At 40.2% G+C, this 288358-nt stretch overlaps 1 pseudogene; it reads right to left on the reverse strand.

The window, feature by feature from the left end:
- Positions 1–28804: 28804 nt before the first annotated feature.
- Positions 28805–115616, reverse strand: LOC131195066 (uncharacterized protein K02A2.6-like; annotated as a pseudogene).
- Positions 115617–288358: the final 172742 nt, after the last annotated feature.

The raw sequence follows: 288358 nt of genomic DNA on the forward strand, positions 1-288358 counted from the left end.
TTTCAGAAGTGTATACAGATTGACTTCAGAAGAAGACAAATAGCCTAGGGAACGGGGGCAACTATGTTGTGAAAAAGTCTCTGGATACAATCTGATATAGACAGAAATCAGATCGAAACAAGCATTCCCTAGTAATGGAAATCTGGGATAGGTGTGGAAATGTTCTGTGTTTCTAAATAGGCCATAGCTAATAGATCGCCGCAGAAGATACCAGAAGGAAATTGGCTTGTCAGGTCCCCCTTGCTTGACTTTATGTACTAAATCTATCAAAGAATAAAAGAGAACAAGCATCTCAATTGATGGGAAAGCCAGGAAGGTCAGATATTCTTTGAGAATGATCAACATTCTTGCTACCTGCTTCACATCTAAATGACACTCAGATCTCAAAAGCCAGATGCCTGTTGGGAGACCAGTAGTCTTTTAGAATGTCATAAATCAGGGGTGAGGATAGGGCTCCATTCTTCCTGTAATGAACAGCATAAATTGAGTGTTGAATGTCACTATATTCTTAATCTGGTCATTCTTTCTAGTATGAAGACTCATGCTGGGCAGCCAAGTAAGACTCCATAGGTGGCCCAGAGTTTCATTTTTCTATTCTCTGACCTTTCCGGAGAATCTTAGATGCTTAGACAGCCAAACTTGCTGTTCATCACTTGAATAATAGGGTAGAAAAGTAAAGTGAGGAAGAAAGGTCAATTGCGAGAAATTCTTTAGGCTGCTGACACACCTAGGGCCCTATGTCAGTTCAAAAGCAGCTCCAGACATCTAAAATTAAGGATATATGAATATTATATATTAGTTCCCTTCTGTGTGGAGTTGCTGGTAATTTTATTACTAAAGAACAAGGCTGCTCACTGCTCAGGCAGAGAAGCTCCTTGTTCTTAGTATTTCAAGAGTGGCTGGCTGGTTTGAAGACAATCATGGTTGACTTCAGAAAGATTTTGAAAGAGTGGGGAGTGGAAGTGCTGCTGGTATGAAATTGTCCTACATCATCCCAGACAAGGAGGATTGGAAGAAGGATTTCAGAGGTGCTTTTGTCACTGTAATTATTATTTTTGTGCTCAGAGTAAAATACTTTTGAACTATTTTTATGTAGTGTAACCCAAACCTAAAAAGATAATATTTTGAACAAATACTTTGTCTTTCAAGATAATTTCTAATCCATTACTTTCACTCCAGTTTCCATAAAGTGTGCCTGTAGCATGAAATCTATCTAGCACGAAGACTGATGCTTATTGGATAGTAGACCCCTTCCTCCTCCCTCTCCTCCTTTCTCCTCCTGTCGCCTCCCCTCTCCTCTCCTCTCCTTTCCTTTGGACTAAATACTGCCTTGCTTCCGTGGGATCTTTCAAAACTCGATCTTCTTAGGAATCCTTTTTAGAATTCTTTGTCTCTGCCACGCTTTCATCTTAATTTTCAAATTCTTCCCCATTTTCTCACATCCACCTTTTCCCAAATAATCTCTGTTTCCCATTGCTGATCATTATTCCCTGCTTCTAATTTCTCCCCCCCCCACTTCCTTCTTGTTTTTTTGACCCTGCCCCTTTTCTAGTCAAATGCAGATTCTTTGGTTCTGTGACTTGTCAAGATCCCTTCAGTTACTATTTGTCAGAAATACTTTTTCTTGTTGATGATCTCAGGCAGACATGAAGTGAACAAAGCCTGAGGTTTTAAACATCATTCAGACTGAGGGTTTATCACTTATTCCAAGCCCTGATTTTGTAGACATACAGTGTTAGGGAAGACCTAACTGACGACCTCCATCCCGTTAAAGACCTTGGAGTTTTCATGTCAAATGATCTAAGTGCCAAAGCCCACTGCAACTACATTGCAAAAAAAGCTCTAAGAGTTGTATTTATTTATTTATTTATTTATTTTTCAAATTTATATACCGCCCTATCTCCCTAAGGACTCAGGGCGGTTCACAGGCAGTTAAAATACATATAAATACAGATTAAAAAACAACAATTAAAAAACTTATTCTATTGCCCAAATTTAAAATAGTATAAATAATAAAAACCCCTTAAAACCCATAACTTTAAAATCTAATCCAGTCCCGCGCAGATAAATAAGTGTGTTTTAAGCTCATGACGAAGGTTCGGAGGTCGGGAAGTTGACGAAGTCCTGGAGGGAGTTCGTTCCAGAGGGTGGGAGCCCCCACAGAGAAGGCCCTTCCCCTGGGTGTCGCCAGACGGCACTGCCTAGCTGACGGCACCCTGAGGAGTCCCTCTCTGTGAGAGCGCACGGGTCGGTGAGAGGTATTTGGTAGCAGTAGGCGGTCCCGTAAATAGCCCGGCCCTATGCTATGATTGTAAACCTAATCTTGCGTAGCTTCTTTTCCAAAAACACCACACTACTAACCAGAGCATATAAAACATTTGCTAGACCAATTCTAGAATACAGCTCACCTGTTTGGAACCCTCACCATATCTCTGACATCAATACAATTGAACGTGTCCAGAAATATTTTACAAGAAGAGTTCTCCATTCCTCTGAAAACAACAAAATACCTTACCCCACCAGACTTGAAATCCTAGGCTTAGAAAGCTTGGAACTCCGTCGCCTCCAACAAGACCTAAGTTTAACTCACAGAATCATCTATTGTAATGTCCTTCCTGTTAAAGACTACTTCAGCTTTAATTGCAATAATACTAGAGCAACTAATAGATTTAAACTAAATGTCAACCGCTTTAATCTAGATTGCAGAAAATATGACTTCTGTAACAGAATCATCAGTGCTTGGAATACTTTACCTGACTCTGTGGTCTCTTCCCATAATCCTAAAAGCTTTAACCAAAAACTTTCTACTATTGACCTCACCCCATTCCTAAGAGGACCATAAGGGGCGTGCATAAGCGCACAAATGTGCCTACCGTTCCTGTCCTATTGTTTTTCTTTTCTTCTTCATATATATATATATATGCTTATCCCTCCTAATATTTACTCATATATGTGTTTATATGCTATATAATCTTTTTGTATGATACCTACATATATTGTTGTGACAAAATAAATAAATAAATAAATAAATAAAGACTATTTAGGCCATTGACTTCAATGCCCCGTAATTTAGTCTTATGCTGGCCATCACAATCCCCACCTCTTCTGTACACGCATTATATGTTTCACACATACAAAAAGGGGATGGACCTTGTGTTACAATACTGTGACATTGACAAAACAGCAAACTTCTTCAGAAGGTTTGTGAAGGTTTCAGAAGGTTTCCTACTTTGTGCAGGAATCTAAATTAAAGCATCCAGTCTCTGCTTTAATACATTCAAATTGTCCTAGGAGCCTATCTTAATATTTTAGTACATACCTGGAAAAGGCCCTGATTCTTTGTCAGAGATAGAGAATATATTTGTTTCACTTCATCTTATTTTTTTTATGCAGAGTTAGGTATGCAAAGGTTTCTGCTCATCTTTTAGATTGCCATGCCTCAAGGACAGCAGAAATCTAGCATTTTCTAGCAACACGTGACTGTATAATCTTCTTCCCTTTTCACATGTCTTCTGTTGAGCCTCCAGGAATGAAAACAGACATTTAAAAAACACACACCAATGTTTGCTTCCTGTTTTATCAACCTTTTGTCATCTTGAATGTGGCGGCTTCCTTCAGGCAAATAAGCTTAGCAGGGGAGATTTTGTGTGGATCAAAAAGGAAGTCCCTTCTTGACAACACTTGTTTTCTACTTGCTGTCCTCTTGAATTTTTCTGACCCCCTTCCTGTGAACCCCCTGCTATTTAGCGTGTGTTACTTGAGATTAAACTTCCATTCCCCGCCCCCAGTGCTAGCTACTTGATTGTGCTCTCATTCCTAACTTTTAATTTTATTAAAGTTTATTCATTCAAATATGGCATGTGACTGCGTGCTAGGTAGCCCAAGACTTTGCCTGCTGCTTTAGTACATTATCCATCTGAATCAAAGGGAAAAAAATGAACGGAATTGAATATTTTATTTGGCCTAGCATGATTAAACATACAAGGAATTTGTCTCCAGTGCAGGAGCTCTAAGTGTACATTCTGTTAAAAGTAACAGAATTTTACTTTTACCTTTCTAGATAAAATAATTCAGGGATTGTTCATCATACAAATCTAATGTTACATTTAAAAATTATAACAGGTATAAATGAGAAGTTTATTGCAGCTCATCTCAAAAGGCAAATGGACATCTTTTCCAAAATATAACAGATTATTAGAGATTCCAAATTTAGAGTAGATGAAGACCAAAAATAACATTATAGATTCAGCAAGTATTTTATATATTTATATCTTTAAGCTAAGTAAAGCAGAGGGGGAAGACCATTTAACACTAATTTATCACATTGCACTTCTAGTGCCCAATACATCCTTTCTCCAGTGGAAAAACAAATATTAATTATAAAATGCAACGATAGACTAATGAATGAGTAACAAGGAGTTGTGCCTCTATTATGAACCATCAACTTCCATTAGCTGCCAGTGAGCATCTTGCTGAAATTAAAATTGCTGGTTATCATCTATAAAACCCTTCTCAGCACAGAGCCTGCTTATTTGAGAGACTGCCTATTTTCAGAGGTGATATTCAGCAGGTTCTGACCAGTTCTGGAGAACTGGTAGCGGAAATTTTGAGTAGTTTGGAGAACCAGTAAATACCACCTCTGACTGGCCCCTGGAGGAAATGGGGATTTTGCAGTAATCTTTCCCTGGAGTGCGGAGGGAATGGGGATTTTACAGTATCCTTCCCCTGGAGTAGGGAGGGAATGGGAATTTTGCAGCAACCTTCCCCTGGAGTTGGGTGGGAATGGAGATTTTACAGTATCCTTTCCCTGCCATGCCCATCAAGCAAGTCATGCCCACCAAGCCACACCCACAGAACTGGTAGTAAAATTTTTTGAATCCCACCACTACCTATTTCACATGGTTTCTGCCCATCTGACAAGTGTACTTTGTGGCCCTTCATACAAACAATTCCTTCTATGGCAGGGGTTTCCAACCTTGTCAACTTTAAGACTTGTGGACTTGAAGTCCACAAGTCTTAAAGTTGACAAGGTTGGAGACCCCTGTTCTATTGGGACACAATAAGCTTGCCTTCTCTGACATTGTGTCTGCCCTTTGGAACAAGTTCTCTTTAAATCTAAAACAACATGTAGCTGTCACTCCCCCATTTAAAATTAATAATAGTTTTGTTAAAAGTTATAATTTTAATACTAAAAACTAAAACCAAAAGGAAGAAAAATAAAAAAGAATAAAAAGTGCAAAGGAAGAGGAAAATGTAGAAAAGTGAAAGAAGAAAGAAAGAATATAGTAGAGAAAAAAGAAAGAATTGAAGGCAGACTCAGCCTTGTTAATCCAAGGTTTCTAACAGCTGAAAAATAGTTAATAAGTAAGTTCCAAATGTGATTAAAAAAGGAAGTATGCAAACTTAGTATACTTTTAAAAGCACCAACTGTGTTTTGAACAAGATGGATATTCCCTTGTTTCTCAGTGCTTAATATCTGATGTTTTGTGGTCTCCTCATGAGAAACAATTGCTCATAGTACATGTAGACAATCCCCTGTCCTCTCTTTGTTCAGGAAAGTTTAAATAGCCACTCTACTCACTAGCTATCATGGACCAGGACTCATGATGATGACTCTAAAAGCATCCTCTAGAAGACACAAAGCCAGGAATCATCTGATGCTGATGAAACACAACCACCAACTGAACAGCTGCAGCAGTCAGATGATGATGATGTAAGGCCACCCAACCCTTGTACTCTGTTAGTAGAGTGAAGTGCAGTGCAAAGATGTTCTATGAGGCTCCTTGCTAAGCAAAGAAACAAATTCTTTGATTAAAGAGAGCTTTTTTTTAGCCTGATTTAAGAGGCAGCCATAATCCATAATCTCTTGTTGGAATCACATATCTGACCTTTGGCTCCTGTATGATGTTATGTGTGGATTTTGCTTATGAAAGTCTGACCTCTGGCTACTGACAATCCTGATCTGGGCCTCAGAACCTTGGACTGGATTTTGACTACTCTGTGCCTTTCTTTTTAAAGCAGAATTACCCAGGCAAGTTTTTCCTCAGAAAGTCTGTCTACTGTTATCTCCTTAAACATTGAGTGAAGTGCTAATTTCCATAGCAAATGTGTGACTGTATTTGAAACCAGAAATGGGTCACAGGCTGTTCATTCTTTGCTGTAGTGTCAGTGTTAAGTTCGGGAAGTAACGAGGCTGGAGACCAGGGTAGTGACAACAGCTCTTTAATATAGGGTGAACCCAGCGACAGGCTGGGGGAAAAACCTCTCCTTTTATACAGTTCTGCTGGAGGCTTCGTCCAATCAGCAACGTGCTGATTTCCCGCTCAAATATTTAAAGGCACAACTGTTAATACATAACACTCCTCCCCTCCCAGAAAACACTTGGTCTTATTTACATATTTATTTACATGTTATTTTTCGACGTAGTCACGCAAATAACCTGGGCGTCTCCTAGTTCTTTCTGACCTGCGCGGTTCAGTTCTGGGTGGTGTTTTGAGCTGGTCGGAGGGGCTGTTTTCTCCTCCCAGCTCTTTCTCTAGGCCATCGGGCTCTGGATTATTGGCCGACTCTTTTTCTTGGCTATCCGGCCTTGGATTAATTTTGGAATTTTCCTTGCTGTTTCCCTCGGGGACCTGATGGCGTCGCTGGAACTCTGGGACCTCAGCTAAGTCTTGCGCCTCCCCCGGGTCATTGTCAGCTGTGGATTCAAAGTGGTATTGGTCATTACCTGTCTCTGTTGGTTTGGTTTGGTCAGTTATTCGTTTCCTTAACTGATCTATGTGGCGCCGCCACACTCGGTTGTCTGGTAGCTCTACCACGTACGATTTTGGCCCTGTTATTTTTGTTACTTGTCCGGCGACCCAACTCGGGCCGTCCCCATAGTTTCGGGCCCACACCCGGTCGCCTATGCTCATTTCCCTTGTTTTTTCTAGCTCCCCCTTGTAACCCTCGGGTGTGTAATGGGGGTTCAAACGGTCAAGTGGGCACCGGAGTTTTCGTCCCATTAGCAATTCGGCTGGACTTTTTCCAGTGGCTGTGCTTGGGGTTCTGTGCTGGACGGCTAGGAAAAAGTCTATTTTTGTTTGCCAGTCACCTGGCTTGAGCCTGGACAATGCCTCCTTAGCGCTCCGGACGGAACGCCTGCAAGGCCATTCGACGCAGGGTGGAAAGGTGCAGAGAGGGCATGTCGGATGCCTTCCTCTGCCAGGTACTCTTCAAACTGGGCTGCCGTGAATTGGGGCTCATTGTCGGACACCAGAGTGTCCGCAACCCGTGAGTTGCGAATAGGTGGCGAGGGTTGCGATTACTGCTCGCTGTGGTGGACTTCATAAGTATGATCTCTAACCATTTGGAAAATGCGCCCACCACCACTAGGAACGTTTGGCCGTGAAAGGGCCAGCAAAGTCAATGTGGATTCTTGACCAAGGCCCTTGGGGCTTTTCCCATTCTCTGACTGGGGCTGTTGGGGTAGCGGTCTGGACTCTTGGCAAGCTTGGCATTTCCCTACCCTCTCAGCAATCTCTGCCCATGAGTGGCCACCATACATAGCTTCTAGCTAACCCTTCATCCTTACGATGCCTGGGTGACCTCGTGGAGGAGGTCCAATACCTTGCCCCTTAACTTAACAGGAATTATTACACGATCACCCCATAACAGGCACCCCTTGAGCCGAGAGCTCATCACGCTTTAACAAATTCTTTGAACCGTCCGGCGCGGGCCACCCTCTGTACCCAACCGAGTACAGTCCTTAACACAATGTCCCGCATGATGCCCGAGCCACTTTGATGTGACTGGGCCAGAGTCCAACGAGTCAATAAGGAGGATGGGTGTCCCGGAGTGGGGTCTTCGGTCGCCCCTGGCAGTGGGCATCGGCTCAACGCGCCTGCATGCCCCACTTCTTTTCGGTCGATGCTGCAGCTTGTATGAGTAAGCGGCTAAAAATATAGTCCATCGAGTCAATCGTGGCGAAAGTGCCACAGGCGTTGGCCGGTCGCCAGCCAGTAATCCCAGTAACGGTCTGTGGTCAGTCACGATTTCAAAATTCCGCCCAAAGACATACTCATGGAATTTTTTGACCCCTGCTACAATGGCTAATGCTTCTTTGTCTAATTGGCTGTAGTTCCTCTCTGGGGCGGACATCGTTCTAGAGTAGAACGCTATAGGGCTTCTGTGCCGTTTGAAGTCTATGGCTGAGTACAGCCCCACCCCATAAGGGACGATCGCAAACCAGCACTAGGGGTAGTGAGTCGTGATATTGGATGAGCAGGCTATCACTTGAGAGCAGGTTCTTTACTGCTTCAAAAGCCCTATTTTCTGACTTTCCCCAAGACCAAACAGTATTTTTTCCTAAGAGCCTATGCAGCGGTTCCGCAACGGTTGCTTTGTTCTTTAAAAAGACCGCGTAAAAATTAACCAATCCCAGGAATGCCTGCAGCTCTGCTTTGTTTTTGGGCGCTGGAGCCTTCCTAATTGCCTTAACTTTGCTCTCAGTAGGGTGAATTCCTTTCTTGTCTATCCGGTAGCCCAAGAAATCGACCGATTCGACCCCTATCTGACATTTATTTGTCTTGACTTTTAATCCGGCTGTCCGGAAAATGCTCAAGACCTTTCTTAACCGCTCCCCCAATTCCTCCATGTTTTCCCCTGAAATTAGGACATCATCGAAGTAGGGAACTACCCCTGGGAGCCCTTGCAGTAGTCGTTCCATCAGGTTTTGGAACAGCCCTGGTGCCACACTAACCCCAAATTGCAATCGGGTGCACTTGAATGCCCCCCTGTGCGTCACAATCGTTTGGGCTTCGGCTGTGCGGGCGTCTACTGGCAGTTGTTGGTAGGCTTGGGCCAAGTCTAACTTTGCAAAGACTTGCCCTTGCCCCAAAGAGTGCAATAAGTGTTGCACCACGGAACCGGCACGCTTTTCTGTAAGGCTTTGTTAAGCGCCGCCTTGTAGTCAGCGCAAATTCTAATTGACCCGTCCGATTTGATGGGGTGACGATTGGCATCTCCCACTTTGCGTGATCGACTGGCACCAAAATCCCTGATTTATGAGCTTGTCCAGCTCCTTATCGATTTTTGGTTTTAGGGCAAAAGGGACTCTCCTCGCCTTAAGCCTAATGGGGGCTACCTGGGGGTCTAAGTTGAAGGAAATAGGGGTCCCCTTGTACTTGCCCAGGCAGTCCTTGAAGACATCTTCGAACTCGTTAAAGAGAATGTCTTTCAAATTGCAGTCACTTCTGTAGATGCCAGTCACTCCCATGCCCAGGGCACGAAACCAGTCTAGTCCCAACAGACTGGGCAGAGTTCCTTCGACGATCGTGATGGGCAGGGTCTTTTTGTGAGGGCCGTACTCGACTCGGACGGAGGTGGTCCCTCGAACAGGGATGCGATTCCCCTGGTAGTCGTGCACTCGTAGCCGCTGTGCTTGCAGATGGCGCTTCGCGACGGACGGCAGCGACTTCGCCAGAGTGTCCCAGGACATGATGGTGATCGCTGATCCCGTGTCTACTTCAAGCCTGCACCGTACTCCCTCGATCTTGGGCTTTGTGAAAATCTTCTTTCCACTTTGGTTGAGGCGCGCCTATAATGACAGTCGCTTGGTTAGACTGCGCCTTTCTTGTTTGAACCAATCGCGGGCCGCCTTTCCGGTTCCGCTTTGATTGGCCGATTTGAATTTTCGGCGGAAGGTTGGGCCGCCTGCAAACCTGAGCTAAGTGTCCTTTCTTCCCACACCGCCGGCATGTTGCGCCTTTAAACCTGCAGCGTTGGCGCTGATGCTGCCCTCCGCAGCTTCCGCACTCGCCACGGTCCTCAGTGTCGCGTTTCTCGGTCCGGCAGACCCTTCCTCATCCTCGCCTCACCTTCGGATTCGGACTGAATCTCCTCCTGGTGTACTGGCGCTGGCTTTCGCCTTGGATTGAAGAGGCTTTGCAGGGTCTCTGCTGCTTTAGTAGACATTTCGTGTGCTCTGGCCTCGCCCAGAGCGGTGGCTAGTGTCAGGTTGCTCCTGGCTAGCAGTCGCCGCCGAGGCGGATGTCCTTGACCTCGGATGAGTTGCTCGAGTAGCACTTCGTCTAAGTCTCGGTATCCGCAGTCCTTGGACGCTCTTCTTAAAGCGGCCATGTAGTCACCGATGGACTCGCCTCCATCTGTCTACGTTCTCGAATTCAAACCGCTGCACGATTTGGACGGGCGTGCGCGGCGTGGTTTTTAGTAAGGTTTGCAGAGTTGGCCATGATACCGATTGTATCGGGCGTTGGCTCTGCCAGGGCTTCCGCAATCTCGACACCTCCGGCCCGCAATGGCTTAGGAAGTAAGCCCGTTTGCGGTTATCAGGATCCTGTAGTTCGTTGGCTTCTAGAAAGCTTTCGAAATGGGTCATATACGTTCCCCATTTCTCCTTGACCGGGTTGTACGGTGCGGGTGGCGTGTTTGCCATTTCCGCGTTCTGCCCTGAGTTTGCTGGGTTCGGAACTAGCGTGCTTCAGCTCGGTTCTGGTTCCCCTAGCCTCGAGATCCCATCCTCGTCGCCAATGTTAAGTTCGGGAAGTAACGAGGCTGGAGACCAGGGTAGTGACAACAGCTCTTTAATATAGGGTGAACCCAGCAACAGGCTGGGGGAAAAACCTCTCCTTTTATACAGTTCTGCTGGAGGCTTCGTCCAATCAGCAACGTGCTGATTTCCCGCTCAAATATTTAAAGGCACAACTGTTAATACATAACAGTCAGCTCTGCATTTCATTGAGTTGTTTTCAATCTACCATTTCTACCTCCATAAGTCCCATGTAACTTACATTTTAATGATGATCCTGAAATTTCTAAAATCATGGCTGAGGGCAAAACATTGGAAAAGAGAAATCTTGCCAACAGTACAATATTGAAAAACCAAAATTGTACATTATATGGCAAGAGAAAAATTAATTGTATGCATTCATAACAGAAATCTTTTAAATCCATAGATGAATAGTTGCTTTATATGCTTAATGCACAGCAAGGAAATTTAGAAGATGGCTTTTGAAGTTAGGGATTACATAGTTCTGTATATAATTATATGTATGTATGTATTATAAGAGCCATAATGATACAGTGGTTAGAATGCAGTATTGCAGGCTGACTCTGCCCACAGCCAGGAGTTCAATCCAGACTGGCTCAAGGTTGACTAAGCCTTCCATCCTTCCAAAGTTGGTAAAATGAAGATGCAGATTTTCGGGGGCAAAATGCCAACGCTGTAAACTGCTCAGAGAATGCTGTAAAGCACTGTGGAGTGGCATATAAGTCTAAGTGCTATTGCTTTTGATAATCATTTTCTCTGCTATTTATCTATGTTTCATTTTTGTTTTTTTTAACTTAATAAAAACAAAAAATATTAAAACAAAAACAAAATCAGACTTGACTCTTCTCTAGGGTTTGGGGGAGGGTATTTTGTGGTGCTGTTGGTTATGCAAGGTTGTTTGTTCACATGCATGGATTTTTTCAGTGGTTTTTTTATTATTATTTTCTACTCTTATTGCAAGAACCTCAGAGTCATTTTAGGGTTCAGTCCCCCCCCCGCAAATAAAATAAAATTCATTGAGAAGTCTTCAGCCTTGAATTCACAAGAGTTGAACATGTGAAGTGCCTTGGGGCTCAGAGAGACACCTATCAGTTCAGGGTTTGGTATTATCAACATATCACTGATAGCTAGTTTTATATCTCAAGCCGATGGAATGAACAGATTCACCTTTTCCCAGAGTAGTGTAATAGCCACTAGAATCAACAGATTACACCCAGATTAAAGGTTTACATAGCAATTGGGCAACAATATAAGCAAACTAGCACAGTTTGATTTATGTCAAAGTGGTCAGGTGCCAATTTTGAGTTGCTGCTCAGATAATTTTAATTTGGTTTTTTTCCTTCACAATTATCTCCTTTTAATGAGAAGATTCAAAATTCCCCAAAGCCATTTTTTAATTCAGCTGTGAAAAACAAAACAATTAAAACATCAAAGCAGTTGTAAATAATAATACACATCAGGCAAATAAGTGTTATATGAAAAGACAACATGTTGGCTCAGGAACCAACCATTTTGTTGACTTCCATAATTTTGACAATATTTTTTTTAATGAAAACAGGGAAAATTAGTTCTGTCTATTAAATTATCTAGGAAAAGTTGCTAACCTGTGTTTAGAAAGTGCCATTTATTGCATCGAAGAGCAGGATTCAAACTAACAAATAACAACATTTTACAAGACTACAAAACTCGGGATAAATGTTGACTAACATTTGAAAAAGCATTTTGGCAGTGGAGCTGTGTGGCTATGGAGGTGGTGGACTGTCTTTCATGGATGGTTTCAGTTTGGTGTCTGCCTGAACTCATTGGTAAAGGATCTTCTGTAGCAAGGTAATAGTTGAATCCTTCCCAGTTTTAGGATTTTATGGCAAACAGAATAATCCCTATGCAAGAGAATGTGTAGGATTTATATTGTTGAAATGACCAATGTTATCATCATGTAAGTGCAAGAAAGATAAATAAACCAATAAAGAATTTTCTGTTTTAAATATCAGTGCCTTTTCAAATCATATACTGTAAGTAAGCATATTTATTTATGGGAATGAATTACATAAGCATTGGAAAAATACTAATATATTCATTGTTGGGGCTGCATCAGTGGTGAAATCCAAATTTTCTTACTACCGGTTCTGTGGGCGTGGCTTGGTGGGCGTGGTGTGGCTTGGCGGGCGTGGCAGGGGAAGGATACTGCAAAATCTCCATTCCCACCCCATTCCAGGGGAAGGATACTGCAAAATCTCCATTCCCACCCCACTCTGGGGCCAGCCAGAGATGGTATTTGCCGGTTCTCCTAACTACTCAAAATTTCTGCTACTGGTTCTCCAGAACCTGTCAGAACCTGCTGGATTCCACCCCTGGGCTGCATTGTTTCTTGGATGTTCCTGTTTCCACCTACTGATTTTCGGTCCATATGCTAGGTATTTATTTAACCAGAAGAAAAGGATACACTTAGGGCGACAGGGTTAAAGAATATTTGGCCAATCTGATAAAACTGGTGGAATGTTTAGTGTTGATCAATAAAAGTTGCAGGGCTCATTTCTTCTATTTCAGTTATATACTGGGAATGTAGCTTCCAGGATGTTATTGGTGTCTAGTGCATATTTATTTTGTGCCTATGCTGTGAGAGACAGTATTATAACTTACTGAGTAATGGAAGTTAATTAAAGAAGTCTCTTGTGGATTATTTTTAACTTTGAAATATCTTAAGCTACTATAGTAGACTTTCAAATAGCTTGTAGATGCTGTCTTTAAGCTGCCTAAATAATTTCTTTAAAAAGGCTATTTATGTGTGTAATGTGCATAGTAAAATATAGATACAACAGGAAAAACAACATGTGGGATACTTAGTAGGAAAAAGTACAAGATAGAATAACAGAGTTGGAAGGGACCTTGGAGGCCTTCTAGTTCAGCGATCACCAAATGGTGGTCCGTGAGAAAATTTTGGTGGTCTGCAGAAAAATTATTTGCATTTTTTATATTGCACTAAATACTATTTATCTTTTTTAAAAATCATATTAGTGGGATTTAAAATTATGAATTTAGTGGTCCCTGAGGTTCGAAAGGTTGGTGACCCCTGTTCTAGTCCAACCCTCTGGTTAGGTAGGAAACCCTATACCACTTCAGACAAATGGCTATCCAACATCTTCTTAAAAACTTCCAGTTTTGGAGCATTTACAACTTCTGGAGGCAAGTTGTTCCACTGATTAATTGTTCTAACTGTCAGGAAATTTCTCCTTAGTTCTAAGATGCTTCTCTCCTTGATTAATTCTACCCATTGCTTCTTGTTCTACCCTCAAATTGTCCCAAATGGCCAAAACCCACAGACATATTCATACACAGGCATGTGTATACTGTACATACACAAAGAGGCACACACATACACAAAAGCCATATGACAACAACATTGAGGAACTTTTCTTTTAAATTGATTGCTAAGAAATAATATAGAAAACTATGTATACAGGTATACTGATACAAGTCAGATTTCTACAGATCCATTCTTCCAGGAATACATATTATTTAAGAAACAGATAATATTTTTTTTATTTATCGCTTCTATATTTTGTCCATTCTAGGCTGTTTTCCCCAACAACTAGCTTTAGGAATGAAACATTCGTCCTCGTCTTCCAAATGCCAATTTGCTTGCCTTCCCTGGCTAGCTCCACTGTGATCCCACCAGAGAACAGGTTGAGCTATCCAGCATTCTGCCAGCTTAAGGCCACTACTGCTTTTGCATTGATCCACCATATTGCTAAATCACTGGGTCATCCAGAAAACAGTGATCCAAATCAGTATAGCCCAGGGATAGGATCATTCTGGAGGGTATTTCATTTGGGAGAAACAAACAAACAAGCAAACAAACTGGTGTTGTTGCTGTTGGACAGAGTTTGCACAGGCAGCCAGCTGAGAATTATGCTTACTGTTAGTTTTGTCCTGCTCCAAGTTGTTTATTGGAGCACAGAACTAAAAAGATTATGGCATTCAAAGGAAAAAATTCCGAAATAGCAGATGTTTCATAAACTTTGATAAATAGAGACGACAAATGCAAGTGCCTTGACTTGGAAAAAGGTATCTGGACCACACAGCTGCTGTGAAAGCTAATCGAGGTCAGCTACGGAGTGGCAGCAAAATGCACATGCTATGCAGATGCTTAAATGGAAGGGTTCCCCCCCCTTCAAATGAGAAAGAAGCAATCTAAAAGAAATTAATCTTATGCATTTTTATAAGGAACATAACAAACAGAGAAATGAATTAAAGTGGGGAAAATAAACGAAGAGAAAAAGAAAACTAATGAAACAGAAAGAAGTATCTTGTATCTATTAAATGAAATGTGATCACATCTTTGTCTTCCCATCTTTTCAATCTCTGACAGTTCTGCATTCTCCAGAGAGCTACTAAATGATGGGGGCATCCCAAAGAGCAAAGATTTATTGTTACTTCCTTCTCAGAATGCAGCTGCAAAAGTGTCCTTTGAATAAATCAAAGCAGGCTTTAATTCAAACATATGGTTTTATTCATTTCATTTCATCACTATCCACTAAATAGTACAGCGGAGATATGAGACTGCATCCCTCTTTAATTACCCACTTTTGATACTGTATTCTATTTTACAATCAGCCCTCTCTTGCTTAGTCCATTTCTGGCATTTCAGTTTGAAAGCTACCTACTCTAATGGCAGTTGGTACTTTTGAAACTTTATTGTATAAAAAGAAAAAATGATGGAAAGATAATATCTCAAATGATCTAAGTGCCAGATATCACTGTAACACCATTGCTAAAAATGCATTAAGAGTTGTTAACCTAATCTTTTTTTTTTTTAATTTGAATTTATTTCCCGCCCTTCTCCGAAGACTCAGGGCGGCTTACATTGTGTTAAGCAATAGTCTCATCCATTTGTATATTATATACAAAGTCAACTTTTATTGCCCCCAACAATCTGGGTCCTCATTTTACCTACCTTATAAAGGATGGAAGGCTGAGTCAACCTTGGGCCTGGTGGGACTTGAACTTGCAGTAATTGCAAGCAGCTGTGTTAATAACAGACTGCATTAGTCTGTTGAGCCACCAGAGGCCCTAATCTTGCGTAGCTTCTTCTCCGGTAATATTGAACTGCAAACTAGGGCATAAAAAACTTTTGCTAGACCAATTCTTGAATACAGCTCATCTGTCTGAAACCCTCACTGCATATCAGACATTAATACAATTGAATGAGTCCAGAGATATTTCATAAGAAGAGTCCTCCACTCCTCTGCTTGCAACAAAATACCTTATGTCACCAGACTCAAAATTTTGGGCTTAGAGAACTTAGAACTTCGCCGTCTTCAATCTGACCTAAGCATAGTATATAAAATCATCTGCTACAATGTCCTACCAGACAATGAATACTTCAGCTTCAACCAAAACAATACAAGAACACACAATAAATACAAACTCATGGTAAGCTGATCCAAACTAGACTGCAGAAAATACGACTTCAGTAACAGAGTTGTCAATGCCTGGAATGCACTACCTGACTCTGTGGTTTCTTCCCCAAATCCCGAAAACTTTAATCTTAGACTGTCTACTGTAGACCTCACCCCATTCCTAAGAGGTCTGTAAGAGGCATACATAAGTGCACCAGGGTGCCTACCATCCCTGTCCTAATGTTTTCTTTTATTTGTATTTGTATCTTTATATGTATTTATAATTTTGTTTACACTTGTATCTGTCATAAAATATATGCTTGATGAAATAAATAAAATAAAAAAATAATTTTGTTCGAACTCTTTCTCCCCCCTCACCCCATTTATTCTACCTCATCCCTACTGAGACCTAACTCACTGTTTTTTTAAGGTAAGGGTTTTATTTACTGCTCTGATATCTCTGTTATCTATTTGCAGTGTTATTTGACAGCGACAATTATCATTAGTTCACTTACTGATTTTGTGTTAGTTTGTATGAAGAGTGTGTCTCTGAATATAATAACCACTGATACATTCAGTGGTAGGCTGCTGCTGGTTTGGACTGGATTGGGCGAACCGGTAGTTACAACCAGTGGCTGGGTCCACCCACCTGCCCTGGCATTATCACGTCCCATATAATCGCTGGTTTTTCGATGCTGCGTGCATGCGCGGAAGACACGCACACTCACATTTCGGTTCTGGGCAAGCTGATTGTTAACGTATGTGACGCCCACCTCTGCATACATGCCAATCTGTGGGCAAGGAATTTGTTCAAGTCTGAACACTACATAATGAAATTGCTACAAGCCACGCTAATATGGATATAGGTCTAATGTGTATTATGTATTTTATTTCTAAATCAAAAAAATTCTGAATTATAATAAGAAAATATTACCTATATCTGGTTTCTTATATTAAACTATTTTCTATTACCATAAATTGGATTTCTCTCTCATCCACTTCATCCTTCCCAAATAAGTTCTCCAGAATTATAATAGGGGAGGGAAATGGTTAAGTTCACACTTCTGTCTTCCTGGACTGCAATTAACAATAGTTAATTGTTCCCACCAGTTGGCAGTAATTCACATTTTAAAAAATGTATGCCCTGTATGAAAAACTTAATTTAAGGCTCTGTCCAGTTGTGGGCTCACTACACCACAAATCATGTATACTGAATGCAAAATAACTCCACCCACTGATTCTGGCTCTGGTCTTCTCAGAGCTGTAAAGCAGTGGTGGGTTGCCCCCAGTTCGGACCGGTTCACAAGAATCGGTAGTAAAACCAGCAGGAGGCTCCACCCACTGACCCAGATGCCATCAAGGAGCTTCTGTGCATGCGCAGAAGTGTGCCCACGTGGCTCCATTGCAAACTGGTAGTAAAGGTAAGTAAAACCCACCCCTGCTGTGAAGGTCTGCCAGATATCCGGGGCACTCAGAAGACATTTAGCAACATTGGGAGACTTGGAAAATAAATTGATTAACAAGCTTTGAATGTGACTGAAAATAGTTTCATATGTCTTATTTAGTTTCTTCTTAGGAAGTATTTGTAGCTTCAATCCAATACTAAAAATTGTTAAGATGACAAAGCATCCCTAAACTTTATTTCCTACAATATAGTGGGGCAATGATATACCTTTCACTGTTATAAAGGAAATAGTACAAAACTCTTCTTGGAAGTGGCTAAACGAACATATTGCAATATATCCAAAGAAGTTTAAGTTTCCTACTTCAGTCTGTCAGCATCTGTGCTTTAAAACATGAAGATCCCAAGATTAATGTCTAGAATGGCAGTCATCAAAGTAATGAATCATTTTAAGACAACAGTTTAGCTGCCTTTGTCACTTCAAAATGACTAGCTACTCAGCTGAACAGACTGAACATGGCTGTAGTGACTTGGTCTGTTTACCAATGATACATTGGATGGATTTAGCAGCACCTGAACATAAGGTATAAAGACATTGCAGAATCCTTCTAGCAGCATTTCATTGATTTCTGAAAATGAGACAATGGGTCAACAGCATATAGTGTTCTCATATTATTTCATTTTTTCTCAGAGCCAGATGTGAGATGGGGCATATTGCCCTTGAGAAAAAAAGGGAGGGTTGCAATCTGACCAGACATTGGAAAATTTAGCAATGAATAAGGGTCTATTCCCTTGAACTATTGACCAATCTTCTGAAGATGGAAGACAGCAAATTTAATATCTGCAATAATGCAATTAGGAGTTTTAGCTCTCTAGTTCAGAGTCCAGAAACATCTGTGAAAAAAGAATCTCTCCAGACTTTGAGAATCATTACATAATAAATTTCTTTTTAACTTTGCTTTAAAACTTTGGAGTTTTTCATTTTTTTCTTCACTACCTCTCAAAAGACTTGGCTAGCTTCTTACGTTTTTAAAAATTTTTTGAAGCTGGGTTAAGAAATAAGTGAGAGCAGCAAAGAAACTCCTTAAGTTGCAGGAATTGCCCTAAGAATTGCCTGTTTATGGAAAGTATTAATTGCCATCTCCGTAAAAATTGTTTGATATCAGAAATTTGAATAGTTTAAAAAATTCTCAAGATTGTTAGTAGTCATAACTCAGTGAGGCAGCACAATCCAGACTTATATTATTCTTTCCATATTTATTTCTATATAAATTTCTCTGAGACTTTTGAAGGCATGCTTGGAAATTCTTAAAATGCTACTTGTTACTGAATATTATTTTTTTTGCTGGAACTGACTAAAATATAGATGTTTTCTCTTGCATTTTTTCCATCATTCTAAGCTTCCCTTGAAGTTGATATTGGAATAAATAGTAATGAAATAAAAAAACACAGAAAATAAAAATGCAGAATAATAAAATGTTCCTGCAAAAAACAACAACAACCCAAAAACAAACAGCAAGCAAACAAACCCACAAAGCTACAACTAGTTAAACAGGGAAAATCTATAGAAAACCACAAAGCAAGAAATAAAGAGTTGCATTTTGTGCCCATTTGTTTCTGGTAGGTTCCTTTCTCCCATTTAACAACCTAATTCATGTGGATTTGTAGCACACTTAAATATTTTAGGCTAGCCAAAATAGTGGCAAAACATCTCTTTTACGCTGTGGATTATTAGGTTTAGATTATAGTAGACACTCATAAATCTGGAGAAAAATATACTTGAATAGCAAAAACAAAAGCAAAGCGCTCAACTTCATTTTAATTTTTAATTAATTTATTCATGTATTTGATTGTATCCTGTCTTTATTATTTTTTACAAATAAGGTGGTGAACATATCCTTTCACCTTCTATGTTCCCCACAACAGCAAACCTGTGAGGTGGGTTGGGTGAGAGAAAGAAAGTGATTTGGCCCTAGTGCTCCAAAGTCACCCAGCCAGCTTTCATGGCTAAGGCAGGGCTATAACTCCCAATCTCCCACTTTTTAACCTGGAACCTTAACCACTAAATAAACTGGCTCTCTATGTCTATGACATACCACCTGAATCAGTTCCTAGTTTCAAGTACTGTATATAGTTACATTCTGAAAACTTTTTTTTATGCTTTTGTTATGTTTTGATGTGATATCGTAATAGTATATGAGAAAGAACATGAGAACTAGGGGAAGAGAGTTGCTGCCTAGGGGCCATGCCTAGAGGCCATTCCATGTCAAGTGGTCTGGGCCTCCCTGATCGATCATCACGGATTTTGATGAAATTTGGTGTGAACATACACACATGCCCCCAATGAACATAGGTAAAATGCTACATGTGCCGATGCAATACTTGTGGAGATATAGTCATTTGTGTGACCCCATACCTCAGCCTTCTACAGTATGAATCTGAGGTTCCAGCAACTTTGAGACATAATATCTCTGGCAATATTCTGTTGAGAGAAACGTATATATATTTAAATCCATGAATGTTTCACCATGTGATTTTGTTTCACCAAATCACTATGCAAAGGAGTTGGCGGCATGAGTAAACATTTAACTGCTCAAGCCACCTTCAGCGACCATCAACCGACCAAATACTTTTGCCAGCATATCTGTTCAACTTTTGCGATAGAAACATTCACGGACATAAATATATATAAGTTCTGAAGGAAGAAATTGAAAAAAGCAGGATGCTGTAAGAAGAAAGATGGAAAGTTAGCAGCACAATAGCTGGCACAAGAGATTATCACCCATTTGTACCAGTTGATTCAAATTTGATTTCTGTCAGCAAAGATTCAAATGACATGATTAACTTTGTGGCCAAAATGTCCAATACCATTGATCCGAATTTAAAATTGGCCAACATATTTCCTGGTTGTTATATTGCCTGCATTTATGACAACGTCGTGGAAATTTCGATTGAACAAAATGATGCGTTGGTAACATTTATGCATCCACGAGGCCTTGCTCATTCATTTTATTGGCCTGAAAGATAAGATGTTTGTTGGGTTTCAGAACCACATCTTATTTGCTTCCAGCACCTTCAGTTATATTGTCAGGTTGACGGTATCAATTCCCAGAAGTGACACTAAAGAACATGGCACATAAATTCAATAATAAATAAGCAATCGTTGGAATCTGGCAGTTCATACGAACATTACGGACTTCAGCTTGGGAACCATATAAGATACCCATTTTAGGCTTGGGAACCTAGGATAAGCTGCCCAGTTGCTGGCTTGGGAATGGGACAGATACCCAGACAAGGCTTTGGAACCTCGAGGAAGAAACCAAACTACAGGCTTGGGTTCCTGAATTAAGAAACCTACCCGTGGCTGGTATTGCATGGCTATCAGGCATGCCCCTATGACAATGGGATTGCTGGGTCAAGTGCCTGAACTGGTAGTGACAATGTCACCGTGGACCAACACAATATAATAGTAGTAATGATGTAAAACAAACAAGATGAAACAATAATAGAATGCATGTGACACTGCCATAGCGACGTCCTCAACTTTGTCCCTATTTTTAGGGCTTTATATGTCAGCAATGAAAAACCAACCCTACTTTTTAAAGGGGTTTGAAATATGCTCTTTCTAATGAGAATGATTTAACAGAGTTTCCAGAAGGTCTTTTTTTGTAAAAGTGGGCTGAAAATACCCTATTTTTGGTGTTTTTACAAAAACTGTCAACTTTATACTCAATTTGTGAACTATTGGAAAGCAGTAGGAGAATGAAATTTTATATTCGAAAACCTTGTGTTGCTAAGTTATTACACACAAAGTTTCATGTTTCTCATACCTTTCCTTCCAGAGATATACAAAGCCAAACTTTAACCTTTTTTTGAGCCACAGCAATTTTCAGCCAAATTTGCTCCAAATTATCTAGATGGGGATGGGTCATGAGAATGTTTTTATTATTTTGTTTAATAGAGCACAAAAAGTTGTACAAGATGGCCAAGTTTCGTTTCTCTCAGCAGAATATTGCTGGAGATATTATGTCTTAAAGTTGCTGGAATCTCAGAGTCATACTGTAGAAGGCTGCGGTATGGGGTCACACAAATGACTAGTAAAAGGTAAAGGTTCCCCTCGCACATACGTGCTAGTCATTGCCGACTCTATGGGGTGGTGCTCATCTCTGTTTCAAAGCCGAAGAGCCAGCGCTGTCCGAAGATGTCTCCGTGGTCATGTGGCCGGCATGACTCAATGCCAAAGGTGCACAGAACACTGTTTCCTTCCCACCAAAGGTGATCCCTATTTTTCCTACTTGCATTTTTACGTGCTTTTGAAACTGCTAGGTTAGCAGAAGCTAGGACAAGTAACAGGAGCTCACCCCGTTACACGGCAGCGCTAGGGATTCGAACCGCCGAGCTGCCGACCTTTCGATTGACAAGCTCAACGTCCTAGCCCTTGAGCCACCGTATCCCTACACAAATGACTATATCTCCGCAAGTATTGCATTGGTAAAGTGCATACATAGCACTTTATCAATGTTCATTGGGGATGTATGTGCATGTTCACACCAAATTTCATCAAAATCCGTGATGGTTGAGCAGGGAACTTTTCTGAAATCAGACCACTTGATGTGGAATGACCCCTAGGGATTGGTCATAAAAGAAGGCATCGCCTGCAGCTGCATAATGAGCAGAGAAAGAGGCTCAGAAGGGACCCTCCCTAACTTCTCAGGCTGTAAAGGAGATGGTGGGAGATTGGTTCTTTCAGACCTGCAAGTTTCTGCTAATGTAGCCTTGCAAGTAAAGTAGAATTACTTCATCTGATATGTTATGATTTATGAATTATCTCTTATGATTTATGATTTATCAGTTTATTGCTTGTATGTATACTGAGAGTTTATGCACTGGATACAAATTCCTTGTGTGTCTAATCACTCTTGGCCAAATAAAGTATCCGTTCTGTTTTCTTCAGTTCAGTTCTGTTCTGTTCTCTTCCATTCCGTTCCATTCCGTTCTATTCTTCTTTATTATTTCCTATCTGGTTTATCTGGGAAGTCTGACAGATATTGCAGTCCATTGACTTATACTAAAGTTCCAGATCTACTATTGGTGACAGTGCTTAGTAATGCTTGAGAATAGACTATTATTATTTTTATGGAGGAACATTAAAATGGATGTTTATATGGGGAAAGGGGGAGGATAAATAGTAACACCTGTGACCGTCACAGCAACATCTGTGACTAACATACTTAGGTCAGATGTTGGGATGTAAATATTATTTCTTTATGCTGCTGTGATTTGTCTACTGCTTGAAACCTAAGAATTTCTAGGCAGTATGTAGAACTTATAGCATAAAAATACAATATAAAAATCAATACTATGGTTACTTAAAACCATAAAGGTCATTGTCTAATTTTCCAAATAGATAGATAAGGGTGTCCTTTGCACAATGGCATCTGTGTGTACAATGTCTTCATGTCATTATGTACATGTAATGTTAGGGTTGCAGGGGGTTTTACTGTTCTCAAGATTTTGGAGTTTGGCAAGCTTAGGAAACAAGAACCACATGATTTTTGGAAGTATTTTTTAAATTTAGGATAAAATAGGATAGTAGGATAAAGTAACAGAATCATAAAAGCCTACCAAAATAATTCTCTCCTACAAAAATTAAATAAATAAACAAACAATTAAATTGTATTTATTTTTCTCCAGATATTGGAGAAAATCTATTGATTTGGTCATTACGCATTAGTTTATTTATTTATTTTTATTTATTTATTTGTCACAACAATATACACAAGCATCACACAAAATGATTATATAGTATATAAACATATATATGAGGAAATATAAGGAAGTATAAGTATATATATATAAGAAAAAACAATAGAACAGGAACGGTAGGCACATTTGTGCTCTTATGCACACCCCTTATAGTCCTCTTAGGAATGGGGTGAGGTCAATAGTAGATAGTTTTTGGTTAAAGCTTTTGGGATTATGAGAAGAGACCACAGAGTCAGGTAATGTGTTCCAAGCACTGATAACTCTGTTACAGAAGTCATATTTTCTGCAATCTAGATTGAAGCGGTTAACATTAAGTTTAAATCTATTGGTTGCTCTTGTATTATTGCAATTGAAGCTGAACTAGTCTTTAACAGGAAGGACATTACAATAAATGATTCTATGAGTTAAACTTAGGTCTTGTCGAAGGCGGTGGAGTTCTAAGTTTTCTAAACCTATGATTTCAAGTCTGGTGGGATAAGGTATTTTGTTGTTTTCAGAGGAGTGGAGAACTCTTCTTGTAAAATATTTCTGGACACGTTCAATTGTATTGATGTCAGATATGTGGTGTGGGTTCCAGACAGGCAAGCTGTATTTCTGATTTCTGAGTTGATGGTATATAATTAATTGCTCAGTTAATATGGAGTTACTCTGAGACTCTTATTCATGCTTTCCCCCTCCTTGGATTCAAAATTGTTTTTGGAATGCTTACATTATTCTTTTAACTGTGTTGCTGTCTCTTCTGTACTGTTAAATATTTGTACCTCTCTTTCACTGGAATTAAATAGTAACCTCCTCTCATGTCCAATTTCATGAAAATATGTGCTTTCTGAAAGCGATCCAGCAGACCCAAAATAAGGAGTGGTGGATAGTAATTTCTAATGGTTATAGAATTCAGAACTCTATAGTTCAGGATGCCTTTATGAAGAATTATCTGTCTTTTGAATAACAAAATGATGCAAGTGTGGGAAATGATGATGGGCAAATCATCATCATCTTTAGATTGTCATCCAGAAACTCCTTTAAAGCTGCTAATTCTTGAGCAGATATGGGATATTATCATTGCGCCAAGATCTAGGCTCCTTGGGAGCAAGTTCATGGCATATTCATCATCACAGGCTAGATGTGGGGCAAAGCTGTGGCTTCATTTTTTCCAAAAATGTTGAAAAACTTTTCTGACAAGGAAAGAGGAGCAAGCGACAGTGGGCAAAGAGGAGATGAAAAAGAATCCAATCTCTGCCACTAGTAGGGTTGAAATTTTTGTCAGAGGACGTAAATAGTTTCTTGCTCCCATCAAACACCAAGATTATGTGTTTGTAGCCAGTCTGTGTCCAGTCTGGGTGAAACGTGATTTGAGGGGCCCGCCATTGTCTCCACTTGCATCGATATGTTAACAATTGTACATGCAGGCCCAATTGCTGTCCAATAGTCTCATCTAAGAAGTTAGCAATCACCCCAGAATCCAATAGAATGAACAATTATCTGGAATAAAACAAAATTTAGCTTTTGGGTTGAGCTGGAACTTTAATCCATGCTTATTTCATTCTAATCTATCCTTTCTGGGTAAAGCTCTGACGAGGACAACGTAAGACATCTTAGAAAAAAATATTAAATCAGCAAAAGTGCTTTTGCTTCCAGTTCCTGGTTTACCTACGGAAGGCATTCCTTTAGTCATCAAACAATGATGAATGAAATTTTATTGGAGAGCCAGATCTTTGATTCTTCTGAACAGATATATAAACCTGACAACAGAGCAGCAGAAGAGGGTATCAGTTCAAAATGGTAAATATAAATGCCAACCCTGAATGATTTTCTGTAATTCCCAAGTTGGAATGAAAACTCTCCCTGCTCCCCAGTTACTGCATTTAGACTCTTCCTGCTCATCAGCCAGGGAATGTCGGCTCCCAGCGGGGAGGATCCCAGGCAAGCCATGCGTTTGGAGCTCATTGGCTGCTAGTTCACCAAAGCCCTGCCAACTGCACCTGCTTGGCCTGCAACTCCCAGCAGGGAGGAGCCGAGGCAAGCTGCACATTTAGAGCTTCCCCAGTGGGCACATAGCAGAGCTGAGAGCGCTGCTGCCAGCTGGGGAACACTGGGTCCCAGTGGGGAGGAGCCCAGGCCATGGGGTCATCTGTGCAGGTAGCCCACCCCCCCCGCCCCCAGACCACTTGGGGCCATGCAAGAAGCCCGTGCGGGCAGGGAGGGAGGGAAGCCCAGCTTACCTTGCTCTGTTCCCTTAGGAAGTGGCCGCCAGGATTCCCCTCTCTGCAACTTTTGGCACGCGCACCTGTTGCTGATCTTCATGCGTGCATGTGCACCAGAAACCAGACCAGCTGGCCGGTGCACATGCATACTCTGGAAACGGGAAGATCATCTTCCTGGAGCGTGCATGTGCAATGGGTGGCTGCTCTTCTGGTTTCCGGTGCGCCCGTGCACATAAAACCCAGCTGATTAGCGCACTTGAACCGGGAAGAGCAACGGGCGATGGCTTCTCATGCCTGGAGAAATGGCTCTGCATGCCACTTCCGGCACCCGTGCCATAGGTTCACCGTCATGGATTTAGAGCATGGCTTGATTGCAGCATTGTGATAATAGCAAAGGGTTTTGGTCTTATTTTATTTCTAACTTAGAGGCTACTACATAACGGCCCTTGCTAGGAATGAGTTTCTTTGGGCCCACTAATCAGAGAAAGAAATAAAATAGAAAGAATAGAGTTAGTTTGAAATGGAAACAATCAAAATGGAAACAAACCTTTAGAAGCTGAAGGTGGCTGGAGGACAGTAACTTTTATAGGCAGCCATGAATTATTCAGTTCCATCTGATACCTTTCATACAACTTTCATTATTTCCTTGTTTTTAGAATAATCTCTAAACAAATCATCTCAAAATGCCAGCGTAGTAAAAGCTGCCTTAGCCAAGAAGCCCCTATGTTGCTTGTCATTTCATTTCTTCTGGTTTCTGTTCCAGCATGCAACATCTGCCTGAAAGCAATGCTTAAGAAAAAGAACATTCAGTGAAACCGAAAATGTCCATAAAGCCCCTGATTTATACATCCCTGATTATTAGGATTCCAGAAATAAAGGTTATAATTTGAGGCTGTGTCTCTAGTATCCTTATCCAGCAGGGAGATAAATGTGGTTAGAAAAATATAGTCAGAGTACTAATTGCCCTTGAATGAGTTCATATCTCAAGGACCAGATGATTTGCATCTTAATGTACTGAAGGAAGCTCTAATGGTTCAGGGCTGTCAAACTGGTGGCCCATAGGCCGGATGCGTCATGTACAGGCCACGCCCACCCCGGCTCCATGAATGGGAAAATGTCATGAAACATCACGTGATGGCAATGTGATGCAGCAAGTTTGACACCCGTGGTCTAGTTGAAGATTATTTTTGAAAAAAAATACATTATCTTTGAAAAAGTCTTTAAAAATGAATGAAATCATTATTTATTTATTTATTTATTTATTTTATGTTTTATCAACAAGAATAAAATGCAAAAACAGAGACAGAAAATCATACTTATAACATTAACAAAAAATGTGTACCAAAAAACCATCTTATTGCTATTGCTATCAAATACACACACAGAGAGGGGTACGCATGCAGACACAGACACATATCCATATTATCTTTACCCGAAACCAAAATTCAATTTATTGGTCAGAAAAAGTCTCTCTTTTTCAGACTTACTCAGTACCTTTCAATTTGCACCACCCCTAGTGTTGGGAATGACTAGCATATATGTGCGAGGGGAACCTTTACCTTTACCTTATATTTTAAACTGTCAGAGGTTCCAGAATTCCCTGACAATTTTTTGTATTTTATTCTTCAAGATTTTTTCATATTTTTTAGAGTTATTTTTATTCTTTTGTTCCTTTACTGATTTACTGTTGGGACATTATATGGTTGGAAATTACCGGTATATACAGTTTTTTGCTACAGTTTCAGGGTGTATGAATCCAGAACTCAGCTGTATGTTCCTTGGTGCAGTATATGTCATGACAGAGGTCAATGGACTGCACTTATGACTTGTGCTTTCCACAGATAGACAGTAGACTGATATATCAATTTAAAAAGAAAGTAAGTTGGTTAATATCATGCCTTTTTCTCCAAATTCATGGGAGAGGAATAGTGTGTAGCTATTAACAGATTTACAGTTCAAGCAATGATCAATGATCAATGATGAAAGCAATCCCCAAAGCTTCAACCAAAGCTTCAACCAAAAACTATCTACCATTGACCTCACCCCATTCCTAAGAGGTCTGTAAGGGGCGTGCATAAGAGCACAACCATGCCTACCATTCCTGTCCTATTATTTCCTTTCGTTATATCCAATTAATATAGTTATTACATACTCATACTCATATTTATGCTTATATATTGTATAATTATTTCATGCTTATGGTTATATATACTGTGTGACAAAATAAATAAATAAAATAAATAAATAAATCTTCAACACCACCATTAAAGTATAAAGGTAAAGGTAAAGATTCCCATCGCATATACGTGCAAGTCGTTCCCGACTCTAGGGGGCGGTGCTCATCTCCGTTTCAAAGCCGAAGAGCCAGCACTGTCCGAAGATGTCTCCGTGGTCATGTGGCCAGCATGACTCAACACCAAAGGCACACAGAATGCTGTTATCTTCCCACCAAAGGTGGTCCCTATTTTTTCTACTTGCATTTTTTACGTGCTTTTGAACTGCTAGGTTGGCAGAAACTGGGACAAGTAACGGGATCTCACCCCGTTACACTGCAGCACTAGGGATTCGAACCACTGAACTGTCGATCTTTTGATCGACAAGCTCAGCGTCTTAGCCCTATCATTAAATTATAAGTTATATCATATGAAAGAACAATTGCATCCAAAAATATTTAATGGTTTTAGCAATGTTGTAAGCAATCATTAGAAAAACAAATTTGTTGTATCTTAATGATTAACATTTTTATTAAGATGTAGCCCTTGCTGGCTCTTTCTTCAAATGCATGAATATCATTGGCAGACAAATGGGGGAAAAGCATAGAATAGAGAGGAATTATTAATGGTATTAAAAAATTACAGTGAAATACAAGGAGGAAAACTGAGTCTGGAAGAATTTTGAGCAAACACAAATAATAATTGAGTGCCAACAGCTGTCACTAGCAGAATGGCATAGAAAACTATATGTATTGTCCCAAAGTCAAGGCATATATGTTAAAATAATATTTGAATTCTATATGATAGAAGCATAATTACTTACACTCAACAAGGTTTGGGACCCAAATGTCCCTTTCCAGTTCTCGGAGTCTACAAAAGCTCTTTTTCCATCTCAAACTCCAATAGCCAATTGCCAGATATTTGAAATTATCAAAGCATCATGGTTTTTCAAAGATATTTCCATATGAATTCCACCTTCCCAGGGAAAGAGTCCAAAGAGCTGCTTAGTGGAAAAATTGACATCCACAATTCCCTTATTTTACCAAAGAAGATTTTCAGTTTTTAAGAATGGCAATGAAGCTAACAAAATGACCAACAACCCCTTCCCAAGTGTCTTTAACAGCCCTTGAGGAAGGAAGCCCAATGTGGCAGTGCATGGTGACATACAGAAGAGTCTGCGAGCTAAAGAAAGATTTCAACTGGTAGCTGGATTGTTTATCTTCGGATCAGTAGGATGAGCAATAGATCAGCCGGTCAGTCCCTATATTTCTCCATCACTGGGATACACAGCTACCATCAAGCTTGAGAGCTAATTTCAGCAGTCTCAGCACTGAGATTACACTTGCTGCTTCCAATTGCTTTAAGAGCTTTGAACACAGGAGGACCAAATGTAATTTATTTGCTGGCATAGCTATTGATGAGGGCACAGGAGCTGGAGATACAATAAGGAGAAAGAGCTGAGAATGCATGGATATAGAAGTAATGTACAAGTGAAAGTCATAAGGGATCAAGAATGGAGAGTCAGAGCCAGCTGGGGAAGAAATATAATAATAAATGAGCCAACAATTTGCTGTACAAGGCAGCCTTATACTTTTAATTAAATAGTATGGCCACATATTACAGGCTTAATATATTGATTTTTACAAGCTTAAGTTTAAATAAGTAGGGTTATAAAATCCAATGCTGGTCAAGACAATTGATGGATAAGGATAAAACTTTTCTAATACAGATCCTCTGTTTCTGGTAAAATCCCCAATACTGAAATCTCCTAATTGCTTGCTGAGTCTATTTATTCAGGTATTTATTCAGAACTGTTGGATATTCTGGGATTTCCAAATAAAAAAAGGAGAAGTGGTACAGCAATCCAGATCTGTAATGTTATGTGGAAATGATCTTAGGATCTGTAATGGTATGGGAGGGAGAGATGCAGACCATATGGAATAAAATATAGCAGGAGGGAAGGAAATATAGCAGGAGGGAAGGAAATATTTCCGAAGAGACCCTTACTAGTTTTCTAGAAAATAAAAGGAGGAGACAAGTCTTGCAAGATTCTGTTAATATATTGAAGGTAGAGCTAGTAGTTCTTGTCTGAATTACTTCATAGGGCTAACAAAATCACAGGGCACTGTGCTTTCATTCATATCATTGATATACAACGATTAGGGGCTGTGGTGGCACAGTGGTTAAAATACAGTATTGCAGGCTAACAATTGCCAGCAGTTTGATTCTCACCAACTCAGGGTTGACCCAGCCTTCCATTCTTCTGCGGTCGGTAAAATGAGAACCCAGATTGTTGGGGCCAATAATAGGCTGACTCTGTAATCACTTAAAGAGGTCTGTAAAGCACTCTAAAGCAGTATATAAGTCTAAGTGCTATTGCTATTGCTAAGTACTATTACATATACAGTTTAGTTCAGAGGGCTGGTTTTGGAATCAAGATAACACTGAAGACATTTTATTTGTCCCATTTAAATTAACTATTTATCAAGAAGGTTATTTTGCACAACTTAACTTAATAAATGTAACCATTTTTTGTAACTTCCGTTTCAACATCAAGCTATACACAGAATCTGAATAGATCATAGTATAAATACACAAAAACACATAGTAGTGATCAATTCTGAATATAACAAGAGATTATGATCTTAAAGAAACCATACCCCAATATATATTGCCTTGTTATTATTATGACTACTGTTATTCAGGGGTTAATTGTTTTATAATAATGTTTCAGACAGAGAATTGCAATTAAGTTTATTTAATGTTACTGTGCTTCAGAAGAGCTCCTGATCCTGGGAGGATTGTAATGCCTTACAGCCTGTTTAATTTATTAGTGCTAAAATACCCAAATATCTGTAAACCCAACCAAGTATTGAAGATATTAATACTGGAAGTTGCATGTCCGTGTCTATTCATTATTTTATTATCATATGTTGCAGGTAAATAGTTACAAATGTTCATAGTTACAGATGTATAAGAGGACCTTCATTTCTGAAGAAATTGAAAGTTGAACTCATTAAGAATTCAATCACCATCAGCTTTGGGACAACGAACCCAGGGTTATCCTGAAATGAAATACGTCTTGCATTTCACATTCTAAATATTTTCTATATATGTCTGATGAGCCATGCCTAACTAGCAAAACTGCTAGATTGATGTTTTTTCCCCTTTAATTATGTATTAGTAATAATTGTGATTATTAAAGAAGATAGGTATAGCAGCACGGTAGCGCAGTGGTTAGAATGCAGTACTGCAGGCTACTTCTGCTGATCACCAGCAATTTGGCAGTTCAACTCTCACCAGACTCAAGGTTGACTCAGCCTTCCATCCTTCCGAGGTGGGTAAAATAAGGACTCAGATTGTTGTGGGCAATATGCTGACTCTATAAACCGCTTAAAGAGGGCTGTAAAGCACTGTAAAGCAATATATAGTGCTATTGCTATTGAAAATAGAATAGACACAGGGAATACAATAAAGAAGAAAGGACAACATTTTCAGGAATATAGAATTGTTAAGAGAAAGCTTTAACTATAAAAAAGTGCCAAATTATTTAGATTTTATTGTTCTTCTAGATTTTCTTCAGCTATCTTTAAAAAAAAGGTTCTAATATTCATGCTTCAGATTTAATGCTAGGAAGAGACTAGCCATCACATAAAGAATAAGAATAGAGCTACCATATTTGAATAGCATGCTCCAGTCCAGATGACCACAAATGACCAAAACAAAAAGTTCTCTGTATCTCTTTGCTGCCTAATGGTCATGTATATTTCTGCAACCTGAGCATGTTAGTCCTAATAATGAGAAACTAAAAGGAAAGTAATACAAAATCTTCCCATCAAGAGATGGGCTTCAGCAGGTTCTGACCAGTTCTAGAGAACGAGTAGTGGAAATTTTGAGTAATTCAGAGAACTGGTAAATACCACCTCTGACTGGCCTCATCTATTCTCTGCCTCCCGAGTCCCAGCTGATCAGAGGGAAATGAGGATTTTCCAGTAACCTTCCACTGGAGTGGGGAAGAAATGGAGATTTTACAGTATCCTTCCCCTGTCATGCCCACCAAGCCACGCCCACCAAGCCACACCCACAGAACCAGTAGTAAATTGTTTTGAAACTTACCACTGCTTCCCATGTTTGTCTCTGGTGTGTCTTATTTGTTTTTACTCAGCAGCTTCTTTGCTTAATGACTAAGTCAGCCTTCACTCATCTGATACCCTTTCAGTGTGTTAGATGGCAATTCTCATTATCCCCAGTCAGCAATTGGGGCTTAGTGCCTGGTACTTCCGGAGGAAGCCAAAAGGGGAAACTGATAAAAATGGTCTCTTCTGTCCCATTTCAAACTCCCACTTTACTGATTTTCTTTCAAATATTTGTCTATCTTGGTGTTATTCTCCGTATGCAAAAATATAAGCTCATTTAAGTAAATAAGAGAACATATCTGTGTGTTGTGTCTGTGCCCCCTGAGCCGGCCCTCCTGCCAGAAAGTGACTTGGAGCTGGGCCTGCTGCCAGAAAGTGATTTGGAAAGTGAGGGGGAAGGGCCATCAGGACTTACCTCGGGAGCACCGGCTTCCCTGGCTCAGCTCCAGGAGCCAGAAGCAGGCCAGGTGGAAGAAATAACGATGCCTCCGTCCCCTGACTCTTTTCACCCCCAAGCCACGCCTTCAGACCCAGCTGACGGCAATCAGGCTTGGTTGGACCCTAGGTTTCGTAGGCAGGAGAGGAGGGAACAACAGAAGAAAGGGTTGGGCAGGCCTAGGAAGTGCTGAGTCATGGAGCCACACCCCACAGGATATAAAAGGCAGCGAGAGCTGCTGTGTCTCTTTGTAACAGGCAAATCCATTGATTGACTAAGAGCTGAAGTTTGTTCCTGGGTGACTCACCAGCGTCGTGGAAGATAATGGAGGCTCTTGGCAGACGCTGGCTATTCTGCTGCCAGAGCTGATAGTGCCGGCTAATTAAGCCATCACTCAGAAGGAGGCGAAGGAGGACAGAACATTTGTTATAAAGACCCACGATGAAAAGCCAAAAGTATGAAGATAATCTCTTTTTAAAAACTTTAGCAAGTCTACTATTGCTTAATGTTCTTTATTGACTTATCATTTCGGTTCTTGATAGTTTTTTTTAACGTTGCAATGTTTTACTTTTTGGAATGTAGTTAGTGTGCATAAGGAGGAAGTCTAGATCTGTTCCATGTGGATTTTTTCCCTTTCCTCCGTTTACGCAGACACTAAGCAGTGAAGAAGATTTATCATGTCTATAAGGTTTGAAACCTAGATTTTTCACGGTTCCAGCCCTATCTCACATTTTTTAAAAAGAATTAGTACATTTAGAATACTTTTATAACACATTAAGAATGACAACAGTTATGTGCATTTGCACTCAAAAGATCGTTTTATTTGAGTTGCTCCAACTCCATTCTCAGCTGGGAATGTGCAGCGTTGAAGGAAGCAAAATAAACCTGAAACATGGTAATAGGCACTGGCCTGGCCTGGCCTTGGGGAGAGGATTAAGTTGCTTTTCCACCTCTCTTGCACCGAGATCCAAAACTATAGTATATCTCATCTATGGTAATTATCTTTGAAATCAGTATAGCTGCTAGCTTTATACATGTTTTTTCCCCCTCTAAGTATATATCAGAATAACTGATTGTGAGAATAAGTCCTCCATGTGATTTTTAAGCCTGAAATAGGCATCATGCTGCTCTATTTTAATTACATTCTACTAAAGTGTAGTGCACATTTGGGAATATTGCTCAAAATGAACAGTTATTATTAACAACAACAACAAACCTACTACTTTTCAGATGTGTTATGTGTTAGAGTTTGCAGCAATCCAACCAGCACACAAGTAAATAATTCAGCAGGATTTATGTATAAAAGAAACTTCTTTATATCTATATCTATATCTCTCTCTATATGAAAGCGAAATACCATTCATGCATCATCACAACATCTCCAGAACTGTAAAGCCTACAAACTTGAAATTTGCCACGTATGTTCCTCTTGGCTTCTAGGTTCTCACTAAGAAAGGATTTTTCAAAATGACCATCAGAGCAGTAGTATTTCCTATATTATTATTAACACCCTCTGATGCTAAGGAGTTCTACTCCTTCTCCCCACCTGAAAAGAAATCTGTTCCAAATGCAAAGGATTTGCACAAGCAGAGGAGAGGAGTTTCAGTTTTACTTTCACAGCAGCAAGCAGGGGATAGGATAGGGGTGGCTTCTGTGGGGCAAGGCTGAGGGAGCGAAGGGGAGAGGAGAGGCCGATCATAACTACTCATTAATTTTTAAGCTATGTCAATTTATCAAGCCTGATCAGATAGTTTTGTAGCAGAGCATGGGTATTCAGCTAGTACAGTAATATAAAGCATGATGTATGTATACAATACCCATGCAGCAGAAGCCAGAACCAGAACACAGAACAACAGAAGCAATAATGCAAGGACAAACCAACTCATATATACATATACATACATACTGTTAAACTAACCCACTCCCAGGCTCCGAGCTGTCTGACATGGCTCTCAGTCACCAAACAGTTCCCATTGGCTGACTTGCTGTTATTGCTATCCCAGCTCATAATTACACTGACATTATGTTCCTTATTTTAGCTGTCAGAGAATTACAATTTAACCTATATATAGAAAACATATGCTCTCTGGGCTGGTATGAGACTCAATATTTTCCTTTGGAAATATTATTTTTAGAATGAGTGCCAACCTCTATCTCAGTTTTATCAAAAGCATAAAACATCTAGTGGAACAAATATGACAACAAACAACAAAAATAATGTATTTTGATTCATAGGAATGACTGGATATTTATTTAGATAATGTAAAAAGAAAGGTTTTAAGGGAGTACCCAATTTGTTACCTGAAGTTAAAGGTTTGGCAAAGATTGAGGACACAACTCTTCCACACAAACTTGTTTTAGTACAGATTGTAGAAAAATCATAATTAGAGCAAAAACCCCAAAACTGCAAACCATCTCTGTCTCTCTTTATCCATCCATCCATCCATCCATCCATCCATCCATCCATCCATCCATCCACTAAAATTTCCTCCTCCCACCACACCTATGTATCCTAACGGACTGAGAGCCGGTTGGCACCTGTGTGATGGACTTGTCAGATCATAGTTTCTTTGCTTGTGATATGGCCAATTCTAGCCTTCATGCCTGGAAAAAGTATTTGGGATGTAGGCTTTAGATGACACTTCTAAAGTAGTTCCCATGCCCTGGCACACAATTTTCTATAAACTTGATATAGCACTATCTGTATTATTCAAATGTGTTTTTGGCCTGAATTCTTTATGGATATTCATCTTGGGATGTATTATATTACAACAATTGATAGTTTATTTATTTATTGCTTTGTGTTCATCCCTCAGATTACCAACTGGGAAAATGTTGTAAAATCAATCAATAAATTAAAACACATTCTTAATACAACAAAACTAGGGTTAAAAATCTGAAAGGAACAATTTCTATTATATGAATAAAAACATATCCATAGATTGGAATCAGGCATATCAATATTTCTTTCCATTAAGTTGCCACATAACCTATACTGGCTGAATTTTACAGACTGCATGAAGTTGTAGTATTTGTTTTGTTTTGTTTAGCATGATGTGTGAATGATTTGATTTGGTAAAACTTGATTTGTGGCTTAAGATCATTATGTCTTATTTTTACAAACCACAGTTCAAATAAAAGATTAGTTAGCATAACGTGTGTGTATGAATTCAGACATTATATCTTAACAGCCTCTACTCCATTTGCTTCACAGATGTTCTGTTGATAATGAACAAAAATGTCTTAATGGATTACCAAGAAACAATTGCTCCATGGGCAGTGGAAAGCCAGTGACCGATCTCTTTTGTTCCTCTAAGCCAACAGATCATGGCAAGTTTCATATTTATTTCTGGTGGTCCATTCCCCCCCTCCATTCGCGTTTCTTGTCCTTGGTGCTCTCTGAACTTGGTAGTTTCCTTGCATACATTTAATTACCTGGCTAGGTATTATTATCAGTGTTATTATCAACATTTCTTGTTCTCTATTGTTGTGTTTGTCTTTCTCAACATACCGATATGACACATTTATTTTTTTTCAAAGTTAATTTTTCTGCCAAATTGGAGTGCCATAATCCTGGATCTCAATGCAATTGAGTAGATTGTCTGCAAAATGCTCAACTATGTTAATCAATTTAGAACTGCTTATTCAGGCAGATAAAATGTGCAAATGGTATAATCACTAATGAATATAAACCATCCTCAACTTGGTGATGAAGTCCAGATGAGTGGGACTTTTTCCCCATCATCCCAGTTTATTTATTTATTTATTTATTTATTTTATTTATTTATTTATTTATTTATTTATTTATTTATTTATTTATTTATTATTTATTTATTTAGATTTTTATACCTCCCTTCTCCTGAAGGACAGGGTGGTTTACAGCCAGATTAAAAACAGTACAATATACAAATTAAAACAAAAGTTAAAATAACATATTCTATAAATGGCCGAAAATTTAAAACCGTCAAATTTGACCCATAAAATTCATAAAAATACCCCAATTAAAATTATTAAAATTCAAAAAGTTTAAAAAATTAAGCCAGTCCCACTTGGATAAACAAATGCGTTTTCAATTCATGGCGAAAGGTCCGAAGGTCAGGTAATTGATGCAAACCAGGGGGAAGTTCGTTCCAGAGGGTAGGTGCTCCAACAGAGAAGGCCCTTCCCCTGGGGGCCGCCAGCTGACATTGCTTGGCAGACGGCACCCTGAGAAGACCCTCTCTGTGTGAGCGTACGGGTCGGTGGGAGGCATAAGGTAACAGCAGGCGGTCCCGTAAGTACCCGGGCCCTAAGCCATGGAGCGCTTTAAAGATGGTAACCAACACCTTGAAGCGCACCCGTAAGACCACAGGTAGCCAGTGCAGACTGCGCAGGAGCGGTGTTACATGGGAGCAACGTGTGGCTCCCTCAATCACCCGTGCAGCTGCATTCTGAACTAACTGAAGCCTCTGAGTGCACTTCAGGGGTAGCCCCATGTAGAGAGCATTGCAATAATCCAGACGAGAAGTGACAAGAGCGTGAGTGACCGTGCATAAGGCATCCCGGTCAAGGAAGGGGCGCAACTGGCGAACCAGGCGGACCTGGTAAAAAGCTCTCCTGGAGACGGCCGCCAGGTGATCTTCAAACGACAGCCGTCCATCCAGGAGAACGCCCAAGTTGCGCACCCTTTCTGTTGGGGCCAATGACTCGCCCCCAACAGTCAGCTGCGGTTGCAGCTGACTGTACTGGGGTGCCGGCATCCACAGCCACTCTGTCTTGGAGGGATTGAGCTTGAGTTTGTTTCTCCCCATCCAGACCCATATGGCTTCCAGGCACCGGGATAGCACTTTGACAGCTTCGTTGGGGTGGCCCGGGGTGGAAAAGTACAGCTGCGTATCGTCAGTGTACAGCTGGTAACTCACCCCAAAGCCACTGATGACCTCGCCCAATGGCTTCATATAGATGTTGAACAGGAGAGGCGAGAGAATCGACCCCTGAGGCACCCCACAAGTAAGGCGCCTCGCGGTCGATCTCTGCCCTCCTGTCAACACCGTCTGCGAGCGGTCAGAGAGATAGGAGGAGAACCACCGATAAACCGTGCCTCCCGCTCCCAAACTCTCCAACCGGTGCAGCAGGATACCATGGTCGATGGTATCAAAAGCCACTGAGAGATCTAACAGGACCAGGGCAGAGGAACAACCCCTATCCCTGGCCCTCCAGAGGTCATCCACCAACGCGACCAAAGCTGTCTCCGTACTATATCCGGACCGGAAGCCGGACTGGAATGGGTCTAGATAGACAGCTTCATCCAGGTACCGGGGAAGCTGCCATGCCACCACACTTACACCACAGTTAGCTTAGCTAATAGAAGCCCAATGAAAAATTGGTCCAAACAACACAGCTATTTATATTTTAAGTAAATTCAGTGATGGACCCATTAGTCATATGTAATGCCAAAGATGTAGGATTTTATTTTGAATCTTTACATAAATGTGCTGAATCAGAATAGTTTTCTTGGTTGCAAACAGTGAAGAGTTGTTAATTTTTACAGCTATGAACAATTGATGTTGCATGCAAGCTGCACATAGGCTCAGATTAACTCAAGTTCAAATGGAAGGAGTATGCCACCTCTTTCATGTTTGAAGGAAAGTGGTAGGCCAAGGAGGGAGAGGGAGGCAGGGAAGGAAGGAGGGAGGGAGCGATGAAGAGGGAGAGAAAGAGAGAGAGAGAGAGTGGGAGGGAGGGAGGGAGAGCGCTATTTCCCCTGGAATGATAGGTATCATCTTTACTATGAGGGAACTCATCCACCAATCCATTCATTCATTATGGAAACAAGATTTACTTTACAAAGATGGGCTAACATGAAAGTAATACTGGCTCTTTAGATTTAATGATAACACTCTTAAAGTTTACAACATAGCCCTACTATGACTTCAACAGCATAATATGAATCAGTTCATGTCCCTATTCTTGTCCAGGGATATTTCTTCTTCTCCATACTGAAATCATGTAGAAAACCCTTCTTCCAATTTTTTCAGGTGCAGTGGGCACATGAAAATAACTATTGATTGTTGTTAGTTTGGCTTGCATTTCTATATGCACAAAGGAAAAAAAAAAGTCACAGCTTAGCTCTGTACCTCTTTGATACTCACTTCTAATCCATTTGATATTCGGCCATGCCCTTACAGAGCATATTTGCAACAACTGGCACAGAAAGATTATCATTGTACCTGCTGCAGTTGTACTTATCAGCATGAGTAGCAATTATTGGCACCTGAAGATTTGCAAAGAAAATCATTCAAGCCCCCTGAAATGTCAGAGACAATGAGAAATGGATGTTGGAAAACATATAATTCCTCTTTCCTCGGGATTCTTCTCTTTGAAGGCTGAGAAGTTTTGTTATGAATTATGTGTAATGAACTCACCTTCCTGTAGCATATAACCATGATATTTCTATTGATGAATTGCATGCAGAAAAAAATATTTTGCATGTTCTCATTCAATGTGGTGAAAAACTTCCAATTTAAAGAATTATGGAGAAATTATCATAGAGGGGTTGTGATAAATTTTGCATTTAAGTAATTTTTCAGGGCTCAGGATCAGGTTGGAAAAGCAATGTGAGATTTCACACATTGACCTAGTTGTGGTAATATTCTTTGGGAAAGGTTTGCATGATAGCAAAATAGCCAGTTTGGTCTAATGCAGGGGTGTCCAAACTTGGCAACGTTAAGCCTTGTGGACTTCAACTCCCAGAATTCAACTGGATTCTGAGAGCATGACTTTTAATCCCATTTTAGCCATGAAATTCAGTTGGATGACCTTTGGCCAATCACTTGATTTCTGCCCAGCCTTGCAAGATTGCTGTGGGGAAAATAGGAGGAAGAAGGAGTATAAGGTATGTTCACAGTCTTGAGTTATTTATAAAAGGAATAAAGGCAGGATATAAATAAAATAATAAAAAATACCCAAAGGTGTAAGGAAACAAAATGAATGGGTGATGGTTGAAGGAACTTGATTTAGCTGGCCTATGATGGAGAAGACTGAGAAGAAACATGATTATACTCTTGTATAAGACCTGAAAGGCTCCAATCTTGGTGTTTGGTGTTAGATCTAATAAGCTTAAATTAGAGGAAAAGAGTTTTCAGCTGAACATTAAGGAAACAACTGCAAATATAAATTAACAATGGAATTAATTATATAAAGAAGTGGTGGGATTTCATTGGAGATCTTCAGACATAGGCTGGACATTACCACTTGATGATAATTCAGTTCAAAAAATTGAGATGCTCAGTTTTTTGAACTGAATAGGCAGGTGGGTAACCTAGCCTATTAAAATCTCTCTACTTGAGAAATATTTACTAAATCAATAAATTGGGAAAAAAAGCCCATGAAATTACTTAGAACAATGTGAAAAGTCAGTGTATGAGCTGTGTAAGATCTTAGTTTGTGTCAGGCCTATGAAGGAATAAAAGCATTTATCGTTGCATAATTTGATACACACATATGAACACACAGATAATTTTATTTCTCAAATTTATTTATTTATTTATTTATTTATTTATTTATTTATTTATTTATTTATTTATTCATTCATTCATTCATTCATTCATTCATTCAAATTTAGAGACCTCCCATCTCACACATAGACCTGATTATTTATTTTCAATTATTATGAAAATAAAACTGCCACTAAATTCCTGCATGCGGATAATTTAATATTGAGATACAATTTATTTTCTCTGTACATTAGGAGTAGGCACTTGATACTTTATGTGAGAACTTTTAACAAACCGTGATCAATTAGTGAAGAATTATATGGGAATTATTAAGCTTAAATGGTCTCTAGAGTATGGTAGAGGACAGGAAGGCCTGGAGGAACGTTGTCCATGGGGTCACGATGGGTCGGACATAACTTCGCAACTAACAACAACAATATATGGGAATTATAATCCAAAGTATCTGGCATAAGGCAATTGAAGTAGATATGATATCATTATGATGCCATTGTAAACTGAAAACATTTCAAGTTTTATCCCAGTGTAACTGTAATTTCCTTTCTTTCTCATACTCTGTATGAAGGAAGTTGTTGGATCCACAGTACAAGTAATCCTCAATTTACAACGGCTCATTTAGTAACTGTTCAAAGTTATTAAATAGAATCTCCATGGTCATGTGATCAAAATTCAGATGCTTGGCAATTGACTCATGTTTATGATGCTTGCTGTATCCCAAGGTCACATGAACTTCTTTTGCGATTTTATGACAAGCAAAGTCAACTGGGAAGCCAGAATCAATTGACAACTCTATTGCTAACTTAACAACTGCAGTGATTCACTTAACAACTGTGGCAAGAAAGGTCATAAAATGAGGCAAAACTCACTTAACAAATGTCCCACTTAACAACAGAACCTTTAGGCTCAATTGTAGTCAGAAACTGAGGACTACCTGCAGTCTTCAGTGCAAGACTCAAGAAATAGCCAACTTAATCTGGATCCCTTTGTTTCAAGATAAAAGTCTCACTTCCCTTCCAAAATGAAGAAAACTAAATAATACTTAACTTTAGAAATGAATATTAAACCACCTAAGTAAACCATGGAAACCAAGACAATTTCCTGTTTTTTCTTCCACTTTAAGCACTGATCATTTACTGGTTTCGCAGTTTACCACAGTATAATCCCAAAATAAATAAGCCTTCCTAAATTCATGCAAATCTGAATGTAGATCCTCTAGAAGCTGGTAGAGTTTATACCAGTTGCACCTCATGAGAATAAATCATCACAGAATATTACAGATATTATTATGCTTAAGCCAGGACTTTTGGGACGTTTCAGGAGATCAGTTAATTACAGCAGGGTTAGCAGGGCTATAATATTATTAGCAGACAGTGAAATTCTGTGTATTCCCAATAGTATAAACTAACGTGTCTTTTTTTTTTTTTTTTGCAGGTAATGCATTTCTATAAATTGAATCCTTATGCTATACATTTGGCGATAATAGACATATTTAGCAGTTAAGTTATTGATGACTAATGAATTAATGTGGAAACATCACAAATTATAAATATTACATGGTACACACAATATTTTTAACTTTGCATAATTTAACTTTACACAATTACATATTAATTGTATATGATATGCAAAAGCCTAAATGATTATATTACAGCTTGAAAAAGACACTTGTTTGAATGCTAATTATCGGATTATTCCATAGGTTGGTACCATGTGAATTCTTCGGATTTCAGTATAAGGAGAGTGTGGAATAATAGAACTATGCAAAGCTTCTATTGGAAGTTTGGAATTGGAGATTATTCACTTCATTGATTAGGCTTTCCTGGTCTTTTATTGGCCTCTCATCATGTAGTGCAGGGGCATCAAACTCAAGGCCTTAAATCTGGACAGGAAATAGCAAAGGATTAGCCCAAGGTGCTTCTGGCAGCCAAAAAGGGGCACGGGGCGTTTATTCCCCATACCCCATTTTGGCTGGCAGAGTGCTGCAGCAGGCGGTCCAGATAAAAAATTCCAAGCCAAAAAAATACAGGCCAAAAATGGGGTGTGTGGGCCCGCATGCGGTCCCCCCACACCCTGTTTTGGATGGCAGGGTGCTGCAGGAGGCCTTCCATCCTGTATTTCCCCCACCACCCATCCCGGGGAGAACTACAATGCTGATCCAGCCTTGAAGAAATCCAGTTTGACACCCCTGATGCATGTGCAGAAGCACCTCATCTCAAAAGCAAAGCAGTTGTTCAAGAAGCCTTGTCCCTATCCTGATGCTTTATGAGATGTTATGTGCCATATCCAATGGTTTGCTGTGAGGATCAAAGCAGATGGCATGAACCTAAGAGCTGAGGTAGACTATGCCTCTTTTGCCAAACTGCCAAACAATCTAGGTGAGCAGCAGGTAACATACAAATATGTCAAACTTTTAAAGATCATTGTCTTTCTAGGTGCTTTTTTCTCAGACATAATAAGAAAGCCTTCCAGCTTAAAATGGCAGCTTTTCACCATGCAGAGCTTAGTTTCCCTTAAGGAAGGGAAAAAAAACCCATTCCTTTCATGCTATGAAATGTTAACTCTAATATCTGTACCCTCTGTCCTGGTTTCCATGGAGATTTAGCAAAAGTATATGATCTACCTGGCATTCAGAAAGAGGTCAGTGAAAGAAGAAGGGTATATTTATAGAAATGACACTGACTTGGTCAGCCAGCATGATGTTTGGCTTGGTTTGTCCTCATGAAGGTCGTGTTTTTATTCTCATTCCGTTTATCCTCACTTATTTCTCATATTAGATCTTCTGGTGATTGCTGACTGTTACTGCTTTGACTGAGCACAGAAAGTAAGGCCCCATACTGATTTGAAATCTAGTAGCAAGGCAATAATAGCTTATATATGACTGTCATTCCATCAGCCTGTCTTGCATCCTGTTGAGAAGCATGGGTATAGGTGGAAGTAGACCATTTAATGAATATTTAAATTAAGTTTTAAGAATGGACTGTCCCCTGGAGGCCTAATTTAGTCTCTAAGTGTTAAAATGTACATAGTATCATGTCCTGAGATTAGGGAGAGGAATGAAGAATTATGGCTGACTGGAGTGAATAAGGGAGTCTATCAAAGGAAGATGTAGTGCTTAATTTTCTTCAGCAAATATGTGGCTGAACTTTTAAGGGAGTGAAATCTCATTAGCTGTCTGAGGATATACAGCCTGAGTTGTTGCATCATACTTCTGTCATGGGGCATGAGTAGAATAGAGTACATTGCTCATCCAACCTTTGGGAACATAAAGTTGGCTAAATAACTAGGAAAGGAATCATATTTCTGTAATTCTCATAATTACATAATCATAATTTTCACTGTAACATTACCAAAAAAGCATTAAAAGTTGTTAACCTAATCTTGCATAGCTTCTTCTCCAATAATATTGAACTGCAAACCAGGGCATACAAAACTTTTGCTGGACCAATTCTTGAATACAGCTCATCTGTCTGGAACCTGCACTGCATATCGGACATTAATACAATTGAACGAATCCAGAGATATTTCATGAGAAGAGTCTTCCACTCCTCTGCTCACAACAGAATACCTATGCCACCAAGACTTCAAATTTTGGGATTAGACAATTTAGAACTTCGCCATCTTCAGTCAAACCTAAGCATAGCACATAAAATTATCTGCTACAGTGTTCTACCTGTCAATGACTACTTCAGCTTCAACCACAACAATACACGAGCACACAATAAATTCAAAATTGTGGCAAACCATGCTAAACTTGATTGTAGAAAATACGACTTCAATAATAGAGTCATTAATGCCTGGAATGCACTACCTGACTCTGTGGTTTCTTCCCCTAACCCCCAAAACTTTAACCTTAGATTGTTCACTGTTGACCCCATTCCTAAAATGTGTTCTTCTAAAGGGCGTGCATAAGCGCACCAGTGTGCCTACATCTCTGTCCTAATGTTCCCTTTTATGTGTATCCATTTCATGTATTCATAATTATGTTTATACTTATATCTATTACCTATTACATGCTTGACAAAATAAAATAAAATAAATAAATAAATAAAAGAATAATGTTAATTCAAAGAGAAATTCTTTCCTTTACTTCACTCTTCCAAAGATTATTTGAATTGGAGCCACAGGGAAGATGTGAGAATTGAGAATCAGCCCAGTTTGGGAATTCTGCTTTGAGTTAAATAACAAATAAAGTCACTTCCAGCAGAAACAATATTGTGTGGTTCCTATCATTGGCAGCAATGGTAAATCCCACTGAAAGCAAGGCAAAACTTCTAACTCTTGTGTTATGAATAAATGGAGACTGAGCAGCTGTTGTTCTCTATATAGATCATACTTTTTAAGGTACCTGCTAGTTGTCTAAGAATTATAGCATTATTAAACTTGAGATCTTATTATGTAGAAATTAATGAGTGCAATGAAAAGGATCAATTAAAGCAGGTCAAAGCCCCTAACTTCAGCAGGAACAGCCATTTAATTATAAAGGACCATGGTCTGTATATATGTTGAATTTCAGGATGATTTCCTTTTAAAAATGAGACGGCTGCAAATCCTTGGTTTATTTACAAGTAACCACCTCATAACTGCTGATTAGAATGTCAATTGACAGTTCATCGTTACTTTTTAGCCTGGGGACCATAATATGTTATGATATATCATCATTTCTGGGGTATGTGACTTTTGACTCAGTGGTACATGACAAACTTCTTCTAAAACTAAAATCCTATGGCATCTCCGGACCCCTCCATAATTGGATAACAGTGTTCCTGTCAAACAGACAACAAGTGGTCAAAATAGGCAGTGCCCTATCAAATCCCACTCCTGTCAATAGTGGTGTTCCTCAAGGCAGTGTTCTAGGACCAAAACTCTTCATATTATACATTAATGACCTCTGTGACCATATTATAAGTAATTGTGTTCTCTTCGCCGATGATGTTAAACTATTTAACACTACCAACAATGCGGCTATCCTTCAAAAAGACCTTGACTTTGTGTCGGAATGATCAAAAATTTGGCAACTCCAAATCTCAACCAGAAAATGCTCTGTCTTACACATTGGAAAAAAAAATCAGAACACTAAATACAAGCTTGATGGACATTACCTTGTAGATGACCCTCACCCCGTCAAAGACCTTGGAGTTTTCCTATCAAACGATCTAAGTGCCAAAGCCCATTGCAACTACATCGCCAAAAAGGCTTTAAGAGTTGTAAACTTAATCTTGCGTAGCTTCTTCTCCAGAAAGATTACACTACTAACCAGAGCATACAAAACATTTGCTAGACCAATTCTCGAATACAGCTTGCCTGTCTGGAACCCACACCTCATTTCAGACATTAATACAAATTGAGCGTGTCCAGAAATATTTTACAAGAAGAGTTCTCCACTCCTCTGATCACAACAAAATACCTTATGCCACCCGACTTGAAAAACTGGGTTTAGAAAATTAAAACTCCGCCGCCTTCGGCATGACCTGAGTATAACTCATAAAATCATCTGCTACAATGTCCTTCCTGTCGAAGACTACTTGTCTGTGATCTCATCACTATTATCAGGTAGCTGGACTTGTTAAGCAAAATAGACCCCAGAATCAGATTGATTATGATGAGCCATGGTGGCACAGTGGTTAGAGTGCAGTACTGCAGGCTACTTCTTCTGCCTGCTGGCTACTTGCAATTTGGCAGTTTGAATCTCACCAGGCTCAACCTTCCATCCTTCCAAGGTCAGTAAAATAAGAACCCAGATTGTTGGGGGCAATATACTGACTCTGTAAACCTCTTAGAGAGGGCTGTAAAGCACTGAAAAGTGGTATATAATTCTAAGTGCTATTGCTATTACATGGTGACCAGACCTGGAAAAGTTCAGAAAGCCAGTGAAGATGGTGATAGGCATCTGCCATGTCTTGTCTGAATGTCATGCTGTCTCAGTATAAATAGAGTGAATGTTAGGGAAATGGAAAAATCTTGTATTTAAAGCACATGCGGTTGAAGGTTTTGGTTCATGGTGCTCTGTTTATAACTATTGTCTTTTTGCTTAAATTATTGGGTTCTGTCTGCACAATGAAGAAAATAATTCTTCCTTAACTGTCACAGTACATGTAAGGGTTGATTAGTTAATGTCTGTAAGCTATCTGCAAGATGAAAAGTGTTTATTCTTAACATTAAACATAGCAGCAGCTCTGCTTTATTTCAAAGCCTCCAGCTTCCCATCCCTCATGTCAAATAAGGCATTTTTGTGAATTTAAAATAAATCTCCTGCCGACTGCAGATAAACTTTCTGTCTTTCAGATGTTCACTTTGAAAATGGGTGTATGTATATTCAATTTAATGTTGCAATTTTTATGGCCAGTTGTGTTTAGAAGAATGATCACAGGACAGAATTTGAGTAACTTTGGAATATTTGAAGGTAAGGGTAGTGAGGGTGATGATCAGGCCTGCAAGTGGCAGCTACAATTTGTCTCAGCAAGGCAATTTGCACCATAGAGATGTTTCTATTTATATTCTTGACATATTTCATAACTGTCCCATAGCCTGCTCTGACCCTTCTACTAGCTAGCAGAGGCTTCTGTGCAAATCTTGCACAGATGCAAAGTATAAATGCATCTTTATACTTCTCCTCCCCTTAATAAAGTAGCATGAAAGCATTTGTGATATGCATTACTAGATGGCTCTCAGGGAAAATAAATTCTATTTCATATATCACTAGGTATTTTGGCAGGGATGAAGTTGTGGTTTAAACAGACCCTGTATTTTTGGAACATAAACTACAATGTGGTCAAAAGCCATCCCCTGCATCCCCACTTTAGGTTATCAATATCTGAAAGATAAGTTATTTCTATGCGTTTCAGGTTGGAACAGACATCAAAAGAAGGTATATCATTGTTTCTTGCCATGTTGTACAAGATGCTGTACACAGGTTAATGGAAAAATGCATGAATTTGGAGAGATATATAAAGGTCCCTTGGGTATTGAGTCATAAATCCTTATTGCTGGGAAGGCACAGCAGACACAAATAGGCACAGCTGCTTTACATACAAATGAGTACTTCCTTATTCATTTATTTATTTATCAACAAGTACAAGGAAACAAGTAACAGTATAGACATAGACAAGGACACATGAAAAAAATTGCCACAAATAAAAGGATATAAATAGGCAAAACATAGGCATAAACACATAGAATGATTACATATGAATGAGAACACTAGGACAGGGACGGTAGGCATACTGGTGTGCTTATGCACGCCCCCTTAGGGACTTCTTAAGAAACATGAAAGGTTCACGGTATATAATTTAAGGTAAAAGGTATGGGGATTAGCGATACTAACAACAGGATCAGGTAGAGTGTTCCAGACATTTACTACTCTATTGCAGAAGTCATATTTCCTACAATCAAGATTAGAGTGAATTACATTGAGTTTGAATCTATTGAATCTATTGATATTGTGTTTATTACAGTTCAAATTAACTGCAGCCTGTTATTAACACACAGCTGCCTGCAATTACAATTACTGCAGGCTCGAGTCCCACCAGGCCCAAGGTTGACTCAGCCTTCCATCCTTTATAAGGTAGGTAAAATGAGGACCCAGATTGTTGGGGGGGCAATAAGTTGACTTTGTATATAAATATACAAATAGGATGAGACTATTGCCTTACACAATGTAAGCCGCCCTGAGTCTTCGGAGAAGGGCGGGATATAAATTCAAATTAAAAAAAAATTACAGTTCAAATTAAAGTACTCATTTACAGGTAGAATGTTTTGGTAAATAATCTTATGAACTAAGCATAGGTTGGAACATAAACAGCATAATTCGAGGCTATCCAGACCTAAAATTTCAAGCCTGGTGGTTTGGGAATTTTATTTTGAGCAGAAGATTTGAGTACTCTTCTAGTAAAATATATCTGGATCCTCTCTAATGTATTGATGTCTGAAATACAGTGAGGGTTCCAGGCAGGTGAGCAGTATTCAAGTATAGGTCTGCCCTAGTTTGAAGTATAGTGCTACCAGAGAGAAAACTTTGTAAAATAAGATTGACAACTCTTAATGCCTTTTTTGCAATAATGTTACAGTGAGCTCTGGGATTTAGAACTTTTGAAGTGAGTACTCCTAGGTCCTTGACAGAGTGTGGGTCAACTTTTAGATCGTTTCCAGCCAGTTCTATTGCCAATATGCAGGACTGAGCATTTGTTAGCAGGATTTGGAGTTTGACCATTCAGATACATAGTTTAGGTCATTTTGAAGGGTAGTAGAGTTGACTGTGGTATTGAATAGTTTAACATCATCAGCAGAGAGGACAGAGCTGATTATAATTTGATCACAAAGGTCATTGATATAAAGCAGAAAGAGTTGACAATTTAGTTGACAATATTATTATTTTGGACCCAAGAAGAATCTTAAGTAACTTCTGTTATACTGTTCTCTATTATAGCCAATTCTTAATGCATCAGATATGTTACTGATGCATAGGCATAGGCTAGGTGTAAATATTTTTTTTTAAAATAGTAATCTTCTGATGCATGCATGTGTTCTTGATGCTGCTAATTACAGTAGTGTGCTGTAGTTTGAATATGCTCATAATATCTAAAGTAGTCATAGATTTCGGTTAAATAGAAAAAACAATTCATCATGCCAGGAATATTCCGAATAGGTTATCCTCTGCTATGGCTTTCCTTAACTGTGTTTGGGTAGCTTTAAACCATGATGCTGAGCAACAATCCATTTACGCAATAAGAACTCGTTGCTTCACTGCTCTTATTTATCACTAGATAGACTGAACTTTGAGTTCATAAATGTTTCTGTTCACTTCATTTTTTTGTTTTGTTTTATACTAGTATGGCTGCAGGTGTCTCTTTTGCCACATCTCCTCAGTAAGCCAATGACTTTTCTAGGATTTCTGAGGAGAGTGAGGTTACTTAGAATTGTTGTGCTGCCATTCCTATATTCTGGACATCAGAACTACTGGCCAGGGCTTTGAAAAAAAAATTCAAGTGATGATTGGAAATCATTTTTTTTATGGGCAGTTGAGTTTAGAAGAAAAAATTATCATAGGATAGAATTTTTCTAAATTTGGACTATTTGAAGGTAAGGGTAGTGATGATGATGATCAGGCCTATTATTACATAACTGGATGTATGCAAAGAATGGGTCACTCCTATCTGCATAGAGGTCTGTGCTGCTGAATGACTACATGGAAATCAGAGAGCAATCTGTCCATAATGAGGGATTGATGAAAATGTTCATTATCTTCAGCTGGTCCAAGAGAAGAACCAAATCTAATGTGAGGCCTCAAATGGTTCTATAAGGATCATTAACTGGACTGTCTTGCATTTCTTCTAAGCAGAAAAACTGATTATAAATTGAAAGCAACATCTGCATAGTTGTTAGAATAGCTCTAAATTTTCAAATAGTAATAGAGAGAACAGCATCAGAAAATCATGAAGAATTCAGATTCCCAGCAGAAAACAATGATGTACTTCTCCTGCAACTCTCTTCAAAGAATATATAAGGGAAAAAACATTCCAAGAAAAAAAAACATGCTGAGTGCTGGCAGGAAACAATTTTAGAAAGGAAGTGACTTCACATGAATCCATCAGAATCCTCATACAAACAAGGGACTAAATAACATAGTTGCAGATGTGCTCCAGGTATTAATTAGTTTGGCAGTAAATTGCTTTTCAGTTCCATTGAAATCAGTAAGAGTTAAATCTGCCTCATATTGGCTGGACTTTGCATCATATTTATTTTTGAATGTTTAGAGCCCAGTGTTTAATGAATAGCATTGTTATTGAAATTCACTTCCCAAAGAACAGCGGAATCATGAAATTGGTTTAAAAATGTAATTAATCAGTGCCTTTTTATTCTAAAGTAGTACATATGGACATTTTTTCCTAAAGGGAAGTTTGAGATCAGATTTTATGATCTTTTATCCATTCTTGTGTACAATATTACAGAACGTATTTATCCATAGAAATGTCTACCCACTCGTCACTGTCACTCTTCTATTCAGAGAGCAGCTGAGACAAGATGACATAGTGAAGTATTGAGCTTTTAGTGATTAGCTGAGATGCTCTTGAACACAAGACAGCTGTACTTACAAAGCAATTAATATGTTGTTCATATCTAATGGTTGTCATTCACTTTCCAGTTGCTTTTTAAAATTTTAAAAACAGTAATAAAGTTTTGCAGTTTAAAGACAGAAGCAAAGTAAAATAAATACTATTTCTTCAATGTTCACGGAAGCCGTAACCATCTTTTAAACTGAAAGAATGTTAGATGGAGCTACCACACAACATCAAACTCAATCGCAAAAAATTGTACACGATTCACAATAGGTTATTCGTAATTACAGTCGGTAATAGTTTATTTACTTTTGACTTGATATGTTAATGTACTTTGTATACAAATCACGGTTTGTGACTTGGTGAAATGCATGAACCAGATGACTGTGGCTTGTTCAACAGAGCATGATTAAAATAAATTATGCTTTAATGTAAAGTTTGAACTTTGTCACAAAATCTTTTAACTGGTTTCATGTTTGAAAAGGTTAGCCCAGAAAAAAAAACATTAGTTAAACATAAATGCAAATCTATGAAGGAAACTAAAATTTTACGAAAACATTGCAGCATTCTGATTACAGAATGCTGTATCAAGGCAAACTGATTACAAAAAAGAAAAGCAGGAAATGGGTTAAGCAACTTTGTTATATCTTACAGCAATACAGAGTACAGCGGTGCTGGGAGAAATAAAAATGATTTAAGCTTTGTTTAATGATTGGTGTCTTCTTTAATACCAACATAGCATCCAATGCCTGCATTTTACCCACCATCATAATGCCCCGGCTCATTTTTCAGCTTCAGGAGCTTTCAGATTCCATTCCAGGAAGAAAGCTTTTATTTTAAACTTGCAACAACAACAACAACAAAAAAAAACCAACCCACAAATTTCTCCTATAGGCAATAGGGAAGAAAACTAATCACATCAACTATATAAATCTTTCACCTTTGATAAAGTGGGTAAGGAAGTACTGGATAAATGTAGTGTCCATTTATCCATAAAAGGAATATACAGTATCAGTGGGCATGTTTTTATCAAAGAATACAGAAGCCAAAAGAAGGAGTAAAGTCATTTATTAGAGGTATGCGTGAACTAGCAAAATACCATGAATTTTCTGAAAAGAAAAGAGACTGGCTTGCATTTGGGATTTCAGATGAGGGATTAGCCCAGAGAATGCAGTTAATAGATGCCTTAGCTCCCCACAATAGCAAGATGACAAAGCAGTCAGAACTCATATAAACACAAAATAAAGAAGCAGATGGAAGAAAATTGGAAGAAAGAACCTGTACGGGGTTAGAAGGAACAGGAAACAGCCATTTTGAAAAGTGGAAAACAAAACAGGACAATGATCAAATATAGATCTGTGTTGATATGAAAAAAGCTAAACTTATTTATATATTTGGATAACTGCTACTCCAGTTGCAACTGCCTCTGAGCTGCAGGTTGAAAACCATATTCCTTCCTAGCACTGGATGGTCTTATTTCCAAAGTTATTGGAGCAGAGGGGTTTTCTGAATTGGATGATTTAAATGGGTTTTGTCAGATACCTTTAACAGATCAGAATGACAAACTGGCACACCCCATGGGAGAGTCTGTTTTCAGCCGTTGGCTTTTGCTATAACTGGTGCTCCAAGATTTTTCAGTAGGTGACATAGCTTCTCAGTAATTGTTTTCTTGGATGATGCATTCATACATAGAATATTAATGGAAAATATGACAAAATAGTTAAAATCATTTTAAATCTACTCCATGGATTAGGTCTCAGACTGAATAATGACATTCTGAAATAGATTTCTTTGGGCAACACATTAAACCAGGTTCTGAAAAAAAAAATACAACCACCCTTAACAAATGTAATTGAGATGAGTGATTTCCTAGGAATGATAAATTATCTCAGCTGACAGACATTTCAACACATGCACCTCTGCTGAACTTGTAGTCCACCACATCCTGTGATGGAGGGCAGACTTAAGAAGCAGCTTTATGGCCAATAGTGCACATAACCTCCAACTTATCACCAGTGTAAATATATGGCTCCCAACATGCCAATTATAGTGAATACTGAAGCAAGTATCCAGTGGGTTGAAGGGGTGCTATTGCAATGTCATAGATCTACTTGAATGCCATTAGAAAAAAGATGCACATAAGCAGTGAAGGAGTATCTTGCTAATGCTTAGACATGTGATGCTGATGATGTTTTACAATCATTTATGCTGCCTACTATCTTTTGGTATTCACAGACTATAAACCTTTGGTGAGCATGATTAGAGGTAAGGAGTTAGGTTGAACAATACTTATGTTGCCATCATATAGCAATAGCAATAGCACTTAGACTTATATAGCGCTTTACAGTGCTTTACAGCCCTCCCTAAGCAGTTTTACAGAGTCAGCATATTGTGCCCAATAATCCGGGTCCTCATTTTACTGAGAGACTGAAGGATGGAAGGCTGAGCCAACCTTGAGCCTGGTGAGATTTGAACTGCCAAACTGCTGGCAGCCAGCAGTCAGCAGAAGTAGCCTGCAGTAGCCTGCAGTACTGCATTCTAACCACTGTGCCAACATGGCTCTTATTCTATATCCTATTCTGTATGATAAAATTTAATCCAGTATAGTCAAGGGAAAGACTTTGCCATTGTAGATACTTAATCAAGGATCCCCAGAAGCAGTTGTATCCCTGCAGGGAAGGTTCAGGTATATTTTGCTGATTTGGGAGAGTTAAAAATGTCAGAGCCACAGTTGCAAGCTAGGACAAGGTTCTGTTCCATCCCTTTTGCAATAGATGCAGATGGGCACAGTATAGCAAAGTATTAATTATCATATCCTTACTGGATGGACCTTGGAAGAGGCTAGCGACTGATCAGCTTGAATTTAAAGGCTGTCACAGCTTGGTTATTATTGCCTATTTTGCTAGATTCATACTAATATTCTACATGCCCAATTTCACTTGCCATAGCATAGATATGCAAGCAGAAGAGCACATTTTTCAGACTTCTAGAAGAAGCAATGGTGAAGCCCATGGCCGTGGTGGAAAAAGGAGCCAGTGACTGGATTGGATCCTTAGAATTCCTCTTGGGAGCAAGATGGGAGCCAGGATTCCGATTAGTGCGCTATATGTCAGACCTGGAAGATACAGAGGCTCCTCACAATGAAACTGTAAGACAATGGTCTTTGGTGAATTTTAATACTCCAAGAGCTAGGAGAATGAAATCTAGCCTAAGCTGTCCTTCAGTGCCTTCAAATGAATACTGGGTTCAAATACTTCTTCTCTTAACCAACCACCTTAGGAAATTGCTTGTTAATGACTTTTTGGATGTTAAGAACTTTCAGAATGGCAAGGTTCATTACATTGGGTGAATTTCCTTATATCCTTGATGAATGGGTAGCCTCAATGCATTTCCAGAAGTTGCATTTTGAACCTCTCTGTCACTTTGGCATAATTTCAGACTCTGGCATTAAAACACATAGTTCTGCTTTCCAGCTAATCTCTTGCATATAAATTACACTACTAAATATTTTGAAGCTACATACAATATATTTCCAGAGACAGTTCATTCAAATTTGGAAGGATAAAAATGATTACATAGAAATACTAATGACAACTCTAGCTGTCTCCTTCAAATGGTCTATTGGATTTATTCATTTTTTTTGAATACCTTATTTTTAATGTACATAGAATCCCATTAACTTTATTGCATAAATTGCATGTCTGATTCACTCATTTAATGTAAGACAACAATTGTACAGACATGGATTTGATTGTAACCATTCACCTTGTTTTCTGAATAGACACTATTTCTGTCTCTCCTTCCTCCTCCTTGATATCATTTTGATTAGGAGTGCTGTCTTTACCAATAAAGGTGAACCATTTCTACTTTTTTATTTTAGCTGCTGACTGACTAAATAACTTCTGGCAGGTTCCCCTTGAGCCTGGCAACCCTGAAACTGAATGACACCACTTTGACATAATTGCTCTCTGCATTCTCCCCCAGGACAGATAATCACAGCATAAACATTCACAAGGATTTTGCTACCTTTTTCTCTCCAGGGTTCTCAATAAATCCTGGAATTGTTCTTTAGAGAGACAGAATGGGAGCTGATACTATTTTCTAAAAATCTGTTAAAACTGAAGCTCCCTTACAAAGATCCCATTCCTAATAAGATATTAGGCGGTTGAAAAGACCCTCATGTATGGCATTTCCCCATGCTGACACACCTGTATTGTGAATGTCTTTGCATGTATATCAGACCTGGGAATTTTACCACCCCTGGCCACATCTTTTTTTTTTTTTTTGCATTTATATCCCGCCCTTCTCCGAAGACTCAGGGCGGCTTACACTGTGTTAAGCAATAGTCTTCATCCATTTGTATATTATATACAAAGTCAACTTATTGCCCCCAACAATCTGGGTCCTCATTTTACCTACCTTATAAAGGATGGAAGGCTAAGTCAACCTTGGGCCTGGTGGGACTTGAACCTGCAGTAATTGCAAGCAGCTGCTGTTAATAACAGACTGTCTTAGCAGTCTGAGCCACCAGAGGCCCTGATCTGATTTTTTTGGCTGTCCATCCCACCGAGGTAAATCAGAAATTAGAAATAAAATGTAAATAAGTGTACACCATGCACAAAATACAACTGCATTGGTTTTATTTTGAAAGCAACTACTATTTGTTTTTCAATGTATATGTGTGCATGTGTGTGTATGCTTACACACCTTCACAGCCTTTTGATTCAACCCTCCACAAAAGCCCCAGTTTCTCATGTGATGCCTTGGGACAATTAATTGTCCAGCCCTAATGAATATAGAACTATTTTTTCACAGCTAATACTCACATTATCATATAATTAATAATTTTCACCCAGAGTGGAGAGGCTTCAGAAATAGCAGAGATAGAGTGAAATCTAAAAGGGAATGAATAGCTTTTTTTAAAAATAAAACTGTATAATGTTCTAGCCTTCAATTCTTTGTAGACTGAATTTTTAAAATGTTTCTTTATATTCATGACCATGACCAAACAATCTGAAGATTGGCAGTTGAATAAGCAGGAAGCCTGTTGAGAAAAAAAACCATACTTACACAGAACAATTCCCTCTTTCCCTGACCCTTGACATCTCTGTTTCAATGCCAAATACAGTCATACCTAAATTTTGGGAGATGGAATGTCCATTACTTCAAAAACTGTCTGTTGAACATGAAAGTATGCCATACTGACAATTTATTCTTTGCATAAGAGCACAATGACATAAATTGCCCACATGTCAAATTAACATTAAAAAGCACCTGGACTGGTTCAGGTGTCAAAGATTTGCCCCTTATTATGGGGGGGGGGGACACCTGGATGGAAATGTGGTCAGTTGCACCTGAAATCTGCTAAATGGGAATCCATTAAATTGCAATTTCACTTTATGAAGACTTAACTGAGCTGTCTGTTATATATTGGCTGGCCCTCTTATTCGTCATTGATCATCAATATTAATCATGAATGAATGATATCTTATTTATCAAAAGAGCTATAGGAAAGCTTAGAGGTAGTGCAGCATGGTTACCAGTATCCATCAGGACAAACAGGCAAACTATGTCTGAAGGTTACAATTACAGTAATTCTACTTCAGATATGATATTGGAAGAGTAACATCTTAGGTCACAAAAATTCAACAGGTGACAGGCCCAAAATATTATTTTTTTAACCTAAGATGTTACTCTTCCAATATCATATTTGAAGTAGAATTACTGTAATTGTAATCTTCAGGCATAGAAAAGAAAACAGCACCAAAATAAAATCTTTCCCTTGTTTCATTCCCAAAATGTCTCCCCCCTCTTTGGCATTGACAACAGCCTAGTGACTCTTCAGACCTGGACTAAATGTACCACTTACCCATTCAAAAGACTCTAAGAGTAGATGACTATGTAGGAATAGGTAAGGGACATACTCAGGCATAGAAGGTAGCACAGTACTGGCAGTGGCAGAGATGGAATGAAGCAAAAATTGCAACTGGTAAACAGCCGCTTAGCTCTAGAGCTGCTACCATTTCTTGTTGGATATAAATTCATCACTGATACAATTATTAATTGAATCATTAATTTAAGAAAGGTAAAGTAAGGTAAAGATAAAATAAGTGTTCAAATTTCTGGAAAATCTAATCCATCTTTTCCAACAAATATATACAACAGTTATATACTAAAGAAAGGAAATCTAGCTGTACCCAGAATAGAAGGTCAGATACCCAGAAAATTAAATTCATGTAGACTAGCAAAATTATTCACAATAATTTTACATTATATTCCAAGAATATAATGTAGGTGATGGAATTTTGTGATTTATTTCTTATTACTTAGATAAATTCTAACACAGCTTCTATTGGGTCACTGTTAATATATTGGACCAAACCAAATCAGAAATGCTAGGGAATTCTTGGAAGCATTTAGAAAAATCAGTCACATTAAGATAAACCTCATCCAAAAGAGATGCAAACAAAAGGAAGGAAACAAGCAGCCTTAGCATCCAATAGCCAGATTACCAGGGAATGGCCCTGTATAAACACCCAAGGAAGAAACAACAGCTTAATCAAGGAACCATCTAGGAAGAAATCATACCTCAAACAAGATTGCTTTATCGCGAAGGTTGTAGAGAGTGTGGTGGCATGGCAGTTTCCTCAGTACCTGGAGGAAGCTGTCTATCTAGACCCGTTCCAGTCCGGCTTCCGGCACGGGCATAGCACGGAGACAGCTTTGGTCGCGTTGGTGGATGACCTCTGGAGGGCCAGGGACAGGGGTTGCTCCTCTGCCTTGGTCCTGTTAGATCTCTCATCAGCTTTTGATACCATCGACCATGGTATCTTGCTGCGCCGGTTGGAGGGGTTGGGAGTGGGAGGCACTGTTTATCGGTGGTTCTCCTCCTACCTCTCTGACCGGTCGCAGACAGTGTTGACAGGAGGGCAGAGATCGACCGCGAGGCACCTCACTTGTGGGGTGTCGCAGGGGTCGATTCTCTCGCCTCTCCTGTTCAACATCTATATGAAGCCGTTGGGCGAGGTCATCAGTGGCTTTGGGGTGAGCTATCATCTGTACGCTGATGATACTCAGCTGTACTTCTCCACCCCAGGCCACCCCAGCGAAGCTGTCGAAGTGCTGTCCCGTTGCCTGGAGGCCGTACGGGTCTGGATGGGGAGAAACAGACTCAGACTCAATCCATCCAAGACAGAGTGGCTGTGGATGCCGGCATCTCGGTACAGTCAGCTGCAACCGCAGCTGACTGTTGGGGGTGAGTCATTGGCCCCGACGGAAAGGGTGCGCAACTTGGGCGTTCTCCTGGATGGACGGCTGTCGTTTGAAGACCATGTGGCGGCCGTCTCCAGGAGAGCTTTTTACCAGGTCCGCCTGGTTCGCCAGTTGCGCCCCTTTCTGGACCGGGATGCCTTATGCACGGTCACTCATGCTCTCGTCACTTCTTGCCTGGATTATTGCAATGCTCTCTACATGGGGCTACCCCTGAGGTGCACCCGGAGACTTCAGCTAGTCCAGAATGCAGCTGCGCGGGTGATTGAGGGAGCACCACGTTGCTCCCGGGTAACACCACTCCTGCGCAGTCTGCACTGGCTACCTGTGGTCTTTTGGGTGCGCTTCAAGGTTCTGGTTACCACCTTTAAAGTGCTCCATGGCTTAGGGCCCGGGTACTTACGGGACTGCCTGCTGTTACCTTATGCCTCCTATCGACCCGTACGCTCTCACAGAGAGGGTCTTCTCAGGGTGCCGTCCGCCAAGCAATGCCGGCTGGCGGCCCCCAGGGGAAGGGCCTTCTCTGTTGGAGCACCTACTCTCTGGAACGACCTTCCCCCCGGTTTGCGCCAAATATCTGACCTTCGGACCTTTCGTCGGGAATTAAAAACTCATTTATTCATTCAAGCGGGACTGGACTGATTTTTTAGATTTTTTAAATTTCTAAATTTTAAATTTTAAATTTTTAAATCTTCTGTAATTTTATATGGGGTATTTTAGGTTGGTCAATTTGACGGTTTTAATTCGGCCACTATTGAATAGGTATTTTAAATTGATTTTTAACTTTGTATACTTATTGCTTTTTATCTTGGCTGTACACCGCCCTGAGTCCTTCGGGAGAAGGGCGGTATAAAAGTTTAATAAATAAATAAATAAATAAATAAATAAATAAATAAAATACTGTTTATATGCAAACAGGAACTCCATTCCCTTATGAACTGATGGTGGTGCCTACTCATGTAATGAAATCTGTAAGCAAACAACCAAGCTCAGTTAACCCGAAGAACTCAACAATCTAAAAACAGATGTAAAGATTGATTCAAATTGCAGTAGCCTATTACATGGTTCACTAACAGTATGTAGATGTTAAAAGACTATAGTGGAGAATTTATAGTTAATAGAGAATATTTGTAGCTCAGGTTTTAGATTTGGCAATGGTTTGCTCTCCAAGCTTGTTTCAATTTAGTTTCTGAACATTTCGTTCAAAATGTTTTGTTTTCATTTGAACGACCAACCAACAAGAGAACCAATCTGCTCCTCAGAATTTAATTATAGCTCCAAACGAACAACCAATCACACAACCAACTGACCACCTGGTCACACAAGACATTTATAAGCTAAGGAGAATAGGACAAGAAAATCCTGCTGATGATGTTATCTAGTCTGGTACTGTAATGTTCAGAAACTAAATTGAAACAAACTTGGAGAGCAAACCACTGTCAAAATTTATAGTTAAGCCACACAGATTCAGGAATGCTAGACACTGTTCACCCAGCCTGACAATAAATATTATGAGCCTTCTCCATATGGAATAGCAATCAACTTGAAAAACCTGCTAATCAAAATTGCAGCATCTTTTGTAAGTTTATAACAACTTACAAAAGGCCTCTGACCCGCCGACGAACTCAACCAGCTCCTTGGTATAACGAGGAGCTGAGAGAAATGAAGCACTGGAAAAGAGGCCTAGAGAGCACTTGGAGGTCCAGCAGCTCCGAATCTGACCGAACACTAGCGAGGTCATATATTCAGATCTACCTAGTGGCGATCAGGGCGGTGAAACATAATTATTTCTCCGCACTCATCCCCATCGGCAGATAATCGCCCAGCCACCCTGTTTAGGGTGACCTGCTCCCTGCTTACGCAGGAGGCTCGGGAGGACCCCTTACAGGCACGTGCTGAGGATTTTGTACAGTATCTGTCTGATATAATCGCTCAGATTCGGGACGGACTGGACACTGATTGGATAGATCCGGGTGGGATGGCGGGGACGAGTCTTGAAAGTGTTATCTGGGCTGAGTTTGATCGTGTGACTCCCGATGACATGGACAGGTTGTTGGGTAGGTTGAATCCCACCACATGTTTATTGGACCCATGTCCCTCCTGGATGGTACTGGCCACACGGGAGGTTACACGAGGCTGGCTTCTTGGAGTTACCAACGTTTCTTTGTTGGGGGGCATTTTCCCCGCTGCCTTGAAAGAGGCGGTGGTGAGGCCCCTCCTCAAGAAGCCCTCCCTGGACCCAGCTGTATTAGCGAACTATCGTCCAGTCTCCAACCTTCGCTTTTTGGTGAAGGTTGTTGAGAGTGTGGTGGCATATCAGCTTCCTCAATACCTGGAGGAAACTGTCTATCTGGACCCATTCCAGTCCGGTTTCAGACCCGGATACAGCACCGAGACGGCTTTGGTCACATTGGTGGATGACCTCTGGAGGGCCCAGGACAGGGGATGTTCCTCTGTCCTGGTTCTGTTAGATCTCTCGGCGGCTTTTGATACCATCGACCATGGTATCCTGCTGCGGTGATTGAAGGGATTGGGGGTGGGAGGCATCGTTTATCGGTTGTTCTCCTCCTATCTCTCTGACCGTTCGCAGTCGGTGTTGGCAGGAGGGCAGAGATCGGTCCCAAGGCGCCTCACTTGTGGGGTGCCTCAGAGGTCTGTTCTCTCACCTCTCCTGTTCAACATCTATATGAAGCCGCTGGGTGAGGTTATCCGTGGTTTCAGGGTGGATTATCATCTGTACGCTGATGATACTCAGCTGTACATTTCCACCCCGAACCACCCCAACGAAGTCGTTGAGGTGATGGGCCGGTGTCTTGAGGCCGTGCGGGTCTAGATGGGGAGGAACAGGCTCCAACTCAACCCTTCCAAGACAGAATGGCTTTGGGTTCTGGCGTCCCGGTACAGTCAGCTTACACCATCGCTGACTGTTGGGGGGAAGTACTGACTCCAGGGGAGGAGTGCGCAACTTAGGCGTTCTCCTGGACGATCGGCTGTCCTTAGAGGAACATTTGACAGCCGTCGCCAGGGGAGCATTTTATCAGGTCCACCTGATTCGCCAGTTGCGCCCCTTCCTTGACCGGGATGCCTTACGCACGGTCACTCATGCCCTCGTCACTTCCCGCCTGGACTATTGCAATGCTCTCTACATGGGGCTCCCCTTGAAGAACACCAGGAGGCTCCAGCTAATCCAGAATGTGGTTGCACAGGTGATAGATGGAGCACCGCGCTGCTCCCACATAACACCTATCCTGCGCGGCCTACACTGGCTGCTGGTGGCCTTCCAGGTGCAATTCAAGGTTTTGGTTACCACCTTTAAAGCGCTCCAAGGCTTAGGACCGGGATATCTACGAGACCGCCTTCTGCCGCCGATTGCCTCCCAACGACCTGTGCGCTTCCACAGAGCGGGCCTCCTCAGGGTGCCGTCGACCAAACAATGCAGGTTGGCGACCCCCAGGGGGAGGGCCTTCTCTGTGGCAGCACCGGCCCTGTGGAACGAGCTTCCTCCAGGTTTACGACAATTCCCCGACCTCCGGGCCTTCAGACGTGAACTGAAGACTTTATTATTTCAGCGAGCTGGACTAGCCTAAGAAATATTTTAGTGAAATTTTAAATGGGTTTTAAATCGGTTTTTACCGTTTTAGTGATTTGGCCATTAAATATTTGGTTTTAATTGTTTTTATATTGCTATTTATTATATTGTTGTATTTTAGTATGGCTGTGAACCACCCTGAGTCCTGCGGGAGATGGTGCGGTATAGAAGTTTAATAAATAAATAAATAATAAATATAATTGTTCTTCATGAATAGAATAGAATAAAACTTTATTGTCATTTTAAATGTACACTAATCAGCATACATTAAAATGAAAATTTGTTGCAGTCAGCTTTCAAAGGGTAACCATTATACCCACGTGTATACCCACACACACACATACATATGACACATCACAGTCTAGTTCGAATGTATACATATACATGACAAAAAGGAAGAATCCTGCGAATTTACAAGACGGCTGGCTTAAGGAACAAAGCTGTAGTTTTTCATGTAGTCATCTCCCACACAAATTTTATGTGAAAGCTTAGCTTTTGAAAGAATATGAAATGTCTTGTAGAAAAAATAAATTCAGTTTCTATTTTTTAACTAATAGTTCTCTGGGTTCAGCTGCAAAGTGAGAGAAGTAAAACAATTAAAAATTAAATACAATTAGCAACAAAATCTATATTCCATCATGATTAGTAATCAGTCTGCAAAGCATCTTTAACATTGCCATACAGAATAATACACTAATCATAATGAAAATTATTAATATTACATGAACTGATAAGGTTGTGTGGGTAGATTAACTTCCTAAAACATATAGTTCTTACACAAAGGCATCTTTTTAAAAAGCCAACTTTAAAAAGCTATGAAAAAAAATGGCAATTCGTTATCTTTCCCTGTAGCCAAGGTCAAGTCAAGCCTTGAGAAAAGAACAAAAACAGAGAACTGAAATGTTTTTAATGTTTCTCCAAAAGAACTTGAAGATGAACTTAATGTGACAGGACATTTTTTTCTTTCCACATAATTATGATGTGATATCTGAGTGCTATTTGATAATTTCAAAAGAAAGACAGCTGGAGATCTGATAAAATGTTGATATTTCTTCTCCCAGGCAACATTTCTTGTTATTTTATACTTTGTTTTAGTTTATTGAACTAATTTAGTGTAATCTGGGAAAACTATGCAAGATTTGTGGTCTACCCATTTAATCACTTGAATGGATTATGCCTGCTGGAAAAATGTTGCTCCTTATGGCAAATATGTGGAACTTCCTAATACATGACCAAGACTTGTCACTTATATGAAAAGGAGAAACTGGAATGTAGAAATTTAAATAACAAAAATTAAAATATTTTTTATTTATTTTAAATAATTAAATTGAATTTTTAAATTGTCCCACAGTGAGTTGTTCTGCAGTGAGTTGGCCATGGCAAGTTGTCCTACAGTGACAACTACAGCTGTGGTGAGTTGTCCCATTCCGTAAACATATAGTTACTTGTTTTCTGTCAAAGCCCACATGTATTGGAGCTTTCATAAAGCGGACAATAATCTCTTTTCTGTTTCTTCTGGAATTCTAATCACATGTAAACTGACCTGGCAAGAATTACATTCTATAGGAAATATTTTATCCAGAAGGTTATATCAGTTTTCTGTAAACAAATTAATGTTACATCCATAGGCCTTCCATAATCTAAAATATTATGTTAATGCTTACAGTATAACTAGTATAATGAATAATTTTATCATCCTCCTATATCTCCAAACGTAAGGACACTTTTCTCAGTGGCTCTTGAACATTTTTTCTCAGAAAGGAGGAATGATGGTACAAGTTTTTTGAGTATCATCTAGAAAAACAAACAGGCCCTAAGAATGAATCAAAGCAGAAAATAACTATCTGTTTCTGGTTCCAGGTAAAGGTAAAGCAACTATTGTGACAATTTCATGGTTATTAAAATCTGAATATTGCAGAGGATGCCAAAGAATAATGATAAACATTTGACAAAAATGACATCTTGACCAGAAGTATAAAAAACATCTTCTGAGGACTTCTCTTGGTAGTGCTGTAAGGAAAATATGCTGCAAGATTACTTTATGTTGTATTCCTATTAAATGATTGTGGATTAAAAGAATGTCATCCATGTCCACCAAGTTGTTTCTTTCATGGTGCAGAACACAGGAGGTTCGGTTTCAATCTGGGAGAAAGATGCTGAAGTAAAATAGAGCAGGCTGCAGGAAAGAAGGTCTTTGTTTATTTGAAAGCTAGAAACTACAGTGAAAGCAGCATGTTTCTGGGGTGACTGACAAAATCTGGTTGAGAGTAGGTGACTTTTATATATTCTTTGGGGCTTTGTGATTGAGATGCTTGTTCCTGTGCAAGAATATGTCCTTTAATATTTTAATGGCTGTTGCCAGATTCCTATGGGTCATGTAGGGGTCATGGCTGGCTCTACAGGGAAAAAGGAAATACAAAACATAGTGTTTTATTTGTCTGAGCTAATTTTGTCAGCTTTAGCTTCTTGCCTGCTGTGTTGTTTATTTGGAGTTTCTGGCTGCTTATGAATAGAGAATAGATTTTATATAGATATAAAATATCCTTGAGGCTGGTTTCCGAGAGCAGGAAGACTGGGACTGCTTTCTGCCTCTTCTCCTTCAGGGGAAATATTCTATTCTGCCTCTTTTTCAGTGGTGGGCTGCTGCTGGTTCAGACTGGTTCAGGGGAATTAGTAGTTCCAATGATCAGCGGACCCACCCACCTGCTGCTGCCTTATCCTGTCCTATATTTCCTTCTTTCTGGTTCAGCTGATTCACAGGGCACAGCTGATTTCCGCGCCTCCTTCTTACCGGGGCTGCCTTAGAAGGTAAGCAGATGAGCTTCAAATTGCTGTATGTTGAACACTGCATGCAAATGCACACTCACAGAACTGGTTGTTAAACTGGTTGTAGCCTACCACTGCTCTTTTTAATATTAAGAATAAAGAATATTTTATTCTGTGGAGAGGAACTTCCTACAATTGGGTTCCATGAGAACTTGATGGGGGTTCCATGAGACACTAAAGGAAAAAAGGAATTCACTCAAACATAAACAATCCTATGTCACTAGAACTTTGCCTGTTGATTGGAGGTTCTGAAAGTTGTTATTTTTCAAAAACTAACAGATTCCACAACCTTAAAACATTTGAAAACTCCTAATATAAATAATATAGATTGTTGACTTTAAGCCAGTGGTGAAATTCATATTTTTTTACTACTGGTTCTTTGGACGTGGCTTGGTGTGCATGGTGTGGCTTGGTGGGAGTGGCTTGGTGGGCGTGGCAGGGGAAGGATAATTCAAGATCTCCATTCCCACTGTTGTGACCCAGGTTCCCGTACTTGGACTCCTGGAGGAGGAGGAGTCAGAGAGTGAGGAGGAGGAGCTGGCAAGGCCTGCTTCCCCTGGGCCCTCTCCCTCCCTGGCACCGACCCAGGAGGAGGAGGAGGGGCTGGCAAGGCCTGATTCCCCCGGGCCTTCTTCTGATTTGGCAACGCCCCAAGAACAATCTTGGCTCGATGCGAGACTGCGCAGATGTGACCGGCGCGCGCAGCAGAGGAAGCTTTGGGACAGGCTCAGGGAATGATGAGTCACAGAGCGACACCCACAGGGGATAAAAGCAGGAGGGGGAGCTTCCTGGCTTTTTGTGTTGGACAAAGCAGTGAATTTGCGCGGGCAAACTGTTTCATGGATGGAAGAATCTGTTAGTGAGTGACTCTTGCTTTATCTATAATTTTCTGGTTATCTCCAGAGATTTTGGCAGGCGTGTGGGGAGATGTGGCCAGAACATCTCTGTGCCAGAAGGAATCCAGCCAAGTGTAAATAAACTTGAAGAAGGCCTTTGACTGACTTTTTGTTGGGAGGGGGAAACAGAACACCCACCCTATTCTGGGGCCAGCCAGAGGTGGTATTTGCTGGTTCTCTGAATTACTCAAAATTTCCGCTACCGGTTCTCCAGAACCTATCAGAACCTGCTGGATTTCACCCCTGCTTTAAGCTCTGCACCCTTTTATCTTTTCTTTGTTGTTCAAGACTTTATCTTTTTTCTCTTTCCCTGCTTTTGCCTTTATCCCATTTTTCCTAGTTTGCTGCTGCTAAATAAGTAAATATGTAAGTAAGTAAATAAATAAATATGAACAATATATTTTTCTAAGTGAACTGAATAGTGTGTTTTCTTGCCTTGATCTGGGAAGTGGGATTGACTGGGAATATTTTGGGTTTTAATTAAACTGGAAACTGCTCATAGTAATTTTCCAACCAAAAGGTTCCAGAGCTCCAATTTACCCAGTTTGGAGAGAGGGAGGGTTTTTTCTTCAGCTCCATTAAAGACAGGGCATAAGAAAGAGAATTTAATCAAAGAAACTATGATGGATCACTGCTAAAGAAATAAGAAAAGCTTCTTGCACTGATAACAAACATTGCAATTCCTGTAATGATTTTCTGGGGTAGCTTATTCAAAATGTAGGCATGAAAGAAAAGTAATTACACCTAAGAAAGATGAAATGCAGGACATTCAAACAGGTTCCTTGCCCACCTTATAATAAATGCAAGAACACTCCATTCTATCCATGAGAATTTCTACCAAATTCTCTTCCCCCTTGAAATAATGTTTAAAGCAAATTCATTTTATCATATCGTATTACAATGAGAAGAAAGACACAGTTTCTCTCTCTCAGCTGACATTCAATTTTATCAGTCTGAAACATTAAGCTTTTAAACATTTTAATGATATAACCCTACATTGTAGAGAGCAAATTTTAGCTTCAGTTAGGATATACTTACATCCATGAGAAGAGCTGATATTTTTATTAATAAACAAGGACCGTAGATACAGACAGGGCAGGATTTGCCTTCATTATTGATTTCCAGTATGTGCTGCAGTTTTTGGCTTTTGTTTTTTGATCAGAGTGCATTGAACTGCAAAATTTAGTGGATGATGTTGACATGGTCACTGCATCTTCTAACCTATTTTACAAGATTGCTAGGAAGACAAGATGTACATTAGAATTATTTATTAGTTACCTGTATTTCTAGGTTCTCTGTGTTTTAAACAGTGTTAAAGTTTAAGCCCACCATCCTCATTCTGGCCTTTAGCATCCAAATCATTTTTATTGCTCTTCTCTGCACTCTTTCTAGAATTTCAACATATTTTTTGTATCGCAGGAATCGCAGCATTCAAGTCTATCAAAATCCTTCTGGATAACCATATCTTTTATGTACACTGAGAGCATATACACCAAGACAAATTCTTTGTGTGTCCAATCACACTTGGCCAATAAAAAATTCTATTCTATTCTATTCTATTCTATTCTATTCTATTCTATTCTATTCTATTCTATTCTATTCTATTCTAACTTCTAAATTTAATACATACTGTATGTAGGGGGAATGTAATGAAATGAAGGTACAAAAGCTAAGAGGGGGAAAAATACAAGACTGCATCTTCCTAATAGCAACAACATAGAGAGATATTGGTTACGTAAGGCCAGCTTGGGAGAGTCCATGAATCTGAAGGATGCTAAGATCTTAGTGCTTTTCTGCCAGGTATCCAATCCACAGAGAAATTTAGACTAGTAACTGGGCTAGTGTCAATTAATTTTCTCCTATTACTTAAAGATTTGCAGAGTACAGCATGTACTAATGTGCTTTGAGACTGGAACATTTGGTTTAGTAATAGGACTGCTAAACCTAAATGCCTTGGGAAATGAATGACACTAGAATGACAAAATATCAAAACTCTCTCTCTCTCTCAAGCCCCTATTTATCTTTCAGCTATGCCAGAGGCAAAGTGTTTTTTCTCCCTCTTCTTTGTGACCTGAACAACAATGGAACTTATGTATTTCAGCAGCTAACCAAGTCAACGCAAATAACAATGAATATGGAACAGCAGATTTGCAGAAACTAAGAATTTTTCAGATTTCTCAGGTCCTTAATTTTCACACTGGGAATCTGCATTAAAAAGGATTTTTTTTTTAGTTTGGAAACAAACACTGTAAGGCAGTAGTTAAACCAATACTATTGGTTTCCCTTATTTCTTATTCAAAATATAGTTTAATTAAAATACAGTGCCAGACAAAAACATTAAAGAAAATACAAAACTTGCTAATTTGCTTTCAGAAGTGAATAATTGCAAATGTTCCATTCTTGACAAAGAATGAAGCCCAATAATAACTCAGTGTGGATGCAAACAAAATGTGCATCAGATCAAGGAAAGAGCTGAAAACCACACACAAATCTTTTCACTTTGCCTGTGTAAAGTCTCAGAGGAGTGTTTTGCTTCCATCAAGTCTTGACAAAATGACTCCTTGGTATAGTTCTATTAAGTGAAAAACAGTTGCCCACCTCTTAGTGCCTTATCAGAACTGTCACACTTCATTGAATCAACCACTTTGCTGGCCATTGATGATGTGTGCAGAAAGCATTTCCACTGAACAAAAGGCAGGGAAAGTGGAAAGGCTTACCTTGATGCTTTTGATTGGAAAGGTTGAAGCAGGGTGCCTAGCTTGTTTTTTTGTATCAAACCCAAACTTGAAGTGGATTTGCCCAGTAATCAAAATTCTGTTAGGTGCTAGGGGTATGATATTATAGTTAAATTTTTTTAGCTATCCACTAAATTGCTATCTAGTGGTTGTTCTGGAATATTCCAGCCCAGATAGGTTGTCCTATTCCCGTGCTGGCAAACCTATGGCATGTGTGCCACAGATGGCATGCAGCACCCTCTCTGTAAGTATGCAACCCGTCACCCCAATTCAGCTCCGCCGCACATGCGCGCACGCCTCCCACCAGTCAGCTGGTCATTGGGTCTCTGCAGCGCATGTACAAGGGGCTGGGCCACCACGGGGGGCCCATGCATACATGTGTGGAGTTTGGGCAAATGTGCGGTGGTTGCGTGCACATGTGCGCACACACTTTGGGCACTTGGTCCAGAAAAGGTTAGCCATCACTGTCTTATTCATTCAATGAAAGTAAAAAAACACACAGCCTTTATACTGAATCTGCAGGTTAAAAAAAAATCCCTGGGAGATGAAAATCCTTTCCTTTCTTCCTACCAATTGATTTATTATTTTTTCTGTTGGGAGATTTGTGTCCATTTATTCCTCTGCACTGAAAAGGAATTACCTGACTTCAGTCCAAACTGAACCTTGTTCCCCAAATACTGCTACTATTCATAGTAAGGAAAATTTATGAGAGCATGTAAAAGTCTTATGTTCACCAATAAAGTACATAGTTTGCACAAAGAAGGTTTTATGGTCAGTCCCAAGCATCTCTAAGCAGAACTGGGAATGATACCCACCTAAAATTTGGAGAGAGATGCTGAATAATATGATCCCAATGGTCAGATTCAGTATAAGGCATTTTTAAAAACATTCTAAAAGTTAGATATATATCTAAATGCACCATATGTATATAATAATTGCATATAATTGTATAATTAATATATACAATAATAGATTATATATTTCATTAAAATCTATTCATAATCTATATTTGTAAACCATTCATTAAATCATAAGTGACATCAAATATTCAGTCTATTGATTATTTGCATCAATAATTTTATTTTTCCATGTCAAAACCTGGTAATAAGAAAGGTATGGGGAATCAATTTTTGTAAATTTCTATATTTGTACATATGCAGTTGAAAAACATATATATACCTGAAAATACTAAATGTGTGTCGAAGTTATATTATCAGCATCCAAAAAAACCTTTTCATATAATTTATTCCACATTTAATATCATATAGATTAGGAATAAAAAAACTACATATTCAGTATATTCTGTCTGTCTGTCCATCTGTCCATCTATCCATCTCTATCCATCCATCACAACTTTTCTCTTTCTATATAGATCTTTGTAAAATGTTTATATAGCACTCGGATAACCTGATTCAGTATGTCCAATTTTCATAATTGCTTCGCTAAACTTTATAGAGTATGAACATTGCAGATTAAATAAGAGTGGGAGACAGATATCAGAAACTTGTTTATGAAATCATGGCTATGTTCAAAAATAGTTAATATTTAAATAAATAAATAAATATATTTCCTGCAAAATATACTATTTTGTGGAAACTAAGGCAAAGCAGAATAAAGTTTGAGACTAAATCAGTAAATTGCAGATTATCTGAATTCACTTACTGCTTCAAAAGCCCAGGAAGGAGCTTCAGTTCTTCCCATATGTCTCTCTAATTACAGATAATCTCTGTGAACTCTCCTCTTGCTGCAGTATAACATTATCTCCTTATTTGGAGTAATCCTTGCAAGGCTTCATTTGTGAAATGCTATGCTTAAAAAATAGTGTATGGTGGTAATTTAACTGCTTTGACAGTATATAAAACCAGCTTAAGAGTAATAGTAACTTACCCAATGTTAGTGATAATTAAAAATGGATGTTATGACAAAGTACAGCAATCATTAAATATATATAAGACTTTGAATGTATTTAAAACATTGCCATGCCATCAATTCTGAAGTCGCATAAAATGTGGTAAGTTTGTACTATTTTAAGTATATCTGATATATTATCCTATATATTTGAATTATTAATGTGCAATACAGCCAACAGAATAGTAAATTTATCTCAGTGGCAGCTCTAGGCAATTATTGCAAAATAAACTGTGTGGCTGCATGTGATGTGGATTAGTAAAACAAGCAGTGCAGGAGCTGTTGTGTCAGAGTAAGAAACAGAGAAAATCTAAATCCCAAGTCACACTAAAAGCATAGAACTGAACCAAGAATTTGTCAGCTAGCTTAAGGCTACAGTTTCTGCAACATTCAAATGATAAGCATCCGAATAAACCAGTCTGCCCAATTCTGAGTGCCTCATAGATGTAATCAATCAAACTCTTATACCCTTTTCAGATCTTTATGCTGACTGTGCAGAAATTTAAAAAGCAAACAGGTATTGGGATATGTTTGCCCATCTGTTCCAAGATACTGTATTTATTTGTAACCTTGTGCAAATGTCAGGATAGGATCTAGGGCTAGGTACAAAGACTTTGTGTTGTCTTTATACAAACTAAGAGCAAATGCAGTTGTAGCAGCTTTGAAGAAATATTATTCTGCCACTCTTAACTGCATTTATCTGAGATGTTTTAAAGGGAGTTTTGTGAAAATTGCAATACAATTGGCCAGAAATAAAAGAGGATGAGTGTAACTAGGCTTAATTACAGTATTAATGAGTGCATCATTAGTAGACCTGAAAAAACAGGTTGGAGAAAAGCTGAATTATCATGCTGAAGCAAATTCAATTTATGTGGTCACTAAGATTCAACAATAATGCAATGGCACCAACGTCAATAATCAGTCCTAATCATCCTCCGTTCTTGATGGTGTTATAAGTTCATCAAACTCATGGAGCCATAATTTCTGATCCCATTTCTCATTTTTTGTGAGAGGTTAAGAGACAAAATTAGTCCTCAAGCCTTTACAGTGGGAGAGGCAATTATTTCACTTATTAACCGAAATCTTTCCAATTCCAATTTCCAATTCATACCAAATATGAAGAAAGGAATAAACAAATTTAGGCTCATCTGTTTTGGAGAAGCCAATAAGTGATCATGAGTGAAATTTGCATACCTCAGTAACAGAATTGGTAGTGGGTCAGAAGTAGCTTGTTAACTTCAGCTGTTGAAAGCCAAAACTCTTATATATAATAGCAAGTTATAAGAGCACTCACAACTATGATTTCATAAGAGATGGATTATCTTTTTGTGCGCAAATATGACCTTGCATGGTGGATAATATGCTGAGGATCACATTGCATTTATTTCTGTGCATTCATGCACACACATGAGTAGATGAATGAAGATATGCACACTATATGAACACATATATAGCTCTTATGTATACAACGTCTGAATTTATGCTCAGTTCCTTACATACCCAATTGCAGTATCCAGGAAGGGGGAAATTTAAAGTTAATTAAAAATGGATCTTTTTATTTTTCAGTTGTGCTCTCTAGATACAGCTGCATCCCACAGTTTGGCTTCACTATACTTTAAGGTCAGATTTAGTCTCTGCTTGGATATTAGCCTGAATATCAATCTAATTTTAATCTTGTATGATGTTCAAATTTTTCTCCAGATGCTCATTTCTGACTATCTATGTATGGTCCTTGTAGTCTACTTGGTTTCTAATTTGGCTGCATTCCTCTTTCTTTACTCATTCCAATTCCTACTGGGCAGTAGATTAATCTCTCCAAAAATCTATTCAATATTCTATTCAGCTTTGCTACCAATTTTGTAGATAGGTATATTATATTTTAGGATGTCACATTTCTAGCCTTGGGTAGTCTTAAACTCCTAGCTTCGTATGGCCTTGAAAGCCATGTCCTAGCTTAAAGTTGGACACTGGGGAAGAAAAGATGGTTAGAATAGAATAGAATTTTTTTTTATTGGCCAAGTGTGATTGGACACACAAGGAATTTGTATTGGTGCATATGCTCTCAGTGTACATAAAAGAAAAGATACGTTCATCAAGGTACAACATTTACAACACAAATGATGGTCAATATATCAATATAAATCATAAGGATTTCCAGCAACAAAGTTACAGTCATACAGTCATAAGTGGAAAGAGATTGGTGATGGGAACGATGAGAAGATTAATAGTAGTGCAGATTTAGTAAATAGTTTGACAGTGTTGAGGGAATTATTTGTTTAGCAGAGTGATGGCCTTCGGGAAAAAACTGTTCTTGCGTCTTGTTGTTCTGAATTATAGAACAAAATTGTTTTTTTAAAAAAGATATTTGGATTGGTAACCACAAAGCTGAACTAAAACTGTCACTTATCATGTCACCATCCAATCTTTCTGAAGAGCCAGGCATCTCTTGCATAACATCTACATTGCATGCTAGATTTATGCAAAGGGTTGGATTCAGAGAAAAAGTGTACAAAGCAGAATGACAAGAACAATATTGCAATGACACAATAAAACTCTGTTTCTTTGTGCCGTGCACATCTTCCACATAGAAAAGAAGGTTTGCCTTCCAATGCTACAATTGTGCTAGTGCCAGTTTAATCTCTACTTGCCTTCCTGTAGATACCATTGGCCCTGAGGGCAAAAAAATGTTATGTAGATCCTCCGTCACCTAAAGATTTGTATGCTGGTGCCATAATCTATTGAGATACTCTGACAAATAAAAGCTTTTACAGCTAATAGAATGCCTGTTAGAGACCTTCACAGTATGTGGTCAAATATGCCAAGATGGAGCAATGGAGCAATCTATGTTCCACTTTTTTTTAATGTACATTGCATTTGTGATGTACAGACATGCATGCACAGACAGACACATTGGCAGAATTTTGATCATATTCTTGCGACAGCCATCTTGACATTTTTGACCATACACTGTGAACAGCCCTGATACTTGCGGTAAAGAAGAGTTGCTTCTGTTGTTTGTGTGCTTCTATTTAGTTAAGCCATCTGTTACCAGTGTTTTGAAGTAAAGCATACTGAATATATATTGAACTGCAACACATTGTATACATGTGTATCTGTATGAATTGTATTTATTTTTAAAACTGAGGCAAAAAAGCCCTCTCTTTACTAAGACATAATTCTATTATAGGTCAAAAATGTATCAAATGTGTATAAAGTTAGTACAACATTCACACAGTGAAACATCTTACAGATTTCTTTATTAGGATTTATGAAATTTTTGCTTAGCAGTTCTATCATAGAACCATGTAAATAAGAAGCATCTGATTGAACTACCTGTCTTTGATAGTTCCAAGAGACTTCAGCACTATATTCTTTCTGATGTATTTGTTGATATTACATGGCTGGGATATATTTATAAATAGATAACTTCAGATAGGCCATCTTCTCTCCCAAATAGCAAAATATATTTGTGTGAAACATTTTGATCTATATATATTTACCCATAATAGATCTCCATAGGTAAAACTATATCTCCAATATCTGGAATGTCTGTTCATCTTTTCTGTCATTTTGCAGACATTTTGTAAGAATCCAAAAAATAATTGAGACGTTTACACTCTTCATTTATTGTCTTTTCTGCCTCTTGAGTTCCACAGATGGTAATTCAGAATTTGTTTTTCTAGTTTTTTAAAAAAATAAACTTTGTTTTAGATGTCTGTGTTGTATTAATTTAGCATTGCTGAGTTTATTGTACTGGGTTTATTTAAGGCTGCCTTTTTATTCTATATAACCTGTTCAGGGTTCCTCTGGGAAGAAGAATGGCATGGAAACGAAACCAACCAACCAACCAACCATTAATTCTTGGGCTCATTTTCATTTCTTGCATGTTTTCATAATAAATGTTTGTAATGCTGAGAAGGATAATATACTTATCAAATCACAAGGTTGTTTTTTTTTACAAATAACGTGTCTTTGCTATTTTTTGCAAATGAGAAAGCAGAGGATGGTAGGCTCACAAATGAGGTTGTAAAAAATCTACGTGGTTAATTATAATACCTCAGACAGTGGCTTTCATAGTGTTTAGATAAATAAATGCCTCAAATTTGTTGCATTTATTATAAAGGACATAAGGGAGAGATGTGTGCTTTTAAAGCTGAAATTATCACAGAGTTTGGAATTTCTTAATCAGTTGATTTCCACTGAGGTTAGGTATCATTAACTCCACATCAGAGCAAGCTGCATGGTTTAAGAGGAAGAATGTTTTGAAGACATGCAATAAAATAACAATATGCACTTGTAAATTAATTCCGTTTCATTCAAGGTATTTATCTACAGCCCATCATCGACTTGCATATGCTTACTGTTAAGTTCGGGAAGTAACGAGGCTGGAGACCAGGGTAGTGACAACAGCTCTTTAATATATGGTGAACCCAGCAACAGGCTGGGGAAAAACCTCTCCTTTTATACAGTTCTACTGGTGGCTTCGTCCAATCAGCAACGTGCTGATTTCCCGCTCAAATATTTAAAGGTACATACATGAATACATAACACTCCTCCCCTCCCAGAAAACACTTTGCCTCTATTTACATTTTATTTACATGTTATTTTTCGACGTAGTCACGCAAATAACCTGGGCGTCTCCTAGTTCTTTCAGACCTGCGTGGTTCAGTTCTGGGTGGTGTTTTGAGCTGGTCGGAGGGGCTGTTTTCTCCTCCAAGCTCTTTCTCTAGGCCGACGGGCCCTGGATTACTGGCAGACTCTTTTTCTTGGCCATCCGGCCTTGGATTACTTTTGTAATTTTCCCTGTCGTTTCCCTCGGGAACCTGATGGCGTCGCTGGACCTCCGGGACCTCAGCTAAGTCTTGCGCCTCCCCCGGGTAATGGTCAGCTGTGGGTTCAAATAAGGAGTGGTCATGATCTGTTTCATTTGGCTCGGGTTGTTCAGTTATTCGTTTCCTTATCTGATCTATGTGGCGCCTCCATACTCGGTTGTCTTGTAACTCGACCAAGTATGACTTTGGGCCGGTTGTTTTTTTTGATTTGCCCTGCGAGCCAACTTGGGCCGTCCCCATAGTTGCGGGCCCACACTCGGTCGCCTATGCCCATTTCCCCTTGTTTTTCTAGTTCCCCTTGTAACCCTCTGGTGTGTAATGGGATTCAAGCGGTCAAGTGGGCACCGGAGTTTCCGTCCCATCAATAATTCGGCTGGGCTTCTGCCTGTAGCCGTGCTTGGGGTTCTGTGCTGAGCGGCCAGAAAGAAATCTATCTTTGTTTGCCAGTCACCTGGCTTGAGCCTGGACAATGCCTCCTTAAGCGCTCGGACGGAGCGCTCTGCAAGGCCATTCGGCGCGGGGTGGAAAGGCGCAGAGAGGGCATGTCGGATGCCCTCCTCTGCCAAGTATTCTTCAAACTGGGCTGCCGTGGTGCGGCCGTTGTCGGACACCAGAGTGTCAGGCAACCCGTGGGTTGCGAATAGGTGGCGCAGGGCTGCGATTACTGCCTCGGCCGTAGTGGATTTCATGAGTATGATCTCCAACCATTTAGAGAATGCGTCGACAACCACTAGGAAAGTTTGGCCATGGAAAGGGCCAGCAAAATCAATGTGGATTCTTGACCAGGGCCCTTGGGGTTTTTCCCATTCCGTGACTGGGGCCGTTGGGGGTAGAGGTCTGGACTTTTGGCAAGCCTGGCACTTCCCTACCCTCTCAGCAATCTCTGAGACCATGAGTGGCCACCACACATAGCTTCTTGCTAGCCCCTTCATCCTTACGATCCTGGGTGACCTCGTGGAGGAGGTCCAATACCTTTCCCTTAATTTATCCGGGATTACCACACGATCACCCCATAACAGGCACCCCTTGAGCCGAGAGCTCATCACGTTTTTAACAAATTCCTTAAACCGTTAAGCCCGGTATGCAGCGGCCACCCTCTCTGTACCCAACCGGTACAGTCCTTAACATAATGTCGGTATGATGCCCGAGCCACTTCCTTAGATGTGACTGGGCCAGAGTCAAGAGTCAATAAGCAGGATGGGCGTCCCGGGTGGGGTCTTGATCGCCCTGGTAGTGGGCATCTGCTTAACGCGCCTGCATGCCCCACTTCTTTTCCTAGTCGATGCTGCAGCTTGTAAGAATAAGCGGCTAAGAAAATAGTCCATCGCGTCAACCGTGGCGAAAGTGCCACAGGCGTTGGGCGGTCGCCCGCCCGTATTCCTAACCGCGGTCTGGGGGCAGTCACAATTTCAAAAACTCGCCCAAAACATATTCGTGGAATTTTTAACCCCTGACACAATGGCTAGTGCTTCTTTATCTAACTGGCTATAGTTCCTCTCTGGGAGGACATCGTTCTAGAGTAGAAAGCTATAGGGGCTTCTGTGCCGTTTGAAGTCTGTGGCTGAGTACAGCCCCACCCGTAAGGGAGGCATCGCAAACCAGCACTAGGGGCAATGAGTTATGATATTGGATGAGCAGGCTATCGCTCGAGAGCAGGTTCTTTACTGCTTCGAAAGCCCTATTTTCCGACTTTCCCCAAGACCAAACGGTATTTTTCCCTAAAAGCTTATGCAGTGGTTCAGCAACGGTCGCTTTGTTTTTTAAAAAGACCGCGTAAAAATTCACTAGCCCCAGGAATGCCTGTAGCTCTGTTTTGTTTTTGGGCGCTGGAGCCTTTCTGATTGCCATGACCTTGCTCTCAGTGGGGTGAATTCCTTTCTTATCTATGCGGTAGCCCAAGAATTCGACGGATCCGACCCCTATCTGGCATTTGTTTTCTTTTACTTTTAGTCTGGCTGCCTGGAAAATGCCCAGAACCTTTCTCAAACGCTCCCCCAATTCCTCTATGTTTTCCGCTGATATCAATACATCATCGAAGTAGGGAACTACCCCTGGGAGCCCTTGCAGAAGTCGTTCCATTAAGTTTTGGAACAGCCCCGGTGCCACACTCACCCCAAATTGTAATCGGGTGCACTTGAAGGCACCCCTGTGAGTTACAATCGTTTGGGCTTCGGCTGTGTTGGCGTCTACGGGCAGTTGTTGGTAGGCTTGGGCCAAGTCTAACTTTGCAAAGACTGCCCTTGCCCCAAGAGTGCAGCAAGTGTTGCACCACGGAACTGGGTAAGCGCTTTTCTGTAAGGCTTTGTTAAGCGTCGCCTTGTAGTCAGCGCAAATTCTAATTGACCCATCTGGTTTTATTGGGGTGACGATTGGCGTCTCCACTTTGCGTGATCGACTGGCACCAAAATTCCCTGATTTATGAGCTTATCTAGCTCCTTGTCAATTTTTGGTTTTAGGGCAAAGGACTCTCCTGCCTTTAGCCTAATGGGGCTACCTGGGGTCTAAGTTGAAGGAAATAGGGGTCCCCTTGTACTTGCCCAGGCAGTCCTTGAAGACATCTTGAACTCGTTAAGAGAATGTCTTTCAGGTTACAATCACTTCTGTAGATGCCAGTCACTCCCATGCCCAGTGCACGAAACCAGTCTAGTCCTAACAAACTAGGCAGAGTCCCCTCGACGATCGTGATGGGCAGGGTCTTCTTGTGAGGTCCGTACTCGACACGGACAGAGGTGGTCCCTCGAACAGGGATTCGATTCCCCTGGTAGTCGTGGACCCGTAGCTGTTGAGTTTGCAGATGGCGCTTCGCGACTGATGGCAGTGTCTTCGCCAAAGTGTCCCACGACATGATCGTGGTCGCTGACCCGTGTCCACTTCAGTCGGCACCTTACTCCTTCTATTTTGGTTTGGTGAAGATCTTCTTCTCCACTCGGGTCGAGGCGCGGCCTATGACTACAGTCGTTTGGTTCGAATTCGCGCCTTTCTTGTTTGAGCCAATCGCGGGTCGCCTTTCCGATCCCGCGCTCTGATTGGCCGATTTGAATTTTCGGCGGGAAGGTTGGGGCGCTCGACAGACTTGAGCTAGGTGCCCTTTCTTCCCGCACCGCCGACATGTTGCGTCTTTAAACTTGCAGCGTTGGCGCTGGTGTTGACCTCCGCAGCTTCCGCATTCGTCTCGGTCCTCTTTGTCGCGTTTCTCGGTTCGGCAGACCCCTTCCTCATCCTCACTGTCGGATTCGGTCTGAATCTCCTCCTGGTGCACTGGAGTTGGCTTTGTGCTCGCCTTTGGTGGGAGAGGCTTTTGCAGTGTCTCCGCCGCTTGGGTGGACATTTCATGTGCTCTGGCTTCGTCCAGAGCGTTGGCCAGCGTTAGGTTGCTCTTTGCTAGCAGCCGTCGCCGCAAACGGATGTCTTTGACCCCTCGGATGAGTTGCTCGAGCAGCACCTCGTCTAGGTCTCGGTATCCGCAATCCTTGGATGCTTTCCTTAGGGCGGCCATGTAATCACCGATGGATTCGCCCTCCATCTGTCTTCGCTCTCCGAATTCAAACCGCCACACGTATTTGGATGGCGTCGGTGCGAAGTGGTTTTTTAGTAAGGTTTGCAGAGTTGGCCATGATACCGATTGTATCGGTGTTGGCTCTGCCAGGGCTTCCGCGATATCGATGACCTCCGGACCACAGTGGCTTAAGAAATAAGCCCTTTTGCGGTTATCTGGAACTCCCTGCAGTTCGTTGGCTTCTAGAAAGCTTTCGAAACGGGTCATATACGTTCCCCATTTCTCTCTAGCCGGGTCAAACGGTGCGGGCGGAGTGTAACTGGCCATCTCCACTTTTCTGCCCTGTGTTTGCTGGGTTCGGGTCTATCGTGCTTCAGCTCGGTTCTGGTTCTCCTTAGCCTCGATATCCCACCTTCGTCGCCAGTGTTAAGTTCGGGAAGTAACGAGGCTGGAGACCAGGGTAGTGACAACAGCTCTTTAATATATGGTGAACCCAGCAACAGGCTGGGGAAAAACCTCTCCTTTTATACAGTTCTACTGGTGGCTTCGTCCAATCAGCAACGTGCTGATTTCCCGCTCAAATATTTAAAGGTACATACATGAATACATAACACTTACTACATAATAACATCATAATAAAATGAGCTATGGTAGCACAGTGGTTAGAATGCAGTATTGCAGGCTATTTCTGCTGACTGTCTGCTGCCAGCAGTTCGGCAGTTCGATTCTCACCAGCTCAAGGCTGACTCAGCCTTCCATCCTTTCAAGGTCGGTAAAATGAGGAACCATATTGTTGGGGAAAATATGCTGACTCTCTAAAATCATTTAGAAAGGGCTGTAAAGCACTGTGAAGTGGCATATAAATATTTGCTATTGCTATCTATGCTTGAACTCTCCTGTCCCCAGTCTTTCATAGGATACCCTGAGAGGTTCCAAGTTGTCTGCTTCAGGTAATCAAATGCTCTGAATAATAAGTTTTCAAATTATTGGCCTCATTTAAACATTTCATTTGATTCTGAAGGAGAGTTACAAATGTTTGGTGACAGTGTCATTTGGAGCAACTTATAAACATGATGATGATGAAGTTGTGCATGTTGCAAAAAGAAAAAAAGAAAAGAAAAGAAAGAAAAGAAGGAAAGAAAGAAAAGAAAGAAAGAAAGAAAGAAAGCATTTGTTGTTCCTTTGCAATTGAAAGGAGACCTGCCTACTGTCTGACTGAGATGGTGTAGGGTTTCCTGCTTCGGCAGGAGGTTGGACTAGAAGGCCTCCAAGGTCCCTTCCAACTCTGTTGTTGTTAGATTCGGGCAATAACGAGGCAGGAGACCAGATGAGTAACAACAGCTCTTTAGTTTATAGTGAACCCAGCAGCAAACAACGGTAAAACCCCTCCTTATATACAGTTCAGCTGGAGGCTTCAGCCAATTAGCAACGTGCTATTTCCGCTCTATTTTCCTCCAAAACCCTTAAAGATACATTACACTCCTCCCTCCCAGAAAACTTTTTTCCCTATTTACATAAAATGAATAATTATTTTCTCAATAGTCACGTAATGCAGGCGTCTCTCTAATTCTTTCGGACCTGTTCATTATCTGGGAGTGAGTCGAGCTGGCGGAGGGACTGTTCGTTCCTCTCAGCTCCTCCTCCAGGCCATCCGCCTTGGATTACTGCAGAGTCGTTCCTGCTTTCCTTCGAGGGACCGGTTGGTGTCGCTGGAACTCAGATAAGTCCTGCGGTTTTCTCGGGTTTGAGTTAGCTGTGGATTCAATCATTGGATAGTCAGGGCCTGTTTCGTCTGTTTCTAGACTTGTGGCTATTCTTTTTCTTAACTGGTCTATGTGGCGTTTCCAAACCCGACCATCCTCTATTTCTACGAGATATGATTTGGGCCCGGTTGTTTCTAGTATTGTTCCCTTTTGCCAGTTTGGGCCTTCACCACAATTCCCCGCTTTTTACATATTCCTAAAGCGCTCACCCGGCGCGTGAGCCATCCTCTTGCACCCAACCCATTACAGTCCTTAATGTAATGTCCTTGTAAAGCCGAGCCACCTCCTTGGAAGTGACTGGACCAGAGTCCAAAGAGTCAATTAACAAGACGGTGTGCCCGGAGTGGGGTCTTCGATAGTCGCTGGTAAAGGGCATCTGCTCAAGCGTCTGCATGCCTAACTCCTTTCCTGGCCGATGTAGCAGTTTGTAGAATATGCAGCCAGAAAGATAGTCCATCGGGTCAATCTGGGCGAAAGTGGCAGGCGTTGGGCGGTCGCCAGCCAGCAACCCTAGTAAGGGTCTATGGTCTGTGACGATTTCAAGTCACGACCAAAACATATTCATGGAACTTCTTTACCCGGAGACTATGGCCAAGGCTTCCTATCCAACTGACTATAGTTCCTTTCAGCTGAGGACATTGTTCGGGAGTAAACGCTATAGGGGCTTCTGTGCCATTTGGCAGCCTGTGGCTGAGCACAGCCCCACCCGTGAGGATGCATCACAAACTAGCACCAATGGTAGTGTGCTATTGTATTGGATCAATAGGCTATCACTAGACAGGAGGTTTTTACTGCTTGAATGCTCTAGCTTCCGCCTTTCCCCAAGACCATGCAGCATTTTTCCTAGTAATTTGTGTAGCGGCTCGGCTATAGTAGCCTTATGTTTTAAAACCAGAAAATTTACCAGACCCAAAAACGCCTGCAACTCTGTTTTGTTTTGGGGTGCTGGGGCCTTTCTGATTGCCTAACCTTGCTCTCAGTGGGTGGATCCTCCTGTCTATCCGTAGCCCAGGAATTCTACGGATCCTACCCCGATCTGGCACTTGTTTAATTTGACTTTTAAACGGCGGACGGAAAATACTTAAAACTTTTCTCAGTCGCACCCCAAGTTCTTCCATATTGTCGGCGGATACCAGTACGTCATCAAAGCACGGTACCACCGGGAGCCTGCAGAAGCCGCTCCATTAAATTTTGAAATAATCCTGGTGCCACACTGACCCCAAATTGTAACCTGGTGCATTTGAAAGCACCCTGTGCGTTCGATTGTTTGAGCTTGGCCATGCTGCTATCTACGGGTAACTGCTGATAGGCTTGGGCCAAATCTAGTTTAGCAAAACCTGCCCTGCCCTAACGAGTGTAGCAAGTGTTGCACCACTGGGACGGGGTAAGCGCTTTTTTGCAAAGCTTTGTTTAGCGTCGCCTTGTAATCGGCGCAAATCCTGACTGACCCGTCTGGTTTCACAGGGGTGACTATCGGCGTCTCCCACTTCCCATGGTCGACTGGCACTAGTATCCCCTGGCTTACTAGTTTGTCCAGTTCCCGGTCAATCTTGGGCTTCAGGCGAAGGAACCTCCTAGCCTTTAAGCGGATAGGGGCAACTTGAGGTCTAGGTTGAAGGAGATAGGGGTCCCTTGTACTTGCCCAGGCAGTCTTTGAAAATGTCCTCGAACTCCTTCATGAGTTCGTCCTTGAGGTCGACTTCATTTGGAAGACTCCGGTCACTCCCATGCCCAATGCCGGAACCAGTCTAGTCCCAACAAACTCGGCAGAGTCCCATCGGCGATGGTGATGGGCAGAGTTTTTCGAACTGTCCATACTTGACGTGGACGGTCGTCGCCCCTCGGACAGGGATCCTGTTCCTTGATAGTCCTGCACTCGTAGCTTCTGTGGCGCGGTTTGCGTTTCGCGATAGCCGGCAAGTTTTTTCTAAGTTGCTCCAGGACATGATCGTAATTGAAGATCCAGTGTCCACTTCCATTCGCACGGCACTCCTTGATGAGTGTTTTAATAAAGATTTTTTTCTAGGCGTGTTGATGCCTGGCCCACTCTCACGGCGGTCTGATTCAACCGCGCCTTTTTTCCTTGACCAATCCGGGCGTTTGCGGTTCCCGCGCTTTGATTGGTCGGTTTGAATTTTTGGCGGGAAAGTTGGGGCGCTCGGCAGGCTTTCGCGATGTGCCCTTTTTTTTCACATCGCCGACACGTGGCATCCTTAAATTTGCAATGTTGCCGTTGGTGTTGGCCCCCGCAACTCGCGCGTCGCCCGGTCTTCCCTCTCCGGCCTCCTGGTGTGCAAGACTTCTCCCTCTTCCTCCTCTTCCGACTCGGCCTGGACTTCCTCGTTGTGGACCGGGGTTGTTTTCGCTGCCGCCCCTGGCGCGACCGGCTTTTGTAGTGTTTCTGCCGCTTGGGTAGACATCTCGTGGGCCCTTGCCTCGTCCAGGGCGATTGCGAGCGTTAGGTTGCTTCTGGACAGCAGCCACCGTCGCAAACGGATGTCCCTGACCCCGCAAATTAGCTGGTCGAGCAGCGCGTCTTCAAGTCTCGGTACTCACAATGGTTCGCGGCTTTCCTCAGTGCTGCCATGTACACACTGATGGACTCGCCTCTTGCTGCATCGCTGCCTTAATTGAACCGTTGAGCGAACTTGGAAGGCGTTGGTGCATAGTGGGCTTTCAAAACAGTCTGCAGAGTTTGCCACGGTACCGCCTGTACGGCGTTGGCTCAAGCGATTCAGCGGTGTCGAAAACCTCGGGACCGCAGTGACTCAGGAAATCGCCCGTTTCCTGTTGTCCGAGACTCCTTGGAGCTCGTTGGCTTCGAAACACTCGAGCGAGCCATGTATGACCCCATTTTTCTTTGGCTGGGTCGAATGGCGCTGGCGGTGTATAGCTGGACATCGTTGCTAACCGCCCTTATTTTGCTGGGTTCGTTCCTGGTGCTCTTTTGCCTCGAGATCCCACCTTCATCGCCAGTGTTAGATTCGGGCAATAACGAGGCAGGAGACCAGATGAGTAACAACAGCTCTTTAGTTTATAGTGAACCCAGCAGCAAACAACGGTAAAACCCCTCCTTATATACAGTTCAGCTGGAGGCTTCAGCCAATTAGCAACGTGCTATTTCCCGCTCTTATTTTCCCTCCAAAACCCTTAAAGATACATTACAGTTGTTATATTATATTAAATATGAATAGTTAATTTAGCATTGCCTGAAAGGTTTACAGACAGTGGTACTTTTCCAATTTTACTTAGAGAAATCAGGGATCAATTTCTATACAGATAAATATTAGCTTTCCCATAATGTTTCATATTTATTTTTACAATAATTTTTTTATTTTATTCAAAGTGAAATTAAAATACAAAACTCCAAAACATAAAAAAGAAAAAAAACCTCCACAAAACAATTAAGACATTAAAAAAGTGCATTAAAAACATATACACACATTATCCCCCCCAACTGAATATTGATTAATGCATTACTACAATATTGGTTCCCACCCAAATTTTTAAACTGGTAAATCTATGAGCAAATTATTGACCTGTTATGTATATATTATATGAATGACAACAATGGTTAACAGGAAAAACAATAGTAATAATAAAAAAGATATGGTTAAAATTTCAAAACCTGTGTTAACTAACTGTTATTGTAATCAACTTGTAGAAATTTATCACAGTATTGTATTTATCCCAAATCACCCCAAAAGTTAAGAGTAATGTTAAGATATTTTGCATTTATGTCTGAAGAAATATTATTTTATGCAGCTCCCCAATCTAATTTCAGATTCCAGAATATTCAGTTCTGTGGTGACTGAGTCCACTTAAAACCCATTTCCTGACATGAAGCTATAGACATTAGAAAGTCTCTTTTTTATCTTGTTCCAAAGAAAAGAACTAACAGGAAAGTGGAACAAAATATAGACAATTTAAAACAAAGTGTTTTGTTGACTGGACACTTTCTCTGCTCTGACTGCCATCTTGAGGTAATTTGAACTCTGAGGCATTATGCCGAAGGTTAATTTGGCTCCAGTATTTATGCTAAGCAGGACCATTTTTTGAACCTTACCCATTTCATTTTAAAATATCTAACTTCAAATAGATTTCCCATTTTTATTATCTTAATTAGCCTGCTCTAGATAATGTTGTGAGGTGTTCATGCATATGTTACAACTGATTTTTTTTTTAAAAAAACCTCCAACCTCCTTGAGGGACACTGGTGATTAGTCTCTTGGAAATAACGACGTGGGGACATCTGTGCAAATTTAAACAGGATCAAAAAATAAATCTAATGCATAGGAGTGCCTAGCAAAAACAGAAATAAATGTACCTGAGGTGCTAAATCTCCTAAACTACCAAAAGGCCCATTATATTTTAGCTTTTTGCATAAGAAAATCATCACAGAGTATCAGTATCTCTTCCACTTTTCCATGTGCCGGGAGCTCTGGCTGATGGTGGCAGATGGGGATTCATAGCATAGCAGTAAACAGGATGAATGTCATTGGCCAGCATGGGAATTGCAAAGTAGTGCTGTTTATTGTAACAACTTTTTTTCCTTTCCTTTAAGAAACTTCTTTGTTAAATGTAAAACCAGAATGTATTGCTCAGTGAAATTCAACCCATGTTTTTATTAATATAGAGTAGGCCCAAAGGCATTCTGGAAAGCAAAAATAGTGGATATAGCTGAAGTTTCATTGTGCAGGGCACCTGCCCCCTGTGAATTGTTCCTGGTTTTTTTTTTCAACTAAAGGTATCTTCTTCTTTTTTAAAAAAAACAAAACAAAACACATTATTGCAGAGGTAGGACACTCTGTTCCTAAGCTTCAGCTTGTGCCTTGCTTCTATAAATATAAAAACCAAAGACAGAGGAAGGGGAAAGATAAGAAGGGATTGCATAGAAACAGCAGAAGAATTGCACTAGTAGGAAGTTTTACTTTTCCCCATGCCCATCTCTGCAAGAAGAAGCTTGGTCAAGTGTTTCTGAGGTTCCTTCCAGGGTATGCAATGCAGTATGTGTCATGCATTTTCAAGGAAAGCTGTAATTATAGCTGATAGCATTTCCCTCAATTTTAACTTTTTCTGTAGTTATGGATTAAAGGGAAGTCTGGCAGTGGATGGATAGGTGGGTGGGTGGAGGAAGTCATGACCACATGCTTGAATGTCTGATGTTTTGTATGTGCATCAATACGTATGTATGTCCAAAGGGCTGGGACTTCAGTTATAAGGTGAAATCCAGTTATAAGTTATAAGGTGAAATCTAGCAGGTTCTGACAGGCTCTGGAGAACTGCTAGTGGAAATTTTGAGTAGTTCTGAGAACTGGCAAATATCACCTCTGGCTGGTCCCAGAGTGGGGAGGGAATGGAGATTTTGCAGTATCCTTCCCCTGGAGTGGGGTGGAAATTGAGATTTTGTAGTATCCTTCCCCTGGCATGCCTACCAAGCCACACCCACCAATCCATGCCACGGCTACCAAGCCACATCCACAGAACCAATAGTAAAAAAAATTGAATTTCACCACTGGTCATATCTCTCCCCTTCACCACCCATTTGGAACCATTTCTGGACCGCTTTTGGTAGTTCTGAAATAATTTATATCTTGCCTCTTTATGTGAGTTTAAAGATTCTTCATTAGAATAGAGATCCTCCAAAAGAATAGTGACAGATTATTATATAAATATGATGAAAACCAAATTCACAAAATAAAACAAAGAATGAATTGTAGAATACTACCTCCAAAAGTTCCTGTCACTCATAACCTGTCAATTTTACCTAGAAAAAACAATTTCAGATTACTGACAGGGCAAAAAATAGATTTTGAAGCTTCTCCTTTTATTTTCCGTTAGCACTTCCCTTGCTTAAATTCATCTCCTCACTTACTTTTCTAGACACAATCTTATGTCTTTCTTGAAGGACAAAAATTCTTTCTCTGTTGGATTCCATTTCTTTCCTGGAGGTGATCAAAACAGTTCTCAAACTATTTTGTGTTCTGAAAATATACAGGTTTGTTATGAAAAAAGAGAAAGGCTGAAGTTCAGGTTTCTTCAGGCATTGAACTGAATGAGTAGGTAGAGAAGAAATATATATGCTATCCGGGGTGAAATGCTCCCGGTTCGGACTGGCTCGCGTGATCCGGTAGCGATGACAGCAGGTAATTCAGAGAACCGGTAGCAAAAATCCCTGGCCCCGCCCCTGCCCCGGCTGAGCCGCACCATCATCAGAGGGTTGTTTTTTTTTTACTTTTAAAAGCAGTTTTTCTTCAGCCATAAACATGCCTTTAAAAGTAAAAGAAAAAAGCCTTTGAGGATCCCGCGGCTCAGCTGAGATCGTCAGAACACTTTAAACTCTTTTTTTAAACAACCTCTTTGGCTGGTTTTAAAAGGCTCCTCTGGTGATCCCAGCTGAGTTCCTCATCACCAGAACCTTAAAAAACATGTTTTTTACAAGCTCTTCAGCCAAAGAGCTTGTAGAAAACCTCCTTTTAAGAGGTTCTGGGCGATGATAAGGCTCTTACCTAATTACTGATGTAAAGCATGGCTTTCCCAGCCTGAAAGGAGCAGTTTCAGCAGGCAGGCAGATTCAGTTGCTAGCTAATCCATTTCCTCAGTCAGCAACTTAATCTCCCTGCTTTGCTGGCTGAGGAACTCTGGGAATTGAAGTCCACAAACCTTAAAGTTACTAAGGTTGGAGACCGCTCATCTAAAAAATATTAATAAAATAATAAAATAAAATAGTTGTACAGCTTTCTGAGATTTGGTGTGTTTCTGTAGTGTTTCACTCTAACTACACAAACACATAAAATCTCACAAAGCTGTATGTGGCATTTTGTGTGTGTGTGTGTGTGTGAGTCAGTTGTGTTGTATTGTGTTGTGTGTATGTAAAGTGTGAAAGTTGGTTTTTGGTACTTCTTATTGTTTTGTATACTTTGTTTATTATTTTTATTATTTATTGTTATTGGCCACGTCCACCCAGTCATCTGATCACCAAGCCACGGCCACCAATTCAGCCACGCCCACAGAAACGGTATGGAAAATTTTTAGATTTCACCCCTGATATTATCCTGTCTTTCTCCATCTGGCATGCATGTGTTCGAGCCAACATTAGTACATCTCCCAGATAAACGTGAAAATTAAGAAAGTTAAGGGGCACAGCTGTGTCAACAGCCTCACTGTTTTCTCTTGTATCCCTTTTATTAAAAAGTCTAGCCAGATTCATGGTATTTTTTTTCATGTGTGTCAGTGTGTGTGTGTGTGTGTGTGTGTGTGTGTGAGAGAGAGAGAGAGAGTTAGTTAGTTTTTGGATGAGATGGGAACTGCAGGTAAGAATATGGAGGATCAAAGTTTACCACATCTTGGGAAGTGGATTTAATGTATCTGAGGGGACTGAAATAAATTGCAGTGAAGTGCTTTTTGGTTCTAATTTAAACCCTCCTTATAAAATATACATAGGAACTGAGCAATATTTTTTTTGAATCAAGTTTTATTGATTTTTTTCTTTCACACCCACCCACATATTTTATGAACAGAATATTGACCATATCGTATCTTATACAACTTGTCGTATCCAAATACATTTTACATAGTTACAAATTCCACCAAAATCTTCTTTTTCCATATTTTTAATCGTATCTTAATATTTCTATGCTTATTATATAAACAACCTCTTCTTCTGCCCTCAAATTCGAATTTCTCCTTTTTCAATCATATATATTCTCTTTTAACTTTCATAATAATTCATTCTTTATCCTGATAGATTTAAACATGTTCAGGGTTGCCTTTCTTCCATTTCATCTTTTTGTTTTACAGCAATCTTTCTTCTCTCTCTCCTCTCTCTCTCTCTCTCTCTCTCTCTCTCTCTCTCTCTCTCTCTCTCTCTCTCTCTCTCTCTCTCTCTCTCTCTCTCTCTCTCTCTCTCTCTCTCTCTCTCTCTCTCTCTCTCTCTCTCTCTCTCTCTCTCTCTCTCTCTCTCTCTCTCTCTCTCTCTCTCTCTCTCTCTCTCTCTCTCTCTCTCTCTCCTCTCCTTCCTCTCTTCTCCCTTCCTTCCATCTCCCTGCTCCTCCTTCCACTCTCTATTGCTGTGTTCATTTTCAATTCAGTATTTTCCACTATGGTGTCCAGGCAACCCTGATTTTTCCTCCATTTATTGAATATATTTCTCAGAATTCCCATCATATTTTTAATTATTAACAATGTATTTCAATTTATTCCATTTTTATCTTAAAACCTTTTAGCATAATTAACCTTCCACCTCTTATTTTCTTTAGCTCCTAATTTCTTATACCCACATCAATAAAATTTTGTTCTCTTTTACTAGCATTTCAATTTTATATCCCAATTTCAATTATTTTCATGTATAAACCATTCTATCTTTCACATTGCATCTGCTGATCTATTTTACATTAAACAATATACTTCTTTTTTGCTTCTTACATACATTTCATTTCATCCTTACTTACATCATTTACTAACATTTCAATTTTGTATCTTAATTCCATTTTACAGTTATTATTATTATTATTATTATTTATTATATTTGTATACCGCCCTTCTCCCGAAGGACTCAGGGCGGTTCACAGACAAAAAACAACAGAAAACATATAATAGATTAAAAACAGCTAAAGAATAGATAGTTGAATTCAATTGATGCTCTAACTTTTGAATACAAATTTAAAACCTCATTTAAACCCCTTTTTTAAAAATCCCAATTTAAAAAACTACATTCAGGCTAGTCCTGCTCTTCGAAACAGCAACGTCTTCAGCTCGCGGCGGAAGGACTTGAGATCGGGGAGTTGACGAAGCCCCAGAGGGAGCCTGCCAGAGGGTAGCCACAGAGAAGGCCCTCCCCAGAGGTCGCCAGCTAACATTGTTTGGCTGACGGTATCCAGAGGAGGCCCTCTCTATGAGAGCGCACTGGTCGGTGAGAGGCTACTGGTGGCAGTAGGCGGTCCCGTAAATACCCTGGCCCTAAGCCATGGAGCGTTTTAAGGTGATAACAAGTACCTTGAAGTGAACCCGGAAGACCATCGGGAGCCAGTGCAGACTGTGCAGGAGAGGTGTTACACGGGAGCCACGTGCTCCCTCTATCACCCGCGCAGCCGCATTCTGGACCAGTTGGAGGCTCCGGGTACACTTCAAGGGGAGCCCATGTAGAGAGCATTGCAGTAGTCCAGGCGGGATGTAACAAGGGCATGAGTGACCGTGCATAAGGAAGCCCGGTCAAGAAAGGGGCGCAACTGGCGTATCAGGCGAACCTGATGAAAAGCTCCCCTGGCGACAGCCATCATATGATTTTCTAAAGACAGCTGTACATCTAGGAGGACGCCCAGATTGCGAGCCCTTTCCGTGCGGGCCAATAGTTCGCCTCAATGGTCAGTGATGGAATTAGCTGACTGTACCGGGCCGCCGCATCCACAGCCACTCGGTCTTGGTGGGATTGAGTCTGAGTCTGTTCCTCCCCATCCAGACCTGCACGGCCTCCAGGCACTGGGACATCACTTCAACAGCCCTGCTAGTGGTTAGGTGGAAATATAGAGCTGAGTATCATCAGCGATAGATGACAACTCACCCCAAGACCACGGATGATCTCACCCAGCGGCTTCATATAGATGTTGAACAGAAGAGGCGAGAGAACCGACCTGCGGCACCCCACATAAGAGGCGCCTTGGGGTCGATCTCTGTCCCCTGTCAACACCGCTCATGCATCGTCGGAGAGGTAGGAGGAGAACCACCGATGAACAGTGCCACTCACTCCAAGTCCCTCGAGTCGGCGCAGCAGGATACCATGATCGATGGTATCAAAAGCCGCTGAGAGATCTAATAGGACCAAGACAGAGGAACAACCTCTGTCCCGAGCTCTCAAGAGATCATCAACCAGCGCGACCAAGGCTGTTTCCGTGCTGTGACCAGGCCGGAAACCGGACTGGAATGGATCAAGATAGACAGTTTCATCCAGGTACTGGGGCAATATGTAATATGTAATATGTATATTTCTTCTATTTTACTTCTTACATACAATTTCTACTATTAATACCATTCCCTTAAATCTACATATTAATGCTTTAATTCCCTTTCTACTATCCACTGTTCTTCCACCTTTAACCCATTTTCTTTTGGTCTCTCCAGAATTCCATTTCTTAATATTTTCCTCCCTTTTTCCCCATTCTCTTATTTCCTTCTTTTTTGTTTTGTATTTATTGTATTGTCTCTCCTGCATCCTTTCTATAATTTTTAAGATTGTTACCCTCTTAATTCTCCTCAATCTTTTCCCATTTCCTTATTTTCTCTTCTTTTTTGAGAAATATTCCCCCCTCTCCATTTTTATTTTGTCATTGTCAATCCCAGTGTAATCATCTATTTTTTTATCTTCAATTATTTTCTTTCCAGCATTGTGTTCTTGCTTCTCACTTGTTTTTTCTTTTTTCTTTTTTTTGTAATCTAACCAGTCCTCCGCTTCTTTATTTCCCTTAAATGCTTCTTGCACATTTTGAAGCATTTCCCTTAATTCCTCATAGTCATACTCCCAATTTTCCGTGTTGTCAATTCAAGGAGAAAAGATTTTTTTAGTTTATTGTTATTTTAGCTTATGTATGGTTCAAATTCAAGTCCATATAATGTCTCTTTTTCCTTTTTTGTTTCCAAGTAGTGTCCAATTCAAATATTCATTTAGACTATTCCAGTTTAAAACTTTATCCTTTCCACTTCTTTTTGAAGTCATGCTCCAACTGTTTAAACAAATACTCCTTAAAAAACTTCCCACAATAATTCCCTTCATTCTTTCAGTCTTTAAAATACATATTGCAATACTTCTTTTCCACCAGCAGATGTCTCTCTCCAATCCACAAATCCCCAGGCAACAAAATATCAATTGTAAATCCACAAAGACAGTACTTTCTCTTCTATTAATTCCTTTTATTGTTAAAGAATGTTTTCCCTAAGTTTTCTTTTTCTTATATTGTTTTCAATTCCCTCCAAATCCAATTTTAAATCCAGGTAGAAAGTTTTCCTTTTAGGGCTTTAATTTTAAAGTTCCTCTTTGGATTTTTTTTTTCTTCTTCACTTTGAATTCCCAAGTGCCAATTAGCCGTTTATTTCAGGTTGGGACCTCTTTTAAACTTTAGAGAGTTTTTCTTTTTTACCTGTGAGTTGTCCAATCATTTACCTGGTAACAATAATCCATTCAATCACTGCTCTTGCACAAATCTTAGTGCCCCAGCTTAGTGCAAAGTCCAGTTGCCCCAGCTTGTAGCAGTTGTTTCAATGGCCCCCGCTTCCGCCGCCGGATCAAAGAGCTGCCTCCAACCCTTTGAAGAACTTGCCTGTTCCTCTTGGTCCTCCGAGGTGCGTCTCTTTCTTCCCCATCTCTCCAAGACAGTTCCGGTCCGAAGACCCCACCGGTTTGTCTGGCTAGATTTTTGCAAAGCTCGTTGAAGCTTTGGTATTTTCCAGCTAGTATCGCCATGATGCTTCCGGTCCAGGAATTGAGCAATATTTCAGAACAGTATGACTTAAAGATACTTTGTAAAAAAGTGTTCATCACTGCGGAGAAGCCAGAATTTTGTTTTAAGTTCATAGCATGAAAAACAGGGAACCTGTAGGAAAGATCCACAAATAAATTTATGAACATGGGGAATTTGATTTCTATAAACTTACTGACTCTGCATCAGATAGGGCTTAAATAGATAGTACATGGAGGCTCGAGATGCTGGCAAGAAACAATGATATTACTAGCACGCACCAGTGTCAAATGGCCAATATCAATATCAAACCCTACACCAGTTAATAGCGGTGTCCACCAAGGAAGTGTTATGACCCACACTCTTTATACTTTACACAAACAACCTCATATTATAAACAACTGCGTTCTCTTCACTGATTATGTAAAACTATTCAACACCACTGACAATGCTGCTACCTTACAAAAAGACCTTGACTATCTATCAGAATGGCCAAACAATTGGCAACTCCAAATCTCAGCCAACAAATGTTTTGTCCTACATATTGGCAAAAAAATAAAAAAAATAAAAACACTAAATACACGCTGGGTAGATATGACCTTGTAGATGACCCTCACTCTGTTAAGGACCTTGGAGTACCCATCTCAAATGATCTAAGTGCCAGAGCTCACTGTAACAACATTGCCAAAAAAGCATTAAGAGTTGTTAACCTAATCTTGCATAGCTTCTTCTCCGGTAATATTGAACTGCAAACCAGGGTATATAAAACTTTTGCTAGACCAATTCTTGCATACAGCTCAGCTGTCTGGAACCCGCACTGCATATTGGACATTAATACAATCAAACGAGTCCAAAGATATTTCACAAGAAGAGTCCTCCATTCCTCTGCTGGCAACAGAATACCTTATGCAACAAGACTTCAAATTTTGGGATTAGACAATTTAGAACTTTGGCATCTTCAGTCAGACCTAAGCGTAGCACATAAATTATTTGCTACAATGTTCTACCTGTTAATGGCTTCTTCAGCTTCAAGCGCAACAATACATACATATACAGTATATCTCTTTTTCCTCACACTTTGGCATTGCAATACGACTTCAGTAATAGAGTCATTAATGCTTGGAATGCACTACCTGGCTCTGTGGTTTCTTCCCCTAACCCCCAAAACTTTAACCTTAGACTGACTACTGTAGACCTCACCCCATTCCTAAGAGTTCTCTAAGGGGTGTGCACAGTGGTAGGTTAATTTTTTTTCCTACCGGTTCTGTGGGTATGGCTTGATGGGCATGGCATGACTTGGTGGGTGTGGTTTGGTTTGGTGGGTGTGGCAGGGGAAGGATACTGCAAAATCTCCATTTCCACCCAATCAGCTGGGACTTGGGAGGCAGACAATAGATGGGGTGGGTCCAGTCAGAATTTTTACTACCAGTTCTCTAAACTACTCAAAATTTCCGCTACTGGTTCTCCAGAACTGGTCAGAACCTGCTGAAACTTACCTCTGGGCGAGGTGCGCACCAGCATGCCTACCGTTCCTGTCCTAATGTTTCCTTTTATATGTATCCATTTCATGTATTCATAATTATGTTTATACTTATATCTGTTACCTATTACATGCTTGATGAAACAAACAAACAAACAAATAAAAATATGCAGGCTGTATCCATAATCTTTTCCATGTTTTTGCAGTGGTAGAAACAGTGGGTCATATCACAGATAAATACCCCTTAGAGCAGTGTTTTTCATATTTGGCAACTTTAAGATTTGCTGGGAACTGGGGAAACACTACCACAGAGCAAGAATCACTCCTTTAATTTCACACACACACTATTCACAAGGTTTCTTTGGTCTTAGAATCAAATGTTATGTTTTCTTTGAGGATTTGGTTTTAGACCTCATTTTTCTGCATGGCCTTCATGAACTGTAAACTGGAACCAAACAACTGACAGTAGATTTGTTGAAATATCTTTTACAAAATCAAACATGTTTATAGCTGTAAAATTCTAAGCCAGGATGTGAAATCATGCTTTTAGCCTATGGATATATTTCCTTTTTTCTTCCTTAATCAAAGAAGTGATCTAAAAATCTGCAGAAATTTTAAATTGGAGTGAATATATCAAAATGGTTAAAGAGATGACTTATAACTTGGTGTCAGTTAAATGGTACTGAAATGAGCTCTACTCTTGGTAACTATATGGACAAATGTTTGCATTTTCACAGGCTTTAAGTAATAACTCACAGGTCTTTGAAGGACTTTCTGATACTTTCTTTGACCTCTTTAATTTACATTATCTGCTATCTGTCTCTTTTTCATTAAGAAAGCTTAAATGTATGTCCTAAGTCAGGGGTCCTCAACCCACCCCGGCTGTGACCCTCTACTGGGCTGTGCCTGTGCAAAATGGGGGCTGTGGGAGAGATGGGCAAGTGTGTGCACGTGAAACACCACTCGTGCATGTGGAGGGCACTTGCGCTCGTGAGCGAAGCTCCATTTACACAAATGGAGCTTTGTACCTGAGAGCCCTCAGCTCGTGCACGAGCACAAGTACCTGCCCTTCACATGAATGGAGGTCGCGGGTGCCCGCTACTCATACAAATGGATCTGTGCGTGCATGTGTGCACCTGCCACTCTCATGCCTCCCCTGGCAAGGCTGGCCATCAAGCTGGAAAGGTTGGAGACCATTGTCTTAAATGACACAACATGAAGAGTCCAGACTGGATTAACTTTTCACATCCCATCCAAAATATTGCTTCAAAGAATGAACATATATGTGAAGAAACACCATTCTTCTTCTTTGCATAACACATTAATTATATACAGGTAGTCCTTGACTTAAACAGTTTATTTAGTGACCATTCAAAGTTACAACAGCACTGAAAAAAGTGACTTATGACCGTTTTCCATGTTTACGACCATTACAGCATCTTCATGGTCATGTGATCAGAACTGGGTACTTGGCAACAGGCTCATATTTATGACAGTTGCAGTGTCCCAGGGTCATGTGATAAGCTTTTGTGACCTTCTGGCAAGCAAAGTCAATGGGGAACCCAGATTCACTTACTAACTTAACAACTGTGGCAAAAAAGGTCATAAAATGGGGCAAAACTCACTTAACCAATGTTTCACATATCAACAAAAATTTTGAGCTCAATTGTGGTTGTAAGTCAAGGACTACCTATAAGTTTATTCTGCTTTTCAATATTGCCAGCATAACTTCAAAAATTATAAAGCAATATAATTAATAACACCCAGAGTTGTTGGGAGTTAGGCAGCATATAATTTTAGGAAACAATAATAATGATATAAATATCATACATGCACACAAACTTTCCAGTTTAACCCCAAAGTGTATTTCCTTTCCTCTTATGCTTATATATTACAAAATAATATGTTAGCAAAGCTGGATATTTGATAACTCAGGGCATTACTTTCTGTCAGATATTGGTTCTTCAGTCTACCATACAAGTCACCAAATGTCCATTAATTTGGAAAAGCTGGAGAAAGAAGCATATAGTAAGCATGTGTACAATAGACCTTGACCTACAACCACAATTGAGCCCAAAATTTCTGTTGCTAGGCAAGACAATTGTGAAGTGAATTTTGCCCCATTTTATGACCTTTTTTGCTATTGTTGTTAAGTGAATCACTATAGTTAAGTTAGTAGGTGAATCTGGCTTTCCCACTGACTTTGCTTGTCAGAAGGTTGTAAAAGTTGACCATATGACCCTGGAATATTGCAACCATCATAAATACATGCCAGTTGCCAAGAGTCCGAATTTTGATCTCATGACCACGGAGTTGCCGCAATGGTTATAAGTGTGAAAAATGGTCATGAGCAACTTTTTTCAACGCCATTGTAACCTCAAATGGTTGTAAGTCGGGGATTACTTTTATACAGGTATGTGTGTCTGTTATATACAATCATACATATAGAGTACATCTCTTCTTCCTCACACTTTGGCATTGCAGTATTCAATCAGCAGCTATATTTGAGGCTTCATTCTCGTCCACAATAAAAGATTCTAATCCAACTATATCTGGAAGTTTTCTGCCAGTTCTAGATGAGAGCTAAAGGGCAAACTATCTCCATCTATATCATGTTTGAATGGAAGCCTGACATTCCTGGTTAAGGTAAAGGTGCCAAGTATTCTCCTTACATAAAGCAACTTTGTATGTGTATTTATGTCTTTTGTGTGCAATAGTTGACTGTAGGTTTGGAAAATGAATGTAGTAAAAGCACTAAAGTACTAAAAAGAGATCCCCTTTAATTTAATCTGGCCATTCAAAACTGATTTGAATGCCATCCGTTTTAGAATTTCAAAACATAGGTGACATCTTATAGGGATATTTTCAGCATAGATGATGTGTAAAACAAAACTTTAGCTGTTTTGTGTGTGATGTGTTGTGTGTATGTGTATGCACATGTGGAGGGGGAGGAGAATGGATTTACAAGACCTACTGAAATGGATTCTACTATAAAATGGACTGTAGCATTTAATAGTGTATACTTGTGCACGTTTATTAAAAAACATCAAACATTTTTATGAGCAAAGCCTCTGAAACAAAACATGTTTCTGAAAGTGAATTAGGAAAAATATATATTTAAAAAAATAAAAACTGCTACTCTTCCTCTTCAACATCTGAATATTAAAATAACAAAGGATGGCATTAAGGAAATTTTAATTTAAAATATTTCTTGGATAATTTAAATTGCATTTATTATCGTAAATTCCTTCCAAAAGCTATGTGTGTTAGGGATGAGTGAATGAAAATAGATGTGAATTTAATGGAGATGTTAACATGCTCCATTAGCAAGCTTGACAGGCTAGAATACTAACTAATATGGGCAGTAAAATGGACCGGATAAATAATTATTCCATACAAGATAGATCCTGTAATTGTGGCAAGTATAGTTATGTAGACACAGTTCGATAATTCCACATATGTTGAGATGCAGTTATTCAAGTTCGATAATTGTTTCTTTTTGGAAGTAAAGAGAATAAACAAAACAACACTAGGGCATCATGGAGAAAGAATACTGCTGGCAAAAGATAATCATGGCGTATTTTTCTAAATTCCCATTCATTTGAGCTGCATGTTATTCATAGACATCTGAATGAGAGTAGACCAACCTTCTGGAAAAAAGTGCATATACTTTAACCCATCAGGCCTTCTGTTTCAATTTTGAAATGCAAATGACTCCATTAAAACCCAGTTTCTGGAGAATACTTTAAGGTTTTGTCTATAGTAACCAGAGCACTGAAAAAAAGGCATCTTCTACTACTTGATATGAGTAATATAGGCTGCCTGCAAATGGCCCATTAGATAGTATGGAAGTGTGTAGATATTTTAAAGTAGAGTAAAGGGCAAGAAAGAATATTACCCATTCAGAGCTGATATAGAAGTCAGCTTAGTGATTTATAGCTGACGTTCCCTATAGCAAGGAAAGTGACATGACAATTTTGAAGCTGCAGACTGAGGCAAATGATATGTCAGAGAGAATATAAATTTTCAGTAATAATGCAAAGTGCAGAGATATAAACAGGAGAGGTGGAGTCTATATGTAGTGTTGAGACAAAGATTCACAGTGTTAACAATTGGACAGCACAATCATTGTTTTTCACCACAAGGTGAAATCACCTCTTCATAAATTAGGAGGGGAAAAAAAAAACCTCTGATACATTTCTTTAAATAATATAGCCATATAATTAGCAGTTAGCATATTTGAAACAAAAGAGTAGAGATTAAAACATATTCCCACGATCACTTTATACACAATTTTATAGATTTACTCATAATTTTGGTTCACAAATTGTACATATTTTAAAAGATTTTCCTCTGCTTTCTCAAACAGATTGATCCTTTTGTGTAGTTTTTGTGTAAATCAGGGGTGTAAAACTCACGGTGTCACATCGTCACATGATGTATTGTGACTTCCCCCCAGGGGTGGAATGCTCCCGATTCGGACCGGATAGGCCGATCCGATAGTGATGGTGGCAGGTAGTTTGGAGAACTGGTAGCAAAAATCCCTGCCCCCCCCAGGCCATGCCCAGCTGAGCCACATGATCATCAGAGGCTTTTTTTAACTTTTAAAAGCATTTTTACAACCTTTTCAGCGATGCTGAATGCTTTTAAAAGGCTCTGATGATCCCAGCTGAGCTGCGTGATCATCAGAGGCTTTTTTGTTTTTAACTTTTAAAAGTTTTTTAAAATTTTTTACAACCTTTTCTGCTGAAGAGGTTGTAAAAAAATGCTTTTAAAAGGCTCTGACGATCCCAGATGAGCCGCATGATCATCAGCTGAAGAGGTTGCAAAAAAATGCTTTTAAAAGTAAAAAAAAAAAGATCGCGCGCCATAGCTGATCACCACCCTGTGCGCTGTTCTACTTACCGCATGCCTCCTTTTGCCCTGCACTACATTTGTGCATCTCGCATTTGGCAGCGCACATGCTCAGCCAGCGAACCGGTAGTAAACCGGTTCAGATTTCACCTCTGCTTCCCCCCTTCACTAAACTGGAAGTGGGCGTGGACAGCATGTGACATATCTGGCCCATGCGCCACGAGTTTTACACCCCTGGTGTAGATCCTACTACCACCACTGAGACAACTTGAGCATCCTGGATAGATTACCTCAGAGCTTAATCTTTCCACTGTGTCCTATAGTTGAGCCAGCTGTTCGTCCAGTAAGCGCACCTGGCCAATCAACCCTTATACCCAAGTTTTCATTACTTTGTAGTATTTAGTGAGTCTCACCAAGTAGACCACACCAGGTATCATCTCCATAGAATTTCTATTGAGATTTTCAGTCATCCAGGTCATGGTTGTCCCAAAGATGCTTTTTCAAAAGGCAACTGGACTTTCTGATTTTTCTTTGAAGATGTTTTGCTTCTTATCCAAGAAGCTGAAGAAGCTTCTTGGATAATAAATGAAATGTCTTCAAAGAAACACTAGAAAGTCCAGCTGCCTTTTGAAAACATCTCCACAGAATGCTTTTATTTTCTTCTATTCAGTCATGTTTGATTCTTGGAGATTGCCTGAACAATTCCTTGCAGTTTCTTTGGCAAGGTTTTTCCGAAGTGGTTTGCCATTGTTTCCTTCCTAGTGTTGAGAGACAGTGACTAACCCAAGGTCCCCCAGCTCGGAATGGGACAATTCACTGCAGTCAGCTTGCCTTCCACAGCCATCTCACATGTTCACTTCTCTGCGGCCAACTCCCAGATAGCATTTATTACATTGAGTTATCCCACATGAAATTGTCCACTGCGAATTGTCCTGTGGCAAGTTAGCCACTACAAGATGGCTGCGGCAAGTTGGCTATGGTGAGTTGTCCTAGATGCCCCCCCCCCAGTTGGCTTTGTGCCTAAGACTGGGATTAGTCTCCTGGTATCTAGTCTGATTCTACTACGCCAAACAGGCTTTCTTACAGAATGTAAGACTACTTTAAATGAGAGAGGATATAGCGGGGGGGGGGGTTGTTAAATTTTTTTACTACCAGTTCTGTGGGTGTGGCTTATTTGGTGGGTGTGGCTTGGTGGTCATGTGACTGGGTCAGTGTGACCAACTTGATGTCACTCACATCAAAAGTTAGGGTTAGGATGCCTGGCCTCTCCTCACCTCAAAGGTCTCAATGAGATACAATTTTCCTCTCTGTTAGAGGCACCAAAATAATCCAGATAATGTAAGGTTTCCTGCTGGAGCAGGGGGTTTGACTAGATAACCTCTAAGGTTCCTTCCAGCCTAGATTGCTGTCCTGTTTCAAAGCATCCTCTGAAGCCGTGTCTAGTGCCAGGGTTTGTGAACCTTCCTTTCTCTTCTCTCTCTCTCTCTCTCTCCCCTTCCTTCCTCTTTCTTTCTCTTTCTTCTTTCTTTCTCTCTTTCTCTCTCTCTCCCTCTTTTCTCTCTCCCTTCCTCTTTCTTTTTCTTTTTCTTTTCTTTTCTTTCTCTTTGTTTCTCTCTCTTTGTCTCTTTCTCGTTCCCTCTTTCTTTCCTTCTTTCTCTGTCTTTCTTTGTCTCTTTCTCTCTCTCTTTTTCTATTTCTCTCTCCTTCCCTCCCCTTCCACCTGAAATGCCAGCAAAACCCACCACTTTTCTCCTAAAGTGGTCTAGGTCAAGGGTCTCCAACAAGAGTGAAATGTAAAATTTGTTTCGCATCTTTTTTCCTCAGTTTTATGAAACTCCATGAGAAAACAGTATGAGACAAGGCAGATGGCATTCAAAGGTATCCCTTCCCCACTTTTAAAGCAAAGGGTGAAACAGTACTGCATTTGGCACCTACTTTTATCACATAAAAGTTTTAAGAGTTCTCTAGACCTCTGTGAAATAAGTTTTCAAGATCCTGGATAATTGGGATAAATTTAGACTTAAAATCCTGTGGCTTTTCTCCTCAAAGTCTAAGCCCAATCAACTTGGAAAAAGCCTATCAAAACCAAAGAAGTGAGTCAACCTCAGATCTACAGAGAGGTCTAAGTTTCAGCTCGAAATTATATAACTCAAACTTACTTATATAACTCAAACTTACCTTCCCCAGCGGCCTGTGGTTTTGCTAACATCTTTTCCTTGTGCAAAGTTCAACTTTGATGTACTAACTTTATCATCTCTAGAAGGGAGATTTAATAGTATTGTCATGTCCACACTGTGATAGATAGAGTCTAAGATCTTAAAAAGATCCAAAAATTAGGAGATTAACAAGCCTTTACAAAACAATAGGACACACAAATTAAGGCTGCCATATGCTAAATAAATAAATGCATTACAGGTAGTCCTTGACTTTCAACAATTCATTTAATAACTGTTTGAAATTAAATTGGAAAAAAAGGATTTATGATTGTTTCTCACACTTATGATAGTTGCAGGATCCTCAGGGTCACATGATCAAAATTCAGATGCTTGGCAATTGACTCATATTTATGATGGTTGCAGCATCCCAGGATCATCTGACCTTCTGACATGCAAAGTCAGTGGGGAAACCCAACTCACTTAACAACCACATTGCTAACTTAACAACTGCAGTAATTCACTTAACAACTGTGTCAATAAAGGTGATATAATGGGGTAAAACTCACTTCACAATGGTCTTGGTTAGCAACAGAAATTTTGGGCTCAATTGTGGTCCTAAGTTGAGGAGTACATCTAAATTCTTAGTTATGGATCTGTGAGGGTATTATCACTTCTTTTTATAAATAATCCTCCTCCTCCTCCTCCTTCTTGTCTTTGCCAGAGTAGAAAAAATTCTCCATGGCATATCTCAAAAGTATAGCTGCAACAGGTTCTGGAGAACCGGTTGTGGAAATTTTGAGCAGTTCGGAGAACTGGTAGTAGAAGTTTTGAGTAGTTCAGAGAACTGGCAAATACCACCTTTGGCTGGCCCAAGAGTGGGGTGGGAATGGAGATTTTGCAATATCCTTACCCCAGGAGTGGAGAGGGAATGCGGATTTTGCAGTATCCTTCCCATGGAGCAGGGTGGGAATGGAGATTTTGCAGTATCCTTCCCCTGCCATGTCCACCAAGCCATGCCCACCAAGCAACACCAAGCCCACCAAACCATGCCCACAGAACCGGTAGTAAAAAAATTGGATTTCACCACTGAGCTGCAATCCCCTCATAGTTTAATGGATTGTTTCTTTGTGTGAGAAATATCACAACAATAAAAACAATAAAAAAGCATTCAACCACAACAATACATCAGCAAATAATAGATAGAAACTCAAGGTAAATCGCTCCAAACTCTATTGCAGAAAATATGACTCCAGTAACAGAGTGGTCAATGCCCAGAATGTACTACCTGACTCTTTAGTTTCTTCCCCAAACCCCCAAAACTTTAAGCTTAAACTGTCTACTGTTGACCGCACCCCATTCCTAAGAGGTCTGTAAGGGGTGTGCATAAGTGCACCTGCATGCCTACCATCCCTGTCCTAATATTCCTTTTTACTTATTCTTTTCATGTATCCAGATTATGTTTATACTTTTACCTGTTATCTTATATGATTGACAAATAAATAAATAAATAAAAAACCAATTAAAATAAGGCATACTATATAACAAAAAATGAAAATAAAACATAAAATGCAGGATTAAAATAAGTACAAATTAAACAAATCTTTCCCAGAAACTAGCAACATTAGTTGCATTGTTATGTTGCCAGGAAGTCTTCAAAGGTATATCAATCAGGTTATACCAGCCAGCTACGCCGCGATGCCCGGACTGCGTTTTTCGGCGTTTTGGCCCTCGCTTCGCTACATCTCCCCCGCTGGCGGTTGAGGCTTGGTGGCCATGTGGAGGCGGCCATGTGGAGACATGGGGAGGGAGCTGCATGCCTTCAGCTGAGGCGGCGCCCATTCATCAGCGCCCTGATTGCACCCCTGGACTACGCCTCCTGGTTTTCGAGTTTCCAACTCGTCGGACCATCTCCCCCACTGAGTGTGGGGGCGAGTGGTGGACTTGACGACCATGTCGAGGCATGGGGGCAGGATGGTGTATTTCTCAGCTGATACCGTGGCTACCCATTTACCCCACCCCCTGACCTCCTCCCTGGACTGCTGGAACATCTCTCCTGCAGACGGCATTCTCCGGCTCAGCGGAACATCTGTCCAGTGGCCATTGGATGAGGTTTAGGTCTCTTGATAACCACGGCTGCCATGCACAGTGCTGGCAGTGAGTGACGAAGGACAGCGGACAGGATGAGCTGTAGGAGGGAGATGGTGGTCCGGCCGGACCGACGTTTTCTGTTTTGTCGCCTCTAGCCGCAAGACCAACTGCGGCATTTTCGACAGCCGAATCCTTTGGGGTGTGGCCTGGTTCTGCCAGGAGGGGCATGGGAGGTGAGGAAGATGGCCCCTTGGATGGCATTTCCAGGTACCCGCGGAGGATGGAGCCAGAGACGAGAGGAACACCGGAGGTGTTGTGGTCTCTGTTCGACGAGTCCTCCTTTTATAGGGGGACAATGACGGACAGTGAAGGAGGCGACGGTAGCACCATCTACTTCCCTGGGGGGATTCGGATTATGGAACAGAGCAGTCATGTTTGGTCCTGGTTGGGTTAAGACGGTTTACGATCTTTTGTCTGTTAATCCACCAGGATATCAATGGACTTTACATCTATCCAGGAAGGACTGCCTGTTCTACTTTTTCCATTTGATACCGGACCCCGGAAAAACATCTCAGCATAACATCTCAGCTGCTAAAGAGGACGTAGTCAGCTGTCGGTCGATTCCATGCGTTATTCGCCACATGAACTCTTGCGCCTGCGAGGTACCCCCGCCTCGCAGGAATGGCCCTCCACATTACCAAGGGCCGGCCTTATTGACGGGTTTTGGGACCCAGAGAGGTGGCATGCGTCGAGGAAGAATCTTTGGGGTTTTTTAGAAAAGGGTTTTTTAAATGGGGGGAGGGATAGGATGGGTGTGGGGGGTAACTCATCGGGGAGGGGTCCAGTTACATAACATAACATAACATAACATAACATAACATCAGAGTTGGAAGGGACCTTGGAGGCCTTCTAGTCCAACCCCCTGCCCAGGCAGGAAACCCTACACCATCTCAGTCAGATGGTTATCCAACATTTTCTTAAAAATTTCCAGTGTTGGAGCATTCACAACTTCTGAAGGCAAGTCGTTCCACTTATTAATTGTTCTAACTGTCAGGAAATTTCTCCTTAGTTCTAAGTTGCTTCTTTCTTTGACCAGTTTCCACCCATTGCTTCTTGTTCTACCCTCAGGTGCTTTGGTGAACAGCCTGACTCCCTCTTCTTTGTGGCAGCCCCTAAGATATTGGAACACAGCTATCATGTCTCCCTAGTCCTTCTTTTGTTAAACTAGACATACCCAGTTCCTGCAACCGTTCTTCATATGTTTTATCCTCCAGTCCCTAATCATCTTTGTTGCTCTTCTCTGCACTCTTTCTAGAGTCTCAACATCTTTTTACATCGTGGCGACCAAAACTGGATGCAATATTCCAAGTGTGGCCTTACCAAGGCATTATAAAGTGGCACTAACACTTCACGTGATCTTGATTCTATCCTCTGTTTATGCAGCCCAGAACTGTGTTGGCTTTTTAACAGCTGCTGCACACTGCTGGCTCATATCTAAATGGTTATCCACTAGGACTCCAAGATCCCTCTCACAGGTACTACTATTGAGCAAGGTACCACATATACGGTACTGGTGCATTTTGTTTTTGGCCTAAATGTAGAACCTTACTTTTTCACTGTTGAATTTCATTTTGTTAGATAGCGCCCAATGTTCAAGTCTGTCAAGATCTTTCTGTAACTTGAGCCTATCTTCTGGAGTGTTGGCTATTCCTGCCAGCTTGGTGTCATCTGCAAATTTGATGAGTTCCCATCTATCCCTCGTCCAAGTCATTGATGAAGATGTTGAAGAGTACTGGGCCTAAAACAGAGCCTTGGGGTACTCCACTGCATACTTCCTCCATGTGGATGTAGTTCCGTTGAGGACTACACGTTGAGTGCGGTTGGTCAGCCAGTTACGAATCCATCTGGTGGTGGTGCTGTCTAACCCACATTTTTCTACTTTATCTAGTAGTAGGTTATGGTCTACTTTATCAAATGCTTTACTGAAGTCCAAGTAAATTATATCGACAGCATTCCTCTGGTCTACTAATTTTGTCATTTTGGCAAAGGATGCGATAAGGTTAGTCTGGCATGATCTGTTTTTGACAAACCCATGTTGGCTTTTGGTTATTACTTTGTTTGCTTCTAGGTGTTCGTGATTCGTTGCTTGATTATCTTTTCCAGAATCTTCCCGGTATTGAGGTCAGACTGATAGGTCTGTAGTTTCCTGGATCTGTTTTTTCCTTTTTGAAGATGGGAACTACATCAGCTCTTTTCCAGTCCTCTGGCAGATCCTGTGCTCCAGGATCTTTGAAAGATATAGTTCAGTGGTTCTGAGATCACGTCTGCCAGTTCCTTCAGAACCTTGGGGTGTAATCCATCCGGTCCTGGTGATTTGAACTCGTCTAGGGTAGACAGGTGTTCACTTACCATTTTCTTCCCTATTTTAACTTGTGTTTCTAATCTGTTTTTTGTAGTGCTGTTTTTGATAGGTTGGATTGTTTTTTCCTTTTGTGTAAAGACAGATGCAAAATATGAGTTAAGTAGATCTGCTTTCTCCCTGTTGCTTGTCATCTTCTTGCCACTTTCTCCCAGCAATGGGCCAATTGTTTCCTTGACTTTTTTCTTGTTTTTAACATGTTGGAAGAAGCTTTTTTTGTTATTTCCCTGGCTTGTTAGTTCCCGGGCTTGCTCACGGCATTACTTTATCGGGTCCGAAGGCAGGGGGGGAGGGGTATGTTCCGGGTTTAGAGGGTCGTTCCATCTGTACGGTAAGTGGGAGAGGCAGGTATGGTGGAAGCGAGGGGCCGCATCGATCTTTGGGAGCACGTGCTCACTGTTTAAAAGCGATCGCGTGCTCCGGCCCCTCAGACTTCACCCGTTCCACGGGCGGCCAGGATCCTCAGAGCCTGGGCCTCCAGTTGATGTTATGCAATGCACGGTCCGTGGTTAACAAAGCCCCCCTGATTTGTGATCTTATTCAGGGGCAGTCTGCGGACCTTATGGGCATTACGGAGACCTGGTTGGGCACGGAAGGGGGTGTTCCCCTTGTTGAGCTGTGCCCTCCGGGTTTCCGAGCATTCCATCAACTGAGGGCCCAAGGTAGGGGTGGGGCGGTGGCGGTTGTTATTAGGGAAAGTCTACAGCCGAGGGAGTCCACTGTGCCTCAGATAGCCGGTTGTGAATCCCTCTTTGTGAGGTGGGGCCATAGGGGTCAGATGGGCTTGTTGATCACGTACCTGACTCCTTGCTGCGTGATTACAGCCCTGCCCTGCCCGAGCTGTTGGAGGTACTGGCCGGGGTGGCGGTTGAGATCCCCAGACTTATGGTCATGGGGGATTTCAACTTGCCATCGACCGGCTTGTCCTCAACGGCGGCTCGGGAGTTCCAGGCCTCCATGACGGCCTTGCACCTGATCCAAGTAGTTGATGGCCCTACGCACATTGGGGGAGGCACGCTGGACCTGATTTATATCTCTGGTCAGTGGTTAAATGATAGGTAGGAGATTTAGTAACAGAGCCTTTGTCATGGTCAGATCATTATCTCCTTCACTTGGACTTTTGGACTACTACCCACCACCGCAGGGAGACGGAACCAATACGATGGTTCCGTCCCAGGTGCCTGATGGACCCGGAGAGGTTCCTGATGGAGCTTGGGCCGTTTCCTGAGGATCTGGCCCATGGCATGGCTGAAGAACTAGTTGCGGCCTGGGAACAGGCTGGGGCTTTAGACCGGGTCGTGCCTTTGCAGCCTCTGACCCAGCGTAGATCTCAACCAGCTCCTTGGTTCTCCGAGGAGCTGAGGGAGATGAAACGCCAGAGAAGACGCCTAGAGAGTGCTTGGAGATCCAGCTGTTCCGAAGCTGACCGGACACTAGTTAAGTCTTACTCTAAGACTTACCTAGTGGCACTGAGGGAAGCGAAGCGTTCCTACGCTTCCTCCCTCATTGTGTCAGCAGATAACTGCCCGGCCGCCCTGTTTTGGGTGACCCGCTCTCTCCTTTATCAGGAGGTGCAGGATGACCCCTTACAGGGACGGGCTGAGGAGTTTAGTGATTATCTATACGATAAAATCGTTCAGCTTCGGGATGGTCTGGATCAAAATTGGGATGATCCAAGTGAGAGGGCGGAGACTCGTCTTGTCGAGATTATTTGGGATGAGTTTGACCCTGTGGCTCTTGAGGATGTGGACAGGTTGTTGGGGAGGTTGCATGCCACCACATGTTTACTGGACCCGTGCCCCTCCTGGTTGGTGCTGGCCACACAGGAGGTGACACAAGGCTGGCTCCGGGGATTATCAATGCTTCTCTGTTGGAAGGGGTTTTCCCTGCCACCTTGAAAGAGGCGGTGGTGAGACCCCCTCCTCAAGAAGCCTTCCCTGGACCCAGCTGTTTTGGGAAATTACCGTCCGGTCTACAACCTTCGCTTTGTTGCAGAGGTTGTTGAGAGTGTGGTGGCGCGTCAACTACCCCAATACCTGGATGAAGCTGTCTATCTAGACCCGTTCCAGTCCGGCTTCCGACCCGGATATAGCACAGAGACGGCTTTGGTCGTGTTGGTTGATGATCTCTGGAGGGCCAGGGACAGGGGTTGTTCCTCTGCCCTGGTCCTATTAGACCTCTCAGCGGCTTTTGATACCATCGACCATGGTATCTTGCTGCACCGGTTGGAGGGGTTGGGAGTGGGAGGCACCGTCTATCGGTGGTTCTCCTCCTATCTCTCTGACCGGTCGCAGACGGTGTTGACAGGGGGGCGGAGATTGACTGCGAGGCGCCTCACTTGTGGGGTGCCGCAGGGGTCGATTCTCTCGCCTCTCCTGTTCAACATCTACATGAAGCCGCTGGGTGAGATCATCAGTGGTTTTGGGGTGAGGTACCAACTGTACGCTGACGACACGCAGCTGTACTTTTCCACCCCAGGCCACCCCAACGAAGCTATCGAAGTGCTGTCCCGGTGTCTGGAAGCCGTACGGGTCTGGATGGGGAGAAACAGGCTCAAGCTCAATTCCTCCAAGACGGAGTGGCTGTGGATGCCGGCACTGGTACAGGCAGCTGCAGTTGCAGCTGACTGTTGGGGTGAAACATTGGCCCAGCGAAAGGGTGCGCAACTTGGGCGTTCTCCTGGATGAACGGTTGTCGCTTTGAAGATCATTTGACGGCCGTCACCAGGGGAGCTTTTATCAGGTTCGCCTGATATGCCAGTTGCGCCCTTTCTAGACCGGGTTTCCTTTGCACAGTCACTCATGCCCTTGTTACATCCCGGCTGGACTACTGCAATGCTCTCACATGGGCTCCCTTGAAGAGCACCCGGAGGCTGCAGTTAGTTCAGAATGCGGCTGGGGGTGATAGAGGGAGCACCTCGTGGCTCCCATGTGACACCTCTCCTGCGCAGTCTGCACTGGCTACCTGTGGTCTTCCGGGTGCAATTCAAGGTGCTGGTCACCACCTTTAAAGCGCCCATGGCATAGGACCGGTTACTTATGGGACCGCCTACTGCCACCAGTAGCCTCCCATCGACCTGTGCTCACACAGAGAGGCCTCCTCCGGTACCATCGGCCAAACAATTTATTTATTTATTTATTTATTTATTTATTTATTTATTTATTTATTTATTTATTTATTTATTTATTTATTTATTTATTTATTTATTTATTTATTTATTTATTTATTTATTTATTTATTTATTTATTTATTTATTTATTTATTTATTTATTTATTTATCAAACTTATATCCCGCACCATCTCCTGTAGGACTCAGGGCGGTTCACAGGCATATTAAAACGATATAAAAACAATAAATAAATAATAATAATAATAAAATAATAATAATAATAATAATAATAATAATAATAATAATAATAATAATAATAATAATAATAATAATAATAATAATAATAATAATAATAATATACATATTGTATGTGTTATTGTCTACAATCGCAAAGTGTAAATAGCCTATTTGTTCAGGGTGTCTTTGAATCTTGTACCCGTGTGCAGTTTACTACATGGATGATTAAAATGGAGAGATATCGATAATAAATGCATTTTTTTCCTGTATGTTTTATGAAAGAAATTCTGAACTACCTACAGCAGGGGTATCAAACTCACAGCCTGCGGGCCAGATGCGCCACGTGCTGGCTCCATCCCTGCCCGGTTTAGCGAAAGGGGAAAAAAATTCCTGATATGTCACGTGACACTGCCATGATGATGCGAGTTTGCCATCACTGATCTACAGAAAACTGAGCCTTATATTTCAAAATGTGGGTAAAAACAGTTGGTAGATTAAGTGGGGGAATAGCTGCAGGCACATTTTGGAAAAAAAACCCCAAGAATAATAAGAATAAGTTGCTTTTGAGAATTGCCATGTACACTGTTCTTTTTTTCTTTTTTGCCTTGCTCATTGAGAATTCAACGACTATATGGGATAAAATGAAAATGACGTTTAAGCATTATCTATTTTTAAATTCTAAATTTATTACATATTTTTACAAAAACAAAAATAGTTATTAGTAATGATAGTCTTGGATATCATTTTTTTGTTCAAGCAATGAAGCAAATCATCCATACTAATATACAGGGTTAAATTTTTGGCAGTCTTAAATTAGTATGCTATTAAAACTGGGTAAAGCTTTTAAAAATGCAGTTAAAAAGTAAGCCTAGATAATTTATCTACAGTTAGTGTTTTCATTACCTGGAAAGGAAAGCCTAGATCCACAGAAAGCAAATCCAATTTTTTTGGACACATAGTCATTCTAATGACTATTCTGAAGTAAAGTCCATTAAACTATGTGGAACGTACTTCCAGATTAAGTAAAGATAAGAATGAAGGACATTAGTAATTTAATTTTCTCTTTTGAAAACAAAACAGTGGGATAGTTCTTGAAATGTATGTTTGCTATCCAATCCCAGGTGCATTTATTTATTTATTCTTTGGACAGTTTATGAAAACTTGGAGTGTTAGGCATATTTTAGAGGTAATTAAAACAGCTAGATTGGGATTTGGGATTTAGGAAAGGGTTCTTTGAGGAATGCCACAAACTTAGATAACTCACAGACCAATTCCCATTAGATTTCCCGCCCTCCTTTTTATTACAAAAACCGTGTATAAAATAAAATTTTATCTTCTACAAATTGAAGCATGATCTATTATTTACAACAAAATGGTTTAATTTTATTGATTTGTTTGTTGCCTCCTGTTTGCCAATACTTTTCAATTTCACCCTTCATTTAGTTACTTTAACTCCCTGTAAATTCTCAAATCATTGCTTGCTAATCTGCTAAGGGTTGATTTGAACGTTGAATGAGACTATTGCCTTACACACTGTAAGCCGCCCTGAGTCTTCGGAAAAGGGCGGGATATAAATGTAAATAAATTTTTAAAAAAAGAACGTGGCTGGGTTCAGAAAACTAGATTTTTCCTCATATTCCATTCCTTTCAAGCAGTCTTAGCCACCATTAAACAATTGATGCTGAGTTAGTCTAACTGGCGGGAGATTTTTTGGGTCTCAGCTGGGGCCTGATGCTATCTTTAGCAGGGTTTCTTCCCTTCCTCACTTATATTGCTGGCTGTCCTGTCTGATTCCTGCTTCTACTTTTATTTAATTTCACCAGCCATTTTCATTGGCCAAACTTTTCAGGTTTCCTTAAAGGAAATCAGTGATAATGTATCAATTCAGCTATTAAAACAGTACAATCTTTTTTTTTCTAGGCTTATGTCTGTTTGTTTGTTTATCAAATTTAGAAACTGCCTATTTCTCTCACAAAGATAGGCTGCTTTAATGGATCTGAGATACCAGATGCTTCCTCCAAATGTTTTTCAGTGTATGCACTGTTATATAGGTAGTCCTCGACCTACAACAGTTCATTTAGTGACCATTCAAAGTTACAATGGCACTGAAAGTGGCTACCTGGAAGTCTTTGGCCTTGTCTGCTGGGATCCTGAAACAATCTGGACATAGATCCAAACATGGTTTTCATCAGCCTTCTCCTTGCCTACAGCAGTTATTTCTGGTCAGCCAAGCTGCATGTAAAGCTTTATCTCACAATTCATACCACGTAAGATATATTTGTAGGATTTTCCCCCGTTGAGCTACCAGCAATGCCATAATTCCAGCAACTTTTCTGTTACTGTATAATAATCAATGTTTTTCCCCCATATTGGAAGCATTCACAAGTTATGAAGCTCTACTTTAATGAAAAATGCCCTTCAGGTCATTTCCAATATTAGACTCTCATAATTTTATAGTAGTCAATTAAATCTCTGAGCATGCCTAGAACACTCTCATATCTAAACTATCTTCTTTAAGGGGCAGATACAATATTTTCCAGACCTGAAGGATTGTTTATAACTGCAAATTAGAAGGTTATCTGCTGTATTACTAGCTTGCACTGCTCTTTTCAAACTGGTATACAAACTGTTTCAAAACACCAAGGTGATATTAATAAAAAGGAGTTACTACACAACATACAGTAATATTGGAAACAGATTATTAATATATTAGGGCAAATGATGTAATGGTACAGGTTATTAGTTCTGTAGCTTCTCACTTGATCTATAATTGGAAATGAATATAAGAGGTGGCATATGAATCCTCATTGATTTACACTGAATCCAAAGAGCACCGATAATTTCTGCCAAAGGTTGAGTCATTTGAAAGAGAACAAAAAAGAATTTGCAGACACTGTGTTGAGAAAGATGCATTAAGAATATTATTGTGTTTGCTCAGAGTTCTGCATATGCATTAGAATGGCAGAATGAATTCTTTAAAAAAAGGAAATCAATTAAAATTTTAGCAATATTTTAATATATTTCAAGTGAGAGGCTCTGCTGAGCACTGAACTTCTCAGTACCCTTGCATCAGTATTACTAGACCCTTTTCTTGATGATGAAATACATTAAGTGATAGATTTAGGAAAACTAGATACCTTATAAGATTTGTGTAATAAGTGCCAGATTTCATTTCTAGTGACTTTAATGTAGCCAAACATTTAGGCTTACAGGGAATTGGTCTATATTTAATAGTGCATTTTATTTAAAGGCAAGAATAACAGCCAATGTGCTATCATCAGATATCAGAATAAAACAAGGCAGTACATTTTTTTTAAAAAAGCTCTGTGCCTACTTTTATATACATTTTGAAGCTTTGCAGTCTGTATATAAATTCATTTTAAATTTGTTTCTCTCTCTCTCTGTATATCTGTAAACAGAAAGTTAAATTGAATTTATATAGAGAAATGTAAAGCATCAAAATATGTGTGTGTGTATGTGTATAAAATCCATCCATCCATCTTCAGGAAGAAAGGAAATTAACTGGCAATTTCTTTCTTGGAACAGAATGGTAAGAGACCAACAGACAAATCATCCAATAGGAGAATTTGGTAGCCTGCTGTTCAGATATAAGACTTTGTAAGTTATTAACAAATTGTGTCTGTATGCACAGGGGATATTATTATTAATAACAACAGTAATAGTAATAGTAAATAATATACAATCTGACTCCTTATGACTCTGGGCAGCTTTGAATTGTTAAAACACAACATGTACATATACAAAAACATCACAAGAGAGAAGAAAGAACAATGGTGGCAGAAAAGTAAACTCAACAGAACAGAAAGGAAGGAAGGAGCTTAATCATGCTCTCCAAAGGCCTGGGTGAAGATCTGGTCTTAAATGCCACTCAAAACATCAGCAGGGTGGGAGTTGTTCTTTGGAGGAACTTCATTCCAGAGGGCAGGAACTGCTAGGGAGAAAGCGGGCATCAAGGCACCCAAGAAGGATGTAGCGCAGGGGTCTCCAACCTTGGCAACTTTAAGACTTGTGGACTTCAACTCTCAGAGTTCCTCAGCTTTGCTGAGAAACTCTGGGAGTTGAAGTCCACAAATCTTAAAGTTGCCAAGGTTGGAGACCCCTGATGTAGAGCACGTCAAGCCTGCTAGATCAAACTAGCTAGGCAGATACTTTGGGAAGATTGTTTTAAGACAGTTTAAAATCAAAGTGACATAAGTCCAAGAAAAGAACAATTGAAGTGCGAACTGCAGATATGCTCTGAAGATGTTTTTTATATTGTGGATGGGCATTGCATGTATTGCTGAGTTTATTCGATAATAAATGCTGTAGGACTTCATGAAAATTTTTGCCTTATTACTTTTTAATTATATCTTATTGCATTTATTGAGTTTTATTAAACCATTTTTAGTCTTAACAATGTATTTTTATAAGCCACTCTTGAGAGGGTCAAGAAATATCTAGAAAAATAAATGCTGGTTTCTAGAAGAGGTTGGTTTTACTAGAAGAAGGGTGGCTATTTACTTCATTTTAAATGGACTTGTTCTAAATTTAGACAACATTTATTCAGAATAAGAAACAATTCTCTATTTATTAGTCAGAAATTATTATTTCCAAAATATCAAATTCCATACAGTGTATAATTTTGCATTTACTCATATCACAGTTAAAAATTCTTTGGATCATACATATAGATGTGACTTTGTTTACACATGGGGAAAAGAGAAATTTCTGCAGAATGGTGCTCTATACAATTAAGTAATACAATTACTTAGACTAGTTCACATTTGACCAAGTGAAAAGGGTCTTTGGAATTAAGAAATATAGATATTTTAGTGGTAGAATAAGTCCCAAGTTTCAGGAAGTAGTCAACTTTCATAAAATATTGCATTTTCTTTCACTATTACATATGTATTCATACATGGGAATTGGGCTATGAGTTATCTAAGTTTGTGGCATTCCTCAAAGAACCCTTTCCTAAGTCCCAAATCCCAGTCTAGCTGTTTTAATTACCTCTAAAATGTACCTAACACTCCAAGTTTTCAAAAACTGTCCAAAAAAATTAATCTAAATAAATAAATGCACCTGGGATTAGATAGCAAACATACATTTCAAGAATTATCCCAGTTTGTTTAGTGACAATTCAAAGCTACAATGCCACTGAAAAATGTGACTTATGATGGTTTTTCAAAGTTACAACCTTTGCAGCATCCCCATAATCATATGATCAAAATTCAGGTGCTTAGCAACTGGTTCATATTTATGACCGTTGCTGTGTCCCAGGGTCATGTGATCAACTTTGTGATGTTCTGACAAGCAAAATCAATAGGGAAGCCAAATTCACGTAACAACAGGATTACTAATTTATCTTGATTATGATTATGATTCATTTAACAACTGTGGCAAGAAAGTTCGTAAAATGGGGCAGAACTCACTTAACAAATGTCTCACTTAACAACAGAAATTTTGGGCTCAATTGTGGTCATATATCAAAGTACATATCTCTGTCCCAGCAAAACACAAAAAAGCATACAATTCTGTAACTTTCTGTTTACTGAAAATATTTTTTTCTGGGAAATGTATTTTAGGAAAATATTCAAAGCTATTGTGTCAACACAAGCTTCGGAACAAGACCTTAATCTCAACAGAGATTTTAACAGAGATTTTAATAGAAATATGAGATCATTTGTATTCTTATACGTAGGTCCAGGGTCTTGGGGGGCAATCTTGCCTTTATCTGGGATTGGTTTGAACCTGTGGGGCCCGAGGACGTGGCCAGGGTGCTTAGGACTGTGATACCCAATTATACATTGTCCCTAGTGAATTAAACAGTGCCATGGGTGTCTTATCCTGGTGCCTGGATGCTGTGAGGATCTGGATGAATCAAGTTCATCTGAACACTGGCAAGACTGAGTGGCTTTGGGTTGTGAGGTCTGCCATTTCTAGAAATCATTGCTGCTGGATGGGATTGCACTGCCTCAAACAGACCAGCTGGTCCTCCTGGTCTCATGACTCCTGCTTAAAAATCAGATGGCAGTCATGTCGGGGGGGGGGTGTCTTTGCTTCCTATTGTGCAGCAGTATTGATCAGTGGGCTCTGGTCATGGTTACTCATGGCTTAGTCCGTCTCATTAGATCTGGCAGAAACGACATGTTGCAGGTCCCATCTGCTAGGAAGCTACAGGTCGCAGGAGGTGGGCCTTTTCTAGCATGACACTTGCCTTATAGAACATCCTCCCCACCTCCCCAAAGTGAGACTGGACCCACCCCTGTTAATTTTGTGCCACAAAACCTGGTTATGCCATCAGACCTGGGACCCCAGGGCACCACCAAAGTACTGAGGTGGCACGATTGTTGTGCTTCTGCTGTCCTCTCTTAGCCTTTGTGGTTTTTAATTGTTTTTAATAATAATTGTTTTTCTGTCAACAGTTTTATAGTCTTATTGTACGTCATAAGTCAGTTTTTTGTGTGCAGCCATTTAAATGTAATGAATAAATGTGATGAGTAAAGGCAAGAAATATTTATAAAGCAGATAGCCTTAGTGATAATAAAGTGATAAGTAAAAAAAATCTTTTATTCCCCTAAATCAAATAGTAAACTACAACAATGGAGCTTTAATACATGTAGCCTCTTAAGTGTATGTGGTTACCACGTTCCTGAGACTTTAGAAAAGGCAGCGTGGGAGGAGAGAAAAGAAAACTACAGAGGAGTTTTTATGCACTGATAATTTATTATCTAATAAACTCTAGCCTACCTTCTTATTCCCAGTGTTCTCATTATCTGTATACAACTTAATGCCCCATTGCTAGCAGCAGGGTTGCAAGGATATTATTGAGCAAATCTTCTACTGCTTTTCATCAGTAGTTACATGAGGGGGGTGCTACTTATGTTGGAACTATGTAGATCCAGGCCAAGCAAATGAGAAAGCCCAGAGGCTGTCAAGTAGCAGTAATGACTAAATCCCTTTCTTTTTAACTGAGGCTGCAGTTAATGCAGAGACAGAATGAACCTTGTTGGATTATTATCAGGAATTTTGCTTATATCTGTCTAAGGAACCAGAATAACTGAACGGCCAGACTGTGATCTAGTTGCTATCTATTCACATAGTTAGGCCTCTTACAATTGGCTGGTATGTTTTAGTAGGGTGCCATAAGTCTATTTCTCATAGTTCCTTTACCTTCTTGCCCTATTTTAGCAGCATGTGATTGCTAGAACTGGCCAACAGTTGGCAGTTGCCTGCAAAGCAGAGGTGAAATCTAAAAATTTTCCCTACCGGTTCTGTGGGCATGGCTTAATTGGTGGGCGTGGCTTGGTGGTCAGGTGTCTGAATGGGCATGGCCAATAATAATAAATAATAAAAATATTAAAGTATACAAAACTTGGGAGCGCACCGGTCTACCTGCTTTAAAAATAGAGGCACCGGTCTATCAATTGCCTTTTTTTGGGTGGCACCGGTCTGCTTCTTTAAAAATAGAGGCACTTGTTAGATTCGGGCAATAACGAGGCAGGAGACCAGGGTAGTGACAACAGCTCTTTACTATATGGTGAACCCAGCAACCCGGGCTGAGAAAACCCTCTCTTTATATACAGTTTAGCCGGAGGCTTCATCCAATCAGCAACGTGCTTTTTCCCGCTCAGTTTTCCCTCCACAACTCTTAAAGATACATTACACTCCTTCCCTCCCAGAGAACACTTTACCAATATTTACATAGAATTTACATCTTATTTTTCAACGTAATCACGCAAGTAGACTGGGCGTCTCCTGACTCTTTCGGACCTGCGCAATTCATTTTCTGGGAGTGAGTCGAGCTGACCGGAGGGACTGTTTGTTCCTCTCAGCTCCTCCTCTAGGCCATCCGGCCCTGGATTATTTGCAGAGTCGTCCCTGCTGTTTTCAGGAGGAACCGTTGGCGTCGCTGGACCTCCTGGAACTCAGATAAGTCCCGCTTGCCCCGGGTTTGAGTCAGCTGTGGATTCAAACATTGATAGTCAGGGCCTGTTTCATCTGATTCTGATTTACCGTTATGCTTCCTTATTTGGTCTATGTGGCGCTTCCATACCCGGCCATCCTCTATCTCTATGAGATATGATTTTGGTCCTGTTATTTCTAGGATTTTTCCTGCTAACCAGGTCGGGCCTTCGCTGTAGTTGTGTGCCCACACTAGGTCGCCTATTGCCATCCCTCTTGTTTTACCGTGTGCCCCTTTGTAACCGTCTGGTGTGTAGTTTGGGTTTAAACGGTCTAGTGGGCACCTAAGCTTCCGACCCATTAATAGCTCTGCCGGGCTGCGGCCAGTTGTTACACAGGGGGTTCTGTGTTGGACTGCTAGGAATGTATCGATTTTGTTTGCCAATCGCCTGGCCTGATTCTGGACAATGCTTCCTTTGCGCCCCGAACGAAACGTTCTGCAAGGCCGTTCGTCGCAGGGTGGAAAGGCGCCGAGAGGACATGTCGGATGCCCTCCTCTGCCAAGTACCCCTCAAACTGGGTTGCCGTGAATTGCGGGCCGTTATCGGAGACTAAAGTATCGGGCAACCCGTGGGTTACAAATAGGTGCCGTAGGACTGAAATCACGGCCTCGGCTGTCATGGATCTCATGAGAATGATTTCCAGCCATTTGGAGTAGGCATCGACTACTACCAGAAAGGTTTGGCCGTGGAAGGGGCCGGCAAAATCGATATGGATCCTAGACCAAGGGCCCTGGGGTCTCTCCCATTCCCGAATTGGAGCCGTTGGGGGTAGTGGTCTGGACTCCTGGCAGGCTTGGCATTTCCCTACCCTTTCAGCAATTTCCGTGTCCATTAGGGGCCACCACACATAGCTTCTCGCTAGACCCTTCATTCTCACGATCCCTGGGTGGCCTTCGTGAAGGAGCTCCAATACCTTTTCCCTCAATTTCTCCGGGATCACCACTCGATCCCCCCATAGCAGGCACCCCTTGAGCTGAGAGTTCCCACGCTTTTTACAAATTCTTTAAAACGCCGCCCGCGCAGCGGGCCAACCTCGTTGTACCCAACCAATTACAGTCCTTATTGTAATGTCCTTGTACGAAGCCCGAGCCACCTCTTTGGATGTGACTGGGCCAGAGTCCAAAGAGTCAATTAGCAGAACTGGTGTCCCCGGAGTGGGGTCTTCGATAGTCTCTGGTAACGGGCATCTGCTCAGGGCGTCTGCATGCCCTAATTCCTTCCCTGGCCGGTGTAGTAGTTTGTAAGAATACGCCGCTAGAAAGATAGTCCATCTGGTCAGTCTGGGCGAAAGTGCCACGGGCGTTGGGCGGTCGCCTGCCAACAGGCCTAGCAAAGGTCTATGGTCCGTGATGATTTCGAAATCACGACCAAATACATATTCATGGAATTTCTTTACTCCGGAGACTATAGCCAAGGCTTCCTTATCAAGCTGGCTATAATTCCTTTCAGCTGATGACATGGTTCGGGAGTAGTATGCAATAGGGGCTTCTGTGCCATTTGGCAACCTGTGGCTGAGCACAGGCCCCACCCCATAGGGAGATGCATCGCAGCTTAACACTAATGGCAGCGTGCCATTGTATTGGATAAGGAGGCTATCACTCGATAGGAGATTCTTTACCCCTTCGAATGCCCTAGCTTCCGCCTTTCCCCAAGACCATGCAGCCGTCTTTGCTAGTAGTTTATGAAGCGGCTCGGCTACTGTTGCCTTATTCCTTAAGAATACCGCGTAGAAATTGACCAGACCTAAGAATGCCTGTAACTCCATTTTGTTCTTTGGAACCGGGGCCTTCCTGATGGCCCGTACCTTGCTTTCAGTGGGGTGAATCCCTTTTCTGTCTATCCGGTAGCCTAGGAATTCCACGGATTCAACCCCGATCTGGCATTTGTTCAGTTTAACTGTGAGACCGGCAGACCGGAAAATGCCCAAAACTTTCCGCAGCCTTACCCCTAATTCTTCTAGATTCTCAGCGGATACCAGTACATCGTCAAAGTATGGTACCACCCTGGTAGTCCCTGCAATAGCCGCCCATTAGGTTCTGAAATAACCCTGGAGCCACACTAACCCCAAACTGTAACCGGGTACACTTAAAAGCCCTCTGTGAGTCACAATTGTCTGCGCTCGCTGTGCTGCTATCTACGGCAGCTGTTGATAGGCTTGGGCCAAGTCTAGCTTGGCAAAACTTGCCCTTGCCCCATTGAGTGCAGTAAGTGCTGTACCACCGGACGGGTAAGACTCTTTGCAACGCTTTGTTAAGCGTTGCCTTATAGTCAGCGCAACCGGACCGACCCGTCCGGTTTGACTGGGGTGACTATAGGGTCTCCCACTTAGCATGGTCAACTGGCACTAGAATTCCTGGTTTACTAGCTTGTCCAGTTCCCGGTCAATCCTGGGCTTTAGGGCTAACGGGACCCTCCTAGCCTTTAGACGGATAGGGCAACTTGGGGTCTAAATTAAAAGAAATAGGGGTCCCTGTACTTGCCCAGGCAGTCTCTGAAAACGCCCCAAATTCCTTCATGAGTGCGCCTTTGAGGTTGACTTCGCTTTCTGAAGATTCCAGTCACCCCATGCCCAATGCTCGAACCAGTCCAGTCCCAACAAGCTTGGCAGGGTCCCATCGACTATGGTGATGGGCAGAGTTTTCTTGTATTGTCCATACTCGACGTGGACGGACGTTACCCCTCGAACAGGGATGCGATTCCTTGGTAGTCTTGTACCTTTAATTTCTGTGTTTTCAGCTTGCGCTTATGCGATGGCGGGTAAGGCTTTCACGAGAGTGTCCCAGGACATGATCGTGATCGCTGAGCCGTGTCCACCTCCAATCGGCACGGCACCCCTCAATCTTTGCTTTCAGAAGATTTTTTCTAGGCGTGTTGTTGCGTGACCCACTCTCACGACAGTCTGATTCAACTTCGCGCTTTTTGAATTGACCAATCACGGGCTGCTTCGCCGCTCCCGCGCCTGGTTGGTCAGTTTGAATTTTGGCGGAAGGTTGGGGTGCTCGACAGACCTGTGCTAGGTGCCCTTCCTTTCGCACCGCCGACAAGTCGCATCCTTAAATTTGCATTGTTGTCGCTGGTGTTGCCCTCCACAACTCGCGCAGTCACCCCGGTCTTCTTTCTCCGCCTCCCGTGTGGAAGACTCTTCCTCCTCCTCACCGTCCGACTCGGCCTGGACCTCTTCATTGTGGACTGGGGTTGATTTCGCACCAGCCGCTGGTGCGACCTGCTTTTGTAGGGTTTCCGCCGCTTGGGTAGACATCTCATTAGCCCTGGCTTCATCCAAGGCGCTTGCCAGCGCTGTTGCTTTTGACAGCAGCCGCCGCAAACGGATGTCCCTGACCCCACGAATGAGTTGCTCCAGCAATGCCTCTTCCAAGTCTCGAACTCGCAATGGTTCGTGGCTTTCCTCAGGGCTGCCATGTATACGCTGATGGACTCGCCTCTGCTGCCTACGCCCCTGAATTGCACTGCTGCACATACTTGGACGGCGTTGGTGCATAATGGGCTTTCAATAGGGTCTGTAGAGTCTGCCACGGCACCGACTGTACCGGCGTTGGCTCCGCCAACGATTCTGCGGTGTCGAAACCTCTGGACCGCAGTGGCTCAGGAAATACGCCGCTTCCTGTTGTCTGAGACTCCTTGAGTTCGCTTGCTCGAGGAAACACTCAAACGAGCCATGTATGACCCCCATTTTTCCTTAGCTGGGTCGAATGGCGCTGGCGGTGTGTAGCTGGACATCGCTGCTTTCCGCCCCTTGTTTGCTGGGTTCGCGTCTTCCTGGTGACTTCAGCTTTTTTCCTGGCGCTCTTAGCCTCGAAATCCCATCCTCGTCGCCAGTGTTAGATTCGGGCAATAACGAGGCAGGAGACCAGGGTAGTGACAACAGCTCTTTACTATATGGTGAACCCAGCAACCCGGGCTGGGAAAACCCTCTCTTTATATACAGTTTAGCCGGAGGCTTCATCCAATCAGCAACGTGCTTTTTCCCGCTCAGTTTTCCCTCCACAACTCTTAAAGATACATTACAGCACTGATCTATTAGCCACCTACAGCGCCATGGCAGTCATTTAAGGCCATTTGCAGCTATATCACCACCGAGAGCTTCAGGGACAGAGTAGAGGAACAGCGAGGCATGGGCGGTGGGGTGGGGGGAGGGATTTTTGCTATCGGTTCTCTGAACTACCCACCCTCATCGCTACCGGATCATGCAATCCGGTCCAAACCGGGAGCATTTCACCCCTGCTGCAAAGCAACAGTCCATGTGTTCCCCTGATCCTGTATACAAGGCTTGATATGAATGGTTCTGATGGGGTTATCAGCATAGCATTTTCCTGATTTGTGAGAAGCTCCAAAATAATGAACATGTCCTTGTAAAACTAAATTGCACCAGGCTTAAGAAGCAATGATCTTAACACTTCTTGAAGTACTCCAATGGTGGCTACTCTAAGGCAAGGTTTAGGATTGCCCAGGTCATTTCACATCCAGATGATCTAGTTCTGGCTCCAATATTAAAATTTCATTTGTTAATTATCTGGACATAAATATTGAATGGCAGTGGTAAAGTATGATACTAGTTAGAGGGAAATTTTACTGTGAGACCTAGTAAGTTTCATCTTCTTTGTGGTTTGGTTCTATGACTGAATTTCTCAGGTAGAAAATTTTCTCCATCCAGAATCCACCTGGATTCTGTCTTAAATCCCTTATTCCACATCTTTTACTCTGCAGTGATACAAATATATTGTCTTCTGCACAACACTTTTATATACTCTCCTCTCTCCTCTCAGCAATTTCTTTTCAACATCAAACATATTTAGTTCTTCAAATCTTTCTCATAGTTCATAGTTTCTAGTTCCCTGATCAACACCTTCTTGTCTCTCTTTGCAGCTTCTTAGACCCTTCTTAAAGTATGTCCAGAAGTGGAACCAATCCTCAAGATTAAAGATCTATACCGTGGAAAGCAAAGTAAATTGTTTGAGGAAGCTGTTTTCAGTGAACTATATTTTATTTGTCTTTCCAAATCATTCCCTCTCTTTTTTCTTTTTGTTCACATTTAGGGGAGCATGCAGTTTCAATCCTTCTTACCTAAGCCTCTATGCTTCCTTTTCCAAGGCAATTCTGTGTGCAATAGTGAAGTAATATTGACAGCTCAGTACTTTTGCATGGTTGTTCTCTTTCTCTCTATTGTATCCCCTAGCCCCTACTACACCCTCACTCCCCTATCTACCAATACCTGTCATATTTTACAGCTAATGTTTGGAGCACCAAGTTCCCAAGAGACACAACCGTGCCAAGGAACACTGAGTATACCTACCTAATGTCCAGACAAGAGGGGAAAATGGTTATATGAATAGATTGTAGGAATTGCCACATTCCAATAAAGGCAATAAATATCACTCATTCTTCATGGCATAATAGATACTGCCATTCTTGACAGATAAAATGTGCAGGGATTATATTTTGTTAAACAATGCCTGCATTCATATATCATGCTAAGCAAAAAATCATAGGGGGTTGCACTCAACGGCTATAAGACTCACTTTATATTTTACTTTATGACTGTATATGAAAACAGTCTTAGTATACTGGTTTATGGACAGTCAACTCATGAAGCGAATTCTTTGAAAGTGGATTAGACTCTACAAGTGGGTAAATATGTTAGTTCCCAAGATACTGTATGAAACTCTTAGAGACAATAGAATTTTAACACCCTTAAATTGAGCTGGAGCATGGCACAATATTACAAAATTAGATTGCAAAGGAAAGGATCCTTTCTATTATGCAGAAACATTTCCTACAGTATATATTTGATGTGGAAAATGGAACTTTAATGTCTTCCTTACAGGATTTGTTAAATTGCTTCTGTGTGGATTAACAGCGTCTCATCAGCTAATACTAGAATAAGATTTTGTGACTAAAATTCCTTTTTTTTTTATCATGTATGACACTAGGAGCAACTCTCATTGCAGCACTTTTCCACCCCACCCCTCAAGGGGTGGAAATTGCATCTAACTAGTTCTAAACTTCAAGTAGAAAAATCAATCCCGACCATTTTAAAATCCTACAGAGACAGAAGCAGTCATTTAATCTGTCTAGCCTTAAAGTTGCTGAAAGTGAAAATACAATTTCAGATTCTATATTGTGAGGAACTTTGGGGTTTGATCTTGAACCATAACAAAATAAGTTTCTGAGATCCATGCACTTTTCGAAGCAATATATCACTTGCGCCATGGAAAGGGAAAACAAGGATATATTTGTTAGCAGTGCTGTCTGCTCATCTTTAGATAGCATAGGAGAGTGGAACTTTGATTTGAACTACAAAAGACAATTAAACAGAGAATCTGGGTCCTTCTCTGTTGTTGCTTTTTTGCTCTGATATTCATAACATCCTCAGTGACTTCTGAAATGGATGTAGAGATATATGGATTTCTTTTCTGTTCACTCAGTGATTTGCCAAATATCCTACTGAAAAAAAGAAATATAACACTGCTATATGGGCTAAATTCTAAGGAAGACTGAATAGTGACAAAGATAATTATGTAAAAAGAGAGAGAGACAGAGAGTCTATATTCAAGAAAGTTGCATTTTTAATACTTTCACAATGACAGTCTACATATCAAAGAATAAAAACCAGGATGATTTGCATTAAAATGTTCTGGGCAATTTTCATTAATGGTTACTGTTCTATACTTTGAACAATTAAGGAGGGTCTGAGGCTTGGTCATTAACAACCCTTTTATTTAAACAGAATACAACAGCGAACAGCCAGAATGAAGCAAGTTAGGCAACAGAACAGTCCCCTGCTTGACAGCAGCTTAAAACTAACAGGCGAGCCTGGCGGGCCAATCCGAGAGAAGGCAGGTTCCCGCTTCTTTGGCTGGCCGCGTCTAACCCAATCACAGTTGGCTAGCAACAGGCATGCTTTTCCCCGGGTCGTAACTCCGAGGACATAACACCCCTCACCCCCCAGACAGCGCAAGTGTAATCATCTAAATACGCCGGACGACGTCGGCTCTGCCCCGATCTTCTCAGTTCAGGGGCGGCCGCCGTCAGGGTAGGAGGAGCAGGGCTGTTCTCCATGTGCACCGCAGGGGACTGCGCAGATGGACTCGAAGAAGGCCGGAACATCGCTGGAGTGCCTGGAACTGCAGGTAAGGTGGCCGTCGAGATCGCTCCGGGTGCAGAAGTCTGTGTGTGTTCCGGCTGGGCCCTCAAGCCCCCGGAAAGGGCGTCATCTGTTGAAGTGGCGGACTCTCGGCCAGGTGTTGGATTGGCCACCCCGCCTTTTGTTGACGTTGGCACGTTTTGGCCAGGTGTTGGATTGGCCTCCCCGGTGACTCTGCGGTGCAGCTGATTCACATGGCGGCGCCAGTGACAACCGTCTTCCAGTTGGACCCTATAAGAATAGGGTCCAGTTAGATGTGTGATACGTCCTGGAAGCCACCTGTTGTCGGCTCCGAAATTCTCTGCATAGATTGGATCCCCTACCTGGAAGGTTCTGTGGCGAGGGCCTAATGTTCTGGGAGTTTCGGGTGTATAACTTGGGTGTAGGCGATCTAGGGTGGTCCTCAAGCGCCGACCCATTAACATTTCGGCCGGGCTGCGGTTAGTTATTGGGCAAGGGGTGGTGTGCTGCGCCAAAAGGTATTGACATACCTTTTGGTGCCAATTGGAGGAACTCAGGCGGCTCAAAACTTCTTTGGCTGACCTGACGGCCCTTTCAGCCCGGCCGTTCCCGGCCGGGTGGAAAGGAGCGGTGGGGGCATGGCGGATGCCAAGCCGCGCCAAAAACCCCTGTCAAAAGCCGGTGGAGGGGCTCAGCTAAGGTGGCCTTATGGGGCAGGAATACGGAATAAAAATTAAGTAGTCCCAGGAATGCTTGTAATTCCGCCTTGTTATTTGGCGGCGGAGCGTTCCTGATAGCTTCAACTTTAGATGGGGCAGGGTGGATACCCTGGGAATCTACCAAGAAGCCTAAAAATTCGACTTGTGGCACCCCTATGTGACATTTGTCCTTCTTTAGTTTCAATCCGGCAGCCCGGAACCGGCCAAGAACGGCCCGCAGTCTTTCGACGAGTTCTGATCGGTCAATGGCCGAGATCAGAACGTCGTCGAAATAGGGCACAACTCCCGGGAGTCCCTGGAGCAACCGCTCCATCAGGCCCTGGAACAGCCATGGGGCTATACTGACCCCGAACTGCAGGCGGTTGCACTTGAAAGCGCCCCGGTGGGTGACAATCGCCTGCGCCATGGCAGTCGAGTCCTCCACCGGGAGCTGTTGGTACGCCTGGGTGAGATCTAGCTTAGCAAACACCCTGCCCCTCCCTAACGAGTGAAGCAGATGTTGTACCACCGGAACGGGGTAAGGGTTTGCCTGCAGGGCTTTATTAATAGTGCATTTGTAATCGGCACAGATCCTAATGGATCCGTCCAGTTTCATGGGTATCACAATGGGGGTCTCCCAATTTGAATATTCAATCGGCTCAAGGACTCCCTGGGCAATGAGTTTATCTAGCTCTTTATCCACTTTGGGACGGAGCGCTAGTGTCACCCTCCGCGGCTTAAGGCGAATTGGGGCTACCTGGGGATCCAAATTGAAATTAATTGGTCGACCTGTGTATTTGCCCAAACGGCTGTCAAAAACATCAGCAAATTCGGAGAAAATGTGGGCTGGAACATCGTGCTCTGTAGCGTGGACCCCCGATACATCAAGGTGCAGGGCAGCAAACCAGTCCAAACCCAGGAGACTTGGAAGGTTGTCCCTGACAACCACGATAGGCAGGCGACCCGTAAAGGACCCATATGCGACATGAATGGAGGTGCAACCCACGATTGGAATTGGGTTACCCTGATAATCTCTCAAATTAATAGGGCAGGGCTGGAGGCGACGCTTGGAAAACCTAGGCAGCATGCGTCGCAGGGTAGGCCATGCTAGGAGTGACTTAGAAGAGCCGGTGTCCACCTCCATTTTGAGAGGGACACCTTCGAGCTTTACTCTGAGGTAAATTTTGTTGGCGGGAACTCCGGTGAATGCGTGGCTGACGGTGACGGTTGCGACGCTCTCCTCACGGTCAACGGCATGGCACTCATCGCGACGGCGTGGCGAATTCTTAGCCCCCATCTTTGGCTTGACTTGGCCCTGGTTTCCCTGGTAGGCAGGGAGGGATGCCCGGCAGACCCTTGAGAGGTGGCCCTTCCGGCCGCAGCGGCGGCAAATAGCTGTTTTAAAACGGCAGTCTGAACGGTGATGATTTCCACCGCACCCCAGACAATTCCCCGGAGGGCTCTTAGAGTCCTTGTCCCACCTCTTTTTCTGGGTCATCTTGAGGCGGCTCACTTCGTCGTCTTCATCGGACGGCACATCTTCTTCATCCTCTCCATGGTGGACTGTTAGCGTCTTGCCTTCGGCAGCGGTTCCTGTGTTGAACCGCTGGATTTCCAACGCCGACCTCTCCGACATCTCAGAGGCTCGCGCCTCGTCCATGGCCACTTTCAGCGTCACGTCGGTGCGGGCTAGCAAACGGCGCTGCAATCGCAGGTCTCGAACCCCGGTAACTAGCTGATCTAATAGCATTTCGTCCAGGTCGTGAAACTCGCACTGCAGTGCGGCGACACGCAGGGAGGCCATATATTCGTTAATAGATTCCCCCTCTTTCTGAAATCTTTGTCTGAAAGCGAGTCGCCTCGCGATGCGAGAAGGTGCTGGGGAATAGTGGCCCTTTAGCTTCTCTAGTAACGTCTCCCATGGAACAGATGCTACTGGTTGTGGGGCAGTAAGAGCTCTAGCTGTGGCAAAAACCACCCTACCACAGGAGCTCAAAAAATAGCCCCGTTTCCTGGCGCTTGAGATATCGGAGAGATCATTTGCCTGCAGGAAGCAGTCGAAACGCTCTATGTACTCCTCCCAAGGTTCGTTAGCCGGCTCAAATGGCTTTTCCCTGGGTCGTAACTCCGAGGACATAACAGTTACATATATTAAGGGATATACATAGAAATCTTTCAATATGTTGCATTGCAAATGTAAATGGTTACTAAATTTTCTACATTTCCTAAAGGACAAAAAAAGAACATATCACACTGGAGTATTGTACAGCAGACAGGATTTTTAGTCACTTGTACAACCCTACTCTTTACTATGTAAGTGTTGTACCTTGATGAAGGTATCTTTACTTTTATGTACACTGAGAGCATATGCACTAAGACAAATTCCTTGTGTGTCCAATCACACTTGGCCAATAAAAAATTCTATTCTATTCTATTCTATTCTATTCTATTCTATTCTATTCTATTCTATTCTATTCTATTCTATTCTATTCTGCTAGTAGCACTTAATACTTCATAGTACTATAGCTGTACTAGACAGTATCTCATGATTACCACCTTAATGATGTTCAAGATACTGGTAGAAGATAGATGACCCAAGTCCAAATCCATTCTCACAATGCTGGAAGATTTTAGAGCAGTCTTTATTTCTTAATCCAATCTATCCTGCAGGTAATTGTTTTGAAAAACATGGGAAGAGGGAATCCTATGTGGGGAATAATATTCAGTGAACAAACATACAAGAATGTGCCAATGCAAGAAAGCATCATAATCAGCTTTCAAATTCATCATGTATAATCTGAAAGACAATGACTTTGAACATTTTAGTTAAAATGTCTAATACTAATTTAAGTAGAGATTATAAAATTTCAGAAGCACTATTACTGTTTTCAAGGTTTACTAAGGTGTCTTCTATCAGAAGAAAACGTGGCAACTTTTACAGGAGTGAGACAGTTAAGAAGAAATTGAAGCAGACCTGTTATAATATAACTGTTGAGGTATTATGATAGTTGAAAACGCAGAAAATATATGTACAATGAAACTGAAGCCAAAGTTGGCACCTCACTTGACATATCTTCTGGCCTTCACAGACCACATTTGGATTACTGCATCTGGTTCTAGGTACCATAGTATAATAGAGACAGTAATGAATTGCAGTAATTTCAAAGGAGGACTAGCCTGATAGGGAAGATCTGGAAACCAAGCTGTATGAGGAATGATTAAAAGATCAGTTTACTTTAGTCCCTAGAAGCAGCTGAGGGAAGTATGATAGTCTTCAAATATCTGAACAGTTATTGTAGAGAATAGGGAGAAGATTTATTTTGTGTTGCCCCTCTCAGTTAAATTTACAGGTCAGTAAGTTCAGGATAGATGTCAGGAGATTCTTGTCTATACAAATTGCCAGTCAATGGAACAGGCCTCAACAATGACAACAACAATTTAACCTTTAGTGGAGACCTTCAAGCAAAATCTTGGATACTAATCTATCAGAGAAACTTTAGTGAATTTTGCACTGAGCAGGATATTGGATTAGATGCTTCTAAGGTATTTTCTAACTCTTATGATTCAATGAGAATGAACAACATTTATATAATGACTGAAATATATTAAAAGGGCTAGTTATGATGAACCAGATTAAGAGCTGCCATCAAGTCCTGAGTCATGCTGAACAAAGAAGGCTAGATACATTCAAAGATGCATATGGTGAGTCAGTTGAATCAGTTATCTTCATACTCACATCCTCTGGAGTCACAGGTGGATATCCATAACATAGCAAGTCTGTGACACGGATGATATTTTGGCCTTAAATGAGGAAGAGAGGGAAAGGTACCTTTGCCCCCTTGCTGAAATCCACATATACCCTAATTTTAATTTTTCACATTATTTTGTTTCTTTTAGGCTTGGAGGTTTTATTATTGATTCAACTACTTTATTGAAGGTTGTTTTTTTTTTGTTTCCATCATGCTGTTTTCCTCTGGGAAGGATAAGAATGTATTCCTCCTCCTTCTCCTCCTCTTCTTCGGTGTAATACGGATTCAAAGTCTTGAATCTGACTTCAGTATTAATGAATTTAATCTCAAAACTTAAATCCCAAAATTCTCATATGAGTTTTTTTTCTCTCTTAAACAAGGAAGAATGTTTACTTATGTCCTTTCTGGCTCTCTATTTGTATGGCCCTCAGTAAGCACCATAAACAGCTGTAAAGAGATTGGATTATCATCTTCATTACAGAGTAGATGATAATCTGTTTTTATAAATTAAATTAGTCCTTGATTATTATTTTTTTAAAGAAATGCATGGCTGCTGACATTATGACTGTGTTGTTGCTGCTGATCCTTCTTTTCCTACAAGACATTGAAGAAGACATTTCCCCTCATGGTATAGAAGGTAGAGAACTGCCTCAAACAGTTCTCTTAAGTCACTGGGGAGATGATAATTGTTATTCATTTATCTAAACGATAGTTGCTTACACAAAATGTGAAATATAGTTATTAACTTGAGATAAACCAACAGTAACAATTATCAACCTTTTGAATATAGAGGTAAAATATAAATGGAAGACATGGTTTTCAGTATCAGAAATCTTGTCTGTGTTATGCTTGTAAATGAAATATTCTGTCCTTTCCGATTTCTTAGTGAAAGAATTTGTGTGACATCAATGCCTATATCAAAAAGCTTCTGCTGAAAATAAATTCATGTGTTGAGTCATTTATGTATTGCAGAGTTATTAATAAAGAGCTAGCATGGGTCAGATAACCGAAGACTGCTGTAATTTGTAATTATTTATTGCATTTGAGCGTGCCCATGAAAGTTGTAGTTTCATCAAGGTTTTGGGAGGGAGAGATTGAGGCATAAAATCTGAGTGAAATTGTATAGCAGATAATTATAATGGAGGCTTGATGTATTAGATGGTAAACATTGCTACTTAGAAAACTGCTATAAATTATTTATTTCCATTCTTTACAGCTTTATGGGCTTGCTGATTTGTATTTAATACGGCAGAAGAATCACTGCTAGGCAACGTAACATTTCATGAAGCGATAAATGTACTATGGTTATGGTAGGAAATAAAGCTAGAAAGTGTTTTGATCACAGATTGGCTGGATACTGCATTAGATGGAGGAGGAATATTTGTGGCATAAGGTATAGAAGAATTATTTAAACCCACTGAATAGTTATTATGAAACAGTCTTGTTATGAGACTTATTGCCTAGACCCCTATCTCCAAATTCTTTATTTCTATCTCCAAATTCTGGTTCCCAGAATAAATGGGTAATAATCATATTATTATTTTTTGCTCATTCTGGTTGGAACATTGACTGTAAAGGATAAAGAATATAAATCCTGGTTTTACTTCCTGCGGGACTACAATAATAAGTATAATGCTAACCTATAGTTTTACTTCCTGCAGAACCACAAAACCAGGCTCTCCTATTGTAGTTTTCTTTCCCCACTTCATCTGAGGCAATCAAGAGAAGCACTTTGGGACTGTTGTCTTCTTATGGTATGGGCAAACTTTGGCTGTTTTAAATATGTTTCCAATTTTTATGTGTGGGTTTGCTGGAAGTGTGCTTTGTTTCCCTATTCACATTCCAGCACACCAGTGCATCCTCCTGCGAAAACATCCTGCCCAGAGTTTTCAGAGATAAGTGACAGTTGACTTTTTATTTATTTATTTATTTTTATTTATTTATTTTGTCGCAACATCATACAAAAAGATTATATAGTATATACACATATAAACATATATAGGAAGAAGAAAAGAAAAACAATAGGACAGGAACGGTAGGCACGTTTGTGCGCTTATGCACGCCCCTTATGGTCCTCTTAGGAATGGGGTAAGGTCAATAGTAGAAAGTTTTTGGTTAAAGCTTTTAGGATTATGGGAAGAGACCACAGAGTCAGGTAAAGTATTCCAAGCACTGATGATTCTGTTGCAGAAGTCATATTTTCTGCAATCTAGATTAAAGCGGTTTACATTAAGTTTAAATCTATTGGTTGCCCTTGTATTATTGCAATTAAAGCTGAAGTAGTCTTTGACAGGAAGGACATTACAATAGATGATTCTGTGAGTTAAACTTAGGTCTTGTCGAAGGCGACGGAGTTCCAAGTTTTCTAAGCCTAGGATTTCAAGTCTGGTGGGATAAGGTATTTTGTTGTTTTCAGAGGAATGGAGAACTCTTCTTGTAAAATATTTCTGGACACGTTCAATTGTATTGATGTCAGAGATGTGGTGAGGGTTCCAAACAGGTGAGCTGTATTCTAGAATTGGTCTAGCAAATGTTTTATATGCTCTGGTTAGTAGTGTGGTGTTTTGGAAAAGAAGCTACATAAAATTAGGTTTACAACTCTTAGAGCTTTTTGCTATGTAGTTGCAGTGGGCTTTGGCACTTAGATCATTTGACATGAAAACTCCAAGGTCTTTAACGGGATGGGGTCGTCTGTAAGGTAATGTCCATCTAGTATGTACTTAGTTTTAGAGTTCTTTTTTCCTATATGTAAGACTGAGCATTTGCTGGTTGAAATTTGGAGCTGCCAATTTCTAGACCAAGCGGTTAGATGGTCAAGGTCGTTTTGAATGATAGAAGTGTTGTCTGTGGTGTTAAATAGTTTGACATCGTCAGCAAAGAGAACACAATTACTTGAGATATGGTCACAAAGATCATTAATGTATAGAATAAAGAGTGTTGGTCCAAGGACGCTGCCTTGAGGAACTCCACTCTTGACAGGAACAGGATTTGATAAAGCATTGCCAATTTTGACCACTTGTTGTCTGTTAGACAGAAAAGCAGATATCCATTTGTGGAGGGGTCCTGAGATGCCATAGGATGTTAGTTTAAGGAGAAGTTTATCGTGTACTACTGAGTCAAAAGCTTTGCAGAAGTCTATGTAGATTGCATCTATTGATTTGCCTTGATCTAGATTTGAAGTCCATATGTTTTTGCAGTGGAGAAGTTGTAAGTTACATGATAACTTTTCCTGAAACCAAATTGTTTGTTGGAGAGTAGGTTGTTAGTTTCTAAGTGTGAGGTAATGGATTGATTGATGATAGATTCCATGACTTTGCAGGTGACGCAGCAAAGGGAGATCGGTCTGTAGTTTTCGACTAAGCTGGGGTCTCCTTTTTTGAAGATGGGGATGACTGTGGCTAGTGACCAAAGTTTGGGAAGAGAACTGGTAGTGAAAGCTTTATCAAAGATAATACTTAGGGGTTCAGCTATATTAATGGAAAGTTTTTTTAAGAAATATGCACATAGACCATCAGGTCCAATAGAAAGCGATGGTTTTAAGTTGTGAAGAGCTTTACCAACGTTGTCTTCTGTGAAATCTATATGAGTTAAATCATCATAGTCATTGCTGGTTCGTTTGTGGAATGTTGGATATGTGTTATCGGAGTTAACAAAAACTGAGCCAAAGAAAATGTTGAAGAGGTTTGCTTTGACTGTTTCGTCATTGCATTCTTTGTTGTTAGAATCTTTTAGTGGTGGGATGGATCTTGAATCTTTAAGTTTATTGTTGACAAAATTATAAAAGGCACGATTGGAATTTGTGCGTAGAAGGTTTTCTTCTTGCTTGGTGTGGTAATTTGTGCATTCAGTTTTTATTTGGTTGCATATGTTTCTGTAGCGGTTTCTGAAGTTTGTAACATAGCCTTTTTTGTTTCTTTTCCAGAGGGATTTTTTTTTTGATTGAAGCTTTTTTATTGATATGGGTAGTTTGTTTTTCTTGGACATGGTAGTCATTCGTGGTACATATAATTTAATGACTCTATTGATTTCAAGTAGGAAGACTCTATAGAGGTCATCAGCGGTTATGCAGGTTGCAAACAGATTTTGCCAGTTCAGAAATGAAAGATCGTTGTTTATAAGGTCGTAATTGGCTTTCTTGAAGTTGTAGTTGGGAGTTCTGGTGTTATGACGATTTAAGTATGGACGTATATTGAGACGAAAATCAATCATGCAGTGGTCACTGTTTGAAAAAGGTTCTTTAATTTGTAGTCCGTAAATTGAGTTTGGATTGTTGCAGAAGATGAGGTCAAGGCAGTTGTTGAGTCTTGTATTGTTAGTTACAAGTTGTTCAAGACCTAGGTTTGTAACAGCGTTGTATAGAATAGAATAGAATAGAATTTTTATTGGCCAAGTGTGATTGGACACACAAGGAATTTGTCTTGGTGCATATGCTCTCAGTGTACATAAAAGAAAAGATACGTTCATCAAGGTACAACATTTACAACACAATTGATGATCAATATAGCAATATAAATCATAAGGATTGCCAGCAACAAGTTATAGTCATACAGTCATAAGTGGAAAGAGATTGGTGATGGGAACTATGAAACGATTAATAGTAGTGCAGATTCAGTAAATAGTCTGACAGTGTTGAGGGAATTATTTGTTTAGCAGAGTGATGGCCTTCGGGAAAAAACTGTTCTTGTGTCTAGTTGTTCTGGTGTGCAGTGCTCTATAGCGTCGTTTTGAGGGTAGGAGTTGAAACAGTTTATGTCCAGGATGCGAGGGATCTGCAAATATTTTCACGGCCCTCTTCTTGATTCGTGCAGTATACAGGTCCTCAATGGAAGGCAGGTTGGTAGCAATTATTTTTTCTGCAGTTCTAATTATCCTCTGAAGTCTGTGTTTTTCTTGTTGGGTTGCAGAACTGAACCAGACAGTTATAGTGTAGTATGGATTGGGTCAGTTGAACATTCATTAGTTGTCCAGTTAATGAGAGGTAGATTTAAGTCACCCAGGAAGATAAGAGGGTATGGGCAAGAGGTAGTCCATGTTAGCATTGAGGTTAGCATATTTGCGTGGGTAATGTCATAGTCGGGGGCTCTGTAGCATAGTAAGAATCGAAGAGTAGTGTCAAGGGATAGGTCGCATACTATAGTTTCAGGAAGAGAGAGTTTATGTGCTACTTGGATATTTTTTAGATTCAGTGTCTTTTTGTAAAAGATAGCCACTCCACCACCTCTTTGGTTTTCCCGATCTGATCGATAGACTTGATATTCTTTGTTTGAGATAATGGAGTCAGGAAGGGATGAATTCAGCCATGTTTCACAAACAAAAATGATATCAAATGTGCCACTGTTTAATAAGAGGATAAATTCAGGTAATTTGTTGACTATGCTTCTTGCATTTATCAATTTGCATTTGAGATCTGATATGATTGGTGTTGAAGAGGTAAGGGGCGTGCATACCTAGTTTTGGGTGTTAGTAGGTTGGGGGTTGTGTACAATAGATGGTTGTATAGATGGTTGGATGGTAGTTTGGGTGTTTGGATGGATGGTTGTTTGGATGGCTGGTTGGGTGGATTGTTGGGTGGCTGTTTGGATGGCTGGTTGGATGGCTGTTTGGATGGCTGCTTGGATGGCTGCTTGGATGGCTGTTTGGATGGTTGGTTGGATGGTTGTTTGGATGGCTTTTTCATCTTTACCCTAAAAGCCTATCAAAAATCAAGCACACAAAGTAAATTTGGAGGGCTAAAAAAAAGAAGAACAGTGGATAGCAAGTTCTCCTGTGATGCTGGAGTCTCATAGATACTTCTCAAGCTATACATTAACTTTTTAGTTCATGGATGTTGATGGAATATGTACCTGAGAAGCAGCAGAGAGGACTCTTGGAAGTACAGAGCTTTCTTAGGGAAGCGGGCAGTAACATACCACCGAAAAGCCCAAATTAAAAGACTGCACAGTTCTGACACAATTCTGGCTGAGGGAGTGGAAAGAGTTCTGGCTGAGGGAGAGGAAAGAGGTTCAAGGTAGCCACCCCCTATAATTTGTAGGATATATCTATTATGGTGAAGGGTTTTAACTTTAGTTTGGAAGGATTTTGTTCATTAGGTGTAAGCAAATAAAGAACTACATCCATATGGAGGGAAGTATGCAGTGGAGTACCCCAAGGCTCTGTTTTAGGCCCAGTACTCTTCAACATCTTCATCAATGACTTGGATGAGGGGATAGATAGGGAACTCATCAAATTTGCAGATGACACCAAGCTGGCAGGAATACAGAAGATAGGCTCGTTATATTATATTATATTATATTATATTATATTATATTATATTATATTATATTATATTATATTATATTATATTATATTATATTATATTATATTATATTATATTATATTATATTATATTATATTATATTATATTATATTATATTATAACGGGTTGGACTTGATTAGATTTTGCTGTGTTGTCTTAGCTCTGAGTAGCCTGACCCTCTTGTGAAGTTCAGAGAAGCTGGAGGGAGGACATTCCCACCTTCTAAAATTAAGCATAAAGAGTTATGGCAAGTAGTAGAAAAACTTTTGCCAGGGTGGGGAGAATTGCTTGTAGTCCAAGTAGATCCAATCCCTAAATCCATTTTGTGAGAGTGTACACAACATACCTCCAAAATTTTAAATGTGTGAACAAAGAAAACTCTTTGAAATAGATAATAACTTGATAGAATGAATATATATACAGATAGATATCAAGTATATAGATATGCATAATTTATCTATTATGTCAATTTTTGTATTTATTTTAAACCCGTCTATTAATATTTTTATTTATATTTGCATGGACAAAAAGATAGATCTATGAAGGTATTTTACTATTAGAATCTAAATAACCTCCTACAAGAGACAATATTTCTTTTATTACAGCTTATTATATTAAAACTGCCTTTAACATTTGAAAAATTGATAGCCAATTAACCAATGGCCCTGTTTTAGAACAGCATAATTTTTAAATGGTTTTAAAAAACTAGTTAATTAAGTAGTACTTTCCTAAATACAATGGAATCTTCATTGCCACGAAGTGCTCATTCATTCTGTGATCTGTTCTGAATAATTTTTGGATGGCCCAAATCCTGTCAGAAAGAAAACAAATGACTCGGTTATACCCTGTTTGACTGGTTTTAAGCTACTGTCTCCATAGCAGAACAGGTGGTTGAGGTTGTTATAAATGTAATATGTCTCAGTCATTCATCAGGGATGGTGATATGAATGTTGGATGTCTTGTAATAAGTTGCTCCATTGGGTAGAAATCCACCATAACTCCCTCATACTTGCCTGGAAAGAAATGTTCAAAATTGGTAGACTTTGTGTTTGGGAAATGGAGAATGATTGTACTCTCAATACACAAACTACCTGGATAATAACAAACATATCCTCAAATAACAATTGAAAGCATTGTTAAAGAATTGCTTCACTCTACTAACTTTCAATAATTACTGAAGCGATTGCAATAGAATTTGTGCATTGCTGTGGAAGATATCTATTAAGAATGTTTTCTGAGGTTTTGCTATTGCAAGGACAAGTTAATTGAAGTACAGAGCTGGTGTTAATTGTCTCTTTCTATACAGTTGTGGCTGAACTATTACACAGCACTGACCTTAGCAATCCATTTCTTTCCATTAGAGAATCAAGTGATTGTACAGTACGGTGCTTTGTTACATATAATCAATAATGTGCAACCAATTGAGATAGTACTGAAATGAAGCAAGCATCCATACCAACTCTCTGATGGCTACATTTGATTGTGAAAAATGATTTGTGAATTCAAGTGATTAGGATGCTAATATTCTAATGACACAGAATGGATAATGTCATTTTTATACAATTTGTTAATGGTCTGATAACAAAGGGTTAATAAGTTGCATTGGAGGTGGAACCTAAAACAAATACATATGCAAGATATTCCAAGATATGAACGGACAGTGCATTTATGAGAATAATTCATTTTGATCATATGGACATCTATCAGATCTTGATATATCATAATGATATTTGAATATCCCATCAAACAAGCTGAGGCAATCCAAAAAAGAACTGGAGCGAAAAATACTTCAAAATCCCATCTTTCTCTCCACCAAGGCCATTTAGCCATTTCAAATAAATGTATCTTACCTATATATTAAAATTGTTTGCTTTGTGTAATTCAGATTTTGAGAACTAAAAACATGTTAACCACTTCATATTCTAACCTATTCTAAAAACATATTCTAACCACTTCATTGGCTGAAAATATCAGCCAATGATTCATTTGAGACAAAGTGTATCAACAGCACTGTTCTCCATTTGAGTCTTCCAGGAATTGGCATCTTTTGGAGTGACCCATCAATCAAATTCAACATGCAAACAAAACCATGATAAAGTAGTAGCCTTCCTGATATCCACACAAGGATTTTGAAGGATATCAAGAATGTGGATATAAAACACTACTAAAAAAATCAAGGGAATAAAGGATATAGTTTTGCTGATTTAGTGCTGGCCCTTTTTCTGCCACATAGAGTGTAGCAAGCCCCAGTAACAAGAGTACAACTGCATGAATAAAAGAAAAAGATCAGTGAGATGCACTATACCACTGACTTTAATTTGTTTTTAAAGGTAAGACCTTTTCCCCCAGTGAATGTTTTGCAAATTCATGAACAACACCTTCAAAAACCTTTTGCTTTCCACTTCTATGATTACTTGGAGGAAGATGAATGTTTTAAACATCATCCAGGAGTGAACTGAAACTTTCCTTTTCTTTGCAGAAGACATACCTTGATTTACAAGTTAGAACAGAATTGAATAGAATAATAGGGCTGGAATGGACTTTGGAGTCATCTAATCCAACTCTGTCCATGGCAGGAGACATTATATCACCCCAGACAAATGGCTGTGTAATCTCTTCTTGAAAACCGCCAGTGATGGAGCATGCACAACTCTAGACACAAGCTGGTTAATTGTTCTCACTTCAGAAAATTTTCCTTAGTTTCAGGCTGAAGCTCTCTTTAATCCACCCATTGCTTCTTGTCTTCAGAAGCTTTGGAGAATAAGATGATGAGAGATCAGAATAAATTGCACAAAGAGCAGTTAACAGAACTAGTTATGTCTACTGACATGATAGCTATCTTCCGGTACATGAGGAGGCTGCCACAGAAGGAGGTCAACTTATCTGGTGGTGAAAAGAAAGTCTGATGCTGTAAAGATCTATACTCTATAAGAACCTGGAATGTAAAATCCATGAATCAAGGCAAGCTGGACATGGTCAAACAAGAACTGACAAGACTGAACATCAACATCTTCGGAATCAGAAAACTAAAATGGACAGGAATGGGTGAATTTAATTCAGGTGACCATCAGGTATACTACTGCTGGCAACAATCCCTCAGAAGAAATGGAGTAGCCTTCATAATCAATAAAAGAGCAGGAAAAGCAACATTGGGATACAATCCCCAAAATGACAGAATGATCTCAGTTCGAATCCAAGCCAAACCATTCAACAACACAGTTGTCCAAGTCTATCCCCCAACCATTGGTGCTGAAGAAGATGAAATTGACCAGTTCTATGAAGCCCTACATTACCTTCTAGAATTAACACCAAAAAATGATGTCATTATCATCATGGGGGATTGGAATGCTAAAGTAGGAAGCCAAAAGATAACTGGAATAACAGACAAGTTTGGTCTTGGAGTACAAAATGAAGCAGGGCACAGGCTGGTAGAATTTTGTCAAGAGAATATGATGGTCAGAGCAAACACTATTTTCCAACAACCCAAGAGATGACTCTACACTGCAAAGAAACAATAGTATAGAGAGGACCGGAGATCTCTTCAAGAAAATTGGAGCTATGAAGGGAACGTTTCATGCAAAGATGGGCATGATAAAGGACCAAAATGGCAGGGATCTAACAGAGGCAGACAAGATTAAGAAGAGGTGGCAAAATTCCACAGAAGAACTATACAAAAACCAGCTTAATGTCCCTGATAACCATGATAGGGTGGTCACTGACCTCAAGCCAGACATCCTGGAATGTGAAGCCAAATGGGGCTTAGGAAGTCTGAGCAACAACAAAGCTAGTGGAAGAGACAGTATTCTATCTGAGCTATTCAAAAACTTAAAAGACAATGCAGAAAAAGTGTTACACTCAATTTGCCAGCAAATTTGGAAAACTCAACAGTGGCCACAGGATTGGAAAAGGTCAGTCTACATTCCAATTCCAGAGAAGGGCAATGCCAAAGAATGTTTAAACTATTGCACCATTGCACTCATTTCACATGCTAGCAAAGTTATGCTCCAAATCCTACAAGCTAGGCTCCAGCAGCATGTGGACCGAAAACTACCAGAAGTCCGGGCAGGAATTCGAAGAGGCAGAGGAACTAGAGATCAAATAGCCTACGTATGCTGGATCATGGAGAAAGTTAGGGAGTTCCAGAAAAACATCTACTTCTGCTTCATTGACTATGCTAAAGCCTTTGATTGTGTGGATCACAACAAATTGTGGAAAGTTCTTAAAGAGATGGGAGTACCAGACCATCTTATTTGTCTCTTGAGAAATCTATATGCAGGTCAAGAAGCAGCAGTTAGAACTGGACATGGAACCACTGAGTGGTTCAAAATTGGGAAAGGAGTTTGGCAAGGCTGTATACTCTCTCTCTGCCTCTTTAACTTATATACAGAGCACATGATGAGAAAGTTGGGGCTAGATGAATCACAAGTTGGAATTAAGATTGCCGTGACAAATATCAACAACCTCAGATATGCAGATGATACCACTGTAGTGGCAGAAAGTGAAGGGGAACTAAAGAGCCTCTTGATGCAGGTGAAGAAGGAGAGTGCAAAAGTTGGCTTGAAACTCAACATTAAGAAAACTAAGATCATGGCATCCAGCTCTCTCAATTCCTCATAATTAGATGGGGAAGAAATGGAGGTAGTGATAGATTTTATTTTCCTGCGCTCTAAGATCACTGCAGATGGGGACTACAGCCAAGATGCTTCCTCCTGGGGAGGAAAGCTATTGCAAACCAAGACAGAATACTAAAAAGCAGAAACATCATTTTGCCAACAAAAGTGCGTATAGTCAATCAAGGCTATGATTTTCCCAGTTGCAATGTATGGCTGTGAAAGTTGGACCATAAGAAAGGCTGAGCGCCAAAGAATTGAGGCCTTTAAACTCTGGTGCTGGAGAAGACTCCTGCGAGTCCCTTGGACTGCAAGGCGATCAAACTGGTCAGTCCTAGAGGAGATCAACCCTGACTGCTCTTTAGAAGGCCAGATCCTGAAGATGAAACTCAAATACTTTGGCCGCCTAATGAGAAAGAAGGACTCACTGGAGAAGAGCCTAATGCTGGGAAAGACTGAGGGCAAAAGAAGAAGGGGACAACAGAGACCGAGGTGACTGGATGGAGTCACTGAAGCAGTCGGCGTAAGGGCATTGCGATGGGTCAGACATGACTTCATGACTAATAACAACAGTACACTAAATTATATGATTGTCCATCATATCCACAAACCATATAGCCAATCTGGTTTAGTAGTTAAACTGTTGGTCTAGAAACCAGAAGCCCATGAGTTCTAATCCAGCCTTTACACCTGAAAGCTGGCTGGGTGACTTTGGGCTAGTCACTCTCTCTCAGTCCACTTGCCTCACAGGATTGTTGTTTTGGGAAAAATAGAGAGAGAAAACAGTATTAAATATGTTCACTGCCTTGAATTATTTATAAAAATAATAAAGTCAGTACATAAATAAACAAATATTAAACAAATAAAAATACACAGTTCTATTTAGCTAACAGTTAAAATAAAGTCAGAGTAAAAAACAAAAAAAACCCAATCAACATTAGGAACAACATCAATAACATAGAATAACAGAAATGAACAATTTTGTTACTAATTATAAAGTAACATGAAAACAATTTGAAAAGCAGAGTGGAAATACTTAGTATGAAATAATTATCAAAGTTTGTATAGTCATTTCCAAGACCTTGTTAGAAGAGCTGTTGAGAATTTGGTAGACAAAAAGATCCTCTCTTTAAAAGGCTGCACGTTAGATTAGTATTGTTTGTTTTTGTTGCTTAAAAACTGCTTGTATTAAGGATATATCACTGAAGGGATTTATACCTACTGGTTTGTGAATTAACCTTGCATTTGAGATCATATGGGGACAGACATATAAGGTTGAAACTTTGCTTCCCACATAACTTTCCTTATTTGGGTTCAACTTTTATTTTTTCTGTTATAAATATAGATAAGGTTAAATAGCAGAAACAGAGAAACAAAACAAAATTCACAATGTACTTTCCATTTTGAGATTTATAATTCTCATTAAAAACACTTTTATTTGGCTAGCTGCATAATCCATGTTAACAAGACAATTAGTATGTGAGGACATTTATTATGTTCTTCAGCATGTCAAAACTGGGGTTGCTTCTGTTACTAGAACTTGGAATCGGGCCAGGGTTCATTTCTTAGTCACAGTAAAAGATAATATTGAATTCTTTTGTCCTGACCTTGACAGGATGTAATTAATACTTCTTGAAATAAAAGAGAGAAAAACACAGTAACCTGCTGGGGAAGAAAGTTTATTTTTAATGACAATATATATATATTTGGGGACTCACTACTTACAAAAGATTGATGGCAGGGAGCAACCAAAATGATGATGGTGGTGACCTAAATAGCAACAGCAATAGCACTTAGACTTATACACTATTTCACAGTGTTTTACAGCTCTCTCTAAGCGGTTTACAAAGTCAGCATATTGCCACCAACAATCTGGGTCTTCAGAAGGATGGAAAGCTGAGTCAACCTTGAGCTGGTGAGAATTGAACTGCTGGTGGATGGCTGTCAGCGGAATTAGTCTGCAATACTACATTCTAACCACTGCCACCATGGCTTTTACAACTGAGATTGTGTCTGTTTCTGTTGAAAATTGTGTTCCAGACATAGATAGACTTCTATCATTAGTATTAGAAGGAATGATAAAATAACATAATCATCCAATAGTACCTGACTAGACCTTTCAAAGGAATGAAGAAGTTGGAATAAAAATGTCTCATTTTTATTGATGGACTTCTATGCAATCACAAGATTGTTTCCAATAGTAAAAAACAGGTAATACACACTATAAACTTTCCAGTTAAATTACAGTATGAGAGTATTTAATATTTAGCCTATGGGAGGCTTCATTTTTTTTATGAATGCATTTTAATACTGTAGATTGATCCCTGAAAGAGTGGTCCCATTATGGATTCTTCCCATTGTAGATTCTATGTAGGACCAATGGAATGAACTTTTGGCAAAACAATTAATCGATTCAAATTTGACATCAGGATTCAAAACCAGGACATAATAAAATCAGGGAATTTCAACCACCTAGCTGTTGGACTTTCCAGAGGAGACCTTAAGATGACTGTTTTAGAAAAATGGGATGGAGAGCAACATCAAGTAACAAATAATAAAGATTCACATATTTATCAAAAGGTTTCAGGAAACCTCAGAAGGTCTTATCAAAAACAATGGGTTTTTAAGACATTACAAATGTTAGGTACTTAAGATCTGTCTCACATGTAACCTGTATAACCAACCTGTCTTTTCTATTTTCTCTCACTTCATCCCACTTAAATCCTACAATAGTTTAGTTACTTTGCACTTGATAAAATGAGTAGCAGTTCACAAAAGCTTATATCTTTAATACAATTTATTAATCAAAATTGTTCTACCATATTCCTGAGTTTTTGCTACCATAAACTAACATGGCTCCTACAATGCATGTAGTGTGTTTGTATATCAGTGTTTGCTAGATCCATTGGCTATACCTCAACCCAGCTCTCACCAATGAACATATTGGTGGGAGATTTTAACAGGAGTACCTAAGATGTATTGTGCAATATATCACATGTAACTTTTTTATGAAGACTTACAAGTTGTTGGTAAAGCTGAGAATAGTTAAGTAAAGGTGAGTTTATGCTAATTTCATGAGCCATACAAGTTGCTGCATCCAGACCCGATAAAATATGTCCTAAAAATAACTTCACGTGAATCTTGGCCCCAAAATATTTCTGAAAGCAATAAAGCTCAAAGGCTTGCGTGCCTTGCTTGGTAATTCATTCAGCGGGAAATAAGAGAGAAAAGAGACAACGGAGGTAGAGTTTCAGATGAGACACACAGAGAAAATGGGTGACAGAGAAAAAGGAAAGTCCAGCCAAGTCTTGACTCTGATCCCACCATTGGCTTTTTCTATACTTACTACTATCTTCCATACCTGGCAAATGAACCTTAAGAAAATGTTAGAACAGAACAAAAAGTCTCTTACAGTTTTGTCAGGTTTCAAAAGGGAAGATCACTATCCTGATAACCCAGGCTGTTTCAAAAGTTCCTGAGAGTATTGTTTCTGAAGCACCAATGGATGCATTTTGGAGAAGCTGTACTCAAAAGCATTGTTCTGTCCCTCCCCCCACTTAGTCCGGGAAACATGTGAACTGACTCAATTAGCCAGCAATGTAGTCCACGGCAGCTATCAGCTCTGGCAGCAAACCAGTGATCGTCTGCCAAGGTTTCCTTTATCTTCCCAGATGCTCGTTACTGGAGCAACCAGGAAGTCAGGAACAAACAGCAATTCAGGCCAAATGCTCAGTCAAATAGTTCAGCTCAAGTTTTCTCCAGTCAGTTCGTTTTGTCCATCATGAAGTAGTAGAGCAGCCCCTCCTGCTTTTATACCCTGTGGGGTGTGGCTCCATGACTCAGCATTCTCTAGGCCTGCCCCACCCCCTTTTTTGTTGTTCCCGTCTCTCTTGTCTACGAAACCTGGGATCTAACCAGGACTGATTGTCCACAGCTGGGTCTGGAAGCGCAGCCTGGGCGGGGGGAGATACAGGAGACAGAGGCCTCGTCACCTCTCCACTTGGCCTGCCTCTGGCTCCTGGAGCTGAGCCAGAGAGGCTGGCCCTGCGGAGGGGAGCCCTGACGGCCCTTCCCCCTCACTCTCTGAGTCACTCTCTGGCAGGGGGCCAGACCCGGGGGGGGGGGCTGGAGCCTCAACAGGCATTCCCCTTGCCTTTCTCATTTCAACCCTGAGCTGCAATAGCAATAGCACTTAGACTTATGTACCAATTCACAGTGTTTTACAGCGCTCTCTAAGAGGTTTACAGAGTCAGTATATTGTCCCCAACAATCTGGGTCCTCATTTTACTGACCTCGGAAGGATGGAAGGCTGAGTCAACTTTGAGCTGGTGAGAATCAAACTTCTGATTTAGCCTGTAATATTGTATTCTACCCATTGCGCCACCACAGCTCTCAAAATCTCACTTCAACCCTGAGTTACAAATATTCTCCTTCATTGGTACCTCCGTTTTCTTTATGTCTTCTTCTACTCAAGATCTAAATGTCATATTTACCATAGCAAAGGCTCCCTACTGTGTGCAACCTTGTCCATTTACAGACTTTTTGGCCTTGCAAGAATGTGCATATAAGCTTTCTGGGCACAGGTGAGATGTGTTTAGACACCAAAGCTTGTCCATTCCTTCTGGAATAGAAGAATCACCCTACAATTCCCTGCCCATTCTGCTGGCCATCTTTCCCTAATTTGTCCTCTACCAATTGGCAAGTAGGCTTAGGTGATTCTCACTGCAGCCATTGTAGTGCTATATTCACCTGATTATTGCTAAATTGGTATTCCGCTGGAAATTCGTCTTTTTTCCTACTGAAGTGACTATCAATGCCTCTACTTCTGTTTTTTTTAAAGAAAGACTTGGAAAAGAGCAGTTGTGATGGAGGTCTTCTAGTAAATGGGAAACACTTGTAAGAAAAGAAATGATGACTTTTGAATGGTCTCATTGAAAATAAGCTGGGCTCTTTCCTGAGCTTCCAACGTGATCACTTTCTCAACCAGGTCAATGAGGATGGTTGTCTCAGTCTACCTATCATTAGGCTGAGTTGGTTTGCTATTTTTTAAGTATTTGTTCTGTAACTGAATGTCATAAGGTGGTGAAATAATTGGCTGCTATTAAGGCTTTTGTAATCTTTGAATGGATTCATCACTTACTTGCAGAATTGACCTAAGAGTAATTCCATAAAGGAAAATTGTGTCTCAGTTGAAGGGAATGCACTTCACCAACAGCAATTTTTGTCACGATGGAGAAATTTATTTCCATGCAGTAAAGCATGCCTTGATATGGATCAGACACAATGTGATAACTATTAGGAGTTATATTAATCTTTGCCTTCATGAAACTCCTGAAAATTGTAAAACTCAGTCTTAGCAGCTCCGATCACAGACCACAAGGAGGTGTTGTTGGAGTCAATGGTTTAGTGACACCTGAAAGACCAGCAATTTCCTGCTCTAATTTATTGGTTATTATTACAATTACTCTGAAATGAATATTTATTTCAGTAGCTAGTTTACAATGGAGATGGAGAGTAAAAGAGATGAGATAATTAGCGAAGATGTGCAGCATCTTTCCAAAACTATTGGAAAATGATGATAATTAACTTGGTAAAAATGTAACATTTTTACTTCGTGTTGATGCTTCATAATTCCCTTTGACATAAAAAGCAGAGATTTTCTGAGTAGTTGAGAAAAAAGATTGTGCTTGTATATGTATAGCAATTCTATAAAAAAGCAACTTTCTGACTCAATACATTTTTATTTAAATTAATTAATCTTAAATTCATGCTTTTACAGTTTACTCTTTCAAAACTGCCCAATTGTTTTTCTTTAAACTTAACTTGTTGTTTAACAACAATAACAATAGGATGTCTTTCCAATCACCCAATATCCCAAACCTTGTAAGAATTTGGCATTTTAAAATATTATTTTCATTGGCTTTGGAATGATGTGGGATGTTTATGTTAATGTAATTTTGGATACTGAAGACATGCTGTGATACCGATCCCAGATCTTCAATAAGAATTAAAAAAACTACTTTAGACTGCAAGCCTGTATGTGTGCCTTCCCAAAACCTTATAGGTCACACATTTTTCTTTTCACATAAATACACACCTAAATATAAACAAAGATATACTTTAAAGCAGGGGTCTTCAACCTTGGCAACGTTAAGACTTGTGGACTTCAACTCCCAGAGTTCCTCAGCCAGATTTGCTGGCTGAAGAACTCTGGGAGTTGAAGTCCACAAGTCTTAAAGTTGCCAAGGTTGGAGACCCCTGCTTTAATGTATTGTACATAAAGAGGAGTAGACTATAAGGCAGATATGGAAACATCTAAAGGGATTCTACTTAATATGAATAATTGCAGGTAAACATCCTGCAATGTTGTTACATAGATAGGTTAAATTTGGCTGCTGTTTATTTTGGTTTGAAGAGAATCTGACACGTGTAGTCTTCTGACTAGCTACATAGAAAGACATATAGCAAGGTTAGAAGAATAATTGTTAGATTGGGCGATGGAAGACATACGAGACCAACCCACTGACAGCAGCTCTTTAATTCAGAGTGACTTCAGCAAACAATACAGGCAGAAGGTCCTCCTTTTATGCACACCTGGATCAGGTGATAGCCAATAGGGTTTGAATGTTTTCCCACCAGATATCCCCACCAATAGGAACATACACAACACTCTTCCCCCCCTTCAATCTTGCATACATTAGCATATGTAGTCCCATAAATAGCCAGGGCATTCCCTGTGTCTAGTTGACTTGCGCGGCTCAGTTTTGACGGGGGAAGCAAGCTGATCGGAGGTGCTTTCGGCTCCTCCCAGCTCTTCCATTGGGGCCTTTTGTTGTGGATTATTGCCAGCTATTTCTTCAAACCCTTGTGGATTACTAGCTGTTGGGACGTTGACTGGAATCGTGGATGGACCTGAAAATCGCTGGACACCGAAGTTGTCAGATAAATATTCCGGTTCTCTCAGGTTTGAGCTAGCTGTTGGAGTAATTGGATTGTAGTTAGGGCCTGGTTTTTGTGTTGTTGGTAATGCTCATCTACGGATCTGATCTATGTGTTTCCATTCGATTCTGCCGTTTCCCATGTCTACTGTGTATGATTTGGGGCCAGTTCTTTCAGTTATTCTGCCAGCCACCCATGTGGGGCCTGCGGCATGATTTTTTGTGAATATTGGGTTGCCTATTTGGAATTCCCTTGTGCCCTCCCCTCCCCCCTGGTACCTGTCAGGGGAGTAGTTTGGGTTAAGGCAGTTGAGAGTGCATTGTAGTTTGCGGCCCATAAGGAGTTCGGCCGGGCTTAGACCCGTGGCTGAACAGGGAGTGCCATGTTGGGTTGCGAGAAAAGTGTCAATCCTCTCCTGCCAGTCTCCTGGGCCCAGGCGTGCCAATGCCTCCTTGGTGGATTGGACGAATCTTTCTGCCAAACCATTGGTGGCCGGTTTGTAAGTGGCTGAGAGGGCATGGCGGATTCCTAACTCTGCCAGGTAGCCCTCGAATTTTAGGGATGTGAATTGGGGACCGTTGTCAGAAATGAGGGTGTCCGGAAGCCCATGAGTGGTGAATAGTCTCTGGAGAACCCTGACCACAGAGTCTGCTGTGGTAGATTTCATGAGGAATACCTCCAACCATTTGGAATAAGCATCTACAACTATGAGGAAGATTTGGCTGTGGAATGGTCCGGCAAAATCAATGTGGATGCGGGACCAGGGGCTCCGGGGGCGATCCCACTCTCTCACTGAGGCTGCGGGGGGGTTGGGTCTGGATTGTTGGCATGGTGAACATTGGGCAACCCAAGCCTCAATATCCGTATCCATTTTGGGCCACCAAACGTAGCTCCTGGCAAGGCCCTTCATGCGAACAGTTCCTGGATGTCCTTCATGCAACATTTCTAAAACCCTCATCTGCAGTGCCATTGGCACAATGGCTCTGTCCCCCCACAACAAACAACCCCCTTGGGTGGCAATTTCGGTTTGCCTGGTTGTGAATTGCTTAAACTCTTCAGCCAATCTCCCTTTGGGCCACCCTCTCTGCACCCATCCCATAACAGTTTTAATGGTCATGTTGCACTGTGATGCTCTAGCTAGCCCAGCCGAAGTTAGTGGCCTCATGGTCACAGAATTTATTAGCAGGGCTGGCGTCCCCAGGGTTGGATCCTCTACCAGTGTCGGGAGCAGGCATCTGCTTAGAGCATCGGCATGGCTTAAGTCCTTGCTGGGGCGGTGGACCAAGGTATAGTCATATGCAGCAAAAAAAGTGCCCATCTCATTAGTCTAGGTGACATCACGATGGGGGTTGGTCGGTCACCCTCCAACAGTCCTAGCAGGGGGCGGTGGTCAGTGACGAGTTTCAATTTCCTCCCAAATAGATATTCATGGAATTTCTTCACTCCGGCCACAGCGGCCAGGGCTTCCCTGTCCAGCTGGCTATAGTTCTGGTCAGGGCTGGACAGGGTTCGGGAAAAATGGGTGCTTCGGAGCTGTTGGGCAGCCGATGGCTAAGGACAGCTCCCACTCCAAAAGGGGAGGCGTCACAAACAAGGACCAGGGGAAGTGTCTGGTTATATTGTAGCATGAGGCTGTTTCCAGTTAGGACTCCCTTTACTTATGCGAACCCTGCGGCTTTCTTCTTGCCCCAGACCCAGGGGGTGTTTTTTGCCAGCAGTCTATGAAGGGGCTCTGCTACTGTAGCTTTGTGTTTTAGAAAAATAGCATAGAAGTTTAGGAGCCCCAGGAAAGCTTGTAGTTCTGTTTTGTCTCTAGGGGTGGGTGCCTCCCGGATTGCCTTGATTTTAGATTTGATGGGGTGAATGCCCGCCTGGTTGATTCTATAGCCCAGAAATTTGACGGAAGGCATCCCAATCTGGCATTCTTCTAGTTTAAGATGAAGTCCTGTAGTTCTAAACATGGTCAGACCCGGCGTAGGTCTCAACCAGCTCCTTGGTTTTCTGAGGAGCTGAGGGAGATGAAACGCCGGAGAAGATGCCTAGAGAGCGCGTGGAGGTCCAGCCGTTCTGAAGCTGACCGAACACTAGTTAGGTCTTTTACTCAGACCTATCTAGTGGCATTGAGGGAGGCCAAGCGGGCCTATGTCTCTACCCTCATTGCGTCAGCAGAGAACCGCCCAGCCACCCTGTTTAGGGTGACTTGCTCCCTCCTTAACCAGGAGGGTTGCGATGACCCCTTACAGGGTTGTGCTGAGGATTTCAGCAGGTATCTGTTTGACAAAATCGCTCAGCTTCGGGACGGTCTGGACCAAAACTGGGTAGTTTCGGGCGAGGTGACGGAGGCTAGTCTTGTTGAGACCATCTGGGAGGAGTTTGATGCTGTGGCTCCCGAGGACATGGACAGGCTGCTGGGGTGGCTGAATGCCACCACATGTTTATTGGACCCGTGTCCCTCCTGGTTGGTGCTGGCCACCCGGGAGGTTACACGAGGCTGGCTCCAGGGGATTGTTAACGCTTCTCTGAGGGAGGGTGTTGTTCCCACCGCCTTGAAAGAGGCGGTGGTGAGACCCCTCCTCAAGAAGCCCTCCCTGGACCCAGCTGTTTTGAGTAACTATCGTCCAGTCTCCAACCTTCGCTTTGTGGTGAAGGTTGTTGAGAGTGTGGTGGCACACCAGTTACCCCAGTACCTGGATGAATCTGTCTATCTAGACCCGTTCCAGTCCGGTTTCTGACCCGGGTACAGCACGGAGACAGCTTTGGTTGCATTGGTGGATGACCTCTGGAGGGCCCGGGATAGAGGTTATTCCTCTGCCTTGGTTCTCCTTGATCTCTCAGCGGCTTTTGATACCATCGACCATGGTATCCTGCTGCAGCGGTTGGAGGAATTGGGTGTGGGAGGCACCGTGTTTCGGTGGTTCTCATCCTATCTCTCCGACCGATCGCAGACGGTGTTGGCAGGGGGGCAGAGGTCGACCTCGAGGCGCCTCCTTTGTGGGGTGCCACAGGGGTCGGTTCTCTCGCCTCTCCTGTTCAACATCTACATGAAGCCGCTGGGCGAGGTCATCAGTGGTTTTGGGGTGACTTATCAACTGTACGCAGATGACACCCAGCTGTACATTTCCACCCCTGACCACCCCAATGTAGCTGTTGAAGTGTTGTCTCGGTGTGTGGAGGCTGTGCAGGTCTGGATGGGGAGAAACAGGCTCAAGCTCAACCCCTCCAAGACTGAGTGGCTGTGGGTGCCGGCATCCCGGTACAGTCAGCTGCAACCGCGGCTGACTGTTGGAGGCGAATCATTGGCCCCAATGGAGAGGGTGCGTAATCTGGGGGTTCTCCTGGATGGACGGTTGTCTTTTGAAGATCATTTGGCGACCATCTCCAGGAGAGCTTTTTACCAGGTTCGCCTGGTCCGCCAGTTGCGCCCCTTTCTAGACCGGGATGCCTTATGCATGGTCACTCACGCCCTCGTCACTTCTCGCCTGGACTACTGTAACGCTCTCTACATGAGGCTCCCCTTGAGGTGCACCCGGAGACTTCAGTTAGTTCAGAATGCAGCCGCGCGGGTGATAGAGGGAGCCACTTGTGGCTCCCATATAACACCGATCCTGCGCAGGCTGCACTGGCTACCTGTGGTTTTCCAAGTGCACTTCAAGATGTTGGTTACCACCTTTAAAGCGCTCCATGGCATAGGACCGGGATATCTTCGGGACCGCCTTCTGTTACCACATGCCTCCCACTGGCCGGTACGCTCCCATAGAGAGGGCCTCCTCAGGGTGCCGTCAGCCAAACAGTGTAGGCTGGCGACCCCAGGGAGAGCCTTCTCTGTGGGGCACCTACCTCTGGAATGAGCTTCCCCAGGACTTGACAACTTCCTGACCTCCGGACCTTTTGCATGAGCTTAAAACATATCTATTCTTACGAGCAGGACTTGCTTAATAGGGATTTTAAACATGGATTTTATTGGGGTTTATTTTATATTTTGTATTGTATTTTAAATTTAGGCTATTGGAATAAGTTTTTTAAATAGTGTTTTTATTGTAATATATTGTATTATTTTATTTGCCTGTTCACCGCCCTGAGTCCTTCGGGAGAAGGGCGGTATAAAAATTAAATAATAATAATAATAATAATAATAATAATAATAATAATAATAATAATTAGGACTTCCCGTAGTCTGGCTTTAAGTTGTTGATGATGGTCTGCAGACACTAAAACATCATCAAAATAAGGAACCACTCCCGGAATTCCCTGCAATGGTCTCTCCATTAGGTTTTGGAATAGTCTCGGGGCTACACTGACCCTGAATTGTAACCGGGTGCATTTGAATGTGCCTCTGTGGGTTACAATGGTTTGTGCCTCTGCTATGGCATCATCAACTGGCAGTTGTTGGTAGGCTTGGGCCAGGTCTAGTTTTGCAAAAAAATTTCCTGGTCCCAAGGAGTGCAGTAGATGTTGCATGATTGGCACAGGATAGGCACTCTTTTGTAGTGCCTTATTTAGGGTCGCTTTGTAGTCTGCACAGATGCAGATGGACCCATCCAATTTAATAGGGGTTACTATGGGGGTCTCCCATCGAGTGTGGTCAATAGGGACAAGAACCCCCTGCTGGACTAGTTTGTCTAGCTCTTTGTCTATTTTTGGTTTAAGGGCGAAAGGCACCTGCCTGGCTTTTAGTCTAACAGGGGCTATCCCAGGGTCCAGGTTGAATGTGATAGGGATCCCCACGTACTTGCCCAGGGTTCCAGCGAAGACATCCTGGAATTCACATAGCAGGTCATCCTTCATGCTTCCTCAGCTGGTTTGAATCTCTCTAACCCCATAGAGACCCATCCCTAGATCCCAGATCCAATCCCAGCCCAGGAGGCTAGGGAGGTGTCCGCGGACAATGGTGATGGGTAGCTTCTTCTGGTAGGGACCGTAGGTAACGTTGACGCTGGCGATGCCTTTTACGGTGACTCTGTTTCCCTGGAAATCGTGCACCTGGAGTCGTTGGGGTTGTAGACTATGTTTTTTGATGTGCGGGAGTGACTCTTGGACTGTGTTCCAGGAGATGATCGTGATGGATGATCCAGTGTCGATCTCCATCTTGATCCGTTGTCCGTCGATGCCGACCATTGTAAATGTTTTGTCTTTGGGTTTTGCTGTTGCTTGCCCAATTGTGACTTGGTTTGAATTTGCGCTTTTTTTGGGGCAGCCATTTTGGTCGCACCTGTGTGGGAATGGCAATTGACCGGCCGGCTTCCATTCCGCGTGGTCTCTTTGGCAGGAAGGTTGAACCGGGTGTGTTGCTCTGCAAACACGGGCTAGGTGACCTTTCTTTTCGCACCGGCGGCACAGGGCATTGCAGAAACAGCAGTTGTTCCAGAGATGATCTCCCCCACAGCTGGAACATATGTTCCTGCTGTCGCGGTTGGATTGATCTGTGCAGAAAACTACCTCTTCTCCGATCTCCTCATCCCCATCCTCGGCTTGGTTGCCTTCTTGGGGTTCAACTTGGGTGACTGCTTGGTGAACTGGTGTTGTGAGTGTGTTGCTAGCTCTGGGGCATTGCATCGTTTCAGCGGCTTTGCTGGACAGCTCGTGCCCCTTGGCTTCATCAATCACGGCTTGCCAGGTTAAGTCATGCTTGGAAAGTAGTTGTTGCCGCAATCGGGGGTCTCTTACCCCACAAATTAATTGCTCGAGAAGGGCTTCTTCTAAAAATGCCTTGTACTCGCCGGGGGTGGCTGCTTACCTCAGGGCAGTGATGTATGCACCGATGGATTCTCCCTTGTGCTGGAGCACGTGGTGGAACTCGAACCCCTGGGCGTATTTAGATGGGGCTGGCATGAAATGGGCTCAAAGTGTATCCTTCAGGACATTCCAGTCCACCGTTTGCACCGGAGTTGGATCGGTGAGCGATTCTGCCACGTTGAAGACGGCTTGTCCACAATTGTGGAGTAATAGGGCTCTTTTTTGATTGTCTGGTAAGCCGTGATTGTTGTTGGTTTCCAGGAAATAATCAAATTGTGCCATGAATGACCCCCATTTTTTTTAAATTTGCATTTATATCCCGCCCTTCTCTGAAGACTCAGGGCGGCTTACACTATGTTAAGCAATAGTCTTCATCCATTTGTATATTATATACAAAGTCAACTTTTATTGCCCCCAACAATCTGGGTCCTCATTTTACCTACCTTATAAAGGATGGAAGGCTGAGTCAACCTTGGGCATGGTGGGACTTGAACTTGCAGTAATTGCAAGCAGCTGTGTTAATAACAGACTGTCTTAGTCTGTTGAGCCACCAGATGGGTCAAATGGCCTCAGGGAGATGACGCCAAAGGCGTCTTTGGACATCTCGATGATTCCTGGTCTCTCTTTGCACTGGCTTCTGGCCGGGCTGGTTCTCTCGGTGCTGGTCCATTCAATTGGCTCGTGTTGTCCTCAATCCCATCCTCGGCACCAATGTTAGATCGGGCGATGGAGGACACATGAGACCAACCCAGTGACAACAGCTCTTTAATTCAGAGTGACTTCAGCAGACAATACAGGCAGAAGGTCCTCCTTTTATACACACCTGGATCAGGTGGTAGCCAATAGGGTTTGAATGTTTTCCCACCGGATATCCCCACCAATAGGAACATACACAACAGTAACACAAGCAAGAAATAGGTAACTGTCCTTGTTCAAACTTTAATATGCCCAAATATCTTATGTTTCTACTTAGTTTTAAAAATCCTGCTTTCTATTGTGACAATAAATGATTGGGGAAGGAATTCAGCCAACCTTTTAGTTAAGATTCTGGGAGATTTGTAAGTCTGATTTATTTAGGCTGGCTTTCAGCAGCTAAGCTGGTCTGGTTGCTAAAGGTGATTAATTGGACCTGTTGGCAAGGAAAGAGGATTTTTATTATTGATGTTCATTTTATGGTTGCCACTTCTGATTTTTTTGTTTTTAAATGCTTTTCTGTTTCATTATGGCTTTTATTGGGAGCTGTCTGAAACAAAGCAAGAAGTTTCAGTAATTTGAATGGGTTTCAAATAACAATTTACTATTATCCCACTTGATAGTAGGAAATTTTACCATCCTGTAAAATTCAGAGATATTTGTGATATGATCTCCCTGAAGATTATCACACTTATGACCTTGCAGCACCTCTTTTGAGACCTTCTAACAAGAAAAGTCAATGCGGAAGCCAGATTCATTTACCAACTGTACAACTTAACAATTGCAGTGATTCACTTAATAACAGTAACAACAAAGGTCGTAAAATGGGCAAAACTCACTTAACAAATGTCTCAGCAATAGAAATTATGGGCTCAATTAGGGTTGTAGGTTGAGGAGTACCTGAATCATAGAACATCATAGTTCAGAAAATCATTGCAATTTGATTTACTAGGGCAGATTGGTTGGAATCTCTTTCCCGTGTCCAGCTTGGACAATAAAAAGTCTTGGCGCTAACTTTTAAAATCCCTATAAAGCTTCACTGAAGGACTACCTGCTTTTGGAGTCCAAAACAGAGTCTGCCTCCCTTCATTCCCTGGCATTTAGAGTCATACAGATAGTCCTTGACATATGACATAATTGAGCCAGAATGAAAAATCATAAGTCATGGTGGTCATTAAATGGGTCATCACGTAACCTCACCCAATTTTACAATCATTTTTGTTAAGTGAACACTGGGATTATTAAGCAAACATCATAGTCATTAAGCAAAGCTGCTTTCCCCAATGGCAAGAAATCCAAAGTAAATGCCAGAAACGGGCCAGGAATGCTAAAAACCACAATAATGTGACTATGGAATGCTGCAAACAGCCATAAATGTGAGACGGTTGCCAAGTGCCTAAAATATAGTCATGTGTTTCTGGGAGGAAGGAATACAGTGTTCAGAACTTCAAAAATGGGCTGTATAGATCTGGGGAATTCAGTGGTAACTTTAAAAAGTCTCTAAGCAACTGGTCACTAAACAAGGACTACCTATAGTGCATAGTTCAAATGGCCATTCAAGTTAATTGGAAATATGAAAGGGAATATCTCACAAGTACAAAGTTACAAACTGATTAGGAAATAGCCACCCCTCTTCTTAGATCAAGAAGATCCAGGATTAATACATTATATTGTTTTTCTCTCCTAATGTGCCATGTCGACTGCTAGGAGTGGTTCTATGATTTATACCCTCCTGTCAGGTACTGAGATCATCTCTGAAAACTTTCAAAATTTCTTGATATCTCAGATAAGCAATCAAAGAGGTTTTCACAGTGACGGCACTCAATCTAGTGAATGTCGGTTCCAGGACAAATATGTTAACTTTTTTCAATGCCAGTTGAAGATGTATTTTAAAATATAATATTAGAGATGGGAGTTGGCATGGATCCGCAGTTGTGGTGAAAATGTGGTAAGATGGGCTACTTGGGGATCTGTATTTTCTTTGGTTATTTGTCAGCACTGCAGCAGCCACCTATCATCCTGGTTCATGGACCTAAAAAACAACAACACGGGAAGTATATTGCTTGGGTGGCATTAATGAAAATAGTCTCTGTAAAAATTCTCCAGAAGGAGTTGCTCTTGCAATACAGTCCATTCAATGGATGACAGAAGATATTTTCTCTCTTTTCATATGGTTATTATATTTATTTTTAACACCTGTGAGAAATGACATTTGGACATCAAAACACTGTACCAGCCATAGTAAAATATTAAGAGTTGCTACCAGGGGTCTTGAGGAAGATTAGGACTACCATATCTGAATTGTAAGAATTTGGATGACTGCTAGGTGGCGCAAATAATTAAATTTTGCAATAACTCTTTCCTGCCAACTAGTGGTAATCTAGAGAGCCAAAATATTATTGCGGCTCTAACGTAGATACTTTATTACTGTAAATTCTATGTAAGAAAATAAGATAAAGTCCATGGAGAGCATTAGTAACAACTGGCAGCCTTTTTCAGGAATATTATTTCTCAGCTGGTGAATCTCTAACAATTTAAGTGATTAACAATCTAAAATACAGTGTCTGTATTTGTAAGATAATCACTTTTTTGTTTTTTTTAAAACTGGAATTGCAGAAAGTTGTGCGTTGCTTAACTTGGTTCTTTCCTTGTTAAATAGAATGGCAGTCAGATTAAGCAGAAACTATGGCCCTGTAAAGTTATAGAAATGATAGTTTTTATGATGCGTAAATGCTGTATGTACTGATCAAATCTTTACATGAAGTAATTGGAAAGCAAAAGATATATGTAGAACTAAGCCACCCTCCATATTTCTTTATGAAAAGTAAGAGGATATCAGTTTAACTAGACCTTTTTTGTGTATGCCTTCGAGCCAGTGTTAACTTCTGGCAACTATCTGGTCAGGTCCCTGCAGTTTTCTGGGTCAGATTTCATAAATGGTTTGCCATTGCCTGCTTCCACGGACTGATAGAGAGAGTGGCCTAAGGTCACCCACTTGGCTTTGTGCCTAAGGCAGGACTATAGAGGCCATATCCAGGTAGTATCTCCCACTAGATCAGCTTATTCTAAAAGGAGTAGAACAACTGAACAGTAGGATTTTTGTCATATCAAATCATTACTTATTTTGACTAATTATTGTCATTACTGCTTGCTTCTCCAGTCAGGATTTCAATCATGTTTTCCATGGCCAGGATGATGGCACATTTATTTTCATCTATTAGCTCTTGTACTTCTACTCTAAACTATCCCTGCCTTGAGTTACTTGTCTTTGAAAAGGGTTGTCCAGAAGCACTATTTGTATAGTACAATTATTGGCTGCTTATATTTCATGGATGCTAGGATTTGTTTATTTATTAAATTTTTATGCCACTCATCATACTAATACAGTGATTACAAGTGCATAACAAGTCAAAAAGTGATGAAAACAATTACAATTAGAATAAAATGTTAAACATTAAGAACCAAGATGATGGGCAGTGAGGGTGAGAATCTTCTCTACCCCATCAGCCACACCCAATATTCCAGGCTACTGTTGGAGGAGGACCCCAGGCCAAGAAGCAGAGTCAAGTTTTTAGGCTCTTCCGAAAGGCCAGGAGCATGGGGGAAGATCTCAGCTCTTTACCTAATCTGATTGAGAAAGGTGTGTAAATACAACTATTCTATGACATCCCATCAATGGCAAGGTATATCTTGAGGTTCTAGAAGTTCTAGAGGAATAATTTGTGGTATGTAGAGTTGACTTTATTTCAAAAAGTCGTAAGCTAAACTCATTCAACTAAATGGGGACTTCACCTTTTGCCCTGAAGTCTTGGAATGATGGAGCCATTCAATAACAATTTTGATCATGCCTCTATGTCAAACAGTTATATTCTGAAAAAGCCCTGCCAAATTTGAACCCTGCTGAACTCAAGCAAGAGCCTTCTAGCATTTTAATTCCAATAATCAGTGAGAAACCCCTGGAAATTCTTAAACCCTTAAGCCAGTCAACTTCAACTCCCAGTATTCTGATGCTTGGAGAAAAAATGAAAGTCACTCATCTTAAAGTTGCTGAGATTGAGAGATGCTGCCTTAAGCAGCAGAGACAATCACATCCACAAGAGGCATTCAGAACTATATTGCCTATGAAGAGAATCTATTTGTTGTGCCCAATGGACAATGTTAGACCTAGCATTTATCTATTCCTTAAGAAAATCATTTGAGCTAGTTGCCAATATTACATCTTATTGAAGTGAATTCTTTCTGTTAATTATAGATTGTGTGATGAAGCATGAGTATTAAATGGAGCATGAGGGACAGCCTTTACTTCAAAATGTAGTGTTTTTTTTTTAATATCAGGGTGTTGAAGTTCCTTAGGTTATAAGGTGGTGCATACTTTACAAATAATGTGGAAATAGATCTTTGGATTTCATATGAACTCAGTATCACTGTGCTATTTGGTAAAACAAGTTTACATTTTCAAGCTTTGCGAAATCTGAAAGAAAAATAATAATATTAATTTAACGAATTTACTTATCAAAGCTAATACAACTCTTAAAGTGGTGATATTTTTAAAAGGTTCATGGGGAAGCTTGAAAAAATTGGGTTGCTTTAATGAATAGCAGAGGGATCTTGATGCTTTATATGGCTTGCAATAATGATGTCATGGTACAAGTGTTGCATTTTTTGTTTATTTAAATCATTTCTCTAATTACATCATTGCACAGATAGCAATAGCGCTTAGCCATTAGACTTATATGCCACTTCACAGTGCTTTACAGCCCTCTCTAAGAGGTTTACAGAGTCAGCATACTGCCCCCAACAATCTGGGCCTTCATTTTACCGACCTCGGAAGGATGGAAAACGGAGTCAACTTTGAGTCCGTGAGAATCAAATTGCCAAACTGCAGGCAACCAGCAGATGAAATAGCCTGCAGTACTACATTCTAACCACTGCACCACCCCAGCTCAGATAACAAAAATCACCAAGAAATTTGGTAAACTGCTTGTAAAATCCATTGTACCAAGTTTTGATTAATCAGGATTTCAGTGTATTTCACCCAAATCCCCTTTGGTATAGTAGTTTAAGGTGCTGAATGAGGCAGTGGGCTCCAGTCCTTCCTTAGGCATGAAAACTGTCTAAGTGACTCTGGACCAGTCACTCTCTTTCAGACCAACCCCACTCAGATATTTGTTGTGGGGAAAATATCATTTCTGTGAGATGGGCAGGTATAAAAATTTGGTAAATAAAATAAATAATAAATATACTTATTTATTTATTTAGAAAATTTATATAGTTGTCTACTCGCTCATGGCAATTCTAGACAAATCTAGACATTAACAAAATAAAGGTGGCTATGAACACTATTTGCTAATGTTTTATTGAAATTTTGAACAATTACACAGTATCTTTCCCTGTGGAAGGGGTTTTCTTTTTTCCCCTATTTCCTTAAAGTATTGTTGGATTTCTTTCAGTAGCATTTTTGCTTCAATGTTCTGAGGTGGCAGACAAGTGTTGTTGTTGTTGCTGTTTTCTGTCACATATCTCTCCATCCCCATACTCTGCAACTATACTGGCTATTCTCACATCATTTCCTGAAAAAGAGAAGTTCCCTCATTATGTCTTCTCTTCAGAGTTAAGGAAAGTAAGAGCCAGTTTGATTTAGTGAAGAGCCAGATTTCTGATGTTGCATTCCAGATATGAAAAGGTGGAAATTGTGTTGCACCATGTGAAAATTATTTTATCATTTTGATGACCACATCTTGGACATTTTTAAGATAAGAGCAGGAATTTCAAACTCTGTTCAGAAGAATTTTTATTGAAATGATATTCTTCTTTAAAAAAAACCCCACAAAAATATTTCCCATAAATTTGAATGAGAATAGTCAAATAGATTGAAGAAGAAAAAAAAATGAGCCAGTACTATTAGATCTATCTAGCATACTTTATTTCAAAGATGTCATCTTGATCACATCACAGAAGGAGCTACTGTGAAATATTTCATTTTATTGAAGTACAACTGCCAAACTAAAGATAGTCTTATTAATAATTTTTCATCTAATTCAGTTGGTAGAAAATGAGATAGCCAGAAATGCAATGCATAAAACTAATGTATTTGGAAGCATAACACTTGAAGTGGAGACAAACAGTGTAAAAGATCCTTGTTAAAGGAATATACAATATCAGAAAAAGAATTAGAATTGGAAATGTCTGTCTATATGGTGCAAGTTACAATGAATGAGCCATGTCATAATATTACCAAGATAAGTTCTTTTTATAAGGAGAGAAGCTATTAGAAAAATAAGCTCTTTTGTGCATTACCTTTGAACACAGGGTGCTCACTAACCACTATGTAATATAAACTATCATTTGAGTTTTTCATGCCAAACATAACATCATTAGGAAGAGAGTGCAAGTTTGGTCTAGTGCAGAGGTCTTCAAACAGCTGGCTGGCTAGAGAATTCTTGAAGTCCATAAGTCTTAAAGCTGCCAAGTTTGAAGACCTCTGGTCTAATGGTTAAGGCATCAGGCTAGAAGCTAGAAGACTTTGAGTTCTAGTCTTGCCTTAGGCATAAAGCTGGCTGGGTGACTTTGAACCAGTCACACACTCTTAGCAAAGAATGACAGGTTTAGGCAACGAGCCAGCCAGTCAATGCCTGTTGCAACCATTGGATCAACATTTGATTGATCAACAAAAGAAAAAGTGGGCTTAGTACTTGTGAGAAAATGGTAGGAAAAATACAAACAAACCAAACTTACAGCATAACCCCTGCTTGAGCAGGGGGTTGGACTGGAAGACCTCCAGGGTCCCTTCCAACTCTCTTAGTCTGTTAAGCCTATCGTGTATTTAGGGAAATATCACTGTGTTTGGTAGGAATCTTAATGGTCCATAGGAAAGACCTTGGAAGACAGGGCCAATAGTCACCACTTTGGGAATGTTCAGACTGCATAGCCTGCAATTGTGTCGTGTCCCACTCCTCCGCTGACGGCCGGGTCAGGGAAATCCGAATCAGGCTTGCCTCTGCAGCTCTGCCCAAAGTCCTAGCAAAGTCCTCAGAGCAGGCAGGAGACCAGTAAGTGACTTCAGCAAGATAAGTTCGACTTTTGCCTGACTCAGAGACTGCCAGAAAGCAGATCCTTTATATAGGCCATGGGGTGTGGCTCCATGACTCAGCACTCATTAAGGCCTGCCCCTCCCTTCCTTCTGTTGCCTCCGCCTATCCAATCTTCTGATGTGAGGGTCACTCCAATCAGCTGTTGGTAATAAACCCTCCTCAGGCTCACATGCTGTGGAGGAGGGGGAGGGGTCTAGCTGCTCCGTTTGCCTGGGCATGGAGTCAGGGTTGGGGCCGGGAGGTGCTCCTTCTTCTGCAGTTTGTCTGGGCATGGAGCCAGGACTGGGGCCGGGAGGCATACATTCCTCCGTGTTCAGGAGCAGATAAGAAGGCCCCGGCTGCTCTGAGGGCGGGCAAGACACAACAAATTGGATAGTGGCAGGGGTGAAATCCAGCAGGTTCTGACAGGTTCTGGAGAACCGGTAGCGGAAATTTTGAGTATTTCAGAGAACCGGCAAATAACACCTCTTGCTGGCCCCAGAGTGGGGTGGGAATGGAGATTTTGCAATATCCTTACCCCAGGAGTGGTGAGGAATGGGGATTTTGCAGTATCCTTCACCTGGAGTGGGGTGGGAATGGAGCTTTTGTAGTAGCCTTCCCCTGCCACACCCACCCAGCCACGCCCACAGGGCCAGTAATAAAAAAAATTAAATTTCACCACTGGATAGTGGGTAGGACAAGAAGCTCAGAAGACACACTTCCTAGTTTCCTAAGCTACAAAGGAGACAGCAGGAGAAATCTATTTCAGACTTGCAACTGTTAATATAGCTGACAATAAAGCAGAATTAATTCATTGCAATGTTTCTTGCTGGTCTACCTAATAATACTTACATCAATCTTGAAAATGTCAAAGAGGAATTTCAGGAACGGTCTCTAGTTCTCAGGGAACTTCATTATCCATTGAGCAACTAGCAGCAGCATTGTTTCAGATAGTGGATGCACAGATGATTTGCAGTATGCCTTGATATAGCTAACACAATAGCTGGAGCAGAATTTGCCCTAACCCGCAGCAGCAGAACAATTCGCAACTCAGCCAATGCTCCTGCATTCCTATGGGAGCTTGCCAGAGGTGGTCAGAAGGGACAAGTTTCAATTCCAGACAATGTGAAATGTTTATGGCAGATAAGAGTGGTGGAGTTTCCAGAGTGACTTTTGTTATGAGTTTTCAGAAGGAAGCAGAAGCTAAATGGTCCATGGCCATTCATTGAGGAGAACAATCTGATGCTGGACAACTATCAGGATTTCATGTGTGACCTCAAAGGGCATTTTCTGAAACTGGGTGACCTTGTGCTGGTCACTCCCTTTCAACTCTAGGAAGCAGGCAATGGCAAACCACTTTTGAAACCTTGACAAGAAAATTGCAGAGACTTGTCCAGGCCATCACCAGAAGACAACCCTGACTTGAAGAAACTATCTATCTATCTATCTATCTATCTATCTATCTATCTATCTATCTATCTATCTATCTATCTATCTATCTATCTATCTATCTATCTATCTATCTATCTATCTATCTAACTAAATACCAGAGCTTACAACTTCAATGGCTGATTCTTTCCTTCCCTTAAGGAAAGAAATCTGAAATTGTAAAATTCCAATTACCTGTTTCATTCTATCATTTAATAAAGGTATGTTGTTAGCAATGCACAGTGGAAAATAGATTTCGGATTTGGTTGCTACTACAAACAGCAATCAGCAAGCTGTAATAGAAGCTTATTATGGTGCACAGAAAATTGCATTTTTTTCTTCATAAAAATTACTGCCAGCTACATAAAAATTTTGTCTATTTTACTTTGTACTATTTGGAATATTTTGAAGCACAACATTCTAGAACCCTGCTTTTGCACCAGTCCGAATATATATTCTGAAGTGGTCTTTTCTGAAAATACTGTTTGAAGAGTGGCATAGAAAATTGTAAAATGAGTAATTTTTACTAATAAGTTCCTTTTTAAAACAATTTTCTCTGATGCACACATGTAACAACAGGAAAAGTGATCTATGTGTAAAAACTGAAGGATAATCATATTAGGCCTGCATATTGATTCGAGTAATTTGAATGAGGGTGGATTATGTGAATGTGTACACCAAATAAATGTCTCTTACTTTGAAACTAAATAAATTCAAAGACCTTGTCCCATTCTCTCTCTCTCTCTCTCTCTCTCTTTCTCTCTCTCTCTCTCTCATGTGTGTGATAATACGCTTAAATAGTTTTTGAAAACAATTTTGTTATCAAACACAATGAAATCTCATTGGAAAAATGCAACTTTTTACAAGTAGGAATATTGTGACGTGTATGTTTGGTTATGTACACAAGAGAGAGAGAGAGAGAAGGAGGGAGGGATGGAGAGAGAGAGAGAGAGAGAGAGAGAGAGCTCTCTTCATCTGTACAAGATATTTTAGGGGAAATAGTTACATGCTCTTTTCCAAAGGACAGTCCTCCATTTGGAAGCATTTTCTGTTTGAAGTTCTGCCTCCTCCAAGCTCATTAATTAATTTATGAGGGACATTTGCAGGGAATTTAGAAAAATCTAATCTCCCTGAAATAGATACATAAAACAAATACTTAAAACAAATTATATATAAAGATAACATAACATAACATAACATAACATAACATAACATAACATAACATAACATAACACAACACAACACAACACAACACAACACAACACAACACAATATAACATGACCAATCACCCATCTTTTTATCACCCATGATAAAATAAAGAATTTAAAGAAATGAAAGCAATGGGCTTGAATACCAACCTTTTGTACCAAGCTTCAACAGTAAAATGAAAAGTTCTACACATTTTATAAAGTACATGCTTATTGCACTCACTTCACTAACATTCCTTCCATTTTGCAGTGCTTGTTTTTATTATTGTAATCCATGTAGACTCTAGGAGCTACACATCAGTTGGTCAATAAACCTAGCTCATTTTGTCTTACATGTTTGCAGTTGCCCATATTGGCAAGGTAATGACAGAACAGTTGCAAAGAATTGATTTCACATAGAAAATTTATCCAGGCTGTTTGTGGTGGGTTTTTTTTAAAAAGAAGATCAAGGCAACATATGCTGCCTTATTAAATCCAGATAGGGATGTTTCCCTACTTCCATTTTTTTTCTCCAATGGTGACTTGTAATTATGCTTCTCATGTTGTGTTTTTTTTTTTTTTTGCTAATTTCTGGCTTTGTAAAAAGATCAGTTGGTATGGAGAGTAATGAAATGAATGGACAAGATGTCCATGAAAGATGATAGTCAGTAAACACCAAAGGATTACACTCACAGGATAAGTGAGGTTATTTGGGGAACAGGGAGGGATGTATTTTCCAACCAGCCACACAATACAATGTCTCCCTAATTGCTTCCAGTTTTAAGTAGATAACTTACTGCTCTATAAGTTAGAGCCTTTATTATTTGTGAACTTAAAAAAATCAGAGTTTCTTTAGTTTGGGTACATTTTAATTCTGCTGCTTTTTTGGGGTGGTGGTATCTGAAATGCACTTTGATAATGTACTATGCCTGTACTAAAGAGAGAGTCTTTTCAAAGTTTTAGGTGTCCAAGGTTTTAGAAAAAGTTACTATCTTAAAGTCAATGGCAGGTTTAAACCTTCTCATTTGCTCAAGATTATTCAATTTCTTCTTGTATTATCAAATCATTATTTAATGGTTTTGTTAGATATATTGATTTCAGCTCCAGGCAACAGGATTATGTCTATTGGTAGCCCAGATCCTATTCAGCATGGAATGGAGTGCAGGATATTTAATGCTGAAGTCCTATAGTAGTAAATGGATATGGGATATGTATGTGGTAACTAAATGCAATCTCATAACTGCAGCTTGGCAAAGAAGAGGCATGGGTATGGGGGAGTTAATAAGGGCAAAGAAAGTCAGAAAGACACAAAAGATGGGAATTTAGATAAGAGAAGGCCTATATGCAATAAGGACATCAAGATGGCAGGATGATCGGAGAGACAGAAAGCAGGAATTTTTCCTAACTGAGGAAATCCTAGAAAAAGAGTCTAGATGTAGCTGGATTAATATGGGAGAGAAGACGGAAACTCATGGAGGAAGAGGCAAGCAGAGTCATCTTAGAATAACCAAGGCTGAGAGTCTGTTTTGCAATTAGGAGGATTGAGCTTGTTAAGACTTCTCTGGGCTGGAGAACAGGATTGGTAGGGGAGAAAAGAGACAAAGTTTTGCTTTCTTCAACCTTGTTATTACATAGACCATTTGTTGCATTAGTTTAGGGCCTAAGAAGCAGAATTGCATTAGGTAATGAGAATCAAGAAAGGCTTATAATACTGAACTTTATTTTTATTAATAATGTCTTGTATGGACATTGACCAGTGAGTTTTCAATAAAACCTTTCTTTGAGGAGAAAAGAGGCAGCTCTGGGTTAATACAATGAAACTCATTTTTGCAATAAACGGCAGGTTGTAACATTTTTATCATTTTCTTTATACAGCATTCTATTTCAAAACAATGATATATTTATAACATACATTGTTATCATTCTATTATTTTGGTATCTTAAAGTATTGAATAGAGAGAAGAGAAGAGGAAAAAGTGGATATTCTAGCAATGTAAGTTATAGTTTAGAATAATAACATTTGAAGCATTATAATTATTTGGCTTTTTCATTCAAAATTAAATATGCCAGCCAATATTTGTGTGGTACCTGTCTAATTTCTTAGTTACTTTTTTTGCAGTAATTCTTCCTCCTTGCTATCATCAGAGCTGAGCCCTCTGGAATATACATCCTCACATCTGCACTCAGCCAGCCATTGGGGAGTTGAGGTCCACCCATCTCAAACTTGCCAAGGTTGAGAAAAACTGCCCTCAGAGATGAGTAGACTGACTCTTATATTTCTCTGCAGTTGAAGTCAGAGAAGACCTATTCTATTTGTGCTCTGCCCTTTAACAAGGATTTGGAGAAGCTGGAGCTACTAAGGTGGTAAATCTGAAAACTAAATCTTGTCAGGAATGGTGAAAGCAGCTAGATTTGTTTAGCTTGCTGGAGAAATATAAGAAATATAAGGGACAATATAACAGCAGGGTACAAGTATCTAAAATACCATAATATGCAAACAGGGTGGATTGATTATCACGGGAAACCAAAGCATAAGGTAAAGACCAATAGGCTGAAATGAAAATTTTGATCAAATATTAGGAAAAAATTCCTGACAGGAAGAGCTATTAAATAGCAGAACTACTAGAACTTTCATGTCTCCCCCTCACTCCCCAAAAAGTGAGGTTTTCAAATGGGGGAGATGGCTATTTCTCAGGACAATTTAATGGATTTGTGGACTGAGCAAGGTATTAGACTAGATTATTGGTTTTCAATTTTTTTAAAACCATGGTATATGTTAATTAAAACCACATTTGTAAGAACACTTAAACAAGAGGCAAAGTGATAAAAGATTGATCGGATTTGAACGAACTTCTCCCCCTTAGCCACCCATGGAATGTCATCAAATAGAGTTCTGCAGAACACAATTTGAAAAACAAAGGACTAAATGATTTATAGGATTTCTTCCAAGTCTTTCTATAATTCCACGGTCTCACAATTAACTTCTATGTTCTTGTCTCAGAATTGCAATGCTGAAAGTGCTGCCTGCTGAAGATTGGAATATAGACCTATGTCTGTTTTTTTCAAACAAATTAGAAACAGTGCTTTGAAGGTAAGGAAAATGAGTACAGTATCTTTTTAAAGCAGATGTATGTCTTTTTAGACTTACAGACGACCCCCATCCCGTTAAAGACCTTGGAGTTTTCATGTCAAATGATCTAAGTGCCAAAGCCCACTGCAACTACATAGCAAAAAAAGCTCTAAGAGTTGTAAACCTAATTTTGCGTAGCTTCTTTTCCAAAAACACCACACTACTAACCAGAGCATATAAAACATTTGCTAGACCAATTCTAGAATACAGCTCACCTGTTTGGAACCCTCACCACATCTCTGACATCAATACAATTGAACGTGTCCAGAAATATTTTACAAGAAGAGTTCTCCATTCCTCTGAAAACAACAAAATACCTTATCCCACCAGACTTGAAATCCTAGGCTTAGAAAACTTGGAACTCCGTCGCCTTCGACAAGACCTAAGTTTAACTCACAGAATCATCTATTGTAATGTCTTTCCTGTCAAAGACTTCTTCAGCTTTAATTGCAATAATACAAGGGCAACCAATAGATTTAAACTTAATGTAAACCGCTTTAATCTAGATTGCAGAAAATATGACTTCTGCAACAGAATCATCAGTGCTTGGAATACTTTACCTGACTCTGTGGTCTCTTCTCATAATCCTAAAAGCTTTAACCAAAAACTTTCTACTATTGACCTCACCCCATTCCTAAGAGGACCATAAGGGGCGTGCATAAGCGCACAAATGTGCCTACCGTTCCTGTCCTATTGTTTTTCTTTTCTTCTTCCTATATATGTTTATATATATATATGCTTTGCAGCGAAGGTTGTAGAGAGTATGGTGGCATATCAGCTTCCCTTACACCTGGATGAAACTGTCTATCTAGACCCGTTCCAGTCCGGCTTCCGGCCCGGTTACAGCACTGAGACGGCTTTGGTCGCGTTGGTGGATGATCTCTGGAGGGCCAGGGATAGGGGATGGTCCTCTGCCCTGGTCCTATTAGACCTCTCAGCGGCTTTCGATACCATCGATCATGGTATCCTGCTGCGCCGGTTGGGGGGATTGGGAGTGGGAGGCACCGTTTATCGGTGGTTCTCCTCCTATCTCTCCGATCGGTCGCAGACGGTGTTGACAGGGGGGCAGAGGTCGGCTCCGAGGCGCCTCACTTGTGGGGTGCCGCAGGGGTCGATCCTCTCGCCCCTTCTGTTCAACATCTACATGAAGCCGCTGGGTGAGATCATCAGTGGCTTCGGTGTGAGGTACCAGCTGTACGCTGATGACACCCAGCTGTACTTTTCCACACCGGGCCACCCCAACGGAGGTAACGAAGTGTTGTCCCGGTGCTTGGAGGCCGTACGGGTCTGGATGGGGAGAAACAGGCTCAAGCTCAATCCCTCCAAGACAGAGTGGCTGTGGATGCCGGCATCTCGGTACAGTCAGCTGGGTCCTCAGCTGGCTGTTGGGGGGGGGGCATTGGCCCCCGTGGGAGGGGGGCGCAACTTGGGCGTCCTCCTGGATGAACGGCTGTCTTTTGAAGATCATTTGACGGCCGTCTCCAGGAGAGCTTTTTACCAGGTTCGCCTGGTGCGCCAGTTGCGCCCCTTTCTAGACCGGGATGCCCTATGCACGGTCACTCATGCCCTCGTGACGTCTCGCCTGGATTACTGCAATGCTCTCTACATGGGGCTCCCCTTGAAGGGCATCCGGAGGCTGCAGTTAGTTCAGAATGCGGCTGCACGGGTTATAGAGGGAGCCCCTCGTGGCTCCCGTATGACACCAATCCTGCGCAGGCTGCACTGGCTACCTGTGGCCTTCCGGGTGCGCTTCAAGGTTTTGGTAACCACCTTCAAAGCGCTCCATGGCATAGGGCCGGGTTATTTACGGGACCGCCTACTGCTACCGAATACCTCTCACCGACCCGTGCGCTCTCACAGAGAGGGACTCCTCAGGGTGCCGTCAGCTAGGCAGTGTTGTCTGGCGACGCCCAGGGGAAGGGCCTTCTCTGTGGGGGCTCCCACCCTCTGGAACGAACTCCCCCCAGGACTCCGTCAACTTCCGGACCTCCGAACCTTCCGTCGCGAGCTCAAGACACATTTATTCATCTGTGCAGGACTGGCTTAGATTTTAAATTTATAGGGGTTTTAAATTGGTTTTAATATTTATATTTCTATTTTTAATAATTGGGCATTAGAATAAGTTTTTTAATGATTATTTTAATTTGTATATAAATGTTTTATATGCCTGTGAACCGCCCTGAGTCCTTCGGGAGATAGGGCGGTATACAAATATGAATAATAAATAAATAAATAAATAAATAAATAAATAAATAAAATAAATACTATATAATCTTTTTGTATGATGTTGTGACAAAATAAATAAATAAATAAAAAATAAATAAATAAATAATATTAAAAGCTGACAGATGAAAACTGCTGTCCTTTAATACAACTCCTTGAAGCAGCTGCAGCTTCATATAACCTGAGGAATGATTTTTTTAAAACAGGTGATTCAGCCATGTTTCTGCATTTTCTGAAACACCTTTTCCAAATTATTTTCCAAGCATGCATAGAAGAGATTCCACAGTAGGACTCCTGGATTATAAATCTCTGAATAAGGCTGATTTAATGAGCTATCCTTTAATAAGCAGATGAAGTTATAGCTGCTAGATATTTTCTTGGAAGATAACACAGCACCTGATGAAATCCCCAATTAAAATGAACAATTAAAATAAATGAGAACTCATTTGTATCCTGTTCTAGGTAGATTGGTGTATAGATAATTAGAATGATACTTAGTGAAAGTGACAAAGATATTAAACTGTTTTAGGATAAATACATTTCATTTTATACAATTGCTGTTTATGAGTCTCCTCACATAGCCCTATTGAAATTAATCACTCTTGTCAGTTTTTCTTTAATGGCATACAGAAGGAGACTTGAGTTTAAATATATATCTTCATATCTTTGAATTTAGTTTATACTTAACAATGTATGATAACAGGGAGGTGGTGGCTCAGTGGCTAAGACGCTGAGCTTGTAGATCGAAAGATTGGCAGTTCAGCGGTTCAAATCCCTAGTGCCACGTAACGGGGTGAGCTCCCGTTGCTTGTCCCAGCTTCTGCCAACCTAGCAGTTCAAAAGCACGTAAAAACTGCAAGTAGAAAAATAGAGAACATTTTTGGTGGGAAGGTAACAGCGTTCCATGCGTCTTTGGCATTTAGTCATACTGGCCACATGACCACGGAGAATCTTCGGACAGCGCTGGCTCTTCGGCTTTGAAACAGAGATGAGCACAGCCCCCTAGAGTCGGGAACAACTAGCACATATGTGCATGGGGAACCTTTACCTTTACCTAACAATGAATGATAGCTAATCTATATGAATTAATATAGTGGTATTTTAATTATTAAACATCTTAAATCTAAGGGCTTCTGCAGCTTCAATTAGCTTTTTAAACATCTGGAATGTTTTTTGTTTGTTTTAGGTAAATAGGTATCTTCCATGGATATCACAAACAAAATGATAGGAAATTTGAAGGAACATTTTCCTGAAATGCCAAGGATGCTGAGTGCCCTCCCCCAAATATTTCTCATCCTTTTAATAAGGTGTTTATTAGAGTGGCATTGCTCCCATACAAAAATATTTGCATTTGGAAGTTTTTGAACAGAAATGATACACTATGTTCTCTAATAGGAAGTTAATCATGCTGTTAACTGGGACGATACCAAGAACAATTTTAATGGAGGAGTGAATTTTTTTGGCACACTTCTGCAATAGCACTTCACTTCAACTAATTACTGCTATTAGTACAGTTCTGCCGATGCCTAATTAATGAGAATTCAAGCCCAACTTTATTTAATGTACACTTGTCCTTGACTTACAACAGTTTATTTAGTGACCATTCCAAGTTACAATGGCACTGAAAAAAGTGACTTATGACTGTTTTTCACACTTATGAGTATTGCAGACATCCCCCTATTCACACGATCAAAATTCCGACGCAGTGACTCACTTAGCAACAGTGGCAAGCAAGGTTGTAAACGGGGGCAAAATTCACTTAACAACTGTCTCACTTAGCAATGGAAATTTTGGACTCAGTTGTGGCCATAAATCACGGAGTACCTATATTGATCATTTTTGTGCTTGTGCAGTGAACGTGACAGTTGTCAGTTGCTGAACCAACTTCAGATGAATCTTTGAAACTGAAGGTGCCAAAGAGATTAATAGAGTGGAAGAGAAAGTGCCTCACAAAGACTCCATTTATAATCGAACCAAAAAACATTTATTTTAAAACTCAGTCAGTGATGATGTTAATGACAGTTTTTTGGAATAGATTTAGCAATTTTCTAAGTGATGGTTATGAATAGATGTCAAGAAAATAATCTTTTAAGCAGAAGATCATTCAGGGAGAGCAAACTGCAACCTGCCAGATACTGTTGCATCTCAATTATTAGCATGGGATAATAGAATAACAGAATAAGAATCTTTTTCCTCCACATTCAGTTTGTCTAAAGAAGTTATGATTAAATTTAGAAAGATCTAATAAGTGTAACAAAAATCTAATAAGTCCTATAAATTCTGGTATAGTTATATTAGCTAAAACCTAGCTAAAACCCCCGCCCCCTGAAATAATTAAGATATAGTGTTATAAAATAACATTAAATTGAAAGGCCAGGCATGTATTTCTGGACTGATGTTTATGGATCCTCCCCCAATATGAATAAGTGAATAAGTGACATAGCATATTTTCTATTGGCCTTGCCCTGAATATTTGTCTTAAAAGAAAAAAGAAAGTGATGGAGAAGATACTTAATGAAAATTTTGCTTTGTACTCTTTTTCATTCTTCTACTATTTTCTTTTCATTCTTTCCAGGATGTATTACTTCTTGGCATATTCATATTCATGACATAATGAAGATGCATGGTGCATGTTTCTGCTAAATTGAAAGACTGGCAAGAAACTGTCAGCATTTATCTCTTTTTATTTAAAATAAAAAAATAAATTTAATAGTTTTTCTTTCTTTTCTTAAATAAGCAAAATACATAAATAGGAAAATATATATTTCCTATATTAGGAAAATATGAAAATATGACAATGGTTGTTATTGATAAATTGAAAAAAAACCCACCACCAATCAGAGACATTAACAATAGGAAAAGACAGTTTTCAAGCTTCCCAAGAAGTAATGTTCTCTGAAGCCAGTCTGATAATGAAATGAAACAGAGTATGCAATTTGCAATACTTTAAAAAGAATCCAAATATGTGCATGTATACAGTATATCTATATATCTTCTTGATCTGAAGAGAAGGAGAAGCAATTTAAAAATTTGAAATCTCTTCTTTTTCTTATATAAGATCTACAGATACACTCCTTATCAATTCTTCTTTAAGGTAAAATTCGTATTTAAGTATATCAAAAGAGTGGCTATTAGCATTTTCCCACATAATAGTAATAATATTAATACATAATAATATGCAATTTGGACTGGACAAATATACGATCAACAGGGGAAAAATAGTGAAAATTAGAAGAAATCAAGACACCCTGTGAAAATAACATCAAGAGTCTGGATGAAGAAGATCACTATAAATACCTGGACATTCTTCAAACTTACAACATCACACTGAAATCAAGAAGAAGGTTAATGGTGAATACATCAGAAGAATGAAGAAGATGGCAGAAATACATGAAATGATTAACACCTGGACAATTCCAGTCATCAGATATAGAAATAGTAGAATAGTAGACTGGATGTAAGCTGAACTAGAGGCTCTGGATAGGAAGACCAGAAAAATAATGACAATGAATTATGCCCTTCATCCATGCACTGATGTTGACAGGCTCTATTTGCCAAGGAGTACAGTTGCATGTGAAATGTTGCAAGTATATTAGTTGTCCAGCTTTATCCTGAGTGCACAGGGCTAATTATTGCTCAAAAACTATTGCAACTAGCTGTATATGTTCTGCTGTCTTTTGGTGGTACATTCCCATTTAATTTATGTCAAGTGGTCATGAAGGACAAAATATTATTTGAAAATTGAAAGGAAGGTACTGGTTTACACTGGGCTTTGAAATATTTCATAGAGAGATATTTGGCAACTTAGATCTTAGTATAACAAACAATGAAATATTCTCTTCGCTTTTCTCCTTCTCATTATAAATGAATATTATACATTGGAAGAAAACTTCAGTAATTATAATCATAGTCATAGTGATTAGATATAAAAATAATTCAAAGTGTCTATGAATTGTGAAGGACTGAATGTTGAATATTTTGTTCCTGTTAAAGTTGGTTTCTGAGTAATTAGAACATTGTAGGCACTTTTTAAAACAATAGGACCGTGCCATGACAGATTCAGTTCCTAAAAGATGCTTCAAAGTGAATGGCAAGAAAGATGAAACACCTCTGCAATTTTACAGAGAAGTTAGTCTTCCTCAGTAAAGATGAAGCTGATTAAAGAATTGTAGACAGATGCTACTTTCATATTCCCATATTCTCCCAACTCTCTTCAAAGAATTGCCTCTTAAAGACTGCACTGTCCTACAATATAATTTCAGCTCAATTAATAAATTGTCAAGAATTTCTCTGTCTCAAGTCTATTACAGTATAGATAATTACTGTGATATATTACTATTTTGAGAAATACTAAGTAATTGCATTTAGTTTTATTGAGAAAATGTATTCCCTTGATCACTACTATGGATAGTTAAGAAAAAAACTATTAAAATGTGTTTAAAGAGATATGTTACTCCCCTGCATTAGAATAGAATAGAATAGAATAGAATAGAATAGAATTTTATTGGCCAAGTGTGATTGGACACACAAGGAATTTGTCTTGGTGCATATGCTCTCAGTGTACATAAAAGAAAAGATACGTTCATCAAGGTACAACATTTACAACACAATTGATGGTCAATATATCAATATAAATCATAAGGATTGCCAGCAACAAGTTATAGTCATACAGTCATAAGTGGAAAGAGATTGGTGATGGGAACTATGAAACGATTAATTAAATTAATTAAATTAAATTAATTACTGCAGATTCAGTAAATAGTCTGACAGTGTTGAGGGAATTATTTGTTTAGCAGAGTGATGGCCTTCGGGAAAAAACTGTTCTTGTGTCTAGTTGTTCTGGTGTGCAGTGCTCTATAGCGTCGTTTTGAGGGTAGGAGTTGAAACAGTTTATGTCCAGGATGCGAGGGATCTGCAAATATTTTCACGGCCCTCTTCTTGATTCGTGCAGTATACAGGTCCTCAATGGAAGGCAAGTTGGTAGCAATTATTTTTTCTGCAGTTCTAATTATCCTCTGAAGTCTGTGGTTTTCTTGTTGGGTTGCAGAACCGAACCAGACAGTTATAGAGGTGCAAATGACAGACTCAATAATTCCTCTGTAGAATTGGATCAGCAGCTCCTTGGGCAGTTTGAGCTTACTGAGTTGGCGCAGAAAGAACATTCTTTGTTGTCCTTTTTAATGATGTTTTGATGTTAGCTGTCCATTTGAGATCTTGCGATATGATAGAACCCAGAAATTTGAAGGTTTCTACTGTTGATACTGTGTTGTCAAGTATTGTGAGAGGTGGAAGTATGGAAGGGTTTTTCCTAAAATCTACCACCATTTCTACGGTTTTGAGTGTGTTCAGTTCCAGATTGTGTTGGTTGCACCACAAGGCTAGTCGCTCGCCCTCTCGGCTATATGCGGATTCATCATTGTCTCGAATGAGACCAATCACTGTTGTGTCATCTGCGAACTTCAGTAGCTTAACAAATGGATCATTGGAGATGCAGTCATTGGTATACAGAGAGAAGAGAAGTGGGGAGAGCACACAGCCTTGGGGCCCCTGTGCTAATTGTACAGGTATTTGATGTGATCTTGCTTAGCTTCACCTGCTGCTTCCTGTTTGTTAGGAAGCTTGTGATCCACTTACAAGTCTGTTCCGGTACCTGTAGCTGGTTTAGCTTAGTTAGAAGAATGTCTGGAATGATGGTATTGAATGCTGAACTAAAGTCTACAAAGAGGACCCTTGCATAGGTCTTTGGAGACTCAAGATGTTGTAGGATGTAGTGCAGAGCCATATTAACAGCATCATCTGTTGATCTATTTGCTCGGTATGCAAATTGCAAGGGGTCTAAAAGCGGATTCGTGATGGTTTTCAGGTAGGAAAGCACTAGCCTTTCAAAGGTTTTCATGACTACAGATGTTAGAGCAACTGGTCTGTAGTCATTCAGTTCCTTGATGGTGGGCTTCTTCGGCACTGGAATGATGGTAGAGCGTTTGAAGCAAGAAGGAATATAGCACATCTCTAGTGATTTATTGAAAATATGGGTGAAGATGGGGGCCAATTGGTCAGCACAGACTTTTAAGCAAGAAGGAGTTATCTTGTCTGGGCCTGGAGCTTTTCCTGGCTTTTGTCTGTGAAATAGGTCCTGCACTTCCTTTTCTGTGATCACTAGGGGTTGTGAACCCAATGAAATGGGGTCAGTTGTAGGAGGCTTGGCTGTTGTTGGTGTGTCTGAGATGGGGGTTGTGGAGATAGGTGGCTGTAGTTTCCTTTCAAACCTGCAGTAAAACTCATTCAGGTCATCTGCCAGTTGTTGATTACCTTCAGCCTGGGAAGGAGGTTTGCCATAGCCGGTGATATTTTTAAGAGTTTTCCACATGTTTGCTGGTTCATTATGAATGATATTATACATAATGAATATTTGTGCCATCAAATTGGTGTTGACTCTTAGATTAGATAGATTAGAAAGACCTCCCTCTGGCCTGTTAGCTTTTTCAGTGGTGCATTATTGCTACAATAAACTTTATCCACCTTGCTACTGGCCATTCTCTTCTCTCCTTTCCAATTTACTCAACATTAATGGCTTCTCCATATAGCTATGTTTTTACCTAATGTATGTGTGAAGTATGATACTTTAAGCTAGTCATTTGTGCCTTGAATGAGAATTCTGAACTGATTTTTTCTATGATCCATGTCTTTGTTTTCTTGGCTGTCTATAATATTTTCGGAAGTCTGCTCCAATACCAAAGCTCAAAAACATCAATATTCTTTATATTTTACTTCTTCCAAAGTCCAACTTTCACGTCCATGAGAAAACTGTTGCTTGCATGATTCTGAGTTTTGTAGATATAAAATGTCTAGGCATATGAATATCTTTTCCAACAACTTCACTGCTACTCTATCAAATGCTAGTCAGTGACAACTTTCTTGATTGCTGATGCCTTTACTGTTGATAGTTGTTCTTAAAAGACAGAAGCACTCAATTTTTTTAGTACCATTTCTGTGGGTGTGGCTTTGTGGACATGGCATGACTTGGTGGGTGTGGCTTGATGGTTGTAGCAGGGCAAGGATACTGTAAAATCTCCATTCCCTCCCCAATCCAAGGGAAGGATACTGCAAAATCCCTATTTCCTCCTGATCAGCTGGGACTTGAGAGGCAGAGAATAGATGGTGGGGGGGGGGCAGTCAGAATTTTTAGTTCTCTGAACTATTCAAAATTTCCTCTACCCGTTCTCCAGAACTGGTCAGAACCTGCTGAAACCTATCTCGGAAGCGCTCTCTTTATTGTCACTTCTAAAGCTGGTTGCTATATCACTTGTCATTACTTTGATCTTCTTTATATTTAATTTTAGTCCCATTTTTTCTTCACTTGGCTCCTTTTATTACCAGAGCTTCCAGATCACTGGCATTTTCCAGTGTGTCAGACTAAGTTCATCGGCATTATTACTGTTTCTTCTTCCAATTTTAAAACTACATGCATCTTCTTCCAGCCTTTCAAGTCTTTTCTACTTTCAGCTAATGAAGTGTTACCATCTGCGTATCTCAAATTATTAGTATTAAATACATTTGCAGACCAGCAAAAGCTGGCTTCTTCTGAGGCCAGCTGTGCCTTATATTTCTTGTTGCTAAGCAATTCTGAGCTTTGTGTTCCACCCAACAACATTTGAGGGGATTTCCATTCATGAAATAGGACTTCTTTCTCTCATACCTCCATGATATGCAGTAGAGCAGGGGAGTCAAACTCATGTTGTCATGGCATCGTCATGTGACATATCAGGACTTCCCCCCTTCACTAAATGGGGTATGGGCGTGGCCAGCATGTGATACATCTGCCCCAAGGTCTGGGAGTTTGACAGCCCTCCAGTGGAGGTTTTTCTGATTCCCCAGAACAGGAAAGAGGCTGGAAAAGCTACAAAAAGACAGAAACTAATTTGCAGGACATTGTTATGTTTTACTTTTATTATCATCAACAATCAAGGATTGGGGATTTGAGTAGAAAAGAAATAAACAGTTACAGAAAGTGCTCATCAAAGAAAGCAGTATTATCAGATTTTTTTTTTTACTGTTCTCTATTGATTCTCAACCCAATATTATCTTCCATCTCAATTTAAAATAAATACTTTTTCAGCTATTGAATGAAAGATAGGAAATTAATGGATGCACTTATTCCTTTACTGCAATTAAGATTCACTCCTGGGTTTATTTCTTTGCATTTCTGCTTATTAATATCTGCATAGCAGTTACAGGGAAACGTGCAGTTTTTGAATTATAGAGAAATGAGCAGGATTTTTTTTTTCTTCTCATGTTCTCTCCACCCCAGAAAAGAAATCCAAACATCTCAGGATCTGCAACAACATTCAAGGGGCATTTTTTGTTGGAACTGTCACAGAGAAAGAATTGAATGCTAATTGCTTGTACCCAGTGGTTTCTAGGTGGTAGTATCTAAGCAGATCTAATCTCAACTATTTTATTCTGAAGGAGACTAAAGAGATTGTCTACAATATCCCATTCGCATGTGTGATTCATTGCCGACTTTCACTTAATCCTCTCTCTGGATTCAGCGGAGCTCCAAAATCTTCTCTTTCAGTTTGCATTAAAGTATTGTAAATAGTGTCATAGAAATACTTGCTTCCCTGCTGGAGAGTGCTATCCTGAAGGGTCTGTTGAAGAAGTAAAAGCTTCCCCCAGCTGAGAATAAAGATCTAGCAGAAGTTCTGGAGCAGATGATGAAGATAAGCTGGAGCTATGCAAACAAATTCCCCATTCCTTCTGAGCCTTTGCTTGTTTAATAACATTTTAGTATTTATCAATCAATATTTGCTATTTATCAATCAATATTTATTCAAGGCTGCTTGTGTTGATGCCACATCTAGTTCTGCTCTATTTGAAACACAGGAATAAGATGTGGGGGGGAAAGGATATTATGGGAATCATATTCTCACTGAGAATAATATTCAATTTGTTTATTCATATCCTTATAGGAACTTGGCCAGTTGGAATGAAGCATCCTATTATAATTTGATTGTTTATTGGCATCCATTAGGCATGTCAATATGTACAAATCACAGCCAAGGAAGGGACATGTTTTCTTAGAGTGAGGAATCAATGAATTAGATCAAAGGCTGGAGGGTGCCCAACCCTTTCTTGTATCAGTAATGATAAATGATTGAACACAATATGGACTGGGATGATTTGACCTCAGGAACATTAAAATCAAATGTGTAGTGGAATAGTAAACATATGTTATGCCCACTTTTACTCTAAATGTCCATGAACAGAATATCTCAAATGGAAGGGAAGGGGGAATAGTATCTTTCATTCATTCAATTTTCTTGAAAATGTGTTCTATAAAATCATGGGGGATTTTCAGAGATGTAGGGATAGTACAGAAACCTGCAGTAAAGGTAGTAATGTAATTACTGTAGCCAACAAACTGATAAAATTTTTTGATTACACGGCCATTAATGAAAACTGAAAAAAATAATCATGGAATAATAATCTCAGTATTAGTTTAAAAGGGAAAATAAATCCAGATCACCAATCTCTGTTTATTCAATATTTTATGCAATATTTTTTTCTGATAACCATATAAATGTAGGCAGAAGGGTAGTGGAAGGAGGTGATCAGCCATTAAGTTTTAGTGAAGCTAAATTAGTTAAATCTTAAATGCTAATTCCTTATGATTGGCTTCTTCCTCCTCATATATCACTATACATTTGAATGACCAAGCCAAAATGACAGTGACACACACATATGTAACCCAGTGGACATGCTAATAGACTTGGACTAGAAAAGGACATTCAGCTGCAGGTTAGTAGTATAAAATTCAGACTACTACTGTGTTGAAATACACAACAGTTATAGTGAAATGCTCTATGTGCTAGTAAGGCCACTAGTTAGCACATTTATGCTAAAAATGTACACCAAAAATCAGGGAAGAGGCCGTCACCTAGTTGTTACCATACCTTTCCTATATAATTATTGTAAGCTTTGCCTTTTCACCAAGCTTGTTCCTTTTATCAAGTAAAATTCAGTTTAAGGCTACTATCTGAATCCTTAATTAACCACCTTCTGCAATAGACTTTAGCCTGTTTTCTAACTGACAATGTAAGCTATTTCATGGAGGTGATGCATGGAGAAATGGAATACTCAAACATACTATTCTTATAGTATTATAAGTATGACTTTATAATGCCTTGGTAAGCCCATACTTACCAAGTTTTAGCATTGGAGGCTAAAACAGCCTTCAATTTTAGCATTGGAGGCTAAAACACATGAAAAACAGTTGCAGGAATTGGGTATGTCTAGTTTAATGAAAAGAAGGGCTAGGGATAACAATGATTGTAGTGTTCCAATATCTAAGGGGCTGCCACAAAGAAGAGGGGATTAACCTGTTCTTCAAAGCCCCTGAAGGCAAAACAAGAAGCAATGGATAGAAACTAATCAACAAGGCAACTAACCTAGAACTAAGAAGAAATTTCCTGACAGTAAGAATGGTTAATCAGTGGATCAACTTACCTCCAGAAGTTGTAAATGCTTCATCATTGAAGGTTTTTAAGAAGAGATTGGAAAATCATTTGTCTGAAATGTTATAGGGTTTCCTGCTTGAGCAGAGGGTTGGACTAGACCTCCAAGGTCTCTTTCGTCTCCGTTATTCTGTTATTCTAATGCACAAGTGTCAAATTGACCTCGTCACATGACGTATCATGATGTTTTTTTCCCTTCGCGGCGCTGGGGTGGGTGTGGCCTGCACATGATGCACCTGGCCCACGGGTCGTCAGTTTGACACCCCTGTTCTAATGTACTGAGCAAGGATAGGATACAAGCAACCCCTTTGAGTCAAACACGCCTTCTGCTGATTTCATGGACATAGCAATTGAGTTTTTCTTGGTGACAAAATTGAAGTGATTTGCCATTGCATTCTGGGATTTTTTTCAAACTTCCCAGTTTAGTCTATGGCCCTAGACTTCCTTCCTGGAATCCTGATAATATTTACCAGAGCTAACGCTCTTTCTCAGCTTAGAAATGGACTGTCATCTACTGTCATATAGACCTAATAGTGATAAGTAATAGTTATCTGGGTAGAAAATTAAATCTCTAGTTGTTTCACCTATGATAAATAAGTGTGCCTTTTCTGTCATTCTCAGTGACTTTATTTCTTATTTTCTGATGTCTAATTTAAAAGTTGCCTTTGATGACATGAGTGACTATATCAATTTAATATACGGACGGACAGACAGACAGACAGGCAGACAAAAACAAATTACTATGAGCAAAATCACACTAAAAGCTAAGCAAGATGGCTGGAAGCAATCAAAGCCATCAAACACCTCCATTACCATATTTACCTATGATCTTGTGAGTTATGCATATTAAAAAGTTGACCCTGAATTCTATTTGATGGTCCTGTCTCCTGGTATGTGTAAAGAAATGCCAAATGCAATAGCACAATCAGAGTAAGAAGTGATGCTTTCCTTTGGTGGGTCATTTTAAAAATCTCTATTCTCTGACGCACAAAGTAACCCTGCAGATTAGTTAGATAAACAGATTATTCAGAAAGGGAAAAAAATACACTGGGTTCTTCTTCTGGTAAAAAGAAACACTGTACCTCATTTTACTCTAGTTAAAAGAGAACCCACAGAACTATAAAGAATCTTTTCCACTCCATTTGATTGAGTCTTCAAGCTGAGCAATTATAACTCTGAAATCTTGGGCATGAAAAACGATCTCTAGCCAAGATTTATTTTTCTGGAAGGAGAGAGAAAAAAATTAAATTTTAATAGGTAGCTGTGTCTGAATGATTGTGAATCTATTTCAGAACCTGTCTTTCAAGCAGAAGCAGTTTAATTCTCTGTCACTTTTCTCTTATCCTGAAACATTAAAATTTCTGCTTTTCTTGCTTGCTTTCCAAAGTACCTGTATAGTTATGCTGGATGCTTGTTTTGTAAGCCTGAAGCTCTGGTCCATTTAACAGCTGATGAAAAAAGGCCAACACAGACACAAATCTATCCAGGGGTTCCAAAATTGCTTTTTCTTTCCCCTTGGCCATCAAACAGAGTCCCCTAGGTAAGGTATGGTAATGAATCAGCACTTGAAGATGCTAAATAAATGAGTCCTATGGAAAGAACTAGCTGTGAAAGCCATATAAACACTGTTATATTACCCCAAGGTTTCTAATAATTGCTGTTGATTGGTGGTACTAGTAGTGGTGCTAGTTGTAAAACAGGCCATTTCAGAGGAGAAAAAAAAACAATTTGTTTTTTTGGCCACCAGTTCCCAGATTTATTAACTCACGTGTTTATCCATGGGTATTGCAAAACATGTAGCAAATTCAGCTGATTTTGTGTAGCAATTTGCTCTATTGACTATATTATTTTTTAGAGAGTGAATTTTAATTACAATGGTTGAAGGATGAATTAGATTGCTCTGCACATGGAAATTCTTCTTCTTTAGTTTGTTCTTCCCAGTCCTAATCTGGAAACCATCAATTGATATGGAATATAGTATCATTCCTCAGAAAACCTCTAAAGGCTATCCAAAATGGAACATATTATCCATGCAAGAAAAGCAATTTTCAGTGCTATAGAGAAATCAGTTGATAAATGATGAAGACATGCAATATTTTCACACCTAAAAAAAAAAAAAGGAAAATTCTGTTGAGTGTATTACTATATCTACTTATGGGAAAATAAGCATATTCAGATTTATCTGTGAATTTCCCATTGACCTGATGCAAAAATGCAGAAAACCTTGGAAGGAACAAGGTCAGGTGAACTGTGTTTAATCTATGATGAAATTCTGGTATGTCTATATGATGGGTTCCTAAAAAAAGAGCAGAAATCTCTGCAGGGATTAAAATGTACACTTTAATGCTGTCTCATCAGATAATCTTAATTATGAATTCAGATCCTTTAGTGACTTTAATTTCAGAGTTTTGCTTTTCAGATTTAGAGTTATTTTTTTTCTTCAACATTTTTAACTTTCATGTTTTTGACTGCTTGAATCTGATTTTCCCCCATTTCCTAATGCATATAATAATCTGTAATAGCCAAACTTCTTCCAAACTATATTGAAGAGTGTACAGCTTTAATATAAAGAATAAAAGTGAGTGAGTGAGAGAGAGGGAACTCTGATTATGCATTAAACATGAGGATAAGATGAGTGTCTTTTAAAATAAACAACCAAAGTAACCTGTGGTTCAGAATATGCAAAAGTGGTCATATTGCCTTCATATTACAACAATTTAAGAGCTGGCAGCTCTTAAAGAAGCTGCATCTTTTCCTAGCCTCATAGAGTGGCAGCTTCCCAAGTCTATGAAAACATAATTTTAATACAAAGAGGTATTAACAGATGTGATATGCAGAACTGTGCATGCTCCAAATCGGCTTTCCCTATTTGTATTTGGATCTCTTCACAGTCTTAATCATTACTCAAATTTATAGCATTTTCTTTTTCAAGGGCTGTTTTTCTTTTATATTACTCATCATTTCCGGAACGCCATCACTCTGCTAAACAAATAATTCCCTCAACACTGTCAAACTATTTACTAAATCTGTACTACTATTAATCTTTTCACCGTTCCCATCACCCATCTCCTTCCATTTATGACTGTATGACTGGAAGTTTGTTGCTTGTATCCTTACGATTTATATTGATATTGATTGTTCCTGATTGCTTTTTTGTACCCTATGCTTATCATTAAGATTTGTACTTTATGATTCTTGATGAATGTATCTTTTCTTTTCTTTTTATTGAAAAAGTTTTTACAAAATTTCCCCCCCTTTCCCCCCCTCCCCCCTCCCTCCCCTCCCCCCTCCCTCCAAAACCACCCTCCTCCCTCCCCCCCCCCGACTTCCCAGAACAAACAAGGTCTAGTTCAAAAGAAAAAAACAATCATATGCTAAATTTTCCCTAACACAAATTATAATCCTCCCCTTCGATGTATCTTTTCTCTTAGAATAGAATAGAATAGAATAGAATAGAATAGAATAGAATAGAATAGAATAGAATAGAATTTTATTGGCCAAGTGTGATTGGACACACAAGGAATTTGTCTTGGTGCATATGCTCTCAGTGTACATAAAAGAAAAGATACGTTCATCAAGGTACAACATTTACAACACAATTGATGATCAATATATCAATATAAATCATAAGGATTGCCAGCAACAAGTTATAGTCATACAGTCATAAGTGGAAAGAGATCGGTGATGGGAACTATGGAACGATTAATAGTAGTGCAGATTCAGTAAATAGTCTGACAGTGTTGAGGGAATTATTTGTTTAGCAGAGTGATGGCCTTCGGGAAAAACTGTTCTTGTGTCTAGTTGTTCTGGTGTGCAGTGCTCTATAGCGCTTTTGAGGGTAGGAGTTGAAACAGTTTATGTCCAGGATGCGAGGGATCTGCAAATATTTTCACGGCCCTCTTCTTGATTCGTGCAGTATACAGGTCCTCAATGGAAGGCAAGTTGGTAGCAATTATTTTTCTGCAGTTCTAATTATCCTCTGAAGTCTGTGTTTTTCTTGTTGGGTTGCAGAACCGAACCAGACAGTTATAGAGGTGCAAATGACAGACTCAATAATTCCTCTGTAGAATTGGATCAGCAGCTCCTTGGGCAGTTTGAGCTTACTGAGTTGGCGAGAAAGAACATTCTTTGTTGTCCTTTTTAATGATGTTTTGATGTTAGCTGTCCATTTGAGATCTTGCGATATGATAGAACCCAGAAATTTGAAGGTTTCTACTGTTGATACTGTGTTGTCAAGTATTGTGAGAGGTGGAAGTATGGAAGGGTTTTTCCTAAAGTCTACCACCATTTCTACGGTTTTGAGTGTGTTCAGTTCCAGATTGTTTTGGTTGCACCACAAGGCTAGTCGCTCGACCTCTCGTCTATATGCGGATTCGCCATTGTCTCGAATGAGACCAATCACTGTTGTGTCATCTGCGAACTTCAGTAGCTTAACAAATGGATCATTGGAGATGCAGTCATTGGTATACAGAGAGAAGAGAAGTGGGGAGAGCACACAGCCTTGGGGGGCCCCTGTGCTAATTGTACAGGTATTTGATGTGATCTTGCTTAGCTTCACCTGCTGCTTCCTGTTTGTTAGGAAGCTTGTGATCCACTTACAAGTCTGTTCCGGTACCTGTAGCTGGTTTAGCTTAGTTAGAAGAATGTTTGGAATGATGGTATTGAATGCTGAACTGAAGTCTACAAAAAGGACCCATGCATAGGTCTTTGAAGACTCAAGATGTTGTAGGATGTAGTGCAGAGCCATATTAACAGCATCATCTGTTGATCTATTTGCTCGGTATGCAAATTGCAAGGGGTCTAACAGCGGATCCGTGATGGTTTTCAGGTAGGAAAGCACTAGCCTTTCAAAGGTTTTCATGACTACAGATGTTAAAGCAACTGGTCTGTAGTCATTCAGTTCCTTGATGGTGGGCTTCTTCGGCACTGGGATGATGGTAGAGCGTTTGAAGCAAGAAGGAACATAGCACATCTCTAGTGATTTATTGAAAATATGGGTGAAGATGGGGGCCAATTGGTCAGCACAGACTTTTAAGCAAGAAGGAGTTATCTTGTCTGGGTCTGGAGCTTTTCCTGGCTTTTGTCTGTGAAATAGGTCCTGCACTTCCTTTTCTGTGATCACTAGGGGTTGTGAACCCAATGAAATGGGGTCAGTTGTAGGAGGCTTGGCTGTTGTTGGTGTGTCTGAGATGGGGGTTATGGAGATAGGTGGCTGTAGTTTCCTTTCAAACCTGCAGTAAAACTCATTCAGGTCATCTGCCAGTTGTTGATTACCTTCAGCCTGGGAAGGAGGTTTGCCATAGCCGGTGATATTTTTAAGAGTTTTCCACATGTTTGCTGGTTCATTTGCTGAAAATTGATTCTTTAGCTTTTCAGAGTAGCATCTTTTTGCTGCACTTGTCTCGCTAGTTAGTGCATTTCTGGCCTGATTGTACAGCATTTTATCACCTTTTCTGTAGGCTTCCTCTTTGGAATGTCGTAGCTGCTTAAGTTTAGGTGTAAACCAAGGTTTGTTATTACTGTGTATTCGCAAGTTCCTTGTAGGTACACATAGGTCTTCACAGAAGCTGACATATGATGTTACAGTATCTGTGAGTTCATCCAGGTCTGCAGAGGTATCTTTAAAAATATTCCAATCAGTGCAGTCAAAACATGCCTGTAGCTTTAATTCTGATTCCTCCGTCCAGGTTTTCACTGATTTAATTATTGGTTTTATGGCTTTAAGTCTTTGCCTGTAAGCAGGTACAAGGTGAATCATGCAATGATCAGAGTGTCCTACAGCTGCACGTGGTAAAGACCGATAGGCATCTTTTAGTGTTGTGTAGCAGTGGTCTAGAGTATTCTTGCCTCTGGTGGGACAATTGACATGCTGAAAGTATTTTGGTAGTTCTTTCCTTAAGTTTGCCTTGTTTAGATCTCCCAAAACAATGGCCAGTGAATCAGGGTGTTTGGCTTCAGCCTCCATGATTTGGTCAGCTAGAGTTCGTAATGCCTTGTTTACACAGGCTTGTGGTGGGACATAAACAGCAATTAGAAGAAATGAGGAAAATTCATGAGGCGAATAGTAAGGTTTGCAGTTGATAATTAGAGTCTCTAAATTGTTGTCACAGAATTTGTAAATTATGTTAAAATCTTGACACCAGGTTGAATTAATATATAGGCATAAGCCTCCTCCTTTCTTTTTACCAGATGTTTCTGGAATCCTGTCTGATCGTTCAATTTGAAATCCTGGAATGTTCAGGCTGCTATTTTCAATTGATTCATTTAACCAGGTTTCAGAGAAGCATAGGACTGCTGAATTGCGAAAATCAGAATAGTATTTGTTTAAGAGGAGTATTTCATCCATCTTATTTGCAAGTGAGCGTATATTTGTTAGGAAAATTGAAGGCAGAGGAGTTTTAGTGCGAGTTCTTAGCTTGATTAAGATCCCAGATCGTTTACCTCGTTTCCTTCGTTTCCGTCGTTTGGTTTTTTTAGTAATCCATGGCTCCGTGGGAATTGCCTCCTCCTGTGTTAGAATCTCCTCCGTGTTTGTAAAGACAGGCGGGGGTGAGATTAAAGAAAGCTGCTCCTTAAAGAAATGTTCCTTAATTTTTAGCAGATGGTCTCGTGAGTAGGAAATCCGTAGTGAGTCACAGAGAACAATTAGAAATAAAGAAACAATTAGAGAGCATTTCACCGAGGCAGCCTTCGTCGGCGCCATCTTAGGTAATTATGTACACTGAGAGCATATGCACCAAGACAAATTCCTTGTGAGTCCAATCACACTCGGCCAATAAAATTCTATTCTATTCTATTCTATTCTATTCTATTCTATTCTATTCTATTCTATTCTATTCTATTCTATTCTATTCTTTTCTAAAATCAAGATCACATGAAGTGTTAAGACCACTTAACACTTGGTAAGACCACCATTGGAATACTGCATCCAGTTTGGTTGCCATGATGTAAAAAAGATGTTGAGACTCTTTTAGAAAGAGTATAGAGAAGAGCAACAAAGATGATTGGGGACTGGAGGCTAAAATATATAAAGAATAATTGCTGGAATTGGGTATGTCTAGTTTAATAACAAGAAAAACTAGGGGAGACATGATAGCAGTGTTTCAATATCAAAGGCTGAGGTTTCCAAACTTGGCAACTTTAAGACTTGTGTACTTGAACTCTGGGAGTCTTAAAGTTGCCAAGGTTGGAGACCCCTGATCTAAGGGGCTGCCACAAAGAAAGGTGAGGGGTGTGTGTGTCAACCTATTCTCCAAAGCACCTGAAGGTGGGACAAGAAGCAATAGATAGAAACTAATCAAGGAGTTCCTGGAGGTCTAGCCGTTCAGAGGCTGATCGGACACTAGTGAAGTCCTATACAAGGACTTACCTAGTGGCATTGAGGGAAGCGAGGCGTTGCTACGCCTCCTCCCTCATTGCGTCGGCAGATAACCGCCCAGCCGCCCTGTTCCGGGTGACTCGTTCCCTTCTTCACCAGGGGGAGCGGGATGACCCGCTGCAGGGACGTGCTGAGGAGTTTAACGGTTATCTATACGATAAAATCATTCAGCTTTGGGACGGGTTGGACCAAGATTGCGGTGACTCAGGTGAGGCGTCCGAGGGTGGTCTTGGTGACATTGTCTGGGATGAGTTTGACCCTGTGGCTCCCGAGGACATGGACAGGTTGTTGGGTAGACTGAATGCCACCACGTGTTTACTGGACCCGTGCCCCTCCTGGCTGGTGCTGGCCACTCAGGAGGTGACACGAGGCTGGCTCCAGGCGATTACGATCGCTTCTTTGGTGGAGGGCGTCTTTCCGGCCGCCTTGAAAGAGGCGGTGGTGAGACCCCTCCTTAAGAAGCCTTCCCTGGACCCGGCTGTTTTAGGTAATCATCGTCGGTCTCCAACCCGCTTGGCGAAGGTTGTAGAGAGTATGGTGGCATATCAGTTTCCCTGCACCTGGATGAAACTGTCTATCTAGACCCGTTCCAGTCCGGTTTCCGCCCGGTTACAGCACAGAGACGGCTTTGGTCGCGTTGGTGGATGATCTCTGGAGGCCAGGGATAGGGGTTGTTCCTCTGCCCTGGTCCTATTAGACCTCTCAGCGGCTTTCGATACCATCGACCATGGTATCCTGCTGCGCCGGCTGGAGGATTGGGAGTGGAGGCACCGTTTATCGGTGGTTCTCCTCCTATCTCTCCGACCGTCGCAGTCGGTGTTGACAGGGGCAGAGGTCGACCCCGAGGCGCCTCACTTGTGGGGTGCCGCAGGGTCGATCCTCTCGCCTTCTGTTTAACATCTACATGAAGCCGCTGGGTGAGATCATCAGTGGTTTCGGCGTGAGGTATCAGCTGTCGCGGATGACACCCAGCTGTACCTTTCCACCGGACCACCCCAACGAAGCTATCAAGTGCTGTCCCGGTGTCTGGAGGCTGTACGGGTCTGGATGGGGAGAAACAGGCTCAAGCTCAATCCTCCAAGACAGAGTGGCTGTGGATGCCGGCATCCCGGTACAGTCAGCTAAATCGCGGCTGACCATCGGTGGCGAGTCATTGGCCCCGATGGAGGGGTGCGCAACTTAGCGCCCTCCTGGATGAACGGCTGTCTTTGGAAGATCATTTGACGGCCGTCTCCAGGAGAGCGTTTACCAGGTTCGCCTGGTGCGCCAGTTGCGCCTTTCTGGACCGGGATGCCCTGTGCACAGTCACCCACGCACTCGTGACGCCTCGCCTGGATTACTGCAATGCTCTCTACATGGGGCTCCTTGAAGGGCATCCGGAGGCTGCAGTTAGTCCAGAATGCGGCTGCTGGTGATAGAGGAGCCCTCGTGGCTCCCGTATAACACCCATCCTGCGCAGACTGCACTGGCTACCTGTGGCCTTCCGGGTGCGCTTCAAGGTTTTGGTGACCACCTTTAAAGCGCTCCATGGCATAGGGCCGGGTTATCTACGGGACCGCCTACTGCTACCGAATACCTCTCACCGATCCGTGCGCTCTCACAGAGAGGGACTCCTCAGGGTGCCGTCAGCGAGGCAATGTCGTCTGGCGACGCCCAGGAGAAGGGCCTTCTCTGTGGGGGCTACCACCCTCTGGAATGAACTGCCCCCAGGACTTCGTCAGCTTCCGGACCTTCGGACCTTCCGCCGCGAGCTTAAAACATACCTATTTAACTGCGCAGGACTGAGTTAGATTTTAGTTTGTGGGTTTTAACTTGGGTTTTAATTTTTTATATTTTTAATTATTAGGCTTTTGAATAAGTTTTTTAATTGTTTTTAGAATTGTATTTATTGCTTTTAAATGCCTGTAAACCGCCCTGAGTCCTTTGGGAGATAGGGCGGTATATAAATATAAACAATAAATAAATAAAATAAATAAAAGAAGCAACCTAGAACCAAGGATAAATTTCCTGACAGAACAGATCTGAAGAAGCTTCTAAGAAGTCTTCAAAGAAAAACAAGGAGGTCCAGTTGCCTCTTGAAAAAGCATCTTTGGGACAACCTGACCTGGATGGCTGAGAATCTCCATAGACAGAACAATTAATCAGTGGAATGACATGCCTCCAGAAGTTGTGGATGCTCTAACACTGGATGTTTTTAAGAAGAGATGGTATAGAGCAGTGGTGGGATTCAGCTGGTTCGCACCACTTTGGGAGAACCGGTTGTTAACTTTCTGAGCAGTTTGGCAAACTGGTTGTTGGAAGAAATCATTAGGGCAGAGAACCGGTTGTTAAATTACTTGAATCCCACCACTGGTATAGAGTATATGGTATAGGGTTTCCTGCTTGAGCAGAGAGTTGGACTGGAAGACCTCCAAGGTCCTTTCCAATTCTTTATTGTTATTCTCTTAAAATGTTCAACTTTTCATATCCTTCATCTCTATTCACTCACTATTAAAACATTATTTAGTATCAAATAAATCAAAGAATCAAAGGCAATTAAGGGCAATTATTATGTTTTATAACATATGTTTAGGAAAAAGTATGGGAAGATGATTTCTTTGTCTCACTGTGCTAGAATTTGAATTTATCCAATGAAATTATTGGCAGAAATATCAGCAAAATAAATGTTCAATTTATACAAAGAAGAAATACTTATGCAATTTTCTGCTCTAAGATAACATTGACTGGGAATTTTGGAAACTATTTATCAGAGTTGGTATTCCCCCCTTGCTCACAGAAGGGCTCTGGGTAGTGATATAAAGGCACCTTACATCATATATGTAAAATGTATTAAAAAGCCAAAAAATCCCCCCCCCTCTTATTTTCTTGGGTTTTTTTATTCTGTGTTAATTTGTGTTAGTTTTCATGTTCTCTTTAAAACTTCCATATGTGTGTGTTTGTAGTTCTATTACTAGCTCTTATATATAATGATCACAAGGAATTGCTAAGTTCAGAAAGATTGATATTTCCAAATACTGTATGTTTTGGACTATAAGACGCACATTAGCCTTAGAGGAGGAACACAAGAAAAAAAATCTGCCTCTGCCTCTGTGGCCTGTTCGCCTGGCCTGTTTGCCACAGCCCGTTTGCTGCAGCCTGTTCGCTGCCGCCCATTTGCCAAAGCCCGACTGCCATGAACGGGCAGCAGTGGCAGTGATAGGTGGCGATCTCCACTGCCTAGAACAGCTGATTGGCACTGCACCAACCCCCTCCCCTGCTGCAATATTCGCTCTAGAATAGAATAGAATAGAATAGAATTTTTATTGGCCAAGTGTGATTGGACACACAAGGAATTTGTCTTGGTGCATATGCTCTCAGTGTACATAAGAAAAGATACGTTCATCAAGGTACAACATTTACAACACAATTGATGGTCAATATATCAATATAAATCATAAGGATTGCCAGCAACAAGTTATAGTCATACAGTCATAAATGGAAAGAGATTGGTGATGGGAACTATGAGAAGATTAATAGTAGTGCAGATTCAGTAAATAGTTTGACAGTGTTGATGTGAATTATTTGTTTAGCAGAGTGATGCCTTCAGGAAAAAACTGTTCTTGTGTCTAGTTGTTCTGGTGTGCAGTGCTCTATAGCATCGTTTTGAGGGTAGGAGTTGAAACAGTTTATGTCCTGGATGCGAGGAGTCTGTAAATATTTTCATGGCCCTCTTCTTGATTCGTGCAGTATACAGGTCCTCAATGGAAGGCAGGTTGGTAGCAATTATTTTTTCTGCAGTTCTAATTATCCTCTGAAGTCTGTGTTTTTCTTGTTGGGTTGTAGAACCGAACCAGATGCACAGACATTTCCACCCACTTTTTTTTTTTTTGGGGGGGAGTGTGTTTTATAGTCTGAAAAATATGGTAAATACTTATCTCAGTTATTTACTGTTTCTCACATTCTTGGTCTTCAGTGTCTTGGAGGCATCTAGTTGGATAATGTGTGAACCAGAAGACTAGCTAAGATGGACTTTTGGTCCCATCTATTTTATATACTTACTGCACACTCCTACATAATCATATTTTCTTGCAGTCCTTTGGATAGTTTTCAGCTCTTTATCTGGTCTCCTGATCCCTATGTAATGACTGAGTGTTCCTGTAGTTAATTTTAACATTTATATCTTCTACTCTCGTGTTCTTTGGGCCTGTTAAATTTTATGTGTTGTAAAACTATTTATGACTCATGGTGACCCAGTGCTACCCTAGCTACAAGGTTTAACTTGTAAATTCTGTGCCTGGTCTTCCATAGTCAGTTTTATGTTTTTTTCTTCTTCACCACATCAGCAACCAAGATTGGCAGAGAATGTAATAAAGGACAGCAGATAGAGCCAGTATTTTTAGGTCATCTGAAACAAGCATAGCTTGTTAGAGTGAAATATATTTGATTAGTGCTTAGCTGTCTTCATTTAGTTTAAGTTAATTGTTAAGTACAAGTCTTATTAATGACAGTATATATTACACAAAAATATGAGTAAACTTAACTTTCAGGAAAAAGGGGTTTATACATCCTTTGCTTTTTTTACTTTGTTGTTATTAGTTGCAAAATCATGTCCGACCCCATGGACAATGTTCCTCTAGGCCTTCCTGTCCTCTACCACCCTCTGGAGTCCATTTAAGCTCACACCTACTGCTTCAGTGACTCCATCCAGCCACCTTGTTATCTGTTGTCCCGTTCTTCTTTGGCCCCTCAATATTTCCCAGCATTAGGCTCTTCTCCAGTGAGTTCATCCTTCTCATTAGGTAGCCAAAATATTTGAGTTTCATCTCCAGGATCTGGCCTTCTAAAGAGCAGTCAGGGTTAAATCTCTTTTAGGACTGACCGGTTTGATCGCCTTGCAGTCCAAGGGACTCGCAGGAGTCTTCTCCAGCACCATAGTTTAAAGGCCTCAATTCTTTGGCACTCAGCCTTTCTTATGGTCCAACTTCACAGCCATACATTGCAACTAGGAAAACCATAGCCTTGACAATACACACTTTTGTTGTCAGGGTGATGTCTCTGCTTTTTAGTAAGATAACTAGATTTGCCATAGTTTTCTTCCCCAGGAACAAGCATCTTTTAATTTCTTGGCTGCAGTCCCCATCTGTGGTGATCTTGGAGCTCAGGAAAATAGAATCTGTCACTACCTCCATTTCTTCCCCATCTATTTGCCAGGAATTGAGAGGCCCGGATGCCATGATCTTAGTTTTCTTAATGTTGAGTTTCAGGCTAACTTTTGCACTTTCCTTCTTCACCCGCATCAAGAAGCTCTTTAGTTCCTCTTCACTTTCTGCCATTAGCTTTCTTTACTAGTTCATGTCAATATAGAAATGATAGTTTCCGGCTCAAAAATAAACTGTTCCTCTAATTTAAAATAAAAATATGTTATAACCTTTCTCAAAATCAGTCCAACCAATCCACTGAGTCCCAACTATATAAACTTATTTAGCAATAGTTTATGATCAAATAGGCAATAAACTATTCCAAAATGGTTTCTGTAACCAGATTATAGTGTTAATTGATCAAGCAATGTTGCATTATTATAATGACTACTGTGCTGTTGCTGTTGCTGAAAAAGGAGATTTGGTTTTTATGAAATTAACTAAATCTTTTGCACAGGAAAAGCAAATTAAGAGATCACAGAAAAGAGCACAACATTATTATAAATTTTTTAAATCATTATGACTCAACACTTCTTAGTGGCAATCAATCAATCAATTCAATCCACTCAATCCAATCAGTTGTGAATTTCATTTGGAATAAAGCAAATACAGACACCCTCCTTTCACCTCGCTTTCTAGTATGAATCATTCATTGTACTTCATTTCAAAACCCATAAATACTTTGTATTGTGTTCAATCTCTCCTAGCCTTTAGTCTCTCTCTGAATTATTTTATTTGGATAAGTCAGATGGCCACATTCCGCCAAGGAGCTTTTGTTGTAATGCTCATTGAACCAAGCAGAATTCAAAAACTAAACTGAAAAACCAGCTTCACCAATTTAAAGGGTGCTCCCTATTTGAATAGTTATCTTAAATCTACATTTCCCTATTTGAGGAAATGAGTTTTGTTCCATTCCTAACTGATCTAGTTTTATGAATTTCTTTTTTCAATACTAATGTTATTAAAAATTACAATTTACAGCAATAAAAATTAGTGCAAGAACAAAAAACAGAATAAAAAATAAGAAAGCAAGAGAGAGAAAAATAGAAAGAAAAAAAGAATATAGTAAAGAAAAAGAAAATATATAAAGAAACAACTTTCCCCTTCATCACAGCAACTGGAAATGATTGTAGTAACCTATCATCATCTCTTAAAATACAACAAATAATCTCTTTTTCATGTATCACAATTATCTATAAACAAATCTATAAAACCTCATCATTTCATGTCAGCAAAAGTGATACAAAATGCTTTCACTATATTGAAAACAGCATAATTATAAGTTACAAAACATATGATAGAAAATGGAATAATTTTAATATCTTCAGGATATGCATGTTTTCATTTCAGATAGCAGTTTTGAATTTTTTATTCTGGAAGTCAAAAATAATATGCTAAAATTAGAATATACATTTCCATTTGTTTTGGCATTAGAAAATTACTTGGTGTTGCAGGTCTTATTTGTCAAGCAGAAATTCAAGGTAGATCTCACTACAGAAAATATCTGCCTGACTCAGTTGTTTACCTCTTGTCAACAATTTGTTAGCATGTCCTTTTCCTGAGCCCTTTTAAATTACTTGAATAGAATGACAGATTCTGGGCAAGAATGAGACAAACATTTGAGGCACAGTTGCAGAATCTGTGTCAGGGACACACTAGAGAAGAACAAAGGAGAAAGTTGTAGTGCCAAAAGGAGAAAGTGGGCATAAATGACTTACCATTATCTACCCATTTTCCTTAGCCATGTCCATTTATTTAAAATATTTTTCCCTCTCCCGTGTTATTCTGTTGCTATTGTTACACTGTTACAATGACTAATTTTAATTTTAAGTCATTAACTTGAAATAGACAGCATCCGGGAAAAGACTAGAGACAATTCACACAGCCCACTATTCTGCCTTGTTTTGAAACATATCAGGTTTTTTAGATTCATTCCTCATCATTAATTCTGCTTTCCTGTAAATCCATAACAGTTCATCTATATTGGTTTTCCAACTGAAAGCACTTCTGCCAATACAGTTTTGGTAGGTCATTTTCTGTTTCCTAGGTATAATCCCTGTTTATTTTTATGGTTCCTTATTTCCTAGTGGTTGCTGCTGTTTATTAAAGTTGGAAGATCGTTTTAGCAATAGCGATAGCACTTAGACTTATATACCGCTTCACAGTGCTTAGCAGCCCTCTCTCAGTGGTTTACAGAGTCAGCAAATTGCCCCAAACAATCTGGGTCTTCATTTTTCTGACCTTGGAAGGATGGAAGGCTGAGTCAACCTTGAGCTGGTGAGAATCAAACTGCTGAACTGCAGGCAGCCCGCAGTGAGCAGAAGTAGCCTGTAGTACTGCATTCTAATCACTGCGGCACCATGGCACCCCTGTTTTAGGCAGGAAATCAGCAGAAGAATATTTTTATCACATCAAATTGTATTCCTGAATAAGATTCTACTTTAAACCAATCAAATTGGGCAGCCAATCAAATTTGGTGGTTTGGAAAGCTTCATTGTCTTTCAACTGCCTTTGCAGCAGTGATGGGTTTCAAATTTTTTTACTACCGATTCTGTGAGTGTGGCTTGGTGGGTGTGGCATTGCTTGGTGAGCATGGCAGGGGAAGGATACTGTAAAATCTCCATTCTGTTCCTACTCCAGGGGAAGGTTACTACAAAATCCCCATTTCCTCCCTATCATCTGGGACTTAGGAGGCAGAGAAAAGATGGGGGTGGGCCAATCAGAATTTTTACTACTGGTTCTCTGAACTATTCAAAATTTCCACTACTGGTTCTCTAGAACTGGTCAGAACCTGCTGAAACCCACCTCTGCTTTGTAGGTATGATAATTTTTCTGCTGCATCTGGGTTGTTACAGGCAATATACAAGGTTTCAACTTCAGTTCCATATATGGAAAATGCTGAAGGGTGGAATATATGATGGTCACTTTCTGGTATGTCACTAAAGACTATCATCATATAAATACTCTGCCAATCAAACCTCTTTAAGGTAGCAAGGAAAACATCGTTTTGAACTTCAGTCACTTCCTCAACTCTCAACTACTTTAATGTGCCAACTTTGGGTTAATAGAATGTTATACTTTGGTGCTGAGTGTTCCAAAACAGCTGCATTTTGGCTCAAGGCTGTCCAGTCTTGAGGTAAGCTTTATTTCTAAATTCTGTATGATGGTGACAGTTGTAAGCTTCTTGACATGGATGAATGACGGAACTGGATTACCCAAGCATTTTCTTTCTGCTTTTATGAATGATCATTTATGTTTTAAAGGTCTACAATCCCCAATACTTTCTCCCGTTTTACCAAAAAGCAGCTACAGATATTTTCATGCTTCCCCATTATTATAGTCTGTAGACTAATACTATGTAGAGTAAAATCTTGTATCTCAAAATTACTTAATTCAGGCTTGTATCTTTGAATTTGAAGTCATGAACTTTAACCAACTCAATTTTAAATCGGGTCTTAATTTTTTTTTTTTACAGAAACAGGCCAGCTGATTATCATGAAAGTATTTAATACACTTTTTGAAATTTGGCTATGAAATCTACAAGATATGGAAAACTATATTTGATGCTAAATCAACAGAACTTGAGAAAAGCGAAGTCTCATGATAGAATACACACTAGAAAATTTCACCATCATATTTCTCCATGGTATTGTCTGGCATCTCAAGCCTGCCACATGCAATTTTATTGACTTTCATTATCAGTATTGTGGACATTTTCCAAATTGCTCCAATATGCAACAGATGCAACTTGTAGAAAACATTCAATGGCAAAGAAAACTCAATATCTGGGCCAGTGCTTTACCTAATGGAAGTTTAATTGCCTAGCAGCTGCTCCTTGAATGTTGTTGTTGGACCTGGATATTTCCTAATTGTCAAGTCTAGCATTTGGTTGTTCAGATCAACCAAGGTGGCTGACAATTCCCTTCCTTATAAAAGACATGCATTTTGATAATTTTTCTTTGGTATAGAGAAGGAGTTATTGCTTTTTGTTTGAAACACTTCCTTTTCTTCTTCATATACAACAGTGCTCAAATAGCAGATGATGATGATGATGATGATGATGATGATGATGATTTATTGAATTTCTAGACCACCCTTCTCCCGAAGGACTCAGGGTGGTGTACAGCCAGGCTAAAAAACATACACAATATACAATTTAAAAACTAAATTAAGAAACTTATTACACAATTGGCCGAGAAATTAAAATATTTAAAATCTAAAAACCCCAATTTAAAACATAAATAGAATTTAAAATTTAAAAACTAAACAATTTAAAAAGCTTAAGCTAGCCCCGCGCGAATAAACAAATTGTCAAGGTTCCAGAAAAACCTCTTCTGCATAAAAAAACTCAGAAGCCATTGTTTTTCAGAGTTCTTTACTAGCATGAGGAAACTGGCACACGATGAGTGAAATTCCAAAACTGAACTTCCGGATTCTTTTCCCAGTTATACAAACCCCAAGAGTACCACCCCCCTGACCCCTTTGATGGTCACATGGTCCCACGTTCTCCCAGTTCATTCGAATATCTTCTCGCCACTCTTCCTGCAGATGTGAACACCTCCGATCTTGACCGCTTGAAGAATGTTACCATACCCCTCAGCCCCCCTTCTTCCCCTCAGGGGAAAAATGTGGCAGCGTCTGGAACCCTAAAGTCTAGTATGGTTTCCAGGCCTGACAGGTGTCCCCCCTTGGAAAAGAAGCTATATTCTAGGAAAGAAAACAAAGAGTTAATAAAGAAGAGTGTCAGTGGTCCACACTTCCCTTCTACCCCCCTCTTCCCTCTCCAAGAGGTTTTTTAGGTTTGTCAGGGAAAGTGTCGTGAAATTGTTTAATCAAATTGTCCGCATTTACTTTCCAACTTTTGACCCAAGTAGGTTCAGATAATGGATATCCCTTCCAGTGGACTAAATATTGTAACTGACCTCTGTATAGTCTAGAGTCAAGTATTTTCTTGATTTCATAGTTGGTTTCACCTTGGATTATCAAGGGTAGTGGGGGAGCAGCAGGTTGAGGTCTCAGACCAGACTGTCTAGCAGGTTTTAATAAGCTGGTATGGAATACCGGGTGTATTTTCCCCAACATTCGAGGGAGCTTGAGTTGGACGGTAATGGGATTAATAATTTTTACAATGGGGAAAGGACCCAAAAATTTTGGACCGAATTTTCTGCTGGGTATTCTCAACCTCAGATACTTAGTAGATAAAAAGACTTTATCTCCAATGCGAAAAGGGGGTTGAAGGGAACGGTGTTTGTCAGCTTGGGCTTTGTAATTCCGAGCTGTCACAGCTAAGGCCTTTTTTGTATTTTCCCAACCTTTTTTCAACGAATTCATCCAGTCCGTTAGGGAAACGGAAGTGGGGGGTTGCACAGGGAGTTCAGGCATTGGAACGAAGTCCATGCCGGTGGTTACTTGAAAAGGGATTAACCCCATGCTGCTGTGTACAGCATTATTATATGCGACCTCTGCAAATGGTAACAAATCTGACCAGTTTTCTTGTTGGTAATTTACATAACACCGTATGTATTGTTCCACCATCGAGTTCAATTTTTCAGCCGCTCCATTGGTCTCCGGATGGAACCCAGAACTAAGTCCTTGAGACGACCCAATGGACCGTAGGAACTCCCTCCAGAACTTGGCTGTGAATTGAACACCCCTGTTGGATATTATCCTTTTAGGAACTCCATGCAGTCTGTAGATGTGTTTGACGAAGAGCTTCGCTAATTTTCTCACCAATGGCAATCCGCTGCATGCAGTGAAGTGGGCCTGTTTAGAGAACAAGTCCACTACGGTCCATATCACTGTATTTCCCCCACTAGATAGGAGTTCAACAATAAAATCTATGGCAATCTCTTCCCAGGGTCTGGTGGGTTCGGCTACGGGTTGTAGGAGTCCAGGGAGTTTCCCTGGTCTGGACTTCATGGTGGCGCAGGTAGCACAGCTCTGGACATAGTCTTTGACATCTGATTTCATTTTTGGCCACCAGAATTGTCTTCTAGCCAAGTGGAGAGTCTTTAAAAATCCAAAGTGACCTCCTAGGCGAGAGTCGTGGCTTAGTCGTAGTATAGGCAGCCGCATAGCGACGGGTACATAAATCTTGGTTCCCTTCCAGGGTATCCCATCCCTTAAGGTGAGGTCTGGCAAGTTTTCTTTAAACCAAGCATCGTCAGTGAGTGCTGATTTTAATTCCGGTAGTAGTTTATTTGGTGGGATGTTAGTACTACGGCGTGATCACGGTCGAGTAAGTGCTTGGCTGGCCGGTTTGCTATCGGGAATCATCGCATGTATTACCTCTTCGCGTTGGCTGTCAAATTGTGGTTTCCTAGATAGGGTGTCAGCCAGTAGATTTTGGTCGCCGAGGATGTATTTGAGGGTGAAATGGAACCGTTTGAAAAACTGAGCCCATCGAACTTGTTTGGGAGAAAGCTTTCGAGGGGTTTTTAAGTATTTGAGGTTTTTGTGGTCGGTCCACACCTCGAATGGTTCTTTTCCCCCTTCAAGGAAGTGTCTCCAGGAGAGGAGTGCCCAGCGCACTGCAAAGGCTTCCTTTTCCCAAACTGCCCATCTGCGTTCAGTGTCCGTCAGTTTTTTAGACACGTACGCGCAGGGTATTAGATTGTTGTCGGTATTCCGTTGTAATAAGACAGCGGCTACTGCTACATCACTTGCATCAGCTTGGACCACAAAAGGTTTATTTGGATCCGGGTGTTGAAGAATTGGTTCCATGGAGAATAGGCGTTTCAGGTGTTCAAAGGAACGTTGGCAGTCCATTGTCCAAGGTAGGGGTTGGGTAGGTTTAGGTTTGGCGGGTAATGGCCCAGTTTTTAGCAATTCTGTTAATGGTAGAGCTACTTCTGCGAAAGAAGGAATGAATTTGCGGTAAAAATTCGCGAATCCCAAGAAACTTTGAAGTTGCTTACGTGTGCGTGGCAGTTGCCAATCCAACACCGCTTTTACTTTTCCTGGGTCCATTTCGATACCTTTGTTTGATATCCGGTAACCTAGGTCTATAGATGTCTATATTGTTCAACATAAGCCTTAATTCTGCTGAGAAAGTAAGCCAGGTGGTGTGGATTCCCATCAAAGGTTGGTTTGAAAGGGGGAGGGGCTGGGTGAGGGGTGCAGGTGGGTTTAGCTGGCCTGCTTGTGGTTGAAGAGGGATTTGGGGGATGGCCGTTGCTGTTGTAGCTGGTTGCTGAGTTGTGAAGGGAATTCCCCCTGGCTGCTGAGAAGGAAGTCCTTGAAATGCTTCAGCTGACGAGGCAAAAATCGGCCTGGGGCCCCCAGGAAAGAAAGGTGCTGAACTGGCTGGTTGCCATTGGTATTGGATCCATCCTTGTCCAGGATAAAATGCCCAACCAGGAGGAATAGAAGCAGCAGGAGGCAGCGTAGGCCTCTGTTGGCGGGAAAAGTCAATTGGAGGGGGGATTGCGATTCCCCCCAAGTCCCTGGTGCTGCCTGAACTCTCTGCCGTCTGAAGGAGGGAAGGGAGGTCCTCCTGTGTTCATCGGAACGGCTTTGAGCTTCCGTAATTTCTCCCTCTCTGGTGGGAGGGAAGGTGAATTTAGGCTGAGCTAAAGGCTCTCAAGGTGGGTGAGCTGAGCTTGTACGAGGCCTCACTTCCAAATGCTCAAAAGTTTCAGGGAGGTCTAATAGGGACTGGGATTTCAGGGGGTTTCTCCAGTCCCAATCCAGTGACTCTCCCGATTCTCCAGGTTTTACTGTCCTCCAGTGAGGTTGAGAAGAGGGAGGGAGCTCTCCATTCCGCCCTGGGGAAATGTTTTCTCCCAAACAACAGCTTACCCATAAATCAGAGTCTTTGGGCCGTGCTCCAAGCTGACAAGCAGGCTCTACCACTTCGGGTTTTTGAGTCATATCTTCCGATGGGAAGTAGGTGATTTCAACTAAATCGTCAGATTCAAATTTCTGTGCTACTTCCATGTTTTCAGCTTGCTGCCCTTCCATCTTCGCTGGGTCTTTAAACCGCTGTGGAGGTTGCGGAGGCTGGGGCCCAGCACCCCCCTAATGGGCCCCCTCTGAGCGGAGGAGAGGGTACCATTAGCAAAAGAAAGTTATGAGTTTTGGAATAATGTCAAGGTTCCAGAAAAACCTCTTCTGCATAAAAAAACTCAGAAGCCATTGTTTTTCAGAGTTCTTTACTAGCATGAGGAAACTGGCACACGATGAGTGAAATTCCAAAACTGAACTTCTGGATTCTTTTCCCAGTTATACAAACCCCAAGAGTCCCACCCCCCTGACCCCTTTGATGGTCACATGGTCCCACGTTCTCTCAGTTCATTCGAATATCTTCTCGCCACTCTTCCTGCAGATGTGAACACCATCCAACCTTGACCGCTTGAAGAATGTTACCATACCCCTCAGCCCCCCTTCTTCCCCTCAGGGGAAAAATGTGGCAGTGTCTGGAACCCTAAAGTCTAGTATGGTTTCCAGGCCTGACACAAATATGTTTTCAATTCGCGGCGAAAGGTCCGAAGGTCAGGTATTTGGCATAAACCAGGGGGAAGTTCATTCCAAAGAGTAGGAGCCCCCACAGAGAAGGATCTTTCCCTGGGGGCCGCCAAGCGACATTGTTTGGCGGACGGCACCCTGAGAAGTCCCTCTCTGTGAGAGTGTACGGGACGGTGGGTGGCATGAGGTAACAGCAGGCGGTCCCATAAGTACCCAGGCCCCAAGCCATGGAGCGCTTTGAAGGTGGTAACCAGAACCTTGAAATGCACCCGAAAGGCAACAGGTAACCAGTGCAGTCTGCGCAGGAGAGGTGTTACATGGGAGCTATGAGGAACTCTATCATCTGCGCAGCTGCATTCTGGACCAACTGAAGCCTCCAAGTGCATCTCAAGGGGAGCCCCATGTAGAGAGCATTGCAATAATCCAGGCGAGAGGTAACGAGAGCATGAGTGACTGTGCATAAGGCATCCCGATCAAGGAAGGGGCGCAACTGGTGAACCAGGGGAACCTGGTGAAAGGCTCTCCTGTAGACGGCCGTCAAATGATCTTCAAACGACAGCCGTACATCCAGGAGAACACCCAAGTTGCGCACCCTTTCCCTTACGGCCAATAACTCGCCCCCAACAGTCAGCTGCGGCTGCAGCTGACTGTATCGGAGTGCCGGCATCCACAGCCACTCCATCTTGGAGGGATTGAGCTTGAGCCTGTTCCTCCCCATCCAGACCCGTACGGCCTCCAAACACCGGGACAGCATTTTGACAGCTTCGTTGGGGTGGCCCGGGGTGGAAAAGTACAGCTGAGTGTCATCAGTGTACAGCTGATATCTCACCCCGAAGCCACTGATGATCTCACCCAACGGCTTCATGTAGATGAACAGGAGGGGCGAGAGAATCGACCCCTGCGGCACCCCACAAGTAAGGTGCCTCGCGGTCGACCTCTGCCCCCTGTCAACACCATCTTCGACCGGTCAGAGAGGTAGGAGGAGAACCACTGATAAACGGTGCCTCCCACTCCCAACCCCCCCAACCGGCGCAGCAGGATACCATGGTCGATGGTATCAAAAGCCACCGAGAGATCTAACAGGACCAGAGCAGAGGAATAACCCCTGTCTCTGGCCCTCCAGAGATCATCCACCAACGCGACCAAAGCTGTCTCCGTGCTATATCCGGGTTGGAAGCCGGACTGGAACGGGTCTAGATAGACGGCTTCATCCAGGTATTGGGGTAGCTGCCGTGCCACAGCACTCTCTACAACCTTCGCAATAAAGCGAAGGTTGGAGACCAGACAGTAATTACCTAAAACAGCTGGGTCCAGGGAAGGCTTCTTGAGGAGGGATCTCACCACCGCCTCCTTCAAGGCGGCAGGGAAAACCCCCTCCAACAAAGAAGCGTTAATAATCCCCTGGAGCCAGCCTCCTGTCACTTCCTGAGAGATCTTTTAGTTTAGAGAAGTCAAATGTGTTTGCAACACATTACCTTACACAGGGGTGTCAAACTGGTGGTGTTACGTCCGGATGGCAAGCACGTGCGGACAATAGAGCAGCGGATTGGTCTGTGTGCCGGCAAGCAGCCGGTGGGAAATTGGCGGCTCCTGACTGGCCCAGCTTCTGACAACTTGATATAAAAGAGCTGTCAGTGCCTCAAACACCTCTCGCTCTCCAGGGTAGTTAGCTAAGCAGAGCGAGTCACCGTTAGCCTTTCTTGTTAACAAAATAAACTGTTGTGAAGTGTTTAACCTGCCTTGCCTCCCTTCTTGAGCCTTTGTTCGGTGAATAGAACAAGCGGCTCCACAGGCTGGATGCGTCACATGCAGGTGACGCCCACCCCAGTTCCATGAAGGGAAAAATGTTGTGATATGTCACATGACGGCAACATGACACCATGAATTTGACACCGTGTCTTACAGCATGACCAAAGCATGATATAACACAATGTTTGAGTTTGGGTTTTGGAACGCATGTCTTAGCATTTATGTACTATTAAATCCAACAATATTAACTGTTCAAAATCTTCCTAAAATGTTTTACATCAGCATCAACAACCATTTTTAAATCTATCTCTATATCTGCTTTAAAAATATAAATAAATGCTTCTTATGAGAAAAGCAAGATGAGTACACTTTTTCCTGCAATTATTACTATTTCTAAGTTTGATTATGTTTATGATTTTGCCATATGTAGATGCACAATGCAACATTTACCTTGATTGCTGTAATTTTATTCTATTTTTAAATTTCTCTGTGTAAAATACAACATCCATACAGTAATTATTAAAATCTCTTTAAGAAGCCATTTATGTTTCCCCAGGAGCCATTATTATTTCATTGTATAGATTTCAGAGTTGGATTCATACAAAATGCACTGAATATTAATAAAACAACACTGAAATTCATTGAAGTGAATTGCACAATTATTTTTTTAATTGCTTGGTGAGGGAATTATTGCTTTGCATTGCAATAAAAGAAGAATGCAGTGGTTTTGATAAGATCTCCAGGGCAAATTTTACCAGGTTGCAACCTTGAAATCCATTCTTTTTCCCTTAAAGATGTTTACACCTCTTAAAGAACTATACTTCTTTCCAACTTTAGAATAACATATTGATGACTTAAGTTGAAAAAAACATATTATTAGAAACTAAAAAAATAAATAGAAATGTGCAGTTTGCATTCTTGAAATAACAAAGGATTAAATCTGATATAGAGATGACGCCATATACCATACTTTTGGGAGTATAAGACACACTCCCCGCCCCAAAAGTGGATGAAAATTGTGGTGCATCTTATATACTAAATGTTGCTGAAGCCCCGTCCACCTGCTGGCCTCCACCCTTTGGCTATTTATATCCTCAGCACACCCCGTTTTAGACTCATCACAGCACATCGCCACTGATAGCCGTTGATCGCCACCTCTGCACATCGCATTTTCAGCCTCCGCATGCCCCGTTTTTGGCCTCTGTGCATTGCATTTTTGACCGCTTCCAGGTGGAGGGGATCGGTGGCAGTGGCGATCTCTGCTGCCTGGAACCGGCTGAAAATGCAATGTGCAGAGGCCAAAAATGGAGCGTACGGAGGCCGAAAACATGAGTTGCGGAGGCCAAAAATGCAACGTGCAGAGCTGGCAATCAGCGGCGATGTGCTGTGGTGATCCCTGCAGCCTGGAATGGGTCTAAAATGGAGCATGCAAAGGCCAAAAATGTGATATGTAGAAGCCAAAAATGCAATGCTTGGAGGCGGCGATGGGCTCTGGCGATCCCTGCAGCCTGGAACAGCTGATTGGTGATATTCTGGGAGGCCAATCTAACTGCCAATCAGCTGTCTGTGCTAAATCAGGCTGAGATAACATGCTGAAGCTTACCAGGCTGTTTGCTGTTTGCTACAAGGACGCTAGCCAGATAATACCGATGGATGCTAATAGGCAGAGGCAGATTTTTTTTCTTGTTTTCCACCTCAAAAACTAATGTGCATCTTATACTCTGAAAAATATGGTACATAGTTATTTGATTTAAAATATAGGCATGAAGGGAACATTCCTTAGCTTAGGCCCTTATTCATTGATTAATACTAAGTTCTGAATTGTCTCAATTGGATCTACCACTGAAATGGTGAGTGCCAGCAAAATAAGAACCCTATCAATGAAACATTTTCCCCCATTTTCTGCCATCTGCCATTCCCCCAAATCTTTGGGGAGTTTTGCAACAAATTTTCAATATATAGGAAGCAGGAAGAGGAAAGGAAGACAGGCAATCACAGGATAGCAACTTTTTTCCTTCCTGACAAGATCAAATCATGTTTTTGTTTTATGATTAGTTAAGACTAATCATTTCTCTTGTTTATGTATTGGTTCTCATGTAGATCTAAAACTTTTTCTCTTCCAAAGTTGTATTTGGTTTCACCTACTATACCTCTCTCCTTCATGGATTACTGCTTTGTCGTGGCGAAGGGGCTTATGTAGCTCAATGAAGCTATGAGCTATGCTGTGCAGGGCCACTCAAGATGGACAGGTCATAGCAGAGAACTCTGACAAAATGTGATCCACTGGAGAAGGAAATGGCAACCCACACCAGTATCTTTGCCATGAAAACCCCATGGACAGTACCAAAAGGCAAAAAGATATGATGCTAGAAGATGAGCCCCTCAATTCGGAAGGTGTCCAATATGCTACTGGGGAAAAGCAGAGGTCTAGTACTAGTAGTGCCAGAAAGAATGAAGCGACTGTGTCAAAGCCGAAAGGATGCTCAGCTGTGGATGTATCTGGTGGTGAAAGGAAAGTCCGATGCTGCAAAGATCTATACTCCAAAGGAACCTGAAATATAAGATCCATGAATCAAAGCAACCTGGACATGGTCAAACAAGAGATGACAAGACTGAACATCGACATTTTAGGAATCAACAAACTAAAATGGACAGGAATGGGTGTCAGTCCTGGAAGCCATCTTTTGTATTAAGCTTTCAGACCTGCCACATTTACTACTATGGAAAACTGGGACGGGGATTGTGTTGAGTATGGGTGATATATAGTCATAATAACACTTTAGTTAAGACTAAGCATTTCTCTTGGTTATGTATTGGTTCCAGGTGCAGGGCAAGTTGTACCCAATTGAATGCAGAATTCCAAAGAATGTCTAGAAGAGATAAGAATGTCTTCTTAAATGAACAGTGCAAAGAAATAGAAGAAAACAATACAATAGGAAAGACCACAGATCTCTTCAAGAAAATTGGAGATATGAAGGGAACATTTCATGCAAAGATGGGCATGATAAAGGACCAAAATGGCAGGGACCTAACAGAGGCAGACGAGATTAAGAAGAGGTGGCAAAATTACACAGAAGAACTATATAAGAATCAGATTCCAATTTCAAAGAAAATTTGATTTGGCATTGAAATTTTTCAATGCCAGAGAATGTTCAAACTACTGCACCATTGCACTCATTTCACATGCTAGCAAAGTTATTGTAGTCAAAATCCTACAAGCTAGGCTCCAGCAGTATGTGGACTGAGAACTATCAGAAGTCCAGGCAAGAATTTGAAGAGGCAGAGGAACTAGAGATCAAATTGCTAAACATATTCTGGATCATGGAGGAAGCTGGGGAGTTTCAGAAAAACATCTACTTCTGCTTCATTGACTATGCTAAAGCCTTTGATTGGGCGGATCCCAACAAATTGTGGCAGGTGCTTAAAGTGATGGGAGTACAAGACTATCTTATTTGTCTCTTGAGAAATCTATATGCAGGTCAAGAAGCAGCAGTTAGAACTGGACATGGAACCACTGAGTGGTTCAAAATTGAGAAAGGAGTTCGGCAAGGCTGTATACTATCACCCTGCCTATTTAACTTATATGCAGAGCGCATATGAGAAAGGTGGGGCTAGATGAACCATAAATTGGAATTAAGATTGCCGGGAGAAATATCAACAACCTCAGATATGCAGATGATACCACTGTAATGGCAGAAAGTGAAGAGCCTCTTGATGCAGGCGAAGGAGGGGAATGCACAACTCAACGTTAGGGTTGAAATTCAACAGTAAGAAAACTAAGATCAATTCCTCTCAATTCCTGGCAAATAAATGGGGAAGGAATGGAGTAGTGACAGACTACCTGGGTTCCAAGATCCCACAGATGGGGACTGCAGCCAAGAAATTAAAGGACATTTGCCCCTGGGGAGGAAAATTATGGCAAACCTAGACAGCATACTAAAAAGCAGAGACATCACCCTGTCAATAAAAGTGCGTATAGTAAAGGCTATGATTTTCCCAGTTGCAATGTATGGCTGTGAGAGTTGGACCATAAGAAAGGCTAAGTGTCAAGGAATTGGGGCCTTTGAACTATGGTGCCGGAGAAGACTTCTGCGAGTCCCTTGGACTGCAAGGTGATCAATCCGGTCAGTCCTAGAGGAAATCAACCCTGACTGCTCTTTAGAAGGTCAGATCCTGAAGATGAAACTCAAATACTTTGGCCACCTAATGAGATGGAAGGACTCACTGGAGAAGAGCCTAATGCTGAGAACGATTGAGGGCAAAAGAAGAAGGGGACGACAGACAACAAGGTGAATGAGGTGGCTGGATTGAGTCACTGAAGCAGTCACTGTGAGATTAAATGGGGGATGGTAGAGGACAGGAATGCCTGGAGGAATATTTTGCATAGGGTCGTGATGGGTCAGACACAACTTCGTGACTAACAACAACAAAAACAACAACAACTATCATAATAAACTCAAACCCAAAACAACTGGAGAACCACTTGAATACTATTAGCATTGACCAATTCACCATCAATTAATTGCAAAAGGCAGCTTTACCAGGTACAGCTTACATCCTGCGATGATATCTCTAATATCAAACATCAACATCTGCCTATTGTGGGCCTTGGGAAGGACTTGAAACATCATGAGTTTGTCCACTTTATAGATGAACAAAAATGCCAAATCCAGTCTGAACATCTGGCTGACTGTGTGACAAACCATAACATGAGTGAATAAGCTAGTGATTTATGCTTAAACCACCCATAATCATTTTGAAAATGAAATGGGCAGTATCTACATTTGTTTGATTGATAAACAAACAAATGAACAATGGCTAAAACTAATTACTGCATCCTAACACCATTTGCTTTATCTTTCAATATCTTTCTATTTTTACAAACTACCCTTTTTTCCACTATATCTATAAAAATGTCTTGTTTTTTTAATTTTCTCATTCTTTTTTAAGATGTCATTGACTCCATCAGCCACCATTTTTTAGTCTTTGTCTTTTAATTCACCCATTTACTTGACTTTCATCAAAAATCTCACAATTGAATCCTCAGTCATTTTCTCTACATGAGCGATCTACTTCAGTATTCCCTTTATATTTCTTTATATTCAGCAACTATTATTTATGTTTCTCTCTCTTCTTTTTCACCACAAATGTTTCTTAAGTATCCAGTTCCAGTGCCTTCAATTTTATGTTCCCTAAACATACCCAACTCTTATTTCCACTTAACAATATGGGGAGAAAAATGCTCTTATACAAAGCCATTGTTACTTTGTTGACAATCATTCTTTACAATAGCCAGCATAATATCCAGAACATTTTAAGAAATGTTTTTTAAGAACATTTTAAGAAAATATTGGATAACCATCTGTCTGAGATGATGTAGGGTTTTCTGCCTGGACAGGGGGTTGGACTAGAAGGCCTTGTTATTATTATTATTATTATTTATACTAAGATTTACCCATTTTAACATTTTTGGTTACCTTGTCTGTTTACTTTATATTTATCCTACCTTCAGTTTTGGTCAACTCAAGGAAGCATATATAGCTAAAACTCTCACCTCATATTTCACCAATGATTTATATTGATATATTGATCATCAATTGTGTTGTAAATGTTGTACCTTGATGAACGTATCTTTTCTTTTATGTACATTGAGAGCATATGCACCAAGACAAATTCCTTGTGTGTCCAATCACACTTGGCCAATAAAATTCTATTCTATTCTATTCTATTCTATATTTTCCCCAAAACAAATGGGTTAGGTTGAGAAAGATCACTGACCCAAAGTTACTCAGCTGGCTTTCCTGTCAAAAGAGAATTAATGAATTCACTAGAATTCATAGTCCCATGGTTTTCAATTCCTGTGTCTTAGTCACTGTACCAAAATGTGTCTCTTTAATATTTATATTCAGTAAACATGAACTTCACAAACTCATCTATTTCTTCAGCTTTTGCTATTTAAGCCTAATTTAAAATTGTTCACATCAGTGGCAATACCAAACACAATTACCTTAATCTTTGACATATTAATTCACACAACCAAATTCCATCATGTAATATAATAATTTGTATCATCTATATTCAAAAATATACTTACTTATCACCACAAGTATTCCCTAGACTGTTATCCATAAATGCAATAAATAAGCAAGAAGACATCGCACATCTTTAACACATTCCCTGCTTAGTGCTGAACAGCAAGTATGCGGTTTGCTCTCTCCTGTCTAGTAGAAATTAACTTCCCAAATTATGGCGTTCGGATCATCATTCTGCTAATCATGTAGCCCACTTGTTACTAGATATTCAGAAACCCCAACACCTAGTTGTTCTAACTTAGGCTTCCTTTATCTTCTTTGACATGCTGCCAAAGACCTAATTGGCAATTATCTTGGCAAGGCACACCGAAACAGAGTCAAAAACGGAGCTTCAAAGTACAAACCGACACCATCCACAAAGTTGCTTCCTGCAAAGGCCCACATGCCTTTGGTCTTCCTTTATGTTTTATGGGAGGGGCCAATCACCTCCCAAACTTACTCCCGAGTCACCCCCCCCCTTTTTAAAACTGTTCTTGCCTTCTGGCAGCTCTGTGCATGGGTGCACTAGGAACAGACTCCCCCTGTTCCTCTGCCTCTCTGATGTCCGAATCTGGAGGCTCCGGAGTCCGCACATAACTCCCAGATGGCCCTGGCCCCATCTCTGCCTCCGACGCAGAGCCCTCGTCAAATCTTCCCCAGACTCCAGGACTGGCCCATGTTCCTCCCCAGCCTCCTCACTGTCCAACTTTGCTGCCAGCTCCTCAGGCTGCTCGCGGACCACAACACTAGTGCAGTCCTTGTTATTATTTATTTTATTTATTTATTTATTTTATTAGATTTCTAGACCGCCCTTCTCCCGAAGGACTCAGGGCAGTGTACAGCCAAGATAAAAATAGACAATGTACAATTAAAAACTAAATTAAAAAACTTATTATACAATTTGTCCGAAAAATTAAAATATTTAAAATCTAAAAACCCCAATTTAAAACTTAAATAAACTTCAAATTCAAAATCGAAACAGTCTAAGAAAGCCCCACGCGAACAAACCCAAGTGACCCAAGTGACAACCAATCAGTATTGGTTTCTGCAAGTTACATTTTGCCATGTTATTTATGTAAGAGACATTCTTTGTCTGGCTTCTCTGTTGAGACCTTCCTCAGAGCATGGAAACCCCACAGCCACATTAAGGTGCTTCACTATGGGATTATTATTATTTAAATGTATTACAGCCATCCATTCCAAAACACTCTGTGCAGCTTATAACATATCATATATACAATTCATAACATAGCAATGAAGCATAAAAATCCAGGCAAAGCAGCCATAAGAGTAAAAAAACACAATATGGGCCCATTAACACACTAACTCCAGGCCTAAGAAGAGAGACAGTGCTTAAGGGCTTTCCAAAACTCAAAAAAAAAAATATGGTTGCCATACTTGGTTGTCTTGGTGGATATTATCCCAGAGGGAAGCTGTTGCAGCAGATAAGGCACCCTTCTTCCTTCTCATAAAATGACAATGTTTATTTGACCTGAAGCATGCTTGTTTTGCCTGAATACAAGGATGGACAAAAACTGAGACAGTTTTTAACCAGGCCCTATGTCATAAGTCCAGTCTTACCCCAAACATACTCACATTATTCTATGCAAATTAGAACATTCCTTACAAAATAGTATTGTGTTGCTTACATTCCATTAGCTAGTAGATATATCAGTACATAGACTCTGGATTCTTTTCCCAACAGCATGCATCAGTAGTGGGTTTCAATTTTCTTCACTACCAGTTCACTATTGGGAGTGTGCGGCGCTTCTGCGCATGCGCAGAGCATTTTTTATGACATCCAGTTCGCCCAAACCAGCAACCCACCACTGGCATGCATGTATCATAAACATGATACAGAAAGACCATGAAAGCCATTCTCTCTTTTTCCTTATCACTCTTTCACCCTGTTTGTATGTAAGGGATTTAATGTTCTCTTTTGTCCTTTGTTTTAATTCCAGCGGGGAAGGTTACGCCATTGAATCCTTCTCACAAAAAGCTCAAATGAATGCATAAACCACTATCTTCTGAAAGGAAATGTACATTTGAATTCATATGATATTTGTTTAAGTCTCAGCCTAGTTTGTCAATGCTTGAACTTCTCATCTGTGAGTGGCCACATTACACTACAACTGTTTTGAGCTGACATTGAAGACTATTGATAACTACACCTTTGGGATATCATAAATTCATCAAGTAAAACTCTGCCAGACCTGGAACCTTCCAAAGATAAGACTCAAGACTTGCTTTTGGAATAAATTTGAGAATAAACTTCTCAAAAGCCTATTTATCTATGTTTGAAAATTAAAGGAAAAAACAATAAGAAAGAGACCCCTTTATTCATTTGACTATAGAGTTTATGTTCATACCCCCATTTAAATACAAAGCTCGTCTGCTTGTAAAATGAGCTTTCAAGTGCTGAGCTGACAAACCCCAGGGGAAAATATTTCTTTTATTAACAACTGCTAGTTCAATTCTAATATTTAGGAAAAACCTACTCTTGCAGGAGTAAAAGGTATCTTCAGATTCAGAAAACTGCTGAGTGAGATGGACCAGGTTGTTTCTGTTTAGTGTTCTGTGTCCAGGGCCTGTTATCTGCTTCTTGCTTGGCTGATTGAATTTAAATTGCCTCAGAGAAAAACCATCAATTTTCTATGTTATTCAGCTTCTATTATCTGAATGATGGGATGAGTACACAGAAAACCTTGCTGCATTATGAAAGATAATGCATGCAAATATGCCCAACTGTGGTTTCTATATGTTTCTAAAAGTACACAGGCTTTCCAAAGCAATTTGTTATTAATGATGAAAGATCAATAATGCCAAACTATCCATGACAAATGCATTTATTTAGGAGAGAATCAAAGCCTTGCTGGATCAGAATAATGGCCCATCTAGTCCAGGGGTGTCAAACTCGCGGTGTCACGGCGGCATCACATGATGTATTGGGACTTCCCCCCCTTCGCTAAACTGGGCAGGGACGGGGCCAGCACGTGACGCATCTGGCCTGCGGGCTGCAAGTTTGACAACCCATCATTCTGTGTCACACACTGGTCAACAAGATGCAGTCAAGAAGCTTAGAAAGTCTATCAATGCTCATTAGAACTGATACTTTAGATATAAGAGCCACCTTGGTCTATCAGTTAAGGCACCCAGCTAGAAGCCAGGTGACTGTGAGCTTAGTCCCACTTTATCCTATGGTGGTGCAGTGGTTAGAGTGCAATACTGCAGGCTACTTATGCTGCCTGCTGGCTGCCTGCAGTTTGGCACTTCAATTTTCACTGGCTCAAGGTTGACTCAGCCTTCCATTCTCCTGAGGTCAGTAAAATGAAAACCCAAATTATTGAGGGTAATATGCTGACTCTGTAAATTACTTAGAGAGGGAGGTAAAGCACTGTGAAGTGGTATATAACTAAGTGTTATTGCTATTGTATTGTGGCATGAAAGCTTACTGGGTGATTTTTGGGCCATTCACTCTTCCATTGCATGGAAAATAGGAGGAGGAAAGAATATTAGGTATGTTTGCTGCATTGGGTTATTAATAAAAATAATAAAAGCAGAATATAAACAGCAAATGCCTATAATGCAAGAGGCAATCTACTTAAAGTAGTGGCCTGTAATAGCCAATAAGCAAGAGCCATTGCTATGTAGCCTAAGTTGAAGACTGATATTTGCTAAAACTGTGAGAACTGTCTGAACAGAATGATATTAGTCATTCCAAATATGCAAGTTTTGTCCAAACTGTTATCACTAGCCTTTGATTTTATTCCATTTCTCAGTTTCCTGACTTTATTCTATTTCATTTATATTTTAGTTTTTTATTCTCTCTCCCTCTCCCTAGACTATTTATTTTAATCCAGTTAGAATTTATATTTGTTATGTGAATTTCTGCAAATATATTGCTTTATGTTACTTTTGTGATATATCATTTAGGTACAAGATGTTCATTCCTAAGGAAAGTACCAACAAAACTATGTATTGTGGTAAATCATTTGTAAAAATGAAGTATTGCTATCTTTCTAGGAATTTTTATAATATATCATTTTTAAAAATTATTTTCACTAACACTATATTTTTGTAGACTTCTCTTTAACATAAGGTCTTGGTAAGCGCTTTCTTAGAATGTATATACATTTTGGTGCACAGGTTTTGTTGAGTTGAAAATAATGGAAAAGTGCCATTAACTCATAGATTTCATTCAGTAGGGTAGGTGTCCTACAGAAGAACTTTCTACTGTAAGAAAAAAAAAACAGTTGGCCAAGTTAAATTCAGTACATTTGTTTGGACTCAAATTGAACCCTGTTGCTATGAGATAATTTTATATCTGCCAGCCTTAGGAAGCTTATGTTACTGTTGATTGAGAATGTTTCTGAAGAATCTGGTTTAGGGGAGAAGGCTTTCTGGCAATCTTAAGTAATTACTTTAATTTCACTATACTTTGAACTAATTTGTAAACAAGCTGCTACCATTTAGCTTGTGATAAACTTATTAATGTAATATTCATGTTGTCTTTCCTAGCAATAGGCAATTTTGTCATAGACACATGATGTAGGCTGTCTTAATTAAAAAAAAAATCAGAACATTTAGCTAAGCTCTGAGCCTTAACTGTTGGCGAGGACAACAGCTATACAATTATATGGCAACATTGATTTCCATGCAGTACAACTGGTTACTGCCAACTAACATAAATCTTGGGGCTCCTGGTGACTAAGAATATGGAAGTGAAATTTTCTCCCATTTATTTCCCTTTCCTTTCTTTTTGCTGTTAATATAATCCATTTATGCACCAGTACAATGGTGTTTTTCTTGTCTTGAATCTATATGGGTAAAACCTTTGTTCTGCAAAACAATATGTATATTCAAGAAATGGAAAATAGATGAGTTTGCCCAGCAGTGAATAGAATTAATCTTTCTATCTGTACTCCTTAGATTTTAAGAGCAGGATTTTTCTCCACTGCCAATTTTGTATTATTTTGGAAGGAAAGTATGGAACGATGTCATAAGCAGCCACAAATAACAGAGGAGAGAACCAAAAAAAAAAAAAAAAAGAGAGAGAGAAGAGGAAATGGTTTGCATTTTTTTGGACCAAAAGCTGTTAATGCTTGAAGATGACGATGATGATAAGAACCGGGTGATAATGTCCCTATTTGCAAAGTAATATTTGCATAAATCCTTTTCATAAAGGATTGCAATAAATTCAAGAATAATTGAATGTGGGGAAAAGGAAATCTGACAGATTCAGCCAACTAAGCAAAGAGCCTGAGTGCTTAGCTCATAAAAGTCAGCATTTTAATCTCTGTGTATTGAGACACATTTATGATGCAGGTTCCTCATCTTTAATAGCTTAATGGCAGATAGGCTGTAATCGGTTTGTATCTCCTCTATACTTGCTGAATTTGGCCAGTGCAATTGGGTAGGAATTTTGTGTGCCTCATTTCTTTATGCAAAGTTTATTTGGAAAGTCCTTGAAAAGGCACAGTATGTAAAAGTGAGAGTTTAAAAAAAATTAGAATGCAGCAAAAATGAAAGATAAATCCTTCCCTAGCTGATCGAATACAGAAGGGAAAAGAGCAGCAGAAGCTAACTTTCAAGCAAGATCTGCTCTACCAAGGACAGCTCCACAGCACCAGAGCCAACATTTCCAAAGAGAGGTGCATATGGAGCAGAGGTGCACTGCTTTGTGTAATATGTAAAATCAGTAGTAGGGCTATATAGATTCCAGAAAGGGTGCTTTATTTTAATGAAAATTCAAGCAAAACTGCCTCTTGAAGCATCTTTGGGAAGTGATGCAGCTTCTATATCTTAAGAACAGAGCAAAATAAAGCACCTGTGCTGCTTTGGTTCACCTACCCAACTAGCAATCACAATATCCTCTTCTTCCCCAAAACTGCTATACATCATGACATCTCTTCATCACTTCTTCTCATCTAAGTGATGAATGTTACCTTTGGGGTGCAAAGCTGCTTGTCAAGGAAAATTGAAGCCACTATGCACAGGCCTATGAAATAGCTTCAGCCAAGTTTTTATTTATTTTATTTATTTATTTTATTAGATTTTTATACCGCCCTTCTCCCGAAGGACTCAGGGCGGTGTACAGCCAGATTAAAACAGCACAATATACAAATTAAAACAACAATTAAAATACATATTCTAAAGATGGCCGAATTAAAACTGTCGAATTTGATCCATAATAAAATACCCCAGTTAAAATTGTTAAAATTCAAAAATTTAAAAAATTTAAAAATCAAGCCAGTCCCGCTTGGATGAACAAGTGCGTTTTCAATTCACGGCGAAAGGTCCGAAAGGTCAGGTAATTGACGCAAACCAGGGGGAAGTTCGTTCCAGAGTGTAGGTGCTCCAACAGAGAAGGCCCTTCCCCTGGGGGCCGCCAGCCAACATTGCTTGGCGGACGGCACCCTGAGAAGACCCTCTCTGTGTGAGCGTATGGGTCGGTGGGAGGCATAAGGTAACAGAAGGCGGTCCCGTAAGTACCTGGGCCCTAAGATGAATAAGTTTGTTTATTCATCTTATTTCCATATCCACCCATCTCAACAAGTTACTCTGAGGGGTGTACATCATTATAGGATTCTGTCTTTTCACAGGCTTAGAGTTACTCCATGTGGACAATCTTTATTTGGTTTCTTAGAAGCGTTATAGCCATCCAACTCCAACTGACTCTGAAAAATGATCTTATAAGTTTGTTTCAATTCATGTGAAATGAATATGCTTATTTCAACCACAAGGGAATGATTCCAGGCCAAGAATCATTTTAATTTATTCTTCTCCAAATTCATAGTCACAAAGTAACCTACATATATACAATTCTAAGTGCAAAAGTGGTACATCTGGGATATTACTGAAATACGCACACACACACACACACACACACACACACACACACACACACACAGTCTCCTTCAAAAAAGTTGTTCAAAATAACTAACTAAATAATACCAATACATCATCAATTTGCAATTCCATAACTATGATAAATATCCAGACAAAAAACCAAAGAGCCAAAATCAATAACTGTGGAAACAAACATAAATGTCTTCAATTAGCTATACTAACATTAACAGAAAAGATTGAAATTAAATACTTGTGGCAACACCAGATATAGCAGATGCAGCTTTATTGTGCAAGCTTTCTTTTGCATTACCTCTCCTGCCCATTTGCTGTGACGTATTTAAGAGTAGCATTAAATAATGGTTAGATAATCAGTCAAATAATCTGGTTCCAAACCAGGGGTGGGTTCTATTTTTTTTACTACCGGTTTGGTGGGCGTGGCTTATTTTGTGGGCATGGCTTGATGGTTATGTGACAGTGGGCATGGCTTGATGGTCATGTGATTAGGTAGGCATGGTCAACTCAATATCACTCACGTCAAGAGGTGCCTCGCCTGGCCCCTCCCCTCCCAGCCATTCCTTGTCACACCCAGCCTCAACATATCTATAGTTCTCCAAAAATGTTGTTCACCTTTTTTCAACTTTATTATCTACATACTATAGATGTACTTTCATGGAAGGAGGAAATGGCTCACATGCTTTGCCCAAGAGTGTGATAGGCAACAGGCTTTAAGGGGGCTGCCAGAAAGAAGTGGGGGCAATGTATTTTCCAAAGCACCAGAAGACAAAACAAGAAGCAATGGATGGAAACTGAACAAAGAAAGAAGCAACCTAAAACTAAGGAGAAACTTCCTGACAGTGTGAACCAATACAGGTTTCAGTCATAATTTCACATATAAAATAGCCATTTGTGTAATGCAACCAGCATAGTGTTCAAAACAGTCATTAGTATTATGGCTGATGTTTGAAAGCAAGCCTAAAATCCCCATTCCCTCCCCACCCACTAATCTGCTCTGGGAAGGAATCAAACTCCCCCCTCTTCATTTCCCAAATAAAGTATTACTCATAAGAAAAGGCTCCCACATAAGCAAGGAATTCCACATTCCTGCCAGCTACATAAAGGAAACTTTGTAAGAAGAAAACAGCTACTGGTGCTTAGAGATAATAGAAAGTGGAAGCCGGAAGTTCGGCTCCATTTACAAGCAGGCAGAAAACTCATTCAAGACAGGATATTTCACAATGGATATTGCCCAAACCTTTTTAGAAACACAAAGCCCATGTTGCACAAACCCCAAAACTTCAAAAACATAGAACCATATAAGAATCCCTCCTCTTATCCAGTTTGTTGTTCAGCTGACCCAGAAACAAACTGCTTCTGCAAGTAAAAACCTCCTTCCAGCCGCTGCATCAATTTAAAGTGACAGCGTCTTCCCCCCCCTTCTTCTTTGCCAAGTGATCTCCTAGCTGAGAAGCGAGTCCTGATTTTTTCCTTCTAGCCGATCACTTGGGAGGCTTCTTGACTTCTCAATTTAAAGCGATGGTGTCTTGTTCTTTTTCTCTTCTTTGTCAAGTGAGTCCTGATTTTTTCCTTCTAGCTGATCAGCTGGAAGTCGGGAGGCAGCAATAGATTGGGAGCAGGGCCAGGCAGAGGTGGGATTTACCAGTTCTCCAAACTACTCAAAATGTTTACTACCGGTTCGCAAGAACCAGGGAGAATCGGTAGCAACCCACCACTGTTCCAAACACAGAAAAGACCAGCATCAAGTGCAGCTAAATTAATCAAATATATCACCAAAAATCAGATCCTGGGTGTAAAGCATGAAGTGGATTTGTTGGTGAAATGTGATTCCAAGAAAAACCTGAGAGAACATTGGCTGATAAATTTCATGGTCTTTAGACTCTAATGCTCATAGTATGGGAAATAAACAAGATGAGCTTGAAATCTCAGTACCAAATAATATTAATAAATATTATGGAGAACTGATGACGTGACCATGGCTGGAACATAAGATACCATTTGTCCAAAAGGAATAACAGTAATTGAAAGGGTGGATGAGTTGCACTGCACATTAAAAAAAGTCCATCCTTACTGACAAATCTGAATGAATGAATTCGGAATACTATAGAGAGCCTATGAATTGTAATCTGCCCAGAAACATTGATTGAGATGGGTTGTTATAGAAATTGAATGAATGAATGAATAAAGAAACAAACAAATAAGTGTTAAAATGAGTGTCTAGGGAGATTCTCAGTCATCCAGGTCATAGCTGTCCCAAAGGTACTTTTTCCAAGAGGCAACTAGACTTTCTGGTGCTGTTAAAATAAGTGGAACAACAAAGAAAAGGTATATGTTAGAATGTTGTATTCTGACCCAGCTCCCCAAACACGATAAACTTTCTGACGGGAACTCAAAATATTCCTTTATTAGGCATGCTGGCAGCCCCGGCAAAAAGTTTATCTTGCAGGCTAACAAGTCCGTATCGCTGGAAGATGAATAGTTGTCTGCCACCCCAATTCATCTCCGCCCCCTGCCTTTTATCCCCAGAGCTAGAGTGGGGCCTCATTAACAACAGTGGCTCTTCCTTCCCCGGGATTGGCCCATGCCTTTTCACTGCTCTCCCCTTCTCTGCCTTCAGCACAGCTGTGCATCAGGCACTGGACCCAGCTGTTCCTTTTCTTCTTCATCAACCACCTCCAGACCTGGGGGCTGTTGACTCTCCACCTGAGGGCTGATGGATGGCCTAGGCTCCGCCTCTGTCTCTCTCTCTCTGCCAGCTCAATTCCCATTTCCCCCTCAGAGCTCCCAGGTTGCCCTGATGCTGACCCTGACTCCCACGCCTCCTCCTCCCCCTCTGATTTAGTTGCTGGAGGGGTTGCGGCCAACAGGCCACAACAGGTTATCTACTATTTGGTCAGCACCCTTCCCCTCCCAAGAAATGTGGATGATGATTTTAAAAAGCAAATTACAGATCTTTCAAAAAAGCATGATGTCATAGTGAGAGGAGACTTTAATCAACAGTTTTCTTCTTCAGGGAATGAAGGAAGAAACAGGAATATGAATTAACTGAGGAAGCAGAAATTGTTATTCCACCCTAGATTTTTTTCATTTACCAGCAGTATTGGTCTTTCTTTCAGTCCAAAATATTCGCAACTATTTAATTCAGTGCCACAATTTAAAGACAATAAATTTTCTTCATTCATAGTCAAAAATTACAATGCAATTTTTATTGTGTATGTGTATGTCTCTGCAATAGTTTGACTAGATTTGTCATTGCCTTTCTCCCGAGTAGCAGTCATCTCTTTATTTTATGACCATCACTTTGAGATTTTTAGATTTGGAAGATAGAATGTTTCTTTCCACTTATTTAGAATAGAATAGAATTCTTTATTGGCCAAGTGTGATTGAACATACAAGGAATTTATCTTGGTGCAAATATGTACGCTCTCAGTGTACATAAAAGAAAAGATACATTCATCAAGAATCGTAAGGTACAACACATAATGATAATAATAGAGTGCAAATAAACAATCAAATCATATTAGGAAATAGTCAATATAAATCGTAAGGAAACCAGCAACAAGGTTACAGTCATACAGTCATAAGTGGGCGGAAATGGATTTACATTGGATTCTTACTGCCTAAAACCTTAGGAATTTTTGCACTCTCTTCTTTCACCTTCAACATGAGATGTCTTATGTTCTTGTCACTTCCAGCCATCGAAGTGGTATAATCAATTCAAAGTTCTTCCCATAATTTTGATTTTGATTTCCAGGCCAGTATTTTTCATGTTACATTCTTCATAAAAAAATAATTAAATACACTGATAATCAACAACTTGGCTCACTCTTTTTTCAGTTTTCAACTACGTCAATTTTTCATATTGCATCATCCAAGCAGCTATTTGTTTCATTTATAATATAAATTCATCAATAGACAGATTAAATCAAGGGTCTTCAACCTTGGTCAGTTTAAGACTTGTGGACTTCAACTCCCAGAATTTCTCAGCCAGCTTTCCTCTGGGAGTTGAAGTCCACAAGTCTTAAAGTGGCCAAGGTTGAAGACCTCTGGATTAGATGGTCCTGTATACCCAGGGATGTCCGCAATATGTCATGATCTATTAATCAAGTATGTATAGTAGAATAAACAAAAATAGAGGTATGTTTGTCTGCATATATGTGCATGCTGTAAAGCTTAATAACTAAGCTTGATTAAGGATTAATTACCATAAATAAACAAATAAGAGGTCTGTAAGGGGTGTGCATAAGTGTACCAATGTGCCTACCATCCCTGTCCTACTGTCCCCATTTATCTGTATCCTTATCCTGTATTCACAATCATATTTATACTTATATCTGTTATCTTACACATGTTTTACAAATAAATAAATAAATAAAATAAAAATAATAAAAACTAGTACATACCACCCTTTAAAAACACTTTATAGTAGCTATATGTGCCTACAATTTTTTTTGGGTTTACACATCATGAATTCAATTAGTAGTTACTGAAAACTTCTCTTTTATCAGAAGAGAACCCAAATAAAAGCTTTCTGCTTTTCCTAAATAAAATATTTCAGACATGAGAAGCAGCAAAATAACGCAAAGCACTAATTGACAAAGTAAACAAATGCCTGTTACTGTCTCTGTTTTCAGTCTGCACTCTTGGCCCATACTAGCTTTGTGATGTACCCTATTGCCCCTTGCAAGAGGTTTCCAATGGAGAAGAGGAAGGCTGAAAGGACAGCCTTGTACTTTCCAATATTTAAGACATTTATTCACAGATATTTACTTCCAGAGACAGTGGTTCATGCCATGAATCCATTATGTAGCAAAAAAGAAACTGTTGTGTAAAAAAGATGAGAGTCAATAATAAAAGATTCTGTAATAATTCTTCCATCCATGCAGTGCAACAGTCATCACCTTTCATACACATCTCCTATATTGCCTCCTAAATTCTAAGATTACATATACAGTAAAAGAGCCAGAGAAATGTTTCGTTGGGGGAAAAATATCCTATGAACTATACCAAGAGCCATGGTTATTCAGTGGCTTGCAAATTTTAATGAAGACATTTTTCTTAATTCAGAATGAAATCAAGATGGATATTGCAGAATGTCATTTTTCTGCTTTGTTGTTACCTAGCCAAATCTGGATATAAGTATTTTGACATTATTATACCATTTTCACTTTGGTCTCATAATAAGCCTCTTCCTCTTCATTCTTATTCTTTTTAGAATGAAAAATAATTGATGGAACCCCCTTTCTAGATTTTTGTTACATTCACTGAAAAGTTACTCCCATAAAAATTCAGTTCAGCCCTAATAAGAAACACAGAAGGAATAACACTCTATATATTGCTGTGCTCCATCTGTTATATATTGTTCTGGCCAGAGATAGGCTGCTGCTAGTTCACACCGGTTCAGGTGTTCCAGGTGTTATGATTCTGCACAGTTCGGCCTCACCTTGCCGTGAGTTACATCAAGTTGGCCACACCCACTCCATCACATGACCCCTCCCCCCAGCCACGCACATCCAGTCTTTAGGACAAACTGTTTGTTAAATTAGTTGGTTCCCAACACTGGTTCTGGGTGAACTTTTTGATGTAGTAATTAATATACTGGACCAGATTAAAATCTTTCTCAGCCATGACAGCTTACTAGAAGACCGGCCAAAATCACTCTTTCTTAGCCCAACCCACCTGAAAGACTAGTTGTGGGGATAATATGAATGGACTACCCTATATAACTACTTCGGGAAAAATGTGATGTTCCCACATGATCCATGAGATAAGCATTCTTCCTTCTTTAAACAATGGAAAAGAAAAGAAAGAACAAAGACACCCTGTTATCCAAGAAGGCAGCCTACCAACAGAGGCAAAAGGCACAAATAACCATGATGAGGCACACTCATTTTTAGAGACTTCTGAGGTGATGAGTCTTCATTTCAAATATCACCCTTTAACATCAATTCACTAGGTGGTGTTACTGTAAATGTTCCATTTGTTATTCTTGTTCCAGCTCTTCCATCTGCAACACAAGGATAAAAATACTGACATATCATCCAAGGCAGTTGTAACAGCTGTTGAATAATATATGTGCAGTGCTTTGAACACTGGAAATGTGCTCTAGAAATGCTATGTATTATTAAGACAGTTAATGTTCATTCCTGGTTTATCTTTCTACTGTTTATTATATAATTTGATCCCAAAAATTCATTTATGTTTAAAGGCCATGGAACTAATTTCCAGGAACATGCTATAATTGTATTTATCTACATGCTGGCCCTTCCTCCTTTTCTACCATTTAGTGACAGATTAATTATGTATCTGAATCCCTGCACTGTTTCTTCATTCCTCCTTTGCCTTTCTTTTTAATTGTAAATTCTAAGAGATGCTTTTCTCATGTTTATGTGCTATACAAGCAGATTATTGTTGCAAAACAAAGGTTAAAAAGTGCTAAAGTAAATAGGCTTCCTCTAAAAAATCACAGATTTTGGTATTTGGAATGTTTAACCTCATGTCACCCTATGTTATAAAATTGACTTTTATAAGAGGCATTTCCAGAATCTGATTTGCTTGCTTTGATACTTTTTTTTAATTGTGAAGAAAACTATAACATAAGAGAGTTTTAACTGGCCTTTTAATGAATGGCTTCATTGCTGCTGTGTACATGTGTATGTGTGGGAGAGAATTACTTGCAAATTCTCCTCTACACTCAAATCACAAACTACACATCAAACACAAAACAGATGCTCTTAAAAATATATACTTTTTTGTTGCTAGCATTATGGATGGATTCTGTTCATGGTAAATTAATCTCATAGTCCTCTCCACTTCCAGGCGTAAACACTTATAGATACATTTCACTCTCCCATGTTCTAAAGACATCAATTTGAAATAGAATTGCAAGTTTTAATTTGTTTTGTTTGTTTTATCCTGCCTTTATTACTTTTATAAATAACTCAAGGCACCAGGCATACATAATTCTTTCCTCCTGCTATTTTCCTCTAAATTTATTTTATGTTGGCCAACCTTGAAAAAATATTCCTACTTATCTCTGTAGGATGGAAGGAGGGTGGAGGGTGGGAAGGAGAATGAATCTGATTACTATATCATATTTTTCAGCAAAGATTACTATATAATATTTTTCAATATAGTGACCTGACCAATGATTGGTAAATTAGGTTCACTATGACAGAAAATAAATATATTTACAAGAAATACATTGTAGGGATATGCAAACCAAGTGCAAGCTAGCTATATTCAATCTGGAGAAGATTCAAAACCATGCCCTCAATGAGTGTCTGGAAACAAAGGAAGAAGCAACTGACATAACATTAATAGTCTCTTAGACAAAGAATAGCAGAGAAGACAGGTCACAGAATAAGTTCTTAATTTCTTATTTATATCCACACCGTGCCTTGTCAGTAGCACATTAGTACATATTTTGTGAGCAGACAGGCTGCATTTACACAGAAACTAATGGGGATGTATGTGGTTTATGAAAATACAAACTAAAGAAGGAAATTACAAACATTATTGTACCTTTTTACTGACTGGTTAGTTTACACATGAAGCAAATCTATAGTTTGCTTTAACTTTGATTTCCTGAACAATCTAGAAGGTGGATGGATTAGTACATAATGATAGGTTTAAAACATGGTTCAAAAACCATATAAGTTTGGTTCACCTGGCATGTCGAATGAAAACCAAGCAAATTACATAGTAGGTATCTGTAAGATTTTTGAGTTGATGGACATAGTTGGAATTTTGAAAGCCAAGTATGAGTCTGTTCACAGAATGGTTCCATGGTTGGTATGGCCAATAAAAACACTTTTTAAAAAAAAACAGAAAGCAAACTACTGTAATATACTTGCTTTCCATCAACCTCTCTACTGTCAAGGGTATGCTCTATTATATTATCATTCCTGTATTTGTTTTCTTTTAGGTAGATGGGCAAGCTTAAAAAATGTGGGCAGCAGCCATACACCATTTTTATTTTCCAAGAAAATGTTTAAAGTCTAAGCATGTCCCTGAAGAAATAGAGAGAGAAAGAAGCGGAGAATACCTGTTTTGGTTTAACATCCCTTATTTGAAGAGAAGGGAAGGGAAGGGAAGGGAAGCGGGTAGGGGTAAGGTAGGGTAGGGTAGGGTAGGGTAGAGGAGAGGAGAGGAGAGGAGGGGAGGAGAGGATAAACTGGGGCAAATAAGTTTACGCTTATGATGCAGTTATATTGCAATCTTGAGTCCTTTCTTTTCTTTAATGCACTTTTATTGTTAGTAATCTTTCCGCAGTAGGCTTTGTCCATTGTTCCTTGTATGATCATTCTTATATAATGGATAAATTCTTTGCTTTCATCAGAATTGTCATGTCTATATAGATTGACCCCAGAAGTGGGCCAATGTATATAATCTAATCATGCTGATTAGACTAGTTTAGATTGGTCTTGGTTTCTAATCTGCAGCATCTGAATACCTTCTCTGACTTCAGCTATGTATGTCAGCATCATTCCTAAGAACTGGTAACATAAAGTCAAAGTTAGTAGAGGAAGATACAGGCACTTTTTTCTATCTAAACTCATTTAGAGATAACAGCAAAATGTTATCATGTTTTGTTATTATCATAACTCCTTCTGGGCTAACATTTTTCAATATAGTCAGTAAATCAAGACCGTACTTTCCAGCCCTCCTGCTCCTTTTCCTTTTGGGCTCACTACTGAAGACTTGAGGTACTTTACAAAAAAGAAAGATAAAATAGTTTTATTAATGACAAGGAGATATAATTTATTTTTGACAAGGAAATTTGAAGGTACGTTGAAGGCAGGTTCTTTAAAAGGGTTCATTCAGTATGTTGAAAGAGCAAAGGAAGTTAACTCTGCCCAGATTACATTCAAGCATACCTCTTTTCCCTTTTTTCACATATATACTAAAAGATAAGGTTGAAAAGATCAGATAGTGTTTTATTTTGCTGGATAATAAATTATGCTACAATAAAAAAGTTTTTTCCTTTAATTCTATTTTATAACCTCTAGATGGAGCTTATGTATGGAGACTGCTGTGTAATACATATTACAATATTTCCTATTCAAATTTGAAAAACAAGGGTGCTGTCAGTCTAATGGCTCTACTCTGTGACATATTTCACTGCTTTGCAAACTATATTTCCATGAATGTTAATGTGACCATTGATTTTACAGTGTTTGCAATTTGTTTTGGAAATCAAATTGATCCTATACTTGAGTTATGCCTTCTGTAGGGGATGAAATTGTCCTTCTCTAATAGAATAAATGTAAGAATAGCAGGATATTATATCTGCTAGATCTTTATTTCAGTATTAGATCTTTGTTCAGTATTAGATCTATAGTTTGCTTGGCAAACTATACAATATACAATGCGTTTTATTTCACTACATATGGGAATTATTTTAATGGACCCTAATTGAATCAATAAAGAATATGACAAAAGTGCACCTGTAGTTGGGGCTTTCCATGGATAAGCAAAAACATTTTTGAGACATACAGATGCCTATGTGATCAAGAACTGATCATAAATGATCAGTGAAATAATATAGAGACCCACATTATACTTCAGTGAATGCAGACTTCGAAAAAAATTGTGGATATATTGAAAAAAATTGAGTGCATATTAGCTAGTGAGAGGATGCTTATGTTTGTAGGAAGGCCATGTAATTTAATACTGTGATTCTCCTTGTTTTCCCGAGCTCTAGATTTCAAATTTCCAGTATGTCTGTTACAAAATGCTTTCTCCTCTCCTCTCCTCTCCTCTCCTCTCCTCTCCTCTCCAGAGGTGGTATTCAGGCGGTTCAGACCGGTTCAGGTGAACCGGTAAGTGGAAGTCACGAGTGGGCCTGCCCACCTGCCCCGGCTCTATGCCATCCTATTTAGGCACATTTTGAGGTTGGACACATGTGCAGAAGGTGTGCACGTGAGCAAAGCGCATGCATGGAAGGCAGGGTGCATGTGTGGAAGGCAGGCATGCGTGCAAACTGAGTGCACGCATGCACAAAGTGAGTGTGTGAGTCGTGAACTGATAGTAACAAAATGTGAAAACCACCGTTGTTCCTCTCCTCTTTTCTTCCTTGAATTTTCTGTTTGTAGTTTCTCTGACTCTGAGCCAAGATTAATTGCCTTGGAAATCTTATGACTTTCCAGTCTACCAGAGTAGCACTTAAGGTGGAAGAATGATTTTTCAAATGTTAAAATTTCTTGGAGTTTCAATTGGACATAAAGTTGTCTCAAGTATTCTTTGAAAGGGGGCAATGGAGATGGTAGAAAGCTAAACAGAAGGCAAATTGCTGATCTTCTGAAGGCTTCAGGCTGATAATTATCTCTTTAATTCACTTTGCTTAATGATGAAATTCTGCTTGGTTAACTCTGCTTCAGAATATCTTAGAACAAGAAGTGCATCCTGCTGAAATGACAATTACCCTTTCCAGAAAGTTCTGCAGAACATTCTCCAAATTCTCAATGATGACCATTTTTTCCTTTGGAATTTTTACTTTGGGTCTATCTATACTTGATTCCTTGGGACAATATTTTGTAGAATATGGTCTAGTGAAGAACATTGTGTACAATAGCAGAATAATAGAATAATAGAGTTGAAAAGGACCTTAGAGATCTTCTAGTCCAATGCCTGTGCAAGCAGGAGACTCTATACCATTCCACACAAGTATCTTCTTAAAAGCCTCCAGTGATAGACCAGCCATAACTTCTGAAGGCAAGTTGTTCCACTGGTTAATTGTTCCCAACATTAGAAAATTCCTTCTTAGTCCTAGGTTGCTTCTCTCTTTAATTAGTTTTCACCCATTGTTTCTTGTCCTGCCTTCAGGTTCTGGTGGAAAATATGTTGACCGTTCTCTTCTTTGTGGCAGCAGCTTAAATATTGGAATACTGTTATCATGCCATCCTTACACATTACACATGTAATGTGTAAAAGAAAGATTTGGTTGATTTAAAGCACTCTACTACTCAAATAGTTATAGTTATATTTTCCTAATCTCCTAGCAAGAGAAAAAAAGTCATGTGAACAGATATGAAGTGTTATGTATTAACAGTTGTGCCTTTAAATATTTGAGCGGGAAATCAGCACGTTGCTGATTGGACGAAGCCTCCAGCAGAACTGTATAAAAGGAGAGGTTTTTCTCCCAGCCTGTTGCTGGGTTCACCATATATTAAAGAGCTGTTGTCACTACCCTGGTCTCCAGCCTCGTTACTTCCCGAACATAACATTGGCGACGAGGATGGGATATCGAGGCTAAGGGGAACCAGAACCGATCTGAAGCACGCTAGTTCCGAACCCAGCAAACTCAGGGCAGAAACGCGGAAATGGCAAACACGCCACCCGCACCGTACAACCCGGGCAAGGAGAAATGGGGAACATATATGACCCGTTTGAAAGCTTTCTAGAAGCCAACGAACTACAGGATCCCTGATAACCGCAAGCGGGCTTACTTCCTAAGCCATTGCGGGCCGAGGTAATCGAGATTGCGGAAGCCCTGGCAGAGCCAACGCCGATACAATCGGTATCGTGGCCGACTCTGCAGACTTTGCTGAAGAACCATTTCGCACCGGCGCCGTCCAAATACGTGCAGCGGTTTGAATTCGGAGAACGTAGACAGATGGAGGGCGAGTCCATCGGTGACTACATGGCCTAAGAAGAGCGTCCAAGGACTGCGGATACCGAGACTTAGGCGAAGTGCTACTCGAGCAACTCATCCGAGGTCAAGGACATCCGCCTACGGCGGCGACTGCCAGCCAGGAGCAACCTGACACTAGCCACCGCTCTGGACGAGGCCAGAGCACACGAAATGTCTACTAAAGCAGCAGAGACTCTGCAAAAGCCTCTTCAATCCAAGGCGGCGCAAAGCCAACGCCAGTACACCAGGAGGAGATTCAGTCCGAATCCGAAGGTGAGGCGAGGATGAGGAAGGGTCTGCCGGACCGAGCGCGACACTGAGGACCGTGGCGAGTCACGGAAGCTGCGGAGGGCAGCATCAGCGCCAACGCTGCAGGTTTAAAGACGCAACATGCGGCGGTGTGGGAAGAAAGGACACTTAGCTCAGGTTTGCAGAGCGGCCCAACCTTCCGCCGAAAATTCAAATCGGCCAATCAAAGCGGAACCGGAAAGGCGGCCCGCGATTGGTTCAAACAAGAAAGCGCGAAGTCTAACCAAGCGACTGTCATTATAGGCCGCCTCAACCAAAGTGGAAAAGAAGATTTTACAAAGCCCAAGATCGAGGGAGTACGGTGCAGGCTTGAAGTAGACACGGGATCAGCGATCACCATCATGTCCTGGGACACCCTGGCGAAGTCGCTGCCGTCCGTCGCGGCGCCACCTGCAAGCACAGCGGCTACGAGTGCACGACTACCAGGGAATCGCATCCCTGTTCGAGGGACCACCTCCGTCCGAGTCGAGTACCCTCACAAAAGACCCTGCCCATCACGATCGTCGAAGGAACTCTGCCCAGTCTGTTGGGACTAGACTGGTTTCGTGCCCTGGGCATGGGAGTGACTGGCATCTACAGAAGTGACTGCAATTTGAAAGACATTCTCTTTAACGAGTTCAAGATGTCTTCAAGGACTGCCTGGGCAAGTACAAGGGACCCCTATTTCCTTCAACTTAGACCCCAGGTAGCCCCCATTAGGCTTAAGGCGAGGAGAGTCCTTTGCCCTAAAACCAAAATTGATAAGGAGCTGGACAAGCTCATAAATCAGGGGGTTTTGGTGCCAGTCGATCACGCAAAGTGGGAGACGCCAATCGTCACCCCAATCAAGTCGGACGGGTCAATTAGAATTTGCGCTGACTACAAGGCGACGCTTAACAAAGCCTTACAGAAAAGCGCGTACCCGGTTCCCGTAGTGCAACATTTATTGCACTCCTTGGGGCAAGGGCAAGTCTTTGCAAAGTTAGACTTGGCCCAAGCCTACCAACAACTGCCAGTAGAGCCCCGCAGCGAAGCCCAAACGATTGTGACGCACAGGGGGGCATTCAAGTGCACCCGATTGCAATTTGGGGTTAGTGTGGCACCAGGGCTGTTCCAAAACCTGATGGAACGACTACTGCAAGGGCTCCCAGGGGTAGTTCCCTACTTCGATGATGTCCTAATTTCAGGGGAAAACATGGAGGAATTGGGGGAGCGGTTAAGAAAGGTCTTGAGCATTTTCCGGACAGCCGGATTAAAAGTCAAGACAAATAAATGTCAGATAGGGGTCGAATCGGTCGATTTCTTGGGCTACCGGATAGACAAGAAAGGAATTCACCCTACTGAGAGCAAGGTTAAGGCAATTAGGAAGGCTCCAGCGCCCAAAAACAAAGCAGAGCTGCAGGCATTCCTTGGATTGGTTAATTTTTACGCGGTCTTTTTAAAGAACAAAGCAACCGTTGCGGAACCGCTGCATAGGCTCTTAGGGAAAAATACTGTTTGGTCTTGGGGAAAGTCAGAAAATAGGGCTTTTGAAGCAGTCAAGAACCTGCTCTCAAGTGATAGCCTGCTCATCCAATATCACGACTCACTACCCCTAGTGCTGGTTTGCGATGCGTCACCTTATGGGGTGGGGGCTGTACTCAGCCATAGACTTCCAAACGGCACAGAAGCCCCTATAGCGTTCTACTCTAGAACGATGTCCTCCCCAGAGAGGAACTACAGCCAATTAGACAAAGAAGCATTGGCCATTGTATCAGTGGTCAAAAATTCCATGAGTATGTCTTTGGGCGGAATTTTGAAATCGTGACTGACCACAGACCGTTATTGGGACTACTGGCTGGCGACCGCCAACGCCTGTGGCACTTTCGCCACGCTTGACTCGATGGACTTTATTTTTAGCCGCTTACTCATACAAGCTGCAGCATCGACCGGGAAAAGAAGTGGGGCATGCAGACGCTTTGAGCCGATGCCCACTGCCGGGGGCGACCGAAGATCCCACTCCGGGGACACCCATCCTCCTTATTGACTCGTTGGACTCTGGCCCAGTCACATCAAAGGAAGTGGCTCGGCATCATACCGGGACATTGTGTTAAGGACTGTACTCGGTTGGGTACAGAGAGGGTGCTGCGCCGGCGAACGGTTCAAAGAATTTGTTAAGAAACGTGATGAGCTCTCGGCTCAAGGGGTGCCTGTTATGGGGTGATCGTGTAATAATTCCTGTTAAGTTAAGGGGCAAGGTATTGGACCTCCTCCACGAGGGTCACCCAGGCATCGTAAGGATGAAGGGGTTAGCTAGAAGCTATGTATGTCAGCATCATTCCTAAGAACTGGTAACATAAAGTCAAAGTTAGTAGAGGAAGATACAGGCACTTTTTTCTATCTAAACTCATTTAGAGATAACAGCAAAATGTTATCATGTTTTGTTATTATCATAACTCCTTCTGAGCTAACATTTTTCAATATAGTCAGTAAATCAAGACCGTACTTTCCAGCCCTCCTGCTCCTTTTCCTTTTGGGCTCACTACTGAAGACTTGAGGTACTTTACAAAAAAGAAAGATAAAATAGTTTTATTAATGACAAGGAGATATAATTTATTTTTGACAAGGAAATTTGAAGGTACGTTGAAGGCAGGTTCTTTAAAAGGGTTCATTCAGTATGTTGAAAGAGCAAAGGAAGTTAACTCTGCCCAGATTACATTCAAGCATACCTCTTTTCCCTTTTTTCACATATATACTAAAAGATAAGGTTGAAAAGATCAGATAGTGTTTTATTTTGCTGGATAATAAATTATGCTACAATAAAAAAGTTTTTTCCTTTAATTCTATTTTATAACCTCTAGATGGAGCTTATGTATGGAGACTGCTGTGTAATACATATTACAATATTTCCTATTCAAATTTGAAAAACAAGGGTGCTGTCAGTCTAATGGCTCTACTCTGTGACATATTTCACTGCTTTGCAAACTATATTTCCATGAATGTTAATGTGACCATTGATTTTACAGTGTTTGCAATTTGTTTTGGAAATCAAATTGATCCTATACTTGAGTTATGCCTTCTGTAGGGGATGAAATTGTCCTTCTCTAATAGAATAAATGTAAGAATAGCAGGATATTATATCTGCTAGATCTTTATTTCAGTATTAGATCTTTGTTCAGTATTAGATCTATAGTTTGCTTGGCAAACTATACAATATACAATGCTTTTTATTTCACTACATATGGGAATTATTTTAATGGACCCTAATTGAATCCAATAAAGAATATGACAAAAGTGCACCTGTAGTTGGGGCTTTCCATGGATAAGCAAAAACATTTTTGAGACATACAGATGCCTATGTGATCAAGAACTGATCATAAATGATCAGTGAAATAATATAGAGACCCACATTATACTTCAGTGAATGCAGACTTCGAAAAAAATTGTGGATATATTGAAAAAAATAGAGTGCATATTAGCTAGTGAGAGGATGCTTATGTTTGTAGGAAGGCCATGTAATTTAATACTGTGATTCTCCTTGTTTTCCCGAGCTCTAGATTTCAAATTTCCAGTATATCTGTTACAAAATGCTTTCTCCTCTCCTCTCCTCTCCTCTCCTCTCCTCTCCTCTCCTCTCCAGAGGTGGTATTCAGGCGGTTCAGACCGGTTCAGGTGAACCGGCAGTGGAAGTCACGAGTGGGCCTGCCCACCTGCCCCGGCTCTATGCCATCCTATTTAGGCACATTTTGAGGTTGGACACATGTGCAGAAGGTGTGCACGTGAGCAAAGCGCATGCATGGAAGGCAGGGTGCATGTGTGGAAGGCAGGCATGCGTGCAAACTGAGTGCACGCATGCACAAAGTGAGTGTGTGAGTGGTGAACTGATAGTAACAAAATGTGAAAACCACCGTTGTTCCTCTCCTCTCTTCTTCCTTGAATTTTCTGTTTGTAGTTTCTCTGACTCTGAGCCAAGATGAATTGCCTTGGAAATCTTATGACTTTCCAGTCTACCAGAGTAGCACTTAAGGTGGAAGAATGATTTTTCAAATGTTAAAATTTCTTGGAGTTTCAATTGGACATAAAGTTGTCTCAAGTATTCTTTGAAAGGGGGCAATGGAGATGGTAGAAAGCTAAACAGAAGGCAAATTGCTGATCTTCTGAAGGCTTCAGGCTGATAATTATCTCTTTAATTCACTTTGCTTAATGATGAAATTCTGCTTGGTTAACTCTGCTTCAGAATATCTTAGAACAAGAAGTGCATCCTGCTGAAATGACAATTACCCTTTCCAGAAAGTTCTGCAGAACATTCTCCAAATTCTCAATGATGACCATTTTTTCCTTTGGAATTTTTCCTTTGGGTCTATCTATACTTGATTCCTTGGGACAATATTTTGTAGAATATGGTCTAGTGAAGAACATTGTGTACAATAGCAGAATAATAGAATAATAGAGTTGAAAAGGACCTTAGAGATCTTCTAGTCCAATGCCTGTGCAAGCAGGAGACTCTATACCATTCCACACAAGTATCTTCTTAAAAGCCTCCAGTGATAGACCAGCCATAACTTCTGAAGGCAAGTTGTTCCACTGGTTAATTGTTCCCAACATTAGAAAATTCCTTCTTAGTCCTAGGTTGCTTCTCTCTTTAATTAGTTTTCACCCATTGTTTCTTGTCCTGCCTTCAGGTTCTGGTGGAAAATATGTTGACCGTTCTCTTCTTTGTGGCAGCCGCTTAAATATTGGAATACTGTTATCATGCCATCCTTACACATTACACATGTAATGTGTAAAAGAAAGATTTGGTTGATTTAAAGCACTCTACTACTCAAATAGTTATAGTTATATTTTCCTAATCTCCTAGCAAGAGAAAAAAAGTCATGTGAACAGATATGAAGTATGTGCTGAGATATGGTAAATGAGTTCAGTTCGTGTGATATTTCCTTTTCAGATCTACCATTTATAGACTTCATACAGAGTGAAAGAATCAGGATCATAACATTCTTAGTCTATATTTTACTTCCAAATTAGAGAATAGGAAAAAACAGGCTAGATGAGGCTGGTTTATGTTACATGACAAACATGTAACATACCTCCTAATATTCCGTCATATATATGTTTATATACTATATAATCTTTTTGTGTGATGCTTATATATATTGTTGTGACAAATAAAATAAATAAATTAAAAAAATGTACCATGCATAGACTAGTGATGATGGATCAGATATGGCCTTAACAACCCTACCCATGCACACAGATGTAAGCATTACCAAATTGTCCATTGTTGAAATGGGACTCTTTACTCTGTTGAACAAGTTTTAGAAGTATATATTGCCTTCTTTAAGGCAGTGTTTTACATGGGCATCATATCAGTCATTGTCTAGACTACTAAAATTTCAAAACTGCCAGGAAAATGAACTATGTGCTTCAAGGCAAGTTGTAGAAGACTAAAATAGATGACACACATGCTATTTTTATTCTGTAAATTTTGAGAACACATTTGTTGGTCAGGGAGCACATTATGTAATCATTTATCTGAAGTTAAGGGACAATTTACAAACTAAATTAAGAAATGTACAACTTGACAAAAGATTAGGCAATAATTGCCTTTACATAAAAGCAAGCATATCCAGCGGTGAGAAATTTTCATGTAGTAGCTGAGCATTGTTGTGTAATTAATCAGATATTTTATATTCTTAAAGAATTGGAGCTATAAAACCACACACAGCTTCATTGTAATACAGAGATTGCCTTGAATTTCCGCAAATCTTAATGGAAGAAAATACAAGTAGTCCTCAACATACAACACTTAATTTAGTGACTGAAGTTACAACAGCACTGAAAAAAGTAACTTATGACCATTTTTCACACTTACAACCATTGGAGCATCCCCATGGTCATGTGATCGAAATTTAAACACTTGGCAACTGGTTCATATTTATGTTGGTTGCAGTGTTCTGGAATCATGTGATCACTTTTTGTGATCCCCTGATGAGCAGTCAATTGGGAAACCAAACTGACTTAACAACCATGTTACTAACTCAACAACTGCAGTGATTCACTTAACAACTGTGGCAAGAAAAGTTGTAAAAGACCTTAACAACTATTTCACTTAGCAACAGAAACGTTGGACTCAATTGTGGTTGTAAGTCGAGGACTACTTGTATATGAGTGATAGTGATAGCAGAGGAAAGAATGTGCAAAAAAAGTCTCTTTATGGCATAGAAACTGGCCTTGCTGAAATGAGTGGTTCGTGTTCTTTTTAAAGGCATATCCTAAGTGTGATACCTTGAGTAATTATGCCCCTACAAAAAGAGCTCTAAAGCAGAGGTCTCCAACCTTGGTCCCTTTAAGACTTGTTGATTTCAACTGCCAGAGTCCCTCAGCCAGCAAAGTTCACAAGTCTTAAAGGGACCAAGGATGGAGACCCCTGCTCTAAAGTCTCTCTACAACCTCTTACCTCTCCACCAATCTTTGGAAAGATCCAGAAGTTGGAATGAAGCTGCCAGCCACTTTTCCTTAAAAGGATCCATCTATTCTAAGAGGGAATCAAGCTATTCTCCAAAGCATCTGACAGCAGGACAAGAAACAATGGATAGAAACTACTCAAGCAATTTTAAACGAAGGAGAAATTTCCTGACAGAACAATTAATCATTGGAATGACTTGCCTCCAGAAGTTGTGGATCCTCCAACACTGGGAGTTTTTAAGAAGAGATTAGACAATGATTTGTCTGAAATGGTATTGGTATAGGATTTCCTGTCTGAAGAGGGGATTAGACTAGAAGACCTCCAAGGTCTCTTCCAAATCTGTTCTGTTATCTGATAACAGAAGTAATGGCTAGAAGAAAAAAAGATAAAGTTTGAACTTTCAATACAATAAGGCAAACAAGTTTTAGACAATAAGACAAACATGTCACTGGAGAATGAGTGGGATGGCTCATTTGCTGGAAAGTAGGATAACATTTGTTCAAAATAACAGAAGCGATTGAACCGGAGGATGAGTTGCACTGTATAAAAATATATCTAGTCTTGCTCAGAAATCAAAATTAAGGAATATGGAAATGCCAAATAGCATGTGTCTAAAACAAGTGGAAGAACAAAGAAAAGCAATACTGCTGATGCTGTTGTCCACTATTTCCTTCCAAACAAAGATGTGGATGATTATTTGAAAGCAAATTACAGATCATTCAAAGAGGAATGATGTCATAGTGATGGAAGATTTTAATTACTCCAACATCTGTTGGGAGATGAATTCTGCCAATTGTGAACCTTACAAGAAATCTGACTTATTCTGCTGACAGTTTCTTCCTTCAGGGAATAGATGAAGACACTGGAACATGACATAGTTGAGGAAGTGGAAAAAGCAGGAACATGGAAAAATATGGCTTTATAATGCCAAAATTCTTGAATTAAAGGGCAATTAAAATTGAAGACAGTCAAATATGCATTTCAAACTGGAGTGGATTTTAATCAATTTAGAGTAATGACCATGATGATCCCATGGCAGGAAATGCATTATGGCAAAAAAGCTCAGAAGAATCAATTAGAGAGCCATGTTGACTTTTTTTTTTCGCTTTTTGCATTTTGTGGTTTGCTTCTTCTTTAATGATGTCAATCCAGAGTTCTTCAAGCATTCTTCAGTAGTGGCCAAAATTGTGGAAACCTTTTGGGAACAGTGTATTTTCTAAAACTAGCTAGTAACACCACTTTTTTTTTTGAGTAATACCATAAAATTACATATCAATGGAAGGATAATTTAGTCAAGAATGTTATGCAATAAGTTTTATGAAGGATTTGCTATTAGAATAGCAGTTACAGTATAAAGAAGAAAAGTGAAACATGCAGAACCCCTAAGCATAATCTTTGAAAAAGCTTTCATGACCAGTTCCCTTCCCAAACTCTGGTCACTAGCCACGGTCATCCCTGTCTTCAAAAAAGGAGACCCCAGTTTAGTTGAAAATTATAGACCAATCTCTCTATGCTGTGTCACCTGCAAAGTAATGGAATCTACCATCAACCAATCCATTACCCTCCACCTAGAAACAAACAACCTATTCTCTAATAAACAATTTGGTTTCAGAAAAAAATTATCATGTAACTTACAGCATATGGGCTACAAATCTTGATCAGGGCAAAGCAATAGTACATCTCCAACGATCCATCTGTTATGCTACTGAAGTTCGCAGATGACACAACAGTGATTGGTCTCATTCGAGACAATGACGAATCCACATATAGATGAGAGGTCAAACGACTAGCCTTGTAGTGCAACCAAAACAATCTGGAACTGAACACACTCAAAACCGTAGAAATGGTGGTAGACTTAGGAGAAACCCTTCCATACTTCCACCTCTCACAATACTATACAACACAGTATCAACAGTAGAAACCTTTAAATTTCTAGGTTCTATCATATCGCAAGATCTAAAATGGACAGCTAACATCAAAAACATCATCAAAAAAGGTCAACAAAGAATGTTCTTTCTGTGCCAACTCAGGAAGCTCAAACTGCCCAAAGAGCTGCTGATTCAGTTCTACAGAGGAATTATTGAGTCTGTCATTTGCACCTTTATAACTGTCTGGTTCGGTTCTGCAACCCAACAAGAAAGACACAGACTTCAGAGGAAATTAGAACTGCAGAAAAAATAATTGCTACCAAGTTGCCTTCCATTGAGGACCTGTATACTGCACAAATCAAGAAGAGGGCCATGAAAATATTTACAGATCCCTCACATCCAGGACATAAACTGTTTCAACTCCTACCCTCAAAACAACGCTATAGAGCACTGCACACCAGAACAACTAGACACAAGAACAGTTTTTCCCCGAAGGCCATCCCTCTGCTAAACAAATAATTCCCTCAACACTGTCAAACTATTTACTAAATCTGCACTACTATTAATCTTCTCATAGTTCCCATCACCAATCTCTTTCCACTTATGACTGTATGACTGTAACTTTGTTGCTGGCAATCCTTATGATTTGTATTGATATACTGACCATCATTTGTGTTGTAAATGTTGTACCTTGATGAACGTATCTTTTCTTTTATGTACACTGAGAGCATATGCGCCAAGACAAATTCCTTGTGTGTCCAATCACACTTGGCCAATAAAAAATTCTATTCTATTCTATTCTACATGATAAACTTCTCCTAAAACTAAAATCCTATGGCATTTCAGGACCCCTCCACAGTTGGATAACAGCTTTCCTGTCAAACAGACAACAAGTGGTCAAAATTGGCAATGCTCTATCAAATCCTGTTCCTGTCAAAAGTGGCATTCCCCAAGGCAGTGTTCTTGGACCAACATTCTTCATATTATACATTAATGATCTCTGTGATCATATTACAAGTTATTGTGTTCTTTTTGCTGACGATGTCAAACTATTTAACACCACCAAAAACTGTCTACTATTGACCTCACCCCATTTCTAAGAGGTCTGTAAGGGGCATGCATAAGAGCACAAGCGTGCCTTCCATTCCTGTCCTATTGTTTCCTTTCGTTATATCCAGTTAATATAGTTATTACATACTCATACTTATATATATGCTTATATATTCTATAGTTATTACATGCTTATGCTTATATATACTGAGTGACAAAATAAATAAATAAATGAAAATGTAGAAAAAATGAGATATACCAAAATTATCACGTCAGTTACTACTTAGTTGGGTAACCTTTAGATTGAATAACGGCCTTACAACATCTTCCCATGGAGTGAACCAAGTCTTTTAGTTCTGCAGCTGTTATAATATGAAACCAAGATTGAATGATTACTTCTATTAACTGGGTTTTATTGCTGGGTCGCTTCTGACTAACAAGTTTCTTTAGTTGGCTCCATAGATTTTTCAATTGGATTAAGGTCTGGGCTATTCCCAGGCCATTCCAGCAGTGGAATATGATTATCTTGAAACTAAAGATAAAGTGTTATTAGCCATTAAACCTCAAAAATACACTTTTCCCAAAAGGTTTCCACAATTTTGGCCACTACTGTAATTATCAAATCATATCAAATCCATTATATCTATTATTTATTTTAAACACATAATCATATGGAATATTCCTCATTGCCCATCATGGGTAAGCCTTTTGGAAATATACTCTTCTAAAAAAAATAGCTCACTGGAAGTAGAAATAGAATAACAGAGTTGGAAGGGACTTTGGAGGTCTTCTAGTCCAACCACCTGCATAGGCAGGAAACACTACCCCACTTCAGACAAATGGTTACCCAACCATTGCTTATTTCTTTACTACTACAGGGTAAAAATTCATAAAGGAGTGGGTCTTTCTCATTCCTTTTGAAGGTTCAAAATAAAATGAAAACAATCAATAAAGAAAACAGAATAGGAACATAAAAACAGTTTTTTCCCAAACGTCATCATTCTGCTAAACAAATAATTCCCTCAACACTGTCAAACTATTTACTAAGTCTGCACTACTATTAATCTTGTCATTGTTCCTATCATCCATCTCCTCCCACTTATGACTGTATGACTGTAACCTTGTTGCTGGATCCTTATGATTTATATTGACTGTTTCCTAATATGATTTGATTGCTTATTTGTTCTTTATGTCTATCATTAAATGTTGTATCTTATGATTCTTGACGAATGTATCTTGTCTTTTTATGTACACTGAGAGCGTATGCACCAAGACAAATTCTCTGTGTGTCCAATCACACTTGGCCAATAAAGAATTCTATTCTATTCTATTCTATTCTATTCTATTCTATTCTATTCTATTCTATTCTATTCTATTCTATTCTATTCTATTCTATTCTATTCTAAACCATCTGCTCAATTAAGAAGGCAAATTGCTAACAGACCCAAAAGAAAAGGCAGAATTTTCCTTTAAATCCCACCAGGGAATTTTAAAGAGGTCTGACTAGAATTTGAGAGGGATGGAAAATGGCCAGAAATGCCTGTTCATTCTGCCCAAGTTAAAAATTTGAAAACCAGGTAGTTTGATTCCTGGGACACTATTGGAACTGATGGGTGGCTGAATGAATTAACCTTGAGAAATCAGGAAGAAGAGGTGAAGAGTCAAATGACTGGAGGAAAGCAATTAAAAAAAATTAAAAGGGGAAAAAAAGCTCCAGCAATTACAGCCTAGTTAGTCTGATATTGATACCTGAGAAGATTTTAGAAGAGATTATAAAAAGGTTGATGGTGTTTTGGAAATAATATGTAAATTGGCATAAATTTCTCACAAACAAATCTTGCTGGCTAAATTTTACCTTCTGTTTATCAGATTACTTGATAGATTATAAGAACTGTATAGGATTTTGTAGAGATAGCATATCGTGAGTTAAGCGTTTGACAAACCACCCCACAGCATGTTGATTGACAAGCCCCTTAAGTGTAGGATGGTGGCATGACTAGTTAGTGGATACATAGCTGCTTCAGAAATCATAGTTAAAAGTGGTCATAAATAGTTCATTCTTTTGCAATGGAAAAATAGTGTTAGTTTTTTATTTATAATTATGAATTTTCCAGTCTTGGATTGTGGTACAGCTTCACTCTTGAAATAACAACTCTACTCTGTTGGCCTTGAAAACCTGGCTCTTTTCTTAGTTGTTGGGAACAGAACATTAGTTTGGGAGGTCTGGGATGGATGCATTGGTCTGATCTGTATTTTTAATGAGCCTCAATGTATTTTTAGTTGGTTTTTGGTTTTAATTCATTTTTATTTGTTTGTTGGCCAGGGTTTCTTGAGGGACAGCCATATAAATGAATGAATAAATAAACGAACAAAGGAACACAGTGGAAAAAGTGAGCATTATCACTCTGTGCAGTCAAAAATTAATGAGAGTTTTAAAAACTGAATAATTTTCTTTCTGTATGATAATATATTTTTTATCCTTTTTCTTTTTTCTCCCTTTTTCTGTTTTTTTCCTCTATTGTACCTTAAAAAACCCTGCATAACAAAATCCCTACGATATCAAAACAATCATATCAAAACCATTGTGAAAACTAACACACAAGAATATAATTTCTTGTGTAATTTGTAGATTCCAGATTTTTGTTATTCTACATAGAAGCAGGGATTAGCAACCAACTTCAAACAAGAGCTACTGAAGATAGATTACGATAGGTTTATAGGAAACCATGCTCCATATGTTTTGCTAGGTGTTTATTTATTCTTGCAATATTTAAGATGGCTTATCCAGAATATCCAGAAGCCTACTGGCACCATTGTAACTCATGGGGCAGTGGTGTTCTATAAAAATAACATCAAATGCCAAAAACTGTCCATACCAATTACAGATAACAGCTTTCAAGCACTCTTCAAGGGCAATCCTTGAAACATAGGCATGAGTCACTGATAGAAAGGCTTCTTGTCTAGAGTGTATCAAACACAAAAGCAACGGCTCACATCCCAATAACCAACAATCGACAATCCCATCAATCAAACATCCCAACATCCAACAATCAACAACCTCAACACCCTAACATCCAAAAGTAGGTATGCATGCCGACAAGATCATTCAGGTTCATTGCTACTGTTTTAAATGCAAACTACTCAATGCAAGAAGCCTCACAAACAAAATGCTGGAATTTCTTCTTCTTCTAAATATGGCTGAATTTGACATTATATTTGTCTGTGAAATGTGGTTTAACAAATCCGTTTCAGACTCTGTTACCACTACAAGTGACTACCATGTCCATCATTCTGATCGTGAAATTAGAAGAGGAGGTGATGTGCCTCTTCTATAAAAAGTCCCTAAATCTGAAAAATGTTCAAGTATCACATGAGCTAGTTCTTCATGAGATCTGCAATCTTTCACTAAGTACCACAATTCGCTTCCTATTATGTTACACAGCTCCTGATTATGACCTTGATCATGCAAGTAAACTAACTACTTTGCTAACATGGGCAGCCTCATGTCCATATCCAATTATTTTTCTTGGTGACCTCAATTTACCTCTTATAAATTGGACCCTAAATGAGTGCTCTACTGAATCAATACATACGACTCTGTATAATGCCGTCATTTATTTAGGACTTGATCAGTTGGTATCTAACAACACTAGACTCAACAACTGCCTCAATTTAATTTTCTGCAACAGTTTAAACACAATTTATAACCTTCACATCAAAGAACCTTTCCCCAACAGTGACCACTGCATGATTGACTTTTGTCTAAATGTAAATCCTTACAAGGAATCTCATAATAGGACTCCTAAATACAACTTTAAAAAAGCAAATTATGATCTCATAGCTGCCGACCTTTCATCTCTAGATTGGCAAATCCTATTCAATGACTGCAACACTGCTGAAGACTATTATAATACTTTTCTACTTGAAGGACAAAGAGTCATTAATTTATATGTACCATTAGTAACATCCAAAGCTAAAGAGAACAAATTACCAATATCAGTAAGGAAACTCCAATAAAAAAACAACAACAACCCTTTGGCAGAAAAATAAAACTGGCTATGTAGCTAGCTTCAAAAACTGATACAAATTCATTTGCCGCCAAATAAAAATAGACTGTATCAAATTACCACTGAAAGCAGCAGGAAAGAGTTCTTACACATTAATTCCAATCGTGCCTTCCATAATTTCATAAACGCCAAACTGCAAAAACATCATACACTGCAAAAACATCTGGATCTCTCACCTTGACCAGGGCAAAGCAATAGATGCAATTTACATTGACTTCTGTAAAACCTTTGATTCAGTTGTGCATGACAAACTACTTCTGAAACTTAAATCTTATAGCATTCTGGACTCCTACATAATAGCTACGTTCCTGTCAAACAGGCAACAAGTGGTCAAAATAGGCAGCGCCCTATCAAATCCTGCACCTGTCAACAGTGGTGTTCCCCAAGGCAACATTCTAGGTCCAACACTCTTTCTGCTTTATATCAACAACCTTTGTGATCAAATTATAAGCAGCTTTGTCCTCTTTGCCAATGATATTAAACTATTTAACACCACAGACAACTTTGCTACCCTTCAAAATGACCTTGACTATGTATCTGAATAATTTAACAATTGGCAACTCCAAATCTCTGCTAAAAAATGTTCAGTCCTGCACATTGGCAGTAGAAATAAGAACTTCAAATATTTGCTGGCTGGTAATGATCTAAAAGTTGATCCACACTCTGTCAAGGACCTAGGAGTACTCATTTCTATAGATCTAAGTCCCAGAGCTCACTGTAATATCATTGCAAAAAAGGCTTTAAGAGTTGTAAATCTTATTTTATGAAGTTTTCTCTCTGGTAACACTGTACTCCAAACTAGGGCATATAAAACCTTTGCCAACCTATACTTGATTACTGTTCACCTGCCTGGAACCCTCACTGTATTTCAGACATCATTACATTAGAGGGGGTCCAGAGATATTTTACTAGGAGAGTTCTCAAATCTTCTGCTCGAAATAAAATTCCTTATACCACCAGGCTTGAAATTGTAAGTCTAGAAAGCCTCGGACTACATTGTCTATGTTTTGACCTATGCTTAGTTCATAAGATTATTTACCAAAACATTGTACCTGTAAATGAATACTTTAATTTCAACTATAATAATACAAGGGCCATCAACTTAATGTAATTCGCTCTAATCTTAATTGTAGGAAACATGACTTTTGCAACAGAGTAGTAAATGTCTGGAACAATCTAACAACAATAATAGAAGCTTTCAAAGGAACATGCAATGCAATGTTTACCAAAAGTGGCTTAGTTCTATTTTCCTCAATCCTACATTGGAGATGTATGTATATTATAAGTCAGTAATATTACCACTTAATTGGATGCCTTATGTCAGTCTTGCCCATCTTGGCCCTTGCTGTACATGTTAAGATTAAAATTTCAACTTCCATAATTCCCATGAAATGTTTTAATTTGCATAATCACAATTACTGGATTGTTGTAAACATTTTACTGAATATCTTGAAATAGGAACAAAGGAAACAAGCCAAAAGAGAGTTGTGGTGGAGTTTTTCTCTCCCATAACTGAATGTGTAAGGAATTGAAACAAAGAGGTTTGTCTATCTAAGTACAAGGTTAGTTTTTTGGTAGATAGCTTTGAACTGCGTCTTCAATCTATGTTTTTATGCTCGATTGTAGAGCCACTGGTTTTGGTTTTTGTTTATTTTTTTCCCTGACAGGTGCATCATCATTATCAACACCTTATTGCTATATCATGGCAAATTGTGAAAGTTCCTCTCCTGATTGAAAATTCAGTTGATGCAGATGGGTAAAAGTTTTGTTTGGCTCATGTTTTGATTAAAAAAGTTTTTAATTGTATCATTAAAAAAGAACAACAAGGAATGAAAATTAAAAAGAGCATAATTAAAAAAAAATAAACAACCCTTCCCCAAATTATTTAATATTGGCTTTTTTTAATATGCACTTTGGAAATTGATGCATTTATATTTTTCTAGAGCTTTATATCTACAGCTATGTTTTGGGAAATTAAACTACTTGGTTGACAAGGATTTTGGACTAGTAGTGCAAAAATAATAAAGTTAATAATCTTTCCGCAAATGCTTCAGTGGAGTTGAGCCAATTTTTTTAGGAGTTGAATTTTTTTTACTTTTGGAATCACTGTTCATTTTGTCTCAAATCCTTGGTATGTGCCTGCATACCCAAACAATCAATAACAGCAACCACCACAGGGCAGTAGAAATCATTACACTTGATTTGTTTCATTACAAGCCTTGTAATAGGAAATAATCTTATCACTCTGTTGGTAATGTTTTGATATTCTGCAAGTTATAAATAGCACAGCGGCTGCACGGAATTGTTTTCGGAAATTTTAGATTCACAGAAAGCTTGTTAACAACAAAATACTCATTGTATATAAAGTAGCTGAAGCAGCCATGAAATTTTTGTTCATGATTATAAATTATCAGAATATGTGATCCATAATGCATACTGATCAAAGGAGAGAAACTGAACCGAATGTACACAGCCAGGAATGTTTATGAAATAAATTCTTTCTTTGAGGAATTTATGGTCAAGAGTTTAATAGACAACAAAATAGGTTAATAATAAAGTAGAGAGAAGAAAAAGATAACAGTTTATGTAATACCAGTTAGACTGTTTTTCCAAACCTGGGTATTTTCCAGGTGTGCTGGATTTTGTTGGCCATAATCCTCCAGTCAGTAGGGCCTTAACTATGTTAATTGAAATTATGTGAGATAAGGTCAAATGTATCTTAGGGAACCCATATATATATATATATATAGTCTAATAAAATACAGGGCCGGTTTAGCTCAGGCTGGTAAAGCCTGTTATTAAGAACACAAAGCCTGCAATTACTGCAGGTTCAAGCCTGGCCCAAGGTTGACTCAGCCTTCCATCCTTTATAAGGTAGGTAAAATGAGGACCCAGATTGTTGGGGGGGCAATAAGTTGACTTTGTAAAAATATACAAATAGAATGAGACTATTGCCTTATACACTGTAAGCCGCCCTGAGTCTTCGGAGAAGGGCGGGGTATAAATGTAAACAAAAAAAATAAAAATAAAAAAAATAAAATAAAGAAATAAATACCCCCTAATTCATGATACTAGGAACAAGTTAAACAAATATCCCCAGAGAAAGATATTAAAGGGAGGTTAACAAATCCAGTTAGTGCAGAATCTTTAGATAAAAAAAAATCCACGCAGTCTCAGGTATTTGTTATTCAAACTCATTATATTACAGCAGCTGATGTAAGTGTGACATTGTGGCAAGGAAATCTCCCTGCCCTGCCACACTCAAAAGTGCATATCAGAACATGACATGAGTTCAATTATATGTTGGAAATTACATATTAATAAGGGTACCACCATTTCTTTTCAACAAATACACACACACACGCGCGCACACACACACACACACACACTGTATATGCCTATGTAGATATAGATATATAGATATGCTATAGGTCAGGGGTCTCCAACTTTGGTCCCTTTAAGACTTGTGGACTTCAACTCTCAGAGTCCCTCAGGCAGAAAAACACCAAATCTCAGAAAGCTGCACAAATATTTTATTTTATTATTTTATTTTATTTTATTTTATTGTGGACTTCAGTTCCCAGAGTTCCTCAGCCAGCAAAGCCAGCCAGTTGATCACCGAGGAAATAGATTAGCTAAGCAATTGATTCTGTCTGGCTGAACGTGAAACTGCTTTCAGGCTGGAAAAAGAGCCATGCGTTCATCAGTAATCAGGTAAGTGCCTTAGAATCTCTACTCTTACTTGTAGAAAACATGTTTTCTACAAGTAAGAGTAAAAGTAAGGTTCTGCTGATGAGGAAGTCAGGTGAGATCGCCAGAGACTTTTTTTTTTAAAGTTTAAAGGCTCTACCAATCTCAGCTGAGGTGCGGGATCCTCAAAGGCTTGTTTTTACTTTTAAAGGTATGTTTTGGCTGAAGAAAAGCCGGCTTTTAAAAGTAAAAAAAAACCTTCTGCTGATGGTGCAGCTCAGTAGAGGAGGGCGGGGCAGGGATTTTTGCTACTGGGCCTCCGAACCAGCAGCCACCAGCACTACCGGATTGCGCAAGTCAGTCCGAACCAGGAGCATTTCACCCCTGCCTGCAATACTGCATTCTAACCACTACACAACTGCAGTTTCTAAATTTAATATAATTATACAAAACATAAATTTAATAATACATTAAATTTATATGCCATCCATCTGGCATATCCAAGCAACTCTAAGCAGCTTACAATTATTAAAAAGAAATAACAATACAACCATACACACATATACAAAGAAACAAGATGGCAAAAAAACAAAAACAAAAAACAAACATACAACAAGAAAAATGAAGAAAAAAGGGGGATCAACCAGCCTCACGAAAGGCCTAGGTGAAGAGCCTTTCAGGACCTTTGAAATACAGGCTCATCCCAAAGTTTAATTTTCTGATTTGGTTACACCATAAAGATTGAATCTTGCCAGACTAAATCTATCCCTATCTAATGGATAGGGATGATTCTAGGGATGGCTATCCTAACTCTCTTGCTCCATCTCTGAGCCATGTCTGTGCTGTGTTGTCTCTTGTTTCTTCTCATCCTTGGTATGTGGACCCTCATTCCTTGGAAGCTGCCTTTTGAGTGTAATCCCTAACACCACCTCCCCTCTATAGGCTGCATCCATCCCAGTAGGTGGGGGACTATATGGACTTCAGGAGGAACTTCACTCCAAAGGGCAGTTGCTACTACAGAGAAGGCACACTTCTGAAGCAGGCTCCCAATTGACAGCATTGTTTAACTGATGAAGCCCAGAGTATGACAACCCTAAAGATTGAACCAGCTGGACAGATATAATGTGAGATCAGTGATTTCTCAGGGAACCAGACTCTATGCCATATAGAGTAATATATTTAACAACCTGCACTTTGAATCACAGCCAGAAGCAAGCTGACAACCAGTGCTGCTTGGAAACCCAAGGTGTCCCCTAGGCACGCCCAATACTGTCTGTGCCACCACTTTCTGGACCAATTCAATAGATATAAAATAACAGATATGATATAATAGAGACACATACATGTGTATTCTGTCTCTCCCCCCCTCTTTCGCTCTCTCTCTTTGTATACATATGCAGGTAGTTCTATATACATCTATAGTTATTTACATCTGCTGCCAAAAGATTAGCATATGTTTCATAATTCACCATCTGCTTTACAGTTGGTTAGATTAGTCCTCAATAAGCTCCAGGCTTCCTTTAAAATCACTGTCTGTGCATTTCCTGTGCTCGGCAGTCTTCTAATGTAGCCCATAGATCTAGGTGACAGCCCTGTATGATTTAAAGAGGTTCATTAGGGATATGGTAAGCAGCACAAGCATTTGTTTATTCACAGTTAGCAATTCCACTTTTTTCCCCTTCTCCTCACTCCCAAATACTGTACACAGAATATATAAACCAATGAGATTTTAGGGATATACTTAAGCCACATTAATTATTCATCCAGCCATCCTAAAAACAAGAATAGGAACCATATATTAAGATCATTGGACCATCACTTAAGGTCCCCTATTGAATAATAACAACAATAATAATACCCACTTTTATTTGATTATCTTTCTGTAAATGTTTGCCTTTTTATTTTAAAAATATGTTAAATTAACTTACATTTAAGTGTCTTTGTCATCCTGAATGGCACAAAATTGTATGTAAATGAATTTCTCCTTTCATCAACACAATTACCTCCAAGTTATACAAAGAGGCTTAACCTACTATTGTCACTTTCCCTGGCCCTGTTGCTGACTATGGTATCAATTTTCAGGGGCTGTATAGATGATATTTTCAAAGCTCTGGGCAGCCTGCACATATATGGCCACTGTGTATTTATCAGGAGAAATGTAAATTGTCAAATTTGAATGTAAACTTAGCATTAACGTTCTCATTGCTGCTATTGGAAATACTGATGATTTCCTTTCCTCTCAGTTGTGAACTGAACATAGAAGTGAGCCAGCATCATCTGATGACACTATGAAGTATGAACATGGTACAAAGATGGCATAGATCTCAAGTTTGGCTGCATGTACCAGAACTATGACGATATTCATAGACAAAAAGGTAGATATTCTGTCCATAAATTGAGTTAGGACTTCACTAAATTGGTCAAAATACCATGGAAGCTTAATAGTTAAAGCCATACAACAGACAAACAGCATGTTATTGGCAGCAGTAGAAACAACAAGAGAAACCTGTACACAGGTCAAGAAGCAACAGTGAGAACTGGACACGGAGCCACTGATTGGTTCAAAATTGGGAAAGGAGTCCGGCAAGGCTGCATACTTTCACCTTGCCTATTTAACTTATATGCAGAACACATCATGAGAAAGGTGGGGCTAGATGAATCCAAAATTGGAATTAAGATTACCGGGAGAAATATCAACAATCTCAGATATTCAGATGATACCACTCTAATGGCAGAAAGTGAAGGGCAACTAAAGAGCCTCTTGATGCAGGTGAAAGAGGAGAGTGCAAAAGTTGGCTTGAAACTCAATATTAAGAAAACTAAGATCATGGCATCCGGCCCTCTCAGTTCCTGGGAAGTAGTTGGGGAAGAAATTGAGGTAGTGACAGATTTTTTTTCCTGGGCTCCCAGATCACTGCAGTTGAGGACTGCAGCCAAGAAATTAAAGGACACTTGCTCCTGGGGAAGAAAGCTATGGTAAATCTAGATAGCATACTAAAAAGCAAAACATCACCCTGCCAATAAAAGTGCGTATAGTCAAGGCTATAGTTTTCCCCTATTGCAATGTATGGCTGTGAAAGTTGGACAATAAGGAAGGCTGAGTGCCAAAGAACTGAGGCCTTTGAACTATGGTGCTGGAAAAGTCTCCTGCGAGTCCCTTGGACTGCAAGGCGATCAAACCGGTCAGTCCTAGAGGAGATCAACTCGGACTGCTTTTTAGAAGGCCAGATCCTGAAAATGAAATTCAAATACTTTGGCCACTTAATGAGAAGGAAGGACTCACTGGAGAAGAGCCTAATGCTGGGAAAGATTGAGGGCAAAAGAAGAAGGGGACGACAGAGAATGAGGTGGCTGGATGCAGTCACTGAAGCAGTCGGCATGAGCTTAAATGGACTCCAGGGGATGGTAGAGGACAAAAAGGCCTGGAAGAACGTTGTCCATGGGGTCGTGATGGCTTGGACATGACTTCACAACTAACAGAAACAACAATAACCAAAAAGAGTATTGACAAATGCCATTTTAAAGAATATTTTTGAAATTTATTGACATTTAGTCTAGTGAATTTTCTTGAGGACTATATACCACAGTGAAGCTACTGATGTATTAACTATCACACTCTTTCAAAGCATGTTTTGAAGAACTCTAAAGGATTTATTATTATTATTATTATTATTTATTCATATTTATATACCGCCCTATCTCCCGAAGGACTCAGGGCGGTTCACAGGCAAATAAAACATTTATGTACAAATTAAAATAACCATTAAAAAACTTATTCTAAAGCCAGATTTATGGTAGATCCAATAACTTTGTAAGGAATATTGAGAATGGGCTGAAATACAAGTTAGTGCATAACATAGAACATTTTATAAAGTCTACATAATTATGGTAATTTAATGTGATATTTTTATCTACTCTATCAAACTCTGTCCAGACAGAATGCAGTGAAGCTTTCACTGCCTTCTGTGCACTTATGGTTCAATATGGCAAGCTGAGATTTCTTGATAACTATAATTGGCTGGATTTGTAACAGCCTTCTATTCCATAAAGTGTGGTTTCCAAACCATAGTGGCCAAGTTCACACTTTGCAGTATGCCCCAACCAAAGAAGCCACATAATGGGTTTCTGTATTGTGTGAACTCTGTCACTTGATGTGCTCCTGATTTCCTGGACCATACTTTTAACTCCTTGTTGTGTGCCAGGTCATGCCCTGGTGACATGGCAACTGCTTAGGAGTATCAAGTGGCAGAGACTCTAATTAACAATAGAAAGAAGCACAAGAACAGCTATACAAATCCAGCACTTATTAGCATGGGGAGGGTAAGCATGCAATTCCAAAAAGGGGAAACATCTCCCTCTCTATCTATGTGTTTGCATGGATGTAAAATATAGGAAAATTATTTCTGGAAAGGAGGGAAGTAAAATGAAAATATTCTTGACATTAGAACTGGGATACATACACTTCACACAGTGCTGATACTGAGATTCCATATGATACAGAAGGACAGCATACAGCCAGAACAGCACCATAGCTAAAACTCCTTTTTTCCACATTAGGATTCTCATCATATCTCTTAGAGCAATATTAACCTTTTGAATTTATTTAGAAGTTCATTAGTGGTTTCTACATAGTCCATTCTTTTCTTGATTAGCTCTCCTCATTACAATTCAAATTTCTTTCTGCTACATTTACCTCATTGTCCTGCTTCTTTTCATCTCTATTGTTGTTCGGCTTAATTTATTGAGGTAGTGAAACAGGGGCAGAGACGGAAGGGAAAAATCAGTTGATGTTGCAAGCTTCATACTTATTCCCAGCCTTGTCAGGGAAGTCAAATAGAAGGGAAGTCTGCAGAGAAGAGGTGGGGAAAGCATCAGCAAAGAGGCAAAGACCATTAGATTTTCCTCAATCTTTTATGTCAGTAACCCTTCTTTCTCCATTTGCATCATATAGATTGAATATCTACCAAAATAAGAAACAATTTTCTTTGTACAAAGAAAATGTCTAGGAATAAAAGTGAACCTAATAGCAGAACCTTCTGGTCACAAGATGTGAGTGAACTAAGTTCCCAGCCCCACCATGAGCTAATGAATTATTTTACTGCTCGGACAGGGGCTACTCTTGAAAATAGTGTGTACAATCTTCAAGTGATCAAAGAGGTTGTCATGAGATGATTATACCAGACTTGTCTATCCCAATTTTTTTACCCACACTGGCAATAATTTTGCTCTTAGGTTCAATTCAGGTTTAGAGAACTTAAGGGATATTCTTCCAATATTTCTGGCAGAATCCCTAGAACCTAAGGAGAAAATAAGGAGGCAATATGCTTCTGAAAATGTTAAAGATGACAATGAAGATTTGGGTTCTGGAGTAGAGACATTCTCAGATACACTTCCTTAGCGGTAGAGGATGTTTTAGGAAATGATGAGAGAAAAGGGAGTAAGGCCTTACATACATTAAAATAACAAGTAGGTTAGATATGATGGCAGACTCTACAACAAGCCACCAAACCTTATCACAGTTTAACTTGTGTCACTGGTGAGATCCTGATCTGTTAGCCACCCTTCCTTTCAGGTTTCAGTTTACAAAGAAAGAGTAAATGAAAGGTGGTAGATTTACCTCTCTAAAGGTTCTGCTTTTTAAATTTAGCTCAGTTATTTATAAAGCATCTGCTATCTAGGATTTATTCCTCATTGAAAGTGATGACTTAACATGCAATATAGACACTTGACTGAGAGAAAGAGGGAAGGGGACCTAATTTAACATAGTGTAAGCTGCCCTGAGTCTTCGGAGAAGGGCGGGATATAAATGCAAAAATAAAAATAATAATAATAATAAAAAAATTTCTGGAGTGATCTCAGGCATGATAGTGACTTGTCCATGATTTTGAGGATTCAATGTCCATGTTGAGATTGTTCACAAGTCATTTTAGATTTCAGATCTGTCCTAATCACTAGAGATGTGCCCCAATTCGTATCTAGCAACGTGTATGCAGCATGGATTTGTTATTCTTTTTCATTGGTACTAATGCTGCAAAAAAAGAAGAGCTTTCTAAAATGGAGGACTAGTTAAAATATTCCTATTGGCTCCTGATGAATCCCAATGCATTTGAAAAACTTCTGTCCATCCATAAATGATATTGTTGAGGTTCTGACTGATTTTTGTAATTTGAAAATGATCTTGGCAATTGACATTGCCACTCCTAAACAACTCATTGGATACCTTGGATTATTATAGAGCTGAGAACAGAGAAGTAAAGATTTCAAACACAAATGGAGAATTTGTGCAATGAATTGTACTGGAATTGAAATAGGCCCTTGTTCATGCCCATTGGAAATTCTGCTTCTTGGTTTTGGCTGCAGCAGAAAAACCTTATTTTTAACCCTTCTGCACAGAACAGGTTGATGTTAGACTTTTCAGCAATCCAACCAGGTAAACAATTCAGCAGGATTCATGTATAAAAGAAACGTCTTTATATACAGTAATATTTATTTATTATTATTATATTTGTATACCGCCCATCTCCCGAAAGACTCAGGGCGGTTCACAGCCAAAAAACAACAGAAAACATATAATACATATAAACAGCTAAAAGAATAGACAGTTAAATTCAATTGATGCCCTAAAACTTTTAAATACAAATTTAAAACCTCAATTAAACCCCTTTTTTAAAAATCCCAATTTAAAAACTACGTTCAAGCTAGTCCTGCTCTTCGAAACAGCAACGTCTTCAGCTCGCGGCGGAAGGACCTGAGATCGGGGAGTTGACGAAGCCCCAGAGGGAGCTCGTTCCAGAGGGTAGGGGCCCCCACAGAGAAGGCCCTCCCCCTAGAGGTCGCCAGCCGACATTGTTTAGCTGACGGTATCCGGAGGAGGCCCTCTCTGTGAGAGCACACTGGTCGGTGAGAGGTTAATGGTGGCAGTAGGCGGTCCCGTAAATATCCCGGCCCTAGGCCATGGAGCGCTTTAAAGGTGATAACAAGTACCTTGAAGTGAACCCGGAAGACCACCGGGAGCCAGTGCAGACTACGCAGGAGGGGTGTTACACGGGAGCCACAAGGTGCTCCTTCTATCACCCGCGCAGCCGCATTCTGGACCAGTTGGAGTCTCCGGGTACCCTTCAAGGGGAGCCCCATGTAGAGAGCATTACAGTAGTCCAGGCGGGATGTAACAAGGGCATGAGCGACCGTGTATAAGGAAGCCCGATCCAGAAAGGGGCGTAACTGGCGTATCAGGCGAACCTGATGAAAAGCTCTCCTGGTGACAGCTATCATATGATCTTCTAAAGACAGCTGTGCATCCAGGAGGATGCCCAGATTACGAGCCCTTTCCGTGGGGGCCAATAGTTCGCCCCCAATGGTCAGTGATGGAATTAGCTGACTGTACCGGGCCGCCAGCATCCACAGCCACTCGGTCTTGGTGGGATTTAGTCTGAGTCTGTTCCTCCCCATCCAAACCCGTACGGCCCCCAGGCACTGGGACATCACTTCAACAGCCTCATTGGGATGGTTAGGGGTGGAAATATAGAGCTGGGTATCATCAGCGTATAGATGACAACTCACCCCAAAACCACGGATGATCTCACCCAGCGGCTTCATATAGATGTTGAACAGAAGAGGCGAGAGAACCTTGCGGCACCCCACATAAGAGGCGCCTTGGGGTCGATCTCTGTCCCCCCGTCAACACCGTCTGCGACCGGTCGGAGAGGTAGGAGGAGAACCACCGATGAACAGTGCCCCTCACTCCAAGTCCCTCGAGTCGGCGCAGCAGGATACCATGATCGATGGTATCAAAAGCCGCTGAGAGATCTAATAGGACCAAGACAGAAATATAAAGCATGATGCATGTATACAATACTCATGCAGCAGAAGCCAGAACCAGAACTCAGAATCCAGAAACACAGAATCAATATAATCACAAAAGCGATAATAATCCTTATATACTGTATTTTTTTTTTTTTTTTTTTTTTTTTTATTGAAAGAGTTTTAAAAAAAACAAAAACATTTTCCCCCTTTTTTCCCTTCCCCCCCCACAAAAAAAAAACAAAAAAAAACACAAAATCCCCTCCTCCCCACCCCGGCTTCCGGGTCAATCACAAGGTAAAGTCCAATCCAAATAACCACATCCAAAGCTTTTCGTCTCCCAACCCCCTCCCCATTACATAAAATAACTTTCTAATTATTCAAAGGCAATCTGATATTTCTTAATCTGATATCTGTTTTGTAGATAATCAATCCATTTTTTCCATTCAATTAAATATCTTTCCTGCGTATTGTCTTTTAAAACGCTGAGATTTTAGCCATCTCAGCCAAGTTAATAACTTTCAATATCCATTCTTCTATTGTAGGTATCTCTTCTTCTTCCAGTATTGTCCAATCAACAGTCTTGCTGCTGTTATTAAGTTCAAAATCAGTTTAGTCTCAATCCCTGTACAATCCATTATAATTCCCAAAAGGAAAAATTGTGGCAGGAACTTTATCTTCTTCTTCAGTACATTTTGAATAATCCACCAAATTCTTATCCAAAAGACCTTAATTTTCTTGCAAGTCCACCAAATATGAAAATATGTAGCATCATCACAATCACACCTCCAACATTTCGCTTGGATATTAGGATACATACATGATAATTTTTGGGATCTAAATGCCATCTATAAAACATCTTATAAAATTTTCCTTAAATTCTGTGCTTGTGTAAACTTAACATTTCTAACCCAAATTTTCTCCCATGTTTCCAACATTATTGGTTCCTGAATATTCTGTGCCCATTTTATCATACAATCCTTTACCAAATCCTTTTCGAATCTATTTCAAGCAACACATTATACAATCTCTTTATATGCTCGTGGGTCTGATTTCTAATTTGCTTTATTAAATTTTCCTCCTTTGCATTATACCAATTTTTGATCTTCTTTCCATCTAGCACTTATTTGCCCATATTGAAACCAAGTATAATTCCTCCCTTCTTCATTTAATACCTGTAATGATTTTAATTGCAGTCTACCTCCTTCAGCATACAAAAGTTCTTTATATGTAATCATTTCCTGTTTCTGTTCTATATTTATATTCTCTATTGCATGTCTAGGGCTCGCCCATATAGGAATCTTATAATCTAATTTATAGGAATATTTATTCCAGACCATAAAGAGCACTTCTCAACACATGATTCTTAAAAGCCCTATCCACTTTTTCCATAAAATAAATCGCATGCCATCCATATAACAAGTCATAACCTTCTATATTCAAAATTCTTTCCTCTGTTAAGTTAAACCAGTCACTTATTACTGAGAGGTTACTGCTTCATAATATAGTTTAAAATTAGGCATTCTTAAACCACCTCTTTCCCGTGAATCCTGTATTATTTTCATTTTAACCTCGCCTTTTTACCCTGCCATATAAATTTATTAATCCCACTCTGCCAATCTTCCAAATTTTATCCTTTTTAATTATAGGTATCATCTGGAACAGAAACAAAAATCTAGGTAACACATTCATTTTAATAGCATAATCCTTCCCAATAGGGATAACTGCAATTTCTTCCAGCCATTCATATCATTCTGAACTTTTTGCCATAGCAAGTCATAATTATTCTTATAAAGTTTCTTGTTCGATGAGCTAATATAGACCCCTAAATATTTAACCTTTTTTACTACCTCAAATCCTGTCATTTCCTCTAGTTTTTGTTTCTGTTGTATAGACATATTTTTAATTATCACTGGGAGGCTCCAGTGACGTCACCCTCCTGCTGGGTGCTCAAACAGAGCACTCCGTGTTAGAAGATTGTAAAAGTCAGTGAAACAGAAAATAAATCACTGTTCACTGAGCTTAGCATAATCTCTGGGTGAAAGAGATTATCAGAATTGTGGAAGAGTGGCAGGTCTGACAGGGGGTTTGCTCTTAAGAGCGAATTTTCCTGGATTTATGACCCCACCGAATTCCACTCCTTCCAACTTCAGCACGCCCCTGTTTTTATCAGGGAAAAGGAGAGGAATGTTGCTTCTGCTCTAGAGAACTTATTAAATTGATTGATATTCCAAGCAGACGGGAATTTCACAAGCGTTCGAACTTTGATGTAGAATCAGCACGGCAAGTACCGACTCCCTTTTTGAAATTTGAAACCTTTCTTTGTCTTTGATTAATTGACTTTTAAAATGGCGTCTAAAAGTGAAAGTAAAATTTTTTAGTACGATGAAGCAGCGTTACTTGTGGATTGTTACAAACGGAGTTTTTTTTATACTGAAAGGGGGGAAGGAGAGTTATTAAGTTTGAATTCCTGATTCTTTTGAAGACAGAATGGCAGCTAAACCTTTAAAGCCTTCTGGAAGAAGGGGATCTGAACCAAGTCTTGAGGAAATATTGAAAGAACAATTAAAACTTTCTGAAGATAGGCAAAAAGAGATGATGGAGAATTTTAATGCAAAAATAAGAGAAGATATTCTTATGGCAGTTCAAGGACTGAGTAAAAAAATTGAAGGATTGGAAGTGGAAATGCAACAGATCTCTCAGTCAAATAAGTATTTAGAAGATGAAATGAAAGGTGTTCAGAAAAAAGTGGATCAAAATGAAGATCAGGTTGTGATATTACAATATAAACTTATGGAAGGAGCTCTTAGAATTCGTGGTATGCGAGAAGAGCGTGGAAGACTTAAGAAAAATTATATCAGAAGCATTGGCTGAATTTATTGAAGCGGACCCCAAGAGGTAGCTTACCAAATTGATAAAATATATAGAGTTAATTCTTGGATTGCAAGACAGAGAAAGCTTCCTCGGGACATTGTGGTTTATTTTGTGAAAAGGACTATGAGAAATCAAATTCTGCAAGTTTCATATCAGACAACTTTAAAAATTGGAGAACAGGAGTTGAAGGTGTTGAAAGAGATTCCTTCAAAGATGTTAAGAGACAGGAAGCAATTTGCTTTTTTTACACAAGAACTTAAAAAACATCAGATTCAATTCAGATGGGAGGTGCCAGTTGGACTGACACTATTCTATCAAGGAAGGAGATATAGAATTGACACGGTTTTAAAGGCAAAGGATTTTCTTTCTACAGTTTTGAAAGTCGAAATAGAAGTGATAGAAAACTTCAAGAGACTCAAGAAGGCGTGGTGACCCAAGAGCCTTTATTGCTGCCAGTATTAGAGGAACCACAAGAGCAAAGGGTGACAAGAGGAGCCCTTAAGCGTAAAGAAGAGCAACAGTCTCAAAGTAAAAGTCAGGATCCCATTATGGAAGCTGTGGGAGGAGCTAGACGGAAGATACCGGAGGAGGAGCTTCCGTTGTCTGCTTCAAAGCTTCAGGAGGCCAGTAATGGCAAATAGAATCTTGTCATGGAATGTTAATGGCTTGAATTCAGCTCAGAAAAGAAGGAAAATATTTCACTACTTGAAACAATTTAAAATGATGTGATTTGTTTGCAAGAGACACATATAAAATTATCAGACCAAAATATTTAATTAATTCAAAATTGGGTAACCATTTTGTTGCATCAGCTTTGGAAAAGAAGCATGGAATTGTTGTATATATCAGGAAGGATATACCAGCTAAGCTAATTGAGGCAGATATTCAAGGAAGATTTATTGCTATTGAACTGGTGATAGATGCAAAAAAGACTTTGTTGATAGGTATTTATGCACCTAATCAGCAACAAGAAAAGTTTTACAAAATGTTACATGAGAGGTTGACCCTCTGGGATTATAGTTCGTTTATTTTATTAGGAGACTGGAATGGAGTAATTGATACAAGAAGGGATAAGAGAACTTCCTCCAAGAAGATACCTATACATGCAAAATTACCAAAATCTTTTTTTGAAATGATGGAAGACTTTGAGTTTAGAGATATATGGAGGTTACGGAATCCAGATGAGAGAGATTTTACTTTTTTTTCTGATAGGCATCAATCTTTTTCACGCATTGATTTTATTTTAATTTCTAATGACTTGCTTTCTAGGGTGAAGAAAACGAAGATATTTCGAGGTGTTTAACTGACCATAGCCCAGTATGGATGGAATTATTACAAGGGAAAAAAGGTGGTAGAACATGGAGGTTGAATGAAAATCTGTTTAGATATGAGGATAATGTAACTTATTGTAAGAAACAGTTAAAAGAATTTTTTGATTTTAATATGTACAAAGGGACACCTATAGGAACTGTGTGGGAAGCGAGCAAAGCGTTTATTAGAGGGATATTGATTTATTTGGACAACAGGCAAAGGAATAATAAACAAAAGCAGCGTAGATATTTGGAAGAAGAAATTCAAAGGAAGCAACAGTTATTAATTCAAAACCCACAAGATCATAAACTTAAAGAGGCTATAAAAATATTACAGAGTCAATTTAATATGTTAATGGCAGACCAGGTGGCAACGAATATACAATATGCTAAACATAATACTTTTTGTAATGCAAATAAACCTGGGAGATGGTTGGCATATAATTTAAGGAAGAAACAGAAAGCACGTGTCATACAAAAAATAGAATATAAAGGTAAAGAGACATATCAACAGGATAAAATTAAAAAGGCATTCTCAGAATTTTATACTGCACTATATGCAAAAGACAAAATATTGGATAGGGATATTTATGATTATTTGAAAGATTATAAGGTGAATATTCTAACATTAGAACAGAGGGAGGAGCTGAACCGGCCGATAGCTACTGGAGAAATAGTGGAGGCAATTAAACAATTAAAAATGGGGAAAACCCCTGGTACAGATGGTCTTACAGCAACTTATTATAAAAAAACACAGGATGAAATATTAGGCCCACTTAAAGAATTATTTAATCAGATACAATTAGGAGTGGGAATACCCCCGTCATGGAAAACATCTTTTATTTCACTGATACCGATAGAGGAGCAAGACTGCTCTAAACCTGGTAACTATAGGCCGATTTCACTTTTAAATAATGATTATAAGATTTTTGTAAAAATAATAGCAAATAGATTAATGTTAGTTTTACAACAAAGAATTCATACTGATCAATCTGGTTTTATAAAAGGGAGGCAGATGAGGAATAATGTTAGACAGATTATTAATATATTGGAATATTTGGAAAAGAAGAATACTTCAGCAGCACTTATTTTTTTGGATGCAGAGAAAGCCTTTGATCGATTGCATTGGGATTTTTTATTTAAATTAATAGAGAAAATGCAATTTGGAGACTGTTTTATTAGAATAATTAAAGCGATTTATGGAGAGCAAACAGCACAGATTATAGTAAATGGTAGTTTGACAGAAGTTATTAAGATTGCGAAAGGAACAAGACAGGGATGTCCCTTATCACCATTATTGTTTGTTTTGACTCTGGAACCATTATTAGATAAAATACGAGAATTAATGAAAATAGAGGGAATTAAGATTAGACAATATGAGTACAAAGTTAGAGCTTTTGCAGATGATGTAGTGGTTACGTTAATGAATCCTATAAATTCAAGTAGATTTTTGTTGGAAGTAATTGATAAATATGGAAAGGTATCAGGATTTAAAATAAATCAGAAAAAAATCCTTATATACTGTATATACAGTACAGTCAAGCTAAGCCATGGCCAGGCTCTGAGCTGTCTCGCCTGGTTCACAACAGATCCTGTTTCTTAGTCACCAAACAGTTCCCATTGGCTGACTTGTTGTTATGGCTATCCCAGCTCATAATTTCTTACACACTGACAGTTGACAATGTTTTTACACATTTTATGTCTTCTGGAAAGTTGTTGAAAGAAGGTGGGAAGGATATTTGGAATCTTGTTGTGAACTTTCATAATTCTTTGCACAAGTGACAGGTTTGCTGCCATTTGGTCTACAGTGCAGATGCAATTGTAGAGAGAGAATATTGGCACTTGTCAGTTTCATATGGATTGTCTTCATCTGGTAGATATCAAGGAGGTGGATAGGGAATGTGCAAGTATGCTCAACCTTTTCTCTTCCTGGCAGATTAAATTGATTAGTTTAGGATTGATGCCAAGGTTAAGGAAGCTGATTACTGCTTCTTTAATGTAGGATGTGTCCTTGCTTTCTTCAAAGAGGCAAATAGAACACCATTATCAGGAAAGCTAATAAACACCCAGATGATCTTTCTAATTATAGGTGACTTCAAATATTCCACTCTTAATTACAGTGAAAAAAAAAAATCCTTGCAGATCCTAATAACCCCCCATAGAAGTAATTTTCTAATCCAATTTTAATCGGGTTGCATCCAGGAAACGCTATTGAGATTGCTTTAATAAAAATTTTATGCCCAGAGTTATAAGTGAGTATGGAGTGTGACCCTACTCAGTTCTTTGAAATTCTCAGCAGTTTTTGTTATCGTCAGCCATTGTATCCTTATGGGTCATCTGGTAGAGAGATACTGTTTTTGCTGTGATGTAAAGCATCTTCTTGACAGGGATGTTCTTTCACTAGATAGGGCAGGTTTGCAGTTTGGGAATGGTCCTTAATCTGCATCCCTCACTGGATTTGTAGGTGGTGGTGGTGACTGCAGCCTGGAGTGCATTTGTATAATTATAGCTAGTGGACCAATTGCAACATTTCCTAATTTTTTTTTATTTCTTTTTGTCACAACAGTATACACAAACAATTGTCATATTTTATTTATTTATTTATTTATTTATTTATTTATTTTGTCACAACAATATATGTAACTATCATAGAGAAAGGTTATATAGTATATAAAGGTATAAGCATATATAGGTCTTTGGTTGTTCGGGTTTTCTCCCGTGTAAAATTGGAAGTGTCTTGGCGACGTTTCGACGAAGTCTCATTCGTCATCTTCAGGCTTCAGCTTCGTGCTTCTGGGAGCAATGTGTGATCGCAGCTGTTTCTTCCTTTTAACTGCTAGTGGGGGTTTGAACTGATTGGGTGGGAGCCTGGCTGTGCTCTGATTGGATGGGGGTTTGGATTTGATGATGAACAACACCTAAAACCCGAACTAGACACTCTCACTAACGTACTAACATCCAATGGATTCCAAACAAATAAGATTACCAAGCTAATCCAAAAAGAACCCCCCACTAAAATCCAAGACAGAGAACAAGAAAACGGCACAGCCCTCCTCCCATATATAAAAGGCACCACAGACAGAATCAGCAAGATCCTCCACAAACACAACATCAAGACAGCATTCTGCACAAACAGAAAAATATCCACCATCCTAAGAAACCCCAAAGACAAAATTGAGTTAGAAAATCAAGGAGTATATGAAATCCCATGCACTGCCTGCCCCACCACATACATTGGACAAACCAACAGAAGAATAAGTGCGCATTGAAGAACACAAGAACTCAGTCAAAAGAGGAACCAACTTCTTCCTGGTCCAACACTTTAAAGTCACAGGACATGATATTGACTTTAAAAGACCAGAACTATCGCCAAAACTGAACACTTTAACAACAGAATAATCAGAGAAGCCATTGAGATAGAAAACGCCCACACAGCATGAACAAACGAGATGACACCTCCGCCTACCAGCCATTTGGAAACCCGCCTTATTGACAAACGAGTCCCTAACACGAGGAATGACACCAGACCCACACTCACAAGGTCCACACAGGATGTCACCACCGCACATCCACCCAGAAAGCAGACCCAAACCCACACTGATCATGAAGCACGACCAAGGACCAGAAGCCAGACCGCAGCTGCAACATTAGCCATTTCAAACCCCTCCAATCCATTCATGCAGCAGACTGACACCCACTATGAAGATGTAGCACGACCACAAAGCCAAACAACAGCTATGCAGCTCACCAGCTCAAATCCCCCTGCACCACCGGCTAGACTGAGCACAACCCAGCCCCCCCCCCAACACAGGACACACCCCAGCCAATCAGAGCACAGAAAACCCCCCATCCAATCAGAGCACAGCCAAGCTCCCACCCAATCAGTTCAAACCCCCACTAGCAGTTAAAAGGAAGAAACAGCTGCGATCACACATTGCTCCCAGAAGCTCGCCAAGACACTTCCAATTTTACACGGGAGAAAACCCGAACAACCAAAGACCTATATACAAACACCCGTGAAAACCTCAGAAAACAAATATATATATATATATATATATGAAGAAGAAAAGAAAAACAATAGGACAGGAACGGTAGGCACGTTTGTGCGCTTATGCACGCCCTTTATGGTCCTCTTAGGAATGGGGTGAGGTCAATAGTAGAAAGTTTTTGGTTAAAGCTTTTAGGATTATGAGAAGAGACCACAGAGTCAGGTAAAGTATTCCAAGCACTGATGATTCTGTTACAGAAGTCATATTTTCTGCAATCTAGATTAAAGCGATTGACATTAAGTTTAAATCTATTGGTTGCTCTTGTATTATTGCAATTAAAGCTGAAGTAGTCTCTGACAGGAAGGACATTACAATAGATGATTCTATGAGTTAAACTTAGGTCTTGTCGAAGGCGACGGAGTTCCAAGTTTTCCAAGCCCAGGATTTCAAGCCTAGTGGGATAAGGTATTTTGTTGTTTACAGAGGAATGGAGAACTCTTCTTGTAAAATATTTCTGGACACGTTCAATTGTATTGATGTCATAGATAAAACAACATATTTTGAAGAAAATATATACATATATGTAAAAAAAAATATATATCAACTATATCAATTTGATATGATGAAGGGAACAATAGGACAGGAATGGTAGGCACTTTTGTGCGCTTATGCACGCCCCTTATTATAAATTATTCAGACCTATCTTCATGCTTTACCTGTCTTGATTACTACAAGATAAATTACAAGTAAATTCTTTTTACCTGTAACAACCTGTCTTTCCATGAGATTATTCTTCAGAAAGTATCTGGAATTGCCATGATAGAAAATATGACAAAGAAGCTGCCAACAGGTGCAAAATATAGGGAACATATGATGATGCATTGAAAGATTTGCAATGTTATCTACCAGTTGCCTATTGGACACAATTTAAATTGTCAGTATTGCCCTTTAAATCCCTGAATGGTTTTAGGCTTGATTTCCCAGCCCATCCTAACTCTTGGGGTTACTATGGTGAGGAAAAAAATCAAGAAGTTATAGTGTAGACCCTATGTTCCTGGAGGAAAGATGCACTATTAATTTAAGCCTTAACTTCTGGTTGATATCTACAGTGTTCCAGACCACAGGATCGCATCATATGAACACCACTGACAAAGACATAAACATAAACAGAGGCACTCACAAATTTGAGTTTCAGTTTTTAGCCCAAACACTGAAGATTGCTATCAAGCTTATATCATTACAGAAAACTTTGGTGATTCCAGGCATATCCTGTTCTCATTTTGAGTCTGGTTGGCATAAGGTATTTTGTTGCCAGCAGAGGAGTGGAGGACTCTTCTTGTGAAATATCTCTGGACTCGTTCAATTGTATTAATGTCCGATATGCAGTGTGGGTTCCAGACAGATGAGCTTTTATTCAAGAATTGGTCTGGCAAAAGTTTTGTATGCCCTAGTTTGCAATTCAATATTACCGGAGAAGAAGCTACACAAGATTAAGTTAACAACTCTTAATGCTTTTTTAGCAATGCTGTTACAGTGAGCTCTGGAACTTAGATTATTTGAGATGAATACTCCAAGGTCTTTGACAGAGTGAGGGTCATCTGTTAGGTCGTATCCATTAACTTGTATTTTGTGTTCTGATTTTTTTGCCAATGTGTAAGAAAGAGCATTTTTGGTTCAGATTTGGAGTTGCCAATTGTTTCACCATTCTGACACATAGTCAAGGTCTTTTTGTAGAGTAGCAGCATTTTCAGTGTTATGTCTTATTGCTACCAACCTGCCTTCCATTGAGGACCTGTATACTGCACGAATCAAGAAGAGGGCCGTGAAAATATTTACAGACCCCTTGCATCCTGGACATAAACTGTTTCAACTCCTACCCTCAAAACGACGCTATAGAGCACTGCACACCAGAACAACTAGACACAAGAACAGTTTTTTCCCGAAGGCCATCACTCTGCTAAACAAATAATTCCATCAACACTGTCAAACTGTTTACTGAATCTGCACTACTATTAATCTTCTCATAGTTCCCATCACCAATCTCTTTCCACTTATGACTGTATGACTATAACTTGTTGCTGGCAATCCTTATGATTTATATTGATATATTGACCATCATTTGTGTTGTAAATGTTGTACCTTGATGAACGTATCTTTTCTTTTATGTACACTGAGAGCATATGCACCAAGACAAATTCCTTGTGTGTCTAATCACACTTGGCCAATAAAAAATTCTATTCTAATTTCTCTGAAAATTAGGTACTCTCTATTTCATTTTCCTTTGCTTACTATTGGGAAAGTATGTTTTACATTTAATTTAAAATTAGCATTTTTTTCTACTACAACTAAAAAAATTACCTATACAGATATTATTTAAGGTTTTTTCCTTTATCAAAATTCTGAGGATCTCATCTAAATCATTCATTTGAATTAAGAGCAACATACCTAATCAGCAACAAAAACAGTCTGTACTTGGTTGACAGCACTAATTAGAAATAAGCAGGTGGCAGTTGTGTATTGTCACACATTTATTTAGTTTTATGCAGCACTATATCATTGTCATGTGTGGAGAATACCAATGAGTTTTTTGGTCGTGACATAAATTGTGAACCCAATAGCTTATTATGAATATTGTGAACCCAATAGTCAGCTGCATCATAATTCCCCCACCATTCCCAAAACAAAAATAAAACTTTATTTTTATTTATTTATTAAATTTATTAAATTTGCTTCTGGCTGCAAATTTCAAAAAGTTAGAATTTCTTCAATGATGAACTTAATGTTAAACTGGCTGCAATATTAAAACTAAACAAAACATTTAATTGGATCACTCATATTTATTCTATAGAATGTATTGCTAATTCAAATGAATCAAATCCCCTTTTAATTCTTCATTCTTTGGAATGAGACAAAACATGGAATGGATTTCAATAGGGCTACCAGAAGGGAGATGCAAAACTTCAGCCGACCACCAGCTGACAGCAAAGAGAAAGATTTTCTGTAGACATTTCAATGACAGTCTAGTTATCATTGTCATGTGTGGAGAATACCAATGAGTTTTTGGTCGTGACATAAATTGTGAACCCAATAGCTTATTATGAATATTGTGAACCCAATAGCTTATTATGAATATTGTGAACCCAATAGCTTATTATGAATATTGTGAACCCAATAGCTTATTATGAATATTGTGAACCCAATAGCTTATTATGAATATTGTGAACCCAATAGCTTATTATGAATATTGTGAACCCAATAGCTTATTATGAATATTGTGAACCCAATAGCTTATTATGAATATTGTGAACCCAATAGCTTATTATGAATATTGTGAACCCAATAGCTTATTATGAATATTGTGAACCCAATAGCTTATTATGAATATTGTGAACCCAATAGCTTATTATGAATATTGTGAACCCAATAGCTTATTATGAATATTGTGAACCCAATAGCTTATTATGAATATTGTGAACCCAATAGCTTATTATGAATATTGTGAACCCAATAGCTTATTATGAATATTGTGAACCCAATAGCTTATTATGAATATTGTGAACCCAATAGCTTATTATGAATATTGTGAACCCAATAGCTTATTATGAATATTGTGAACCCAATAGCTTATTATGAATATTGTGAACCCAATAGCTTATTATGAATATTGTGAACCCAATAGCTTATTATGAATATTGTGAACCCAATAGCTTATTATGAATATTGTGAACCCAATAGCTTATTATGAATATTGTGAACCCAATAGCTTATTATGAATATTGTGAACCCAATAGCTTATTATGAATATTGTGAACCCAATAGCTTATTATGAATATTGTGAACCCAATAGCTTATTATGAATATTGTGAACCCAATAGCTTATTATGAATATTGTGAACCCAATAGCTTATTATGAATATTGTGAACCCAATAGCTTATTATGAATATTGTGAACCCAATAGCTTATTATGAATATTGTGAACCCAATAGCTTATTATGAATATTGTGAACCCAATAGCTTATTATGAATATTGTGAACCCAATAGCTTATTATGAATATTGTGAACCCAATAGCTTATTATGAATATTGTGAACCCAATAGCTTATTATGAATATTGTGAACCCAATAGCTTATTATGAATATTGTGAACCCAATAGCTTATTATGAATATTGTGAACCCAATAGCTTATTATGAATATTGTGAACCCAATAGCTTATTATGAATATTGTGAACCCAATAGCTTATTATGAATATTGTGAACCCAATAGCTTATTATGAATATTGTGAACCCAATAGCTTATTATGAATATTGTGAACCCAATAGCTTATTATGAATATTGTGAACCCAATAGCTTATTATGAATATTGTGAACCCAATAGTCAGCTGCATCATAATTCCCCACCATTCCCAAAACAAAAATAAAACTTTATTTTTATTTATTTATTTATTTATTTATTTATTTATTTATTTATTTATTTATTTATTAAATTTGCTTCTGGCTGCAAATTTCAAAAGTTAAATTTCTTCAATGATGAACTTAATGTTAAACTGGCTGCAATATTAAAACTAAACAAAACATTTAATTGGATCACTCATATTTATTCTATAGAATGTATTGCTAATTCAAATGAATCAAATCCCTTTTAATTCTTCATTCTTTGGCATGAGAAAAAACCCAAAAATTGCTATTTAGTGCTGTAGTATCTATTTGTTGTGCAATAGTAGTAAACGTCTACTACCTAATATCTATATGTCTGCTAGATGGAAGCACAGAGCTACAGTTGCTGCTATGGTTATTTTGCTTGGGCCCCAGAAGAAAGGTATTATGCTCACATAATGTATGTCCAACTCCTTACTAAACTTAGTAAGAAGTTATCTACTTTATAAGCTAACCCCTACACCACTTTCTGGGTTCCTGTTCATTAGGGCTTTTCTAGTATAATATAATAATACTCATTTATCACAATGTCTTTCAATCTCTGCCTGCTATCTTTTGTGCTTGGGTAATAATCTTATAGAAACCTGATATGGATTGCATATTCATTATAAGATTTTGTTATGAAATAATATAATATAACAACAGAGTTGGAAGGGACCTTGGAGGCCTTCTAGTCCAACCCCCTGCCCAGGCAGGAAACCCTACACCATCTCAGTCAGATGGTTATCCAACATTTTCTTAAAAATTTCCAGTGTTGGAGCATTCACAACTTCTGCAGGCAAGTTGTTCCACTTATTAATTGTTCTAACTGTCAGGAAATTTCTCCTTAGTTCTAAGTTGCTTCTTTCCTTGATCAGTTTCCACCCATTGCTTCTTGTTCTACCCTCAGGTGCTTTGGAGAACAGCCCGACTCCCTCTTCTTTGTGGCAACCCCTGAGATATTGGAACACTGCTATCATGTCTCCCCTAGTCCTTCTTTTCATTAAACTAGACATACCCAGTTCCTGCAACCGTTCTTCATATGTTTTAGCCTCCAGTCCCCTAATCATCTTTGTTGCTCTTCTCTGCACTCTTTCTAGAGTCTCAACATCTTTTTTACATCGTGGCGACCAAAACTGGATGCAATATTCCAAGTGTGGCCTTACCAAGGCATTATAAAGTGGCACTAACACTTCACGTGATCTTGATTCTATCCCTCTGTTTATGCAGCCCAGAACTGTGTTGGCTTTTTTAGCAGCTGCTGCACACTGCTGGCTCATATCTAAATGGTTATCCACTAGGACTCCAAGATCCCTCTCACAGGTACTACTATTGAGCAAGGTACCACATATACGGTACCTGTGCATTTTGGTTTTTTTGCCTAAATGTAGAACCTTACTTTTTTCACTGTTGAATTTCATTTTGTTAGATAGCGCCCAATGTTCAAGTCTGTCAAGATCTTTCTGTAACTTGAGCCTATCTTCTGGAGTGTTGGCTATTCCTGCCAGCTTGGTGTCATCTGCAAATTTGATGAGTTCCCCATCTATCCCCTCGTCCAAGTCATTGATGAAGATGTTGAAGAGTACTGGGCCTAAAACAGAGCCTTGGGGTACTCCACTGCATACTTCCCTCCATGTGGATGTAGTTCCGTTGAGGACTACACGTTGAGTGCGGTTGGTCAGCCAGTTATGAATCCATCTGGTGGTGGTGCTGTCTAACCCACATTTTTCTACTTTATCTAGTAGTAGGTTATGGTCTACTTTATCAAATGCTTTACTGAAGTCCAAGTAAATTATATCAACAGCATTCCTCTGGTCTACTAATTTTGTCATTTTGTCAAAGAATGCGATAAGATTAGTCTGGCATGATCTGTTTTTGACAAACCCATGTTGGCTTTTGGTTATTACTTTGTTTGCTTCTAGGTGTTCGGTGATTCGTTGCTTGATTATCTTTTCCAGAATCTTCCCCGGTATTGAGGTCAGACTGATAGGTCTGTAGTTTCCTGGATCTGTTTTTTTCCTTTTTGAAGATGGGAACTACATCAGCTCTTTTCCAGTCCTCTGGCAGCTCCCCTGTGCTCCAGGATCTTTGAAAGATATAGTTCAGTGGTTCTGAGATCACGTCTGCCAGTTCCTTCAGAACCTTGGGGTGTAATCCATCCGGTCCTGGTGATTTGAACTCGTCTAGGGTAGACAGGTGTTCACTTACCATTTTCTTCCCTATTTTAACTTGTGTTTCTAATCTGTTTTTTGTAGTGCTGTTTTTGATAGGTTGGATTGTTTTTGCTTTTATGTAAATAGAGATAAGATTTCACCATACGAGCTGATTTTAGGATGAAACTGTTTACTTTCTGTGCTGTAGACCATGTTATACAATCTGCTCTCCAAAAGTACACTTTCCTATTAAGTATCCAGCACACACATTTTTTTGTTCTTAGAAATAGAAAGTATTCTTTGTGTTAAACCTGGGAAAATGGGCCAAATGCAACTCTTGGGACCATTGCAAAAAGCCCTCTTTATGTATTAGAAAGACAGTCTTCTGACAAAAAGCCAGCCATGTCTAATCATTCAGATTTGTAGGAGAGGTCTTTTGAAGAAAAAAAAAATCCTGCTCGTACCTGTAGAACTTAACAATCATAAGAGATTTGTAACAAGGGAGGTGATCCCTTCAGTACTCCTAAGTAAATGAGAACCGATGGAAATCTTTCAGTGCACGAACCATACAATCCTTATATTGACTACTGCTTGACAACTTTGTTGCTGCATTTTGCATGAATTACAACTTCCAAATGCTTTTAAGGGTCCCATGTGGACTCATGACAATCATGTTGATGCAGAATTTACAGATGCTGCAAAAACACAGAGTTTATCTTTTCTAGGCTGGAGCAGCTAGAACACTGAAACGCTGTTCCATGCCATTGAGTAATCCTTGAAGAAATAGGGAAATATGTTTGTGTTTGGTAGTTCAGATGAGCAAAGAAGAAGAAATGTGTTATTGTAGATTATCCAAGAAACTTTTAATAGAAGGTTATATACTTTCTATCTTAACCAATTAAAGACTTCCTGCTTTCGGCAGAAAAACATAGATAACCGCTAGATGACAGCAAATAGGTATGGGAAATTTCTAGTCTTTGCTGCCATATCATGATTTTGATTTTTGCAGCCCCAATCAAGTAGATTTATCTTACATTTTACCTTTTAATTTTTTTATTATATTATATCACTAGATTTCAAATGATTCCCAGCAATTTATGTCCTGCAGAACATATAAAAAACCAAGATAAAGTTTTTTTTTATTGTTAGTTGCGAAGTCATGTCCGACCCATTATGACCCCATGGACAACTTTCTGTTCTGTTTCCTTCTCCACTTCAGAGTAATGAGCTGGCCTTCAGCCAATGGATTCACGGCTCTTATCAGTCCTGGCAGAGAAATTGCAGCAGCTTGCCAAAATTCAAACAAATGACTTGCAGAGTAAGACTTCAGCTCTCTTTGAAATGGTTCAGCTAATCTTTTGCTCCCTGTGGAGTGCAAGCAGTCCCAAAGCTCCTTATATATCCTTCCCTTTGATGACGCTGCCTCTCTAATCTTCTGAAGCGCGGGTTAATCCAAGCTTGATGATGATGATGATGATGATGATGGGTCTGAAGGCGTAGCCTGAGGGAGGGAGGAATCAGGGGATGACGGCCTCATTACATCCTCCGACTGGCCGGGTTCTGGCTCCTGGAGCCGGGCCAAAGGCATCGGCGCTCCCAAGGTAAGCCTTACCAGCCCATTCCCCCTCACTCTCGGAGTCACTTTTGGGCATGGGGCCAGGTTCGGGGAATGGAGTCACAACACTTTCCTTCAGGCGTTCCTGTCCTCTACCAGCCCCTGGAGACTATTTAAACTTATGCCGACTGCTTCCGTGACTTCATGCAGCCACCTCATTCTCTGCCGTTCCCTTCTTCTTTTGCCCTCAATCTTTCCCAGCATTAGGCTCTTCTCCAGTGAGTCCTTCCTTCACATTAAGTGGCCAAAGTATTTGAGTTTGATCTTCAGGATCTGGCCTTCTAAAGAGCAGACTCCTGATTTCCTGTGTTTTTGACAGACAGGCTTAATTGATCCTGTTGTTAGTCTCGCTAATCCCCATACCTTTTACCTTAAACTGTTTACCGTGGACCTTTCATGTTTCTAAAGAGGCCCCTAAGACGGTGTGCATAAGCATACCAGCGTGCCTACCGTCCCTGTCCTAGTGTCCCCATTTATATGTAATCATTCTATGTGTTTATGGCTATTTTTGCCTATTTATATTCTTTTATTTGTGCCTTTTTTCCCATGTGTCCAGTATGTCTATACTGTTACTTGATTCCTTGTACTTGTTGACAATTAATTAATTAATTAATTGTCAACAAGTACAAGGAATCAATTAATTAATACTGTGCTCTTCTTGTGTGACTGATCTGTAATACTTGATACACACTTTTCCAAAGTAAGTTCTTCATCTCGGACCATAATCCCTTGATTGTTTGAGTTATCAGTATCACAACTACCTTGATCTGTCACTTTAGTGTTCCTATTAAGGTCAGCAAGGGCACTATATCTGTTATACTGGGACACTGTAAAAGCTTTGTGTTTATGGTTCACAGGATTTCTGCTCAAAATGTATATTGTTAGATTTTTTTAAAGCTTCCAAATTATATTTCTGACTAAGCTGATATAACATGCAGAAATTCAATGTAGCTGCATTCCTTGCATGTTTTGAAGCAAACATAAGAAACTTTAAAATGCACTGCTATATCAATCCAAAAGTTTAATTCAATTTAGCACATTGATATTCAATGCACTTGTGATATTCAAGCACTTTCTCTGAGTGTGCTTTTTTTAGTTCAGAGATTGCAGAGATAACTGTGATGAAGGTTTTCTGGAAAAATCTGAGACAACTCAGTGGTGAAAAAAAAGAAGGTACGACAAAAAAGTCAAAACAATCCTGCCTTGATAATCTTTTGGTATCAGAGGGGGCAGAGGGAAACTCTGGAAAGCTTTTAACGTTCTGTTATTATGCCCTACAATAATAACTAATTATTCCTGCAATCCTTCTGCTATCTATTTCCTGACCTGACTTACTTCTGTAGCCTTTCAAGGTAAGACCAGACTTAGAAGCTAAAGTCATGCAGGCCAATATTAGGTAACAATAACAGAACCTTGGAAATATTTATGCACTTTCTCCCTCCCTCCCTTTATCTTCATGTAAACTAGGTCTTGTTGGAGACCTCTTTGCACTCACGTTTCTTTTACCTGACCATTGTCTTGGTTACAGCTCTTCTTTCTATGCATAATAGCAATAACAATAGCTCTTAGATACTTACATACTCCTCTAAGCGGTTTACAGAATCAGCATATTGCCCCCAACAATCTGGGTCCTCATTTTACTGACCTTGGAAGGATGGAAGGATGGGTCAACCATGAGCCGGTGAGAATTGAACTGCCAAACTGCTGGAAGCCGGCAGTTATCAGAAGTGACCTGCAATACCGCATTCTAACCACTGTGCCACCACAGCTTTTACGATTATTATGGCACTTGAAACTAATAAAGCTTAATACTTTCAGTCTTAGTGATCTTCAGAAATGTTGGGACTGTAACTGCCAGAATTCCTGGCTAGCAAAGATGCATCGATAATGATACGTTTAACCTATTTGATTATTCAAAATATCTTCATTTGTTTTGAGAAGATATAAAATATCTTATGTAAATCATTATAAGGAAAAGTTTGATCTTGGTAAATGTCTGAAAGGTATTTCACAACCACTGATACATTGTTGACACAAGCATTATTTAAAATAGATTATTGCCCTTTGCCATTGCTATCATTACTAAGAATAAAAGACAAGTTGAATCTTTGGAATGTTATTGTGTATAGCAACTCTACAAGTCATTTTAAACTCAGAGGGTAGCTGCCACCAAATACTTTGTAGACTAAACTTCTGTTCATCATATATTCTTCCCTCTGGCACTAGAGACTCCCCTTTCTTGACCACAGCAGTGAAAAAATTGAATTGTTTCAATGTCAGGAGGAACTATGAAGAGAAAAAAAGTTAGAAAAGTAAGAACTTCAGTTTCTTTATATAAACATATTCACAGACATTTCTCTAGCTAGTCTCCTAGGGAACAAGCTGTGAATAAAAGGTGAAATTTTTCCTTACAAGCTGGAACCAATTCAGTAGATAGTGTATGAATAGTTTGAGAGAAAATTGTTGGATGGTGTGTGCAGAAACTCAGTCAGATTTTTAAAAGCATATGTAATCATCAAGTGCTTGTGCCATTTGAAACATTATTGTCGGGGGAAAAAGGAAGGATACAGAAAGAAATGCATTTTTCTAGTTTAAAGAATATTGTAGAAGATGCAAACTGACATTTGGTCTTTGACTTTTTGAAGACTATTCTCAGTTTGGGAAGTTCAGATTAAACTGATTTCCTTTCGAGAACCTATTATTTTGTATTTTTTCCCGTAAAAATGTGCTTTTTCCAAAAACAAAACTGTAGTCCTTTTGCTCAAGAAAGGTTGATGTACAAATTTGTTTTTAAAGGGGAAAAAAAGTCAACCCAATAGAAACAGTAATCTTTGTGAACACAACTGTTTGAGAACTAAAGACTAAACTAGACAAAAAAACAAGGGATCTTTGAGAATACTTTCTGATAGTTCTTTATTTGTAAACTTTATTTATTAAATATACTTATAGTTTATTGTTTGCTGGAAACTATCCGGAGTCTTTTAGGTATATAACCAACCAGCCAGTTAATCAGTAAGCAAACAAATTGACTGAGTCAAATAAAATTTCCAGGATTTTAAAAAATATGAACAGACCAATATTGCTAGGGGAATGTATAACCTAAGTCATAACCTAAAATAAGAAGCAGAAATTAAATGTAGTAGTGAATACTGGAATTCAGTCCTAGTTTAACCATTGGACTAAGGGAAAAACTTTGTAGAATAAACAGTCCCCAGTCTAACGTTTTTCAAACTTGGCAACATTAAGGTATGTGGAAAACTCCCAGAATGCTGGCATGGGAATTCTGGGAGTTGAAGCCCAGACCTTTTAAAATTGCCACGTTTGAAAAGCACTGCACTAACTGAAAAAACCCTATACTGCTGAAAGCATGAAAAATATTTTATGGTAAAACAACTGAAAATGTTTCGCTACTATCTTGCATATTTGAAAAATTAAATCATACCTTAAAGCAAAATATTAATACTAGATAGAATTTGTTAGTGGCATTATTTGTCCTATCATAGAGTGGAAGTGGAAACAAAATTTCTATTTTAAGGAATAGATCCATAGGATACAAGGAATCCATAGCTAGCTCAAATTGTTAGCTTCCAAATGCTAACTAAAAGAGAGACATTTTTATCTCTTGTAGAACCCAAGTGTCCAGAACAAAAAATGCTGAGTTATTATTTTGTTCACACACTAGTGTGCTTTCATCTCTCAGAGTTTAATTAAAAAAATCAAAATATGATTCATCATTTATTGGCCACTTCTTACATAAATACTGGCAGATCAAAGTAGAAATAATGCCTTTAATCAAATAAAACAAACAAAAGGGCACAAGGTCAGTATTGTAAAATCACTGGACGGTGTGCCTTTATTATACACGACTAGGTTGAATTGGTAGGTGGAATGATGTTTGGAAATGGTACCTCAACATCGAATAGTGAGGGGCTCTTTCTCAACAACCGCAGTCCAAAGCATTGTGCTTAATTTGCCAGGTACTTCACTTTGGTGGAAGCATCTTCTGTAGATGTGCTAACGACTGGAGCAAAAAGGCCACTGAACCTGTCAAATCAATAGAGTGCAGCAGCTGCAATGTGACAGCTGGAAACATGGCATTATCTTGCTTAGTGGAGGCATGTTGAAAGAGTGCTTTGTCAAAGCATCAGTTGAAAGGAAGTAGAAATCAGTGAAACTTATTTCTAATTAAATATGAATAAGGATAGACTTCAGTAATGGCATTGTGCACACTTATTTCTTGAATTTGAATAAAAAATGTAAGAGGGCACTGAAAAAATATATGAAATAATTCAGGCATAATGGTAGTACTTTTTCAGAAAGCAGTCCAGATACCAGTGAATGCAATTATGATGAATAGGATAGCAAATATTTGATTAAAAGGAACATGAACATCATTGCAAGAAATTTGGAGAATAAAAAAGACATACATTTATTGTCTTGAAAATTAATCCTATGGAAAGACTCTCAAATCTTATTATTTGAATATAGTACAAAGCTAGCCTGTAAAAAGACAACCATGCTTTGTTTTAGATCAAATAGTCAAAGCAAATTGCTAATAAAAATGTGCAACATGTCAAAGCTGAAATGATTTTTAGTGACAAAGCTTTAGGTGAACACAAATGTACAATTCTGGCTTTTGTGGGTCATAGTTTCCTTTTAGTGAGTATACAACATTGAATAATATTGTCAAATCATAGTCATTGCTAGCATCAACTTCTGAGGCCAAGAGAACAACACAATGATATGATATTAGCATGGAACCATTTTTCAAGTTCAATCCTCAGTGAACAAGAAGAGAGTTGTGAAATTGGTAGAAGTGGCATGCAGCCACCTTGTTTGCCAATTGATTACAAAAAATCTATATCTATTCCCATTCCATTCTTTCAAGAACTAGATGTCAGGCCAAGAATAATTCAAGGCCAAATGTTGCACAATAGATTTCATTGGTGTTACACCTGCTCATACAAAATCCCCTTCAGGGACAGAAGTCTATTTATTTTAGCTATGTTGGTATCACAAGACCTGGTTGACATCTAAAGAAAATGTAATGATAAGCTCCATGAATTGATGGTGCATAGTGTAGACTGCATTCTTATCTTCCCATCTTTGCTTTTTACTTTGGCACAACATCTTGCTTGTGTTCCAACCTATAGTAGATTACGGCTGAAGATAGTTAATTCATTGATTCAGCATTTTTTCAGATGCTACCGCTGCCTGTCCGTACCATGTCCCCTGCACATTGCTTTTCTTCCTTACATGCTTACAACATTGTATACAAATATGCAAGAGGCAAAGTTTGCAGTGAAACCTACAAATATTTTGTTACTTGTCCCCTCTGTCCTCCCATGCAAATTCTGCAAATCTCATTCTTACATATTTGGTCCAAGGGTGAAATCTAAAAATTTTCCCTACTGGTTCTGTGGGAATGGCTTAATTGGTGGGTGCAGCTTGGTGGTCAGATGACTGAGTGGACGTGGCCAATAACAATAAATAATAAAAATAATAAACAAAGTATAAAAAACAATAAGAGGTACCAAAAAACAACTTTCACACTTTACACACACACAACACAACTGACTCTCTCTCACACACACACACAAAATGCCACATACAGCTTTGTGAGATTTTGTGTGTTTGTGTAGTTAGAGTGAAACACTACAGAAACACACCAAATCTCAGAAAGCTACACAAATATTTTATTTTATTATTTTATTTATTTATTTGTTTAAATCAGGGGTCTTCAACTTTAGTAACTTTAAGGTTTGTGGACTTCAACTCCCAGAGTTCCTCAGCCAGCAAAGCTGGCAGATTCAGTTGCTCATGAGGAAATGGATTTTAGGCAGGCAGAGTCAGCTGCTAGTTGATGCAACTGATTATAGTAGCTGAAGTAAAGCATGGCTTTGCCAGCCCGAAAGGAGCAGTAATTATAGGTAAGTGAGGAGGGGGCATTGGGTGGGCATGGGTGGGGGCTTTTGTAAATGGGGGCTGTTAAAAAGTGATTTTAAAAGCCTGTGATGATCAAGAAACTCATCTGGGATTGCCAGAGGAAAAAAAGATTTTAAAAGCTCCTCTGACGATCTTTTTTTTTTTTGTTTTGTTTACATTTATACCCCGCCCTTCTCCGAAGACTCAGGGCGGCTTACAATGTATAGGGCAATAGTCTCATTCTATTTGTATATATTTACAAAGTCAACTTATTGCCCCCCCAACAATCTGGGTCCTCATTTTACCTACCTTATAAAGGATGGAAGGCTGAGTCAACCTTGGGCCGGGCTCGAACCTGCAGTAATTGCAGGCTTTGTGTTCTTAATAACAGGCCTTACCAGGCAGAGCTAAACCGGATCTCAGCTGAAGTTCCCTCATAGCAGCCCAGAACCTCTTAAAATAATTGTTTTAACATGTAGAAAACATATTTTTTAAGGTTCTGGTGATGAGGAACTCAGCTGGGATTGCCAGAGGAGCCTTTTAAAGCCCTTTTAAGGCCCGAAGAGGTTGTTCTCAGCTGAGCCGTGGGATCACCAAAGGCTTTTTTTTTTTACTTTTAAAGGCATGTTTTCGGCTGAAGAAAAGATGCTTTTAAAAGTAAAAAAAACCCAAAACCCTCTGATGATGGTGTGGCTCAGCAGAGGCAGGGGGCGGGGCCAGGGATTTTTGCTACCGGTTCTTCAAACCACCAGCCGCCATCGCTACTGGATCAGGCGAGCCGGTCCGAACCGGGAGCATTTCACCCCTGATTTGGTCTGAATGCATGGTATAAGCAACCAGATGTAGCTTCCAGTACTCTATCCTCATACCATAGCAAAATGGAGAATTCAGTGCCTCAGATTATAATGATCTCATGGTCTATAATAGATAATAAAATCTTCAGGGGTGTGTCACATGCCACACACTACCTTCTCCAGTCAATTAAAGCCCTACATAGAGTCCTGTTATCTAGACTGAATCTTCCTTTCCGTCCACCTTCTTCTACTCTCTTTAGCTTTCTGCTGAAAATTTCACCATTAAAGATACAGACCTCTCAAATTGCTGCAGAGTCACAACAGCAGTGCTTATTATCTTTAAGGCAGGTTAGCCTCTCTGCCAATAGGTTCAAAAAGTTCAGTGAAATATAGTTTGCAACAATTAAACTGAACAAAACTTCTCGAGTTAAACCAATATACATATATAATAAAAGAAATGAGAAATCTTTTTAGAATCCTCCAACAAACTCCCACACAAGTACAGAAAAGAAACATGCAGTTGCTGTTTGCTTGACAACTCCATCGTCAGACAGTCCAAGTTTTTTCTGTTCATCAAAGTGTAGCACTGTAGTTCTTCCTTGGCAATCCGCTCTAATACCAAGCAACAAAACAACAGCCACCACAATTTTATAAATAGCTTTTGAAGGATGCCTCTGAGACAATAAAAACTCTCCAATTCAGTTTTCAACAACTCCTGCCTCAAGTTTACTCTTATATTTATACTTATACTTTCCCTGCCGCCTTGAAAGAGGCGGTGGTGAGACCCCTCCTTAAGAAGCCCTCCCTGGACCCAGCTGTTTTGGGTAATTATCGTCCAGTCTCCAACCTTCGCTTTGTTGCGAAGGTTGTAGAGAGTGCCGTGGCGCGACAGCTACCCCAATACCTGGATGAAGACGTCTATCTAGACCCGTTCCAGTCCGGCTTCCGACCCGGATACAGCACGGAGACAGCTTTGGTCGCATTGGTGGATGATCTCTGGAGGGCTCGGGACAGGGGTTATTCCTCTGCCCTGGTCCTATTAGACCTCTCAGCGGCGTTCGATACCATCGACCATGGTATCTTGCTGCGCCGGTTGGGGGGATTGGGAGTGGAGGCACCGATATCGGTGGTTCTCCTCCTATCTCTCTGACCGGTCGCAGACGGTGTTGACAGGGGGCAGAGGTCGACCGCGAGGGCCTCACTTGTGGGGTCCCTCAGGGTCGATTCTCTCGCCTTCTGTTCAACATCTACATGAAACCGCTGGGTGAGATCATCAGTGGTTTCGGGTGAGATACCAGCAGTACGCTGATGACACTCAGCTGTATTTTTCCACCCCGGACCACCCCAATGAAGTTGTTGAAGTGCTGTCCCGGTGTTTGGAAGCCGACGGGTCTGGATGGGGAGAAACAGGCTCAAGCTTAATCCTCCAAGACGGAGTGGCTGTGGATGCCGGCACCCGATTCAGTCAGCTGCAGCCGCTGGCTGTTGGTGGCAGTTATTGGCCCCAAAGGATAGGGTGCGCAACTTAGGTGTCCTCCTGGACGATCGGCTGTCGCTTGAAGATCATTTGACGGCCGCTCCAGGGGGCCTTCCACCAGGTTCGCCTGGTTCGCAGTTGCGCCTTCCTTGATCGGGATGCCTTATGCACGGTCACTCATGCGCTCGTTACCTCTCGCTGGATTACTGTAATGCTCTCTACATGGGCTCCCCTTGAAGTGCGCCGGAGGCTTCAGTTAGTCCAGAATGCAGCTGCGCTGGTTATAGAGGAGCTACACGAGCTCCCATGTAACACCGATCCTGCGCAGGCTGCACTGGCTGCCTGTGGCTTTCCGAGTGCACTTTAAGGTGCTGGTAATGTCCTTTAAAGCGCTCCATGGCTTAGGACCTGGGTACTTACGGGACCGCCTGCTGCTACCACATGCCTCCCACCGTCCCGACGCTCCCATAGAGAGGACTTCTCAGGGTGCCGTCCGCCAAACAATGCCGGCTGGCGGCCCCAGGAAGGGCCTTCTGTGGGGCACCCACACTCTGGAATGAGCTTCCCGGTTTACGCCAAATACCTGACCTCCGGACATTTCGTCGCGAACTAAAACACATCTTTTATTCAAGGCTGGCTTAAATTAGTTTTAAGGGGAAATTTTATTAATTTTAAATGGGGTTTTTAGTATGGAAAATTTTAATTTCAGGCTAATTTAATAAGTTTTTAAAAGGTATTTTAATTTGTATATTGTGTTGTTTTTACTTTTGCCTGTACACCGCCCTGAGTCCTTCGGGAGAAGGGCGGTATAAAAATTAAATAAAATAAATAAATAAATAATAAATATGATAACTGTGCCCTTTCTGCTTGAGATAGGCACATTGTATGGGTGAGAGACACACACAGCAGAAGTGGGTTGGGAAATTGTCCTGTCTCTAAATAAAATATGTCAACTTACTAAGGGCAAAGCAAAATTCTGATTATTTTTGAAGATGACACCCCAGCCACAACCTCTCATTACTCTAAAAATATTTTTTTCAATACTTGGAATCCAACAGTAAGAAAGTTGTGCTGTTATTAAGAGCAAAGAACATGGCAGGTTATCAATGTGGTAGCATTAGGCTCAGCTTTTTGAATGGTCTGTCAATATGCACCTGCATTGAAACACTCCTCACAGAGCCTTCATTGTGCCATGTGTCTCCCAGAAAGGAATTAGGGACAGGTATGAATTTTGGCATCTTCAGTTAGGCTTTGTGCTCATTCTCTTTCTCTCCTAGCAGGCAAGTAGCATTGCCGACTTAGAATAGCAATTACAGAAAGGAAAAGGAAAATATATGTCTGGATTTTTGGTCAAGGTATAAGAAATAACATTAGGTACGTACTAGTTAATATTTTTTTAAAATGCATAAATGAATCCATACAGGTCTATAACAAACAGTTTCTTACAGAATCAGGTATAGCGGAAACTCCAGTTTTACGTATTTGTGTCTCAATCTCGGAGGTAGACATGTATGAATTTTTGCATCATATCATAACATACATTTTGCCATTTACCCTCCCACAGATACCTACAGTATAAATAAATCATAAACGTCTGCTTAGCAAATTTTTAAATATATGAAAAATGTCAAGATGGATTCATATAGTGTTTGATTCAGAACGTGATTTATGTAGAATGTTTGTGGGTATTTTTTTTATTTCAATGTTCTTGGCTTCATCTAATAAAAATGCTCTATATGTAATAAAAGCTTGCTGAATTGTGTAACTGGCAACATCCTCTCTCCTTCTGTGTATATGCATGCACACACACACATATATACTGTATACAGTATATCCACACACACACAAACACAGTATCATATAAATGTTATTAGATGTAGGTTAACTTATGTGATCTATTATGATATATAAACAAAATGAAATAACTGACTTTTTAAAAGAAGCTTGCATTTTAATTCCGCTCATAGTTTTTGAAACGGATTTTCCTCAAAGAGGATGTCCAATGCAGTTAACGTTACATAAAAAGGGCCCAGTTTAAAAGTCAGCCATGCCTCTATATCTTTTATATGGAGATCCATGATCCTCTGCTGCCACATGGGGTAACCATCATAACAAATCAAACTGAAAAGAATGATCTGAGAAACTGCTCTTTAACAGCCTGTAAAAATCAGCATGTCCTTTGAATGCAGTGCCCTGAGAAAACTCCTAGGAATCTCCCAGACATGGTCACAGCATGTGCCTGGTGATCTCTGTAATGGGAAATGACACATTTACATCGAATGCTTTATATGTACCTGGCCTAAAGCACAAAGGAGACAACAAATGTATGTGCAAGAAGCTTTTTAGCAGTCAGAGGCATTGAGGAGGAACGTTGCTTCACTGTTAATAACATAGTCACTGTCCTCCTAAGGGACTGAGGGAGAAAAGGTATAGTAGTTGCCATGCTAAGCTTTGTCTGTCTCCTGACAATGTCATTCAGGGATGGGTTTGCTGAAGTCCATGTGAGGTATCAGAATTCTATTCTAATGTATGCTGTATAGCAGGGGTAGTCAACCTTTTTATACCTACCGCCCACTTTTGTACCTCTGTTAGTACTAAAATTTTCTAACCGCCCACTGGTTTCACAGTAATGCACCATGTATCGTCATCTGTGCATGTCTCTCACGCATCGTGGATTGGTTTTGGGGTGGTGTGGGGGGCGCTGGCTACCAGCTCTGCTTGTCTGTTACACCTGGGTGGTATGGGGGGAGATGCACAAATATTCTGGGACGAGGCTCTTTTGCTTGCGGTCGCCTTATAGCACCATTTAGTTTCACTTACGTAACGTTAACTAAACTTATGCGCGGGCAATACAAATAGTATATTTTCTGAAATGTAAATTGTCACGGGGAATTTTATGAAAACCTAATGAAAATGTTTTTAAATAATACTATGAAAATTTTTTAAAAAGTCAATTAATTTTTTAAAAAAGTGCTTCAGTATCGGACAAAACCCTACCGCCCATCATGAAAGCTGGAATGCCCACTAGTGGGCGGTAGGGACCAGAGTGACTACCACTGGTGTACAGTAATTTGGCTGGCAGTGATCTTATAGGTAATGGATGGTGAAATATTCTGTTTTAATAACTTTTGTATTAAATCATGTCATCTGTATTAAAATAAAAAGTTCAATTTTACATTGAAATCATAATGTAACTTGGCACAATTTAGGAGCCCTGGTGGTACAGTGGTTAGAATACAATGTTGCAGGCTAACTCTGGCCACAGCCTGGAGTTTGATCCTGGTTGGCTCAAGGCTGACTCAGTCTTCCATTCTTCTGAGGTTGATAAAATGAGGGCCCAGATTGCTTAGAGAGGGCTGTAAAGCACTATAAAGTGGTATATAAGTCTTAGTGCTATTGCTATTAGGAAGAACCAAGAACCATCCCTAATGGGATGGAGGCAGTTTAATAGATCAATGAGAGAAATAATAAGACTGGAAATGGAAGCTTCCCACTGATACTTTTCAATGTGGAGGGCATGCACCCTATAAGTTTAGTCTTCACTGTGGGTCAAGAGAGATGGGTTGGTACAGTTATCTAACTGCATTTGGTGAAATCTGGTCTCATGCTGTTTATCTGCTTTGGGGATGAAGGATCCATTAAGAAGATCTGCTCATTGAAAATCTATGGAATGAGGTAGATTTTTACATATCCTAGGGGAATTTACAGAAAACTAAGAAGAATCAAATAAAGAGGAATCCACCCTCAAGGACTCCTTGTTGGTTCTGGTTTACAGACACCATGTTCCAAATCCAAAAATGCAGGAAAATAACAGAGGGAGACACCTGAAGAATTTCCATGATTGAGAGAAAACTTCAGCATATGTCTCCTGGGATAGTCCAGCACCTTGACCATCACTCCCAAGTGGCTTTCTCAAGTATCCATTTTAAACAGATGACAATAACTGAATAATTCAAAAGAAAGGAAATCTCTCCCTGGGAAGGTAATTGTCTGAACTATATGAATATTCCTCCTGCATCACTAGACTGTGAAACAACAGACTTTGGGTTGTGAAATGGCTTCAAGGGAGGCCAGCTGAGATGCATATGGCCATGCAGTATGTTGTTACACGATATTCAGAATTTCCAGCATAGTGAGAATTTCCAAATGCCTTTCAGAGCTAATGGTCTGTGTGTAATAATTCCTGGACTAGAATCTAGACTAGCAGCTGGTGCCACTAATTGGTAGCCCTGAGGATGTCTGTGCTTGTGTGTCTAGCAGCTAGATGATCAATTCTGGAATAACCAAATTAAAATAAGTATCACAATAATCTGAATTCTATTGTTTGCTGTAATCTTTAATCAAGATAAAAAGTTAACAGACTGCAGGGACTAACAAAAAGTTGATATTATTGAAGCCTTGTAACAATGTTTATTTGCTTGCTCATTTCCTTTTCTCCCTGACATCTTCTAGAAAACCAGAAGATAATTTTCCCTGATTCCTAATCTATTCTGGGAAGTATATGCTGGATTATTCATGAGATCAACATTATATCAGGTTATAAAAACTCTGAAAGAAATAAGCTGGACAGAATGAAAATGAATGCCTAAATAAAAATGAGTAACACACTCTTAGAGAGAAACAACAACACTTGCTCTTTCCTTCATTTTTGATCCACAGCAATATAACTTGAGTTTTGGGTTTTTTTTTAGAAAAGGCCCTCTTCTAGAATATATGCAGAATTCATTGTGTGGGTTTATTAAAGAGTGAAAATGCATGTTGTATTGTTTGAGAGTGGCTCTTTAATACTAATATACAAGCAGTGGTGAAATGAGCCAAATGAAGGCATATTTTGAGAGTTACCCAAACTGTTAGAACAGTTTCTTTTCTTGAAATTCTTATTCATTAATCTAAGATGATAATATTTTCATTATTCTTTATTTCTAATTATTCTCTGCGACTCATTAAGAATTTCTTACTCACGAGGACCATCTGCTAAAAATTAAGCAACGTTTCTTTAAGGATCAGTTCTCTGGGATCTCACCTCTCCTGTCTTTACAAACACGGAGGAGAGTCTAACACAGGAAGCAGCAATTTCTTCGGAGCCATGGATTACCAAAAAAACCAAACGGAAGAAGCGAAAAAAGAGTGGAAAATGGGCTGGGATTTTAAACAGATTAAGGAATAGAAGTAAAACTCTTCTGCCTTTAATTTTCCTAACCAATGTACATTCATAAGATGGATGAAATACTCCTTTTAAACAGATACAATTCTGATTTTTAGAATTCAGCAGTCTTATGCTTCTCTGAAACCTGGTTAAATGAATCAATTGAAGATAGCAGCCTGCATATCCCAGGGTTCCAGATTGAATGATCAGACAGAATTACAGAAATATCTGGTAAAAAGAAGGGAGGACGCTTATGCTTATATATTAACAACAGCTGGTGTCAGGATTTAACCACCTCTTTCAGGTTATGGATTTTAGGACTGAGCTTTGGGCAGAGTAGTAGCAATTTTATCATCACAGACTATCTGCCTATTATTCCATCTTTTACCATCGTTAAGCCAGCCACCGTTTGAAGAGTTATCGGATGATGGGTATCCATTTGGACTTGGTATTACATTCTGCCATCCTAGACGTTATCGCCTCTCGTCGGCCTCTATCTCCTATTTATGTAATTATTTATTTATATATGCGATATTCTGCATTGGAACTCTTGTGCCTGCGAGGTGCCCCCGCCTCGCAGGAATGGCCTGCTTCATTATCAAGGGCCGGCCTCAATGACGGGTCTTGGGATCCACAGAGGTGGCATGCGAAGAAAAAGAGCCTTTGGGGTTTTTGAGATAGGGCGTTTTTAAGGGGTGGGAGGGTTAGGGCGGGTGTTGGGGGTAGCCCGTCGGGAGAGGAACCAGTTCCTGCGCGTGCTCGCGGCGGTTATTTAACAGGTTTGGAGGTTATGGGGGGGGAGTGTGTTCCTTCTAGTGAGGGTGGTCCTATTTGTACGGTAAGTGGGAGGGGCAGATATGGCGGAAGTGGGGGATCATATCGTTTTGTGGGGGTGCGCGCTCGATGTTTGCAGGCGATTGGGCACCCCGATCCCTCTGACTTCTCCTGTTCCCCGGATGGTCAAGGCCCTCAGAGCCTGGGCCTCCGGCTTATGCTATGCAACGCACGATCCGTGGTCAATAAGGCCCCCCTAATACACGATCTTATCCAGGGGGGCGCCGCAGATCTTATAGGCATTACGGAAACCTGGTTGGGCACTGAAGGGGGTGTGCCCCTTGTTGAAATGTGCCCACCGGGTTTCAATGCATTTCATCAGCCGAGGGCTCAGGGTAGGGGTGTGGGGGGTGGTGGTTGCTATTAGAGAAGGTCTAGAGCCGAGGGAGACCACTGTACCTCAGATTGCCGAGTGTGAATCCCTCTTTGTGAGGTGGCGTCATAGGTGTCAGATGGGCTTGTTTGTCGCGTACCTGGATCCTTGCTACATGACAGCTGCCCTGCCCGAGCTCCTGGAGGTGCTGGCCGGAGTGGCGGTGGAGACCCCCAGACTTAAAGTCATGGGGGACTTCAACTTGCCATCATCCGGCACATCATCGACAGCAGCTCGGGAGTTCACGGCTTCCATGACGGCCTTGGACCTGACTCAAGTAGTTGATGGCCCTACTCACATTGGGGGTGGCACACGGGACTTGATTTTTATCTCTGGTCAGTGGTTGAAGGATCTGGACTTGAAGGAAATAGTCACTGAACCTTTGTCATGGTCAGATCACTCTCTCCTTCACCTGGACTTTCTGACCGCCACTCAACACCACAGGGAGACGGAGCCAATACGTTGGTTCCGTCCCAGGCGCCTGATGGACCCGGAGAGGTTCTGGACGGAGCTTGGGCCGTTTCCTGAGGGTCTGGTTCACGGCACGGCTGAGGAACTAGTCGCGGCCTGGGAACGGGCCACGGTGGGGGCTTTAGACCGTGTCATGCCTTTGCGGCCTCTGACCCGGTGCAGGTCCCAACCGGCTCCTTGGTTTTCCAAGGAGCTGAGGGGGATGAAACGCCAGAGAAGACGCCTAGAGAGTTCTTGGAGGTCCAGTCGTTCGGAGGCTGATCGGACACTAGTTAGGTCCTATAATAGGACCTACCTAGTGGCACTGAGGGAAGCGAGATGTTGCTACGTCTCCTCCCTCATTGTGTCGGCAGATAACCGCCTGGCCGCCCTGTTTCGGGTGACTCGTTCCCTCCTTCAACAGGGGGAGCAGGATGACCCATTGCAGGGACGAGCTGAGGAGTTTAGTGGTTATCTATACGATAAAATCGTTCAGCTTCGGGACGGTCTGGACCAAAATTGGGTAGATCCAGGTGAGATGTCGGAGGGCGGTTTGGTTGAGATTATTTGGGATGAGTTTGACCCTGTGGCTCCTGAGGACATGGACAGGTTTCTGGGTAGGTTGAACGCCACCACGTGTTTACTGGACCCGTGCCCCTCCTGGTTGGTATTGGCCACTCAGGAGGTGACATGAGGCTGGCTCCAGGAGATTACGAATGCTTCTTTGGTGGAGGGGGTCTTTCCGGCCGCCTTGAAAGACGGTGGTGAGGCCCCTCCTCAAGAAGCCTTCCCTGGACCCAGCTGTTTTAGATAATTATCGTCCAGTCTCCAACCTTCGTTTCGCGGCGAAGGTTGTAGAGAGTGTGGTGGCATGTCAACTACCCCAGTACCTGGATGAAACTGTCTATCTAGACCCGTTCCAGTCCGGCTTCCGGCCCGGATGCAGCACTGAGATGGCTTTGGTCGCGTTGGTGGATGATCTCTGGAGGGCCAGGGATAGGGGTTATTCCTCTGCCTTGGTCCTATTAGACCTCTCAGCGGCTTTTGATACCATCGACCATGGTATCCTGCTGCACCGGTTGGAGGGATTGGGGGTGGGAGGCACTGTTTTTCGGTGGTTCTCCTCCTATCTCTCCGATTGGTCGCAGACGGTGTTGACAGGGGGGCAGAGGTCGGCCCCGAGGCGCCTCACGTGTGGGGTGCCGCAGGGGTCGATTCTTTCGCCCCTTCTGTTCAACATCTATATGAAGCCGCTGGGTGAGATCATCAGTGGTTTCGGTGTGAGGTACCAGCTGTACGCTGATGACACCCAGCTGTACTTTTCCACACCGGACCACCCCAACGAAGTTATCGAAGTGTTGTCCTGGTGTCTGGAAGCCGTACGGGTCTGGATGGGGAGAGACAGGCTCAAGCTCAATCCCTCCAAGACAGAGTGGCTGTGGATGCCGGCATCCCGGTACAGTCAGCTGCAGCCGCGGCTGACTGTTGGGGGCGAGTCATTGGCCCCGATGGAGAGGGTGCGCAACTTGGGCGTTCTCCTGGATGAACGGCTGTCCTTTGAAGATCATTTGGCGGCCGTCTCCAGCAGAGCTTTTTACCAGGTCCACCTGGTTCACCAGTTGCACCCCTTTCTAGACCGGGATGCCCTATGCATGGTCACTCACGCTCTCGTGACGTCTCGTCTGGATTACTGCAATGCTCTCTACATGGGGCTCCCCTTGAGGTGCACCCGGAGGCTCCAGTTAGTTCAGAATGCGGCTGCACAGGTGATAGAGGGAGCCCCTTGTGGCTCCCATGTGACACCTCTCCTGCGCAGACTGCACTGGCTACCTGTGGTCTTCCGGGTGCGCTTCAAGGTTTTGGTGACTATCTTCAAAGCGCTCCATGGCATAGGGCCGGGATACTTACGGGACCGTCTGCTGCTACCGAATACCTCTCACCGACCCGTGCGCTCTCACAGAGAGGGACTCCCCAGGGTGCCGTCGGCCAGACAGTGCCGGCTGGCGACACCTAGGGGAAGGGCCTTCTCTGTGGGGGCCCCCACCCTCTGGAACGAGCTTCCCCCAGGACTTCGCCAACTTCCCGACCTCCGAACCTTTTGCCGCGAGCTTAAGACACATTTATTTATTTGTGCAGGACTGGACTAGATTTTAAATTCAAATTGGTTTTAATGGGGATTTTATTATTTTTATTATCATTTTAATTAGTCGGCCAATTATAATAAGTTTTTTAATGGATGTTTTATTTGTATTTATATGTATTTTTTTATCTGGTTGTGAACCGCCCTGAGTCCCTAGGGAGATAGGGCGGTATAAAAATATGAAAAATAAATAAATAAATAAATAAAAAATAAACTGTAATTTACAAATTCTGTGACGAAAACGTAGAGACATTAATTATCAATTGCAAACCATACTATTCGCCTTGTGAACTTTCCTCATTTCTTCTAATTGCTGTTTATGTCCCACCATAAGCCTGTGTAAACAAGGCATTACAAACTCTAGCTGACCAAATTATGGAGGCTGAAGCCAAATATGCCAATTCACTGGCCATTATTTTGGGAGATCTAAATAAGGCAAATTTAAGGAAAGAGCTACCAGAATACTTTCAGCATGTCAATTGTCCCACTAGAGGCAAGAATATTTTAGACCATTGCTACACAACGGTAAAAGATGCTTATCGGTCTTTACCATGCACAGCTGTAGGACACTCTGATCATTGCATGATTCACCTTGTACCTGCTTACAGGCAAAGACTTAAAACCACAAAACCAACAATTAAATCAATGAAGACCTGGACTGAGGAGGCAAAATTAAAGCTACAGTCTTGCTTTGACTGCACTGATTGGAATATTTTTGAAGATACCTCTGCAGACCTGGATGAACTCACAGATATTGTAACATCATATGTCATGATATGTCATATGTCTGTGAAGACCTATGTGTACTGACCAGGATCTTGTGAATATACAGCAACAACAAACCTTGGTTCACAGCTAAACTTAAACAGCTACTTTGGTTCCAAAGAAGAAGCCTACAGAAAAGGTGATAAAATGCTGTATAATCAGGCCAGAAATTTATTAACAAAGGAGATCAGAGCAGCAAAAAGAAGTTACTCTGAAAAGCTAAAGTATCAGTTCTCAACAAATGGACCAGCAAATGTGGAAAAATCTTAAAAATATCACCGGCTACGGCAAATCTCCTTCCCAGGCTGAAGGAAATCAACAATTGGCAGATGACCTGAACGTGTTTTACTGCAGGTTTGAAAGGAAACTACAGCCACCTATCTCCACAACCCCCATCTGAGATACACCAGCAACAGCTAAGCCTCCTACAACTGACCCCATCCCATTGGGCTTGCAACCGCCAGTGATCACAGAAAAGGAAGTGCAGGACCTATTTCACAGACAAAAGCCAGGAAAAGCTCGAGGCCCAGACAAGATAACTCCTTCTTGCTTAAAAGTCTGTGCTGACCAATTGGCCCCCATCTTGCCCCATATCTTCAATAAATCACTAGAGATGTGCTATGTTCCTTCTTGCTTCAAACCCTCTACCATCATCCCAGTGCCAAAGAAGCCCACCATCAAGGAACTGAATGACTACAGACCAGTTGCTTTAACATCTGTAGTCATGAAAACCTTTGAAAGGCTAGTGCTTTCCTACTTGAAAACCATCACGGATCCGCTGTTAGACCCCTTGCAATTTGCATACCGAGCAAATAGATCAACAGATGATGCTGTTAATATGGCTCTGCACTACATCCTACAACATCTTGAATCTCCAAAGACCTACGCAAGGGTTCTCTTTGTAGACTTTAGTTCAGCATTCAATACCATCATTCCAGACACTCTTCTAACTAAGCTAAACCAGCTACAAGTATCTGAACAGACTTGTAAGTGGATCACAAGCTTCCTAACAAACAGGAAGCATCAGGTGAAGCTAAGCAAGATCACATCAGATACCTGTACAATTAGCACGGGCCCCCCCAAGGCTGTGTGCTCTCCCCACTTCTCTTCTCAATGTATACCAACGACTGCATCTCCAATGATCCATCTGTTAAACTATTGAAGTTCGCAGATGACACAATAGTGATTGGTCTCATTCAAGACAATGACGAATCCGCATATAGACAAGAGGTCAAATGACTAGCCTTGTGGTGCGACCGAAACAATCTGGAACTGAACACACACAAAACCATAGAAATGGTGGTAGACTTATTGAGTCTGTCATTTGCACCTCTATAACTGTCTGGTTTGGTTCTGCAGCTCAACAAGAAAGACACAGACTTCAGAGGATAATTAGAACTGCAGAAAAAACAGTTGCTACCAACCTGCCTTCCATTGAGGACCTGTATACTGCACGAATCAAGAAGAGGGCCGTGAAAATATTTACAGATCCCTCACATCCTGGACATAAACTGTTTCAACTCCTACCCTCAAAATGATGCTATAGAGCACTGCACAGCAGAACAACTAGACACAAAAACAGTTTTTTCCCGAAGGCCATCACACTGCTAAACAAATAATTCCCTCAACACTATCAAACTATTTACTAAATCTGCACTACTATTAATCTTCTCATTGTTCCCATCACCAATCTCTTTCCACTTATGATTGTGACTGTATCTTTGTTGTTGGTAATCCTTATGATTTATATTGATATTGATTGTTTCTGATTGCTTATTTGTACCCTATGATTATCATTAAGTGTTGTATCATTAAGTGTTAAATTTGTACCCTATGACCATCATTTGTGTGGTAAATGTTGTACCTCGATGAAGGTATCTTTTCTTTTATGTACACTGAGAGCATATGCACCAAGACAAATTCCTTGTATGTCCAATCACACTTGGCCAATAAAAATTCTATTCTATTCTATTCTATTTAGAAAATACTTTTGAACTAAGCATTTGTCTCTAGAATCTGTTTGGTGAGAATTGATGGTGATGATGAGGGAAACCAGAATTTGTGAGATATATATATAGGGTCGGGTTCATTTAAAACAGTTTTTACAGTATTCACACAACTGACCTAATTATTCTTTTAATGAAACTGAACTACAAGAAATTATAAACAATGTTGATAAAAAACATTGCATGCCTTCTAAATCAGGTTTAACTAGTTTACCAATCAGACTCTCATTATTTGATGATAATATTATCCATTCACTTGCTTTCTATTCTTGGTGATTCTGTGGGCCAGGTCTCTCCACATCTTCTGATCTTGTACTACTTCTTTGAGTTGGTCTATGCTCTGGCTGGTTTCCTTTTACTGGTAATACTTCCAAACATAATTACTTTCTCCAGTGAATTCCCTCACATGACATGGCCAAAGTAAGTAAGATGTAATTTTGTGATTTTCCCTTCTAGTAACATGTCTGGTGTTATGTACTTCAGTACTTGCTTGTCAGTCACCTTTACTATTCAAGGACTCATGACATACTTGTACTCCAAAGCCTCCCATCATATTTCCTAATAATCTCAATGGGAGGATTTCCCTCATGATGTCTGTCTTTTGGATTGAAGCATGGAAAGCCAGGGAAGCTGTATGCCAATGGAGAGAGGATTGCACATCAAAAAACATGGCATTTAAACATATGCTTTGGCCACCTCATAGCTAAAAACAGTAAATCCATAGTCCATCCGTAAAAATTGCACTAGAAATATCCTCCCCTTTGAAATAATTTTCAAAAGCAGATTGTCTTTCATCATGCTAAACAAGAACTGCGGAAATAGCATAGGAAATTTTTTTCTGCAAAGCACTAATCCCCAATCCCTTCTCAATATTGTCTGATTGCTATTTTATTATTTTGTTTATAAATCTGATTAACAGTCTATAGCTTGTTTTCACCCTTTCCTCTCCTTAGATGTTCTCTGTTTAGAACTGACTTGATATTTCCTAAAAAACACTTCATGAGTTGAAGCAAAATATATTTTTCATCTTTTCTCCTCTTGTATTAGTCATTAGCTATCATTAGCTGGCTAGCAACACACTGTGGTATGCTAGTAACACATTGAGATTTAGAGCACTTTATATTAAACATGCAAGCAGATACTTTTACCAGTAGCTGCCTCATCTTGCAATGTGTTTTATTAATGCCAGGCTGCTCAGAGTCATTTGTCACTGTCAGGATCACTCTTGTTCCAAATATCTCTTAGCACCATGTAAGTGAACAGAATACAGAGGATATTACATATTTCCCCAAGGACTGCTGGTAACCTCTGCGTGGTGGGACAGCAGGATTGTGGCAAAAATACTGGGGGTAATTTCCAGTTTAGTCTGCATCTAACACACTCCCAGATCAGAGTGAGCACACACAACTCAATTCAGCTAGCAAAAACATAACTTGATGTTTACTACTAAAATCAGCAAATTTCAAAAACAGAGGACAAGTAAAGGGCAAGCAAAAATGGAGCGAGAAGGAAACAGGTACAACAGATATGAATTTACATAATCTATACGTCTGTAGTTATCGATCAAATGGCACTTTCCAAGGCACTGAAAACAATCTTGTGGGTAATTAACAAGGACTAGTGCAAAAAGAAGAGGCCTTTGGTTATCCCATCTTTAACTCTTTTATGTACATAACAGCAGCAGAATACAAATTGAAAGTATGACGCCAAGAGATCTCTCTCTATTCTGCATCATTAAAGAAACAATTTGATAAATGGGGATGGTGTATCCAGCAAAGGGAAGATGGGGAGGTTGGGAGAAACGATAAGAATGCTCCTATATTTGAAGTGTATTTTAAGTTTGGTATGCTCTGCCTTCTCTTTTGGAACAGTGCCATTTAAATAAATGGCTTTAGATTGAATTATTGTCAAATGATAGCAAGATAGTATCAGACACGTTGTTTAATAGTTATAAACATGGCTAAAGATTGCTGCAATAGCTGGAGTAAGGAAGATGGGAAGATGCATCCATAGTCATACAGAAGAGCAAGAGGGACAAATGATAAAAATACCCTAGTGTTGCAACACAAACAGTGTAATTCAGAGGGGGGTTTATTTATTTATTTTATTTATTTATTTATTTTGTCATAACAATATATGTTGGTATCATACAAAAAGATTATATAGTATATAAACACATATATGAGTAAATATAAGGATCTATAAGCATATATGTATATAGGAAGAAGAAAATAAAAACAATAGGACAGGAATGGTAGGCACGTTTGTGCGCTTATGGTCCTCTTAGGAATGGGGTGAGGTCAATAGTAGAGAGTAGAGAGTCAGCAGGTTCTGACCAGTTCTAGAGAGCCGGTAGTGGAAATTTTGAGTAGTTCAGAGAACCAGTAGTAAAAATTCTGACTGGCCCTGCCCTCATCTATTCTCTGCCTCCCAAATCCTAGCTGATTGGGAGGAAATGGGAATGGAGATTTTACAGTATCCTTCCCCTGCCACTCCCACCAAGCCACTCCCACCAAGCCATGACACACCCACCAAGCCACACCCACAGAACCGGTAGTAAAAAAATTTGAAACCCACTATTGGTATAATTTATGTACTTGTACCAGATGCCTATGGAACCATACCATACTAAATATTGTTTGGAATGGACAAAAAACAAAAAAACCCAAAAATCCAACAACAGGATGATGAAGCTCTGAGTGGAAGTGGAGAGAAAGGACAATAGTTACCTCGAATTTTGGATCATGGAGTGAGTTCTCTCCAATGGGAGATGGACCCTCACAAGCTCTGCAGATATGCAGTGTTATCAGGCTTGGCAAGAGGTGGATAGCCGCTTTGCCTTGGTTTCAAATCACTCACATAATCAAGTAGATGATGCTGGTCTGGAGCTACCTCTGAACTGACTGTTACAAAGCAAAATATTCTTAGATTTGTTGAGAATATGAAATGTGTGTGGGATGATCATCTGCCTAATTTTCCTCTCATAGAGAACAGGCATATTTGTCTGATAAATAGGGGTGAGTAGTAGAATTCAAAATGGCTAGTCTAGTGAAAAAAAAGGACCAGGGGAGACATGATAGCAGTGTTCCAATATTTGCAGAGGGTCAACCCATTTTCCAAAGCACCCAAAGCAAGACAAGAAACAATGGATCAAAACTAACCAAAGAGAGAGCCAAAACTAGAGAAAGGAGAAATTTCCTGACAGTGAGAACAATCAGCCAGTGGAACAGCTTGCCTTCAGAAGTTGTGGGGGCTCCATCACTGAAGGCTTTTAAGAAGAGGCTGGGCAGCCAGTTCCCTGAAATGGTATAGGAGCAGGTGGTTGGACTAGGAGACCTCCAAGGTCTCTTCCAATTCTGATATTCTATGTTCTATATTCTGATTATCATGAGGTTAGACCTTTTTATTTTCTTATGTTCAGTTGCATCAGA

This window comes from Ahaetulla prasina, chromosome 3, assembly GCF_028640845.1.
Source record: "Ahaetulla prasina isolate Xishuangbanna chromosome 3, ASM2864084v1, whole genome shotgun sequence".
NCBI classification, from domain to species: Eukaryota; Metazoa; Chordata; class Lepidosauria; order Squamata; family Colubridae; genus Ahaetulla; species Ahaetulla prasina.